Genomic DNA, 259,927 nt, shown 5'->3' with positions numbered 1-259,927 from the left:
TACTCCCAAACAATAGTGGCCCAGGCTACTATTTTTGGAAGAAATGTGTACGGTGAGCAAAGTTCCAGCCTTTCCTTCAGATGAGATTTTTAAATTCTGTTGCCCTCCTGCTGATGTGTCTTCTTGAAAAGGGAAAATAGAAGAATAGTCCGAGGGTAGCTGGAAGCAGGGAAGCAAAGTATTTTGCTGATGCCCTTGCTACTTTGCTTCTAAGTTTTCTTTTACTATATTGGCCAATTATTCATAATTGTCCAAACTTGGAAACAACCAAGGTATCCTTCAGGAGACAAAAGGATAAAGAAACTCCACTGGCTTGATAGTTAAAAATTAGATGCCTTTAAACTGTCTTCCAGTGCTTTCAAGAAGTCCCCAAACAGTTATCTCCAGATGCCCAGAAACCAGTCCATGAGTTCAGCCTCTCTTCTCATTGCACCTTTGGAAATGCTGGTCAACACCTCCCTGCTGGCCTTGGCCTTCAGGGCACTGGTGCCCATCTCCTGGTGCTCTGATGCGTCTGATATTCAGGCTAAGAGAGGGTCTCAGGATTCCACCAAGAGGCACAGTCAACAGCTTCTCCCCATGCTGTTGCAAATGCCTGTGTCCAGCCTTACCCGAGCATCCCTGAATGGTCCAGCCGGCTTTCAGCTGTCATCTTTTGCCCATGACCTCGATGAATCTGCCATGACAGCTGTCAGTCAAAGTTGGTGCAAGGAATCAGCCAGGGATCAGTCATCCTCCCCTTTGGATGTAGGGCCCAGGCCTAGAGCAGCCAGCAAAAGGCCTTTGAGAATATTTGCAATGACATCAACAGGAAAGAACTCCAGAAGCAGATTCCTGAGGTTTTACTGAGGTCCTATTAGATTATAAACAGGTTTCAAAATTGAAATGATAATGGAGTCCTAGAGTAGACTTGTGTAGGACAAGCTCCTGTCTTTCTAAAAGAGATGCAAAGCTGGGTCTTCAACCTCTTACCTGAGAAGAGACATTGGATGGATGTAGGATTTCCATAAGCCCATTTTAAAGCTTACTATAAGTGGCACTTGCTCTCTAGGTGGTGTAGTCCAGTGGCTCAGGAAGCAGATCCTGGCACCTAACTGCCTGGCTTTGAGGGCAGGTATAGAACCTCACTGTGTGTCACCTCCCTCAGTCATACATAAGGTAATAGAGGTGCTCTACCTTGTAGGGTTGTTGGGAGGATTAAGTTAGAATGTACTTGGAAGGCTCCTAACACAGTGCCTGGCACACAGTGAGTATTAATAAATACTGGATATCCTGTTGTTGGCAACTAGAGGCCTGGCCCTGCTGGGCATGAGTGAGGCGGTTAAAGTTTGCAAGGACCTGTGGGCAGCCCAGGTCTCCTGGGCTCATGACGAAGGCCTACATTCCTTTCCCATTGCTGCCCTCACACATTACCTCAAACTGTGTGGCTTAAAACAACACAAATTATTCAGCAACAATGGACTTTTGTATTTACCCAAATGAGTTGAAAACTTATATCCACACAAAAACCTGCACACAGATGTGGATAGCACTTTATTCATAATTGGCCAAACTTGGAAACAACCAAGATGTCCTTCAGTAGGTGAATGGATAAAGAAATCCAGACATTGGAATATTACTCAGCAATAAAAATACATGAGCTATCGAGCTGCGAAAAGACATGGAAAACCTTTAAATGCATATTGCTATGTTCAAGAAGGCAATATGAAAAGACTACGTACTGTATCATTCCAATTCTATGACATTCTGGAAAGGGCAAATCTATGGAGACGGTAAAAAGTTTAGTCGGGGATTAGGGAGAGGGAGGGATGAATAGGCAAGCACGGAGAATTTTAGGGCAGGGAAACTATTCTGTATGTCACTATGATGGTGGATACACGTCACTGCAGATTTGTCAAAACCCATAGAATAGACAACACCAGGTGTGAACCCTTATGCAAACTATGGATTTTAGTTAATAATAATGTATCAGTTTTAAAAACCCACTCATTTGTTCTGGGGGTCAGAAGTCTAAGGTTGGCCCACAGACCAGCATTCCTTCTTGAAGTCCAGGGAGGAATCCCCTTGATCTTCCCAGTTTCCAGAGCCTGCCAACACCCTGTGGCTCCCGGCCCCTGCTCTGTCCTCACAGCAGGCAGAGCAACATCTTCACATCTCTGTCTTTCTCCCTCTGCTTCTGCCCTCACATCTCTTACTACTGACCCTAATCCTCCTGCCTCCGCCTTGGAAAGACCTTGGTGATTATACTCAGGACCCACCCGGATCCAGAATGTCCTCCTACCTCAAGACGTCTAATCACTTCTGCAAAGCCCATTTTAACAAAAGTAACGGTCCCAGGTTCCTGGATTTAGGCCCTAGATATTTTTGGGGGTCATTATCCAGCCTGCCAGAAGGATCGAGAGAGTTGGAGGAGTCGGGTTAAGGGTTGGGGGCGGGGGAAGATGCTAGGAGAAGAGAGAGGGAGCAGAGAGGGAGCAGAATGGTCCCTGTCTGCTGTCCACACCATAAAGCACAGACAGCAGACTGACGGGTAGCTCAAAATCCAAAGAAAATGAAAAACTATTGCTCCATGCGCTTGTGTGAATAAAACATTTCAGAAAGTAACACCTCATTACTCTGCCTCCTCCTCTCAAAAAAAATCCCAACTAAATTTATTAAAATATATATTAACAAAAAGTTTACAGCAGCTTTCTCTGTAAGAGTACATGACATATTACACTTTAATTTTACTTGTAGGCTCCAAATTTTCTGCAATAAGTATTATTAGTTTATAGTCAGAAAAAAGATATTTCTTAAAAAAAAAAACACCAGAATATATGTAGAAATGAAGTAATGTTAGTGTTGACAACGGAGCTCTCTTTTCGCACACAGAACCGCAGACTAAATATTATCTTTGTGTAGTATGTCCCTCCCGTCTTTCTTTCTTTCTTTGATATTTCCATGAACTACCTTTGCCCTCTGTTAAAATGGAAGTTTAGAGTGAATTTTAAAAGGGGAAGGAGGGATGTGTTGTGATTTTTCATAGTCTCCTCCCTCTCCTTAAATAGCAACATGGTATTATTTTAATGGAGAACTAATTATTAAAATGTGCTTTTGAGCCAGCGTTTATCACATGGCATGTACAAGAAAGTTTGTCATGGTTTTAGTCACAATAGCCAAAACCAGAAAACAACCCAATGTGGATCGATAAGAAATAGATGGAAAAATGGCAGCATATTTGTTGTGGTCTGAATGTTTACCCCCAAAATTTCTATGTTGAAACTTAATCCCCAGTGTAGTAGCATTGAGAACCGGGGTTTGGGGAGGTGATTAGGTCTTGAGAGCTCTGCCCTCTTGAATAGGATGAGTGCCCGTAGGAGCTTGTTTGCTCCTTCTGCCAGTAAGGACACAGGAAGAAGGTGCCATCTGTAAGGAATGAGCCCTCACCAGACACTGAATCTGCTGGCACCATAATCTTGAACTTCCCAGTCTCCAGAACTGTGAGCAGTAAATTTCTTTGGCTTACAAATCACCCAGTCTGATGTATTTTGTTATAGCAGCCTGAACGAACTAACACAATAGTCCTACGATAGAATTCCATACAGCAATGAAAAAGATTAAACTACTGCTCCTTGCACCAAATGAATATGTCTCATTAACATAATGTTGAGTGAAAGAAGCCAGACATGAAAGTGTACATACTGTATGATTCCATTCATATAGAGTTCAAAAACAGACAAACCTAATCTGTTATATTAGAATTCAGAATAGTGGTTTCTTTTCAGAGGATAATTATTGGGAGTGGGCAAGAGGAAGGCTTTGGGGTACTGGTAATGTTCTATTTCTCAAGATGGATAGTGGGTACATAGATATATCTATCTGATATATCTTCATGGTACTGTATACTTGTGAAATATGCACTTGTCTATATGTAGGTTATACAGTTATAAAATTTACTGTCAGATGAAGAGATCAATAAAATCAAACTTTAATTTGGGATTATAGTGTATTCTTAGGTGTGTTATAGACCCTTGGCTGGACAGACTAAAGCATGGTCAATCTATGGTTCAGATTACTGCACCAATTAATCAGATCTATGGAAACTGGGTAATAATCATTAACATAAGCAAGAAAGAAGCTGACTGGTAAAATTTCAATACAGACACCATGTGCTGTGCAGTACTGGCTCAGTTTATGACTTGCTCCAGCCAGTAATCTGTGACAGTCTCATGATTTACAAATACAGTTACAAGAAGGGGCTAATAAATGTGCCCTCAGGGTTTAAGTTGGCAAAGATGCCATGTGTGATTAAGACAGGCACCGAGCCTTTCTCACATAAAACAGTCATCGTTACTATAGGTTGTGAAAATGCCAGATCATGCTTGAAGGTTTACAACTTCTTGCTGAAGTTATTTTAAAAAGTGACAAAAAAGGTAAGTGATGAAAAGGCAATAAATGTCACACTTCTGAGGGCATCTGCGGCAGTGTCCTGTCATGGGCGGTGAATACATCGAGAAGACAGCTTTGCAGACAGCTACTCTATGGCCCTCGTTACTGAGGCTGTGCAAAACGTCCCCATTGGCTCACCCAGTTCCAAGCTGTGGTGAATCCCGACCTCCAGACCTGGAGTTGGTGTGCCTGGTGTCCCAACTCACTGTTCCTCTCAGAAATGCCCATTTGGTGAAGTTCAGAGGGATGCCCATCACAAGACACCACATGAGATCCAGGCCTGGCCAACTGATCCACTCTTTCCCTTTAGCTGCCATTGTTGGTTGTGAGCAGGGGGCGCAGCCCAGGCTGGGGCAGAGTTCTCCATGGGAATTCCACTCACAAGTTAAGAATACAGTCTTAGAATGCAAGCCCAGGGCTGCCTGAGGCCACTTTCCATGACTGCCTGGAAGAAACTTGTCTGGGGTAGAGAAGTTTGAGGCACACAGACACAGAGAAGCAAAGACAAGCAGAAATAAATCAGGGCAGGGCTGACTGCCAGCCACCTGTTTCCTGTAGCTTCTCCTTCTTTTATGTGAACCACTCCAGATCTTTCCTAGTCATGCCAGACAACAAAACGCCTTTTTTTCTTAAACTAGTTTGAATTGGATTTCTGCTCCCTGGCAACAAAAGTCCTAACAAATAAACCAATGAACATAGAATCCGGAGTACAGGGAAGTTACAAGTAATCATTCCGGGGGGAGTGGGGACAGAACTGTGAACACAGTTGCTGTTACCAACAGGGGAGCTGAGTGTCCACATCAGTGTTAGCAGCTAACTCCTGGGCTCTCCCCAGTGACGGTATCCAAGCCCCAGGTGTAACTTGCCTCAGTTTCCTCCTTTGACTCCTCCCAGGTTTTACAAATTTTTTTTACAAAAATCTGTATACCTCTGCCATTCACCTCAATACTTTTTTCTCTCCTCCAACACTCAGCTCTTTTTTAAAAAAAATTCTCAAACACATTAACGACTGAATTAAAAAGTCCCACCCCTTTAAGCTCCGTGAAGTCAGGGCCATAAACCATGTCAGTGTTATTGGCTAGAATAGTGTCTGGCTAGCCCTATGCATTCGCTTTCCCTAAACTGCAATGCCAATGTGAGGTGCCCAAAATTTTGCCATGTAGGTTGAGCTATATTATGCCAAAACTACTACATGTTTGTTAAGTGACTGTTCATTTTTCATCGCTTCATTCTAAAATTCTTTGATGCATCATGTAGAATTGAGAAGAAGATTACATCCCTTCATGACAGCATTTGCTGCCTGGCATTATTGTTGATTTGTGTGTGTGTCACTACCAGACTGGAGACCGTGTCTTACTGAATTTCTATGCCCAGCCCTTAGCCCGGTTCTTGGGACACACACGAGTCTGATGCCTCCCCACCATGAACAAGCCACTCTGAAAACTCCATAGAACCTTGCTTCTCAAAGTGTGATCTGTCAACCAGCAGCAGCAGCAGCATCACTGGGGAAGAGGCTTGCAAATGCAGAAGGTAGGCCCACCCCAAGAACTACTGAGCAGAATCTGTCAAGGTAAAAAGTTCAGACTATTCTGGAGGTAGCAGGAGGTCTTGGACATCATGGAATAGATGTGCCAAATCGAGGAGGTTGGGAAAGGGAGAGGCAGGTGGGTACCAGAAATGCAGGTGAGAGGGGATGAGGGCCTCAACCAGGGAGCTGAGGATGATGAGAAGTGGCATGCAGGGAGAGCTGGAGTGACCTTGCAGAGCCAGAAACTGATTGATGGAAGAAGGGAAGGAGAAGCGGGAAGAAAGTCAAGGGTGATTGAGGCTCCGAATCTGTTGGGCTGGGGTAGAGAAGACGTGAGCACCAGGGGAAGGCAGGCTGGTCAGCTGATGATGCCCCTGTAGGGTCCCTTGCCTGCAGACCATCTCCATTCATACAAGAGCCCCTGGGCAAGTGGAAGAAAAGCAGTGGGAAAACCTTCACCTCTGACAGGGCAAGACAAGACTATCACACTTTTTCCTTATCCCATCTTTAAACTGGAGGATCATCTTGGAACTTAAGATCTATGAGGTGCTCTGGTTTTTATATCCAGAGGAGGCATGGGATCATAAAAGCAGACAGCTATCAGGTTCTTCATCTTAGAATCCATTGATGTGGCAAAATGAAAAAATAAATTAATAGTGCCACTTCAGTATCTAAATGAATTGGGGTTTGGCCAATGTCTGCAGGAAGCTTCTACAAGAACTCAGTAAATGATTTCCATTTGAAAACACAGCTCAAAGAGCGCTTAATAAGTGCAATTTGGTGATGATAATGATGATCCACAGAGCAGCAGCATCTATCCAGTCAAGCAAATGTTCCTGGGGAACAGTGATAATGAACCAGGTCCAGGACCATGGGCAATTCTAAAAGAGCGTGCGGGGCATTTTGTTGTTTTAAAGATCTGCTTCCCTAACCTGTCCACCCCGCATCCCTGCTGCTGATCGTGAATATCATCCTAAGCAATTCTTTTGGCCCTGAATGTAGTGGTTTAGGTAAAGGCGTGGAAAAGCCAGGACTGTAGAGACTTGGAGCTCCCCAGGGAAACCACAGGAACGAAATAGGTCACAGGGCTCCAGGCAGCGCTCCCCTGCCCCGCCCGGTGCAAGCCCGGGGCCGCCGGCTGGGGTGGGGCGCGCAGCGCGGCAGGCAGGCAGGGCTACCATGCAGTTCTCAGCCTCCTGGCTCCTTCGCCCCTCGCCCCGCGCCCCTGGGCCGCCCTCGCCTGCCCGCACCCTAGAGCAGCCCTGACCCGTGGGGGCGCGCGGCCTCGCGGGGATCCCGCGGGCGGGCGGGCGGCCGGGCGCGCGCGGGGCGGGGGCGGCGCGCGCGCGGGGAGCGTGTGGGCCGGGCGGGCGCGGCGGGGAAAGCTGGGCGCGCGAGCCGAGGCTGCTGCTCACCTGCAGCCGCGCCGCTCACCTGCCGCGGAGTGCGCGCCCCGCGCCCTCCCGGCCCGCTCCGGAGCCCGGCCGCCCCCCCCTTGCCACAGCGGGCAACTGCGCCGACATGCGACACGAGTAGCCCACGCGCTTCGGAAGCACCGGAGGAGCCCCCTCGGCCTGGGCGAGCCAAGGTGACCCCCTCGATGACCCCCCCGCCCCCGCGGGCCGCCTGTCCCCGCACCCTGTCTGTCCCCCTCGCGTCCGACTCCCGTCCCCGCCGCCAGGGAATCGGCAGCAGTGCATGGGCATCTGTCTGTCTGTCTGTCTCGGTACTTCCATTGCACACACCTCCCTCTCGTGGCCCTCCCGACTGCCCCGTGCGCACGGGGGGAGTCTGGAGCCCCTCTTTGTTCCGGTCGGGGGTGCGTTTGAGGATGTGCACGCGCGCGGGGGATGCGTTTGGAGGGTGGGAGTTCGATGGAAATAGGCGATTTAAATATTCCATCGAGGATGGCGGCCCCTGGCTCGAGACCTGCCGCTGCCGCGTGGTTTTCTCGGCAGCAGCCCAGATGTCAAACAGTTGTTCGTTTTCAGCATGCAAGATGTGATTTTCCAATGTGCATTCCCAGCGCTGTTGCAAACAGACCGCCGCGAGTCCGTGTGTGCCTGCCTCGCTCACGCTGGTGTTTTGAAGTCCTACCCTGTGTTTTCCCCAATGCCAAACGGCATTTTTGTTGTGGGGTTTAAACCACAGAGACTTTGGCTTTTGTTTCATTTCCCAACAGTTCCTCATTCCCGAAGCTTGTGGCATTTGGTACTGGTATCTGAGCAGGGGCTGGCTTTCTGTTTGTCTGTGTGTTTTTTGCATGATCTTGGATTGTCACCCTGCTGTATTTAAACATTAAAAAGCCTGTCTTTTCGTTGAAGAGGACAGGGGTTAAAATGAATGAAGACCTGAAGGTCAATTTAAGCGGGCTGCCTCGGGATTATTTAGATGCCGCTGCTGCGGAGAACATCTCGGCTGCTGTCTCCTCCCGGGTTCCTGCCGTAGAGCCAGAGCCTGAGCTCGTAGTCAACCCCTGGGACATTGTCTTGTGTACCTCGGGAACCCTCATCTCCTGTGAAAATGCCATTGTGGTCCTTATCATCTTCCACAACCCCAGCCTGCGAGCACCCATGTTCCTGCTAATAGGCAGCCTGGCTCTTGCAGACCTGCTGGCCGGCATTGGACTCATCACCAATTTTGTTTTTGCCTACCTGCTTCAGTCAGAAGCCACCAAGCTGGTCACGATCGGCCTCATTGTCGCCTCTTTCTCTGCCTCTGTCTGCAGCTTGCTGGCTATCACTGTTGACCGCTACCTCTCACTGTACTACGCTCTGACGTACCATTCGGAGAGGACGGTCACGTTTACCTATGTCATGCTCGTCATGCTCTGGGGGACCTCCATCTGCCTGGGGCTGCTGCCCGTCATGGGCTGGAACTGCCTCCGAGACGAGTCCACCTGCAGCGTGGTCAGACCGCTCACCAAGAACAACGCGGCCATCCTCTCGGTGTCCTTCCTCTTCATGTTTGCGCTCATGCTTCAGCTCTACATCCAGATCTGTAAGATTGTGATGAGGCACGCCCATCAGATAGCCCTGCAGCACCACTTCCTGGCCACGTCGCACTATGTGACCACCCGGAAAGGGGTCTCCACCCTGGCTATCATCCTGGGGACGTTTGCTGCTTGCTGGATGCCTTTCACCCTCTATTCCTTGATAGCGGATTACACCTACCCCTCCATCTATACCTACGCCACCCTCCTGCCCGCCACCTACAATTCCATCATCAACCCTGTCATATATGCTTTCAGAAACCAAGAGATCCAGAAAGCGCTCTGTCTCATTTGCTGCGGCTGCATCCCGTCCAGTCTCGCCCAGAGAGCGCGCTCGCCCAGTGATGTGTAGCACCCTTGCACCCAGGAGGACTCTGCATTTACCAAGCACTTCCACTGCCTGGCCAAGGTTTGAGATGCTTCCCTTGAATTCCTTGCATTGGATTCCCTCTCAAGCCACAGGAGCACTTAGCATTCGTGAAACAATGACATCGTTCAGATGAGTTAAGTGATTGAAGTGAAAATAATGTTACCAGTGTTTTCACCATTAAAAAAAATTGTTGAGCTCTCCACTCAACATTATTTTGTTTTGCTTGGGGGCAAGGGTTTCCTTTTATACTTTGTTTGGAGGGCTGACTGGGGGTAGGAAAGGAAGGGATATGATACGCCCATGATGTTATTAGAAGTAAATGAGTTTCAGAGTTTTTACCTGGACTTTAAAATAAATTTGAGTGATTGAGGAAAATTGAGAAAGACTTACTTTTTCCAGACTATTTTTTTTTTTTACATGATGGTAGATTTTTTAATGCTGCATGTATGTAACAGAATATGACCCCTTTCAATCCAATACAAATAGTTTACATAATTGTGTTTGGAAGGGACCTGATTTTGCTAACATGAACTCAGTAATGTCACCGACACTGAAACCGTGAACCCATTCTTATCCATTCTTTCTTTCCTTTCGGCAATTACTGTTCACGAGAATTCCTTCGGTATTTCTATAAATGTTGCAACTCCTTCTGCATGGTCGACTGTGTTAGCTAGACCACTTGTTTCAAATGTTGCCATGTCAATCTAGATTCCAACGGGTCATTTTTCAATATAGTTTTCCAATATGTACTTTCTAAAATGAATCCTGAAGTAGGTTTTGATCTTCATATGAAGTAGGATTGATTAGATCCACCATTGTAGTTTCTTAAGCTATTGTCTGATTGTTTTCAGAAAACAAAAGGAAAAAATATTAGCAATTGAGAGTAGATTAAATTTATTTTAATATATTCTGAAAAAAACTAATGTGACATTATCATGAAATGAAAAAAATCACCTTTCCTCTCTCTCTGAGAATATACTAATGGTTATTCTTGATTGAGATAATTAGAATAAATATTATAGGCCAAGTTTTTCTGGTTCATACTGTCTGTGGTGCATAATGCATTTGAAACAGGCAGTCCCCTATTTTAATGATTAGGTTTGTTTGTCAGTGCACAGCGTCCATCTATGACTGTGACATATACCAGCTATATCCTGTAAGGTCATAAACAGAATGACCATTGGCTGTTGATGAAAAGTTAAGTTTGAAATCTTTTAACTCCTTTTCACCAAAAACCAATTTATACACAATAAAAATCACATTGCCTGTTTTCAGAGAACAAGAATGTAGTCAGGAAATTGCAAAGAAGAATTCACTTTAAACACATTGTAAAATCGATGTGTCTCAGGTTTCTTTTCTGTTCATGCAGACAAATGTAGACGCAGGTACCTTCCCTCCATTTGCAATGGATTTATAGTTATGTCTATATAATCAGTGGAAAAAATTCTTGGCAGCACATTAATTGAGCCCATTCAGATGGCAGCAAAAGCAGTATTTCAGGGTCATTGGGGAATCATTTGTAATAAATTAACCTCATCGGTTTGTCCCAGATGTGATGCCCAGGGTGCTCTCAAGACCATTCTGGGAGCCTGCATGCTGATGCCTTCTCTCCAGAGCATCTTCTAATGTAGCACACGTGTGAAAAAATCCTCTACTTGAATCTGTGTCTCCTCCCTGAGGTTACTTATGGAAGCAGGAGAGGGACTGAAATACTTAAGAAGTGGGAAAGAATTTTCAATACATACCACTGTATGATCAATCTAATAAAACTGATGCCTTTAAAACATTTCTTTTGAACATTTGATGGAGTTAGTAGGTTGAACATGATGAGTCTGTTCGTTTTTAATTAATTAAAATTGAATAGCACCACCATAGGAGACTTGACAAAGGTAAGTTGGTTTTGAGAGGGGCTAGGAAATATCCGTAATGAGGTTTTAAAGGAATAAATGATGATTTTATAAAAATAGTGGCTCCATTTGCATATCTCCAATAGTCAGAATTATAAAGAGAATAATATGTACTTGTTGTGACCACATGTGTGCCAGGCCCCATGCTGCGTGTTTTACTATAATCACAAAACTACTACTTTTATAGGTGAGAAAACTAAGACTAAGAGAGGCGAGGATAAAAAATGTGCCCGAGGCCACAAAGCACAAGGATAGAGTCAGAATTTGAAGCCAGCTTTTCCAAAGTCTAAGTCTTGCTCCTTCCCTGTACCTTGCAAGCTTTCATCCCTCAGTGGATACCAGGGCTGAGGAAACTGATTTGTAACACGTTCCTGTCACAGAGTTTTGGCTCTACATTTAAGACATAAAACTTGGCCTGGCGCAGTGGCTCACGCCTGTAATCCCAGCACTTTGGGGGGCCAAGGCAGGTGGATCACCTGAGGTCAGGAGTTCGAAACCAGCCTGACCAATATGGCAAAACCCTGTCTCTACTAAAAATAAAATTTAGCCGGGCGTGGTGGCGGGTGCCTGTAATCCCAGCTACTCAGGAGGCTGAGGCAGGAGAACTGCTTGAAGACAGGAGGCAGAGGTAGCAGTGAACAAAGATCGCACCACTGCACTCCAGCCTGGGTGACAGAGCAAGACTCCATCTCAAAAAAAAAAGGACATAAAATTTCCTGTTTAAAGTTACACTAGTTACGTGGTTGCTTTTGGCCCATGTTTTTAAAACATATAGTTTCAGCTAAGAGATTTTTCAGTTCAACTAACAACATGCCTTTACCGTTTAAATTGTGAAAAATGTTGGATATTTATGTGGTTTTCTACAAGGTTTCTTTTTTCCTGTGGAGCTAATTATTTTTAAATGTGCACACATCTCAATGTACATATGTGTATGTATGTATTTATGCATACGTATACCCAATAATATTAACTTTGCAACAGGACCAAAGACCTCATGGAAAACTGTCTTATTTCCAACAGTCCTGAGGTAGCAGATAATCTTTTACTCCACATAATTAAAATTTCTAGCTACCAAGGAATTGATATTTTTCCAGTAGAAACAGTTATCCTTGTAACTAGGACAGTTCCATTACTTTACCAGAATCCTGAATTAGTCAAAACTAGTCATCGAAGTTATGACTATCTAGGGTTTTGTTTCCTTTTATTCCTTTAACTCTGTATTTCTTTCTATCAGTGAAGTTTGTTTTTAAAGGTACCTGGGGCAGGGAAGCAGGGTGGAGATAGAGCCCCTCCTTGCCTGGAGCCTACAGTAAGGAGCCAGGTTCAGGAGGAGTGGATTCCTTGGTTGACTTGGCCATGCAGAAATAGTCTTAGACTCCCCCAGGATTTAAAATAGGATTGAAACAAGAAGTTTAAAAGAGCAGAGGAGGAATAGAGATACTTAGTGCCAATAAAAATATCATGGAGACTTCTTCGGCTTTTTAAAAAAAATGCTTAATCCATTATTAAAATAATGATTGACTTTATTTTATAGTAATATGTGATAATATGAAGTTAGGATGACTTGCCATTTCAGATTTAAAATACATATTAATTAAGTGACTACTATGTTGTGATTTTGAATAATGTTTAAGTTTCTATATTGATTGTATGCCTGGTATAATAAAGGAAAAGACTGCCTTATTGTCCCCTTTAAAATTTGTCATAATTATTGAATGTTTCGATATATGGTTAGGACTTCTGTTTAGAATTCTAAGAATCACAAACTAATAGGTTTATACATCACGGCTTGAATTCACAGACAAATCTGTCTTCTAAAAAAATTACAGGCCGGGCGCAGTGGCTCATGCCTGTAATCCCAGCATTTTGGGAGGCCGAGGTGGGCAGATCACGAGGTCAGGAGATCAAGACCATCCTGGCTAACATGGTGAAACCCCGTCTCTACTAAAAATACAAAAAATTAGCCGGGTGTGGTGGCGGGGGCCTGTAGTCCCAGCTACTCAGGAGGGTGAGGCAGGAGAATGGCGTGAACCTGGGAGGCGGAGCTTGCAGTGAGCCGAGATTGTGCCACTGCACTCCAGCCTGGGGGACAGAGCAAGACTCCATCTCAAAAAAAAAAAAAAAAAATTACAGAAAAAAATATTGGTAATTTTGGCTAGAGCTCCTCAAACTTTAACTATTTGAAGAGTATACAAATCACCTGAGAATCTTGTTAAAATGCAAATTCTGCTTCAGTCAGTCTGGGGCATGGCTGAATTTCCAACAAGCTCCCGTGATGCTGATGCTGATGGTCTACAGACAACACTGATTCACAATGATACGTGTCACACTTTTAATATAACGTATAAATACATATATATAACATATAAATATAACATATAAAAATATATATCTGAATATGTATAACATGTACCTATAATGCATAAATAATATATATTTGAAGTGTTTATTTTTGTCAGAGGTTAATAACTAGTCTGTATTCAATGGAGATGAACTTTGAACTTTTCCTACAGCTTCTCAGGGTCTAATAAAGACCCATAAATGTATTTTTTCCATGTTAATGAACTAACTTTTTAAAATCCTAATGTTCATTATCTTAATTTAGTTCTTTCAGAAGCTTTATGTAGATGCAATGTGTTTCTCTAGGTGTGTGTATGTATACCTGACAACAAAGGTTTTCACCTCCACCTCAAGGACAGTTTTCTTTAGGACATGAGTGGCTTATGTTTGGGGGCTGCATGTGTCTGCATGTATTTATCTTGAGATGATTGAGATGAAAACCTTTGTTCTCTGAGTTCTAAAATTCAACTGAACTTATTCCAAAGCAACCTTTTCTAGACAGGTACATCAGAGAAATTTAAAAATAGCTCACCTTCATTTGACACTTATCTGTAGCCTTTTATTTTTCAGCATCAAAAATACTATTAATGTTAATAGTTACCCTGGTCACAGGTACTCTGCTACCTTTCTGCCCAAGGAAGTGAGAACATTTTTTAATCCAATGGAAGCATATTAAAGTACATAGTTAAAGTAGATTTTAATATATAACTTATATATGTCCACTGTATAAGATACTTACAGAAGACATCTAGGAATTTTTTAATCATAAAAAATTCAAATACTAACATCAAGCATAAGTGAACAAATTTCAATTGAAAATAAGTTTAGGACATAAATAAAAACATTTACTAGGGCACAGATTCCCTTGGTAGTTGACTATTTGAACAGACAGTTATCAACAGAATATTTTAAAAGGCAAAAGAGCATCTTATGGAATTCTCTCTATGGCTTGGATTTGCATTTCTCACCAAACAACATATTTTGAATCTACGGGATTCTTATATGGGTTGACGAAAATACAAACCTTCCACATATGGAGAAATGAAGGCCTGTCTTTTACAGATATATGTGGTTACTGGGATAAAACCTAAGGGAAAATGTGTTCTGATCCAACTATATCCTTACTCCTTCCTAGATCCTTTTGAAGCATGAACAAATTTACTCTGGGATTCTATAGAGTCTAATAATTGGAAGAAAACATATGAAGTAGAATTTTCTATATCAAATCTAAATCACCTAAGTCAAGATCTCTTTGGAAACTGAAGTTGTACACTTTTTTCTCAGTGCCTTGCAGTGTTTTGATATTCCAAATCTTGATCTTTCTTATTATATTGTAATTCTATTTTTGTCTTGGCCAAGCCCCTGGAGGTACAGAGAACCCCTTAATCCCAGCTCAACATTGATATATTGAAAATATTCATTAAACAATATTGTTCTCTTCTTCTTCAAATAAAACTCTAAATTATTTATGTCATATGTTTCTGATTTTATTTTATATCCTTTTGATCATTTTCCTGATCCCTTTTTCCATATCATTTACCATTTCTCTGCATACCTTTTCATATCTAGTGATCAGAATGAGGATACAATAATCTACTAAATGGAGCAGAATGATGGACTATTCTCTGCTTCTGGTTACTGGATGGCAGTGGTTCTTTAAGTATGAGCCCTCACCAGCAGCACCAGCATCTCTTGGGAACATGTTAAAAATGCAGTCACCCAAGATTTACTGCTGAAAACTCAGGGTATGAGGCCCAGCAATATGAGTTTTAATAAGTCCTCCAAGTTGATTCTGATGCACGCTAGAGTTTGAGAACCATGCCATATAGCTTTGACTGAATCCTAAAGTCTTCCTGACATTACTAATAACGTTAATATCTCAGCAGTACTAGGACCTCTCAGCATTTTTTGCTATGTCTATGCAAGGCAGTCTTCACATTGTACTGTAGCAAATTATAGATGATTTTTGTTTGTAGATGTGCTGCCTTGCACTGATTTCACTGGAATTTGTTGCTCTTTTCAAGGTTATTTTCTAATTCATCAAGTTCAATTAAACTTCTGCCCCTTCCGTTAAAGCCATATCACTGTCATGTGCCTCAGACAGAAAGACAATTCAGTGAGAAGAAAAAAACCCAATCAGACCTCTTTTTTGGCATTATGGAGATAAGTCTTCCTGTTCGTATTTGTTACTATCTGTAAATTGCCCCGAATATTCCACAGTTGCAGCCTCAACCGTCCATCAGTGCATCAACTGTCCATCCATTCCCCCATCTGTGGTCTGTGGTTATGCATAGACACACACACACATATGCATGCGTACAATCACACCCTTTACCTTCCTCTCTCATACTTCCACACCCTTCCACTGTCCTTCTACAATCCCAGACCAGAAATCTTCAGTGAGGAAGTCCAGAGAACTAAGGCAGTTGATTGAGGGTCTCATTTTAGGCTAGTTTTGTGGTGTTGATAGGCATGGTTTTGGCAAGCATAGGTCAGGATAAAAACACTTCCGTGATTCCAGACCGAGGACAGTTTCTACGATACAGGTTGGTTTACATCTCACCCCACTTCACACTAACCTCAAGATGCTGTGATTCATAGTCCAGAAAGTTCAATAAATAAGAGCAATAAACACATTTTACATAAGAGTTTTCTTAATTCTAGGGATTGACTTGAGGCTAGAACTATGAAATAGTTGCATCTACTGACAGCACAGAGGGATGTCATTTTTTCTCTTTTTTCTTTTTATTTTTTTAGACAAAGTCTTGCTCTGTTGCCCAGGCTGGAGTGCAGTGGCACAATCTTGGCTCACTGCAACCTCCACCTACCAGGTTCAAATGATTCTCCTGTCTCAGCTTCCTGAGTAGCTGGGACTACAGGCGTGTGCCACCACATCCAGCTAATTTTTTTTTTTTCTGTATTTTTAGTAGAAACGAGGTTTCACCTTGTTGGCCAGGCTGGTCTCAAACTCCTGACCTCAAATGATCCATCCGCCTCGGCCTCCCAAAGTGCTGGGATTACAGGCATGAGCCACCACGCCCGGCCTAGGATGTCATTTTCATGAGTGCTCTTTAACCTTTCAAATTACTAAATCAATTCTGTCAGTTTTCTTTAGGAATATTTGAAGCTAAGAAAACATAGTTTAAGTGCCCAAAAATGTTTCTTACTAAACACACTCTCTTTTTTAAGTTCAAGATCCAGTTTAAGAAGCAGCAAATCCCACAATACAGGCTACAGAGAGGTTTTTCACCTATTAATGAAGACTATAAATCAGATATGGTGGCTCGTGCCTCTAATTCCAGCTTTTTGGGAGGCCAAGATGGGAGGATAGCCTGAGGTCAGGAGTTCAAGAACAGACTGGGCAATAAAGCAAGACCCCATCTCTACAAAAAATAAAAAAATTAGCCAGGCATGGTGGTGTGTGCCTGTAGTCTTAGCTACTTGGGACTTAGGTGAAAGCTCTGAATGGGCTTTGGGACAGAGGTGGCTACTCTCCCAGCCCAATTACCCAATATTTTTCAGATGTAGACGCATTTTCCCTTGAGACTTTCGAGATGTCTCAAGTGAGGATCTAGCTATTTCTGAAACACCTCAATCCAGAGGTGATGATAACTAAAGTAACTAAAAGGACTGAGGTTTTGCTCTCCTAAGCCCTAATCCAGGAGATAACAGCCATGAGACGTGCCCAATGGGCCTTGTGTCCCCTCCTGTTTGCATTCCTCTTGAAGTTTGTCACAGGGATGAAGGTTTCCTCCCCACCCTCGCACTCCAGAGAACGGAACACAAACAAACCGTGCCCAGATGGTGAAAAAGCAAAGCTGCCCAGGGCTGTGGGCAGCCTATTTCAAGCTGTTCTTATGAAAAAGTCTTCACTCTGCATAAGGTAATTGTTTCAGTCCATGAACACTTGACAAACCCTGACAGTACTTCCCAGATAATATGCTTTGAAGCTTATCCACTCTAACCAGCTTACTGTTCATATGAAGACAGTTTCTTCCACTTTTAGACATTTTCCCCCCTCTAGTTACTAGCTGGCTCTCAGGGACTCATTCCAGGATGTCTGGAGAGGTTGAAGAGGTTTGGAAAAGAAAACCTGATGGCTACAGGGTGCCTCCCTCGACCTGCAGACCTTGATGGAGTGACATGGCTTGAACAAGCAATGTTGATGACAGATGCCATTGTGATGTAAACTGACAGTTCCATAGTCTTTTAATTTATTTACTTATTTAATATTTTTAGAGATGGGGTCTTGCTCTGACACCCAGGCTGGAGCGGAGTAATGTGATCATAGCTTACTGCAGCCTCATGCTCCCAGGCTCAAGCAATTCTCCTCCCAAGTAGCTAAGACTACAGGCACACACCACCATGCCTGGCTAATTTTTTTATTTTTTGTAGAGATGGGGTCTTGCTATGTTGCCCAGTCTGTTCTTGAACTCCTGGCCTCAAGCTATCCTCCCATCTTGGCCTCCCAAAATGCTTGAATTAGAGGCATGAGCCACCATATCCGATTTATAGTCTTCATTAGTAAAAAGATTAAGAACTCTTGCTCTAGACTTAGGCTGCCTGGGTTCATTTCCCATCTCTGTCACTTTCTACTTGACTAGCCTTGGGCAAGTTACTTAACTTCTCTGAGGCTCCATGTGTTGGTTCGCCAAAATGAGCATGCTGCAAGAACCTTCCTCATGGTATTGGCTGAGATAAGACATACGGACAGTTTAATATAGTATTTGGCACATATCTACTTGGATGCTACTTTCCAGTAGTATTATTATCACTACTGTTGCTGCATTGGTATTATTATTACTGTTACTTACCCAAAACCTGTCAATTACTAATATTGCTTCCACTAGTTAGTGAAGTAGAAACCCAGATAAAAGCTTTACATACATAATCTCATGTAATCTTTTCAGCCGTGCTATGAGGTCTGCATTGATATTCTCCATTACAAATAAGGAAACTGATACACAGAGAGGTTGATTGGCTGCCTAAAACCACACAGCCTTTATGTAGCTCACCGTGAACTCTTAGAAACAAGCAATGCCTGCTAAGAAATCCCCAGTCAAACCAGCCTTTGCATAAAAAGGTAAGAGGAGTCTTCAAAGGCAGCCCAAGCTCAACTCGAGAGGCGTGGCCAGACACACCCAGGCACTCGGCGGGGGGGGGGAGGGGGGAGGGGCGGGGCCCGCCTTGTGGGCTCTGGAAGGCAGACTCCCTGGAGACAAATGGGATGCTGATGGATCTCAAAGGGCAGACTGGACCTAGGTAAGTGTAAAGAAGACCGAAGAGTTTTCTGGGAGAAGTAACTGTGATGGGATTCAAAGGAGTGAAGAGGAAGTGACTTTAGCTTATTTGAAATGGGGCAAAATTGACATTTTTTTAAATGACATTTTAATTTGAACCAAGTCTCAAAAAAAAATCCTGCAAACTATATTTATATGAATTTCAGTTTAATCACTAAAAGCTCACATTTAGGTGCTTTGTAAACTTTATAAATGTAAGATTTTAAAAAATGTATTCATGTTTATTGAAATCCATCAAAGCGTGTGTTCCAAAAAAGAACTTAGAGATCAAAAGTTTGCAGTTGTATAGACATGGATTTACATAAATAAAAAATATTTATTTTTAAAAGTCAGCTATTTTATGTGTACTTTTCAACATAAAACATAACATGCTCAGAATTTTTCATTTTAAATAAACCTGTTAGATGTACTGGTAGCGTCCAGATTCTTAAGCTGGAAAGGACTTTGCAAGCATTCACTTCACTGACCAGGAAGCCCAGGCCCCGGACAAGCTCTGACCGGGCAAAGTCATTAGCCAGGGAGCGGCAGACCCAGAACATGAACTTGGAGTCGTGATTCCTTGTCCAGAACTTTGTTCTTGGGCAGATTTTCACTGACAAGGAAAAGCTTGAAATGTGAAAGGCTTTGTCTAGTATTTGCTTTCTAGGTTCGAATAATTTTTTTCTTTTCTTTTTTTTTTCCTTCTTCAGATGGAGTCTCGCTGTCACCCAGAGTCGAGTGCAGTGGCACAATCTTGGCTTACTACAACCTCCGCCTCCCGGGTTCAAGCGATTTTCCTGCCTCAGCTTCCCGAGTAGCTGGGACTACAGGTGCGCACCACCACACCCAGCCTTAAGTTTGAATAATTTGTAATTACTACTGGCTATAAGAAATCCTTGTTATAGTTGAATAATAATTATCACTATAAGGGCTAACACTCTGCACTCAATTTGTTTCAGGGGCCATGCTAACGACTTTATGTGTATTGACTTATTTATTCTTCACATCCACAAAGATGATATTTGGTAGTATTAATTCTACTATTTAAAAGGAGAGTGTTCACACATGCAAATTGAGAGTGATTCTTATAACCCTTCTTTTGTGTCTCCTAATCCTGTGTTGTACACATCCCTGGAGCTTAACACACTTTCACTATGTCTGGGCCAAAACTCTTCAACAATTTATTGGCTTAATAATCAAGGTTGCATTTCAGAAGCCATTGCATTTAAATACAGATTGTATTATGTTTTTGTGCCTAACATATCAGTACAAAATTTGACAGACACAGTAGTCATTGTGATTCTTTGTCATATCTGGCAAGCTATGAAGAGGGGTAGGCAAAAGTCCAGAACCCGTCTCTATCCTGCCAAAGTGTGTGGCCCTTGCCAGACCTCACCAGTGTGTCTTTCTCGCATTTTTGAGAAGGGGCAGGGAAACTCCACACATGGCAGAGTGATGAGCTTGTGGAAATAATAATGACACAACTAGATTAATGTGTGCAAATATACAGTGAGATGGAAGAAATGAGACCTGGTGTTCAGATGAGTAGGATGCCACAGTTAACATTAACCAGTTGTACATTTCAAAATAACTAGAAGAGAATACTTGAAGTGTTCCTAGCATAAAGAAAAGATAAATGTTTAGGTGATGGATATGCCAGTTACCATGATTTGATTTTATGAATGTATGAAATTATCACATGCATCCCTAAAATATGTACATGTATTTTTATCAATAAAGAATTAAAAAATAAAATGAATGACAAAAAGTAATGACACTATATTTAAAAGTCACAGCAAACAGCACAATGTATTGAGTATTTGCTGTTCCAGGCACTGTCATAGGCGTTTTACATAAGTGAATTCTTTTCATCTTTACAATGACACAGTGACATTTAGGTACTTTTATTATCTCCCTCTCACAGATGAGGAAATTAGGGATTGAAAGATGAAGTAACATGCCACGATATCCCACCTGTTAAGTGGCTGGTCCATCCAAGCCTAGAACCTCCCTCTTTACTACTAGACACACTTGCTTCCTGTCTGTCCTTGAGGATTAACCTGGTGTTTGTCTCTGAGGCCCAACTACATGATATTCACACCAACTGCAATTCCTGGAAGACATAGATGCTCAGAATTTCTTTGTTGTATTGCCTCTAAATAGAAGGCTATTTTCCACCAATGTTGGAGCCAGATTCCTTGCTTCTGCTTAAACACCTGAACACAACTTAAGTCAACTGCATTAAAGGTGTGGACAGGCCGGGCACGGTGGCTCACGCCTATAATCCCAGCACGTTGGGAGGCTGAGGCGGGCGGATCACGACATCAGGAGATAGAGACCATCCTGGCTAACATGGTGAAACCCCGTCTCTACTAAAAATACAAAAAATTAGCCGGGTGTGGTGGCGGGCGCCTGTAGTCCCAGCTACTCGGGAGGCTGAGGCAGGAGAATGGCGTGAACCCAGGAGGCAGAGCTTGCAGTGAGCCGAGATCGCATCACTGCACTCCAGCCTGGGCGACAGACCCAGACTCCGTCTCAAAAAAAAAAAAAAGGTGTGGACAGAGGATGGCTCCACCTCCACTTCCATCTCACTCCCCCTCCACTGGGCCAGTGGGGCACTGGTCCTCTTGATACGAGATTATTTCATGAGTCTCAAACAATATTTTTTTCAAAGAAAGCATAGAAGACATCTGAAATTATACATAATCTGAAGAAATTCTTAAAGTGAGCTAATCAGTAAAAATAGGATTTTTTTTTTTTAATGGAAGGCAGTTGCTTTCTTAGTTTCACTGAGTGAGAAAAGACATAGACTGGCTATTTTCCAGTCTGCCAAGTTTGCAAGATTTTTAAAGAAGATGACCTACACTTTATATTTGATGACAGATATCACTGAAAGTGATGGATTTGGAAAGTCCATTTCAATAAAGCAATCAGCTGACTCATTGACCTTGAAGTCCAAGAATAATAATCCTTACAGCAAGTGACATCTAATACAAGTGTACTTCAGTAATGTGTGTGTGGTTGTGTGTGTGTGTACACACATTAGTGCAGACATCTAATCTATGCGTTCACATTTAGATTTTGGCAATGAGAAACTACTGAAGATATGGAAAATCAAGCTTGCTTTTTTCTGTAAGAGATATGAAACAAAATAATGAGAATCACGCCAAACAAACACCTACTGAATCATTCCAAACTTGTGTTTTTATATAGTTTTAAAAGTACACAATTCACTAAGTAGGGAGGTTTTAAAATTTCAATGTTACTGTACATATTTTGGAATATATAATGTTAGTTGGCAAATATTTAGTATAGAACTGCCCAATTTAGATGGTAACTTATTTAAAAAGCTCTACCAACTGTATTATTATTTATTATTATTTGATCACTGTGGCAATTGAGCATTTGAACTGTGACTAGTGCAACTGAGGGACTGAATTCTGAATATTATTTAGTTTTAAGTGACTTTAATTTAAGAAGGCACACATGGCTGGTAGACACTGCAGTAGGCAGTAAAGATCTAGATGTAAACTAATTTTCTTATGAAGACTACTATAACTACAGGTCCTATTTTCAGAGCTCAGGTCCCCGCCTCATGGTCCTCCTTGCTGGTCTACCAGCTTGAAATTATTCACCACAACACGATTTAAGAAAATCTAATGTTAGAGATTTCAAACCGATAAAACTAAAAAAATCAGGAGTGATTATCACTTTGGGCAAGAATTATTACTTCAGAAGATTCACCACTATCCTTTTAAAATAATATGCTTTTTTTCCTTCCGCCTTTAAAATAAAAATCATTTTCAGAAAGTGAGGCAAAATGTAACAACTCACAGAACCCCATGGAGCATTCCAGTGACAAAAACCAGGCTGTGTGGAGCTCCAGGCCGGCGTGTGCCTATTTTCGCCTGGGTCACGGGTCTAGGCTGGGATTCCGCGTCTGTGCACTGCTTGTCACGGTAGTGTGAGCCGAGGAGACGCTCATCAAGGTATGTAGGGTGGGGACCAGGACAGGGCACGCCCTGTCTCTCCAGACACACACTGAAGGGACTTCCTTCCCATATCAGTCTCTCTACAGAAGACAGTTTTAGTTTGAGCTTTTGATTTTCATTACTCCTTTTCGAAAATTTGAAAGGTCCTGTCAATGTTTGCCACAAAAAGACTTCATCATCGGCTTGTCCGCATTCTTGTGATTAAGCCTCTGTCACCTGGACCCAGTGTGCTAGGCAGACTTGCTTCTCATCCACCAAGCGAGTTCCTGGAGATAGCAGTGGTCTCAGGTTCAGATCAAGTGGTGGGTGACAGCTCGTGGGGCAGGGCAGTGGGGAGCTGAGGGAGGTTAGAATTAGAAACAGTGCCATCGGTCACAAAACATCAGTGTCCAGGACTGGTGGGTGAGCTGGCACCAGAGAAGGAGGAATGCAATAAAAGTGGGAATAGTCAGGTTTCTGCCTCCAGGAGCAGTGGACACGGAAGCAGATGAAAGGGTGACGGTCACCACAAACACAGCTGCCTTCAGGCTTACTTGCCAGATCATCTGCAATGAGGACATTTTCTTGATTCTAATAAAGCACTTTTATCTTTGAAATTGTGCATGTTCTACATTTCCCTCCCTCACCCCCATGGACTTAAAAAAAAAAACAGGTTGTTTTGTTTTGTTTTGTTTTGTTTTGTTTTTGAGACGGAATAGGGCTCTACTGCCCAGGCTGGAGTGCATTAGTGCAATCTCGGCTCACTGAAACCTCCATCTCCCAGGTTTAAGTAATTCTCCTGCCTCAGCTTCCCAAGTAGCTGGGATTATAGATGTGCACCACCACGGCTGGCTAATTTTTGCATTTTTAGTAGAGATGAGGTTTCACCATGTTGGCCGGGCTGGTCTCAAACTCCTGACCACCTCAGCCTCCCAAAGTGCTGGGATCGCAGGCATGAGCCACCTCACCCGGCCCCCCATGGACTTTTGAGTGAGAGAAGGAGGAAAATGTACACCAGTTTACAGTAGTCTTCCTTCTATATAATTTTTCAAAAATCGCTTTTCCCAGGGAATTTAATTTGCTTTAATCTCAGCAGGTGATCTCAGCACGAGATGCTCACAATGCGAGCCCCAGTGCCTCTAACAAAGGCAGACCGCATTAACTCCCCGGTGTGGCTGTGTGTGAGCCCTGAGATGCTGCTGCTCACAGTAATGTTAACAACTGAATGATTATGTGAAGATTCTGTAATTTTCATATGGCCTCTTAAAAAACTATTGTGACACTTAGAAATCTGATCTTTAAACAGTTGAAGACTGAAAATATATTAAATTCTGTCCTCAATGTCAAGATTTCAATTGTGGATTAAAATCAGATTCATGTGATTTGCGTGATAGGTAATGCACTTTAATATTTAAAACAGAGTGAGTAATTATTTGTCAGATATCACAATTGCACTGTGTTGTAACTCTTGCTGAATTGAAGATATATAGCTTTGTAGCTCACGCTGTAATAACAGCTTAGTTAAAAGCAAAACAGTTGTCTGAGTTTCGTGACATTTCATATGTGGTATATATGACAAATTTTGCTTTGTAAAAAGATTGTGCATTTCTTAATGTTGAATAGATGCATTGTCGTTATTTTCAATTTACCTAAATATGCCATTTAGAAACAGGGGATTCTGAGTCTCAAATGCAGAGTGTGACTCAGGAAGTTTAGATCTGAGAAAAACAAAACCTTGTAAACTTAACAAAATTTAATTACATTTCTACAGGATCCTGATTACACTGATTTTTGCATAAACTAAAAAATTTTAGAATGTATAAAAGTGCAAAGGTTGAACCACAGGTTAAGCAGCAAATACATATTTACATGTACCCAAAATAATGAATTCTGAATTTGCTTTGAGGACTTAACTTTAAGAATATTTCTACGGCAGATTTGCTTTGCACTCCTTTCTTCTGGGCTGGAGAGAGCCCGTGAAGTCTGACTCCGGCAGGTGAACCTGTGGCCTGCCCATGGGCTCTGGGAGGGAGGTCACCAGCCCCCTTCTCCATCTCTCTGCCGGGCCACCACAGCCTGTGCTTTTACATGTGGTTTTAACTGGAGCATGGCCCAGAAAGGGTGGGTGTGGAGAAGGACCAAACCCGGAGAGCGCACCTCTCCTGTAGGTGGGAATTTGCCGCCCCTCCCCTCCCCGAGTGTCTATGCTTTATAGAGCAGTCTGTACCAGGAGCTCCCTTGTGGCCCCGCCGGCTCTTCTGCGTGAGACAGGTGTCAAATGAAGAAGGCCAGCTCTGGGTTCTAAACAGGCCCGAGGCGAGGATGCCGCCGGCTGCCGGCAAATCGCCCCACCGCACATCACAGAGTTTTTCCTTGACCTGTGAGTTTTAGAGTCAGATGTAAAGCCGTCAGGCCACACCTCCTTACAGACAAGGAGAGACTGCGAAGGACTGGGGGAGGAGCAGGGCTAGGATTCCCTCTCCTGTGTCTGGGCTTAGTAATCGCTAAGCGACTGCGCGTCCTTTTCTTTCTGTGAATTTGGGGGAGACACACAGGCGTGGTCTGGGCAAAGGCTCTCTCTCCTGTTGGTCAGGGCCTACTCGCAAGTGGTGCCCCCTTCTGAGCAGGGCTCAGGGTGTCATCTCCCTAGCACGTCTAGGGTGGTCGCTGGAGCTGCTGAGGAGCAGGGAGGGCCCACTCAGCCCCACCTCAAAAAGACATCAACTGTCTCCCACCGAAGGGGTGCCGGAGGGGAAAAGAAACAGCGCAGAGACCTATTTCTCTCTGTTTTGAAAACTTTCGCACCAAGCATAGGGTGGAAGCATTGCGGTTGTCCTAAGCTTGTAATCCAAAGGAAGGCTGCCAGAACTGATAGCTAGATGGGGCTCCCGTGCTACTGTCCAGCTGGGACATAGGAGTGAGGCCTTTCCCCAAAACGGACCTTGTTCGTGAGCGCAAGCTCCCCGCAGCAGGGGCATCGGCTCACTTTTTGTATTATGGTCTAGAATTAAGCGAGGTGAGGTGATATCGGTTGGATTTAGAGAATCCTGACCCAGACAATTTTCTGGGACGAGGATTTCGGGGGCATGGTTCAGCTTTACCTAGAACACATCTGCATAAGCCTGTCCCCTGGGCTTGGCAGCAACTCACAGAGCCCATGGAAAGAGCCCAGGTGTACTCCACACCCTCCCCAGACACCGACTCAGTGCCCTCAGCTTCCCAGCCCTCAGGGTCAAGTGGCTTTCATGAGAATGCTTCCTCACCAAAGGCCAGCAATGAGGACCTCTCCCTCTGAGGCAGAAATCTCACCCAGGACCAGCCCTGGGCTGCTCCTCTATCCCACGTGTGGATGCTGAGGTCTGGGGTTGATTGGGGACACTAGATCCACTTGTGCCTCACTCTCTCAGGCTCCGGAAAGCCATAACCCCAAACTCCCACCCTACCCCATCGCACACTTTTCTTTTTAGCCCATCCTGGATAGAAGTCACATGCTTCAGCTGGATTACAAGAAAAATCCCCTGGGGCCAGTTTCCTCTGTTAAGGCAGTTGACTGGTCCTGGGGTTGGATAGACCTGTCCAAGTCCTGGGGTGGTCACTTTCTGTCTGTGTCACCTTGGGTAAGTCGTTTCATGTCTCCAAACCTAAGTCTCCTCACCCATCAGATACTGCTGAGGATATCATGGATATACGGCGGCATCTACTAGGGGCTCATGATGTGGAACTATCTTTATTATTATGAATGAAAATTCTCCCAAATGTCAGCATAAGCAAGTATCCCCTAACCTTAAAAAGTCAGCTATTATCCCCAAAAGGGTAAACAAAGCCTAGAGAGCTGAAGGGAAATACCTAAACTCATAGCTCAGAGGTACAGGGAAGGGTTGGTCCATCTCCTGCTTCCCAGCACAGGGCTTTGTCTAAGACCCTGATGGTGGTAGGACAAGTTAGCAGCTTTCAGTAAGATTCTTTTGTTACTCTAGAGTAAAAGTACTAGTTCATGACCGACAATTCACAAAATTCAAAATCACAAAGAAAGACACACAAATCCATGATCCTTCTACTCATTGATAACCACTTGAAATTGTAATATATTCTTTTCTTTCATTAATTATAACTGCTTCTCTCAAATCTGAGATTATGCTTTTAAAGATGATGATAGCTAACACTTCCAGAGCCAGGCAAAGTGCTAAGTGCTTTACTAGCATTCTGTTGTATAACATAATTTTTTAAACATGCTGTGTTTTCACTTAATGTACAGTGAACGCATTTCTATTAGCATGACACAGTTTTCTACCAAGTAATTTGAATGTTTCCATAGAATGATATAAAATGAAAATACCATTGCTTATTTAACCAATTCTCTTTTTGTCGACATTCCAGACCATTTCCAGTTTTACTCCTGGAAACATGCTTCGAGGGATAGCCCCATGTATGTTTGCCCATGCCTATGATTTTGCTCTAAAAAATCCCAGAAGACGAATAATTTAATCAGAATTTCAAATTGCCCTCCACTCACTCTTCACAACCACACCAGCCAAACATGTAAATGTCCTCAGTAGACTTGATTCCATTCTGGTGTCCATTGCACAGATAAGGGAAAAGGCAGAATGATGTTGATGACTGTGTTGGGTGAGAAGTTTTGCTTGCAGGTCATACTCCAGTGGTGGCTTTTTGGGGGCTCAGTCTGACCCTAGAGGGAGAAGAGAGACTGGTGAGGTAGAAAGGCTCCAAGCAGAATTGGAAGGAAGGCTGAGAACTACCTTCCCTCTCACTTCCATGCCCATGAGATTTCTCCTAGTCCATGTGGGAGCACTGTATTGGAAAATGGTTACAGACAAACTTGAATGACTTCAGCTTAAAAAGTGATTAAAGTTGGCTGGGTGCAGTGGCTCATGCCTGTAATCCCAGCACTTTGGGAGGCCAAGACAGGTGGATCACCTGAGGCTAGGAGTTCAAGACCAGTCTGGCCAAGATGGTGAAACCCTGTCTGCACTAAAAATAGAAAAAAAAAAATTAGCCAGATGTGGTGGTGGGTGCCTGTAATCTCAGCTACTTGGGAGGCTGAGGCAGGAGAATTGCTTGAATCCAGGAGATGGAGATTGCAGTGAGCCGAGAGCATGCCATTGCATTCCAGCCTGGGCAACAAGAGCAAAACTCCATCTCAAAAAAAAAAGTGATTAAAGTTATAGGAAATATAATCAATGAAGAAAGATGAAAAAATTGAGGATTATTTTTCCTGAAGAAATGGAAGCCAGTTACTGATCTAATAACTATCTTAAAGTTACAGAGAACTTTAAAGAGAGTATTTTTTCTCAATATTAATCAAGTAATTGAATAAGAAGGATAGGTCATATTAAAACAGGACTTTTCTAGCTGGATACAATGAAAATGCTTTAAATGTATTATCTCATTTAATACTGATGACAACATTTTGATGCAGGGATCATCTGCAATTTATAGGCAGGACACTTAAAGAGATTATTTAACTTGCTAAAGTGCCTATTCTAATCATCATTGTATACCTGAGTACCTATCACTATGCCTAACAAATAGTTTGTGTTAAGTAAATACTTATTTATTGAATGTGGACTGTATTAGTCTGTTTTCATGCTGCTGATAAAGACATATCTGAGACTGGGCAATTTTAAAAAGAAAGAGGCTTATTGGACTCACAGTTCCACATGGCCTGGAGGCCTCACAGTCATAGGGGAAGGTGAAAAGCACATCTCAGATGGAGGCAGACAAGAGAGGAGAGCTTGTGCAGGGAAACTCCCCTTTATAAAACCATCAGCTCTCATGAGACTTATTCACTATTATGAGAACAGCACAAGAAAGACCTGCCCCCATGATTCAATTACCTCCCACCGAGTCCCTCTCACAACATGGGGGAATTCACGATATCAGTGGGGACACAGAGCCAAACCATATCATTCTGCCCCTGGCCCCTCCCAACCTCATGTCCTCCCATTTCAAAACCAATAATGCCTTCCCAACAGTTGCCCAAAGTCTTAATTCATTTCAGCATTAACTCAAAAATTCACAGTCCAAGGTCTCATCCAAAACAAGGCAAGTCCCTTCCATCTATGAACTTGTAAAATCAAAAACAAGTTAGTTACTTCCTAGATACAATGGGGATACAGGCATTGGGTAAATACAGCCATTCCAAATGGGAGAAATTGGCCAAAACAAAGGGGCTACAGTCCCCATGCAAGTCCAAAATCCAGCAGGGTAGTCAAATCTTAAAGCTCTAAAATGATCTCCTTTGACTCCAGGTCTCACATCTAGGTCATGCTGATGCAAGAGGTGGGTCCCCATGGTATTGGGCAGCTCAGCCCCTGTGGCTTTGCAGGGTATATCCTCCCTCCCAGCTGCTTTCATGGGCTGGCATTGAGTGTCTATGGCTTTTCCAGGTGCACAATGTAAGCTTTCAATGGATCTACCACTCTGGGGTCTGGAGGACTCTGGCCCTCTTCTCATAGCTCCACTAGGCAGTGCCCCAGTAGGGACTCTGTGTGGGGGCTCTGATTCCACATTTTCCTTCTGCACTGCCCTAGCAGAGGTTCTCCATGAGGGCCCCATCCCTGCAGCAAACTTCTGCCTGGGCATCCAGACATTTCCATACATCTTCTGAAATATAGACGGAGGTTCCCAAATCCCAATTCTTGACTTCAGTGCACTCACAGGCTCAACACCATGTGGAAGCTGCCAAGGCTTGGGGCTTGCACCTTCTGAAGCCTGAGCTCTGCATTGGCCCCTTTAAGCCATACGTGGAGAGGCCGGGATGCAGGGCACCAAGCCCCTAGGCTGCACACAGCACAGGGACCCTGGGTCCAGCCCATGAAACCATTTTTTTCCTTCTAGGCCTCCAAGCCTGTGATGGGAGGGGCTGCCTCAAAGTTCTCTAACATGCCCTGGAAACATTTTCCCCATTGTCTTGGCAATTAACATTTGGCTCCTCGTTACTTATGCAAATTTATGCAGCTGGATTGAATTTCTCCTTAGAAAATAGGTTTTTCTTTTTCTATGGCATCCTCAGGCTGCATATTTTCTGAACTTTTATGTTCTGTTTCCTTTTAAAACTGAATGCCTTTAACAGCACCCAAGTCACCTCTTGAATGCTTTGCTGCTTAGCAATTTCTTCCCCCAGACACTTTAAATAATCTCCCTCAAATTCAAAGTTCCACAAATCTCCAGGGCAGGGTCAAAATGCCACCAGTCTCTTTGCTAAAACATAGCATGAATCACCTTTACTCCAGTTCCCAACAAGTTCCTCAACTCCATCTGTGTCCACCTCAGCCTAGATTTCATTGTCCATATCATTTTTAGCATTTTGGCCAAAGCCATTCAACAAGTCTCTAGGGAGATCCAAATTGTCCCACATTTTCCTGACTTCTTCTGAGCCCTTCAAACTCTTCCAGCCTCTACCTGTTACCCAGTCCGAAAGTCGCTTCCACATTTTCTGGTATCTTTTCAGCAGTGTCCCACCCTGTTGGTACCAATTTACTATATTAGTTCATTTTCACACTGCTGATAAAGACATACCCAAGACTGGGTAACTTATACAGGAAAAGGTTTAATGGACTCACAGTTCCACATGGCTAGGGGAGGCCTCACAATCATGGTGGAAGGCAAGAAGGAGCAAGTCACATCTTAAATGGATGGCAGCAGGCAAAGAGAGAGTTTGTGAAAGGAAACTCCCCCTTATAGAACCAAGAGATCTCATGAGACTTATTCACTATCATAAGCGCTGCACAGGAGAGACCTGCCCCCATGATTCAATTACCTCCCACCAGGCCCCTCCCACAACACATGGGAATTCGAGATGAGATTTGGGTGGGGACACAGCCATACCACATCATGGACTAAAGACAGTAGAACTAGAGCTTGAGCCCAGATATGCTAGCCTCCTAAGCTTATGTGGCAACCAGGGAGATACATAGTCCCCAAGGTACTCTAACCTTAACCTAAGGTACAATCTGTACTTGAAGCACTTTAAAGCATCAATGCAACCCAGATTATCAGCTGTTCTCTTGCAAGCCTGACAGAAATCTTAGTCCTGTTGTCAGCTGTCACTCCGATCATATTGTGGCACACTTTGGCTTACACAACATTTGTGAGGTCAAGGGAAGAGTTCAGGGTTCAATGAGTCACCTCACTCCCAAATCCTCCTTGGGCAGCTGCTCCTCTAAACCTCATCTCTGCCCACCCCTGTGCCCTTCTCTCCAGGTGATTCAATCAACTGTCACACCTCTTTCTGAAATAAACTCTTTTCTTTGCTCATCTCAGCACCACCAGCTTTCTCTGGCAGGCAGCAGCTGACCCAAAGCCCCTGGACTCAGCCTCTGTTCCTAATCTTAAGGAGTTTATGGAAACATTCACCTTCCAAAACATCTCATCAGGGAACAGTTTCATAGCAGCTGGTGAGAAAATGACTTTGAGTCCCAATCATCTGGTTTAATAAAATGTATCACCTGCTATGAAGACACAAAAGAATTTCCCTCAGCTTAAGCCCACACAAGCCCCCTGACTATACTTCTGTTACATCCCATGGCTGTCCTGGCCCCTGCACTTCCCACCCATGTCCCCTCTAACCACCAGCATGGCATGGACCAAGCAGGTCTGATGGCCACTGGGTGGGTTTCCTGGGTCTCCAGCCTCTGAGACATTAAAGGCCTGTGGGTTCTTTTAGGAAGAATAGGAAGCCGCTTGCCTGGAGCTTGGAGAGCCACCAAAGTCCAGCTCAGGAACCTCTCTCCTGGGTTGGAAATGGCCAGCGAGGAACAAACAGTGTCAGGAGGAAATAGAGTTGGTGGATGCAGGGAAGAGCATATTATTATAAAACTAGTCTCTTCATCAGAGAGGATAAGCAGTTTTATTTTCCAAAGCATCTTCTTTGGCTGAAATTCAGTTGTTAATGTGGATTTTGAATTTTTGTTGGCCAAAGTGTACATGTGTAATTTTGCACACAGTGTGGCCCTCATAAAATTTCAAAGCTGAACTTCACTGACAGTCTACTAATGACACTCGTTGAGGTTCCACTTGTGACAGCATGCCTGCGAGATAGCTTCTCTGCCACCACATCACATAGGACACGGAGTGTGCAGGGTCTTAGATTGGTCTAAGCCCATATTTGCCATTAAAAGTTTTTTTTTTCTGACAAAGCCAAGGTTTCATTGTGGTGGTCAGTTGAAAGGCAGTGTTTTCGATGTAGAGAGTACCACATGAGACCGTCTTGAGGTCAAAGAGAATTCGAACCCCAGCTCACACCCGCAGTGAGTGGTATTCCCAGGTGAAACACAGTCCTGAGCCATTACAGAAACGGAGGATGTAACTCCTCCCATTTCAATGTCACTCAAGAAAGCAAGTGAGAATGACAGTCACTCTGGAGATAACCTTGAATCTGTTTTACACGGGTTTAAATAATTCAAGCGTTAGCATGTATTGTCGGTAACAGCTTACTCAGGACACACGGTGGCAGGTTGCACGGAAACATGAGTTATTTCTGAAACTCCTGGAACAGAAGGAAGGATGGATTTGTGCATTAGTGAAAACAAGACTGTTTTCACAGGCAGAGCTTCCACAGGCAGAGCAATCGTGGGTACTCACAGGATCAGACCCCAGGAGGAGGTGGGAGAGGCTGCGCTGAATGTTGAGAAAGGCATGCTGCTGATCTTGGCGATGCGCTTTTCAGGCACTATCCCAAACTCCACACCTAAGGTGGGATCAGTGCTGTGATGTGTAGGACACAAGGTTTCTTCATGGCGTTTTTCTTCTCTCGTCCTGCCCTGGCCAAAAAGAATTTAATTCCGTTCACTCAAGTCCTCCTTCTCCCCTACCCCTAGCCCAGAAGAGTATCTTTTGTGACAGAATTGGAGAAGTGGGGAGGCTGGCAGGAGGGGGAAGAAAAAAATGGAGAAGCCCAGTGAGCTGGAGGCAGGGGCTTGGGGTTGGGAAGCGGGGTGGGGATGAAGGGGCCTCATGGCAGCTGAGGACATAAAGCGTGTCTTTTCCAGAGTCTTGCTGCAAATTTGTGGATTGAATATGCTTTCATGATCTTCTAAATATGCAAGCAGTTGTTGAAATGGCTCGAATTGGAGCAGGATGGGGGCTTCATGCACGATTTTGGTTTTCTAAGATGTAGTGGTTAGCAAATCCAGAGAAGCCGCCATGCTGCTCCCATAGCTCTTGCTGAGGTCCCTGACGGTTTTGCTGTTGCTAAATCCAATGGACATAATACATTAATAAATACATAAATCCAATGGATGTAATACATTACATCCACGTGTCGTCTAAATTCACTACTGCTTTTGGCACATTGACCATGGTCTGCATCCATCGAGCTGCTTAAAACGTGAGTCCTGAATCCAGGCTGTGGCTACAGCTAACACCTATGAGGTGATGTTGAACAGACCTTTCAGAATCTGACCCATGTATATCCCTCCAAAAACTTACTGCTGTAAAGTGGGGCTGATAAATGTACCTATCTCGTAGGAGTTATTCTTCAAGTACATTTTGAGCACCTAGTGCCTGACACTATTCTGGGTACAGGGGGACACAGTCACACAGCAACTTAGGGACAAACTGATCTCACGCCTTCCAGGGCAGAACTTAGTGTTGCTGTCAAAGTCCATCCATTCCTTTTCAAATGGTCACGGGAATAGACTGGTGGGACATAGACAGCCCGAGTTTTGCCCTCATATGAAGGAAGACATTTACCACACGTTATCCTAATATGTATTTGGAGTCTTGCCCCTTCTAGCCCCTGGCTTCCCCCCATCACAGCCCAGATGACACTCGGTTGTCCTTAATTGGTGACATGTCTGTCTCCCAGAAGACTGTAAGTTTTGCAAGGACAGGGAGCAGAATGTCCTGAGTGCCCAGCCTGATGCATGGCTGGTGTGCCCTGTACTGCTCAGACCCACCACTGAAGACTGAGGCTAGCATTCCCCAGCTACTGATGGCGGAGTCTCTCCCCGGGAACTGGCCTTGCTCCCTGGGTAGCCCCCATCTAATGACTGGTCAGTGAGAAAGGGTAGGGACCAGGGCCCAGTCCTTTGCCTCAATTCAGGATAATTTGGAGAGGATAACTCTCTGCTCTGTGCTGCTCTCTTCACAGGTACTGTGGCTCAGAGCGCTCTTCTGCAACATCCTACATGCAAACCTTCACCCCAAAGTCCATTTCCTGGAAGTCTGACCTGACCAGTAGGCATTCAGGGAACGTCTTTGAATAAATAAGGCCACTTCCACCACCCAGCAAGTCCCCCTCTCTACCCTGTGGACAGATTCATACATGTGTGAAGTTGTACAATGATACTTATTCCAGAATTGTTTGCAATTATTTAAAAAAGGTGAGGGGGAAATAAACTGCATGACCACTAGTAGAATTAGGGCTGAATAGATTACGTTCTTTCCATTCGATGGCCTGCAAGGCAGCCATCAGAGTTTAAAAAGGCAGCTTTTATGGAAAGATGTAGAACAATCACAAGCCTATAGTACTGAGAAATGTGGAAATCAATGAAGACCAACAAAGGAGAGCAGGCAAAGGCCATTTATGCAGAGTTTGCTCCAGCAAGGAGTCGGCCACCATCATTTGCGGTTGGCCAAGACTCAAAGGCAGGCAGAGGAGTGGGAGAGCTTCACAGTGGGAAAAAGGGAAGGCTTCGGGTGTGCCCTGATTGGAGGCTGTTGGCGTGAGGAAGCTGGAGGCAGCTAACTAGAAGGGGTATCCTATGAGATTAGTCAAAGGGGCCAGTATTTGGCTTTCTCTGGTTGGTCTTAAGTTGGAAGCAGGGACAAAAATTAGGGAAGCTACCAGTCATTAATCAAGTCCTGACCACTTGGGACCAATGGTTATAGGACTTATTGTTTGGCTTTCTGGGCTGTTTGCTAGGGACAGTGGTCTGACTTCCTACAAGTCTGACTTGTAGACAGTTGGCTTCCTGGTTTGGTTACTGTGGATCATGGGTTGGTTTCTCAGGCTGGTTTCTGCACATTGTGGATCAGAGTTCCATTTTTATACATGGTCTGTCCATTGTCTACTTGTATATTTAGTCTCTCAGTAAAAGAAAAGAAAATCAAGGTGTGTATAAAGATCCTCCACGGGCCACCCACACAGCCACACAAACATGCTAGATGTGATGAATCCTTTGGATGCAATTCTGCAAATGCTCTGTGAATCCCCTGGCTTTGCCCTTGAGGAGTTCATGTTTAGTACAGCATGACTGGGTAGTCATAACCGTGGTGTTCAATACAGCTAAGGGAGTAGCAAGGAACTCTTCATTCAATAGCAAGACAGAGCTGGGCCTGGTGGCTCAGGCCTGTAATCTCAGCACTTTAGGAGGCTAAGGCAGGTGGATCACTTGAAGTCAGGAGCTTGAGACCAGCCTGGTCAACATGGCGAAAATCTGTCCCTACTAAAAATACAAAAAATTAGCTGGGTGTGGTGGCACATGTCTGTAATCCCAGCTACTTGGGAGGCTGAGGCACAAGAATCACTTGAGCCCAGGAGGTGGAGGTTGCAGTGAACCGATATCGTGCCACTGCACTCTAGCCTGGGCAACAGGCTTTTTTTTTCTGTCTCAGAAAAGCAAGACAGAAAGTTGTAAGCTCGTGTAGCTGGAAAAGTTTCTGAGAAAAGGTAATAATAAATGTGTTTGCTCAAAATGAGGATTTTAATCCCCTTCCGCCAGGGACCTCTGACAAAGCTGGGGCACCTTTAATTTTTCTGGAGCCTTTCAGCTGGTCTTATACATACTCCCTAGGGGAACCGATGGGGCTTTCAAACAGTCATCACCTCTGGTTGGTTGGTACAGTGTCTGAGAGTCTCTATATTCTTCACACTTTTGGGTGGGTCCCCCTATAATGTCTCTAAAATGCAAAGAACTCTGGGAAGCTCTATGTCAGAGACTCAACTTGATGATGACTGCAAGAAGTCATAGGAGAAGGTAAAGTGATTTTTGTTTATTTTTAAATAAACAAAATGATGGGAGAAACCTGAACATTTAAAAATGGTGGGAGGCTGGGTGCAGTGACTCACTCCTGTAATCCAAACACTTTGTGAGGCCAAGGTGGGAGGATTGCTTAATCCCAGGAGTTCAAGACCACTGGACAACACAGTGAGATCTCCATCTCTACAAAAAAGAAAAAATTAGCCAGGCATGGTGGTGCACCTGTTGTCTCAGTTACTCGGGAGGCGAGGCAGGAGAACTGCTTGAGCCCAAGAGGTAGAGGCTGCAGTGAGCCATGATCACGTTAATTGCACTCTAGCCCAGGCAACAGATTGGGACCTCATCTCAGAAAATAAGTAATAATAATAATGATCGAAATGAGCCAGTGAGAGGAAGGGCTGAAGATACAGGGGAAGAAATAATTAAAGGAACAAGTTTCTGGAGAAATCAGAAGGTGAGTGAAAACAGAACTAAGACATGCAGTAAGAAGGAAGAGGCAAGAAATCTGTTTGTAAAATTGTATAGCAACAATAATCATCATAATTTTTCTAGGGCTGGGTTTTGACATGTTATAATCATCTGGAGGGAATCTTTTTCCCTGCAGAAAAGTCTTCTCTACCATGACAGCTGCTTCGGTTTTGTGAATGATTGCCTGTTCAGAAGCCTGTGAATGCCTAGATTTAAAAGGTAGACAGAGGCACTGGAGAAAGGACATCCTTTTCAATAAATGGTGCTGGGAAAATTGAATAGCCATATGCAGAAGAATAAAACTGGACCCCTATCCCTCACTGTATACACAAATCAACTCAAGATGGATTAAAGTCTTAAATGTAAGACCTGAAACTATAAAAATCCTAGAAGATAATCTAGGGAAAACTCTTCTGGACATTGGTCTAGGCAAAGAATTCATGACTAAGTCCTCAAAAGCACAAGGAAGAAAAGCAGACAAATTAGACTTAATGAAATTTAAAAGCTTCTGCACAGCAAAAGAAATAATCAACAGAATGAACAGACAAGTTGCAGAATGGGAGAAAATATTTGCACATATGCATTTGACAGGAAGTAATACCCAGAATTTACAAGGAACTCTAACAACTCAACAACAACAATAAAGAAAAATCCACAAATAATCCCATTTAAAAGGGGGACATAAATAGACATTTTTCAAAAGAGGACATACAAATGGTCAACAAACATGAGAAAATGGGCAATCATTAGAGAAGTGCAAATTACAACCACAATGAGATATCATCTTACAACAGTCAGAATGGCTATTATTAAATGTGGTTAGTACAACCTTTATGGAAAACAGTATGGAGATTTCTCAAAGAACTAAAAATGAAGCTACCATTTGATCTTACAATTCCAGTAGATACTGAGTATCTACTCAAAGGAAAAGAAATCATTCCATCAAAAAGACACCTGCACTTATATGTTTATTGCAGCATTATTCACAATAGCGAAGATATGGAATCAACCTAAATGTTCATCAATGGATGACTGGATAAAGAAAATGTGGTATATATACATATACACAATGGAGTACTATTTAGCCATAAAAAAAGAATGAAGTCATGCCTTTTGCAGCAACATAAATGGAGCTGAGGGCCATTATCTTAAGTGAAACAATTCAGAAACTAAAAGACAAATAATGCATGTTACTATTTATAAGTGGGAGCTAGAATATGTACATACAGGCATAGAGTATAAAATGGTAGACACTGGAGACTCTGAAGGGTGGGGTGCTGGAAGGAAGGTGAGGGGTGATAAATTACTTAATGAGTAGAATGTCTGTTATTCAGTTGATGAATACGCTGAAAGCCCTGACTTTACCACTGTGCGATATACTCATGCAACAAAACTGCACTTTTATGCCATAAATTTATACAAAATTTTAAAAAGCAAGCAGAGATGTGTTGCTATGCATAGGGCAGAGGGCTTAAAATTTGGGTGGAAGAAAGGGTAATGCAGAGAGAGTGAGACCCAAGAACTGGCCCTGAAGAGTAACTTTGAGCGAAAACCAAAACCCCTAATGGGAATTTAATTAAGCTGGCTGCCATGATGTATGCAAGGTTCTTCTCATCCATCTTCCTGGGAATTCTTAAGTAGAATCAAAGAGCTCAGTCATGCTTTATGATATGGGCTTGCTTTAGGGAAGGGTTTACAAACTTTCACTGAGTCTCAATCTTCAGGGATGGTATAGAAATAAACTTGAGGCCATCATGGGGAAATAGACATGTAAAGTGTGCCTACATATCATTTTTTCATAAAACGACCCATGCTTTTTTAGAATTTTATCTCTGCTACATTAATGTATTTTCCAAAGGGTACCTTTGTAGTTTGGTTTTCAGATAACCATTTTCATTTTGGTAAGACAGTGGCCATAGAAAAAAGCATTCTTTAGAGGTAATGTGGGATTAGAAAATAAAGGAATCAGCCTTAGGCTGTACCTTTTCTAAGCTATATTTCTTTTCTAGACATTCAATTCTTAGGCACCAGCCTTTGAAGATGATCAGTTGCACAAAGTGTCCAAAATGATGAATAATCCCCAAACCTCCTCATCCACCACTGTGACTTTACTTGGTCTCACTTATACTGTGGGTCAGCCTTGTGAACATAGATGAAATGGGCCTCCTGATGTCCTCCACACCTTTGTTTTAATAATAAAATTAAGGCCAGGCATGGTGGCTCACACCTGTAATCCCAGCACTTTGGGAGGCTGAGGTGGGTGGATCACCTGAGGTAGGGAGTTTGAGACCAGCCTGACCAACATGGAGAGACTCCATCTCTACTAAAAATACAAAATTATCCGGGCATGGTGGCGCATGCCTGCAATCCTAGCTACTCGGGAGGCTGAGGCAGGAGAATTGCTTGAACCCAGGAGGCAGAGGTTGCAGTGAGCCGAGATCCCACCATTGCACTCCAGCCTGGACAACAAGAGGGAAACTCCGTCTCCAAATAAATAAATAAATATAATAATAATAAAACTAAAATTGTTCCAGATCCTGTGACAAGCTTTTGTTCCCCTAATATGAGTTCTCCCCTTCCATTAGTATTAAACCTCACATTTTAGCTGAGTACATAACCACTCAAAATAAAAACAATGCTTCTCCATATCCCTTGCACTTAATGTGGCCAATGGAACATAAGCAGAGATGTTTTCTAGAGCTACTTAGAAATTTAGTGTACTTGGAAACACACCCCATTTCCTCTTCTTTATTCTACCTGGCTGGAATGTATATGTGATATGGAGCTACAGCGTCCATCTTAGCTGTCAAATCCCCATGCTGAGAACTGTCAGAAATCCCAGATCCTTCTCCCTTGAGTCAAGGATAAGTAAAACAAGCGTGCTTTACAGAGCAGATAACCATGTGAAGTGTTGCTGAGAATGGGCAGAATGAGGCAAGTGAAAAATCAGAGGCTAAACCCCTCGAGGGGAAGGCCTCACTGACCTCCTCCCCCAGGCTGAACAATCCTGAGAGGTGCGAAACACATCAGCCCTACTACATCAAGCCACACCCACCCCAATTTTGAAACGTGTGAATCACAGCTAAACTTGAACCTGGACTTGGCTCTGTACTCATCCACAACTGTTAAGTGTGGACCTACACTAAAGCACAGCCCCAAACAGGGAAGCTGGAATTCAGGGCCAAGATGTAGCCAGACTCCAAAACACCATGTGAGTGGGAGAAGGGGTGAAAGACACATGCAACAGACAATGTTGCCCCTTTTGACGACCAATTCCTGAATGTCTCTTCACTATTTAGATGAATTTCCACCTCTCAGTATAAAACCAAGGATGCTAGAATATCACTCCCCTGCTGTGGTGCTGAGAAGCAAGGATCCTGTTGAACCGGGTTTGGCAGAGTTGTGGGGGCCAGGACAGCTTCACTCAGTTTCCGGCGCAGCAGGTGGACCAGCAGGGCTCGTGACACCACGGGGCTCCTGCAGCGTCGTGTGCTCAAGCACAGAGTTCTGCAGAGCAATTATGGGCATTTTCCTGCTACACAAACCTTGAGCCTGCCTCTCCGGCTCTTTATCTGCCTGCTCCTATTTCTTGAAGTCCCAGAATTGGGCTTTGTGATGGTTTTTATGTGTCTGTGCCACAGAACATCCAGACATCTGGTCAAACATTATTCTAGGTGTTTCTGTGAGGGTATTTTTTGGTGAGGTTGACATTTAAACCAGTAGACAGAGTAGGGCAGATTTTTTCTCCCATTGTGGGTGGGTCCCTGGATGGGTGCCATCTAGTCAACTGAAGACCTGAAGAGAACAAAAAGGCCAACCCTCCCACCATCAGTAAGTAGGGAGTTCCTCCTGCCTGATGGCCTTGAAAAACACTTGTTTCTTTCCTGCCTTTGGACTTGAATTGAAACATCAGCTCTCATGGGTCTCAAACCTGTTGGCACTGAGACTAGAACTGTACCATTGGCTCTCTTGGGTCTCCAGCTTGCCAACTACACACCTTGAGACTTCTCATCCTCCATAATTTCATGAGTCAATGCCTTATAATAAATCTCCCCCTTCACCTTGAACTAACACAGGACCAACCAGACTGGTTTCTGTTGCTTGTGACTAACTACCCTGCTTAACAAAGACAGAGATTGGCTCTGGGAATGGTTGCTGGCATCAGGCTCTCAGGGAAACAAAAAAAAAGTCTGGAACTATAAGAAAAAGGCAAGTTATTAAAAAATGGGCAAAAGTCTTTGCATAAAGGATATCCAAATGGACAACAAGCATATTTTAACAGTGTTCAACCTAGAAAAATGGAAATTAAGGTGAAATGCAAATTAAAGCCATAATGAAAAAGCACTATACACCCAACAAAACTGGCCCACTGGAAAGGATGGAAAATCCTGGTGAGAGCGTGGAGCAACCAGAATGTTCATGTGCTGCTTACAAGAGTGTTACAATTTTGGAAAACTGCTTGGAATACCTTCTAAAGCTGGAATACGCACATTCTGTGACCCAGTAATCCCATCCCAAGTAATACAGCCAATACACACAAGACATGCAACAGAATGTTTATAGCAGCTCTACTCACAGTAGCCCCAAAGGGGACGCTACCCAAATTCACACCAAGAGTACAGTGGATAAATAAACCATATTTGCAGGATGGAATACTCTAGGGATTAGCAAGCTACAGCTCATTGCCTGTTTTTGTACAGCTTGAGAGTTAAGAATCATTTTTGTATTTTCAAAGTGTTGTAACTAATCTCTGAACCTCACAGAAGAGAACAAGAAGAGGAGGAGGAGGAGGAGGAAGAAAATGTGACAAAGATCACATGTGGCTTGCAAAACCTAAACTATTCATTATTTGGCCCTTTATAAAGTTTTCTGACTCCTACAATACTCTACAGCAAGCTTGTCCAGGCCGCATGAGGCCCAGGACGGCTTTGAATGCGGCCCAACACAAATTCGTCAACTTTCTTAAAATATTATGAGATTTTCTTTCCAATTTATTTTTAGCTCATCAGCTATTGTTAGCATCAGTGTATTCTACATGTGGCCCCAGACAATTCTTCTTCTTCGACTGTGGCCCGGGGAAGCCAAAAGATTGGACGCCCTGCTCTATAGCAATAAAAATAAGCAACAAACATAATGTTGAGAAAAGCTAGACACAAGAATACATATACCGTGTAATTATATTTATAAAAACAGCAAACCCAGGTAGAACTAGTCTGAGCTGTTGGAAATTAGGATCGTGGCTGCCCTGAGGGCAGGAGGCAGTGGCTGGAAAGGAGGCGAAGGGGTTTCTGGGGCCTTGGTACTGTGCCATTCCTCCATGTGAGTGTTAGTTACACAAATGTGTTGTTTGAGAAAAACATTTAATTTCAATTTCTGCAATTTTCTGTATGTTCACTGGGCTTCATTAAAAGGTTCAAAACAAAAAAGCACACCACCTTTTCCCACCACACTCAAAATCACTACACAGGTGTAGCCTCTATGGTGGGGGGAGAAGGGAGGGGCTTCAAAACCAATAAACAAACAAGAACGGGGTTAAATATCTACTGAAGTGAGACTGTTTAAGAGCAAAGTGGAATCTAAATTGTCATTTCCCTACATGTCAGGAAACGGGCGTTCAACATAGCCCAGAAATAGGTCCACACAAACAGAGTCAACTGACATTTGACAAAGGAGCAAAGGCAGTTCCATGGAGCAAAGACAGTCTTTTGAACAATTGGCTCTGGAGCAACTAGACACCCACAGGCAAAAGAATGAATCTAGACACAGAACCTCACAAAAATTAACTCAAAGGGAATCATAGACCTAAATGCAAAACACAAAACATCTGTGGGATACCAAAGGAGAAAATCTAGGTAATCTTAGACTTGGTGGTAAGCTTTTAGATACATCACCAAAAGCATAATCCATGAAAGAAAAAAATTGTTAAGTTGGACTTCATTAAAATTAAAAACTTCTGGCTGGGAGCAGTGGCTCACACCTGTAATCCCAGCAATTTGGGAGGCCGAGGAGGCCAGATCACTTGAGGTCAGGAGTTTGAGACCAGCCTGGTTAACATGGTGAGACCCCGTCCCTACTAAAAATACAAAAAGTAATCAGATGTTGTGGTGCATGCCTGTAGTCCCACCTACTTGGGAGGCTGAGGCAGGAGAATCACTTGAACCCAGGAGGCAGAGGCTGCAGTGAGCCAAGATCATGCCACTGCGCCTTAGCTTGGCTGACAGAGTGAGACTCCATCTCAACAACAACAACAACAACAAAAATTAAAAACTTCTGTTCTGCAAGAGACACTGTATGTGACTGAGAAGACAAGCACCTGTGTCCAAAATATGCAAGGAACCATCAAAACTTAACAATAGGAAACAACTCAGTTTAAAAATGGGCAAAGGACATGAGCAGACATCTCACCAAAGGAGATACACAGATGGCAAATAAGCATATGAAAAGATGTTCAACATCACACCATAAGAGAATTGCAAATTAAAATAAGATACCACTACACATCTATTAGAATGGCCTTAATCCAGAACACTGACATCACCAAATGCTAGTGAGGATATGGGGCAACAGGAATTAACATTCACAGCTGGTAAGGATGCAAAATGGGACAACCACTTTAGAAGACAGTTTGGAAGTTTCTCGCAATGTTAAACATAATCTTATATGATCCAGCAATTGTGCTCCTAGATATTAACCCAATTCAGTTGAAAACCTATGTCTTTACAGAAACCTGCACACAAATATTTATAGTAGCTTTATTAATAATTACACCAAACTGAAAGCAACCAAGATGTTTTTCAGTAGGTGAATGATAAGCAAATGGTGATACAACCAGACAATTAAATAGTATTCATCAATTTAAAAAAATGAGCAATCAAGCTACCAGAAGACATAGTGGCTTTCTCTTTTCAGGAAGAACCTGAAAAGCATATTGCTAAGGGAAAGAAGCCAACCTGAATGATTCCAACTATAACACATTCTGGAAAAGGCAAAACTATGGAGACAGTAAAAAAGTTCGATGGTTACCAGGGGTTGGTGGGAGGGAGGAATGCATAGGTGGAGAACAGGGGATTTTTTTTTTTTTAATTGATCATTCTTGGGTGTTTCTCACAGAGGGGGATTTGGCAGGGTCATAGGACAATAGTGGAGGGAAGGTCAGCAGATAAACAAGTGAACAAAGGTCTCTGGTTTTCCTAGGCAGAGGACCCTGAGGCCTTCCGCAGTGTTTGTGTCCCTGGGTACTTGAGATTAGGGAGTGGTGATGACTCTTAAGGAGCATGCTGCCTTCAAGCATCTGTTTAACAAAGCACATCTTGCACCGCCCTTAATCCATTTAACCCTGAGTGGACACAGCACATGTTTCAGAGAGCACAGGGTTGGGGGGTAAGGTCACAGATCAACAGGATCCCAAGGCAGAAGAATTTTTCTTAGTACAGAACAAAATGAAAAGTCTCCCATGTCTACTTCTTTCCACACAGACACGGCAACCATCCGATTTCTCAATCTTTTCCCCACCTTTCCCCGCTTTCTATTCCACAAAACCGCCATTGTCATCATGGCCCGTTCTCAATGAGCTGTTGGGCACACCTCCCAGACGGGGTGGTGGCCGGGCAGAGGGGCTCCTCACTTCCCAGAAGGGGTGGCCGGGCAGAGGCGCCCCTCACCTCCCGGACGGGGCGGCTGGCCGGGCGGGGGGCTGACCCCCCCCACCTCCCTCCCGGACGGGGCGGCTGGCCGGGCGGGGGGCTGACCCCCTACCTCCCTCCCGGACGGAGCGGCTGGCCGGGCAGAGGGGCTCCTCACTTCCCAGTAGGGATGGCTGGGCAGAGGCGCCCCTCACCTCCCTGACGGGGCGGCTGGCCGGGCGGGGGGCTGACCCCCCCACCTCCCTCCCGGACGGGGCGGCTGCCGGGCGGAGACGCTCCTCACTTCCCAGACGGGGTGGCTGCCGGGCGGAGGGGCTCCTCACTTCTCAGACGGGGCGGTTGCCAGGTGGAGGGTCTCCTCCCTTCTCAGATGGGGCGGCTGGGCAGAGACGCTCCTCACCTCCCAGACGGGGTCGCGGCCGGGCAGAGGCGCTCCCCACATACCAGACGGGGCGGCGGGGCAAAGGCGCTCCCCACATCTCAGACGATGGGCGGCCGGGCAGAGATGCTCCTCACTTCCTAGATGGGATGGCGGCCGGGAAGAGGCGCTCCTCACTTCCTAGATGGGATGGCGGCCGGGCAGAGACGCTCCTCACTTTCCAGACTGGGCAGCCAGGCAGAGGGGCTCCTCACATCCCAGACGATGGGCGGCCAGGCAGAGACGCTCCTCACTTCCTAGACGGGGTGGCGGCCGGGCAGAGGCTGCACTCTGGGCACTTTGGGAGGCCAAGGCAGGCGGCTGGGAGGTGGAGGTTGTAGCGAGCCGAGATCACGCCACTGCACTCCAGCCTGGGCACCATCGAGCACTGAGTGAACCAGATACCGTCTGCAATCCCGGCACCTCCGGAGGCCGAGGCTGGCGGATCACTCGCGGTTAGGAGCTGGAGACCAGCCCGGCCAACACAGCGAAACCCCGTCTCCACCAAAAAAATAGGAAAACCAGTCAGGCGTGGCGGATCGCAGGCACTCGGCAGGCTGAGACAGGAGAATCAGGCAGGGAGGTTGCAGTGAGCCGAGATGGCAGCAGTACAGTCCAGCTTTGGCTCGGCATCAGAGGGAGACCGTGGAAAGAGAGGGAGAGGGAGACCGTGGGGAGAGGCAGACCGTGGGGAGAGGGAGACCGAGAGGGAGAGGGAGAGGGAGAGGGAGAGGGAGAACAGGGGATTTTTAGGGCAGTGAGGCTGTTCTGTACACTATAATGGTGGATACTTGTCATTATGTGTTTGCCACGACCCATAAAATGTAAAACCCCAAGAGTGAAACCTATGAAAACTCTTAACTCTGGTTAATAATAATTCATCAATATTGGCTCCTCAATTGTAACAAATGTATCACACTTGCAAGATGTTAATCACAGGGAAACTGTGTGGGTGCAGAGAGTGTATATGGGAATTCTTTGTACTTTCTGTGCAATTTTTCTGAAAACCTAAAAATACTCTTTTCAAAATTCTATTAAGAATTTAAAAAAAGAAAGTTGGTGAAGTGATATGGAATCTGGCCAAGCTGTCATTTCTTGAAGCAGTAGAAAACGAAGGTTCACAAAGCACAGTTCGAGGGGCAAATAAGGAAAGCAAGACCCTCTTGTTTACAGCTCAACCAAGATTGTAACTCACTAAAGCAATTACATCCATCCATTGCAGATGAGCAAAGCGGATTTCAGAGCCTTTGGTGATGCATCCAAGGCCCCGCAATGGGGAGGTGGCAGAGGCTGGATTTCAGTGCAGCTCTTCTTACTGCAAAGATCTGTATCATGCACCACTCTGAACCCACCAGCCTCCACTGATGGAGGAGGCACCCCTGGATGAGGAGATATAAAAATCAGGTACTTTGATATGACTTGCACATAGCAGGTGTTCCTATATTACTGTTTTACATGAATTGGAAAAAAAAGAAAAGAAAAGGAAAAAAGAACGTTTCGTACTAGAGTGAGCATTTGGGAAAGAATCAATATCCCTCACTCACTATGGAGATGAAAATAAAAAGTAGAGGGCTGTAAAAGCAGACCAACTCTGACCACGGTGGTTTAAATACTGTATTTAGGGGAAAATGAAGCATAGTCTAAAAATAGTCCCCTTCTCGGGTGGGTGAGTGGCAGCGAGGACCACCCACCCGTCCTGACTGCCAGACCACAGTAGCCCCATGAGTGAGGGTCCCATTGTTCAGCACTAATTTTTACTGTTAAGAGCAGATGCAGTTACAAGGCTCATTAAGGCTGTTAGGGCATGGTCTGCTGTTTTTCTGAAAACATCCAGTACAAAGAGTGCGACTTGAGGCTGAATGTGGAGCTCGGGCCAGCAGCTCTGCAGAGTGCCTACTCCCACCGCCACCAATGCGCCCTGGTCCTCCTATGCGAGGAGGAGAGTCAGCCGGCACACAAACGTGCGCTCATGGTCGCCACGCTGAGCCCGCAGGGACTGCTTTGAATGTTTGCTTTTTGCTGAACAGCAAGAGGTCGCTGCCCGGGCCTGCACCGCTCTTTGGAGAAACACAATGTCCTGGTGGCTCCCAGTTCTGCACTCTGCAAGCTGGCATTGCGCGGGGGCCTACCCTCTGACAACTAATTCCGGAAATGTCTGAGGCCACCGCGAAGGAGGCTGTGCAGAGGCTCTGTGTTAACACAATCTGGAGGCAGGTGACATTAAACTGTGTGAGGGTGGGCGAAAGCCCTTGCCCCTAGGAATACAAGCCTCATTCTAGGCAGTTTCCCTTGTTCTGTAAACTCTGAGTTTAGATACTGATGTGAGAGGAGTATAAGGACGGATCATGCTCCCAGGTACCCCCGAGCCCCATCCAGGGAGCGGCGGATGCAGCCATGAGGCCACAGGGGGCAGGGCAGATGGCCCCTCCTGCCTCTAAGCCTCCTGAGGATCTTGTCAGATGGTGACCACATCCTTCCTGCCTGCTGAATTTTGCACTAAGCTTCTCTCTCTCATGCACATTAGTCTGGCATTTCCAAGACCGAGTTCCGGAGGATAGCATGGGATGAGCAATACAGGGTCTAAACTGTTAAGGTCTCAATCGTAATAAACATTGCAGAACCCCTGCTATGAGTCTAGGACTTTGTCCATTTCCGCTACATTTTCAAACCTATTGGCATAATTCACTTATCTTTTTAATGATGGTAAGATCATTAGCAAAAATTTGCTTCATAGTGCCTGACCACTGATTATTATTTTAGCTTTTTAGTTCCTTTTTTCCCCTAACAGGCTTGCCAGGGAGTTGAGCTTCATTCACCTCCTAAAAGAACCGCTCTTTGGCCCTCTTCAGCCTCCTTTGTGTGTTAATTTTTCTAAGTCATTATTTTTGGCTTGTATCCTTGTGTATCCTTACTTCTACTTTCTTTGATTTTCCTGTTCTTCTCCCCCCAGACTTTATGACAGATTCTTAGCACATTGATTTTTAGCCTTCATTCTTTTCTAATATAAACTTCAAGGTTATAATTTTTTGCCAAGCATGGCTTTAACTGCATTCCACAAGTTTTGATATACAATATTTCATAATAATGTATTTTAAAATATTTTCTAATTTCCATTATGATTTCTTCTTTGTCCCATAGGTTCTTTAGAAAAGTACTGCTTAATTTCCAAACACAAAATAATTTTCTGGTTATCTTTTTGTTATTGATTTTTAGCTTAATTGCATTGAAGTGAAAAAAACATCTAATTTTTATCCTTTGAAAATTTTCCAGACTTGTTTAACAGCTCAACATATGGTCAGCGTGTCACAGCATCCTTAAAAAGATGTGTGTTCTACAGCTCTTAAATGCAGTCTTCTACATATGTTCATTAGTTCAAGTTTGCTGATTACAGAATATTATTCATTCTGTATTCCTCTATATTCTTAATAAATATTTATCCATTTATTTTATCAATATCTGATAAAAAGATATTAAAATATCTCACAATGAGTATGAATTTGTCTTTTTATCCTTTTTATTCCACAACATTTTGCTTTATATATTTTGAAGCTATATTATTCTGTGTACATAAATCATGAGAATGATTGTATCTTTCTGGAAAATTAAACCTTTTATTATTATGAATTGTCTGTCTTTATCTAGGATAATACCGATCATGCATTTTATCCTAAAGGAAAAGATGTCTAATATTAATAGAGCAATATGAGCTTTCATTTGGTTAGGGTTTGGATGCTACATCTTTTTAAATTCCTTTCTTTCAGCCTTTCTGTATCTTCCTTATATTTTAGTTGCTCTCATAAAAAGTATATAGTCTGACCAACTTTGTATTAATGAAAACATTTCATTTACGGTTAATGAAATTGTACATTTTAGATTATTTTTATTATCTCATTTCCGTCTCTATTAGCTTAGAAATTGCACATTTTTCATATTCATCTAGTGGTTACCATAGTGATTATAATAACAGTCTAAAGGTGTGAAAGTCTGATATTAATTGGCTTATCTGCTGACTCCTGCTGTGGCCTGTTTCCTGTTCCTTTTCTGTCTAGAGCCCTGGACTGTTGAGTGTGTTTAACCAGATGTCCCGGCAGGGCCAGAGCTGAGGCTCCAATTATCCAGCAGGTGGAGTCTTTGCTTTCTTAAGGATCTATTTGTACCCACGATTTTCGGTTGGTGAGTGCACTCAATCTTTATCTACAACTTGCAACCAGATATCCACAGATCATCACCATGATCTGATACTCATGATGCAGATGGCAGAACAGTCAGATTTCAGGAGAGAGCTCAAGGCTCCTCAGAAAAAAATGCACCACCCAGGAGAAGGGGCTGGACTAGGGTTAGAGACCATCTCTAGGCCAAGGTTCTAGAGGGTGCTGGACTTGGACTTGTCCAAGTGTGGACCTGGGTGGGTATGTGACCTGGAAACATGTGGATCCACCTACTAGCGGGGACCTCCCAGGGTGGCTGGTTTCTCTTCCCCCTGAAGGGCATCGCTGACAAACCCTCTGTGGTCAGAGGAAGATCTGAGCCAGCAGGAGGGGCAATGGTAGTCCTCCTAGTCCTCCGCAAAGGGCAAGTGGTCACCTGGCACACCATGCAGAGATGCTCAGAAATATTCGGGATGGCGCCATGAGATCTGTCAGTGCTCCTGTGATTGCTTTTATCCCAGTGGATAATCCAGACACATGAGTGTCTGTGCAAGAAAAGGAGGCCATGATCTAAGTTGAAAAGATCCACGTGGGGATATTTTGTCTCACAGATTGTAAGAAAGGGGTATGGAAATCCCCAGGCAACAGTGTGCTCCTCAGCTTGCTGAAACAGACCAAAGACTATGTTCTAATCAAACCTTCCAGGAATCTCATGGAAATTTCATTTAATGCCTCTCCAGGCACTTTTCTGAAAGCCCCCACGTTAGGGATGTCTTGGCTAAGACATCTCTCATGGTATCCACAGCAACCCTGATGAAGCTCATTTCTGGAGAAGAAGAAAGTCTCTCAACACCTCTGCTAAGTCATCATTCTCCCATCCTCACTGCAGCAGTTCCTGGAATCTCATGAAGGGAAGCTGGGACCCACCGCACACCCTCTGCAATACCTCACAGTAACTTGGAAATGCCGACTCAATTCACAGGCAGCCACGGTGGGAAAGAAAAAACTCTAAGCTCAGGTGCTGGGAGGGCAAATCCCATCAGTCACAACCTTTTCCTGAGAAGATAGCAGTAGACAGGGCCCTGAACAAAGGGTCACACTCCAGTTGTTGAGAGTTGACTCTGAACAGCTTTTAAGCCTCACCCCTCTGCCCTATGGCTGGTCAGGAAGCCCAGAGCTCTCATCTTTGGTACCTGGGGGAGACTAAAAGCATGCGAGCACCTGCCTGCAGGACCCTCACTCACTCTGACCAGCTCCCTAAACACCACAAAAACCCCACGCCAGTCTCCTTTCTCTGCTCTCTCAAGGCATGTGGGGCCTGCTGGGTGCCTGCCCTGCTGTCTCCAGAAAGCCTCATTATGTGCGTCATAAACCTCCTCCTGGACCCTCTTGGGGTGTGTGTGTGTGTGTGTGTGCGTGTGCGTGCGTGTGTGTGTGGTGTGTGGTCTCCCTCGTCTCCATGTCTGGGCTCAGCTTTGAGTGGGGGTCCCTCCTGCTTCTCGAGTGCCCAAACAAGGTCACAGGGACTGGCCCACACTGGGTTCTGAGCCAACATGTCAGCGGGAATGTCTGTCACTGACCCCTAAGCCCAGGGGTGCTTGCTTGTTCATTTCGTGCTGTACTTTGGGGACCAAGGAGCAGTGGGGTCCAAGCAACTGGCAGCTTTCAGTGAGAGAGGGTTACTCAGAGCATGCAGGGTTATTGGAACCACCTGTGCTAAATGTCGTAAAGCTGAAAAAATGGGGCCAGTTGTGGTGGCTCATGCCTGTAATCCCAACACTTTGGGAGGCTGAGGCGGGTGGATCACCTGAGGTCAGGAGTTCGAGACCAGCCTGGCCAACATGGCGAAACCCCATCTCTACTAAAAGTACAAAAATCAGCCAGGTATGGTGGTGGGTGCCTGTAATCCCAGCTACTCTGGAGGCTGAAGCCTGAGAATTGCTTGAATCTAGGAGGCGGAGATTGCAGTAAGCCGTGATTGTGCCACTGCACTCCAGCCTGGGTGACAGAGTGAGACTCCATCTCAAAAAAAAAAAAAAGAAAAAGAAAAAAATGGCCCAGTGCAATGGCTCACGCCTGTAATCTCAGCACTTTGGGAAGCCAAGGCGTTTGAGCTCAGGAGTTTAAGACCAGCCTGGAAAACATAGGAAGACCCTGTCTCTAAAAAAAAATACAAAAATTAGCTGGGTGTGCTGGTGCTCGCCTGTGGTCCCAGCTACTTGGGAGGCTGATGTGGGAGGATCTCTTGAGCCTAGGAAGTCAAGGCTGCAGTAAGCCAAGATTATACCACTTACCCCCAGCCTGGGTGACAGAGTGACACTCTGTCAAAAAAAAAAAAAAAAGATGAAAAAATGAATATGTGACCACTCCCACTACCAACTAAAACATCCCCCAGAGCAGTTTCCTGGCCCATGGCTAAGATCTAGACTCTCACCACCAGGACCTCCCCATGTTCTCTACTCTGGCACACACAGCCCTGGAGCAGGGATGCCCCTACCCTGCCCGCTGCCCTCCTGAGGGATGAGGGAGCTTGGGCTCAGGTCCCCGGGATCCTCACCACTGGGAAGCCCTGGCATGGCTTTATACTGGGAAAAGCACAAGACAGGAGGTAGAAAAACAGGCAGCTGAACCCAGCCCTCGCATTTGCTGGATGAATGATTTGCCAACTCCTTCCCCTCTCCAAGTCTATTTCCTCCTCTCTAACAAAGACCCAAGGAGGCAACATGAAATTTAATTTTAAATTTCAAGAGACAACACCTGAAATTTAAATTTCAGGAGACAACACCTGAAATCTAGCACATCATACGTTCTCAGTTACTTCCTCCCTATCACTGTTTGGAAAGCTAGATCCAATGCTATAGGAGACTTTTCCCTAATAGTCCCCCACTTCCAGGCAGCCCCTTCCCTGGGGCCCCTTCCCTGCCAGGGCAGAATTACTCATTGCTTTCATCAGGAGGCAGTTTGGGATGGCACAAGTGGATTTTTTGCAACTGGAAAAAGAAACATATGGCTTTCAAAATACTGTGCAAACAATGTGAATGGCCTCTTTAAGATCTGGGTTCTTGCGAGCCATGAAAAAGAATTCTGAACAATATCACCCAGTCTCCTCACCCTGTTTTCTGGGAAGACGGGGAGGATGTATCTTTTGGCAGGAGGAGGTCCTTGAAAAAAGTTGTCTAGGTCAAGGGGCTGATGTAGAAAATGGAACACTGAATTCCAGTGCCAAGCTAGCCCTAGACTATGAAGTTGACTTGAAAGTAAAGTACGTCGATACTGCAGGTTTTCCCCTAACTCTCAAATGAACTCAGATCTACAAAACTCTGCACTTATATACAGCATTTACTCAACTGGCGAGACCAAATGAGCCCTCCAGGAAGGGATCCCTGGGGCATCTTGGCCTGTGGCTGTATTAATAGCCACCGTGACCCTTCTCACCCTGCTCCCCTCACACAGCTAGGACTGCAAGGAAGCAGACCAAGGACTCCTCAGATGGGATTTGCACAATGCCCTTTAATTAAATCTGCTGGCTAATAAGTTTATTCAACTCAGGCAAGGAATACTGCTGTCAGGCCTTTAGGGAAATCAACTCCAGCCCTCAAAACATTTTTCCTGAATTGGTCATTGTGCAAAAAATTTTAAATAAATAAATAAATAAATACAACAACTATCAACCATTCTAGACCCACTGGCCTAGACCCAAGGAAAATGTATTGTTTTCAACTGACGATTTGTATGGAACATTTAGTGCACAACCTGAGATCAACAATTCCACTTCCAAGAATTTATCCTAAGACAGTAATCAGACAAGTGTAAAATGATACAAATCCAAAGATATATGTTATAAGCATTGTTTAATAAAATGAAACGGGGGAGTCTTCAATGTCTGTCAAAGGGAGGTTGACGAAATATTATGCAACTCTTTAAAATATCTACATTTATTTACGTGAAAAAGATTCCCATGGCATATTATTGTGTGATAAAGCAGACTGTCATTGTAAATTGAAGTATTTAATGAATATAAAATTGTTTGTGTATTGAAATGTGCATGGACATTTTTTAAAAATCTATATGACTATCAAAATATTAACAGAAAAATATTATATGATCACATTTATATGAGATATCTAGAATAGGTAAATTCATAGAGACAGAAAGTAGAATTGAAGTTACCCGGGGTTGAGGAGATGGGGAAAGGTAGTTATTTCTTTTTTTATTTTTTTTGAGAGAGAGTTTCACTGTTGTCACCCAGGCTGGAGTGCAGTGGTGCAATCTCGGTTCATTGCAACCTCCACCTCCCGGGTTCAAGCGATTCTCCCTCCTCAGTCTCCAGAGTAGCTGGAGCTACAGGCACCTGCCACCACGCCCAGCTAATTTTTGTATTTTTAGTAGAGACAGGGTTTCACCATGTTGGCCAAGATGTTCTTGATCTCCTTGGTGGCCAGTCAAGGTAGTTATTTCTTACTGGGTAAAGAGTTTCTGCTTGGGATGATGAAAAAAGTCTGGAGATGGGTGGTGTTGATGGTTGCAAGACATTGTGAATGTACTTAATGCCACTAAATTGTATACATAAAAACGGTTAAAGGCCAGGCGTGGTGGCTCACACCTGTAATCCCAGCACTTTGGGAAGCTGAGGTGGGCAGATCACGAGGTCAGGAGTTCAAGACCAGCCTGACCAATATGGTGAAACCCCATCTCTACTAAAAATACAAAAAAATTAGCCAGACGTGGTAGCCCGTGCCTGTAATCCCAGCTACTCAGGAGGCTGAGGCAGGAGAATTGCTTGAACCCGGAGGCAGAGGTTGCAGTGAGCTGAGATTGTGCCATTGCACTCCAGCCTGAGCGACAGAGCAAGACTCCACCTCAAAAAAAATAAAAGTTAAAATGGAAAATTTATATTATATATTTTACAACTATAAAAAGAAATTGATAAATTTAATTGAACCCCCTTATCGTTCCCGATTGTAATTGATTTTTCCTTTTTGCTACTGAAAAACTCTTGAAATAAACATTGTAGAACATTTTTTAAAAAGTTAACCATGGCTACCTCGGGGTGGTGGATATGGGGTGAGGCTGAGTAATATATAAGGAAAAGAGGTTTATTTGGCTCACAGTTCTGCAGACTGGACAAGAAGCATGGCGCCAGCATCTGCCTATGGTGAGGCCTCAGGTTGTTTCCACTCATGGGGCAAGTGGAAGGGAAGCTGGTGTGTGCAGATCACATGGTGAGAGGGGAGTAAGAGACAGGGGCGGGGAGGTGCCAGGCTCTCCAACAACCAGCTCTTTCAGGAACTAATAAAGGGAGAACTCCCTCACTCCCCAACCTTAGGGAGGGCATTCATCTGTTCATGAGGGAACCACCCCCATGACCTCCCATCAGGCCCCACCTCCAACACTGGGGATCAAATTACAACCTGAGGTTTGGCAGGGACAAACATCCAAATCATATCAGAGGTATTTTTATTTTTATTTTTATTTGATACGCTCTTTGGTATTGTTGGTAGCATCTTTATAGTCAGAAAGAGAAAACCAGTTTCCTTTGAGGGAAACAAAACAGCTTACCTGCTGTGTGTCCTACATGTTCAGTGCTGTGTCTATATCACAGGCACTCAATGAAGGGGAGTGGCCTTGAGGAATGAATGATTGCTTGCAGAGAGAGCCTGTCTGCAGACAAAAGCCACACAGACATGAACAGAAAAGAGACAGATTGAGAGAGGAAGGACAGGCTCTGAGGTACTGACTCCCCAGTTCCAGTCCCTGAGGCCTGGCTTCTGTAGTACTTCCTGCAGTTCTGTGGCCCACTGGTAGCCTTCCCAACTAAACATTTCTTTTTGCTTGAATTAGTTTGAGTTGGATTTGACTCTTGCAACCACAGAGATATTGACTAATAATCCACCTAAGAAACAGGAAGCCATCATCTACTAGTTTCTTTATTATAAAGGAGGCCTCTAGGATGGCCCAGGGGTTCTGATGCCTGGTCAGTGATCAAGGCTCCTGGCTATATTCTCTCCAGAGCTCAGTAATTCAGGGGAAACTCCAGCCCCTAACTTTGAGGACTCCAGAAATGTCTGGGCACAGGGCAGAGCAGAGCAGTGTGAGCGGAGAGCTGGAGACAGCTCCCAACCAAGGATGTGACCATCCTACAAGGTGGCTGCTTTTGTATGTGCCTCCATTAGCTCTTGTGTAACAGCTCATCCTCTTCAGGACTGCTAGAGCATTTGTTTCAACCTGATTTCAACTGGACAGAAGTGTGGTTTGGACACTACAGCTGAGATTTGACCTGGACTTCAGAATTGCTGCCCAACAACCCCTCCACCACAATAGAATTTGCCTTTCTTAGAGGGTCAAGACAAAGGAGATTCTTTAAAAATGGGCACTGTCACATGTGCCTTCCTCCCCATGCCAGCCAAGCGTAGGCAGGACAGGCTAGGACACTGGCACAGAGCTAAAGGCCAGATCTACCCTTGGTGTTTCCTGGGAAGCTCCAGTGCATTCTTCTAGGTTGTCTTCCTCCCAAAGAAGCCCTGGCCCCTCTCTCTGAGTCTCCTTTCTTTTCCCTAATTCCTAGCTCCCACTGCTGCCCAACTCTACATTCTGCCCAAGGACCACTCTCCATTTCTTAAAATCTAAGACTCCAAACCAACTCTCTACTATCATCCAACTTTTTATTACTATTCTTATGGAGAGATTCTAGGTTGGGGGAAGCAGGTATCTCGAAAGAATCACTAAGTCACATACACACAAACTGATGGGTGATGGCTTTGGTGCAGTGTATGGGAGACACTTCGCAAGAGGCTTCAAAAGGACATCAAGTCTCAGCAAGCTAGAAACAGAGGGGAACTTCCTCAACTGGATAAAGAACATCTACAAAATAACTGAAAACTAACAACACACTTAATGGTGAGACACTGAATGCTTTCCTGCTAGGATCAGGAAAAAGGCAATGGCGTCCCCTCTCACCACTGCTTTTTAATATCATGCTGGAAGTCCTATCTTATGCAATAAGACAAGAAAATGAAATAGAAGGTATACTGACTAGGAAGGAAGAAATAAAACTATCTTTGTTCACAGATGACACAATTGTCTATGTGGAAAATCTGAAAAAAATCAACAACAATAAAACCTTCCTGGAACCAAAAGCAATGAGAGCAAGGTTGCAGGATACAAGATTAATATACAAAAGCCAGTCACTTTTCTGTATACCCACAATGAACACACAGAATTCGAAATTAAAAACACAATGCCATTGACACCAGCACTCTCCCCAAAATAAAACACTTAGGTATGATTCTAGCAAAATATGAACAAGATCTAGATGAGGAAAACTACAGAAGGACATGGGGAGGCAGGGCAGTTGGGTTAACACTGGGACTTGAGCAGGGTTCTCAACGTTGCTCCACACTGGAGTCACTTGGGGCTTTAAAACATACTGACGCTGGTGTTCAACTCCTTCCCCTTGAATGCTGATGTAATTGGTCTGGTACACAAACTGAGCATTAGGAATTTTAAAATCTCCCCAGGTGATTTTTACATGCACCAAGGGTAGGGACCACCAGCCCAGGACACCTGGCCTGTTCTTTTGTGATTCGCTTCAACAAGGCCTATTACCTGATGACAGGGAAATAACCACAGCCAGCTTTAAATGATAATTTCTTTCTTTAATTTTTTTTTTTTTTTTAGATGGAGTCTTACTCTGTCACCCAGGCTGCAGTGCAGTGGCGCAATCCCAGCTCACTGCAACCTTCTCCTTCTGGGTTCAAGTGATAAACCTGCCTCAGCCTCCCAAGTAGCTGGGATTACAGGCACTCACCATCATGCCCAGCTAATTTTTGTATTTTAGTAGAGATGGGGCTTCAAAATGTTGGCCAGGCTGGTCTCGAACTCCTGACCTTAAGCGATCCACCCGCCTCAGCCTCCCAAAGTGCTGGGATTACAGGCGAGAGCTACTGTGCCCGGCCTAAATGATAATTTCAAGTTTGCATTATGCTGTGAAATTCAGCTATCTTGCTATTTTTCCTATCCTAATCATTAGAAAATTGTACTGCGTGGCATAATTTGGAATCTTAATGAGAACTGCTTTCTTAGCCTTAATTGGATTCCAAGTTACATTAATCCTTTATAAAAATCTCTCAATATATTATGCTTACTATGCCAGAAATATTTTGTTAGCACTGCATTTTAAACAAGAGAAGAGAAAAAAGAACAGAGCAGATAGCTCATTTTAAAAACACTCTCAAAAGGCAAAAAAACAGTCCTTCACACATACCACACTGCAGACGTGGATGTAGTCCAAGCTCACTTTGTAAAAACAAGACTTCTGCTTGTAGGAAACAGAAAACGCCCATCCAGGAAGCGGCAAGACCCTGCTTAGGTTACCTAACCTTGGTTTCTCAGTTTCCCGGGTAGGGAAAGAATAGAAACCTAACTAGCTTTTCACTACCTTAAATGGGTCAAGGGCTTTATGTCTGCTGTCCCACTTAATCCTCCCAGCAACTTTATGAGACAAATAGTATAAGACTTGCCTTAGTTCTGGGGAAACTGAGGTCCAAGAGACAGTAAGTAAATTGTCCAAAGTCATACAACCAGAAAAGGTGGAGACAGGATTCAGATGCATGAGTCCAAAGCCCAAGCTCTGTCTACACCAATCTGGTATCAGAATTCTGACTGAGATCAAAAACTGGTTCAGCTTTGAAGACACCAGGCTAAGTGAAAGCTGCCAGACAAAAAAAAAAAAAAAGACTAACAGTGCATGATTCCACCGAGACAAGGTACCTACAGTAGTCAAACTCACAGAGACAGAAATGGTGGAATGGTGGCCAGGGGCTGAGGGGAGGGGAGGAGAAGAGTTATCCTTCAATGGGGATAGAGTCTCCACTTGGGAAGGTGCAAGGTGTTCTGGGGGTGGGTGGTGGTCACGGTGGCACAACGAGGTACTTGATGCCCCTGAACTGTGCACTTAAAAATAGTTAAGATGGTAAATTTTACAAGTATTTTACCAGCATAAACAAATAAAAAATTATATTTTAAACATTTAAGAAGTTTAGAGAAATAGGCAAATAAAGGGGTTGTGACCCACTTTACAGCATGGAAACTGGTAGAATTTCGAAGCCTGAGACTGCCAGCCGCTCAGCTGGCTCCTCCCACCCGAGGGCAATAGAGAGAGAGAGACGGTGAGAGCGAGCGCCAGTCCAGAGCAGCTGCTGTCCCGTATCAGGTGACCTGCGACGACTGCTCAGTACCAGATCCCACCGGGAAGCCCATCGCATTAACTGCCATGAGACCAGGAAGACGGGCCTCTGTGTTGGGCTTGCCCCCCCTCACCTCTGAAAGGGACTCCTCTCATGCTTGGATGGGAAGAAATACAGTCCCTGAGGGCAGAAACACTCCCCGCACACGCAGTGGGGCTTCCAGCTAGAGCCCCAACCAGTGGCCCCAGCTTCCCCTGGGGACTTGTCAGGAATGCACATTCTTGGCCCCACCCCGACCTTCAGAAACAAAAACTCTGAGTGCAGGGACCCAGCAATCCGCATTTTAACAAACGCTTCAGGTGGCTCTGATGCCCGCTGAAGTTTGAGGCCCACCTGCATATATCACTCCCCATAAGGAAAACACAATCACCTCTGCGCTCACGGGACCTTTTGTTCAAAGCAGTAGAGGTGAAGTCCCAACCCCCGCTGCATATGGGAACCGCTTTCAGAGCTCTAGAAAACATGGGTGCCCAAGCCCTACCCCCAGAATCCTGACGTAATGGATGTGAAGTGGGAGTTCCAGTGGCGACAAGGGGTGTCCAGACCACTTTCTAACTTGCCCACGCCCTTTAATCCTGGCCTGGTCTCCTCACCAGCCACAGTGCTTCCTGGCCCTTCTTAGAGCAAAGGCAGCCTGAGGTCCCGGGGAGGGGCGAGAGAGGTCCAAGAGACAGTAAGTAAATTGTCATCTTGGTGGTTTCCCTCACTGCTATCACACAATTCTGGACACACCGTGGGACACTTGGCTGAAGAAAAGCAGACCCCTGAGAGGCAGGGCTCAGAAGCGAATAATGTATTTATGCAGCCTCAAGGGAATGGTGAACAAGCTTGTAGCATGTGGTTGCGAAGACCGCTGTGAGCTCTACAGAGACAGGGAAGTTTTGAAGCAAAATTAGATCGTTGGTTTCCAGGTGGAATGGTCTTCCAAAGAGTTGCCTTAGCCTTCAGTTTATTCTACAAAGACACAGACATTCCCAGGTGTAAATAAACAGACCCTTCACCACTTTCCATGTGGAATTAGAGGAAGAGCATGAGAGGTCTCATGGCGAATGTAGACTGAATGCAGATGGTCTTGGCGGCACAGGCCACATTGTCAGAGTCGCCAGGGCAGCCTCGGGTAGAATCACCCTCAGTGGGCTGACAGCGGTGTGCTGTGAATTGTCCTGCTGTAGTCTTACTCTGGATCCTGTCAGCGAAGGCAGAGCCTTTCCTCTGTCTTCATATAGAATTTAAAACTTGAAGGACAGGACTTCTGCTGGTGAGAATTAGGTATTTTTAGGAGTTGTTGGGCCTCATTCTCTTGTGAAGCTTCTAGGCCTGCTCTTCTGTGCACACCTTTTCAGGAGAGGGTCACAGGAGGGCTATGACTCTGAGCCACCGCAGGAGTTCCAGAAGCTGGGCAGAGGGGCACGTGAGGTCAAGGCAAATAGGTCATCTCTTATATTCCGGAAAATCTAATCTCATGTTGCACTCTGTTTGCGTCTTTTTTTTTAATCTTCCTTGGGCTTAGGTAGAGTCTTCTTTGAAGTTCAGCCTAGTCTTTATTTTTAAATTTATTTTTTATTTCAATAGGTTTTGGGGGAACAGTGGTGTTTGGTTACATGAGTAAGTTCTTTAGTTGTGATTTCTGAGGTTTTGGTGCACCCATCACCCAAGCAGTGTACACTGTACCCAGTGTGTAGTCTTTCATCCCTCACCCACCTCCCACCCTCTCCCCCAGGTTCCCAGAGTCCACTGTATCATTCTTATGCATCCTCACAGCGTAGTCTTTCCACACCCTGGGGATAGGAAGGTAATAGTTGTAAGTCCTGCTTTGCTGAAGGAGGAGTAGAAATTCCCAGAAGCCAGTGGAAGCCAGTTTTTTTTTTTTTTAATTAGGACCCCAAGAAGGAGACGACTAACCAACAGGACAAGAGGAGGCGATGAGAAGCTCCAGGGATGAGAAGCAGCCGCGAAATCCTCTCAGCACTCACAGAAGCACTGCAAGTGAACTTTATTATGTCTCTGGGGTTAGGTATATATGTTTCTTCCTGGCTAATTCCGCTTATAAAAGTCCCCACCAGGATTCTTCAGAGAAAATATAGAAGAACCTATAGGGAGTTGGGAGTTAAACAGAGATTCTGGAAGTCAGACAGTGCTTCCACAAAAAACCTTCCACCTGCCCGCCGCCCCTACAATCTCCCTCTCCCAAGCTCCATGGAGGAGACATTCCTTCGGGTAGGAAGCGTGTACTTTCAAACAGGGTCAGTCTTGGGGAGCCGTAGTTTCAGAATGAGTCGCTCTAATTATATGCCCTTCATGAGAAGGCCCAGTGGTGGTGCCCACCTGGGGACTGGGCAGCCAGGTCACCTGAGGGCATGGGGGAGGCAGTGGCAGGGGCAGGGGAATGAGGTGGGTGGGAAGGCTCCAGGCACCACTCCTGGACCTGCAGGGGAGCTGAGAGGCCCTGGTGACACCTGGCACCGAACATCTTATCCTAGTCCTTTCAAACACGCTCAGACACGGGGATGCCTCCAAGGGTATGCTGAGCACCACTGACACCCAGTGGAAAGCCTTTGAACTTCTCTGTAAGTTGGTTTCCTAGAAGGCCTGGCAGGATGATCTAAACTCACGACAACATGCATCACAATGGTCATAAAGCAATACCTGGCATTTGCTCCCCAGCCCCCAGCAAGCTAAGGAAGAGTCCTCATTGTCACCGAATTTAGATTCATTGATGCTTACAACACACTCTAAGGGTAGGTGCCATTCTTAACAGGGACCAAGGCTCCCAGAGGTGAGCGACCTACCCAGGGCCATGAAGTAAGTGAGGGGCAGGTGAATGACTTGTGTGACTCCAAGGTCAGTGCCCTTCACTTTCTAACACACTCCTCCACCGCCCCCACCCCAGCAGGCAGGCTGCACACAACACTGCCTGGACCCTTCCCATCAGGCCTCTGTGCTGAGTAATGGGGCAGGTGGGATGCACGCATGCATACACACACACACACACGAAAGCACACAGAAACACACACATGCATGCACAAATGCACACACACACGTGCACACACATGCATGCATGTGCACACCCAGGCACACTCAGGGCTTGCCCGTTTGCTGGACTCGGGCCTTACTTTGAACTCTGTTCTGAGTGGCCCTAGGCCAGCCTACTTTCTTTTCTCTAGCAAATCTGTGGGCTGGAGCAACAGAGCCACAATGCTGCACCTTTGTGAGCAGCTGTCCAGATGGAAATGGCTGATGACACTGTTAGTATTCCAGTTCAGGGTCATGGATGGCCTGAACATATCCCAGCAGCTCAGGGTGCAGGACGGGAAGCAGCCCTGCTCAGGATGCCATCCCATTGCAGGATGCATCCACACACCCACACTCACTCAGACCGGGGCAATGTAGACACACCAGCAAACCTAACATGCACAGCTCTGGGGTGTGGGAGGAAACTGGAGTACCCAGAGAAAACCCACAAGACGTGGGGGCAACTGCACACTCCACACAGACAGTGCCCCAGCTGGGAAGCAAATTTTTTTCTCATCAAACATAATGAATGACGTTGATCAAAATGACATTATTCAAGGACTTGCTGTACTTCATTCCTTCATTGTCCTCCTCGCGCTAGAGGCAGTAGCTGTTCTTTTGCATCTACTAATTCTGGGCTCCTGTGGGTCTCCTTTTACCTCTTTTAATAATGAACCACCTTATCCTGTTCTACCTAATAATTCTTTATATTAAAATATTCCTATTTAAATAACCGGTCCAGCTTGTCTCCTGCTTGGAAGCTGACTGGCCGAGCCCCCTACTGGCAGGGTCACACAGGGGCTGCTGGTGAAGGCGGGAAGGCAGGGGACAGGGTCCCAGCCTGGTGTCAAGGCAGGGCGTGGAGGAGGATGTTGGTGCTAAGAGACTCCGTAACTGGAACAGAGGTCACATAAAGATCTTTTCAGGCCGGGCATGGTAGCTCACGCCTGTAATCCCAGTACTTTGGGAGGCTGAGATGGGTAAATCACCTGAGGTCAGGAGTTCAAGACCAGCCTGGCCAATATGGTGAACCCCTGTCTCTACTAAAAATGCAAAAATTAGCCGAGCATCGTGGTGGGCACCTGTAATTCCAGCTACTTCGGAGGCTGAGGCAGAAGAATCGCTTGAACCTGGGAGGCGGAGGTTACAGTGAGCCGAGATCACACCATTGCACACCAGCCTGGGCGACAGAGCAATTCCGTCTCAAAATAAATAAATAAATGAATATCTTTTCAGATGAGCATAATAAGAGCTTGCCACCAGCACATCCTCACTAAAGAAAGTTCTAAAATAACGTACTTCAGGAGCTCAAATGGAAGGTCTGAAATATACAAAGAAATGATGAGCAATAATAAAGATAAACATTGTGATAAATCTAAAAGAACACTAACTGCATGAAACAATTCTATCTTATGAGGTTAGGATAATGAGAAAAAAACATGTAAGTCAGACAAAAAAAGATTGCTATGGGCTGAACTCCCTCCCAACCCCCATAAATTCATATGTTGAAGTATTTGGTATTTGGAGACAGAGCTTTTGGGAGGTGAGTAGTTTACATCAGGTCAGGAGGGTGGATCAGGTCAGGAGGATGGGATTAGTGCCTTAGAAGAAGGGCCTCCAGGGAGCTCTCTCTCTCTCTCTGTCTCTCCCTCTCTCGCCCTCCATGTGAAGTCACAGTGAGAAGGCTGCCATCTGCAAGCCAGGAAGAGAGCCCTCACCAGACGCAGAATCATCTGGCACCTCGATCTCAAACTTCTAGCCTCCAGAACTGTGAGAAGATTAATCTGGGTTGTTTAAGTTGCCCAGTCTGTGGTATTTTGTGATGGCAGCCTGAGCTGACTAACACAGAGGCAAATGGGGTATAGCCCATGTGCCGTCCCAGAGGCATGTGAGCACGGGGCTGTGTCCTGGTGGTGAGCATCCCTGCATCCCCCTGCATGACCTGGCCGGTGTGCTTCTGATTGATCTATGTGTGTGCCACACTGGCTGTTAAAAATCTTTTTTTTTTTTTTTGAGACAGAGTCTCATTCTGTCACCCAGGCTGGAGTACAGTGGTACAAATTCAGCTCATTGCAACCTCTGCCTCTCAGGTTCAACTGATTATCCTGCCTCTGCCTCCAGAGTAGCTGAGATTATAAGCACTTGCCACCATACTTGGCTAATTTTTGTATTTTTTTAGAGACAGGGTTTCACCACATTGGCCAGGCTGGTCTCGAACTCCTGATCTCAAGTGATCCACCCGCCTTGGCCTCCTAAAGTGCTGGGATTACAGGTGTGAACCACTGCGCCCAGCCTAAAAATCATTTTTTATTACCTCTGGGAAAAATTATTGGTTAACTTTAGACTTTGATACATTGTTTCCGTATTACAATTCTTAGAGTAGTGATTTTTAAAAATATAAAAAATAACTTAAAGGAAAAATTAGAATGATTAAAAAAATCAATCCAAATGAAGGCAAGAAGGGAAAAGAATGAAAGAACAGACAAAGAAAAAGTACAACTTAACCTGCTAGCTCTAAACAACAGATATAAGAAGTCATATTAAACTTAAGTTTTTCCAACTAAAATACAAAAGCTGTCAGAATGGAAAGAACAAAAGTATTTGTTGTTAACAAGAGACATATCTAAAACATAAGGATGCGGAATGTTGAAAGTGAAAGGAGAGGAAAAGATAAACCAAGAAAATGTGAATTTTTAAAAGTCGGTGGAGCATTATTAATAGCAGACAAAATAGATTTAAGACAAAGAAAATTACTAGAATGTAGTTCATGTCATAAAGTCAGGAGTTCACTCCAGAAAGATACACACATTTGGTTAAAAGAACAGAGTCCAGAGTCAGCCTGCCTATCTCAGCCCGGCTCTGCTCCTTTCTGTGTGTGTGATCTTCAGCACATTACTTAATCTCTGCTATTTTCACTGTCCTCCCATGAAAATGGGGATAATACTCATACCTCCCTTTTTTTGTTTTTTTTTTTGTTTGTTTGTTTGTTTGTTTGTTTTGAGACGGAGTCTCGCTCTGTCACCCAGGCTGGAGTGCAGTGGCCCAATCTCGGCTCACTGCAAGCTCCACCTCCCAGGTTCACGCCATTCTCCTGCCTCAGCCTCCAGAGTAGCTGGGACTACAGGCGCCCGCCACCACGCCAGGCTAATTTTTTGTATTTTTAGTAGAGACGGGGTTTCACCGTGTTAGCCAGGATGGTCTCATTCTCCTGACCTCGTGATCCGCCCACCTCGGCCTCCCAAAGTGCTGGGATTACAGGCGTGAGCCACCGCGCCGGGCCAATACTCATACCTCCCTCTAAGGGTAGTTGTGAGGATATAACGGAGCTAGTATGTAACGAAGGCAGTTAGAACAATGCCTGGCGTGCGTGTTCATAGCAGGCACTACATAAATAGGACACGAAATTACAAACCCTAATGACAGGTATAAAAGTATGTGAAGGAAAGGCTGATAGAACTTCAAAAATAAAGAGATACTAGTCTGAATTCTTTTTCAGACAGAGTCTCGGTCTGTCACCCAGGCTGGAGTAAAGTGGCATGATCTTGGCTCACTGCAACCTCCACCTCCTGGGTTCAAGTGATTCTTCTGCCTCAGCCTCCCAAGTAGCTGGGATTACAGGCATGTACCATCACGCCCAGCTAATGTTTGTATTTTTAGTAGAGACGGGGTTTTGCCATCATGGCCAGGCTGGTCTCCAACTCCTGACCTCAAGTGATCCACCCGCCTCTGTCTCCCAAAGTGCTGGGATTATCGGCGTGAGCCACACACCTGGCCTGGACTTTTTTTTTTTTTTAACAGACATCCTCTCAGTGATTTAAAAAAATTCAGTAAGAATATAGAAGACTTGACAATACAAAAAAACTTAAATCAATGGACAGATATAAAACACTGCATCCAATAACCTCAAATACACTATTTTCTAAAACTGGCTATGTCCTGGATCATAAAGTAAATCTCATCAAATTTCATAGACAGCATGTATGCTATCATGCAAAGTGTCTTCTAAAACTACAGTGCAATAAAGTGAGAACTAAAATCCAAAAACCTAAGCAGAAAATCCTCATCTGTTTGCAAATTAAGAAACCTGCTTCTGAATCACTCACACATGCAAATTAGAAAATATCTTGAACTGAATGTTAATTAAAAGACTCCATATCCCAACTTACGGAATTTAATTAAGCAGAATGTAGTAAAACTATAGCCATAAAATGTGTATGATGGAAAAGAAGATTGAAAAATAATGAACTAAGAGTCCATCTCATGAAGTTAGAATAAGAATAGTAAAATAAACCTGAAGAAGTGAGAAAGAAAGAAATCACAAAATTCTGAGCACAAACAAATAAAATTGAAAACAAACATAATAAAGAGGACCAACACTAAAGGTTACTTTCTTTAAAAACAAAAACAAACAAACAACGAACTAATAAATTTGGCATAGCACCAGTGAGCTGGACTCAGAGGCAAAAGACAGCACAAACTGCTTTCAACAGAGCATCACGATAGTGGTTGCTGGCATTAAAAAGATAACAAGAGAATATAACAGATAACTTTTTCCTGAAATTTAGAAGAAATAGTCTAATTTTTAGGTAAAGGTAACTCATCAGAAATGACTCAAGAAGAAATAAAAAGCGACAATTGCCCTAAAATACAAAATACTAAAATACAACAAAAAAAACTGAATCAGCATCAAAAACCAAAAGAAAAGCCCAGCTTCAGATGGCCTCACTCTTGAGTTCAGCCAAACCTTAAATTAAAGACCAAAAGTGCCAATCTTATAAAAGCTTTTCTACAGAATAGAAAACAGCAAAAATGCTTGTTTGCTTATTCTATAAAGCTGACAAAGCTTTGTTCCCGAAATAAAAATAGTTTTAAAAAGGAAAATTGTAGACTAATCTCACTCATGAAAATAAATATAAAACTTCTAAACAAAATAGTAACAAAATAATGTAATCTGTAGTTAACGGGTTAAGGGAGAAAAGTCACATGAACATCTGAATAAATATAGAAAGTCATTTGTAAAATTCAACAACTACTTGTGATTTTTTAAACAAAATTTTAAACTAGAAATGGAAAGAAACTATTAATCTGATGAAGCTATTTTAAATAAAGATTAGAAAAGAAAGCTATTCATTACATAGATGTATGTATATATGTACGAACATGTGTATGTATGTGAAACCTATTTAAAATGAAAGGATACGGAAAGTTTCTTTTAAGTTATTAAACATATCCCAGGCAAATATAAATGAAAAGAAAGCTGTATATCAATTTTGGTATCAAAACTGTTTTAAGGCCAAAATTTTAAAAATCAGAAAGAAAAGGAAAGAGTATTAAAAATAAAAATATAAATTAGATATTTTAAAATATTCCTTTGAAGCTAACAGATCAAGCAGGCAAGTAATAACCAAAGGCATAGAAGCTTCGATTAATATTTTGAATAATCTTGGTTAATTAGAGATTAAAGAAAATGAGCATTGCCTCTAAGTGCACACAGAACAGTCATGAACACGAGCGATACATAAGCCCATGAAGGAGGGCCCAATGCATACCAAAGAATCAGCAACATTCAGCCCATCTTCTCTAGCCTTATATAAAATTTAAAAAATCGGTATCAAAAGTGGGAGGCTTAGGCAGGAGAATTGCTTGAACCTGGAAGGCAGAGGTTGTTGTGAGCCAAGATCGCGCCACTGCACCCCAGCCTGGTCAACAGAACGAGACTGTCTCAAAAGAAAAGAAAAAAAATCAATATCAAAAGGATCAATGTATATAATCCCATATAGATGAAAATCAAAAACAACACATACATCATCTTTGTAATAAAGAAGAAAAATAAGGAAAATTATTAAATATTTCACATTGAATGACAAGAAAATGACCACATGTCAACATTTGTAGGACTAAGAAAGTTATATTTAGAGGTAAAACTATAATTTTAAATGCATTCATTCAAAAACAACAAATGAGGTAAGCTCTGAGTCAACAGGCTTCACAAAGAAGAAGAGTAACCCCAAGCAAGCAAACACCCGAGATAAGGGCTGACACGAATGAAAGAAAGAATAATACAAAAAGAGAGAAGATGAATCAAACCAAATATTCATTTCTTTGAAAAAAGTTGGAATATAGAAAAGCCAGTAGTAAAACTAATCAAGAAAAAGAGAGAAGCAATTCAAATTTAAAAATATATATAAAAATAAAAATAAAATAAAAAGAGAAGGGGAAATGGACACATTCTCTTAAAAACTTGAAACGCTGGCCGGGCGCAGTGGCTCACGCCTGTAATCCCAGCACTTTGGGAGGCCCAGGCAGGTGGATCACCTGAGGTCAGGAGTTCGAGACCTTGCTGACATGGTGAAAACCCCGTCTCTACTAAAAACACAAAAAATTAGCTGGGCATGGTGGCAGGCACCTGTAATTCCAGCTACTCAGGAGGCTGAGGCAGGAGAATCGCTTGAACCCGGGAGGCGGCGGTTGCAGTCAGCTGAGATCACACCACCGCACTTCAGCCTGGGCAACAGGAGTGAAACTCTGTCTCAAAAAAAAACTTGAAATGATTAATTGACATAAGAATTAGAAAATCTGAATAGCTCAACAGCCAATTACCAAAATCTGAATAACCCTTTGAGGTAAGCACTATTACTCCCCCACTGCAGAGATGAGAAAACTAGAGAATTGGTCATTTGAGTACCTTGGCCAAGGTCACAGAACAGAGCCAGGATTTGAACCCAAGCAGTCTGATTCTGTGACTTCTCTCTACCCCATGGTGGTGGATTCTATGTGTCAACTTGACTGGGCCACTGGGTGCCCAGATTAAACAGTGTTTCTGGGTGTTTGCAGATGAGACAAGCATTTGAATCTGTGGGCTCAGTAGAGCAGACTTCTCTTCCTAATGTACGGGGGCCTCAGCCAATCCCTTGAGGGCCTGAGTAGAACAAAAGGAGAAAGAATCCGCCCCTTTTGCTTCCTGCCTGCCTGCGTGGGCAGATCTCATCTCATCTTCTCCTGCCCTTCAACTGGGATTTACACCTCGAGGCCCCTTGGTTCCCAGGCCTTTGGACACAGACTGGAATTGCACTACCCACTCTCCTGAGTCTCCAGCTTGCAGATGGCAGGTCATGGAACTTCTCAGCCTCCATAATAGTGTAAGTCAATTCCTCATAATAAGTCTCTTCATGTATATGTTAACTTGACTAAGCCACTGGCTGTTCAGATTAAACACTACACATTTTTTTAAATAAATACATATATACACATCTCCTACTGATTCTGTTTCTCTGTCAAACCCTGAATAATACAACCCCCCATTGCTTTACTGTTTTGCCTTGATAGTAGAGCAATAAGGCAAATTGTATGACAGTGAGCAGCAGCTGTGTCTTTCATCTCAACATCACTCTGCCTAGCATATCAAAGAGGATTTTTACATTTAAAAATAATTAGGACTTTTTTTAGATAGGTAAACGCTCACATGATGAAAAGTACTAAAAAGGTCTGCAGTAGAGATCTCCCTACCACTTTGCCCCAAGATACTCAGGGGCTCTGCCCCGAGGTAATGCTATCACTGTCCTGTGGATCATTTTAGAAATATTGTATGCACGTGTAAATGAAGATATATATTGTTTTTTCCTTTTTTAATCTAATAGATAGCGTATTATATACACATTTTCCTGCTCCTTGCTTTTTTTTTACTTTAACAATCTATCTTGAAGATCATTTTAACTCAATGAAAATGGCCTCATTCTTTTTACAGCTGCAGTGTATTCCAATGTGCATAGACTATAATTTAATCAATATTCTGCTGCAAGAACAGTAAGATGTTTTCTAATCTGTTGTTATTTCAAACAGTGCTGAATTGAATATATCTTTTTGTTCATGTGCAAATAAATCTGAAATGTATATCTGTTACAGTTATGAAAGCTGTATAATGAATTACCCTAAGTCTAAGTAATCTAAAATGGAGACCATATTTATTTTTGCTCAGAAATCTGTAATTTTGGCAAGCTGAGCTCAGTAAGGTTGGGCCCTGTCTGTCTCCCTGCAGTGGCTAAGACCCCAGCTGGGAGCAGACCCTCACCTGTGGCCTCTCTATGTGGCCTGGGCTTCCTCACAACATGGCGGCTGAGTTCCAGAGGTAGCATTCTGAGCAAGAGAGCCAAGCAGAAGCCTCGTTACCTTTTAGGGTGTAGCCTTGGAAATCAGGCACTTCCAAAATCCCACCAGGTTCAAGGAGAAGGAAACAGGGCACACCTCTTGATAGGGAGTGGCAAGATTCTGGAAGAGAATATAGGTCTAGAAATACTGTCATCAGCATTTTTGGAAAATCCAGCCTGCCTCAGATATGTTTCTAGAAACGAAATTGGTCGGTCAAGGGTATGTACAGTTTTAATTTTGATACAGGGTTGCTAAATTGCCCTCCAAAGAACTCGTACCAGTTCACTCTCAACAGCAGTGCATGAAAAACACATATTTGTTTAATGAAAGAATGAAGGATTGAGCAAGTGAATAGGGAGCCGAACTTGTGAGCCTGGTCTTCAGAGAACGCACTTCATCATCTGGCCACCAGAGGGCGGTGTTTCCCCACAGACCCGCAGAAGGGCGCCCTCGGAAAGGAAGAGCTACTGGCTCTGCAGCGATATTAACTAGCTTCCAGGAGGCGGAGGCCAGCGCCTCCCTGCATCCCCGTCTCGGCATTAAACCAAACGTGGACGCCCTTGATAGACTTTTAAAGGGAAAGCAGGAATCGTCCTTTACACTTCACCTGCTTTTTACAGCGCAGGGGCCTCTGACATTTGTGTAAAATCCACCCGCCAGGAACCGCAGGCTCAGAGCTCAGAAGCGCCCTGTCCTCTTCAGGAGCCCGGGGGCTGACGCCACTCCTTCGAGGGGGCCAAGGCTGAAAAATCAGCTGGCAAAAGGCAGATTAATTGGAGAAAAGGCATACACGTTTATGTAACGTATGTACACAGGAGCCTTCAGCATAAAGAACGAACGTACAGGGGAACTTGTCCACTTTTATGCTTCTGTCCAACAAAGTATGGACGGCCGGGTAGAATATGATCAGACAAGAAGGGTGTGATCTAACGCTGAGACCGAGTGAGGACACCCAGCAAGGCCTGTCCGGCTAGATTCTGCCTGGCCTCTCTGAGCACACATTCCTTCCTTCTGGAATGAGGGGGTCTTATGACCAGCAGTCAAACAAGGTAGGTCAGATCATTTCTTTATGACCAGTTTTTACACAGAGAGTCTGAGAAAGAAAAAGAGTAACAGGTTTTATGGCTGGCTTTGGAGAGAAGAGGGTGTGGTTTCTATGACCCATCTTGGGGAAGAGGGATTCTGGTTTCTATGGGTAGCCTTGGGGGAAAATGGGACTAAGAGACAGGAGGGCGGGAGGAGGTCAGGGAAAACCTTTTGCTTCTGAGGCTGCTTCCAAGACTTTCATTTTGGGGTACAATTTTCTGAGCCCCAACACTTTCAAAGACAGATTTCCAAATGGTTTTAGTTTTAAATGTTCAAATACCTAGGCCTGCACTCCAGCCCTGGGAGAAGCAGGAACACAGGTAGAGGCCAGGGACACGGTGACGCTGCGTCCCCCGCATCTCCTCCAGAGTGGTCACAGAGGACACCGCCACCCCACTCCACCTTCATGCAGCTCACTCCTGAGGAGGGCTCTGAGCCACAACCCTGAGCCTCGCCTGCCTCCTTCCTGCTCAGGGAGCCCTTGGGGCTGGGGTGTGGCATCCCAGGGTTTGGGGGGTGTCAAGCAAGATTTCCCAGCCCACACCCACATTGGCAACCCCACTCCGCTCTCTGTACACATGGTGTGCAGGCTGACCTCCATATCCTCAGCTCCCAGGCCACTCCGAAGCTAGCCTGGTCACACAGCTGCCTGTTCCCCGACACTCCCCAGCTCCCTTCCAGCAGCCGCTCTCCAAAACAGCCACTCCTCTGTCCCTACTCCTCTGCCCGGTGTAGAACCAGTGCCCCGTGCACGCTCCTGGTGTAGAGCCAGTACCCCGTGCATGCTCCTGGTGTAGAGCCAGTGCCCCGTGCATGCTCCTGGAGGAGGCCTGTGCAGCGCAGGGCTGCTCTTGAGGAACCCCGAACCCTCACGCCTCACCCCTCACCCATGGGGCCAGCCCTGCTTCCTGCCTCCCTAAACACCCTCCTTCAACATTTGCAGGGAAAAAGGCAGGACAGTTCAACAGCGCAGCTCTGATGTCAGGATGATTCCATCACGGGTAAACTTAAAAATGAAGTGAGCCAGGCAGACGTCCCCTACTCCATCCCAGACATTTACTTCAACCTAGACCCAGGGTGGAGCTGGGGAGGGTGGGAGTCAGGACTGGGAGCAACCTACAGCTCTGGGAGTTTAACCATTGGCTTCTAGGCCAAATCTGGGGGCAGGCCACACTCTGAGGCTAGCCCTGCAGCCTCACATTGAAAGAGGCCACATTGTTCCTTGTTCCTCCTATCAAGCTCATCTGCTTTTGGGTGTCCTTTTGGGCCTCCAGCCATCACCCTCCAAGTGGCAATCAGGGCCATGGCTTCCAGGCAGAGCAGCTGAATGGCTGCGAGCTGACCAGCTTCCTCCTGCAAAGGGCCCTTGGGGAGGAGCTCAGAGCCAGGGATTCAGGTCTGGCATCAGAAGGGCTGGGCATGGAATACAACATAGCAAGACCCCATCTCTACAAAAAATAGCCAGGTGTGGTGGTGTGCACCTGTAGTCCCAGCTACTCCGGAGATTTGAGGCAGGAGGATCGCTGGAGCTCGAGACTGCAGTGAGCTATGATCGTACCACTGCACTCCAGCCTGAGCAACAAATGAGACCCTGTCTCAAAAAAAAAAAAAAAGATTGCTCAGCCCAAAGCTTCTGCTTCTTCATCTAAGCGGGAAATGCGATGGAGGATGTCACCACGCTCCAGCAGAGATGCACCAGTCTGAGGCTCAGACCTGCTTACCCTGTAGGGCCCACAGCTTCCCTCCGGCAGCTACAGCTGTTCCTTCGGTGGACGTGTGGCGGTCCTGGGGATGCAGTGGTTGATTTTCGTGTCATCTGCCCCTCTAGGCGGGGTCAGGCACAGAGGGGTCCCCAGTGAGAAGTTCACACACTGAGTCACGCTAAGCTGGAGGACTGGGGACTCCAGGCTCCACTCATCTGCTCCCCACCGCCCGACCCCGCTGTCAGTGGCCCAGGCCCCAGAGGGCGGGACTGTCCTCCTTTCCTGCCCTGGCTGCACCTCGCACTGCTTCCTAGTTAACACCCGCTGAGCTGCTGAACTCAGGCGGCCCCACCTCCTCCCTCACCAGGCCTGAATCAGGGAGACCTCTTCCTAATCGCCTTCCACAATGTCTTCCTTCCAAGGGCCTTAGCACAGACAGTGCTGCTCCCTTTCCGTGCTCGGCTGGGAACAAGTCCAGCTGGGCGACAGGGAGGGGCAGGCACCGACTGACTCCAGTCTCCTGGGCCACCAGGTTCAACACAGACGTGGCCTTTGTCAGAACGAGGTCGGGGGCCCACCAGGTGTAAATCAGTCTCTGGCCCAGGTCTTAGCAGAAGGCAGATAACCAGGATTCCTAGGTATGGTGGCCACCCAAGAATGTTTACTCTGTTTCCCATTTAAAGTCAAGTAATATGTGGGAAAGTGGATCTGGGACAGGCCCCACGGGTGGCCCCTGCGCACCCCCAAGGGAAGCCGGTCAGGAAGAGAAGGGGAAGAAAGCTTCCTTCTCCACCTAAGTGTGAAAGCCACAGACAGCCCCCAGCAAAACATCTTTGTAAAAGGTGTGACCCAAAGAAAATCAGTGCAGGCCTTTGCTGTCCTAAATGCATCCTCTGATGCTGCCTGTCCCAGCTGGGGCCACGGGGTGGGGTCCTGCTGCTGTGGCGCAACGCCTCTTAGGTCTCCACTGCCTGCTGGAGGAGGAGGGAGGGCTGGCCCGACAGCGCAGGAGATGCATCACGCAAACAGCCTAGGGCAGAAGTCAGGGGGCAGGACACGGGCCATGCAAGGACACGTAAGAGTGCCAGGCTGATGTCAGACACCTAAGAGTGCCAGGCTGATGTCACGGCAGCCAGTGGGGGGAAGCTAGAAGAGGCCATGCTGACTTTCTCCGCCTGCATGCAGTGTGCCAGCCCCTGTGTCTGCCACAAGGACCCAAGCAGAGACTATGACCCTCTCCCTACTCCAGCCCGGGAAGGCCATCCAGTGAGTAACATCAGTGGGGACAGCCCACAGGCAAAGCTCAGGCCCCCACCTCTCCTCCCTAGGCCCTGAATAGGAAGGAGCTCCTGAATGACCTGTGCCAGGACCGTGGGCTCCCACGTGCTTTGTGCGGCCAGCACCGTTGATCTGACCAAGCGGGAAGCTCAGGGGCGTGCAGACAGCAGGGGCTGTGGAACAGGGAGAGCTGCTCCGAGAGGAACATGGGAGTTAAGGATGGCAGCTCTGCATCTTTCCATCTGGGGTCCAAAGATGAAAACGACTGGGTCATAACCCAGCTCACCTTTGTGGGCAGGGTTTCAGCTGCTGCCAACCAGACACCGGAGGAAGGGACAGCCCCTGATGGAGAGGGCGCTGGGTCCCCCTGGAGTCCATGAGGCACCATTAGTCGTCCAATAGCCCAGAACATCGCAGGTGGCATCTTCGGGCTCCTGTCAATCATTCCAGGTCAGCACGAAGGGCAGGGCCTAACTCTGGCGTGCCTAGTAAGAACCACTCCAGAAGGCTACCGGGTAAACTGTGGATTCTGGGTCCTGTGCTCAAGGTTTTGATGCAGTAGGTTTGGGATGGGGCCTGGAAATCTGCATTTGAACACGCATACCAGGGGAGCGGGTGAGTGGAGCCCAGAGTCCCCCGTCCTCCAGCTTAGCATGACTCAGTGTGTGAACCCCTCACTGGGGACCCCTCTGTGCCTGACCTCGCCTACAGGGGCAGATGACACGAAAATCAAGCCCTTCTGATGCCAGATCTGAATCCCTGGCTCTGAGCTCATCCCACAAGGTTCCTTGTGGGAATGAGCCTGGGAGGAACCCAGGCTCAGCTGAGAAGGCACTGAAGGGGACTCCTTCCTGGTGCCCAGGGGCATCTCGGCTCAGACACAACTTCTAATCTCTGCTGAGAGAGGGCCAGCTCCTTTATTAACTTATGTGGGCTTCTGCACCCCCAAAACCCAGTGTGGCAGGATCTGACCGGGTTGGCATTGGAAGCATCAGGGGAAGACAGGAGAGGACAGGTCACCTGTCGGGGGAAGAGGGAAGGACAGCAGAAACCAAGGCGATGTGGGGGCCACAGGGACCCACGGCCTCTGTGAGGAAGGAGCCTGGCAAGGAAAGTCGTGCTGGTGGAGGGAGGAGGGAGGCTTACAGTGACAAGGCGAGCCAGAGACCAGGGACAGGAGGGACACAGGGCTGCTGGAGCCACAGCAACACTGCGACCTGTGCAAATGGAAATGTGGCCAGGTGCCCTGGGAGGAGGCAACCTGGGGCCCTTCATGGTGAGTCATCCAGTGCTGATCACCATGCTGCTTCCTGCCCCGACCTCAAGGCATGTCGCTGAAATTCCCCAATTGGAAAACCAAATGAAGGCCCAGGTCTTTGATTTTTGGTGTGTGTGTGTGTGTGTGTGTGTGTGTGTGATTTTTGTTGTTTTTTTGTGAGACACAGTCTCACTCTGTCACCCAGGCTGGAGTGCAGTGGTGCGATCATAGTTCACTGCAGCCTTGACTCCCTGGGCTCAAGCAATCCTCCCATCTCAGCCTCCTGAGTAGCCGGAACAACAGGAGTGAGCTGCCATGCCCAGCTGATTTCTTTTTCTTTTTGGAGCAATGGGGTCTTGCTATGTTGCCTAGGCTGGTCTCAAACTCCTGAGCTCAAGTGATCCTCCCATCTTGGCCTCCCAAATTGCTGGAGTTACAGGCATGAGCCACCACCATGCCTGGCTAGGTCTCTGAAATATTAAAAGACATGTCAAGGAGCTGAAAGCTGCTCCCCTAACTTAATTATCAAGATCTTCAAGTGTGGCTCTCAGAAGATACACTTCAAACCACCGTCACCTACACACATGCAAAGAAACATCTTCTGAATGCGGATGCTAAGTCATGTTCACAGGTTCAGGACGTGCCAGCTGCAGAGTCAAACTGCTGTTTCAACTGGTTTTAGGCCACAGCAGCTGACGCACATCCTCGAATATGAAATGCTTTTAAATGTCACTTCACGTTAAGTACCACTTGGTAGGTTTTTAAATTACTCTTAAATGGCATATTTTCTTAATTTTTCTTCATGGTAAATCATCGGCCAATTCACCACCTCTAACTAATCATGGTGCTGTATTTAAAGCTAATTACTCACATCACAAGTACACAGGGCAAATGCAGTGGGGCAATTAAAAGATCGCACGTACAGATATCCACAGGACAGTGCTCACGTGTTTTGGCAAATCAATGTCCAGGTGCCAGGCCCGGGAAGAAAGTATACTCGGGAAGCAAATCTCCTTCTCATCTAGTTCCCTGTTGGGACACCTCTACAAGTTACCCACACCTCCAAATTAAATATCCATGTCCTCAAAAGCTTGTGACACAGCTCTGTATTGGGACTGTCTTCACAGAACACAAAATCTGAGTACAGTACACAGTCCCATAACAACGTGAACCCTTACATACTGGTGATGCTAGGCAGTGGTTACAAAGTTTTAGGTAGTGGAACCCTTGATTCAAATGAACCCCAATAATTAAAAGTAAATATTTTATGTGTATAGATTTATTCCTGAATCTAAATTTATAAAACTCAGTGAAAATATTAAAGTTATTTGATGAACATAAAAATGGAGACTGGGGGTAAGGCTGACGATTTGTTAAAGTAGTCTTAATGCCCATGTGACTCACATACTGTTCTGCTTGCACGGTTTAAAGAACATTCTGGGTTTGGGTTTTTTTTGTTTTTTGTTTTTTTTTTTTTGAGACATAGTCTCTCTCTGTCGCCCAGGCTGGAGCGCAATGGTGCAATCCGTGCTCACTGCAACCTCCGCCTTCCAGGTTCAAGCAATTCTCCTGCCTCAGCCTCCTGAGTAGCTGGGATTACAGGCGCACACCACCATGCATGGCTAATTTTTGTATTTTTAGTAGAGACGGGGTTTCACCATGTTGGCCAGGCTGGTTTCGAACTCCTGACCTCAAGTGATCCACCCACCTCAGCCTCCCAACGTGCTGGGATTACAGGCATGCCACAGCATCCGGCCTTAAAGAACATTCTGATTCACAGATAAGACGTAGACACATGTTTCCTATCACATCATGCAATACTTGGATACCACTTTGTTAAAGAACTATGTCACCAGTTTTATTGTGGGGTCCTTGCAAACACAAGTTTGCTTGGCAGAAAAATGGAGACACTGATCATTTGTTGTAATTGGGTATTAAACATCAGTTTGCATTTTTAAATTTACATTAACATTTTTAAAAATAAATGTTGCATCAAGTATTTATAGAATGAGGCTTCTGGGACTGGAGAACTAGCTCATTTCAGACCAAATCACTACAGATAACAATTATGAACTGGACAAAATACACCTCACAGCCATCGAAGGCATTGCACAGAAATCAAAACCAGAAACACATGAGAGGGGAGCTGACGCTTGGCAGAAGAAAAAGGCTTTGCATTTCTGATTATTAAAGGCATTTTGGTGAGGGCAGGCCCTGTTCTGCCAAGCAGGCAGCTAAGCCTGAACAGAAAATCTGCAGTCTTGGCTGGCTGACTTAACCCACCATCTTATTGGCTTAAAAAAATGAGAGGGCTGAGTTCAGAGCGATCAAAGAAGATTGAAAGTGAAGTGTTCCTACAAACAAGAGCCAGAGGGGGATCCAAAAATTCTGTGTAAAACTGCCTGAGTCTCTGTTTGATTCTGTAACCAAGCGTGAGCCAAATAAACTCCAAACAGCCTGGCTAAGGTTAAAAGAACTTAAGAAATTTCTGCTATTGTCTATTGTGTGTGTGCTGGGTGATGGGGGCAGGGAGGAATTGAGAGTTTAATTCTAGCCATGTTAACTGTCTTCTTTAAAAAAAAAAAAAATCAGTACTTTTTGGAGGAACATAACAGAATCGAGAGTCTCTAAAATGTATCATTCACCGAGTTTACAATACAATCCAAAACTATTAGGCATGCACTCAAGAGTGAAAACACTCAATAGCGACTGATCCTGAAAAAAAAAAAATCCAGATGTTGGAATTAGCAAAGATTTTTAAAGAGCCAGTATAACTATGCTCAAAGATGTAAAGGAAAATAAGCTTATAATAAATGAACAACAAAAAAGAACCATTAGGACATTCTAGAGTGAAAAAATCCAATGTCTGAAATAAAAAATTTACTAGATGGGCTTAAGAGCAAATTATATAACAGATGACAGAATAGAGTCAGTGAACCTACTCTAAGTGTATTTTACATTATAAATATTAAACTCTAATGATATGTATGCTGAAGAATTCGGGGTGAAGAATACACATTACTTTGAAATGCATAAAAGATAAGAATTGATGAACAGATGGAGAGGGGTATATGAGTGTTTACTGAACAACTTTATTGTAGATTTTAATTTTTTTCATAATGAAACAGAGGGTGAGGGATATTTACCTAACTCTGAAAGGTGGAACAGGAGGACCTTGAACTCTTGAAAATTCAAGAGTCAAGAGACCAAGCTTTGAGCCCCCATCAATGGAAGCAATGGCCTTTTCCCCATCTTTAAAGGTAGGAGCTAGACTAGCAGAGCACTAAGATGCCTTCTAAATACATATAAATAAAACGGACCTAAGATCCTTTCTAAGATTAGTGCCATCTAAGGCATGAGGCTATCAAGATCAATTAAAAAACCAATAGGCTGTAAATATGAATATTTTGATAGGTGTGCAGCTATGGCAGACATGTCATCATGGTGGGGTTTGTTGGTTCAGAAAGCTCCCTAAATCCCGAATGCTGGGCATGGGAGGTTTCCAGCATCTTTGTATCCCATCTCATGACACTTCTTCCTCTCAGTGCTTCCATTCCACAATACTTTAGTTCCATTCTCACCCCATATTGTCTTTCCCATCTTAGGGAATGCACAGGCTGTTCTCTCTACTGAAAAACTCCTTTCCCTTCCCTGAGCTAACTTCTGTTCATTCTCAAATCTCAGCTTCTCTTGGCCCACTGAGATTGGGCACTTCTCATTCTGCCCCAAACTTCAGCACATGTCAAATGATCTAAATTACTTATTCGACAATATTTAATGTCCTTTTTTCTCATTAGATGAGCAGCCCCATGAGGGCAGGGCCCAGCCTGCCACTCTTTTTCAGCCAGTGGCTTGTAGACGAAAGAGGTGGGTCACAACCACTGGGTGTCTGCTTAGCACCAGGCACTCTTCCAAGTGTTTTACACATATCCATGTATTTAAAAATCTTATTAGGCTCACAAACAGTTGTTGAAGAAGCCTCCCCTTTTTCCCTATGAACAACAATCCCTAAATAACTATTTGAAACCTAGAAAGTGCCAGGCACTGTGCTCAACACACAGGATACAGCAGAACAGGCCCCTTCCTGCCTCCCAGAGCTCAGTCTGGTGGGGAATACACACCATAAAGAGGGAGCCACACATCAGATGACAAGTACTAAGGAGGAAATGCAAGGTCAAGGTATTTGGTAGAATTTGCCATGTTTAAAAAAGTTGCTCACACTTTACTTTTTGCTAAAGAAAACCACTCAGGAATCCATCCACTCATCTAATCATGCAAAAAGCAGCTGCTCATTGTCTAGGAGACTGGGTGCTGTGCCAAGGCTCTCAGGATGCAAAGATGACTTACATCTACAAGGAGCACACAGTCCAGTGAAAGGCTACACACAGAACCAGCCATCATACCACATGATGCGTGCCATGGTAGAGGTACACACCGTGTGCATCAGGAACTTGAAAGCAGCTTCTACAGGAAGCCTGACCTCCAGTCTGGCTGTCTCTGAAGTATGTGGCCACACTTACCCACCCAATCTCGACTCTCATTACCCCAACATGTGATTCTGCCCCAGAACTGAGTTTTCTATCGACCAAGGTCCCTGAGAGAGTAACTTAGCTTCACTCTAGTTTTCCCACATATGAAACAGAATGTTAAGGATTATTGTAAGGATTAAATGAAAACATCTCATAAGCAATACATACATACTACAGCGTGTTATTCACTTTTACCGTTGAGAGTAAATGTGGTTAAGACCCTCTTGCCCCAGGCTCTATCCTCTCAACAGGTGGCTGCCCTACTCCCAGCATGGCCTTTTCTTTCTAACCAGACTAGTGCTGCCCCGAGTCATTCAGGAATTCAATCTGAACTCTTGGTGACACAAAAATTATGTAGAAATTTAAATGGAAACCAAAGTAGTGTCTTCTGTTGTCTAATAAGGAAAATGCTAAACAAAAGCAAAAACAAAAAACCACTTAACACCAAGTTCTCTTCCAAAAAAGCCAAACATACAACACTGTTATTAATAAGCAAAACCTCTTAGGGTTAAAAGTGTAATTTTATTTAGATGTTACTTGTACATAATCTATAGTAAGATATACAAACAGATAAAAATTGTTTAACAGTTTTTTTTAATACCACTTTAAATTCAATTTACAACAGCATTGGTAATACTGCAAGATGACAGATACTATGATTTATAAAACAAAAATTACTTGCTACTCTGGCTGATACATTCCCACTAGTCTTTAATGGATTAATATGTATCATGTATTTTAATTGCAAATTATTATAAAACTTTTACAACCTAGCCACTTGGAGCTCAGAAAACATTTTGATGTTCTAAAAACTTACTGAGATGAAAATGTTAATTTTTGAATAGTATCCTTAGTAAAGAAAAACATCAGTGTAGCCAAGCTTACGGTCTGGGGCTGACAGTGCAAACTCACTTGCCTTGTGCTCCGCCGCCTCCTGTGTGCGCAGCCATCGGGGACTGGGCAATCTTCCCATCCCTTCCCTAGGTCTACGCTATGAGAGAAAAGCTTAGGAGACATTAAACTAAAACAGACGTGGAGAAATAATACGAGGGACAATTTAAAATTACCTTACAATTTATAACTATAATTTAAAACACAAAGTTTGGAGAAATGAAATGTGCTTTTGGATGTTTCTTCTCCATTTGTTTTGGTAAATAGTTTTTGAAAATGAAACTGAAAATTCAAATCTTCTCTTTATTCTTTTCATTGTAATACCATATTAGAAAAGATCTGGATTTAAATTTCAGAATAAATTGAATTTGCTGGAAAAATACTCTAAAAATAATCTAAATTGGATTTCAGTCATTTTCCATTCTTTTAAATGTTATGGTACACAACAGGGCAAAAGCTTTTTCGCAAGTCATAAAATTGAGTTGAAAATAACTTGTTGATTCAGCTACAGGAAGACAACTAACAATTAACAGGCTCATGAATATTTATGAATAAAGTGCCACTAATTTTATTGTAATAAGATATAAATAGAATAAATCCTGACATGGATAGTAGCTTCTGTGTTCTCTCCATCCTGAGAACAGAAGGGCCATAAAAAAACAAAGAAGCATTACCAAAGGGGAGTTCTAGACCCACACGGGGAACTCCTAATACAAAAGCAACAAGAAAGACAAGTAAGACTTTAAAAGTTGCAGAAGTCCTAAGAATAGCGCCAATGTAGTAGGCCCTTTTTAACAACAACAAAAAAAAAAAAAAGAGAGAGAGAGAGAAATTAGAAATTTAGAAGTTCATTAATAACTGTTACTTATATTCAAGGAATTTATAGTGACAGCCTAGTGGTGACCAGCTCTAGGAAAAGACGCTGAAGAGGACGCTCCCAGCACCTGGGACAGAGGAGAGAACAGACACACCAGGGAAGCAGCCTTGGAAAGGGGATGCAGACATGAGGCTTTTCAGGGCTTCAGATCTACATGACTGCACCCAATGGACAGGCTCTGTACAATCACTGCCCACAAGCCCAACAGGTAGCCACTCGAGACACACACACTGAGGGGACTTCGGGGCTGGCTGACTTGCTCAGATGCATTTTAACAAAAACCCCCATCACCATCCTGCTCACATTCCTACCGTCACCTCAAACATCTCTGCTTTTAGCTCCAGATTCTTCTCAACATAACTGAGTAACTAACCACAATGGATATGAAATACTGTTGAGTAGGTTAAAGTCCTTAATAAGTCAAGCGTCTTAGCATATTTTTGAAGTCGTATCTATAATCAAAGCCTGGAGCACCTGTTTGTTCAACACAGTTATCTTTCATCCAGAATTACAAAATATAGAAGCTGTCATTCTTGAGTTTCCCCATGGGTCCCTGGTATTGCCCACGTGGGAACAACAGGAAGGGTGGAGGTGAGGGCACAGCACTGTACTACAGCTGCAGGGCTGATCAAGGGAATCTCATGAGGTGCTTTTTATCATTTAATGTGCCAACAACAGGAGGACAACCATGTGCTTCTAGAACAGGGTGAAGGCCCTCCTCACGGGAGTGATCCCTAATCTGGCCCCAGCACCGTGAAAGGTGAATAGCTGTCAATATCTACTTTCACCTAAACCTAAGCTTTTAAAATTCTGACCAAGTGGTGAAAGGTGCCATCTAAAGTGCTCTCTGTTGCTCGCTGAGGAGCTAAGAACTCCTGCGGCTCACTCAGGACACAGGTGTCAGGAAACTAAAGGAGCAGGGCTCCTTTGCAGCCCAGGCCCTGTGCCGCAGCTCTGCCCAGCTCAGCGGTGTAGCTCCCAGAGTCATGGACTGCTCGCATCTGTTCTGGCCGGCTGGTGCCCACACTGGAGAGACTGGCAAGTATCTTGAGTGTCATCCCCAATGGCCCCAGGAAGGAAAATGGACTCTGTTCTTCACTTTCATTACTGTTGAGCTGCTGAATTCTCTTGCAAAAACCATCAACAGGCATTTACTAAGCAAATGCCCACAGGGAACCCAGCCTGAAAAGGGCCCTTCCAATTTCATATTTGACAGGCATGTGCAGAGGTAATGAAATTATTCAGCAGAGCATCAGATTCACTCAGAGGCTACCAAGCCAAGAAACTGAAAGCAGAAACACTGGATTCTCCCTGTTTGTTGAACCTTTCCCTCTAAAACCAACTTATTCAGAAACACATCCTTTAAAAAAACAAAAGGAAAAACCAAAGCGGTGAAACAATATCACTTACTGGTTGGAAGACATCACTCTGACATAGTCATTAGTCTTGCAGAGACCTAACACCAGGCAGCTTCACAAACACACAGCAAGTCTGCAGAGTTATATTGATCAGTAAGAGTAAACCCAAACTGCACTAAATACTCTCATGGCCAAGAGGAAAGCAGATGCTGTTTTCAGGACAATGTGATAGTGACAGCCTATTTCCTCATGTGCAGCACAATTTGCTATGTTTAGTGGCACTTAAGTATTACACAGTAAATACTGAAAAGACCCAGAATTTTTGGATGTGCAGAAGCAATATCACATTGTTTATACAAAAGGTGCTATGCTACGGGATTAGAATACCACTATTTGGGTGTAGAGACCACTTAAAATCTTCAACACGCTCCCACACGCGGCCTCTCCGCCGGCCTTTGCTCAGTCGGACCAGTCGTTCTCGTCGAACTCTGAGTCGTCGTCAGAGTCGCTGTACTCCACGGCAATGCGCCGGGACAGGATCGTGGCCACGTCATTCCCCACTGGCTCCCGCTTGGCCTCCTGCTCCCGCTGCTCCTGCACCTTTTTCAGTTGAATTCCTGCAGACACAACACGTGGTTCAGAATCACATCCTTTTGCTGGCTCCAAATTAAAGATAAACGAACAAATATGTCTATTGGACTTTTTTTTCTACTGACACTAAGGACAGAAAGTTTTAGAAATTTGAGGGGAGAAAAGCTCAGGGAATATTAAAAGTTTCATGAGAAAAAACATGCATTCAAAGTGAGAAGTTTTTTTGTAACAAAGTAATGTGTTAAAATATTAAAAATTCCTAATTTCAGTGTACCTGAACACCATTAGAGAAAACTGTGGAGCTGCACCATCCCAGACAGCAGCCACTAGGCACATATAGCCTTAAAAGCATGAACTGACATGTGGCTAGTGGCTACTCTCTGGGACGCTGCAGGCTGGAGCATTTCTATCACCACAGGACATCTACTAGGCAGCAACAGCATCCAGAGCCTTGGAAACAGTGTTCTATGCTACTCACTCTCAGCTAACCCAAGAAGTAACTGAGAAACCTTTATTTCAACAATTACTGTGGAAACAAACATAAAATACAATCATCTACTTTCTAGCTTAGTAACAAAGTAAGATATTTGATGATTTAATGTTTATCCATTTTTTTTTTTTTTTTTGAGATTGGGTCTCACTCTGTGACCCAGGCTGGAGTGCAGTGTTACGATCATGGCTCACTGCAGCCTCGACCTCCTGGGCTCAAGCAATCCTCCCACCTCAGCCTCCTGAGTAGCTGGAACCACCGGCGCACGCCACCATGCACGGTTAAATTTTGTATTTTCTTTTTTGTAGAGATAGAGTCTTGCAATGTTGCCCAAGATGGTATCCATTCATTTTTTAACTGTTTTGAAATAATTTCAGATTTACAGAACAGCTATGAGACCAGCAGAAAAACATTCCCATATACTTGGATTCCCCAACTGCTAACATCTGACCACATTTATTTCCCAATCTTCCCCTATCATCTTTACACAGACAGACACAGACACTTTTCTCTGGACCATTTGAGAGTGAATGGCATATAATGTCCCTTTACCCCTAAAATAGTTCATGTGTTACCGCCCCCGCCTCGCCCACCCAAAATATCAAAATCACAAAATTAGTTTGGATACACTACTACTATCTATCCTACAAATATTATTCAAATTTTGCAAAAAGACCCAATCTAATTGCAAATGGAAAAGATTATCCCCTGGTTCAGAATCCAGTGGAAATTATCCGTGACATTGGTTGTCAATTTTGTTAATGTCCTTTAATCTGGATAGTTCTTCACAGTCTTTGTGTTTTACAACCTTCTCGTTTTTGAAGAATATAGGAAGCTATTTTGCAGAATGTCTGTCGATTTGGGTGTATCAGATGTTTCCTCGAGATTAGATACAGATTATGTATCTACTCTTGGTAGACAGGGCTTATAAGGTGTTAAAAAAAAAAAAGGCAAATCCAACACCGTCCTACAATGACCCCGAACTTGATATTCATGAGCTAATATACCTCTAGGACTTTTTTATCTTGACAAAATAAAAGTGTGTCAATGATGTCCAGGTACACAGAGGACCCTGGGGTCTTTAGAAGGGTGCGTGGGCCACACTGTGGGCCTGGTTCATGGGCACACAAGAAAAACGCAGAGGCAGCAGCATCACAGCTCCTCTGAAGGACATCCCTGATGCTGAGCTGGCGGGCTGCAGCCAGGCTCCTTGCTTGGTCACTTCCAGATGAGATGACTAAACTGTGACCAAGTCTGTGCAGCTCCCCACAGGCGAGAAGCTCTTGGATATTCCCATAACATGTCAGGGACCCTCGACCAACCTGGGTTGGGACCTGGTTAAGAATCCATGGTGTGGGCTGGAGGTTCCCAGGGGCTCTCTGGGCAGCCCAAGACAGGCGAGGGCAGACTCCCCACCCAATTCCACCTGAGATGCTCTGTTTCCATGTGTTTTGTGGTCAGGGGGTCAACGCGGGACTTTCATCTGACAAAAGGGTTATGCTGTTGAATATTATAGATTCTGAAAAACCACTGGCTTAGGACATCAAGCAAATATGACAAGTCCAGCACAAACTCTTTTTTTTTTTTAAAGAAATCATTAATATGAGCTCACTTTCTTTCATTTATACTTTTCCCCTTAGAGCAGAATGCAGAGAAGAGATCCAATTAATTAATCGATCACTTCAGTTATTGGGTTTCTGGTTTCAAGGTAAGTAAAAACTTCCTAATTTCAATTCTTTTTTTTTTTTTGAGACGGGTCTCGCTCTGTCGCCTAGGCTGGAGTGCAGGGGCGTGACCACGGCTCACTGCAGCCTTGACCTCCCACACTCAAGCAATCCTCCCACCTCAGCCTCCTGAGTAGCTGGGACTACAGGCTCAGGCCAACATGCTCAGCTAATTTTTTTTTGCATTTTTTGTAGGGATAGAGTTTTGCCATGTTGCCCAGGCTGCTCTCAAACTCCTGGGCTCAAGCAATCCAACTGCCTTGGCCTCCCAAAGTGCTGGGATTACAGGCATGAGCCCACCGCGCCCGGCTGTTTCCCAATCTTTATCACAATTTGATTACCTTACACTGGACAAAAACACAACTACTATTCAAAACAAAACAAAAAAATCAAGTAAGACCCCTTTAACTCTATTTTAAAAAACGTAGTGAGTAGTCATTTGAAGACAAGGAGGCTGTAGCTGGCTGGAGACATGAAGAAACCTCTTGCTGAAAGGCAGGCTGTGTGTCTGGGGGCTCCACTTACCCATTCGAATAGCAGCGAGGAGGTCGCTTCGAGCATCACTGATTGGTGGCTGTGCAGGCTCTTGCCGCTTCGCCTCAGCTACTGGGGGGCCATGCATTGGGGAGGACGAAAGAGAAGACCCGGGACCAGGAGGGCCTGGCGGGGGAGGTGGTGGGCCCGGGGGTGGCGGGGCTGTGACCAGGAGCCCGGTGGAGGGTGGGTGAGGAGGAGCTGCGTGCGTGGAGCTGGCTGATGCAGGGAACGGGGGCTGCATGGGCATCTGGAGAGGGCTGACGAAGGCAGTTTGTGCTGAGGGAATCACAGGAGGAGGTGGCGGAGGAGGTGGTCCGGATGGGTTGTAATACTCAATTATCTGCGCTGGGAGCATCCTGAGAGAGATATGAGGCACATAGTCACCAAGGGAACAAGAGAGGGTCACGTCCTGGGAGCTCTTAGACACCTAACGGAGCCATCCCCAGACACAACACGTATTGTCACCTGAACTTCAATCATGGCAGGATGCAAACATGCACACCTTGGGTCAGTTATTTTCACAGTTTGACATTATTCATTATGACAGAAGTCAAGATCTGCTACTGAAATGTGCCAAAAGGAGGACCACTCAAAAAGTGCAGCACTTCCTGAAGAAAGGCAGAATAAAGCAGCTGACTGCAGAGGCCAGGACGGCAGCGCCAGTGAAGGCTTCACACTGGGATCTCAAGGCGGTAGCTCACAAACTTGTCTTTTAAGGGTCCTAAGGTCAACCAGATTGGGAGCTTTCTACATTCTCTAACCCACCTCCGTGGAAATGCCCCATGCCTGCAGTGCCCAGGTGTGTATCAAAAGCTTCGAAAAGTCACACAGCCAAGAAATCTGCTGAATTCTATTCAGCCGAGGGTCTTCCAAACTAACTGGACCATGGGCCCTCTCTTGGCCTGACACAGCCTCAAGCCACTCTGGGGATCCTGACTTGGCATGCATGGCCAGGGAGAGCACTTCTGAGAGCAGGATTGTCATTCAGACAGGGGTGTGCAGACACGTGTTAGCAGTGGACACCAACACACGGTAATTTTCCTGGGCACCAACTCTGAGGAATGAAGTCTTTAAAGACTAGAGTAAAGCCAAAAAAAAGAGAGGTGGGTGCCTAAATTGATAAACGCCTGAACATGAAGTCTCTGAATTCTACTTCTCAGGGAACAGGAGGGCCTGGGGCAGAATGATGTCTGGGTGGTCAGAGGTCACGAAAGCAGATTTTGGTCAAGTCTGAGAAATGAGGCACAGGAGCTGCATGGTGTGGTCTTCTCGTCTGTGATAACAATTTTCTGTGGTCCACTCAGGATGTGTCCAGAAACTTGAGGGTTTGGGACAGGTTCACAAAATCAGCACTTAATACCCTTTATCAATGCCTTGGCTTAAAGAGCCATTCAAACACCCAGAGTGTGTGTGAGGGAACACACATGCATGCACAGTGTGGCCTGAGACTCAACTGTAAGTCTGAGCTTATGCTGCACCTGCTTTATTTCACACAGAATGTTAGAGTTGCTAGTATCTACATCCAGTCATCCTTGACTCTATCTTGGCCTCTAAAATACCGGAGTTAAAATTCTCCTACCACATAGAGCAAGATTCAAATGCAAGGCCAGGAGGGATTAGGGTACAAGGCATGCTGAGTTACCCGTAGTCTGCTGGAGCCATCGGTGCAGAGGCCTGGGACCCCTCTGGGGCCTGAGGGGGAGGCGGGGGGGGCGGCTGCTGAGGTCTGTTGAGGGCCATGTGCCTCGCCGAGGCAGATGGGGGCCGGTACTCATGCTCCGCAGCCTGGCTTGCAGGCCCGTGTGGTGGCACGTCACCAGCTGCATAGGAAGGGGTCACAGGCTGGGGGTGCAGAGAATGGTTGGGAGTAGCCGGGTAAGAGTAATCCGTAACGTCCGATGCATGTGACCTGGCATTTGAAAACAAGAGGTGGGAGAAATTTAAATTAATTTAAAAATTGTCGGCTAACAGGCACATGGATGTATTTGAATAATAACATTGCTAATACACAAAAATCAGACATTAATTTGCTTTACTATCAACTAGGTATAGCCCCGTGAGAGATTCCAAGCAACAACATAATTATTATAAGTCGGCAGCAAGCCCCAGTGTTACATGGATTCAGATTCACAGCTTTGAAGTGAATAAGTCAGACAGACCGGCAAGCAGGAAACAGCAGAGCCTCCTTTTCACAGTATTTCAGCATACGTTTTCTCTAAGAAGGCTATGAAAGAAACCATTCCATTTAGAAACAGGATATAAGACAGAAGATTTCAGTGGCAATGAAACTGACAGCATATAATTAGAAAATATAAAATGGCAGGTTAACTGGATAAATATTAACAGTAAGAACAGGAAAAGAAATCGAGAATGCAGTAGAGTGAATCATATTTTTCTTAAACAGAAGAAATGTACTTAACAAAAAGGGCAGAAAGCAATGCGGTGCACTATGGAAAGGCCTTCTTTCCATAGTTTTCTTTGCACACAAACTGGGTGTGAAACTCCGAAAGGAAAGGGATCTTGGATTAGTGGAGCAGAGCTGAGACATGGGGTGCAGGGACGGGATTCCTGCTAAGCCCTCAGGAGGAGAGGAAGGACCCAAGTGTGGCAGCCCGGCAGTGCCGTGGGCGTTAGTAAGACAGTCACACGCTCCTGGCTCAGGTTACAGGACATGTGGCCAGGAGGGGCTGTACATCCTCTCATGGCGGCAGAAGCAGGGGCAGTCTGAGTCTGGGAACCCAAAGAAAGCAAAACAACAAACCCGCTGGGCACTCTGTCCTCTTTGGCGCTCCCTGCCTGCTCCAGTTTCTTTGCGTCACTCATAAACTCAATGCCCATTTTCCTTCTCTCCCACTCTTCTTTTCTTGTTCTGACTTTTCTCACATTTACTTGCTGGTTTCTGTTAGGGTTCAGCTTGTGTTTCTCTCTCTGAAGGAAATACCAAACACACATTGGGGGTGCTGAGGGAGCAGGGAAGATGCACGCTGCATTTCCATCTTTGGGATTCCAGTTGGTAGCTTTTCTTAACTGGGGCACCATGTGGCACAGAAAAGCCTTCCAAATGAGAAGAGACAGCTTCTTTTCCTTTTTCCTTCCTTAATTGAAGTGTAACAACTAATAACTACTCATTATTTTCTTCCCTAATTGCAGTATGAATTCTGGATTATGGTGCACTTCTGATTATGTCTTTTGAACTAGGTGAGCTGCTAGCAAATGACTTAAAAATATATTTAATGGGGGAAGGACCTGACCTGTATTTAGATTTAGAGTATTTTAAAAATGTAAATTCCTATAACCCTTGGAGACACTGATGATGTGTGCTTGACTCTGCGCATGACTACGAGTCACTGGCTTACAGTGCAACCTTTTAAAGGAAACAGAGTTCTCCAGCCAAACATGGACAGCTTTCTGATGAGATGAGGGTAGGAAACTATAAATACTGTGGCATAACTAGGAGGGCGATCCCTATCAAGGAGCCTTGCAACACAGGGTAGAAAGGAAGCAAGGAAAAGGGGCTAACCAGATGGAGGCAGAAGTGAAGGAAGACTCGATAAATATCTGAAGTAGAAACCAGAGATTTCTACAGGGCAGAACCCTGATGAAGGGTGCCCATCAGGAGGACGGGGGCTGGGGGAAGAGGGGACTGGTCAGTTGAAGAGGGAAGGACCACAGAAAAGGGATGTGCCAGCAGGCAGGAGGAGGAGGAGGGAGGAGCAGGCAGCTGTTGGAGATGAGCCCCACTCCCAGTGGGGAGGCAGAAACCAGCTGCAGACGCACGGCCAAGGTGGAGGTGAGTGGAGATCCCGAGGCCTCATGATGGTCAGTGATCACCTATTACAGAAGAGAGGACTGGGAGGGCCAGAGGCGACACTGACACGGGAGGAAGAGGACTGGGAGGGCCGGGGACGATGGGAGGAGGAGGGCCGGGAGGGCCGGAGATGACACCGACACGGGAGGAGGAGGAAGAGGGCTGGGAGGGCTGGAGACAACGCTGACATGGGAGGAGGAGGGCCGGGAGGGCCAGAGGCGACACCACACGGGAGGAAGTAGGCACAGCAGCAGAGACTCAGTGTGAGAGGTCGATATATCCCCCAGGGTTTTTTGGGTAGACAGGCGGGCAGCCAGAGATCTGCACCAGGGCCCAGAACTGGATGAGAAAAAACAAGGACAATTGGGCATGGAGGTGTGCGACTCCCTGAGTGGCAGTGACAGAGAGCTGGTCATACAGCAGGCAAGCACTTCCCAGCGCTCATCTTAAATTTATTCTCAGGAACAAGCCATTCCTAACAATCTAGAGAGAGAGCAAAAATGTAAGATGGGTTACGGTATATTACTTATATAATAGCATATACACACACCATGAAACCTGGTATTTAAATTTCCCTCAGTATCTTGGATGCACTCAGATGAGCGGATACAATCATTAAAAATCATGTTGCGAAATAATACCTAAAACATGGGATATAATTTCTAAAAGTCAAAAGAAAGAAAACATGGCATGACTCCAATTTTGTAAAAGAAAAAAGAAACACATGTATAGAAAAAGACTAAAGAGAAATACACTAAAATGCATACAACGGTTTCTCTGCATGGTGAAACTATAGATCATATTTCATTTTAATTTTTTCCTGTAACTTCCAGATATAATAAGCATGTCTTATTTTATAATAAAAAAGTGACACACTGTAGTAAAAAAAAATAAAAATTTCTAAATTAAGGGTTATAATCCAATACAATGATGAGTTATAATCTATTTATCTGATAGTAAATAATGTATGCAAATAGTAAGAAGCCATGGGAAATAGTAGGAGACAACAAAAGGAATTCTGAAGAAATAAAACAATCAGACTTATTTTTTGAAAATTAAGAGAAACGCAGATGTATGTAAGCAACATAAATACAAAGGCAGACTATATCTGAATAACCATCCATTTTATATCCAACATGGAATAATCTCAGATGCTAGAAGGAGTATCATTCAACTGAGAGATTTTTAAAAATCCATCATTTTCCCATCTGCATCTATTTTTGAAAAGTCTATATAGGATAAAAACAAAGTATACGTTTTGCACGAGTAAACAATCATAGCTAAATTATTTAGAAAAAAAACAAAAAAGCAGATTGACATCATGGGAGCTATTAAGTTCATACATTCCTCCCCACCCAAAGAACTATGAGCAGAACTGTGTTATAATTCCTACTTTCTATAGAAATAAACTCACACTAAAATTCAAATGAGGCTAAAACTCAGTTAAAGCTCCAATAATTCTCTAATATTTAACAAATAGAAGTTTGTACAGAAAAATTACCAGAACTTGCCTCACATCCTCCCAATGACTTATAGACCTTCTGGGGTGGGAACATTGAAGGCACGTAATACGTTAAGAGTTTGTGCTAAACACTGAGTTTTACAAAGGTAGAAAAAAAGGGCACAGATACAACCCAAAGTCCAGGTTGCTGTTGTTTTGAAACATTCTTGATCACATATTGTAAGAATTCTCTATTCAAATTTTTAAATGCCGATGAGAGTTTATGCAAATGGAAGACTACAACTTTACAAAAGCAGAAATAGAAAACTGAATCAAACGTTAAAATTGACTAGTCATTTCCTGTTGTTCAATGAATGCCTTTGGTGACAAGTGTGACTTAATGACCACATCATTCACGCCTGCAAGAAATATTTTTACTTAACTGCTAATAAATTTTTAAGTAAACGCCAATAGAATTCTTCTCCTGAAATCAGAATATATAAGTTATCTGAAATAAGAAGTAAATCTCTCTTTTGTTCATCATTTTTTCAAAGGGTTACTAAAGGAACAATGAAGGTACTCCTTAGTTACTTTACCACCTGCCAATCATTTTTAGATACCAAGTGGCAAAGGAAATTCAACATTCCATGCTAAGAGAAAGAATTAAATGATTATTAAAGTAAAAACTTAAGTCATAAGCAGTTACCCCAAATTCAGAATCAGTGTTAAAACACTACATCTAGATGAACTCAACAATACATTTTAAGTCAGAGAGATTTTCTAAAATCAAAGGAACCCAATGTAAAATAACACTGTCTTCAAGTATTATTTCAAAATCAAAATACAGATAAACAATTTTTAAGGAAAATCTTAAGACATCAAGGGCCATATAAACCCCGAAGCTATTGATGCATTTCAAATGATAATAAAACCAGGTAGTACCCAGTTGCCCAAGCATCAGGGCTGAGGGAGCAGTGACACACACACACCTAGTATCTGGGGACAGGGATCCCTCGGAAGACGCTCCATGGTACACACTCTGAGACAACCTGTTGTCGGGTCTAAGCTCTTTGTCATATGCCATCATATTCCACTCCTGGCGCCTGTTTCTGGCTTTTCTAACCTTTTTCACCTCACGGGTGGTGCCATCTATACGCTTTTGCTCCTGATGTCCAGGAAAGGAAAGAGAGCATGCCAAGACAGAAGGGAAAGGAAAACAGCTGGTTAAATGCAGTTATAATGCACAAGGCCCATGCCTGATGAACAGACAAGACACATTCGCATTTCGATTACCCTAATGTTACAGAAACTCTAAAGCAGTGCACTCCTCTTACCCAACAGAACCAACAAAACAGAATCAACAAAAAGTTACCCTGCTACAACTGTTAAGAGTTGCTTACCATCGTTTTCATTAAAGTAAAAAAACTTTCACTTGAATATGCTTGTAACTTGTTTTAAACCTAAACAAGGTCTTTCAGATCTATATTACATGGGTGAACAACCTGGAAACACCATAAAGAGAAATTATTTCCCGCCACCACACAATTTTGACTGACTTCTTAACGTACAATTATCTTTCAAAGAAAATAATTCAAAACATTCTGTTCCCAATTTCTAAAAGATTACGGAATAAGTGAATCCTGTAAATAGTTTAACACAAAATTAAGCAAGATAAAAACTTACCTGCTCATAAAAAGCACCATTCTTCCTCTAGCCCTACTTGGCCAGAAAATGTTTCATTCAACAAATACTTAGTTCTTAAACAGGTGCTTCTTGAAACGTGAGAAGTTATTTCTATGTGTGCCTCTAAGTTTTTCCTGCCTCCTATACAAAATTTTATGATCTTTAAGGATGAGAATCATGTGTCTTTATTTCCTACGTTTCCCTCTTGTCTTATGGTATCTCAACATACTGTTTTTACACAGAATACACACTCAATACATGCTGGCTAAATGATCAAATCCACAGCCAGGCAGCAAGCATGAACTTCTAGTGCTATGCCCGAGGTACTGCGCCAGGCACTGACAACACAAATGGCAAACACACACACACACACACACACAGACATGGCATCTGTGCTCATGGAGCCTGCAGTCCACAAGAGGACACAAATAAAGGTACTATTATAAATGTACCATAAAAATAAATGTATTTATTTTCACAAATATATTTTTATGTTTAAATATATACGTGTGTGTGTGTGTGTGTGTGTGTGTGTGTGTGTGTGTGTGTATGTGTGTCTAGTCTGGAAGTCAGGGAGGCATCCTGGAATGACTGAGAGTATTGAAAGTGTATTGACAGTGGCATCAATTCTGCAGAGGAGTATGGGTCAGGTGCCTGCCAAGAGGAGAGGACAGACTGTGTGAGAGCTCTGGGGAGGAGGATAGCACTGCACTCAAAGAAATAAAAGAATGTAAATGGTACATTGGGGTGAATGGCCCAAGATCTGAAAGGCAGGAAGACCTTAGAGGCCTTTATCCCAACAGCAATGCGAACCCATTAAAGAACAAGAAGGGAAGGCTGACATGCTGAGAAGGCATTGGAGAAGATCTCTCTGTGTTACAGAAAACAAATTAAAAGAGGGAAGATAGGGACACAAGTGAGAAAGCTACTAAGTGGGTATAGGGTGAAAGAACAGCAGGTGGCCCAAGGGTGTGGTGAAGACAGAAAACTGGACCGTTTTCAGAGGCATCCCGGAGGCTTTAGGCATGGATCCACAGAGGATGTGAACATGAAATTCACAGAAGATAAAGAAATGGTTAATAAGCATATGAGACGATGTAACACATTCAATCTTTCATCAAAAGAAAGTAATATCCAGGACTGGAGAAGGCCTGGTAAGAACATAAACTAGTTCTTCAGTCTTTTAAAGATTACGGGCAATATAATTCTATCTTTCAAAATTTAAAATTCACATTCTCTTCAATAAGAGCAATTCAACTTCTAGAAATTTATCCTGAAGAATTATCTGCACCTAAGTAGAGGGATAACCACTGCAGTATTGTAAGAGCAACAGTAATGGGTAATTTATGAAGCATTTATATTTCAGAATACTACACAACTATTAAAAAGAATGAAGTACATTTTTAATAATGTCAGTGTGTGTATGTAAGTCATATGTAGTACAACTATGTATACACAAATACTTCGTAAAATGTTTATGCAAATATTTATGAATGCTAAAAGGTCTTAAAAGATGCACACCAAGCTGTTAACCGTGGCTAGGTACTCCCAGGGAAGGGAGTGCTATTTGAGTATTTTACAACCAGCATGTATTGGGTGTGTACTTTGAAAAACCAAAGGAAAAAAGTGGGGGAGGAAGATTTCAATGTGATTCCAATATGCATCCTGATTAAGAACCATCGTATTAAAAATAATGAATAATCGCTTCTCGGCCTTTTGGCTAAGATCAAGTGTAAAAATAATGAATAACTATTCCCCTTACTTTTTAAAAGATGCATGCTGACAAATTCAGGGATGAAGTGTTATGATATTTGCAACTTTCTTCACCATGGTTCAGCCTCCAAATCTACCTATCAACATGCACACAGGACACACAAGCGCATGCGAACCAAACATGAAAGAATATGAACAGTGATGAATCCAGGCTCCAGCTACACTGGCCTACATTAAAATCCTTAGAAGCTGCCAAACTGGTTCCTCCCCCAGGATGATCTTAGACACTGCTACCTAGAAGCCTCCTCAATTCGGAAGCACGCCACCTCATCTGCCCCCCACACCTCTCCAGCCTCCCCGTAGCACCTTCCCACTGTTGAGCTAACTTCTGCTACCCTCCCTTGGAACCCAGCCTGCATGACACCTCCTTAGAGAGGTCTTCCTTGACCCCTCACTGTGTGTACACTGTCACACACCAGGTCATCTCACTCAGAGTGCTCTGTACTTGTCCTTCACTAAACTTACCAACAGTGTAACTACATATTTAAAACTTCATATTTATTTGTGTAATTAAGTTTTTAAGGCTTTTAAAGCATTAAACTAAAGGAGACAAAAGTTCAAAAACATGGGTTTTTTAATCCCCAAATTTTCTAAACTAATTTTTCCTTCAGATTTGTCAACTGCAAATTGAGCATGATTTGGGTTTCTGAAATCCTGGGAAATAAAGAATATCTTGCCTCATTTTCTATTTCCATATGAAGCGGACCTATATGAACATTTTGAAACTTCTCTCCCTCTTTCTGCATTTCCGAGGGCTGCATGATTATTTAAGGCCTGTGTCCCTCACTATATTGTCCTCTCCATGAGGGTGGTAATCCTGTTTTTTTCTGCCACTGTTTATCCAGCATTTAGAAGGCATTCAACATCAAGTCATTATATAAGTGAATGAAAGAAATTCTTATCAGAATTTTATGTGTTTGAGGAAGGTAGAATGAGACAAAACAGCACAGGAAATAACAAATGATTTTAAAGACATAATATTCATACATAAAAATTGTTTCCCCTTCAAGAAGAGTGGCAAAAAATTAAACAGTTTTGCCAAAAGCATCATTGAGAAAGGAAACCTAGAAGGCCTTTTAAAAAAACAGGCACATTTTAAAGGCAGGTAAGCCCCAGCATTTTCCCCTGTAACTATAAAAAAGCATGAGGATTAAGGTAAATATGCTTTTTAAATATTTGTTCCTTTTCCACTCAAAAGATTGGTATCTTTCTTTTTTCTTCACTTGAATATTCTGCAAAACCTAGCAACTTTTCCAAGATATATCCCAATTAAATCTCCCAAAGCCATGAGCACAAGAAGACTGTGTGTGACCAAGTCCTTTGCATCCTCTTTCCCGGAACCAGCCATGGTGTCTTACAACAGCACAGTCTGCAAACTGTTCTCATGTTCTCTTCCCTTTAATGCTGTTTTCGATTTTCAAATTCTCCTCCAGACCAAACTGTCACTCCTACTGGGCCAACACACCTCAATGCCTCAAAACCCTAAGGCTATCAACTCACAAAATGCTAAGCATTTCTCCTAAATAAAGCGCTCTAATCTGTAAAGCAAACTGGATGGTCATTTTTAAATACAGCTGACATATAAAAATATTAATAAATACTTGCCCTTAGAGAATTATTCCTCTCAGTGGCCTAAGTCTAATTTCTGGGCCCAAAACGAACAATTTTCAAAACACAAATCCCTTAACCTGAGTAGAGTGGGCTTCTCCTTTGAAGACTGCTTGTAATGCATGCAGATATTTCTCAACCTTCAAACTTGCAATTCTCTTCCTACCCCTACCCCTTAAAGGGAGGCTCATTTTCAGTAAATCCTATCCGCTGAACGTGCAAATCACATATGCTTCTCAATCCCATGTGAACATCTTCCCAAGATTTTAATTACAGCTAGAAGGCAACCAAACAATTAAAAATGTTAAGAAGACAAAAGCACATCATTGTGCTGCATGATCATTGTATCTGATATGGAATACTGACTGCTTTACAAAAATTTGAGAACGCAGGAGAGGAGTTACTAAAACATGGTAACAAAACAAAGTTTAGGAACTACTTTTGTTAAAGCAAAGCAAGTGCTGGAGAACATATCAGTATTTATTGAAGATAGTATTACTGTGTTTGACTGAATTGTCAGGATCTTTTGTGAGAAATGCAACCTCTAAAAAAACTTCAGCACTATATCCAATATCTCAACCATTTAAATAATTTACTATTTCTAAACAAGAATCTCCTTTGAACACTGATATGCACATTTCCCATACTGAAATTATTTACCTTTTGACGCCTTTTCTCTTTCCTTTTGTCTTCTGTGTCCTGTAGCATTTTTTCTTTCCAGAGGTCAAAGAAATAGGAAGGATCAGTATAGAACTTCAGCCCATCCTTCTTGTCATCTCTACAAATCAATGTATTGTAAGTCAGGGAAGAAAAGATTGTTAGAGACTTTTATATGTAGGTTAATGTTAACTTGATTTGAACTCATGAAATTATAACATCTACATGGGGCACTTAAACTCTCCTACACATATTAAGTCTTTAAGTTTCCTTATTTGAAAAAATGTGAAAACATAAAATAGCAACCTGTTGTAGAATAACCTGTTGTAGGTTAAAAGTACTCTTGCAAATTTAGAATTGAGTATAGAAAATTGCTCAGAAAAAAAAAATCACAACATGACTCATATTCAGCAATTTATAATATCTCAATCACTTCAGGAAATTTTTTGCTTATTCCAACATGGGGCCATACACAGAGATGGATGGATTCTTACTAAGAACACATTCACTTCTACACTGGAGCTTCAATATCATTAGGATAAAAATTAGTAAGTACTCTTATCTCTTTTTCTCAATAAGGTTTGCCCAACATCTATAAGTTCAATTAGGAAAGAAGCAAAATGTTTATGGGGCATCAATGTAAGGAAAAATAGTGATGAACTATGTATTTTCAAACTGGAAGTAACCTACACAGAAACTTTATTCACCTGTGGCCATTTCATTTTAAAGCACTGTCACAGGCAATTACTGTGGTCTAAAGAATATTTTAAGTCTTCATATAAGTAGCTCATTTATCATAAAACCAATGATGGAGCTAGCAGAGGTCCAAAACTGTCATATAAATCAAGTCATGATCAAAACCATCATGATACAAAGTAAACACTGTTTTCTATTAATGCTTTTGAAGACTACCTTCAAAAGGAGGCAGAACATTTTATATTACTTCATATCAGCATTTCAATGAGTCATTAAGGAACACAGGGGAAGCAAAATCAGTTAAATGAGTATAGGAGAGTTTATGCCCAAACAGTCAATGGCTAATTTAATTGTTCAGAAGAAAACAAAGGTCTGTCATTAAAGCCCCTGCTATGCCATCTCCTGTTAAGTGTCTTACCATCAAATACAAAGGCCTGGGTGCCTATGGGGCTATTCTAGTCGCTATGTCTGAAAATCACTGAAGAGCCAGTGCAACTCACACTATACCTTAACCTTTGACTATTAATGTCCTTCCTTTCTTTTCCTAGTTTCCTAATTGATAGGCAACCTGCATGATAGAGATTTTATTAATAACATTATTGTGAAAAAGATAATTTGTTTCCCTAAGATACCAAGGCCTTGAATAGGTAGAGGTCTAGAAAAAGCTGCAAAATTTAAGACATATAAGAGGTACATTTGTTTTTTAAAAAATGGAGCCAGTACCTTCATGAAGGCGGGAACTCACTTAAGTAAGCAAATGTTAACCTTGACAAGAATATAAACAGATACGTTCTTTTTTATTATTATACTTTAAGTTCTGGGATACATGTTTAGAACATGTAGGTTTGTTACACAGGTATATGTGCCATGGTGGTTTGCCGCACCCATCAACCTGTCATCTACATTACATAGTTCTCCTAATGCTATCCCTCCCCCTTGTCCCTCACCCCCCAACAGGCCCGGTATGTGATGTTCCCCTCCCTGTGCCCATATGTTGTTCAACTCCCACTTATGAGTGGAGAACATGCAGTGTTTTTCTGTTCCTGTGTTAGTTTGCTGAGAATGATGGTTTCCAGCTTCATCCATGTCCCTACAAAGGACATGACCTCATTCTTTTTTATGGCTGCATAGTATTCCATGGGGTATATGTGCCACATTTTCTTTATCCAGTCTAACATTGATGGGCATTTGGGTTGGTTCCAAGTATTTGCTATTGCGAATAGTGCTGCAATAAACATACGTGTGCATGTGTCTTTATAGTAGGATGATTTATAATCCTTTGGGTATATACCCAGTAATGGGATTGCTGGGTCAAATGGTATTTCTAGTTCTAGATCCTTGAGGAATCACCACACAGTCTTCCAAAATGGTTGAACTTATTTACACTCCCACCAACAGTATAAAAGCGTTCCTATTTCTCCACATCCTCTCCAGCATCTGTTGTTTCCTATAGCTTCTAAACACTTAATTTTTCCGTCACTTAGGCTGGGCATGGTGGCTGATGCCTGTGATCCCAGCACTTTGGGAGGCCGAGGCAGGTGGATCACCTGAGGTCAGGAGTTTGAGACCAGCCTGACCAACATGGTAAAACCCCATCTCTACTAAAAATACAAAAATTAGCCAGGCTTGGTGGCACATGCCTGTAATCCCAACTACTTGGGAGGCTGAGGCAGGAGAATCGCTTGAACCCGGGAGGCAGAGGCTGCAATGAGCTGAGACTGCGCCATTGCACTCCTGCCTGGACAACAAGAGTGAAGCAAAACTTCGTCTCAAAAAAAAAAATTTTTTTTTCAGTCACTTTGTACTTCTTATATTAAGACAATATTGTTACAGTGCCATATTTAAGTTCAAATGTGAAAATTTATATGTTATATACCCCAAATATTGCTATATTAATGAAAAAGCAAATTTGGGCTGGCACTGCTATCCTTAAACACACTATTAAAAAGTCAAAGATATCAGGAGGCTGAGGCAGGAGAATCGCTTGAACCCAGGAGGCAAAGGCTGCAGTGAGCCAAGATCACCCCACTGCACTCCAACCTGGGCGACAGAGCGAGACTCCATCTCAAAAAAAAAAAAAAAAAAAAAAAGTCAAAGATATGCTTTATTTTCCATAAGACTGAATACACACACACACACATATATATGTGAAAGTCAAATCAGTTTTCATACTATAAATCACTACAACTATAAATCACTACAAATATTTTATCATGATCTAATCAATGTAGTGGTTCATTGGGTTATCTGATTTTTTTTCCTTAGAACAGAATTTCCAGTGAGGTTTCTTAGCAACGGCAGGTAGAAAGTTTTCATGAGCAAGCCTACATGTTACATTGTGTTTGAGGCTTCACTGCTAAGTAAAAATGAAACTGCCCCAGGAAAATGCCTATTGAACAAATGCAAAGCCATAAATTAAAATATTTGGCTCATAATGCTATATTCATACATATTCTTAATTTTTTTAAATAAGTGTGCTAAAACCTCCAGAAAAGTCTACTTTTTCCATAAAAAGGCGTGGCATCTTGCTCCTCTGCCATCAGTTTGGCCTGTTTTTCTGAGAGCCTCTCCCTGTCTGTGCGGAAAGAAAGTGGTGTAGTTTGAACTGCACTTTCCTAGCACAGCTGCAACAAAGGGTGGCTCCAAACATCTCCCTGTGGACCCTGAGAAAGGACAGGAATTAGGACCAAGAAAAATTCTATGCACTCCCTGAGATGGGCCAAAGGGCCCCTGAGGGTAGGACTGCTGAGAGGGTAGTAATGGAAGTGGAGAACTCGCAGGCTCCTGGAAGGTTCTCACAGGAGAATCACCAGAGAGCTGGCCCGGGGCTGTGAGGACCACTGGTCACCACAGCCTGTGCTTGTCAGAGGCCAAAGGATGAGCTCCACAAGAGGGTACAGAGGTGGGGAGAGGACAGGACATACCACAAGGGATGGAGAGACAGTGTGTGAAAGAGGGATATGGGACAAGAGGTGACAGCAGGTATGGGAAGAAAGTGCTGAGCTGGGAGAAGGCAGGAGGGGTGTTTAGAAAGAGCATTTTTAGTTAGTCTCTTCATATTATTTTTTTGCACTATTTATTTTCCATTGTTTTTCTTGGAAGTCTCGTCCTGATAACGTGTCCTACCATTTTCCAGTAACAGAAGGTTAATTTGCTGACTATATTTTCACTCTTCAAAACCCCTAACACTACAGAATACATTTTTTTCTGAATTAAATATCAAATGTCTCTGCAGTGCTGAAACAGGTATTTTGCTGCATTATAAATGAATTATGCAGTTCCTAATTGACTTCGAATCTAAAAACAACAACATAACCACACACAATACTGTTATGCAACTTACTCACTTCTACTTAAGGTAGCTACATCTAAAAGTTAAAATCAGAACTCACATTTCTACTGTTAAACGTATCAATATGCTGAAATACTGTAACTTTAATAATTATGTACCAATGAGTAGTTTCATTGTATATAATTCAATCATTATTTTCAAAGTTTGAAGCAATTCTGATTTTAACCCAGATGAACCATCAAGGACATTCCCACACAATGCATCAGCTTGCTCCCAGCTCTGCCCAGCTCTCCCCTCATCTCAAGGAGAGGCTCTGGGACTCATGAAGCTATACCTGTATGGTGTCAGGATGTTCAGAGGCGGTGGCTTATCACTCTGGTTGTAAATATCAGCAACAGGATTAGGAATGCTGTTCTTTGAAACCACTTGCTGGTCTTGGACTGTGGAACTTTTGAAAGCTTTTTTCATGTTGATATCCTGTAGTGAGACTATTTAGAGAAAATCCCCCAAGTTGAGTTATATAGAAATATTTTTAACTGTTTAGAAGTAAATACCATTTGACTCACAATTAAAAACACCTCCTAGAACAACCAAATAATATTTTTTATTGTCCATTTAAAAACCATGTTTAAGAGCATGTGCATTCCTTTCCTTTCACAGATAATAGCTATCACTATGAAATGAGGTCAAATCATGGCTTTTTTTTTGTAGTAATCTAATTATTTCACTGAACCTAATACTAGAGTAACATTATTTAAATAGCATTTCTCAGAAATCACATAGGAATATAGTTATGAATGTAACAGGCATGTAAATGCACAGATTTGAATATCCTAAGGAAAACACCGTTCAAACAACATTAGTTTAAATATAATGCATGTGGGAAATACTTCTGCAAAAATTACACAAATGGAAATAACACATTAAGTTTTTCTGAAACAAACATTAAGGAAAGATGGCAAATGGCAAAGCTTTTCAACATGTATCTAGTCCCAAAAATTAAGTAGCTTGATCGATGATACAAAATTACACTAAGGATTCAGAAAATTGGGGCTGGGTAAAGTTCTTTCTTGTGCTTGTACAGCACTTTACATTTCATTTATTAACTCACCTCTTTTTTTTTTTTTTTTTTTTTTTTGAGACAGTCTTGCTCTGTAACCCAGGCTGGAGTGCAGCCTCCCGGGTTCGTGCCATTCTCCTGCCTCAGCCTCCCGAGTAGCTGGGACTACAGGCACCCGCCACCACGACCGGCTAATTTTTTGTATTTTTAGTAGAGACCGGGTTTCACCATGTTAGCCAGGATGGTCTTGATCTCCTGACCTCATGATCCGCCTGCCTCGGCCTCCCGAAGTGCTGGGATTACAGGCGTGAGCCACCGCGCCCAGCCAACTCATCTGACTTTCATCAAACTTTTTGAGGTGGACAGACTAGGCTATTAACCTACCTATTCAACCACTGAAGCTGAGCTTCAGAAATGTTAAGATTCCAAAAACTCCAGCAAAAAAGTGGCAAGACCAAAACAGAATACAGACTTCCTGTCAGTCAAGTATTTTTTCTACTGTAACATCCATGGCAAGGAAAGTAATAAGGTAAAATCTTGTTTGGAAAAGGATTTTAAAGATATGACATGTACTATAAAATCTCATAAAATTTAATTTACCAATTAATCTTTTCTAGGGTAAGGTTTATCATAAGCATTCTAACGGCAACAGCCAACAAAAAGTTGAAGAAAGATGAATAGCTAATTTAAAACGTGAATGATTGGTTTAAAATGTTAAGAATTCCTTACCTGAACAGACCAACTAATACTTATTGTTGGAAAAGTAAGAATGCTTCTATAATGAATATTAAAATCAATGTTTTACATTTTTGTTATATTTGTAATTCACTAATCAAATTTTGACCTTTGAAAAAGACTGAACATGAGATAACATATATTTTTTAAATGATGAGAGATGAATTCCACAACTACTTTTTTTAAAAAATAAAAGCATTATTTTTACCAATACTACTCTATAGATATAGCACAAAAATCAGACACTAGGATCTTTTCAAAGCAACAAGAGCAATTGTTAACTGCCATTATTTAAAGGTAAAACTAAATTTTAACCTAAATATTTTTCTCAAAATAAATATGAAGTGGTATATTTTGTACTTTTTAAGCATATTTTCTCCAGCTCAATCTGAGTCTTTCATTCAAGATACTGAAAGTAAAATTTTAAAAAAGGGATCGTTGATAGTTTCAATTTTGTTGAAACTGACAATTTCAGGGTGTATCATCAAATGACTATCAGTTAACTATACAATGCTTGTCGACATTAACATTATTTTAAAGCCTGCAGCCTAAAGGCTTTCGGTAAATGCTATTTCTGAGAAGGTTAACAAAATTTTTAAATCAGCAGAATCACCAGGATTTTACAGGCATCAATCCTAAGAACACCAGGTGCTTGTGTCACACAAGGTATGTGTAACACTGTCTCAGTTGGACCATATCTCTAGAGTGGCTCTGTAAGTTTTAGGTAAGAAACTATTTTTAAAATAACTGTCAGTAACCTAAATTGGGGCTTCTAATACTGACTGTATTCAAAGAAGCCTTTAAAACAAATACTATATTTGTAATTTTTTAAAAAAGAGTATAGAGTTATGAGGTAGACCACATATGAATCTTTTCATCGTGAATTAACACAAAGTTGTAGGTTTTTCCCCCTCGCTATTCTTCTAGGAAAGACAAGATGAAATATCAGCATGCCATCCCAAGGAAAAAGCAGTAATTACACTGCAATTAATTACTACCATCTTGTCAACATCACTTCTAGCTCACTGCTTTCAGGCAATTACCTACCCTCTTCCACTGTTGAATCCAGCTGGGTGACTTTGACAGCAAGGCGATCAATTCTGTCTTGAAGAGAATTTGCTCTGATGTAGAAGTTGTTAGCCTCATTAAACAACTCACCAAATATGTCTTCAGCATGTTTGCCTGTAGAATAAAATGAATGGAGAAGGCCATCTGTTAGGGAGCTGATGAAGCGGCCCTCACACATCCTCACCAGTGCTTATTCCTGTCAACATGTGGGATTTTGTGCAAACGAGTATGAAAATAAAGTGTCACAGTCCAAGGCCTTTAGAACTTTTGAAGTTTATTAGAGATACTCATATAAATCTGAAACTGACTCAATGTTGTAGAATTTTAAAATATCCCAGACAGTATAGAATCTTTATTGCTACATGAGCTATCGCTCAAGTTGCTTCCCACTAACTGCAACTTAAGTTCTCATTTTTCACGCTTTAAGTGTAAATACAATCTCAGGAACCAAACTTTCACTTATTCCTCAAGATAATTCAATTATCATGTTGGCCTTTAAATCTGGGATTTTATCTCATTCACAATCAGAAACATTAGATATTTTATTTGTGCCTAACACTTTCCAATGGCATTAAATTCTTCTAATTAATATTGTGAAATCTAGGTATATAGCGCTGACTCAGGCACTCTCTATAAACCAAGATTTTGAATTCTGAGTTAAATTTTTCTGCGTGGCTCATTTCCACATTCCTCTGAGTGCCAGATATAACTCCCACTTTTCTTAAAATGTAACATTTCTGAAAATTCAGCAAGCAAGATAAGAATCATTATCTGCTTACACTGAATTTCCAAATCCTAACACCATTACTTTATCCATGCAACAAATATTAAATAGCTGCCTACTCTGAGTGTGCAAGGCACATCTCACCTTAACTTTTCTGACAGACATACCTACCACTTCTTTTTATTTTCATTTTCTATCAGTTTATCACTCAAATGAGAGAGAGAACCTGAACCTCCCAGGAAGAAAACTTCATTAGAGTTAAGAATAACCCTAAAGTTCCCATGGTGCTTTATAGTTTATACGCTGCTTTCACAGCCACTTTCTGTACTCTTTGCTATAATCCATGAGACTGTGAACTCCGTGTGTTCCATGTTTTAGCCTTAGCCCTGTGTGATGCCTCCTGCACACACCTGTTCAATGAATAAGTGAGCCCGGGAGGTAAACAGGAAGTTAATGTTTTCATTCTCTGGCTGACTAAACAGAGGATCAGAAAGGTGATCCGTCCAAATCCCATGGCTAGTACATGGCAGAAATAGATGAAACAAAAATATGGTCTTCTAACTTTTAGTTCTCTGCTTTTATCACATAGCTCCCTGGACTCCCTTGGCTGCAATCTTCATGAATTATTTCATGCCATGAAACACTCGATAATTTCTTATCTACTTAATGAAATGGACTAAAATATTTTACTGCTTAAATGGTTACACCTAGACACTGGGAATGAATTCTTATGAATTTAAAATTAGTATAATTTCATAGATTCTGTGTAACTGTTTTAACAAGAAGAATTCCTCTTAGAAAATAAGAATAAATCAATAAACATGTACCCCATCCCCCACCAAAAAAGGAGAGAAAAACCCAGATTTCAGCTTTCAGCTAAGCATTAAATTGCTTCTCTTAAAGCTCAATATCCACAGCATGGTCTTCTGGGTTCACTTAAAATTCTGTCAACAGTTCCCATTCCCATAATATGCAAAATGGTTCCACAAAGGCAAAAAAATAAAGCCTTCACACAAACTATATACATTTTAAAATACTATAACTAGCTGCAGCATCCAGAATTAATGCTCGTTTATTGCTTTATGAACACCTTCCTGAGCTCCAGACTTGTTATCTAACTAGCTACTGAACATCTCCATGTTGACGTCTGTTAAGATTCTCAAATCCTGTACAAGCTGAAATATAACTCCTTTTCACCTTACCTCAAACCTGCATCCCCATGTTAAAAAGAACCCACCATCCAAAATGAAGCCCAAGCCAGAAATGGTGTCATTGTGACAGCTCCCTCTCTCTACGGCTAACTCAACACCAAGTCTTGTCCCTTCTACACCCACCGCCATCTTGCCCCAGACCCTCGTTTCTCTCCTGAATTACATCAATAGCTTTTAGATTCACCTCCCACCCCCGAACCCATGCATCACACTGCTGCCAAATGATCTAACAGAAAGAACTGACTACGTCATTTCTATTTAAATTCTTTACTGCTCCTCGTCATTTCAAGATAAAATCTAATAAGTATGTGTATGTGTATGTGTATGTGTATGTGTATGACACAGAGGGCCCTGTGCACTGCACTTCATTTCTTTTTTCCCCGGTTTTTTAAAAAATAATTTCAACTTTTATCTTAGATTCAGAGGGTACATGTGCAGGTTCGTTACATGGGTATATTGAGTGACTGCAGTTTGGGGAATGAATGATCCCATACCCAGGTAGTGAACACAGTATCCAAGAGACACTTTGTTGGCCTTTGCCCCTCTTCCTCTCTCCCCATCCAGTAGTCCCCAGTGTCTACTGTTCCCATTTTTATGTCTATGCGTACCCAGTGCTTAGCTCCCACTTAAAAGTGAGAACAGGCAGTATTTGGTTTTCTGTTCCTGTGTTAATTCTCTTACAATAATGGCCTCCAGCTGCATCCATGTTGCTGCAAAAGACATGACTTCATTCTTCATTATGGCTGCGTAGTATCCCATGATGTACCACATTTTCTTTATCCAATCCACCACTGATAGGTACTCAGGTGGATTCCATGTCTTTCTTACTGCAAACAGCACTGTGATGAACATACAAGTGCATGTGTCTTTTTGGTAAAATGATCCATTTTCCTTTGGGTCTATGCCCAGTAATGGAATTGCTGGACGGAATGGTAGTTCTGTTTTAAGTTCTTTGAGAAATCTCCAAACTCCTTTCCACAGTGGCTGAACTAATTTACATTCCCACCATGTTTACAGTAAGTAAGCATTCCCTTTTCTCTGCAGCATTGCCAACATCTGTTATTTTTTGACTTTTTAATAGTAGCCTTTCTAACTGGCCGCACCTCATTTCTGCCCTTGCCTGGTGCTCCAGCCAGAATGCACTACTTGCAGCCCCACACTCTCCCACTTCCTCACACTCTGTGCTTCTGCACAGCTGCTCTGCTCCCTCTGCCTCAGGCATGGGCACCCCCTTCCTCACAGTAGTAGCTGACTGACACTCCTGAGCACTCACAGGGGCAGACCAAAGCCCAAGTGCTTTACCTACCATTTCTCCTCTTACAAATCTGCCATGATTTCAATCATTTTAACAGTTTTAAGAATGACTGAAATCCCTCTCACCACCACCTCTCATACCCATTAGGATGCTACTATTTAAAAAACAAAAACAAAAACGCAGAAAAGTGTTGGTAAGAATGTGGAGAAATTGGAACCCTGTGCGCTGTTGGTGAGAATGTACAATGGTACAACTGCTGTGGAAAACTGTGTGGTGGTTCCCCCCAAAATTAAACATATGACCCAGCAACTCTACTTGAGTATATACCCGTAAAGAAGTGCAAGCAAGGATGTGAAGAGACATTTGCATACCTATGTTCACAGAAGCACTATTCACAGTAGCAGAGGTGGAAGAACCTGAGTGTCCAGCAATACATGAACGGATAAACAAAATGTGGTACACACATACAATGGAGTATTATTCAGCCTTTAAAGGAAGGAAATTCTGACACATGCTACAACATGGATGAACCTTGAGGATGACATTAGGCTAAGCAAAATTAATCAGTCACAAAAGACAAATACTGTACGATTCCACTTATATGAGGCATGTAAAGTAGTCCATTTCATAGAGACAGGAGAATGGTGGTTGCCAGGGGTCAGAGGAAGAGGGAAATGGGGAGTTCTGTAACGAGCGCAGAGTTTTGCTTCTGCAGGATGACAACATTCTGGAGATCTGCTGCACAGCCATGTGTACACAGTGGTTAACATTACTTGCTACAGCGTGGATGCTGGTTGCCTCCAAATCTCATGTTGAAATGTGATCCCCAATGTTGGAGGTGGGACATGATAGAATTTGTTTGGATCACAAGGGTGGATCCCTCGTGAATAGACTAATGCCCTCCCTGGGTGAGCGAGTTTTTGCTCTAGTAGTTCCTGTGAGAGCTGGCTGTTAAAAAGAGCCTGGCGGCACCTCCCACTCCTTGTTTCCTCTCTCTCTCCATGTGACCTCTGCACACACAGCTCCCCTTCACCTTCCTTCATGAGCGGAAACTTTCTGAGGCCTCACCAGAAGCAGATGCTCGTGCTATGCTTCTTGTACAGCCTGCACAATCATCAGCTAAATAAACTTCTTTTCTTTCTAAGTTACCCAGCCTTTACAGCAACACACAAAGACGCTACTGGACTGTCCACTTAAAAACTGTTAAGGTAAATTTAATGTTATGTAAATTTTATCACAGTTTTTTTTAAAAACCTGGAGAAGAAAATCATAAAAATCTAGAATTCTGCACTGAAAAACCCTCCCTCTTCCCCTGCTCCTCACCCTACACTCTTACTCTCCTCCCTTCGCAGCAAAGCTTCCCCAGAGTACCCCATGCTGCTCTGTCCTCGCCCCTTTCCCCATTCTGCCCAACCCCACGCCAGTCCTGTTTTTGCCCTATCACTCTATGAAAGGGCTGACCCAACTCAGCAGACCATTTCTCCCTGCTAAGTCAAGGGCCAGTTCTCAGGCCTCATCCATCCGGCCTCTCTCTGGCATGGCCCAGTGCTGACCATGATGCCCAGGCCAAGCCTGCCTGCCAAGAGCCTGCAGGTGCCCTCCTGCCTCGTGGGCCCTCTGCTCCCTCTGCTGCTTCCTCCCTCCCCAGACTCAAAATTCCACAGGAGTCCAGGGCTCGAGGTCTTGGCTTTTTCTTTTTATTTAACAAAAGTTCTTTTTGCTAAAAAAAAAAAAAAAAAAAAAAAAAAAAAAAAAAACCAAACAAAAAACAAAAGCTAATTACTTCTGCTTCTAAACCTAGTGTTTTAATATTTCCAAAAACTCCACTTTTAAAAGCTACTGACACAGAAAAAAAGATCTGTGTTAAATATTCCAACCTCTTCTCTTTTCCATCAACATTCATTTAGGCATCTCATCCGGTCTAATGGCTGTAAACACTTCCTCTATGCTGATGATTCCTAAATTTCTACCTCCAGATGGGCCTCTTCCTGAGATCCTGATGCATGTATCAAACTCCTTACTGACAGCATCACTGGGTGTCTAATAACTGAAACATAACTTGCCCTGAATGGAGTCCTAATACCCCCTCATAAGCCTGCTTCTCTCCCATCTTCCCCTCTTGGAAGAGCCAGCTCCATTCTTCCCGTTGCTCCAGTCACAGACTTTAGGGTCATCCTTGCCATCTCTCAATCACTCACACTCCACACTGGCTCTCCAGCAAACTGTCATACACATCCATTTTCAGAATATATCCAGGGTCTGACTGCTCTGCACGCACCACCTGCCCTGATCCTACCCTGTCCCAAGGCATAATCACCACTCACCTCGACCTCCCTAACCGCCAAGGGATTGGTCTTCCAGCAACCTTGCCTCCATCCACGCCCCTGCTCAGTTCACTCTCAACCGAGCAGCCCCAGTCATCTTGTCCAAACCAGTCTCAGATCCTGTTACTCCTCTGAGTGTTCAAATCCATTCCATGCCTTGCCAATTCACTCAGAATAAAAGCTAAAGGCCAGATGACCACTTATAAGCTCCTACACGACCTAGCTCCGTTCACCTTTGGGCCTCATCTCCTATTAACCTCTCGCTTGTATGTCCCACTCCAACTACCCTGGCTTCCTCACTGTTTCTCAGACATACCCAAGCATCCCCCTTCTCCCCAGGCCTTTGCATTTCCAGTTCCTTCTGCGTAGACCACTTCTGCTCCAGAAACTCACATGGTTTGCTCCCTCACTTCCTCTAGCTCTACACCCAAATGTCACCTTCTAAGTGAGGCTTTCCTAGCAGCCCTGGCTAAATGCCATCACCTCATCACACATGTGATCACACACCCCTCTTATCCCTGCTCTGCTGTATTTTCCTGACTAGCACTAATCACCAAGTAATAAATTATGCACTTGTATGTATTCATCTTGTTTCTCATCTGTCTCCCACCACTAGAACATATGATCCACAAAGACAAGGATTCCCCTTAGCTCTGTGTACTGCTATATCAGTCTCCAATGTCTAGAGCATGCCTGGCTTATAGTAGGTACTCAGAAAAGATTTCGGAATAAGTGAACAAAAACATAAGAACTGAGTCCTGGCTAACTCAGGATGTAGACTGGGCTCTGTAAGAGCATTTGACCCCCTCTGTGCTCCACAATGCCCTAAGCTGACCTGGATCACAGGACTCGTCAGGGAACTCTAATCTTGCCTTCATTCATCTAAGCTCTAGGAGAGTTGGAGTTCTGCCTTTCACCTCTGCACTGCTTGTGCTCAGCCAGTGCTCAACAACTATCAGCTGAATGAAAAACACATGATCTATGCCAGTGTTTCTTGTTAACAAGCACAAAGCCAACAAATGCTTCCTGCTCAAGGCAGGCTGGGCAATGAGGAGCTAGAAGGATTAAACATGTTTCTATGCCTTGGGGTGTCTTAAAGTCATTAATAAGCTAATGTGCACTGGCAATCTGCAAGAGAAGCATCTAACATATCATGTTCTCATAGTGACTGGGCCTGGAAACGCCTAATAACATCTTTCAGAACTACTGTTTTATAGAATCCATTTGGTGAAATGCTGGGTGTTTTGTAGATGAGCACCACGTTCCAAATGCTTCATATTCAAGTCTATCAGTTCTTTATTTCTGAATGTCTGACATAGTCACAAAATGAAACCAATTATTGTGTTTCTGCTTGACCATTCATAGTTTAAAATAAATTTATATATACACACATACTCCAGTCCAACTTTAAAAGCTCCCATCCCATCCCCTTCGGCTGTACAGAAAACTAATTAATAGGGACAGCATATACACCAAGACTATGGGAGTGTATACACAATAGCCTCTTGCAAAAGTGACAGCAATACTCTCAAAGCACACCAACTATTGTTGAGAACAACATCATGTACTCTCAGCTCGATGCTGCATAAGCAGAAAAGGACAAGCAACATTTGCTTCTAGGTCCGATGCCTAACCCTATTTGAAAAACATGCAACTGATACTACATTTCCACTCAGAAGTTCTCAATTTATAAAGGGACATAAAATTTAGAGACTTGCATAATTAATATTTTGCCAGCTGCTGAAAGCTGACAAGTGTCTGAAGAGAAAAAAATGGAAAGAGCTATATTTTCTGATGAATAAGAATAGTGTTATAATTACAATCTTCAGTTTTGCAAACAGCAAATGATTTGAAAAGCTGAATTCTACTCACTCTTTCAATAGCAAGTCCATTAATAGCTAAACTAATTCTGAATTATGGAGCACATTGAGGTAAATGCAATTTATTCATTCTTTGTTGACAAAGGTTCCACTTCTGGACTTATTAGTACCACATGAACTCATGTCCAAATACATCAGGTTGAGATAAATGCCTCTGTTAACTAAAGAAAAATCAGGCTTTTGAAGAATTAAAGTTAGCTTTATTTGTAAGTCTTACTGAGGAATGTAACCCGGGAGAGGCTTCTCAAGAGTTGTTATACTATTTTAAAGTAGTATTTTGGCCCACAGTTTATATATAAGTGATGGCGGCCCTGCCTGTGTCTAGCAGGTACATCAAATGTGTTTAGAAGTAACATTAGATACTTTTGCACCAACCTAATACAAGTTACAATAGAGTAAAATGTGAGGATACATCTGGTTACAGATGATAAAAGCAAAATCCTTAGACATTATCTTCTGTATTTGGAAAATGCAGTGATTTAGAACCTGCGCTCTACCCCGTGTATCATCTTTAGGGCATTCTTCCAGAGGGCTGCTCTCAGTCCTTGAGTCAGGCACTTTGTGAAGTTTTGTTGACAAGGGATTTTGTTGAAATTCTGCTGGCAAGCCAAGCGAACAAGCAAAGGGCTTCTTACTTTTGTTACTTTGTCTCACAAGTTCCCCCTTCTGGTCGTAATTCAACCCTCTGTTGTATATACAAGACCAGCAGTGATTGTATTATGTAGTTGGGAAGGCTCTTCTCTAGGAAAGTCCATAGTCTTTAGTCACAGTTGTCATAGTCATAAGGAATGAGTATCAGGTTTGGGGTGTATACTTGTCTATTTATTAGAAAACATGTTTTGGACTGTATTTATTTCTTTAATTAGTATGATCTCGTTTTTTTCTTGATGTAGTCTTTTTCTGTACCTAATCTATTTTAATGGGACTATTACAAGGAACTATAGATTATATATGGTAGTATTTATTTAAAATAAATAATTTTAAATACCATGAAAGTGAGTTACAGATCGGAGAAAACATAACTAACAAAATTGGGATATATTTGTATATTAACTGTACTTTTAAATTAAAAACTTTAATGGAAGTATTGACGATGAATTTTTGTTTGGGTTAGAATGATAAGACTTTTTTTTATTTCTTAGTATTGGGAAGGTTTATTACCAGGAAGTCATGTTTCTTGGTGGGGGAAAAACAATTTTGTTATTTATTGTAGGCTGGCCAGATTGTTAGTAATATGGGGTCAGTCACGACATGAAATTATATGTTATTTTTTGAATAATGAATTATTTTTAGTAACTGAGTGACAATTATTTTGGCCTTAGCCACTGATAAATAGTTTCTAAATTCTGGAGAGTTTCAGGTAAAGAGAATTTAGGTAAAGAGAGTTTTAAGTAAAGAGAGTTTAGGTAAAGAGAAAGGTAAATGTTTTCATTTGTTTATGAAACTACACTTTACTCAGTTGTTTTAAGACACGAATAGCTTAAAAGAAACTTTTTTTTACTTTGGAAAACAAAGTATAAAGAAAATCACTAATGTTTTGACTTTGTCTCACACCTCTAAATTGCCAAAGCATAAAAACTGTACGTGGATTTTCAGCTGTATTTAAAAGTAAAGATTTACTGGAAACAATCAAGGTATCTTGTATGAGTCCTTTCTGGGGAACAAAAGAGCAGTCATAACTAGGGCTTTCATAAATTTTAGCACACACACTGGAACCTAGATCTTGGTTTGACAAGATTTTGGCTTTTTGTACTCCACTAAAAGGAATCAAGCTTCTTGGAAAAATGACTCCAGGGCTGAGGGCAGAAAACCACATGAACCTAGAATGTATTGCTGTGCTAGAAAGAGTAAGGTACTCAAAGGACTTTACTTCCGAGATTGGTGGGGAGATGTCAAAAGGACACAGAAGCCTGTCTGAAAGGGCTCCCACCAGCCAAATGTGGAAAAACGTAAGGATCAAAATAAGTCAATGGATTATAAACCACAGAATAAAATAATCCATCAGTCCATACTGATATAAATGAGCAAGTAAATAAATAGGGAAATAAATGAAAGCATTTGCAGCAGAATGCTTACTAACTAATGTTGAAGAAATTATGGCATGACAAAAAAATCACCATTCTGCAACCACCACAGCAACTGTTTCTGTCAAGGATCATCAATGGATGCTGAGACTAGTGGGTTCATAGAAGGATGGGAAACAGAACATTTATATAGTCTCAAAGTGTCTCCCCATATGACACTTTTTAATCACATAGGGAAAAAAATCTTTGCATTACAGAAACTTGGGGTAATCAATCCACTGATGAAAGTCAATACCACCAGTTATGACACAAGCAGACACATGAGCTTCCTAATGAAACGCACAGGGGAGAACACATCATCACCGTGTGATATTTCTTTCAATATCTTAAATCCAGTCACGAGGAAACATTAGAAAATCCAGACCAACGGACATTCCATAACATAAATGCTGTTTCCCTTCTAAAGTGTCAAGGTCATAAAAGTGTCAAGGTCATAAAAGTGTCAAGGTCATAAAAGTCACAGAAAGACTGAGGAACTATTTCAGATTAAAGGAGACAAAAAAGAGATCATTTTTAATATATATGCATACATGCATTTGTATGGTGGGAAAGTGGAAGAGAAGTCTGAGAAAAAGAAGAAATGTAAAACAAAATCTGGGAAATCTGGGTGAAAGTTTATGGAAATTCTTTGTACTGTTTTTGGTCTTTTTAAAGTCTAAAATCATTTCAAAATGAAAAGTTAAAAAAGAAACTTTATTATAGTATCTGTAATGTCAGTTCCTATTGAATTCCATAAAATAACAAGTCATAATATTGGGCTTAAAGTTTTTTCCTCTTTTTTAAACCTATTTTTTCTCCTATAAAAGCAACACATGCTTATTGTAAGAAATACAGAAAATACAGGAAAGTAAACGGTAGGAAAAATGGCCCAAAGTCCAATTAAAGACTCTACTGCTACCGTCCTGATTATAAAACTAACACATGCTCATGATAGAAAATTTGAAAAATTAAGAAAAACAGAAAGAAAAGTCAACCATAATTAACTATAATGAACTTTTAAAATACTTCTTTACAATATTCTAAGCATTTTAAGAACTTAGATAACAGACATTGATTATTAAGCATATTCATTTTTTCAGCAAATATTCAAGCATCGACTGTGTATCAGGCCTTGTCCTTGTTGCTTGAAGAAATATACTTGTGGACACAGCCCCTGTTCTCATGAAGGGTGTATTATGGTTGAGGAAAACAGACAATAAACAAGCAATATGTCTGGTGAAAATAAGTGCTATGGGGAAAATAAAGCAATATTTTTTATAGAGAACAGAGTGGAAGGAAGTGGGTGGTGGTATTTCAGTGGTCACAAAAGCCCTCTCTGATAGGATGGTATCAAGTGACTGAAGAGGGGGAAGATGAATATCTAGGGAAAGAACCTTCCAGGCTGAAGACAAATATGTGCTTGGTGTATGTCAGCAACATCAAGGAAGCCAGTGTGGCTAAAGGCTAGTGAGTGATGGGGAAAAGGGTAGAAGAAGAGGACAGAGAAATAGATGCCCTTCCCTTTGTGTTGGGGCGGGGGTCGGTGGGGAGTGACTGGAAATCCAACAGAAGGCAAGAGGCATAGTGACTTGGATCGGAATAGTGACATCAGGGCAGCTAACAGGCATACAGACTTGCTACACATTTTGAAGATGACTGACGTCATTTCACTATTGGACTGGATGTCTCTGATAGGAGAGAAAGAAGACAATCAAAAGCACTGTAAGAGGAGAGCTTCCACTTGCTAAGACAGATAGGGGATGGCTGGCAAAGAGAGAAAGAAATCATAAGTGAAATTTTAGACATGTGGGATTAGAGATACCTATTAGAAATCCAAGTGAAGACACCGAGTGGACAGTTGTACAGTTGTATATAAGTTTGAAACTAGGAGATAGGTCAGAACTGAAGACACACATTTGAACATCATCAGCATAAAGATGTTACTTTGAGCCATGGAACCTGATGAGGTCACTTAGTAAATGAGAACAGGCAGAGAAGAGCCAAGTGGGGAAGATCACTGAGGAGACAAAGCACAGCTTGGGAGGTAGGAAAAACACCAGAGTGAGGTGGCGGACCACTGTGCAGGTGAAGAGAGTTTCTCCAGAGGAGACAGTTATCTGTGAGTCGCATGCCAGTAACAGATGAAGTAAGAAGGCTGATCCTGGCCACTGGATTTTAGCAGCATGCGAGTCACTGGTCATGCCAATAAGCACAGTTTCAAAAGCGTTGAGTGTGATGAAATCTCAATGGGGACAACAAACAATGTGGGAAATAGAGGCCATGGAGATATGAATACATCCTTCAAGGAATCTTGCTGTGGGAGCAAGAAATGGGATGACAGGGAGAGGATGATCTGAAATTTACTCAAATTGGGAGACTTCTTTGCATATTTATACTTGATGAGAATGACACAGAAAGAGGGGGAAAAATAATACAGAGAAGAAAGAAGGTACATGTATCCTGGAAGCACCCTGAGGATATGGGATCCAGTGCTCCGTTGGAGGAGACAGCATGGATAGGAGCATGAACAGCCCATCCATTTAAGGGAGGGTGAACAGGACACGTGGATGCAGAGCCTATCAGCGTGCAATGTGTCAGAGGGAGACCTTTACTTCTGCTCTGATTGCTTTTCTTTTACCAGTGAAATAAGAAGCACAGTCATCAGCAGAGTGGGGAGGTGCGAGGTGGAAAGATATGAAATAGGCAACTAAGAGCACAAAAATTAATTAACACAGAGATTACAACGGGAATGCTGAGCAACACCAAGGGCCCTACCTAAGGCATGGGCTCATGATTTTAAACCTTTCTTCTTTTCTAACATAACATTTAAAGCTACAAATTTTTCTCTATACACTTCTTTAACAAAATCCCACAAATACAATGGCATTTTGTGTTCACTACCACATGGTTAGCAATAGTTTCTAACTTCCCTTTTGAGTTTTTCTTTGACCCAAGGATTATTTTTTAAATACTGTTTGATTTTCCAATATTTGAGCATTATCTAAAAAGATTATAATTATCTCATTATCATCACTCTCTGTATATTAATCTTTTAAAACTTACTATTTTATGGCCTACCAGATGTCCCGTTTTGGTGTATGTTTCACGGGAAATTAAAAGAATGTGTATTCTACAACTTGGGAGTTTGGTATACAAAGATGAATTAAGTCAGACTGGCTGGTATATTGTTCAAACCCCCTATATCCTTACACATTTTCTGTCCACTTGTTCTTTCAATTACTGAGCGGTACTTGTTAAAATCTCCAACTATGATTTTGAGTTTGCCTACTTCTCCCCTCAGTTCTATTTTTATTCCATGTAGTTTGCAGTCCTCTTGTTAGGTACATATACATTTAAAGCTCTGTGTTCTTGACTCTTTTATCACCATTAAAGGTCCTGGCTTATCTGTTTTATATTCTATTTTATCTGACATTCACAAAACCACACCAGCTTTCTTATAACTTGTGTTTGCAGGGCATATTTTTTCATTAACTTTCCTTAAATCAGTGTCTTCATCCTCAAAATGCATGTATTTTAGTCTCACTTTTTAATTTAACCTGATAATCTCTGCCTTTTAAGAGGAAGTTTAAAATGTTTCTATTTAAAGAAATTATTGATGTGGTTAGGATTCAATCTATCATCTGACTGTTTTCCATTTGGCCCTTCTGTTCCTTCTTCCTTTGTTCTTCCTTTCTTGCCTTCTGGGATAATCAAATCATTATTTTAGGATTTCATTTGATATCTATGTTATTCTTGATGGTTACTAGAAATTATACTATGTACCCTTAACTCATCTCTACTTTCAAATAACATAGTACTTCATAAACAATGTAAAACACAACAGTGTAAGTCTATTTATCACTTTCACACTCAGCATTTACTGTCACATATTTTACTGTCACATACATTATAAATGCCATAAATTTTAAACAGTTACTAGTCTTTTAAGCAGATACAGACCTAATTATTGATGACCTTTTCTATTTAATCCCATATTTACTTTGTCTGGACTCCTTGCAGATCCAGGTTTCCAAATGGTATCATTTCCCTGAAGCGTTAAGAATTTTTTGTAGTACAGGTTGCTGGAGGACTAATTCTCTGAGACTTTTGTCTGAACAAAATGTCTTTCATTTTTAAAAGATATTTTCACTGACTATAGAATTATAGAATGACAAGTTTCTTCCTTTTAGCACTTACCCACTGTTTTCTGGTCCAATGTTTCTGATGACAAGTCAGCTGTCATCCTTAACATTGTTCCCTTCTTTTACATGATGTATATTTTTCCTCTTTCTTCTTTTAAGATTTTCTCTTCATCTCTGTTCCTTTAGCAAAATTTTTGGTTTTTGGTTTTTGTTTTTTGTGTTTTTTTAGAGTCTTGCTCTGTTGCCTATGATGGAGTGCAGTGGTGCAATTTCAGCTCACTATAACTTCTGCCACCAGGATCAAGCCATTCTCATGCCTCAGCCTCCCAAGTAGCTGAGACTACAGGCATGCACCACTGTACCAGCCTAATTTTTGTATTTTTAGTAGAGTTGGGGTTTCATCATGTTGGCGAGGCTGCTCTCGAACTCCTGGCCTCAAGTAATCCACCTGCCTTGGCCTCCTTAGCAATTTTATTATGACGTGGTTTTCTTTATACTTTCAGGAATTTGCTGAGTTTCTTGTGTCTGTTAGTTGATATCTATCATCAATATTCAAAACTTATCTTCCATTACTACTTCTGCTCTATTCCTTCTCTTTTTCTCCTTTTGTTCTGAGATTCCAATTACGTATGTGTCAGACGATTTGATATGGTCCCATATTTTGAATGCTCTAAAATTTTGTTGTTGCTTTCTAAATTCATTTTCTCTTGTGAATCACTTTAAATAATTTCTATTAACTTATTTCCAAGTTCACCAATCACTTCTGCTGGGTCCTGTCTGCTATTAGGTCCATCAGATGAATTCTTTCTTTCTGATACTGTATTTTTCAGTTCTGGCATTTAAAAAAATGATTTCCATTTCTCTGCTGAAACTGCTATTTCCTCACACGTTGTTCATCTTTTGCAGTACATTCAATATATTTTTCTTGATTCTTAGAATTTCCATCTTTCTGACATTACCTATCAGTCCCTGCATGTTATCTACTTTTCCATTAGATCCCTCAGCATATTAATCATAGTTCTTTTAAATTCCTGGTCTGACAATTCCAACACTCCTCCCATATCTGAATCTTGTTCTGATGCTAGCTCTGTACCTTCAAACTGTGTTTTTTGCCTTTTAGTATGCTTTGTAATTTTCTGATGAAAACCAGACATGACAAACAAGGTGAAAGGAATCCCACTACACAGGCCTTTAATGCTGTGCTGGTAGGGTGTCGGGTGAGGGGCAGTGAAAAGGGAGTGTTATACAGTCCTATGACTGGGGTCTCAGTCTTCTAGTGAGCCTGGGGCCCTGGGTCTCACTCCCGCTTCCCCTCAGGTTAGGCAGGACGACCAGAAGGGACTGGAGTTGGGTATTTCCCTCCAACCAGGTCTGTTAAGCTCTGGTAAAATCTCAGTCTGTTAGGCTCTGTTGAAATAATTTCTTTTGAGGGCAGGCATGTTAAAAAGAGTCAAATGTTTTGGGCGCTTTTTTTCTGAGACAGTTTTACTCTGTTGCCCAGGCTGGAATGCAGTGGTGTGATCTCTGCTCACTGCAACCTCCGCCTGCTGGGTTCAAGCAATTCTCTGCCTCTCCCCCCGAGTAGCTGGGATTATAGGTGCCCACCACCACGCCTGGCTAATTTTTGTATTTTTTTAGAGAGACGGGGTTTCACCACCTTGGCCAGGCTGGTCTTGAACTCCTGACCTCATGATTCAGCCTCCCAAAGTGCCGGGATTACAGGTGTGAGCCACCGTGCCCAGATGTTTTGGGCTTGTTTTAAAGTCCATTCCCCTCTCCTGAATGGACGAACAAAGAGATTTTTCTCCAATCTTCAATGTAAGAACCTGGTAAGGTTGCTGGCAGAAAAACACACAAGTGTGGAAGCCCCTCTGACTGGGCCCTTCTGGAGCTTTTAACTCTCAAACTTGTCCTCAATGAGCCTCCAGCAACTCACCAAGTTTCTGCAACCCTGAAACGGTTCCCACAAGGCTTTCTGTTCCAAATTTGGGGGCATCAGTTTGTCCTGTAACTTCAGTTCTTTGATGGATCTTTCAAAAGGCTGGTTTTCAGATTATTGAGCTTCCTCTTATTGTGTAGACAGGAGTGACTTCCAAGCTCTTTAAAAGCCAGATCAGAAACTGGATGCCCCTTCAATAAATTTTTCATAACTACTCGAAAGTACTTATCAGCCATTTCCAAAATTGGGGTCATCTGTGGGTCTTGCTTCTACTGACTGTCTTCTGTTTCTCTTGATCACAGGTCACATATTTTTCCTTTTCCACCTATCTCATATTTATATTTTTATTTTGCCAGACAACGTACGTAAAAGAATAGTAGATTAAAACAGAGAATGTTTACTCCCATAAAACGGCATCTTTTAAGGAAGACTACTACTTTAGGCTGCTGATAATCACAATCATGTACCTGATATGAGATAAAATTATATGAAATACAAAGAAGAGAGATGATAAAACCAGATAAATTTAGTGATAGCCAGAACTGAAAATTCAGATTTGGCTGACTCTCTAACTTGTGCTCCTAAGAATTATGATGCATTAAATCTTGCTATATTAAAATCCATATGGAGGAAGGAGAAATAAAAAACCTAACTAATAATTACTTCTACAATACCCTTAAGAAAGTATTTCTGACATTCCGGGTCAATGGGTAATGAGAGTGTGAATCCCCTATAATCCTGCCTTTTGTCGGGGTGGTGGGGCTCTTATACTTGCCATCAATTCTCCTGCTGACAGAACTTCTATCTTCTAGTTTCCTAAGTATACATTACTTTTTACCTACCTGCACTGGCTTTCTTTGTTCATGAGAGATGCAAAAATAAGTTTGCAGCATTAAAAATTCTTAAATTCTTGCTGTGTTCCTCCCAGTCAACTTCGGTCGGACACCTCAATATATTTTATCTTAACTTACCCACAACCCTAGCCTCAAACTGTACAGAAATTTACTTATAATCTAGTTCCTTCATAAACTGTGTTCTATCTTCCTCACCTCCCCAAAAAATCTTGTTTGGCTAAAAACATCCAAGAAAGTTATTCAGCGCATGCCTTTAAAATTCTTAAATCTTTATCCTGAGTAGAACTGCACTTATGTCAATTAACACACCTCCAAATTTCAGATCCAATTATATAAAGCAACTGAATTAGAGTGCATTTGGTTGACTGGGAAACACAATGTGTGTCTTAAGGAGTATTAATAAAAACAATCACTTAAAAACCTTTGAAAAGAAAACAGACTTCCTTTCTCATTTGTACAATTACTCCACACATGAAAATTAAATAGATTTTATAATGATTTGCAAAGAGAGAAGCATATTTAAAATTAATGGAGTCACAGGATTTTGGGCCATTTATGACGACTATCCCTGCTCATTATGAAGAAGCCTGATGACTCCTAAGACATAAGAAATCTTTTTTAAAAAAATCAAAAACAACCAGAGATGTATGTAATTATTTTGAGTAAGAATTTATAATAGCGTTCCCCCACAAATAACTATATGTCCAACATTAGTAAAATGGTTAAATAATTATGGTGTATCAATATAATAATCTCCAGCTATTCAAAAATGTGTCTTATAAGAATACAGATGTTTACTGTACAGTGAGTATGGGCTATAAAACCATATGTACAATGAAATACCATCTGTATAAAAATATGTTCAAAGTATTACAATTTTTTCTGATTAACGGAATTTTGTAAAGTTGACTCTTTTGTGTGTTTCTATGCTAAATTTTCTATATTATCTTAATAGTACCATTAATGTCGCCAAATTTTTTTTTTTCGGCAGGGCTCACTAAATTTCTAACTCCTTTCTTTGTGACATCCTGAGAAGAATTTTATGGGGGAGGAGCGAAAAACAGCTATTATCACAAGAACAAAGAAAAAAAAAGTAGCAAAACCATACATATGAGGTATTAAAAAGAAGTTTTGTCATCCTTGGCACAAATGTCATCTCCTTTTTAAGCAAATTATATTGAAACTACATCATAATACCAGTAGGAATCTGATTACAAGATACTGTGATTTTAATTGATCAACTAGCTGACAGGAACAAGAGCATTCAGATTATTAATCAAGGAAAATGATGAAAAAGCACTCCCGGTTTAATGTTAATTAACACTAAACTGTCATTATTTGAAGAAAAAAAAATCAAAATTCCCTAGCTGGAAAACCAAGTAACACACCTAAAACTGTTTGCCAAGCGGCTATCCTCCCCCAGCCACTCTGATTGCTCACACTGTACTGTATCAGAAGTAACACTCAAAGAAAAAAATCTGAAAATTAAAACAGACTTAAAAAAAATTATTGGACAAACCTTTGAATGTGGTGATCTTTTTAAACTATATCGTCATTCATGTTACAAATTTCCTCTCTTTCATTTCTATGACTGTTACCAAATTCAATATAGTCTCACTGGAAAGATTTCAATTCCCTAAAAAGCCTGTTAAAAATTTAACGGTGACAAAATTTCTGGCCCTTGAAGTGAAGTGTCTGATTTGGATGTAGTAAGAGCATATCCAGAGCTAAAAACCTACAGATTTCCTAAAAGTTATGTAAAGTTGTAGGGCCTTCAGAATTCCATTTGCTATCTAAGACCAGATTCTTTTCTTGCTTTATGCAAAGTCATTTAAATCCTCATGACCCTGAACTGTCTCCATAAGTGTGACAAGAATCAGAATGATCAGGTAACTCTCTTCCTATTTAGAAAAGACCAAAGAAACTCCCTGTGGAGTCCTGGTCTGTTTTTCCTTCCCTAGAACAATTAGTTGCCCTGGGTTTTCACAGTAGGTCTCCCAGGGCAAGTTCCTGCTGCTCAAGCAGGGATGACCAGGGCAGGCTCAAGGCAAATCCCTAAGTTGCACTGGTGTTTCCCCTAAGATACATATGTAGAGAAAGTCTAGTCCCCCTCTGTATCACTTACAGGAAGCAGATAATTAAACATCATCTATCCCAATCTGTACCTGAAAATGATTTTCTGCTGTGGGGAGTGGAGGTAAGGGTGGGAGGGGAGTGACACAGGTGTGGGGGGTGAGCAGTGAAGTGGGGAGGATTAAGATGATCCATTCTCATTTGGACCCACTGAATAATGGCCGGGTAAGTACCCAAAGGAATTTAAAAACAGATTATGTTTTGACTTTGTCACAGGAATGAACACTCTGTAAAAGAAGACTTTTAATACTATAGGCTCATACATTCCTAAAATTTTTAAATACCTGATGAATGATTACAAAATTTAAAAATAACATAAAAACATTCCTTTACATTCTCTTATTCTTCCTAACAACTTTAGCTCATATATATTTGCATATAACTTTCCTCATCCCCTGTAATATATTAATATCCAGTGGCAAACCACGAACAACTGAAGATTCATGCAAAACATTGACATCATTTACTATGTGCTAGTGTTGTCTTGTAGCAGGTTGTAATAACTGCATATCTGTTTCCTACTTTATAATCATGTTGATGTGACTTATCAATTATTTTTAAAATTATAAATGTGGTTAACTTCTAAGCAGAACCCAATTCAAAGTTATTTGCTGTCCCCTGTACTTACTTTCCAAATTTGGGGGCATCAGTTTGTCCTGTAACTTCAGTTCTTACATGGATCTTTCAAAAGGCTGGTTTTCAGATTATTGAACTTCCTCTTATTGTGTAGACAGGAGTGACTTCCAAACTCTTTAAAAGCCAGACCAGAAACTGGATGACCCCTCAATAAATTTTTCATAACTATTCTAAAGTACTCATCAGTTATTTCCAAAATTGGGGTCATCTGTGGGTCTTGCTTCTACTGACTGACTTCTGTTTCTCTTGATTACAGGTCACATATTTTTCCTTTTCCACCTGTCTCACATTTATATTTATATTTTTATTTATTTTGCCAGACAACGTGTGTAAAAGAATAGTAGATTAAAACAGAGAATGTCTACTCCCATAAAACGGCATCTTTTAAGGAAGACTACTACTTTAGGCTGCTGATAATCACAATCATGTACCTGATACGAGATATAATTCTATGAAATACAAAGAAGAATGAATGAATAAACACTAATAAACTACAGATAATCTACTTTGATATTCTATCACCAATCAGTAATTCAGTGTCACAGGCAATTTGAGCTACTATGACAGAAGACCACAGAGTAGGTGGCTTATAAACAATAGAAATTTATTTCTCACAGTTCTGGAGGCTGGGAATTCCAAAGTCAAGGTGCCAGCAGATTTGGTGTCTAGTGAGGGTTGCTCTCTCTTCTTCAAGACAGTGCCTCATTGCTTTGGCATCACTAGGCAGAAGGGGCAAGGTGTCTCTCTCAGGCCTTTTTAATAAGGGCACTAATCTTATTGATGAGGACTCCACCTCATGACCTCTTACTTCCCCAAAATCCTAGCTCTAAAGACCATTACAATGAGGATTAGGATTTCAACGCGGAATTGTTGGGAGACACAAACATTCAGTTCATTGCACTCAGTTATCTTCGTTTTCCAAAATTATATCCTTGGCAGTATATATCACTGTGCTTCTCTTTCTGTAATGCTCTTTGGGTTGTAAGCCCCAGATGCACTCAACGAACCTGAAGTGAGGAAGGGTCACTGTGAGGACACCCAAGCCCTGCACCACAAATGGGAGGGGAAAGCCATCCTGGGCAGGTCAAGAAGCAGCTGCTGCCTCCACCTTGTGGGCCTTGCGGTCTCGCTCATGTTCTTGCTTCTCTTTGTACATCCTTCTTTTGCCTTTCCTCATCAACTGGCTTCCTTCTGCTTCCTCCCGGGTTCAGCCCCCTCCACAACTCTGCCTAACCGGTGGTCATTACGGCTTTTTCACCCCCAGATGACATTTTAGCAGTAGGTCTCATAAGAGACTAGCAAATTCACTGCATTTCTTAGTTCGAACTTCCTGAAAGGATCTGACTCACCCAGCTCATCTTTTCCATCCAGACACATGGGTGTCTAATTTTGTGGGTCATCTCTGGTGCTTACCGGAAGCACAATCTCTCGGGTGATTCCTAGCATCCTGTTTTAAAGCTCACCAAGTGACTCTGATAGAGAAGCCAGGTTGAGATGCACTGCAGTAGCGTAACTCAGAACTGACTATCCACTAGGCAGGTTCCCAGCCCCGGCCCAATCATGAGGCTACAGTGGATTGGGTGGTACAAAACACAACCAAAGCTAGAGTGGTTTCCTATTGCTGTTGTATCAAATTACCACAAACATAACAGCTTAAAATAACACCAATTACTATCCTACAGTTCTGGATGTCAGAAGTCAGAAACGAATTTCACTGGGCTAAAACTAATGTACGGGCAGATCTGTGTTCTTTCTGGGGACTTCAGGAGAGAACCAATTTCCTTGCCTTCTCCAGCTTCTCCAGTCTGCCTGCATTCCTTGGCTCATGGCCCCTCTTCTTCCATCTTCAAAGCCAGCAATGGCAGTTGGGTCCTTCCCACATCACGTCACCCTGGCACTGATTCTTCTACCTCCCTCCTTTCCCATTTAAAGAACCCTTGTGGATTACACTGAACCAAACCAGATAAACCAGGGTAATCTCCTTCTCTTAAAGTAAGCTGACTAGCAATCCTAATTCCCTCTTACACGTAACATAACACATCCACAGGTTCCAAGGATAAGGACATGGACATATCCGGAGGGGCTATTACTATTCTATTTACCACAAGGGCCATGTAGAACAAGGCATACTGTGTGGGCAGATTCACTTACAGGAGACTGTGGCCAAGCAAACACCATAAACACAACTAACACAACACTCCGCCGATTATTACAGCATGAGATACAGATTGATTATTAAAACTCTGACAGTTTATGTCGGCTTTCATCACTTACACTTTGTGCCAACAGGCATTTCAGCCATAAAAACAAGAGACTAAAAGCATTCCTACAAAAATAAATACACGCAAAAACAATTTTACCCTTCAATAATTTACAAGCAGTCTTCATGTAATTATGTGAATTTGTATATTTTTATCAATTACCACTACCAAAAGTCAATCATAAGAGCTTAGATTCCAGGAAAATTTTATTTTAAAAAACATTTTATGTAATTTCTTTACATACTTTTGCCTTAGCTAATGATTATAGATATTATTAAAAATATATCCGTAACAATACAGTACAACTCTATTAAAGAAACCAATACTTACCTGCAGCGTTTCTTCAAGATAAATAAAAGTAGTTGAGTTAAAAAAAAATTTGCCCTTCGCTTGAGGCTACCAATATGGGACATTTCATGGAAGATTTTCTAGTTATTAACAGAGTTTCTGAAAAATTTAACTGTGAAAACCTGTCACCAAAAATGCCACATAAACCACCTAAACTGAAAAGGAGCAGGATGAAGTGAGAAAACAAGATCAGAAAATAAATGTAAAAGTTTGGGGGAAAATAGTGCAACTTCAAAAAGCTTTGAAGGAAAAAGCATTTTCATGCATATTTGAGTCTTATAAAATATTCTTCAGATATTTAATATTAATATTCAAAATGAGAATAAGAAGCAGCCTTTTCTTCCTAGCTTGCATTTGCCATACATCTATGCATGCCAATATATACGTGGTACCATATACATAAAATAACCAGCTGATCTGTTCACCTCAATGCAGAAATCAGTATCTGCATTTTAACTTTTAGTAGGTTAAAATCAGCAAATCTATTGTTTGGCTTTATACTATGGTTCATTTGGGATGTTATTCAATCAACAGATATTTATTAAGTAGGTACTATGTGCCAGGCATATTACAGGTGTTAACTAGTTTTCAATCTATTACACTTAAAAAACAAAACAATTGGTCCTATTCAAGTTTAACAAAATAATTCATAATAATTGATAGTTTAAAAAATTACCAATTATCTTCATTTTCAAAAGCTTTTAAAAATTAACACTATTTTAAATCTGTACATTTGATCTCATCTAATAATTTGTGAGTTGGTAAGAGCATCACATCTTCATTGCCTAAAGTTAAGCATCACAAGCCCAGTACAGGTGCAGTGGTCAATTTCATACTGGGAAATACAGAAGGAGAAAGGATCTTTTCCTTAAAGCTGCAATCTCTTCTTTGGACAATCATTTAACTATTAAAATCAATTTGCTAACAAAAAGTTAATGTCATTGGTAATCAGAAAAAAGATGGCTTACTCAGACTGCTCAGCTGGCGTATGATAGCGGCAAGAGTACTATTGGTTACACATTCAAGTTCGCTGGTAATCCCTTCAGGCAGAGCTCCCCGGCACAAGTGCCGGGGCTCAATGTTCCTCTTCACTAAAGGCATGGTTCACAATCTGAAAATTGAAAACACATTCTTTATAAGCTCATATTCACATTTTAACAAATCTGGAATTTTAATTCCCTTGAAAATTGACTATTTTCCAGGAATTTTCATTATCCTAAAATTTCTATGTGACAGAATCAGCTAAAATGCAACAAACAGTGAATTACTTTAGTGAGTTTTATAGAGCCTGAAGGTACATGTATAGTATAATCTCACTTCATAGAAAAATAATATATTCCATATTTCTGACTTCTCTCTTCACTGAAATGAGGAGAGAGAGGAAAGGCAAAAAGTCCACATGTATCAAGAGCAAGAGAGGAGACACAAGCCACAAACCTGAAGACCACTTAACCAGATTAAGAGACAGGAAAGGCCACCATTATGACATCACCCCAGTTGTCCCACAGAACTGGTGTTTATGGTTTCTTTGAATAAACGTAGAAATTGACCCTCCGAGTCTTGAAGCCTGAGCAAGTTACATTTGTCTTATCTGAATTGCTTTCTCAGGCAACCATCCATCCGGCCTTCCAGGTAGTATTAAAAAACTAAAACTTACTAGATCATCTCATCTGGACCATGAGAAGTCAGACTCCTCACCCATCATGACTGCTTAAGACCACCTGTTCCCTGTTGACCAACTCCTCTTCCTTATCTCTCCCTAATTCCTGTTTTCTCACATATAGTTACCTTTCTTCCTGCTACATAAACCCCTAATTTTAGTAGGTCAGGAGGATGGATTTGAGGCTTATCTCCATCTCCTGAGCTATAGCACCCAATCAAAGCTTTCTTCCCTAGCAACACTCATTGTCTCAGTGATTGGCTTTCTGTGTGGCACGCAACTGGACCTAGACAAACCTCTGGCATTTTGGTACACCTAGGCTGCTAACTGGGGGCAGCAGGTCAATGTCCCCATTTACCAACCCAAGCAAGTAAGCCCACCTGAGCCACAGAACCTTCTCCCTCCCTACAAAAGGCTCAGGAGTAGGAGGCACCAGGTAAGTGCGAAACGGGAATTGAGGGGAGATAAAACAGGTGGGGTGGCTTTTAAAACTCCTTTTAAGAATGCCTTCTCCCTTCCTGGGCTGTCTTCCTCCACCCAACCCAGGATGTTTTACTCTCTGGAAAAGAAAGGTAAATTAAAGAATTTGAACTTGGGACTCTAGGCATAGCTAAAGGTAGGGGAGGAAATGTACTGGAAACAGGAATACTAAATCAAAGTCTACAATGACTGGTGAGACAGCTCCCCAACCTCTTGTTCCACTTGGCTCCTAGAACACAGGCAGCCTGGCTTTTACTCCCATCCAAAAACACTGGAGCATTCCTTCCTGGGGAATGTTTGAAGAGAAAAGATCTACAAATATGAACACTGGGGAGGGAGGCTTTCCCCTGCTGAAACTGCCACCCAGGCAGTAACACCTGTCAAAATCTCCCCAAGCACCCAGAGTGCACCAGCTTTTAGTGCCTCAGACTTAAATAAGAGTCAAGGATCACCAAACACTTCAGAAAAGCCTTCTCCAACATCCTAGGCATCCCTTTCACCCCTCTCCTCAAAAAGGAGATGATATGCTGGGCTCAGTGGCTCAAGCCTATAATCCCAGCACTTTGGAAGGCCAAGGTGGGTGGATCACTTGAGGTCAGGAGTTCGAAACCAGCCTGACTAACATGGTGAAACCCCATCTCGACAAAAAATACAAAAAAAAATTTAGCCAGGCGTGGTGGCACATGCCTGTAATCCCAGCTACTCAGGAGGAGGAGGCAGGAGAATCCCTTGAACCCAGGAGGCAGAGATTGCAGTGAGCCAAAATCGTGGCACTGCACTCCAGCCTGGGTGACAGAGTGAGACTGTCTTAAAAAAAAAAAAAGAAAAAAAAAGAGATGATAAATAAAATCTTAACTTCCTACTTAAGGAGTTTATAGAGTTTCAAACCTCCTAATCATACAACCAGCCTCATCTTCATACAATACTAGAAAATCCAATGACTGGAATATATTTTCATTTTGACAAGATTAGGGATATAGTTTGGATGTTTGTTCTCTCCAAATCTCATGTTGAAATGTGATCTCAGGTATTGAAAGTGGGGCCCAGTGGGAAACTTTTGGATCATGGGGGTGGACAGCTTGGTGCCATCCTCCCAAGGTTACTAATTCCAATAGATGGAAAACAGCTCACCCAAGAGGGCCCTCTTCAAAATGCAAACCAACCAATCCAGAGCCCACACACCTATCACACCTATCACCTCCTCGATGTGGCTCTCACACTCCTAGCCACTACCCACCTGCACATCACCCCATGGCCAAACTACTAGACAAGTAGAAACAGCCCCCAAGCTGAGAGCCCACTGAAATTATTCAAACCCGCCAATCCTGACTCTGCTTCCCCTTTGTCCACTCCTTCCCACAGAAACCACAAAAAAGACTCCGGCCCACAGCTCCCCGTCCCGCTCTGCCTCCTCAAGGACCCTGTGCTTCCTATGTGGCCCTGCGTGGTGTGCTGTGACCCCCTCCTCTTGGGAACTGTAACAAGCTATCTTTTCTATGGCAATTGTCTCCTAATCTGTTGACCTCACTATACCTCACATTTTCTATAAATACACTCTATTTTAGAGCAACAGGGAGCTCTGAGAGGGATTTGGAAGGGACAACATGTCGGCACTTCATTCATTTCCCCATTAACCATCCCAAGCAAACTGTAGGGGTCTCTGTGCCTGGCAGAGGCAGGACTCACAGTTGTCTTCTTCCCAGATGAACTATGAGCTGCCTGAATTTGGGACTGAGTCCATGAATTCTGTGTTCCCCACAATGCCCTGAACAGCCCTCGACACAACCTGATTATTCAAAAAATGTTTGCTGATTGTACAGCCATAGACATTTACATATATATTTCTCTTTGGCCTTCCCTTGGGGTACTTCATATATTGTTGTTGCAGTATTTCAGCTTTGACTAATTAATCCCCAGCCTTCATTTCTCATGTTCATTAAACCTCTATTTGGAACTCCTATGCCTGTATAAATACAAAAGACAAGAGAGAGAGGCCATGCTACCTGTCTACAACTTCAGAAAAGACGGCTTTGCAGCTCTTCTTTAAAGTTCTAATAATGTAGTAATGATTTTTATGGTTTTCAAATTCAGTGTCAATTACTTGTCTTAGTTTAGTGGTGCTATACAGAGTACCTGAGACTGGGTAGTTTATAAAGAGAAGAGGTTTATTTGGCTTATGATTCTGGGCACCTGCACCTGGTAAGGGCCTCAGGCTGCTTCCACTCATGGTGGAAAATAGGAGGACAGTGGGTGTATGCAAAGAGATCACATGGTGAGAGAAGAAACAACAGAAACCAAGGAAGCCAGACTCTTTTTAACCACCCACCCTCACAGGAAGTAATCCATTCCCACAAGAGTGAGAACTTACCACATAGGGAAAGCACTAATCTATTCATAAGAGATCCCACTAGGCCATACCTCCCAACATCTGGGGGATCAAATTTCAGTATCAGTTTTGATGGAGACAAACTGCATCCAAACCATAGCGTACTCTAACAAATGTATTCTTCTCCCAGACAGCTTTTATCGTCTCTAACACTAACTCAGTTTTGAATAAATTGAAGAGCGAGGAAGAGTCAAAGGAAAAAATGCTGGGTCAGTGATTACCCTTGAAAATACTTTGCAATTACAAAAACAAACATTTAATGAACTGATCCAGTTAGTCACCAACAGAATACTTAAGTACGCCTCTTGATTCCTTTATTGGAAGAACTATGACCCATCCAAATCATTCTTCAAAGTCAGTCTGTCTGTGAAGAATAAAACAATGATTGCTAATAAAATGTTTAGGACTATTAGAGGTTATATAAAGTATTAGTGTTAGGTCTGTAGTTTGTCCAGCTTTTCTGGGAAATGTCTCAGTTTAGAGAGATAAAACCTGGTTCACCTAACTGTGAACTAGATCCCAGACATGGCTGAAACTGGGCCAGGGTCCTTCCCTAAGAATTTGGAGGTGGGACTATGCTATCCAGCTTGGTCTGGCTGCTGTCTTCAACTATGGAAATGGATAACTCCCACCACATGAAATGGAGAATGACAAAACTAGTCTGCAGCAAGAAATCAGGATGAAATAACCGAGAAAAGCTGACAAAGGTGAATTAAAGACAAGAACCCCTCATCGGCTCTGCTGAATCTCCCTTAGACCTCATGGCAGACTAGGAAAGCTCGCTAACACCCAACCCCCTCTCCTCCCCACTGCAAGGGTCAGGTTTGCACTGTGGTTTGATGGCTCTCTCAGCCTCCCCAGTTTCTACCCCCTTTTCTTTCACATAGGTGATATCCTTAATCAAATCCTATAGCTGTGATCCCACCTTGGTGTCTGTTGCTCAGACCCAGACAAACCCAAGTGCCCTGAGAATGATCTGAGAAAGCAGGTGGTGAGATGGGGGATCTGGGACATGCTCACAGACCACTCTGCAGTTGAGGATGCCATCCTGATAGGAGGGTAGTCCCTGGCACAGGTCATGGCTCGATTGCTAAAGATTACAGTGACGGTGACCTGGAAAATGTCCAAATGAAGGGATACCTTTCATGTCCAAGGCAATAATGCAGATTCAGTGGAAAAATTCCAGAAAAGCAGCGGAGTTGGCTAGTCAGTGCTAAAATTGTACTAATGCCCTGCATAAGGATAACGGGATACTGAACTGCAGTTAACAAGCAGTTAACAGCTAAATGTGAGGGCAACAGGGCCTTCCTAGTGGGTACAAAGCAGTCTTCGCCACCATCTGAATTGGATGGGCAGACAGAATGAAAAGCTGTGGGTTTCCCATTTCCAAGGTCCAGTTGTGAGAGTAAGAGCTGGAAATGTTTAAATCTCAGCCAAGGCAAGTGAAGTATGCAGGTCTGGGCCCTAAGAGAGAAAACCCAGCATTCTGAAAACTGGGATGGGGAATTCTAGATGAATGCCTATGATATTGTTGAGTCTAAACAACCTACCTGCAAGTCCCTCAATTGGGACTCTCTGGGCTTGCACTTGGCTGAGCTGGAATATGCTGCAGAGGCCTCTCCCCTACAGGGCAGCAGGTACCCTCCCCCTGCAGGCATTACATGCAACTCTTCTTTCTGGATGCTAAGTTGATAACAAAATACGAATTCCAGCAACAACCTAGCTGTGAAAGTGCTGGGCCTAAGAGAGGAAAGAGAGCAACACCGTCATGCTGACTGGACAGACTAAGCACAGGGTGGCCAGCACACAGGAGCCCTTGGTAAGACACACATGCTCCAGAGGGTGGCAGATAAGCCCTGTGAAGATTCAGGGTCTGGCAACTGCGGTGAAGTTCTGAGGGACCCAGTGCTCAGAGGCATGCTGGGTATCTCCTCCTAAGGAAAAGACAATTTGTTATATCTTGCATCCCCCAATGCTGAGGAAGCCCAGTGCTGATTAGGTTGGGTTCTGGGGGCAACACACCTGTGATATGGCTCTGGTCTACAGACTGCATGACACGGCAGCTGCCAGTTTTGAGTGGGGCTCAAGGCAAGAAAGGACCCTTCAGCAGGTCTAGGCTGTGGTGCAAACAGCCTGGCTGCTAAGGCTGTATGACCCAGCAGAGATATTGGTGGTAAAAAATAAAAATAAGTTCTGTTCCAAGATGGCCGAATAGGAACAGCTCTGGTCTGCAGTGCAGCTCCCAGCATGATCGACGCAGAAGATGGGTGATTTCTGCATTTCCAACTGAGGTACCTGGTTCCTCTCATTGGGACTGGTTGGACAGTGGGTGCAGCCCATGGAGGGCGAGCCAAAGCAGGGCGGGGCATTGCCTCACCCAGGAAACACAAGGGGTCAGGGGATTTCCCTTTCCTCGTCAAGGGAAGCCATGACAGACTACCTGGAAAAACAGGGCACTTCCGCCCAAATACTGTGCTTTTCCCACAGTCTTAGCAACCAGCAGACCAGGAGATTCTCTCCCGTGCCTGGCTCGGTGGGTACCACACCTGCGGAGCCTTGCTCACTACTAGTGCAGCAGTCTGAGATCAACCTGTGAGGAAGCAGCCTGACAGGGGGAGGGGCATCCGCCATTGCTGAGGCTTGAGTAGGTAAACAAAGCAGCCGGGAAGCTTGAACTGGGCGGAGCCCACCACAGCTCAGCAAGGCCTACTGCCTCTATAGACTCCACCTCTGTGGGCAGGGCATAGCTGAACAAAAGGCAGCAGAAACTTCTGCAGACTTAAAAGTCCCTGTCTAACAGCTCTGAAGAGAGCAGTGGTTCTCCCAGCATGGCGTTTGAGCTCTGAGAACGGACAGACTGCCTCCTCAAGTGGGTCCCTGACCCCCATGTAGCCTAACTGGGAGACACCTCCCAGAAGGGGCTGATAGACACCTCATACAGGCGGATGCCCCTCTGGGATAAAGCTTTCAGAGGACGCATCAGGCAGCAATACTTGCTGTTCTGCAATGTTTGCTATTCTGCAGCTTCCGCTGGTGATACCTAGGCAAACACGGTCTGGAGTGGAGTGCCAGCAAACTCCAACAGACCTGCAGCTGAGGGACCTGACTGTTAAAAGGAAAACTAACAAACAGAAAGGAATAGCATCAACATCAACAAAAAAGACATCCACATGAAAACCCCATCTGTAGGTCACCAACATCAAAGACCAAAGGTAGATAAAACCACAAAGATGGGGAGAAAGCAGAGCAGAAAAGCTGAAAATTCTAAAAACCAGAGCACGTTTTCTCCTCCAAAGGATCACAGCTCCTTGCCAGCAATGGAACAAAGCTGGACGGAGAATGACTTTGACGAGTTGACAGAAGCAGGCTTCAGAAGGTCAGTAATAACAAACTTCTCCGAGCTAAAGGAGCATGTTCTAACCCATTGCAAGGAAGCTAAAAACCTTGAAAAAAGGTTAGACGAATGGCTAACTAGAATAAACAATGTATAGAAGAACTTAAATGACCTGATGGAGCTGAAAACCATGGCACAAGAACTTCATGACGCATGCACAAGCTTCAATAGCTGATTCAATCAAGTGAAAGAAAAGATATCAGTGATTGAAGATCAAAATAATGAAATAAAGTGAGAAGACAAGTTTAGAGAAAAAAAGTAAAAAGAAACAAACAAAGCCTCCAAGAAATACGGGACTATGTGAAAAGACCAAATCTACGTTTGACTGGTGTACCTGAAAGTAACAGGGAGAATGGAATCAAGTTGGAAAACACTTTTCAGGATATTATCCAGGAGAACTTCCCCAACCTAGCAAGGCAGACCAACATTCAAATTCAGGAAATACAGAGAACACCACAAAGATACTCCTCGAGAAAAGCAACCCCAAGACACATAATTGTCAGATTCACCAAGGCTGAAATGAAGGAAAAAATGTTAAAGGCAGCCAGAGAGAAAGGTCGGGTTACCCACAAAGGGAACCCCATCAGACTAACAGTGGATCTCTGGACAGAAACCTTACAAGCCAGAAGAGAATGGGGGCCAATATTCAACCTTCTTAAAGAAAAGAATTTTCAACCCAGAATTTCATATCCAGCCAAACTAAGCTTCATAAGTGAAGGAGAAATAAAATCCTTCACAGACAAGCAAATGCTGAGAGATTTTGTCACCACCAGGCCTGCCTTACAAGAGCTCCTGAAAGAAGCGCTAAACATGGAAAGGAACAACCGGTACCAGCCACTGCAAAAACATGCCAAATTGTAAAGACCATCGATGCTATGAATAAACTGGATCAATTAACAGTCAAAATAACCAGCTAACATCATAATGACAGGATCAAATTGTCACATAACAACATTAGCCTTAAATGTAAATGGGCTAAATGCCCCAATTAAAAGACACAGACTGGCAAACTGGATAAAAAGTCAAGACCCATCAGTGTGCTGTATTCAGGAGACCCATCTCACGTGCAGAGACACACACAGGCTCAAAATAAAGGGATGGAGGAAGATCTACCAAGCAAATGGAAAGCAAAGAAAACAGGGGTTGCAATCCTAGTCTCTGATAAAACAGACTTTAAACCAACAAAGATCAAAAGAGACAAAGAAGGCCATTACATAATGGTAAAGGGATCACTTCAACAAGAAGAGCTAACTATTCTAAATATATATGCACCCAATACAGATGCACCCAGATTCATAAAGCAAGTCTTTAGAGACCTACAAGGAGACTTAGACTCCCACACAATAATAATGGGAGACTTTAACACCCCACTGTCAATATTAGACAGATCGAGACAGAAGGTTAACAAGGATATCCAGGACTTCAACTCAGCTCTGCACCAAGTGGACCTAATAGACATCTACAGAACTCTCCACCCCAAATCAACAGAATATACATTCTTCTCAGCACCACATCACACTTATTCTAAAAGTGACCACATAATTGGAAGTAAAGCACTCCTCAGCAAATGTAAAAGAACAGAAATCACAAGAAACTGTCTCTCAGAACACAGTGCAATCAAATTAGAACTCAGGATTAAGAAACTCATTCAAAACCGCACAACTGTGTGGAAACTGAACAACCTGCTCCTGAATGACTACTGGGTACATAACGAAATGAAGGCAGAAATAAAGATGTTCTTTGAAACCAATGAGAACAAAGACACAAATACCAGAATCTCTGGGACACACTTAAAGCAGTGTGTAGAGGGAAATTTATAGCACTAAATGCCCACAAGAGAAAGCAGGAAAGATCTAAAATCGACACCCTAACATCACAATTAAAAGAACTAGAGAAGCAAGAAGCAACAAATTCAAATGCTAGCAGAAGGCAAGAAATAACTAAGATCGGCCGGCTGTGGTGGCTCAAGCCTTTAATCCCAGCACTTTGGGAGGCCGAGGTGGGCAGATCACCTGAGGTCAGGAGTTTGAGAACAGCCTGACCAACATGGAGAAACCCCACCTCTACTAAAAATACAAAAAATTAGCCGGACGTGGTGGCACATGCCTGTAATCCCAGCTACTCGGGAGGCTGAGGCAGGAGAATTGCTTGAACCCGGGAGGCAGAGGTTGTGATGAGCTGAGATGACGCCATTGCACTCCAGCCTGGGCAACAAGAGCAAAACTCTGCCTCAAGAAAAAAAAAAAAAAAAGAAATAACTAAGATCAAAACAGAACTGAAGGAGATAAAGACACAAGAAATCCTTCAAAAAATCAATGAATCCAGGAGCTGGTTTTCTGAAAAGATCAACAAAATTGATAGACCACTAGCAAGACTAATAAAGAAGAAAAGAGAAAAGAATCAAATAGACACAATAAAAAATGATAAAGGGGGTATCACCACCAATCCCACAGGAATACAAACTACCATCGGAGAATACTATAAACACCTCTATGGAAATAAACTAGAAAATCTAGAAGAAATGGATAAATTCCTGGACACATACACCCTCCCAAGACTAAACCAGGAAGAAGTTGAATCTCTGACTAGACCAATAACAGGCTCTGAAATTCAGGCAATAATTAATAGCCTACCCACCAAAAAAAGTCCAGGACCAGACAGATTCACAGCCTAATTCTACCAGAGGTACAAAGAGGAGCTGGTACCATTCCTTCTGAAACGATTCCAATCGACAGAAAAAGAGGGAATCTTCCCTAACTCATTTTATGGGGCCAGCATCATCGTGATACCAAAGCCTGGCAGAGACACAATAAACAAAGAGAATTTTAGATCAATATCCCTGATGAACTTCAATGTGAAAATCCTTAATAAAATACTGGCAAACCAAATCCAGCAGCACATCAAAAAGCTTATCCACCATGATCAAGTCAGCTTCATGCCTGGGATGCAAGGCTGGTTCAACATATGCAAATCAATAAACGTAATCCATCACATACACAGAACCAACGACAAAAACCACATGATTACCTCAATAGATGCAGGAAAGGCCTTTGACAAAATTCAACAGTCCTTTGTGCTAAAAACTCTCAATAAACTAGGTATTGATGAAACGTACCTCAAAATAATAAGAGCTATTTATGACAAACCCACAGCCAATATCATACTGAATGGGCAAAAACTGGAAGCATTCCCTCTGAAAACCGGCACAAGACAAGGATGCCCTCTCTCACCATGCTTATTCAACATAGTATTCGAAGTTCTGGCCAGGGCAATCAGGCAAGAGAAACAAATAAAGGTATTTAATTAGGAAAAGAGGAAGTCAAATTGTCCCTGTTTGCAGATGACATGATTGTATATTTAGAAAACCCCATCGTCTCAGCCCAAAATCTCCTTAAGCTGATAAGCTACTTCAGCAAAGTCTCAGGATACAAAATCAACGTGCAAAAATTACAAGCATTCCTATACACCAATAACAGACAAACAAAGAGCCAAATCATGAGTGAACTCCCATTCACAATTGCTACAAAGAGAATAAAATACCTAGGAATCCAACTTACAAGGGACGTGAAGGACGTCTTCAAGGAGAACTACAAACCACTGCTCAACAAAATGAAAGAGGACACAAACAAATGGAAAAACATTCCATGCTCATGGATAGGAAGAATCAATATTGTGAAAATGGCCATACTGCCCAAGGTAATTTATAGATTCAATGCCATCCCCATCAAGCTACCAATGACTTTCTTCACAGAATTGGAAAAAACTACTTTAAAGTTCATATGGAACGAAAAAAGAGCCCACATTGCCAAGACAATCCTAAGCAAAAAGAACAAAGCTGGAGGCATCACGCTACCTGACTTCAAACTATACTACAAGCCTACAGTAACCAAAACAGCATGGTACTGGTACCAAAACAGAGATATAGACCAATGGAACCGAACAGAGGCCTCAGAAATAACACCACACATCTACAACCATCTGATCTTTGACAAACCTGACAAAAACAAGAAATGGAGAAAGGATTCCCTATTTAATAAATGGTGCTGGGAAAACTGGCTAGCCATATGTAGAAAGCTAAAACTGGATCCCTTCCTTATACCTTATACAAAAATTAACTCAAGACAGATTAAAGATTTAAATGTTAGACCTAAAACCATAAAAACTCTAGAAGAAAACCTAGGCAATACCATTCAGGACATAGGCATGGGCAAGGACTTCAGGACTCCATGAGTCCCTGTGCAGTAATATCAAAAGCAATGGAAACAAAAGCCAGAATAAACAAATGGGATCTAATTAAACTAAAGAGCTTCTGCATGGCAAAAGAAACTACCATCAGAGTGAAGAGGCAACCTACAGAATGGGAGAAAATTTTTGCAATCTACTCATCTGACAAAGGGCTAATATCCAGAATCTACAATGAACCAAACAAATTTACAAGAAAAAAACAACCCATCAAAAAGTAGGCAAAGGATATGAACAGACACTTCTCAAAAGAAGACATTTATGCAGCCAACAGACACATGAAAAAATGCTCATCATCACTGGCCATCAGAGAAATGCAAATCAAAACCACAATGAGATACCATCTCACACCAGTTAGAATGGCAATCATTAAAAAGTCAGGAAACAACATATGCTGGAGAGGATGTGGAGAAATAGCAATGCTTTTACACTGTTGGTGGGAGTGTAAATTAGTTCAACCATTATGGAAGACAGTGTGGTGATTCCTCAAGGATCTAGAACTAGAAATAGCATTTGACCCAGCGATCCCATTACTGGGTATATACCCAAAGGATTGTAAATCATGCTACTATAAAGACACATGTACACGTATGTTTACTGCGGCACTATTCACAATAGCAAAGACTTGGAACCAACCCAAATGTCCATCAATGATAGACTGGATTAAGAAAATGTGACATATATAAACCATGGAATACTGTGCAGCCACAAAAAAGGATGAGTTCATGTCCTTTGCAGGAATATGGATGAAGCCAGAAACCATCCTTCTCAGCAAACTATCACAAGGACAGAAAACCAAACACTGCATGTTCTCACTCATAGGTGGGAATTGAACAATGAGAACACTTGGACACAGGGCAGGGAACATCACACACCAGGGCCTGTTGGGGGTTGGGGGGCTGGGGGAAGGACAGCATTAGGAGAAATACCTAATGTAAATGACGAGTTAGTGAGTGCAGCAAACCAACATGGCACATGTATACCTATGTAACAAACCTGCATGTTGTGCACATGTACCCTAGAACTTTAAGTATAAAAACAAAACAAAACTTAACAACAGTAAAACTCATCATGCCTGAGAGCCATGATTACTAGCTATGTAAACATTATTGCTGAGGTAAAAACATTTACAGGATAATTAAAATGCCCCTTTTCAAACATGTTCCTTACAAAATAAATGCCCTGAGACTCAAAAAATAAATAAATAAAAATAAAAGAAAAATTTAAAAAATAAGGAAAACAGGACAATATGGAGTTTGTGGCAAGCTCCAGCAGGAGAATCAAAGGCAAGGCCCTAGGACCTGCCATCACATCAGAGTATTAAATGTACTATATTACCAAGACCTGGTAGAGATCACAGAGAACCAGGGGTCCAGGCATGCAAAGCTCCCCAGAATGAGCTAAGTTCTGTCAGTCAAGTTATTAATTCAAACTAGCAGCAGTTGACCATAAAATAGAAATGGGACATTCAAGATTGAACCACAGTAGAACCACAGGATACAAGTGAGTCCCATGAGCAGGAAGCCCAGACCTCCAAGTCACCCCCAAGAGCTGTAGTGCCCCTCCCCTGTGTGCCTAGGTTACACAGGCAGCAGACTCATACATCCAGGGGAAGGAGGAAGGAAAGCCTGAGCTTGGTTTTTCAGACGGATCAGCTCAGCACATGGTGTTAGTCAAAAATGGACTGTGTGTGCTGCAGCAGTACTCAGGATGGCCCTCAGAGACAGTGGAAAGGAAAATCTTCCCAGCAGGTGGAGCTGTGGGCAGGACACCAGTTCATGACACCGCGTAGCTTGATCTGAAATGCGTGCAGATGTGTGGGCAGTGGCCAACAGCCTGGTTGTATGGTCAAGGTACTGAAATAAAAAGAACTGGAAGATGAGGAACAAGGAGATCTGGATAAAGGCCATGTGGGTAGAAATTCGGGAGTGGGCACAGGGTGAAGATTTCTGTATCACTTGTTAACCTCCACTGGAAAGTTTCCCACCAAAGAGACACTGAACACAAAGCAGGCAAAATCCGCCAGCCTGCATCATCGATAAGTCCACCCAGAATTATCAGCCTGATGGACCCCACACATCATCGCATCTGACGAGGGGACCCACTTTACAGTGAAGGACGTCGAGCGTGGGCCCATCGACAGGATCCAATGGTCACATCACATATCAAACCACCCAACGCGGGTCCATCCCAATGAACGCTGGGCCAGCCTTTTCAAGGCACACTGAAGCACAAGCTTGCCAGACACTCTGAAAGGATGGTCATACTCCACAACACAGTACACTTATACATCAGAGGCCTCTAGATGGCAGTGGGATCCCAAGGAGGAGGACATGTGGGCTTAGGCGCCTAGGGCTGGAGGCAAGAAAAGCCCTACTTAATGATCACCACCAACAGCCCAGGGGAACTTTGTGCTTCCCATTCTGCACCAGTGGACACTGCAGGGCTGGGGGTCTGAAATGGGGCACACACTTAGCAGGAACAAGGCAAAGATCCCACTGAACTGCAAGTTCTGGATGCCACCACGGTACTTTGGACTCATGTTACCATGGAATAGAAAATGAAAAGAGGAATCTCCGTACTGGCAGAGGAAACTGACTCCAGCCAGCAGGAAGAGGTAAGACTGTGTTCATGCAAAGGAGGCAGGAAGGAACCCAGGTGATCCATTCAGGATCCTTGAACTTGTAATCCTACCTTGGCATCTCCTCCTGGGAGGAGCCAGGTAGCTTAATTACCTACCTTAATTCATACTTGCTGTGCTAATTCTCTGTGTGCATGTGCCCTCACACATGTGCAGCACCTGCTGACACTTGCTAGTGTGTCTAACCTCTTACTGCAAACTCTTTCTCATGGTGGGGGTAGGGGGTTGTTCTCTGCACCTTGTTTTAGAAAAGTTTCCTTGTAGAACAATTTTATGTTTTCTTTTGCTGTGCCCCTGGCCAAGACTGTGGTTCTAATTTCTCCCTAACACATTTGTTTGTTTTGTTTTCTTACTATTTGGAGCCCCAGGCAGATGGCAAGCTATTTCTCAGGATTGGCGAGCGCAGGTTTTCTACCCAACTTTTACGGGATTTGACAGCCCTTTGAACATCCCAGCATTTATTCTGAGGTCTCAGTTCTAGCTCATTCCATCAGGTTGGCCTGAAACACATTTCCATGTACGGGCAGCATTAAACCCTGGCCTCTAGCTCTAAGCATCTTCCCTCCAACTCTCTCAGCTCCTAACACCTAGGGAAGATTGCTGATTCGTTCAAGCATGGCAATGTTTTAAAATACATATATATTTTATTTTATTTTATTTTTAGGGTTTTTTTTTCTTTATTATTATACTTTAAGTTTTAGGGTACATGTGCACATTGTGCAGGTTAGTTACATATGTATACATGTTCCATGCTGGTGTGCTGCACCCACTAACTCGTCATCTAGCATTAGGTATATCTATTTTAAATATAAATATATACATATATAAGTGCATACACACATACTTGGTTATACTCTATCCAACATTTGTATGTGTTTATAGCAACTTGGGTAGCTAATTTTACTTCCTACTGCCATTTGCGAGGATTCTCTTAAGAATTCTTAGCCTTCGTTTTAATTGTCCCTTCATTACTACAACACCTACCACATTTCACGTCCCCCCAGCCCACCCCAATGTATCCTCAAATGTATTCTGAATGAATAAACAGTGACACATATAAACTTTGACTAGGTATAGGTGAAAAACCAAAACAAAGAACCAGATAGATATTGAGGATATTAGTTACAGGAAATGGGGTAGACAATGTTGCATGCACAGCAATAAATGTACACCCCACCTCTGATTTTATATATTACCCTATCAAAATAACTCCATGAGTCCCTGTGCAGTAATACTAGTTACACCTTCCCTGCCTGCCTTACAGGTTGTTGAGAGGCTCACATGAAAATAAAAAAAAAAGTATAGTATAAGATGTTGATAGTAATATAATTTTAATTAATTTTATATTACCAAAATAAGATACTAACATTTGTCCTCTAATTTTATTTCTCATGCAATTAATCTAAACCTAAATTTCTCCTCTAATTTTACATGTTGTACAATTAAATGCCTGAATACTGGCACTGAACTTCTCCAATTGGTACTCTTCCAATTAAAGCCAAATGATTAAAGAATTTCAAAATCATATCAATGTGCTTTCTACTTTCTACTTTCTTGGTTATACTCTATTCAGCATTTATATGTGTTTACAGCAAACTGGGTAGCGAATTTTACTTCCTACTGTCCTCAGAGAGGAGTTGTTGAAGACGTCAACAATAATTGTGTATTTGTCAACTTCTCCCCTGAGTTCTATCAGTTTTTGTTTCTGTATTTTAAAGATCTGTTGTTGAATGTAGCCACATATTTAAGATTATTAAGTCTTCTTGGGGAAATGATCCCATTATCATTATGTAATGTCCCATTTACCCCTAATAATAATCTTTGTTCCAAAGTCTACTTTGATATAACGGTCATTCCTTATTTTGATTAGTGTTTACAAGTTTTTCCTTCTAATTTTAACCTTTCTGTTTCTATGTATTTAAAGAGAATTTATTTTGGAGAGCATACGGTTGTGTTGCTTTTTTATCCAATTTTACAATCTCTGACTTTTAACTAGGGTGTTTAGATCATTTACATTCAATGTAATTGTTGATGTGGCTGAATTTAAACCTTCCATCTGACAAAGATTCTTTGCTTGGCCAAACTTCAGTCAGGCTTCTGAACCTTCTGCTAGGCCCATCTGTGCACCTTCTTTGTAAAATTCAGTTTCTAGCAAAGACCCCTGCTAAATGTGTTTAGCAAGAACATTCCTTGCCATCCTCAAAATTTGTTTATCCTCAATATCTCATCAGGTTCCTAACTGTCCACCATCCCCCAGATGACATCGCATCACCCTGGCTATCTTCAGCAAGAATCCTCTTAGGCGTCAGCCAGAATTCTCCTAACCCCTGACGTCCTCCTCTTAGTACTTTTCCATCCACTGACCCTCTCACTGATCCTTGGCTATAAGTCCCCACTTGCCCATGCTGTATTCAGAGTTGAACCCAATCTCTCTCCCCTACTGCAAGATGCTGTTGCAGTGGCTCCTCTACCTTCTGCAATGGTCCTGAATAAAAGTCTTTACCATGCTTTAACAAGTCTTATTAAATAATTTTTTCTTTAACACATCCTGCTAGTGGTTTTCTATTTGTCCCACCTGTTCTTTGGTCCAAAAGCTCTTTTTCTGCTTTCTTTCAGTTATTTGTTATGATGTCATTTCATCTCCACAACTGGTTTTTATTCTTTTTACGTTTTTCATAGTAGTTGCTCTAGAGCTTACTATAGATATATACATTTTTAGCTTATCACACCTACCTTCGAATAATACTGAACAACTTCATGCATAGTGTGAGAACACTGTAACTTTAGAATAATGTAATGGTTCATTTTATGTGTCAAGCTGACTGGGCTAGGAGATACCCAGAGCTGCTGAAACATTATCTCTGGGTGAGTCTGTGAGAGGGTGCTTCTGAAAGACATCAGCACTAGAATCAGTGGACTGAGTAAAAAAAGATCCACCCTCACCAAGGTGGGTGGGCATCATCCAATCCACTGAGAACCTGAACAGAACAAAAGAGTGGAGGAAGGATGAATTTTCTCTCTCTCTCTCTCTTCTTAAGTTGGGACATCCATCTTCTCCTGCCCTCAGACATTGGAGCTCCTGGTTCTCAGGCTTTCAGACTCCAAAGCTTACACCTGCACCACCTTCCCAATCCCAGGTCCTCGAGTCTTTGGCAATGGACTGGGAGTTATACCATCAGCTAGGCACAATGAATTACACCACTGGCTTTCCTGGGTCCCCAGTTTGTAGACAGCAGATTGTGGGACTTCTCAGCCTCCATAATTGTGTGAGCCAAATTCCATAATAAATCTCCTCATAAATCTATATATCCTATATGTTCTATTTCTCTGGAGACCCCCTAATATAAACAGTATATTTCCATTTTCTTCTTCCATGCTTTGTCCAATGTTGTCATATATTTTACCTCTTATAAACCCCACATTACTATTGTTTTTGCTCTGGACAATTATCAATTAATGTAATTAAAAATAAGAAAAAATATAACATATTTATTCTCTTTTACCATTTCAGGGTCTCTTCATTTCTTTGTTTAGATCCCAACCGCCATCTGATGCCCCTTCTGCCCAAGAACTTCCTTTCATTTCTTACAGTGCAGATCTGTGGCAATAAATTCCCTCAGCTTTTGTTTGTCTGAAACATTCTTTATTTGGCCTTTAATTTAAAAATATATTTTTGCTGGGTATAGAATTATGCATCGACAGGATTTGAGCTTTTTCTCTTGATACTTTAAAAATGTTATTTCACTGTCTTAATGACTTTCATAGTCTCTGACAAGAAGTCTGCTGTTATTCTTACCCTTGTTCCTCTGTTTGTAATGTTTCATTTTCTTTAAACTATGGCTGCCTGCAAGACTTTCCCCTTTACCTTGGGTATTTCAGCAACTTGATTCCAGTGTTTCTAGAACTTGGAGGGTTCTTAAAAAAAAAAATCCTGCTTGGGGTTCTCTGAGATTCTTGGATCTGTTTGTCTTATTAGTTGTTTCCTGTCTTTCATTAATTTGGGATAATTCTCAGCAACTGTGCCTTCTAGTATTTTTTTCTGGACAGTATCTTCTCTTTTCCTTCTGGGTTTCCAATTACATGTGTGTTAGACTACTGATACTGTTCCATAGTTCTTAGATGCTCGGTTTTGTCATCCCTCCCCTTCCCCACTCCACTTTCCTCTTTCCTTGTTTCTTCTTTTGTTTCACTGTTCCTTTTTATATTCTGCTGATTTAGCTTTCATTATTTTCTCAGCTACATCCAGTTTGCTAATAAACCCAATTTGTTTTTACATTTCCAACAGTTTCCATTTAACTCTTAAAAACTTGTTTCCTTATTTCTGTTGATATAGACTTTTCTCAATACATTTTTCAATACATTAATCACAGTTATTTTTAAGTTCCCATATCTAAGTTATCTCTGAGTCTGTTTCCATTGATTGCTGATTGCTTTATCTCTTGATTTACAACACGTCATTCTTTCTTGCCTTTTTTGTCTCATAATTTTGTGCTGAATGCTGGATATCATTTGCAAAGCAGTAGAGACTAAGTAAACAGTATTTCTTGTCCAGCAATGAATTCACATGTTCTTCTAGCAAGCCATTACTAAGGTTGATTGAGTCAACCTAGTCAGGGTTTGAGGGAGATGGCTGCTATTGTTATCTGATACACCAAGCATCAAAATCCCCTAGCCATGGGCTGCTGTCTTGTGCCTAGTGTGCTAGACTTTTTTCAGTGTTCCTGATCATCCTGTAGTTCCTTGACATTTATGTCACAAAGGTGACACAAATTCCTCTTTACATTCTTGCTCTCCAGAGATGACTGTTATTGCTACGTTACCAGGTGCTAGGCTCCTTGCTCTCCCTGGCCCAGCCTAAATTTTAGGAATGATCCATATACCTGGACCTCAGAGTGGGGCCTTCTCAGGATCTGTGCATCTCTTCTCCAACACAACTAAACTCTGCCTGATATTTGTCCCTGTCTTGGGCATGAAAGAGTTCCTGTCCCTCATGCAGCAGAAAGAGAACTTTGCTTTGCATCAGTGAAAGATTATGAGCCTAAGAGTCTGTCCTGCTTTTGCTATTAATTACCCTTCGTCCCAGAAGCAGAGGATCTTGCTGGTCACAGGGCAGGAAAGAGGGTTTCCTAAACCTCTGCCAGAAATAGATCTTTGCTGAGTCCTATGGGCTAGAGGTTTCATTGCCCTCCTGGGAACTCTGTCATAGGAGAGAAGGCTGTGGGGAAGCAGGTGTTACATCATGCCTGTCTCCCAGTGGCAGCTGAGATTACCTCCCGCAGAGCAGCACGATCAAAAGAGGTTCTGTCTAGTCTCCAGGCTTGCTCATAAGCTTTCTTAAGAGTACCCAGTGGAGGGCTGTAGAAAACAGCTTATGAGTAAGTGTAACCTTCCCCTTGTATCTGGGGTACCTGGTTATCCTAAACTGATGCATTAGCCCATACTCAACCTTAAGAATGCATTACAATTTTTGCTGAATTCTTCTTATGCACTTCTATGATGGTTACCTGTTCCCCCTGTGCTCTGCTAAATGTGAAACAGTTCAAGTGTCCTGTCTACTCTCAGATGGGTTTGTCACCCTTTGGGATTTAAGAAAAGTTATTGCTTTCTAGATAATCTGGCCTTTTTTGTTTCTTAAAATAGAAGCAATGTTCTCTTATATCCTAATTGGAAGAGAAACTCCACCTTCACAGTAAGAACAAGGGTAACATATCAGCTTCTTCTTTTGTTAAGACATTGAGCTGATAACTATTTTCACAAAAAAAGAAAGAAACAGTAAACAGATTTTTTTTTTTTTGAGACGGAGTCTCGCTTTGTCTCCCAAGCTGCAGTGCACTGGTGCGATCTTGGCTCACTGCAACCTCCATCTCCCGGGTTCAAGTGATTCTTCTTCCTCAGTTTCCCGAGTAGCTGGGATTACAAGCACCCACCACCACGTCCAGCTAAGTAAACTGATATTCTCAATGAGTGAACATATGAGTACACTCTTAAGAATTTATGTGTGCAGACCCCAAAGAGAGCAGACTATTCTGGAAAGAAAAGAACACCACCACTACTCTATTAACATGGATAACAGCTTTCATGCATAGAATACACTGTAATGGGGCAAATAAACTGAAGCCCACAACTGTGGTCATTCTCCACCGCAGTAAGGGTTCATGGGATGTAGAGTAACATGTTAACTGCATTAAGTCTTTATTACATATTTTAAAACGATATTACTGGTAGGTAGAGGTAGTTGACTATACAAAATTAACTGAATAGATTTTGTAGTGGATTTCTTTCTCCACTATGCAGCCATTAAAGACTGACCTTTGAGCTTTCAGAACAACCAGTTTGCAGAACCTGACAGTGTTAATGATTCTCTCTTCTATGTGCTGGTAACCTTTGCTCTGATTGCTGCATGCCAGGTAATTAGAGCACAGTGCATGATAGCACTAAAACATGTGGCACAGACTATATTATACACACAAAACTAAATGTGTGTATACTGCAGATGTTGGGCTTTTTAACCATGTTTTACTTGTATGTATGAGTTTTGCCCTCGGAATGAAAGTGACCCAAGCAAAAGTAGCCAGGGCCCATAGAGTAGAGTGACACAATGCTGGCCCAAGCCCTTCCTCTGACCTTTCCCCTCAGTGTGGCCTTCTCATTTTGAAGGACAAGGGCTATGTCTGCCTGCCTCCACTTTACAGCACTCTGCTTGGAGTTAAGTGCCTACTGACAACTCCCAAAAGATACTCACTAACATAACATTCCCACCGCCAAAGGAAGGGCCTCAGCTTCCTAAACTCCTCACTTCGCACACTGCCTTCTAGAGCCACACTGCTTCTTTTTAAAGCTTTATTAAAAGTTGTGATTTAGGGGGAGGGAAGGAAGAAAGACCACATAAAATTCAATCAACCTCATTTCACTGGGACAAATGTTCACACTTTGCTCTTTGAAATGTGGTCTGTATGTTTCCACAGGATGGGAGACAGAGAGGTACAGTGAAGCAGCAAAGGACTAGGAATTGGGGAACTGGGGTTCTAGTCCAAGTTCTGCCACTAACACTACACGACTCTGTGCAAGTTTCTTCATCAGGGTGGGCCTCAGTTTCTTCATCAGGGTGGGCCTCAGTTTCTTCTCCTGCAGAACAGATTTGCTCTCTTGGGTTCCCTCCAGCTCTGGCATACTTTCCTTTTCAGTTAGACATTCAGCTGGCTTTCAGAAACTACCATATCAGATTCACCTACTCTCCAAACATTCAGTGTGTTTTCATGATGCTTTAGCTAGTGGAAATGCAAAAACTGAACAAACGAAAATAAAACAAACCCCATTCCTCAAGATGCTAATGGTTTAGTGGCAGAGACAGGCATATAAATAAAGTTACAACACAGTGTGATAAGCACTACATTAAAGGTATGTCTCATTCCTGGAAATTAAAACGCAACTAGAAATACTCCATTCTCAGTGGGGAATGGGAGATGACACGGCATCACAGACCCCCCAGCATCCTGCTCAGCATCGGGAAGCTATTCAACAGACGTTTGAGGATGGAAGAGTGAAGCTCTCACTCAAGGCTTAGAAGCAGCATTCCACCATTTTAAAACGTCACTTAGCTTTTGCTATACAGCCTCAACAACTAAATAATAAGTCTCCCAGAAAAAGGCAACTTTGTGTCTATGGAATAATGTAATGAAAAACCTTGTCAAGTACCTATTTTTAGAGGACATTCTGGGACACAGTTTGTCTTTCAAGGGCCACAAAATGGCATATAAAGATCCTCCAGGTAGAAGCTAATATGGTTCTAACTGAAAAGGTAGGGATTTGAAGTCTAGGTCAAGATTTCTCTCCACCAGGGTTTTCACCATTAGCTCCTGTCTTGCAGTTTCTCTGTTGTGGGAAGAAATCTCGGAGTAAAAGTGAAGAACAACGTATCATGGGTGGGGATACAGAAGTGGTGTGGGAGCCTGTGAAGATCAAGCCTTTGGTCTCCCTGCCTTTCTCTTCTAGCCATGGACAGGGTAAAGGGAGCTCTGAAAAAAGCTGCTGTTCTACAACTTGCCACGCTCTACATATCTATGCTTCAATTAATCTTTATGCTCTGTGTTATGTTCATTTAATTCAGACTTTTTAAAGTTAAATAAATCACTAAATTCCTATTAGATAAAAAATATTTTTAAAATATACCCATATTTTATTTCTAAGTCCTTTTAGACCATGGTGTTCATTTAACTAGATACTCAGAACATGTGGGATTCAAGAATACATTTAATATTTGAACCTACATCTGTTTTATAGTCCTTTATTGTGCATAAAAATTTATTCTGATGCACATTATTAACCCAGGAACCTCCGAGATGCTTTGACCAGGAACTATTTTTCTTCCCTGTTTTGATCAGCCAGACAAAATCAGCTACTTAATAAAAAAAATTTTAAGATAAATGGAACCTTGGAGATCTAGCATAACTTTATTTTACAATCAAAGATTAAGACAAAGAGACCCAAAATCTCCTACATCCTGGAGTAGACACTAGAATCTCGGTCTCTCACTTCCACTGGTGCTCTGCCCACCACATCCCCATTGTAAACGCTTCCTACAGGTCCCAATTATAAATATGCCAGTAAGCCAAGGCTACTTCATTTCTGTGTCTTACCAGGATAAAAAGGCAGCCAAGGAGGGGAAAGTTGTCTGCTTTGGTATTCAAGTAATCCTTGACTTCTAATATGATGCTTCTATTCATTCTCTTTCCCTCTATCCCAGCAGGTCCCTCCCCATTCTTAACCCTCTAAGCACCTGATCATTTGTCATTAAGAGTCAGCTCTGACCAAAAAGGAAGGAGGTGGTTTACATTTCCAAGGTTCCTTTTATATCAGATTTTATTATCTTATTAAACAGATGGTTTTGTCTGGTCCTTCAACTCCTGACACTGCCTTGTTGCTGATTGCATGCATAAGCTTCAGACCCCCTATCTTACTCTGTTTTGTATTTTTGATATACATGACTTTTTATAACATGACTAACCTTTGGTTAACCACTGAGTTGACCCAGATATTTGTATCCACCCCACTTCCCCAGCCAAGGATGTGATCCATCCGCATCTCTGCAGACCATGATTCAGTACGACATCTGGTAAGTCAAATTCCATTTGATGTCTGCCAGGAAGCTGTGTGCATAAGACTAGAATATATACCCAGCCTCCAAGGAGACTTACAGAAATGCTGCTGTGGGTAAACTAAGGAAAACAGCAGTTTAAGGTGACATTTCAGACAAGGAAGAACAACAATCTCCATTTCCTTGATTTGGGATTAAATGTAATCTACTTTCCATTTAAGGCTGCAGCATATGCTAAGCATATTTCTCCATTAAAATGAGACACTTATAAGCAGGTTGTGTATGGCATGTATGTGCATAACCTTAGCTCATTCATAGGAAATCCTTTCAAAAATTATATAATTTGAAATGGAAGATTATAGAAATAGAATATAATAAACAGAGCACCTAGACTAGGCTTCTCCTTTGTTTCAAACCCACAGAAATGATGAAAAAGATGTACATTTAAAATATGTGCAACAATACTACAGGACTACAAATGATAGATAACCTCCAAAGTTGAAAGGCAACGGGATGAGATTAAAGGAAGAAACCACAAGCCAAAAATATGACAGGAAGGACTGTGGCCACGAGATGTGTGGTTGGAGAACCACAATGAAAAGATCTTGGCAATTTACACCAGAGAAATACAAATGGCAGCCAACCATCAAATTGTCCTTTGAAAGAATTATATCTAATAAAACTAGGAATATGCATACTATGGACCCTAGCATTTCCATCTCTTATTCTGAGAAACATTCTCACTTGTGCACAGAATTCATGTACAAGAATGTTCACAGCAGCACTGTTTGACATAGAGATAAACTGGAAATGACTACCAATAGGGGAAAGGCAGCTGTTAAAAGAAACAAGATAAATATATATATGGAGTGTCCTCCAAAACATAGCAGTGAATGAAAAATACAAAGTTCATAATTACAGTATGCCATTTAGTAAAAAGTACTATGTAGTCCTACATGTATGAAAGAGACGGGGGGGCGGAGGTGGGGGAGACGGTGGGGAGAGAGAGAGAGCGAGAGAGTGTGTGTCAGAGAAGGAAATGTCTCAAATTCATAATAATGAATTTATTATTCTAAGGGAGGAGGAACAGAGCTGAGACTCAAAAGGTACTTTAATTGCAAATGTGTTGCAAGTTTTTAAAAGACGTATATATTCAGGTGTTATCTGCATGATCAATATTTTGATTTCGTACAAACAACTAGAAGATACTGGATATATAAATAACAAACCATTACAGGAAAAAATTGTAATAAAGTCAGCAATGGACAAGAAAGTATTAATTTTTTTAACAAAAAGGAGGCACTAATAGTGACTATGGCCTTCCAAATAATCACAGTAAGTGTTAATGGGTGAACTCACTATTAATGGCTAAGACTTCATATTCGTCTGTTTTCACACTGCTAAAAAGATACTCCCAAGACTGGGTAATTTAGAAGGGAAAGAGGTTTAATTGAATCACAGTTTCACGTGGCTGGGGAGGCCTCAGGAAACTTACCAACATGGCGGAGGGCAAAGGGGAAGCAAGGCACCTTCTTCACAAGGCAGCCGGAGGGAGAATGAATGCAGGAGGAACTACCAAACACTTAAAAAATCATCAGATCTCATGAGAATTCACTATCACAAGAACATCATGGGGGAGACTGCCCCCATGATTCAATTACCTCCACCTGGTCTCTCCCTTGACACGTAGGGATTATGGGGACTACAACTCAACATGAGATTTTGGGTGGGAACACAGCCAAACCACTTATAGAATGTGCCATGCACTGTCAAGAATTTTACATATATTAGCTCATTTAATTCTTATAAAATGAGATAGAAACTATTAATATTTCCATTGTATAGGGAAGAAACAGGCACTAATATTTAAGTAAACTTGACAGACACCACACAGCCAGTTTATGCAGTGCCTGAATTCAACCCCAGGCAGCCTGGACTCAGTCCATGTCCTTACCACTCACCAAACAGCCTCCACTGAACAAAGCAGCAACACACTGAGTTGTTTGGGTTTTGTAAGATAAATATTCAAGAATACATCTAAAATGAAATAACTAGGAGTGATAAAAATAAAGAGATTAAAAATATACACCAGGCAAATGCTAACAACAAAAGGGAGTCAGGCTCTAAGACACAAGAGAAACTCAAGGTGAACGCAACAAAAACAGATGGAGGGGAAGACACTTATCATATTCAATTGGTAAAAAAAAAACACTAAAAATGACAATTATGAACTTTTATTATCCTTTTGTAGAAGACCCAACATACTTTTCTCAGAAACCAACAAAGACCAAGATTTGAATAATACAATTAACAAGTGTTAATTGATAGTTTTTAAAAATGTTATACATAGATGTGAGAATGCATATTTAAAAAAGAAAACACGGAAAAGTTGTAAGAAAAAAAGCTATGAATTAGGTCACACAAAAAAGTTAACTGCAATCACACAGAAAATTACAATCACACAGTAAGCACAATACAATTCAATCAGAAATGAACATGTAAAAATCAAGGGATGTTGGTGAATTGTCGCCAGCATTTTCATCATTGAATCTGAATCTGGCCCTGTTCTGGCTTCTGACCTTGTAGTACTTCAGGTGAGGCCTTTGACTACACCCCAGGGACAACGAGTCAATACTGATGACAATTGGAATGGCAGATCTCCAACCTCCAGAAATAAAGAGCTGACCATCCCAGCCATGCAAACATATTCACTAATTAGGGGTCTTCTGTCCTGCACAGCTATTGACTCATGTACAGCCCCCCAAAAAGAGAATACAAACTAAGTGCCCTGCCAGAAAATGGAAGAAAAGGAAGATGACAAAGAGTAACTACTTTTATGGGAGTTGGGGAAAGTGCAAAAAATAAAACCAAAAAATAATCCCATATTGGCTCCCAAAAATTTCATTCTGGGGTAAAAAGGAAAAAAAATGCTATTAAAATGAATAAAACTACAAATCATATATCTGATAAAGATCTGATACAGAATATATAAAGAATTCTTGAAAATCTATAATAAAGTACCCAATTTCTTAAAATGGGCACAAGATTTGAACAGACACTTCACTAAAGAAGTTATGCAGATGGCAAGCAAGCACATGAAAAATGCTCAACAGCATTAGTCATTAAGGAGAGGCAAATTAAAACCGCAGGAGATATGACTGCACACTGATGAGAATGGCTAAACTTAAAAAGACTGTTCATACAGAGTGCTTATGAGAACATGGATGAACTGGAACTATCATCCACTGCTCAAGAGAAACAAAATAATCTTTGGAAAATGGTTTGCAAGTTTCTTAAAAAGTTAAACATACACTTATCACACGATCCAGCCATTCTACTCCTAGATATTTACCCAAAATAAATAAAAGCATGTGCCCACATAAAGACTTGTATATGAATGTTCATGCAGCTTTATTTGTAACAGCCAAAAACTAGAAACAATCCAAGTGTCCATTAGCAGGTGAATGGACAAACAAACTGCATTACATCCATACAGTGAGGTACTATTCAATGATAACATGGAATGAACTACTGATACATGCAACAACAAGAGATGAATCTCTATGCTGAATGAAAGCCAGACGAAAATACTACATACTGTATTATTCCATTTACATAACATTCTAGGAAATATAAACTTATCTATAGGGACAGAAAGCAGAGCAGCCGTTATGTGAGGGTAGGAGGGAAACAAAAGGGAAAAATGACCAAGGGCCATGAGGAAACAACGGTCACCAGTTCAACTACATTGATGGTATCATGGGTGTATACATATTTCAAATAACTTATCAAATTATACATTTTAAATAAGCATAGTTTACTGTATGTCAATTATTCCACAATAAAGCAGTTTAAAAATGAATCTGTGGGCTGGGCACAGTGGCTCACACTTGTAATCCCAGCACTTCGGGAGGCAGAGGCAGGGGGATCACAAGGTCAGGAGATCGAGACCATCCTGGCCAACATGGTGAAACCCTGTCTCTATTAAAAATACAAAAATTAGCTGGACATGGTGGCACATGCCTGTAACCCCAGCTACTCGGGAGGCTGAGGCAGGAGAATCGCTTGAACCAGGGAGTCAGAGGTTGCAGTGAGCCGAGATTATACCACTGCCTGCCAGCCTGGTGACAGAGCGAGACTCCGTCTCAAAAAAAAATCAAAACAAAAACAAAAACCAAAAAAAACAAATCTGTGGCAACAGATAATCTGAGTATGACAAAGTAGGAGATCACTGAACATTTATTTAATATGTACATTCTAACATGAAGGTCAAGTAAAAATAAGTCGACTGTTAGCCACACACAGGACTAAATATCATGATAAAAGAAATGAGACAGGAAAGACACATTTAGCAACCAGATAGACATAGCTCCAAAACGGTACTTAAAAAAAGGCCACCTCTGATGGGCATAATACAAACACCAACGGAAATGCCTAAGAAAAAGCACTCCTCCTAGAGAATTCCCTCATCCAACAGAATCTGCCTCACCAAGCTAATCAGAGTGTGCCACCTACAACAACAGTCTGAACACAGACAGCGCTTCTACAAAAAGCCTGGAAATGCAGCACAGCAGCAAAACAAGCAGATGGCGTGGCAAGCAGAAGCCCCGAGTTCTTCAAGAGCTGAGACCTCCATAAGCCTCAAGTCCTTATTCTAAATATGAAAGCAGTAATATCTGCCTGGTTATCTCAAAAGGCTGTGGTGAGATGACACACCTGAAAGCCCCCCAAAAACTATAAAGTGGAACACAAATACTAGACAGTATCCGTGTTAAAAAATAAATGCTTGCCTGACAAAAAAATTTAACTATCTCCCCTTTTCATATAAATTGGATAGGAAGTGAAAGAAACCATTTATCAGAACTACAATCAGCCTGTAACCCATCATGACATACAGGAAAAGCCCAAAAGCTATTTAACTTTTATTTTCTAATATAAGCATTTAACACTATAAATTTCCCCTTAAAGTAGTGCTTTAGGTGCATCGCATATATTTTGATACGTTACGCTTTCCTTTTCATTCAATTCAAAGTATTTTGCCTTGTAAGCTCCTCTTTAACCATGGATTTTCAGGCTGTGATCATTAATTTCAAAATATTTTGGAATTTCTTGGGTATGTGATACTGATTTCTAGCTTAATTAAACTTGGTCAGAGAACACAGATACATTCCTGAAAAATTACCTGTAAAGTGAAAGTATGGAAATCAAGTTCAATTTTCCTATGGTAAATTAATATGTAATGATATGCCCAAGGTCAAGGCAAGCTAGGATTAGAGATCAATCTTCCAGCTTCTAATTCTGGTATAATAGCCTTTCTTCTACCTTATGTTCTCTTTCAATATCATCTTAAAACCAAAAGACGTGTTATTCTCTCCCTATCCTTCCAAAAGAAAAAAGAAAGAAAGAAAAGGAAAATTCCATATACATCCTCTCATTTGATTTTTACAGTTTCATAAATCAGGCAAGACAGATGATAGTATTCTGCATATGAGGAAAGTGAAGCTCAAAGAAATAACTTGCCCTACTAGTCTGCTATGTCTCATTGCTCCTCAATTACCCCTTAAAATTAGAGTAAGACAGGTCACTGAAATCCATAAATAATTCAAAAACCTCATTTTAGCCACTATCACGATCACCACCACCTCAGTTCAGAGTAAATTATTGTAAAACTGACTAGGTTTGCTTTTGGTTTTTTGAGGTTTTCTTGAGATGGAGTCTCACTCTGTCGCCAGGCTGGAGTGCAGTGGCACGATCTCGGCTCACTGCAAGCTCCGCCTTCTGGGTTCACACCATTCTCGGGCCTCAGCCTCCCAAGCAGCTGGAATTACAGGCACATGCCACCACACCCGACTAATTGTTGTGTGTTTTTAGTAGAGATGGGCTTTCACTGTGTTAGCCAGGATGGTCGCGATCTCCTGACCTCATGATCCACCCACCTCGGCCTCCCAAAATGCTGGGATTACAGGCATGAGCCACCGTGTCCGGCCAACTGATTAGGTTTAAGTTTTTAAATCTTGACTTCTCATACCCATTCATTACTAGAAAGATTCAGATAACAAAGAATTGGTTAAATTCCAGGAAATAAAAAGTAAATGGGCAAAAACAGAGGTAAGAAGACTGAGATCTCAGCTTAATAAGTCATAAACTACATAATCATGTTTTTCACACAAAAAAATTAACATGGAAGTGAATATATCAAGTTTTTTTTTCTCTTTCAATGTCCCAAACTATTAATTAGGATCTAAAGCTCTAAAATATTACCTGCTGTTAATATTTATATATTAAAGTATATTAATATTAAATATTTAATATTCAAAAATATTAGAATATTTTATGCTATTTCTATTTCTAATTAAATTTCTAAACTATGTTACAGAAATTAAATGGCTTTAAGGGTAAAAGGCACACACTCTTACCATGTAATCGTTGACTATGGGTTGCAGAAATTCCCCTCAAGTAGCATCACCACTTTGGCTCAGTTATCAGTAGTAGTTAACAGCAATCAAAACTAAAACTACAAAGAAAAGAAAAAAAATTAATTACCAGTAGGCAAAATGCATTCAAGTCTTCAAGAAAGTCTTAAATTCAAATTTCACATTTCAACAATTTCAAGGGAGCTCTAATCCCTGAACTAGTTCTTTTTTAATTATTTTAAGTAAGGAGCTAATAAGGTGTGTGAAATCCTGTATAATTCCAACCCCCTATCCTGAAAAACCTCTGAAATTAACTTCAAGGACTCACAGTAAATAATAGCTGAAGGGCAGAAAAAGAAAAAGTCAAGTCTAAGTGTATTCAACTGAACTGCTCAATTCATTTACTCAACAACACATATATTTTAGGTTTTGTTACTGCCTACAGACTGAATCAAATAATAGTAATCATTCACATAAGAACTGTAGCTAATAAGAGCATTTGTATCGATTTTTCCCATAACAATATTCAAATTCAATAAAAGTCTTGGAGATCATTTTATAAATATTCTAATAGTAGCTACAGGGATAAAATAGTAACAGATTTAATAACTGCCAAATACGCCCTAGAAGGTGTTTCCAGGACACTGGACATTAACAGCAATGCTACAGAGCAAACTGATCAATGTTGTATACCAATGTGCTAGAGCTATGAGGTAACAAGAAGCATGACATGGTTTCCTACTCAGAATTATGGTCTACTTGGGAAGAATACATACAAGAAAATTTTAGTGAACATGCATCCATTCACTCAGCAAGACTGTACCAAGCATCTTGTAGAAGTCAGCCCCTCTTTAAACACTGAACACATAAAAATGAATAAGAAAATGCCTGTTTGTGAAGGTACTCAGTCTTGTGAGGGTAACAAATAAATGCAGATAATTTTAATACAAGGTAGACGCAAGAAAGCGAGAGAACAGCGGCCCAGAAGTGGGGCGGGGTGCAGCTTCAGGAAGGTCAAACAAGGGTGGGAGGCATCAAGCTTGGGAAAGGAGGTCCAGGCATGAGAAAACAGATAACTGTGCCATTTCATTATGGAAGAAAAGCAACTTTGAGTCTACTAAAAAGAATTATCTGGACCCCCATGAATTCTATGTAGGCCAGTAGATTCTAAGAACTCACATAGTTAAGACCGCAACCATCCTTTTAACAGTACAAAAAAAAAAAATAGAATGATCATTCAGCGATACTCCATTTTATACATCCTATTTTACTTATTTAAAACTAAAGCAGCACACAATTTTCTTCTCTTCCTTCAGAGCAGCTGTACTGCATGCTCTTGATGCTGAGTAAAAGAGAAAAGTGAGCTTTTTCCTAAGTAATCTGCATAAGTGATCACCTTATTTCCAAATACAGAAAATTATCCCTGGGTTTAGATTACCCAGGCCTAATTTTACCTCTACTAGATCAGCTGATTCGACTTGATGATTTTGAGGGTAACCAGCCCTATACATTTCACTTAAGAGATGGTTATATCCAGCTAACTATGCCTAAGGACAAGGAAAATGTCCAACATCCTATGTATTTTCTGGATGACCATTTATGTTTAAGAATCACGTGTTAACTCTTCCTTTGTGAAACACAATTATGAATTTTCCCATTTGTGTGAAAGGCTATGGACTTATTATTTTTGTTATTAGCTATTACTGGTAAATGTTTTACTCAGGTCTAAGCATAGAGCTAACATGTCATATACATTTAACTTAGTCCTCACAGGCAGGTAATATCTCCATTTAAAAATGAAGAAATTAGGATCAAAAAGTGAGTTTTTTAGGATCACACAGCTAGGAAAAAGAAGAGTCAGGATGAGTCTGACTAGAAAGCAACTGTTCTTGCCAGGCACGGTGTGGCTCACACCTGTAATCTCAGCACTCTGGGAGGCTAAAGCAGGCAGATCACGAGCCCAGGAGTTTGAGACCAGCTTGGGCAACACGGCAAAACCCCACCTCTACCAAAAAAAAAAAAAAAAAAAAGGAGTAAGTAAGTAATATCTACATTGGATTGTCTCCTTTTGGGCACGGACACATGCCTTTTTCTTTGCTGCTGAGCTGCTAACATTTCTAACATAAGTCAAGAACCATAAAAGTCTTGAAGAATTAACTAGACTTTGTGAATACGTAGCCTCATTTGACAATGGAGAGCATATCAGTAACTCCTTTGAAGTCACAGGTTAAGGCTGCTAAGTGGAAACACAGCACCTCTACTACGAGCTGCAATACTGGCCAGAACAGGGAAGCATGCTTCTATGCAACACCATCACTCCAATTCTATTTCCATACATGGCTACACTCTGAATGGTGCTGACAGTGCTCTCCTGTGGCTACTGTCCAGAAGCAGAATTGCCCTGTAACTTCCTACCTCTGGCCTTGCATCTGTTACACTCCCTGTGTCACAAATGCCCTCCTGTCGTCTAGTTTCCAGGTATCCAAAGGTCTCTTGCCTTCAAACTGCAACCTGCTATGGCCTCCATCCATCCATGCCTCTACCTGCTCAATAAACACATATATATGTAGTTATGTGTCAGTCACTGTGCCTGCCCCTCCCCCTGGTAAAACCAAAGCCCAACCCTGGACTCCCAAGAACCTCTCAGTCCACAAGAAGAAAAGTCTGTAAACAACCATGTAGCATTCCGTGGGGCCAGTGCTCTGACAGGTGTATATGGCGGATGCACAGAGCACAAGGGAGAAGGTGGCTACAGCTGGAGGGGCAACGGCAGGGACAGCTTCACAAGGCTGGTCACTGAATTTAAGCCATAATTCAGAAGACAGGTGATGAAGACCTAAACTAAGACAAGGGAGGATTCTTTAAAGGGAACAAATCTGACAGACGTAGGTCTCGGAAGATTAAGTGGATGGGGATGGGGATGCTGACTCCCCTGGAGTCAAGGAGTGCTCTGAGGTAGTGCTGTCCAAATGAATGTCCCGCAGTGATGGAAATGTTCTACACAGTGACAGTGTCCCAGAGGGCAGCCTCCAGCCACATGGATCCAGCTTGAAATGTGCTAATGTGAGTGAGGAACTCCATATTTTACTTCATTTTAACTAATGTTCATTTAAATAGTAACATGTGGCTAGTGGCTACTAGGTTGGACAGTACTCTTCTAAGATTTTTGGCTTGAGATAGTTGTACTGAAGGTGTTATTACCAACATCTGGGAAAAGAAATACTGCAAAGAAAAGCATATAGACACTCAAATATTTGAATAAATGAACAAATCACTGACTAGAGGAACAGACTGGGTAATCTTTAAGGACCTCTCCCCGCTAAAATCCCATCACAGATGTACTTATCCTTGTTCACTCAGGTTCCAAATAATGACCTCAATATGGTAGCAACAAAATATAATCCTGCTGTCTCTAAGCCTAAGTATTAAACTACTACTACTAAATAAAAATTATTTATACCATTCAGGGAAAAAAGAAAAGAAAAATGACATCATGAAACCACTGGAAGTCACAATTTAGAGAATAATCACAGACCACAAGTCAAGCCAGGAAAAATAACTGCCTAGTTAAAAAAAAAAAAAAAAAGTCTTTTTCTAAAAAGAAGAGGGGAAGAGGAGGAGGGGACCATGCAGCGTTATGACAGCCAATATGAGTGCAGGTAATTTCAAATACTTTCAGACCATTCACCTTGTCAGCAGCTCACTTCACATTCAGGTTACATTTCTCTGTAGTCTGATGAGAGAAATGACAGAGTTTATCTCATGATACCTCATTCTGTACTATAGGGCATTTTACAAGGTCAATGATAATAAAATTTTCCCTAGTAATACGCCCTTTAATCTTACTTATCCACGACATCCAAAATCAATATGAAATAAAGAATTCTGCTACATGAAAACACTTAACCTGAGAACAGGTTGTATCTAAATGACTCATTGTTAATCTATCAATATTATCCTAATCTGATTGTATTTGGATTTACTATTTTGGTCCCTGACATCTCTTGTAAGCCTCCAAATTCTAGTTTTCCAGAAATGAGAAGCTAGCTCGAGATATAGCTCTATTTCCCCACTTATTTTTCCAGCCTTACCTCCTAAACCAGGCTGAAATTCTATGTTCTTCTTTTCACTTCTATCGATGAGATCACATCATCAATGTTTTTAACTATTCACGTATAATGTTCTATTTATGAGATTGCAAGACACTATAGAAATGTAACCACTCCTAGATTCAGAGAAATATATCTCGTAAGAATGTCGAATATGAATTTTTTAGCAAAAAGCATATGTCTAGCATAACAAGACAGCAATCTTTGTGTTTCTCCTCTTTCTTGGTCTCTCAGGTTGACTACCTGAGCTTCGATACCCCATTGCTACAACGGTTCCGCACCTTTTAAAGTCAGAGCCAGTATGAACACATTTTAGCTGGCCCCACCATACAATTCAACACATAATTGACCTCTTATAGAAAGTGAGGCAAAAACAATGTCAAATAGTAAGGTCTTTGCCCCCCAGAAAGTTTATCTGGTGGGGAAGAGTAAACAAACATAAATAAATACAAAACAAGTAGCAGAAGAGATACTGCTGTAAGCTAAAACAAAAATAACGTTAGCTGACATTCACTGAACACCTATGTGTATCACATTCTCAGCTAGGTGCATTTTAATTTCAATAAAACTGTATTAATTATACTAAGAGAGAGCAAATAAAGAGAAATTCTCTGAGTTTTGAGTACTTTATTCACTCAAAAATTACTTACCACAGATCTAAATACAAGAATCGTAAGATAATATTTTCTTTCTCTTCCATTTAATGAATAACTGCCTAGTAAAATACAAAGAAAAAGGAACCCATGCCTGATATGGCATTGTAAAGATCCATGAGTGGCCCATACCTCTGGGCTAACAGTCCCTCGCCAGAGAATCTGATAACCCAGGCAACGATCTGGACCACATCAACCACTCTTCAATTCATTCAAGCATTTACTACTGTTCAACACAGTTTAAGGGGGACGGGGGGGTGGGGAGGGGTACATTATTTCGGACTGAGCTCCTGTACTAGGCCCCAGTAGACCACACCAAACCAGAATGGAATCACTTGTGGTAACTACCACTTAAACTGAACTCAGCTGGGTACGGTGGCTCATGCCTGTAATCCCAGCATTTTGAGAGGCCTAGGTAGGATTATCTCTTAAGCCTAGGAGTTTGAGACCAGCCTGGGCAACACATGGAGACCTCATCTCTACAAATAATTTAAAAATTAGCTAGGCATGGGGGCCCACTCCTGTGGTTCCACCTACTCAGAAGGCTGAAGCAGGAGGATCACCTGAGCCCGGGAGGCTGACACTGCAGTGAGTGAGCTGAGATCACTCCACAGCACTCCAGTCTGGGCGACAGAGCAAGACCCTGTTTCAAAAAAAAAACAAAACAAAAAACTGCTCTGAAACAAGCCAGTTTTCTATTAAAAACAAAAAACAAAAATAAGAGATTCATGGCCACCAATCAGAAGAGGCCCAGTTTACCTGAGCTGGGATAATAAGAAAAGTTTCCTCTGTTTTAACCCTGTAAGGAAAGTAATTCTGAAATGACCAATCTGCTGTTCATTCTTTATTTCTGCTTTCTTCAGCCTTTTTTTTGCCTATAAAGCCAAGCTCCTCTCCTCAGTTCACTGGAACACCCATCCTGTTTTACAGAATGAGGTACGATTCAATGCTAGAATCACAAATAAAAGCCAATTAGATCTTTATTTTTAATTAGATTTTTAATTTGCCTTTTGACACTAGCCCACTATTAGGCATTAGAAATATAACTATGAATCACACAAACGTAAAGCATTATATCAAAAAATACCACACCACAAGCTAGAAAGTGTTAAGTGGAGAGACACAGGAACCCTCCCTACCATCTGAGAGGTATACAGTCCAAGACACTCAGCAGATGCCTAAAACTGCGGATAGTACTAAACCCTATATACTAAATTTTCTCCTATACAGACATACCTATGATAACTTATTTTATAAATTAGGCACATTTAACTTATAAATTAGGCACAGTAAGACTAACAATAACTCATAATAAAATAGAACAATTACACCAACATACTGTAATAAAAGTCACATGAATGTGGTCTCTCTCTCATGTGCATGCACAAAATTATCTTAATATTTTCAGACCACAGGTGACTGCCAGTAACTGAAACTGCGGTAAGTGAAACCTCGGATATGGGGGGACTACTGAGCATGGAAAGTGCTACGACAGAAGACTGGTTCCAGCTGCAGTAAACAAGAGAGGAACAGTGACACCAAGAGACTGATTTCTGTCCTTTGAGATGCAAAGAGTATACAAAGTCAACATGAAGATAAACTCTTATCACCAACTAAATATTGTGCTACGAGAGGTAGTCAAAGGGCCAGGGCAGTGGCTCACACCTGTAATCCCAGCCTTTTGGGAGGCTGAGGCAAGAGGATTGCTTGAGCCCAGGAGTTTGAGACCAGCCCGGGCAACAGGGCAAAATCCGTATCTTAAAAAAAAAAAAAAAAATTAGCTGGGCATGGTGACGCACACCTGTAGTTCCAGCTACTCAGGAGGCTGAGGTGGGAGGATCGCTTCAGCTTGGGAGGTCAAGCCTGCAGTGAGCTACAATCACACCATTGCATTCCAGCCTAGGTAACAGAGTGAGATCCTGTCCCCGCCACAGACACACACACACACACACACACACACACACACACACACACACACGAAAAAAAAGAGAAAAGAAAAAAGAGAAAGTCAAACAGCTCCAGATGGAGAACTTGCTCCTGAAATAAAGTGTGTGTGTATCCACCTGTCTGTCTCCTGTGAGGCTACAGAAAACTCTGAGCAGTTTATTTAAACCTAAGTTTCCCTAACTACAAAAATTAGACTGTGAGAATTAAATGAGCTAACCCATGGGAAGAGCCGTCTACCTCATTTAGCAAGCAATAAAGAGCACCAAGTACTGTTACTGCACCACCAGGTGCCGCCCCACCAGCCTGAACAACCCACCAGAGCTGGGGCATGTTCACTGCATCTCAGTACCAATCCCAGGGTTTCACACAGAAAGGAATTCATGGCACCCTCTCAATCAATGTGGATTCAGAACAAAACAAATAGTAAACAAATGAGCAAACAAAAACCTAAAACCAAGATGATTTAAGTTCAAATTGAGTTCTACTCTTGCATTTGCCTAGTTATTCATTACCACAACAAAAAGTGAACTACTAGAAATAAAAAAATTTAGAGGTTGAAAATGGTTAGAAATCCGTAGTAAATATAATTGGTTTCCAAAGGAAAACTCGATTATCTAATCGATGTTTCTGCCTTCGGGTAACAGTTAAGCTTCGTTTTTTAATGTTCACAGTAGACAGGTCTGGCCCCGGGCAGCCACCTGTGGATCCTAATACTTTGATCCCTAATTCCATTCTTCACTGTGACAAATCTTTTTCTTTTTAATTCCAGCACTTGGCACAATACTTGGCACATAGACAACACTCAAAAACATTTGTGAAAGTTATTTTTTTTCCCCAAATGCAGAGGTTTAAAAAAAAATGCATCTTCCTAATCTACTTCAACTAGAAAAGCTGAACTTGCCCCGTATTTAGTGACCCTGAGTTGCCTCTGTGATCACCACTTTTAAGTGCCACACAAGCATGAGCATGAGAATTTGAATCAACAGTTGTTTCAACTCCACCAAACAGTTAATGAGCTTCTTTGTAACGGGCATAAAAAGATAAAATAATAATAACTTTCTCATGATAAAACAAGGCTTCCAGCTTGAGCAAAGACTGCTGACTAGAACCAAGTAAAGAAGCTATTCAGCAACATTCTGAATAATCTACCATCATTAAATACAAATGTGGACTGGTACCAAGGGCATCATTAAGCAGTTTTCTTTAGCAATACTCAAAGGCAGACTGAGAACTGGAGGAAAACCAGGGGCCAGCAGGGCAGCTGGACAGAGGGGCAGAGGTCCTGAGGGTGGAAGCACTGACCAGAAGGAAGGGCCTGAGGACAGGAAAGACAGGGAGAGACCAAAGGACCCTGGCGCCTCTGTCCAGGATTGTGCAGAGAACACAGATACAAGATCACCAGTTATGAAATACCAGGATTCCAGAAGTTTTAAAACTCCCCTGTTCTAAAAAAGTGGGACACTGTGTCCTTGGCTGATCTTTTGGCACTTTCTGTTGCTCTTGACCCCACAAAGATTACAAAAACAGTGGCTTCCAGGGAGGCCCTTGAGATGACAGTTTAAACCTTGAAACAAATCCAACCCAAGTAAAAAGATTTTCTTGCCCAAACTACTTTGTATTTTTCTCTGCTTTAATTACTGAACCCTATAACTAGAATTCATCCCTGATTCAAAGAGATGCTAAAAATAGCCTATTTCAGAATGTAGAATGAGAAGCATCGTGTAATTTTGCTACTAAATGGACTCCTTCTTTTTTTTATAGTTCAGTAACTTACTCTTCAAATACATTTATTTTTATCAACCAAAAAAATGCAAAGCACTTCGGATGCACATTAAACAGTAATTTTCAATACTAATTATGTATTTATAAGTTTATAAGTGAAATCTCAGGCATACACCAACCTTACTTAAAAACAGCCGCCTGACTCTTTCCCCCTAATCATGACCTTCATTAAACAGCTTTGATTGCAAAGAGTACCACCTCATTTACATATGATGAATGAATTAAAGCTCTTATCCAACAGGCTCCCCATTGCAACTGGCAATTTATTAATAACAACTTACATCTGAATCCACAGTGCCATTTACAAAGGGCTTTCACATAAATCATCTCATTTAATCCCCTACAACCTTGACACCTGCAAGGTAGGAATTAGTTTAACTATCTTGCAAATTAGGAAACAGTCTAATGGAAGACTCATCCAAAAAAAATCACACAGTAAATACAGGTGGAAGACACACTCACCTACATCTATCTCACCTAAGTCCCAAGGTTTATTCCAAACTCCACTCCTTCTATGACTGACTCTATCTTCTTCACTATGGCTGCAGGACCACACCAACCTAGCTAGATCACCCCACCCTCCTAACTCCAACAGAACTCACTAGGAGTATCACCAGTGTGAAACCCAACACATGCTACTTTCCACTGGGATTTACCTTCAGAGGCCTGTGTTTTGTCTTCTCAACTCTATACATTAAACTACTGTTTATCATGCCACCTATGAATCACCTGGTAGACAAATGTCTTTCTTTCCTTAATTTCAGCAACCAAACCAGGGCATTACCCTTAGCTTTGGCCCCACCATCCTGTCTCCAACCAGAAAATCCTTGAAGTTGTTCACAGGCCATCATAAATAAGTATAAAAGAGGTTTCCCTTTTTTAAAGTTTTTTACAAATATTTTTAGTAGAGAGACACAGAGTCTCACTGTGCTGCCCAGGCTGGTCTCAAACTCTGGCCTCAAGTGATCCTCCTGCCTCAGCCTCCCAAATGCCAAGATTATAGGTGTGAACCACCACACACAGCCCAAAAGAGGTTTTCTTAACTGTGCTTAAAGTTGCTTTATATCCTTTACTGGTTTGAGTCTCTGCCTTTCTCCCATGCCTATATCCCATCCCTGGTCTCTGACTTCCTATTGCCTCCTGAGCACCTGCTCAACCAAACAACTAGTTATTTGTGTTTTTATTTCCTTGATTTGACCTACCTTGATTCCTGAATATTCACCTGGTTCCTGTTCAGGTGCTGGAACACCTTTAACTTCCAGCCTCACCTTGCTCTCTGAAACCAGATTTTCTAATCTGTCCTCACATTAACTACAGTCCAACCCCTACAAAAGGTACCACCCAGGCCCCGACACAAGAAGCTGCTGAGCTTTCTACAACTGGCCAGAAGAAGAATAGTGCTGTCTTTTTTACCTTCAGCTTATACCTGCAGCTCCACACTTCCACAGCTATTTCAGGAGAAAGACAAATTTAACAGAGGTACCAACAGCAGTTACTCTTACCTCCCCATGGGCCCTTATCGCCTTCCTCTTCAAGCTCAGACTTAAAAATCAGGTGACAAATATCCTGGGCTAAAATACTACACAGTCAGCAATCTGTTGGATACCAACGGGTTAGATCATAACCAGATCAGGATTTCCACTTAGTTTCATTAAATGTGTTGAGTCTTACATTTGGACAAAGAAAATAATGAAAATCATGACATAAGTGCACGAAATATACAGAAAATCTGTACATTATCAAATAGAAATAGCAAGATGTAAATACTGCATTGCAGAGGTATTTTTTTCATTATTACCATGACAATTTTTAAATACTCCAAAATCAAACTATATTTCAAAATTACCTCTATAATACTAAACCTGACATAAAGATTTCATGTGCAATTCAACAAATAACTTCAGTTTTTCTTTTTCTCTCTCTGAGGATAAAGTATAATAGTGGCCACTATAACAAAGAGATTCATAAACCTGTACCCACAGGGGATCCTATGTGTTCAAACAAAACTGACAAACACAGCAGTACCATTTTTACAACATGTCTACATTCAAAGCTCCTGAGCCTCTAGTCAAAACCTAACTCACTATATCTAAAGTAATCAGGGAACTAAATGGCCCACCATCATGCCACAAGAATACTACAATTTATGAGAGAAGATACAAACGAACAAAAACAAGGAAAAAATGACCTCCTAGAAATAAATGTAAAAGTTCAGTCACCTAAGTAACTCATTATTGCCAAAAACATTTCTAGCATCAAATTCTATCTCCAATTAATTAAGTAGCAGTAATCATTTAATCAGTGGCATCCAATATAATCCTGTAGGAAACATTTTCTGAAGCCCAGAGGCTGCATGGTAAAGGGGAAAGATCAGAGGTATGGGGGTCAGAGATCTGAGTTCCACCCCGGAACTACCATCGAAAAGCTCTGGACCTTGGAAGAGTTAGTACTGTTTGAGTCTCAAGCTCCCCTTTTATAAAAATAAAGCTAACCATACCTCCCCTTAAAATGTGAAGGGGAGGATGAAGTCTTATGGACAAAGAACACAGCAAGGTAGCAGAGGCATTTAATAACCGGCAGTTATTATCCCTGGACAACTAAAAGCAAAACATGCTCCCTGTCGGCAGACAAGCACAATCACCACAATCTGGCAAATTTACTCAGCCCACTCTTGGCAAAAAGGAAGTGATGATATCTTTGCATTTGTGTATGCAGATGACAGGCCACATCCTCATTCTTTGAGGTTAGGTGGCAGCACTGATCTGTCTCCAAATGACAAAACTCATGCTTGAGGCCAGTGGCCAATATATCACATATCCCTGAACCAGCACCTCTTTGTTTTCTACAAATAAAGATAATTATGGCCAATTTACTCACTGAAAGGGTACAGGAATGTAGATATTCCAAACAGTTGATATTCTGATATTTGAAATCCTCATGTTTATTTAACTAAAGCTTCATTTGCTCTTGTAGAGTTTTCTGTTAATAACTTGAATTCTGCATAAAATGCCAGCTGAATCTGTCAACCCTGAAGGCAGGAGGGTACCAAGATCCAGATTCTGCCCCTATCCTCTCCATCATCCCCCATCATCCATACTCCAGTGACAAGATGCTTCTTTCAAAGTCTAGAAGAGCCCAAAGGCAGGCCTCATCTCTGTAGAACCTTGAGCACAGGAATAATGATTAAATGACTATAGAACTCCACATACAAAGTAAACTGAAGAAATTAAAGTGGTAATAAACCTATACACAGAGACAGTCAACAGAATTAAAATTAAAGCACTCCAGTAAGTTACATCTACAGTATTATCTTCTCCCCTCAAAACTGCTGAGATAAATGGAATTCCATGGAAATTTCCTAAAATAAATGCTACGTAATTCACATACCAAATACACAGAGATTAAGTACCATTTTTATCAATCTGCTTAAAATTAATGACCTCAAATCTTAATACAAAAGTAATCAGCAATTTTTAAAATACATCTGAAAGCAAGTGAATGTTATTGCACCTAAAAGTGCTGAAAATACACTATATAAACCCACAAAACCATGAGATTTCAACACAGCATGGCTCTATCTACTATATAACCTATAAATGTAAGCATTTTCAACCTAAGAGAACCAAATTGCTAATCATCTCTACCCTGCCACAAAGAAATCACCCTGACTATATACCACATTCCCACAACTAAGGAAAGGAGGAAAGACAGAAGTGGAGAGGTGGAGAGAGGGTGTGTAGGGAAGAGACATTAACATTCTACAGTGCTGCGACAGTGTTTCTTCTTGGAGGTAATAAGTAATGCAGAGCGGATGCTCCTGTTCGTCTTTTGGTGATGAATCCAACACAAGATTAAAGTCATGAAAGAGGAGCTAAAACATCTGGCCTCCAGTACTAACCAACCAACAGCAGAACGGAGACACCCCAGCTCCCATGAGCATTGTGAAACATCTTACTAAATACACCTTCTTAATCAGGATTTGTATCTGAATTCTCTGCTGGGATGAAAAGCTAACCAGGATTGTCTCTGCCCTGCCCTGACATGAGAGCAACCAGAAAGGAAAAAATGAGAAGCAATGTACTTCACTGCTACTGAGCCTGCCATGCTGAGCCAGAACTCTGCTTTACATTCTTAGCCTCTCACTTGGTCCTCATAGCAATCCTATGAAGTAGGAACTATTAATATCCCCATTTTACAAACAAAGGAACTAAGAAACAGAGAAGTGAAGTGGCTTGCCCCAGGTCACACAGTACATAATAGAGTTGAGAGTCAAACCTAGAAAACCTTTTTTCAGAGACCATGCTTTTAACCACTAGCCTTCTCTTCTTTTATTTGAAATGAAATATAATCTTGCTGTAAAGACAGCTCAGGAAATGTAAAGCCATCCTGTATCCATCCCACTCACCTTACTGCCCACTCTACCATTAAAGGTAAATCTCAAAATCTTTCCTACAGTAATCCTAGTCAAACCACTCAAGCCCTGGGAAGTTTACTTTGTACTTCTGCATCATTTAATCTTCGGAGCCCAAAGAGGATGACAGATGTGGGTGTTTTAACCTCCAATTAACAAAGCAGTACTTTCAGAGAGTAACTGAATACTACTACAAAGCTCTAAGTGGCAAAGCCAAGGTGTGAACTCCCCAGTCCACTTAGAAATGATGCCTTTTGGAAATATTTTATCCACTTTGCCTCAATGAATCAAATCCCATGGGATGACTGTAACCTCCATTCTATAACATTACACAGAGACAATTTGCCCCAGGATTTAGAAAATGTGGATAGAACACAAAGAAACCTACAGGAAGTAAGTATCAGATATCAAGAAGGCCTTCATAGGCAAAGTAGTAATCCACAGCTGTTTTCATCTGTGGCAAAGTGGTGGAAAGACAAAGAATCTGCCAATAGATAAGGGTAAGAAGATACCAGCTGAACTGTTAACAAACTTTTAATGTCTCCATGTGAGCTGAAATGATAGATTAGAATCTCCAGGAGCCCCAAAACACAGCAAATCTGCATCCACTTGCCAACTCTTTCCTGTGGGCCTTAATCAAATACACATGGGTAGTGCACAAGGTGCTAGGGCAGGAGAGCTGAGAGAGCCCCTATGTCACGTCAGGCACCTGTGAAGTCCCTAGATGCAGAGCAGCAGCCTGACACCAGGAGGAAGGCAAGTAAGTGGACAGAAATCAGCTTTTACCATCTCTACAAAAAATACAGAAAATTAGCCGGGCTTGGTGGCAGGCACCTGTAATCCCAGCTTCACCAGAGGCTGAGGCAGGAGAACTGCTTGAACTCAGGAGGCAGAGGTTGCTGTGAGTCGAGATCAGCCACTGCACTCCAGCCTGGGTGACAGAGCAAGACTCCGTCTCAAAAAAAAAAAAAAAAAGAAATGAAAAGAAGAGCAGGGCAGGCCAGGCGCAGCGGCTGACGCCTGTAATCCCAGCACTTTGGGAGACCAAGACGGGTGAATCACCCGAGGTCAGGAGTTCGAGACCAACATGGCGAAGCCCTGTCTCTACTAAAAATACAAAAATTAGCCAGGCGCGGTGGCATGCATGTGTAATCCCAGCTACTCATGAGGCTAAGGCAGGAGAATCGTTTGAACCCTGGAGACAGAGGATGCAGCGAGCCAAGATCGTGCCAGTGCACTCCAGTCTGGGCAACAGAGCGAGACTCCGTCTCAAAAAATAAATAATAATAAATAAAATTAAAAAGAGCAGGGCAAAGAGATACCTTCTGAGGAGCTGAAAGCCATCGAAAGAGTATAAATAACTCACCACTGTCCAGAAAGGCTAGCAGCCAAGCTATAAAACAAAGAGAAATCTCCCACCACTCAGGAAGCTGGCAGCTTGGCTCTGAAGCATAAAGAGATCTCCAAGATCTTACTGGGGTTCGGAGTGAAAACTGCCGAAAACAAACTCGTGATCCCACTCTCAAACTATGTGAATCCAATGGTAAACTGACTCTAATTAATGCTACTTCAAAGCCCAGATCCAGCTCAGTCCCCCTCATTAACAGTGTGACAAAAGGAAGAGCAAGCCTTTTGCCGGGATAGATATTCCTCAGTCTTTCTTGTTCTTAATGTCCAGCAAACAATAAAAAATCATCGGGCCGAAGAGCTTCTGCACAGCAAAAGGAACTACCATCAGAGTGAAGAGGCACTACAGAATGGGAGAAAATTTTTGCAATCTACTCATCTGACAAAGGGCTAATATCCAGAATCTACAATGAACTCAAACAAATTTACAAGAAAAAAACAACCCCATCAAAAAGTGGGCAAAGGATATGAACAGACACTTCTCAAAAGAAGACATTTATGCAGCCAAAAGACACATGAAAAAACGCTCATCATCACTGGCCATCAGAGAAATGCAAATCAAAACCACAATGAGATACCATCTCATACCGGTTAGAATGGCGATCATTAGAAAGACAGGAAACAACAGGTGCTGGAGAGGATGTGGAGAAACAGAAACACTTTTACACTGTTGGTGGGACTGTAAACTAGTTCAACTATTGTGGAAGTCAGTGTGGCGATTCCTCAGGGATCTTGAACTAGAAATACCATTTGACCCAGCAATCCCATTACTGGGTATATACCCAAAGGATTATAAATCATGCTGCTATAAAGACACATGCACACGTATGTTTATTGCGGCACTATTCACAATAGCAAAGACTTGGAACCAGGCCAAATGTCCAACAATGATAGACTGGATTAAGAAAATGTGGCACATATACACCATGGAATACTATGCAGCCATAAAAAATGACGAGTTCATGTCCTTTGTAGGGACATGGATGAAGCTGGAAACTATCATTCTCAGCAAACTATCGCAAGGACAAAAAACCAAACACCGCACGTTCTCACTCATAGGTGGGAATTGAACAATGAGAACACATGGACACAGGAAGGGGAACATCACACACCGGGGCCTGTTCTGGGGGAAGGCAGAGGGATAGCATTAACATGTTAAATGACAAGTTAATGGGTGCAGCACACCAACATGGCACATATATACATATGTAACAAACCTGCACGTTGTGCACATGTACCCTAAAACTTAAAGTATAATAAAAAAAAAAGACTAAAACGTAAAAACAACAACAACAACAACAACAACAAAAAATCAAGGGGCCAGGCGTGGTGGCTCACGCCTGTAATCCCAGCACTTTCGGAGGCCCAGGCGGGCAGATCACTTGAAGCCAGGAGTTCGAGATCAGCCTGGCCAACATGGCGAAGCCCCATCTCTACTAAAAATACAAAACATTAGCCGGGTGTGGTGGCACACACCTGTTAATTCCAACTACTCAGGAGGCTGAGGCATAAGAATGGCTTAAAGCCAGGAGGCAGAGGTTGCAGTGGGATGAGATTGCACCACTGCACTCCAGCCTGGGTGACAGAGTGAGATGTCTCAAAAAAATAATAATAATAAATAGAAATAATGGGACACAAGGAGGAGACAAACATGGTCCATTTTTAAAAAGTCAACAGAGGGTACATCCATATATGATCCTGATGTTGCAACCAGTAGACATAACTATGATAAATGTACTAAAAGACTTAGTGAGAAAGATGAGCAGGTGAACATGAGCAGTTGGAAGATTTCATCAGAGTAAAATAACAAAATAGGTAAATAGAAAAGCCAGAAATGGAAATTACAATTTCAGAAAGAAAGAACTCATTCGATGAGCTTAACAGAAAACTGGACATAGCAGAAGGTGGTTCTATGAGCTGCAGAGAGAGAAAAATGGAAAACAAACAAGGAAACTGCCCAAGAGCTGAGAAATAATAAATGGCTTGAATATACTGGAGTCCCAGAAGACAAGGAGAGAACCGGATAAAAGATATCTTAAGAAATAATAATCTGATAATTTTCCAAATGTAATGAAGGACATCAACCCACAGATCGAAGAAGCTCATTAAACCCAAAGATAGTAAACACAAAGAAAAATCACACCTAGGCACATCATAGCCAAATTGCTAAAAACCAAAGACAAAGAGAAAATACTCAAAGCAACCAGAGGAAAATGAGACATATGACTTGCAGAAAACTGCAATAAGGGCAACATTTAAGAAGGCTAAATTTTATCAAAAATAATTAAAGTCAGAATATGATGAACTGACATGTTTAGAATGCTGAGGTGTGGGGAAAATGACTGTCATACAAGATTCTTTGTCTAATGAAAAAAACTAGAGAGAGAACTCTCAAAACTAGCTTTTTTTAAAAAAAAAAGTAAACAATCCAATTATGAAAAGAGCAAAAAAAAAATAAACATTTCACCAAAGAGGATATACAGACGGCAAATAAGCAGAAGAAAAGATGGTCAACATTATTAGGCATTAGAAGAATGCAAATTAAAACCACAATGAGATATCATTATTCAGGTTAGAACAGTTAAAATAAACAGTGATAATACCAAAGTCTGGTGAGGATGCAAAAAAAAAAAAAAAAAAGGATCACTTACACACTGCTGGTGAAAATGTAAAATAGTACAGCTACTCTGGAAAATAGTTTGGCACATTCTTACAAAACTAAAGATTCACTTTCCAATAATCACATTCATGGGTATTTATCCCAGAGAAAATATATTCATAGAAAAACCTGTACACAAATGTCCATAGCAGCTTTACTCATAATAGCAAAATAGCAGAAACAATGCAAATGTTGTTTGCGTGGATTGTTGAACCAACTCTGGTATATCCATACAATTGTAAACTGCTCAGCAATACAAAGGAATGAACAATTGATACATAAAACAACCCGGACAGACCTCAAAGACATTTTGCTTAGTGAAAAAAGTAATCACAAAGGTTAAATATGGTATGATTTCATGTATGTAACATTCTGAAAATGATACAACTAATAGAGATGAAGAACAGGGGCCAGGGACAAGGAATAGGATGGCTGAGGGTACAAAGAAATTGCACAAGGGAGATTTTGTGGTGATGGGACAGTACTGTATCTTGAAGGTGGCAGCGGTTATACGAATCTACACATGTGCTAAAACTGCAGAGAACTTTACACACTCACACACACACACCTGCAGTTTAAAATACAGTGAACAGTGAATAAGGTCGTTAGTACGTACCAGTATCAATTTATTGGTTTTGGTATTGTACTACAAGCTATAAAAGATGTCACCTTTGGGGAAGCTGGGCAAGGGTACATGGAACTGTGAACTTCTTTTTTGCCATGTTCTGTGAGATTATTACTATATAAAAATAAAAGGTTTAATATTTAAAAAGGAAGGCAAAATAGACATTTTCTGATAAGCCAAAGCTGAGCAGATCCATATTTAAAAAGATGCTGAAGTTCTTCAGACTGAATGGAAACAATATCAGACAGAAACAGGAAGAAAGAACACCAAAAAGACATCAAGTCAAAGTACGTTCCTCCTGAGATATTCCTTTGTTCAACTAACATTTGTTAAATATCTTTTCTGCAAGTCTTTATGGTAAGTGCCATGGGATCAAAGATAAATAACACTCATACTGTCTATGATACAAACATACACATAAATATTAGCAACAAATGACATTGAAGACTACGTTATCAAGGTACTTATACACTGCTGGTGGTTATACAGAAAAGGAAGTTGTTGTTGGGAAATGGTAGGTAAAGAAAGACTTCCCAGAGCTGAATCTGAAGATGAATGTTAAACGAACAACTGAGGGACAGTATTCTAGACAAAGAAGTCTGCCAGAGAGCAGCCACAGAGGAGTGAATGAGGAAGACAGACAATGTGGAGCTCCAAAAGGTCAAGATACCCAAGAAGGAGAAGGAAGAAAAATCCCCAGGAAATGACAGAAGGCAGACTAGGGAAGGACTAGGCAGAGCACACAGAGCCCCTGTTAAATAAGGAGGATCTACAAGTAACCGGGAGAGTTGGAAGGAACTTAATTTACTTAGGAAAGGAATAGAAAACAGGCGTTCCAGGGAGGTAACTTTGGCAGTATGAATGATGTACACGGGGAAAGTGATACAGGAGCTACAACAGGGCAGTAATACAATCGTCCAGAAAGGAGACGGTAGTAAGCTTAGGCCACTGCTGCAGCCAGGAGCGCAAGAGTCAAAGGGCATATACAAGTTAGCTGAGGATCAAGAGGAAACGGAGGAACTGACGATCACTCCCACAATTCCAGCTTGAGTGCTGAAAAGATTTTACCTTCATTTATCTCAAAAGGGAACAGAACAGCAAAGAGCAGGTTTTGATGGAAAAATAATTACACTTTTGGAGATGGTGATCTTGAGGTACCGGGGGAACCACCAGATATCTAACAAATGCAGAGTTAGACCTTGGAGCAGAGGCCATAAATTAGCCCTCGCTGGAACTGAAGGACTAGAATAGAAGAGCATTTGATGGTATGGCCAAGGGGAGTAAATACAAAATGAGAAGAAAATAGTATTAAGAATGAAATTCCAGGAGAAAAAGGCCCTTTGAAAATTTATATTTTAAAAAGTATAAATTGGAATACTTTTGTTGTCATTATATGTTAAGAGCCTTAAATTACCTAAATCAATGTAACTAATTCTTCTTCTAGTAATACAGTAATATATGAATAAAGGAATGAACACAAATGTGGACAAAGATTTATACACGAAGATGTTCCCTTCAGTGTTATGTATGTAATAAAACACAGAAGCAACTAAATCAGCCAAAGGAAGGAACTGATTTAAAGCAAACTATGTTAGAGCTATAAATTATTATGCAATGACCTATGCAGTATTTTAGAAGACTTGTTAATTATGTGATAACATTTTTCTGACATGACACTAAATGGAAAAGCATGCAAAGTAGTGTCTATAGGATTTATTTATGCAAGAATATTTATTGGATACCTACTATATGCTAGTACCTAAGTGCTGAATATAAAATGCAGTAAAAGGCAGACAATTCCTTGTTTTTATGGACCTTGGATTCCACTGGAATGTGACTCAAAAAGAGCAAATAAATAAATCTGCAAGAAAATATGACATGAAATAAATGCTAAGGCACACAAAACAGTGACAAAAGAATATTATCAATTACATAAAAATACCTGAAGTTAAATTTAAAGACATAAAGCACAAGACTAACAGTAAATAATAATAACAATAATTTAAAACAAAGCAAATTTCAGGTGGCTTGGTAAATGGCCTAGAAAAATAAAGGTGAAATTATAAACAGAGTGGACACTTTATGATTTGATCTTCAGCATATTCACAAGACAGAACTTTCATAACCTTTCATCTTTCTCACCCTCAAACCAAAAAACTCAGGAGGCACCGGCAAGCAGTACGCTGAGGGAAGCCCATGCTTCGGCCAAGTCGGTTTGGACCAAAATGAATTCCTCAGTAATGCTAAAGGTAGAAAATTTTGCAAGATAAATGACCCTTCCATAAACAAGCTAAGATGATATTTTTTACATTTCCACTTTCATTACAGTACAACGCCCCCACTCCCCACCCACATACATTCACCTAAGTTTATTCATCCATTCACTGAACCAATATTGCACGGCAGGGACTCCCTAAAAACCGTTAACATCCCCTAGAAACAGTACTCAAATGCTACAGAAACCCAAAAACCAATTCCTGAAATAAAAATATTAGACTGCTTAAACATTTGTGCAAAAACATTTGTGAAGAAAATCACTGTAAATATTGCCACAAGTTGTGTATCATTACAGAAATGACCTTAGAAAATAATCCATGTATGCTTAACCCACAGAGACAGGCACACGCATACACAGCTCAATGACATTTATCCTGAAAAAATTACCCTGGAACAGACAACTGACAAGACACTGATAAGAATGTCTTCATATTAGAGGGAGAGAAATTGAGAAGACATTGTATTATACACTGAATTGTATATAATCCACCAAAATCATGTGGAAGCTCCCAACCCTAATGTGATGCATTTGGAGGTAGGGCCTTTATAGTGGTAATTAAGGTTAAATGAGGTCATAGGGTGGGAGCTGGATCCTATGGGACCTATGGCCTTAGAAGAAGAGACACCAAACTCACACTCTCTGCACCCACTCAGAAGAAAGGCCATCTGAGGACAAAGAACTCGCAGGTAAACCAGAAAGATGGCCCTCACCAGGAACTGAACCCTGCTGGAACTGTGTTCGTGGACTTCATAGCCTCCAGAACTATGAGAAAATAAATCTCTGTTGTTTAAGCTATACAGTCTGTGGTATTTTGTTACGCAGCCTGAGCTAAGACACACTGTAAGGTAAAATTACCATAAAATTCATAAATAAAACAGATTCACTCCCGCAAAAAAACAAAAATATTTCCAATATTCTGGAATCTTTCCTGAAAATTAATTATCACTCAAACTACTATTAATCACATGCTTCTTAAAAAGTCAGCTGTCAGGTTGAAATATTTTATTATTAGAGATTAGTTAAATAAATCACTTTGTAGAGATTGGTGATATCATGAACTTCATTAAAACTGCAGTTCAGCAAAGCTTATTGGTCCAGAAATCAAGCAAAGCCCAAAATAATCTAGAATCACTGCGGTAGAAAGCAAAAAAAAAAAAAAAAAAACTCGCCTGCTCCTTTGAGGTCCTTTTGAATGACTACCTAGTATCTTTCCAGTTAGACATCCATTCTGAAATAACAGCTGAGTGCACTGGGATTAACACCCCACAGTGAGCCCGGCAGGGATGCAAGTACCTTAAGGGGTGACCAAGTAATAGTCACCAGTGCCCAGCCGTTCCTAAAGCATCCCCGACCTCAAGAACCTACAACTCAGTCCTCGGACCTTTTCTCTTCTCTATCCCGACTCCCTCCTTTCCTGATCTCATGGTTTTAAATGCCACATATATCCTGACAACTCCCAAATTCCCATCTCCAGCCCAGACCACTTCCATGAACTTTGAAACTGTATACTCAACAGCTAACTCAGTGTCTTCACGTGGATGTCTAATACACAACCCTAATATGAAATATAACATGCCCAAAATTGAACTCCTGACGTTCCCCAGCAATCTAGAGCTCGTAGTCTCCCCCTCTCAGTTCATGGCAACCCCATATCTCAGCTGCTCAAGTCAAAAACCCTGGGCATCCTTAATTTCCCTCCCTCACTGTCAGATCCACCAGTAAATCCTACTAGTGTTTCCACCTTCTAAATACATCAAAATCCTACTGCTTCCCCCACCTCAACTGCTTGCATCCTCACCCAAGCCTCCCGGCTGGTCTCCACTTTATTCTCTGTTCCCCAACAGACTGTTTTCCTGAGAAGCTAGAGCATTTCTGTCAAAGAAGTTGGATCACATCTCTCTTCCATTTCAAACCCTCTGGTGGCCGTTCAGCACACACAGTGTGATGAAAATCTAAAACCTTTACGATGACCTAAGAGAGCCACATGACCTGCTTCCTTCCCTCCCCTAACCACTCTGTCCTCATCTCTTACTCTCTCCCTCTCCCCTCCTCATTCTACTGCAGGTCTCCTCCCTGAACACACACACTAGAGAGCAGCCCACCAAGACCTTTGCACTTGCTACCATCTCTCCTGGAATGTTCCGCCCCACCCACCTACACCTGCGTGGCTCAGTCCCTCACACCTCCTTCAAATCTCTGCCCAAATATTACTTCTGCCTCACCCCAATTAAAACTGCAAGTCCTGAACCTCCTTACCCTTTTTAAATGATTTAGTTCTCTCCATTACCATCTATTATCTTCTAATATGCTACATGTGAATAATTTATTAATTTGTCTCCTTTACTGCCCAATTCTCCCATTAAAATGTCAGCTTTGTGAGGGCAGGGATTTTTTTGAGGTTTTGTTCACTGATGTGTCCCAGTGCCCAGATCAGTGCATGGAACACAGTAGGTGTGCAATAACTCACTGCTGAAAGGATAAAAAGTGTATGTGGCATTTTATTCCCACATTTTACATAGAAGAACGCAGAGAAATATTAGCTTAGCAGACTTTTGACATATTGATTTGGACCCTTTCTCTGTGTGCCCTCCCTTGGTGATCTCACCTAACAATCTCATTGAGATCTGCCTGGGCTTAAATCCCATCCAGATTACTTTTGTGAGTAGATTTATAGGGCATATTTCTGGTTTAAGACTCACATTTAAAGGTGACATCTGTAGGAGTAAAGACATTTAAAGAGAAAAAGAAATTTTAACCAAATAATCTATTTTCCACCTTCTTTCGGGTTTCTTTTTTCTCAAATAAAAAAAGGTCAAAATTCAAAACTATTACTGGAGTTAAAGTAAATACCATGTTACATTTTTACAAAGAGTTAAGAGGTGGCAATCTTATTAGTACAGAAATAACTAAAAATACCACAAATTTTACTTTTTTCTCTGTGATTTAACAGGTGTTGGGGGGGCCTCTCAGCAGAGGGTCACGAATAAAAAATTAACAGGATGGAAATTAGCGCGATGGGAAATGAAAGCATCCAGGCTTCAAACCAAGAACATTCTGACAATGTCTTACAAACTGAGGACTGACAAAGCATATTAATGAGAAATACTGTTAGAATGCTATTCAGATATGGGTCTTCAGTTGCAGCTTTCCAAAAGAATTGGTTTCAAAGGGGAAGGGGAAGTTACACATAGAAAAGCAAAAGCATGTTCATGTTTTCCATTCCTTCCTGTACACTGAGCTCATGAGGTGAACCTTCTTCTGCCCTGGCGTAAGTCCAGCAATGGGGGGTGGCCATTCAAGAAACTAACACAAGAAGCAGGACAGCACTGCTCACTAACATTAAAATCTACAGATACATCTAGTCAAATTGAGTATGTTTACCTCTGTTCAAAACAATCCAAAGCATGAGGTCTAACATTCCCTCAGAGGCAGAAGGTATCCTACACCCCAAACTACACTAACAGCATTATCTTTTATTTTATTTTAAGTTCACACATAAATCTGCCAAACTCTGTTGTGCTTTGGAGAAATAACTAAAGAAAAGCTTTAAATACTAGATATAGTCAAAAATCATTCTAAAAGTATTAACATGGTACCAATTTTATTCTTAACATTCAACTAAAGCCAAAACAGCAAGACTCCTCAAACAAATGCATCTATTGACGATGCCACATCAGGCTTGCATCACTAAACCTCAGTAAGACTTTACCACTTGCCTACATAAGTCACTTTCTAAGCCATATGGTTGCCCATCCCTGCTGGGCTCAATTTGCAGTAAAGTTCTGATATCTTGCAATCACAGCAATTCCCAACATGACACCCTGTTCAGTGGCCACTTCTTCCTTCAATGCTCTCCAGGCACTGCCCCCTCCACTCCACATTACCCAGTTCTGAGAGGAACCATTTTTAGTGCTAAACTTCATGTCTGATAGAACAAGTTGAAACTTCTTCCAAACTAATACTCTCACAAAATGCCCCACAGTCTACCTATTTGGTTGAACAAAAACAGAAAGGAACGAAGTAACTATCCATCTACTGAGTATTTGAAAAGCAGACATGGAAGAATGCTCAACCTCAAGCAATATAAAGAAATACAGGGCCAGGCACAGTAGCTCGTGCCTATAATCCCAGCACTTTGAGAGACTGAGGCAAGAGGGTCATTTGAGCCCAAGAGTTTGAGACTAGCCTCGGCAACATGGTGAAACGCCATCTCTACCAAAAAAAAAATAGCTGGGTGTGGTGGTGTGTGCCTGTGGCCCCAGCCACTTGGGAGGCTGAGGTGGGAGAATCACTTGAGCCCAGGAGGTCAAGGCTGCAGTGAGCCATAATCATGCCACTGCGCTCCAGCCTGGGTGACAGAGTGAGACTGTCTTAAAAAAATAAATAAATTATAGAAGAAATACAAATTAGAGCTGCAATGCCATACCATTTTAACTTGTTAGATGAGCAAAGATTAAACATATGAAAAATCCCGGTGTTGGCCAGGATGGGGAGGGACACAGGTACTCTCTGACACTTTACTGGAGGAAGTAAACTGTTACGCATTTTAAAACTACAAAACGTTCGACAAGATCAAATTAGAATCCAGAAGAAAAATATATACACATTTCCTAAAATGTAATCTGTGATGATAACTGAAACAGAAGCCGATTTGGGGATACTATTTGACTTTGGTAAAAACACAAGTAAGGTTTAATCTCTTACCCCAACCTCCTGGCCACAGCTGACTGAATGGGGACAGACACTACCTAAAATGGGCCAGGTTTCCCTCCCAGAAATCTGGAATTGGGACTCTGTGGTTCTGATTTGGTCTGGTCATGTTGTGTTTTTAAACAGTGAAAACATAAACCTCACATCACATTAAGTTATGCTGCCTCTATTTCCATTTAGCATACAAACAAACAGCATTTGAGGATTCAATAAACCAACTCCCACTCTGAATTTTTCAGACTTACACTCTAGGGTTATTTTTTGCTTATATTCTTGTTTTTCCTAACCTTCCTTCTCATCTTTCTGATTTGAAGAATAGTAATTTCTATCAGCTTATCTGATTTATCACATTTACTTCTGCTTAAGAACATTATTTACAGTTATTTAATAGACTGAGTCTTGTGTAACTAGAGTCAACCAATTCCAAACCTTGCCCTCTACTTCAGAATATTATTCTTGATGGGATTATGGAGTTGCTGGTAAACTTTTCTTTAGGATTTGGTTTTGGATTTTTTAGTCTTTTTTCTTTTTAAGTCCTATAGCAATCATAAATCAATGAATTCTCAATGTAACTTTCCAAAAGAGACAAAAAAAACTTTTGGTCTCTTCATTTTAAAAACTCATTTTAATTTAATAGTGACTGACATTCACCAACAGATGAAGACCAATTTTTCCTCTTCATTTGTTCCATTATTTTCCAATTTGTTACAGAATTATACAAGCTACAGACTGATGTGCCCTTCAAAATGTCAAGTTTGACTTTAGAGAATTACCACCCCCTTGATTGTCTTCTCCCATGAACCCATCATTCTGTCCAGCAGCTCTCAATCTAGCAACACTCAAAAAGCAAAGAAGATATACATCCTTATTTCAATCATAATAGTCAATTATGACAGCACAAATAATTTAAGCTTTCAAAGCACTTAATTGTGCTGAAGATACAATCATGCTACATACTTCAAAAATAATACTCCTCCATCCTGTTTTTAGAGAACTCTGAAAATCTAGACAATATGCTTCCTTTCAAAACACCAACTGGTTATAGAGGAAAAGAAACAGACAAATGATCTTGCCAAGAGCCATTTCTGTAGTTTCCCTCCACTGTGTAGCCCTTTCAGAGGCCACAAAGATTTAAATTCAATCCTTGATTGGATTGATGATACACCACCTTTTATTTATTTAGAATTGAATTTTCAAAAAAAAAAAACAGAGTTTAGGGAACTCTAATTCAGTTGTTTCCAATTTTTCCAAGTATGAGGACCCCTCTGCAATACTAAAAAACAAACAAACCACCAAAAAAAAAAAGCAAAAAAAATGAGGATTCTTTTTAAAAAGAAAACTGAGGATTCTTCTTCCTTTTTTTTTTTTTTTTTTTTTTGAGGCAGGGTCTTAATCTGTCGCCCAGGCTACAGTGTAGTGGCACAATCCTGGCTCACTGCAACCTCCACCTCCCAGGCTCAAGTGATCCGCCCACCTCAACCTCCCAAGTAGCCAGGACTACAGGTGTGTGCCACCACACCTGGCTAATTTTTTGTATTTTTGGTAAAGACAGGGTTTCGCCATGTTGACCAGACTGAAATTGAGGATTTTTAAAATAGCTCTATTTAGTGATGAGAATATAGAAACCAAAAAAATTGTCAGTACAAAATAACTCTCTTAAAAGCACCTGCAAACATCTATAAAATAGTAAAACATGAATTTAATCTTTTTATTACAGAGCCAGTTAATGTCAGAATAAGGTCTAAAACCCAGTCTCCAGATTTATAATACAGATGGGGCTCTTAGAATTGATCACAAAGGGCAGGTGTTTCTTGAGTATCCCTGACAATTCTCTTAGGAACTAGACAAGCTTACTTGAAAGTTCTTATAGAAAAGCAAACAAAGACAGACAAGACAATTCTGAAAAAGAAGAATAAGGGTAGAGAACATCCCCTATCAGATATTAAAACATTATATAGCTTCAATAATTAAAATAGTGTGAATAAATAAACCTATAATGGAATAGACTAGAAAATGCAGAAACTGGCAGTATATATAGGAACTCAGTATAAGATGGATGTGACATTTTAAATCCCTAGGGTAAGAGTTATTGGTTAAATGCTATTATAACAACTGGATACTCATTAGGAGAAAAAAATCAAATTGAGTCCTCACTTTACCCCTTATACCAAAAGAAGTTTCAGATGTATTAACAGCAAAAATGTGCAAAATAAAACCAATAAAGAGCGAAAAGAAACACAAAAAATATTTTTAACAATCTTGAAGAAGAAAACGTCTTTCAAAATATTATTGAAAAACAATAAAGGGCAAATATTAAACTACTTGAAAAAAATCAAATATTACTTCATTACAGAAAATTCTATAAACAAAATCAAGATTATATATCAAATGAGGTATTTTTGGGGCATCATAATTCTATCCACAAACCCAGGGTTCTGTGACACCCAAGTACAGCACTCTATTCCATGCAATCCCAAATCACTGGAAAGGAAGCTTTTAATACAGTAAAAATCAAGTCATCTAACAGAATCCATGATGATAGCCTTAAACCTTTCTTTCCTAGGCCTATGAGGTAAGTTTTCTACAGCACCATCCTCAGCTATTACCTCCACTCACATTAGAAACTGTCAGCCACACAGCAAGGCAAGGGCTTTTATTATGCATTTGGGGGGTTTATAGTTTAATTTCAGCAGAAGATAGAGCAAAGCAATACAAGTCAAAAGGTTTTTCTAGGTAAGACCATTATATGGTTTTTCTAGGTAAGACCATTATATGGTCTTACCATCAACATGCAGGTTCAGCAGTGAACACTTATCAAATTTATAACATCAACAGAGATTCCTGAGCCCCTACTATATGAAAGGCATTATGCCAAACCTGAGATGAAGAACAGTCTTCTGCCTTCCAGAGGCTTACAATCTAACTTAGTCAAAGAGACCATGAGGTAGGGACATCTGCTTACCAACTAGCAGTAACACAGAATTATACTTCAGTCTTCAAATCTCTCCATATGACTGAGTATAGTAAAATTATAGTTATTTAACTTATCATTATTAAGGAAAGCACAGCTAACCATATGATTTTTCTCAAAGCAAGTGTGTAGGCATACCTAAGTGATTCAACCCAAAACCTGAAAGCACTAACGTAACAGCATATCAGCTCAGTGAGGGACTCCATCCACAAGATAATTAATGTAAACAGCTGCTGTTTACATTTGGATCTTTAGTTCTATACCATCTGGATTTCCATCATTTTTATTTCCCTTTATCCATAGCTGGTATTTCTCCAAGTTCTTGTCAATTTGTTCTTCCTTTTTGACACAAAATATTATTTATTACAACTATAAATTGGCTTTCTTCATCTCAGTCCACTTTTTTTTTTTTTACATTTTTCTTTCTTTTTGCATTCCACAGTATTGCTTGGGAAAATGATATTATTTATGGCATGGTGAAAGCTGAGTCAGGCAGGGATCTGCCACCTCACTATTTTCCTTCCAGATGATGGAATGCTGGCTGTATTCTTCCACTCCCTTAACTATTTAGTTAGCATGAGTTATCAGAACTATCAGCAGAGTAACAACAGCTTTCATATTTTAATTTACAAAGAAGACTTTGAAACACACAATAAGGACTTTCTGTAAGGTCAATCTATAGGGCAATACTGACTTTGCAAGAAATTCCAAAACTGCTTGTCACGTATATGCCTTCAACACACAACCACGAGCAACTAAAATTTCTGAATAATTATCTCACATCCTTTCTTTGCTGCATGTTTCCTAGATAACTGAACATAAAACTGAGGAATGCTTTACAAATTCCTTATTTTAACTTACAGAAATAATTAAACTCAAGACAAATCATCTTTTACCTCGTAATTACAAAGAAATGACTGAAATTACAAGTCAACTCCAATAAGCCATCCTTAATAAATTTCTATAATACTAGTAATTCCGCTGGTTAACGACCAGAACTCTCAATAAAGTGCAGTGCGTTTACCAATACAGATTAACAGAGACCATATAGTCTTCATTTCAAATCCTAGAACTAGTTTCCACAAAAATTGTGTTCACTGCATAGCACTGGAAATTAAGGTCACCTTTTTACTTTACAAATAAGCACCTTAGAGAAGAAGTCTTAGTATTTCCCAGGAATTAAAAAGACACTCTTTCACATTTGCCACAGTCAGGAATTTTCATAACCTTGAGATGGTTCATCTCTGTTCCAGCAGAAACCACTAGTCATCCAGCAAAAGCACCAAGAAAAGGAAAATGTTCACCATTCTGTTAATTTACTGGTCCCTTGCAACTAAGTGATTAATCTATGATGAGAGGGAAGAGAGAAAGAGGTACCTGGAAGGAAGAGTCTTTGTTAGATGCTTGTTTGATCTCCATAATCCTGCAAAACCAATTGCGTATCTTTTTCCCCTCCAGGGAGGTGGGGGAGGTACCACTTAGAAGTTAGGGGGTTAAGTAAACATTACAGGAAGTCACAGGTCCAATGCACTGAGCCCAAACACACTTCACTGAATTGAGTTTTCAGAACCTTTTTAAGTGGATCACATCTGTGGTAAGCCATTTCAGCTTCTGCACTGCAAACCTTTTTGGGCTACTTGAGTGGCAACCACACTTCTGACTCCTGTTACTATCTGCCGCTGCTGTAGCTATTTGAAGAGACTGAAACAGGCTTTAGGTAGCCTCCTGATCACAAAGCAAACTCCAACAAAGCTAGAGTGGCTTCAAAAGATGGTCGAAGCTAAAAGAAGTGGGAAAAGGATGTTCTAGAAATGAAATACAGAGGGTAAAGTACAAACACCATAGCAGAGTGTGCTCAGGGTCATTCTTCTGAAAAATGGTTCAAAGAAATAACAAGTAATATAATCAAATTCATAATTTAAAAAAATTTTCAATGAAATAAGGAATTTTCAATGAAAGACACTACCTAGCAGAAAATAACTCCTACTTGGGCTTAAGGAGCCTTCGACTCTTAGCTTCACCCCCACTTCTGCCTACTCTAATTATGAACTACTCTGCATCTTTAAGTATTTCCATTTTGAGTAAAAACAAAATAATAAACACTATAGGAGAAGGAGCCCTAGACTAGAATCAGGATTTCTTGAACCAGCTTTACTGTTCACTTGCCATTTGTGACTATAAGAACCTTTCCGTTTCTTAACCATTACGGAAAATAATTGTTTTTTCTGTCCTTGCTTGCTCCCTTTGGAACTTGTCCCCATGTGACCAGTGTCATCTGAATAATAAGCCACCTTATGGTGTTGTATACATCAAATGAGATCACATAACTAAAGACACTTAACCCATAAATCATTATGCAAACATGTACTCTTATCAAAAGTGATAGATGCTATCCACAGTAACTGTCCAAACTGCTTTACCATGGCTATTGCTATCTTTCCACTAAGACCCTAGGCTTCAAATTACCACTTTAGCATTAATTTCTTTCTGCCCCCATTTTAAGCATCCATAGAGGTGCCTGTCATTATCTTTCTTATTGACTAATTATTCTCTCAAGGTATCTATCCTATTAGAATATATGTTAATAGCTGGAAAAAGAGACCTACATTGTTTTTGCCCTCTCTTCCAAGGTATGGTCTCAGAACACACATACAGATCTGAAGGTTTCTTAGGGATTTTCTCTCTATTGCTGCTTTCTTTACTCTGCCAGTTACTGGGAAATTTTCTATTCTCGGTACAGTACTAAGCACTTTATTATTTACATTCTCTTACTTAAGTATACTCTTTAAGTACAACACTGTGAGGTAGGCTTTTTTTTTTTTTTTTTTTTTTTGAGACGGAGTCTCACTCGGTCACCCAGGCTAGAGTGTAGTGGTATGATCTCGGCTCACTGCAACCTCCACCTCCCGGGTTCAAGCAATTCTCCTGCCTCAGCCTCCCGAGTAACTGGGACTACAGGTGCACACCACCACACCTAGCTAATTTTTTGTATTTTAGTAGAGACAGGGTTTTCACTGTGTTGCCCAGGCTGTTCTCGAACTCCTGAGCTCAGGCAATCCGCCCACCTCGGCCTCCCAAAGTGCTAGGATTACAGGTGTGAGCCACCGTGCCCGGCCCGGCTTTCTTTTTTAGATTAGGAAATCAAGGATCACAGAAGTTAAGAAATGTCCCCGAATCACACAGCTAATAAACAACAGAGTCAAGATTTGAACACAAATCAGTCTGGCCCCAAAGCCCCTGCTCCTGACCTGTCCCATCAGGTCTTAGAGGCAACAGAGCATCCAGTCCAGAGCCTGAAACCTACACAAGGGTGTAGGTATAGTCAGGAACCATCCGTATGTAATTGCATTTATGTATAACCTACTTTGTTCAGAAAGCAAGATAACATTTATTGGAAGTGAAAAAGAAGTATCAAATGAGTTAGAAATCAGACTCATGCAAAGACTCATCCTTTTAAATCCTATACACTGGCTTACAGTGAACCATAAATTTGGTTCAAGAACTTCTAAAGAGGAAGCTCATCGATTATAGAATTTACTGTCTATAAACCACAAATCTATCAAATACTCAAGGAATGTTCCTTCATTCCTGACTCTAAAACCTGAAAATAATTTCAGCAAACATAGTTAAGTCCATACCTGGTAACATTCTATGCCAAAGCAAAGGCTGAAGAATCACTTTATTTTCCTCTGTATTTGATACTCCAAATGATGCCTTCTATTCTGATCATATCAAAGCCTAGTTTATAGCAAATAACTGTCAAGGAAAGACTCTCTAGTAGGCGCTAATTTTTTAAAAAAGCCAAGAGACTCTGATAGCTTTCCACTCATACTTATTTGGGATCCCTTCCCCTTAAAAGCAGTGGTTTTGTAACTTTTTTTTTTAAAGCAGAACCTTTCTTAAAATAAAACTTTAATCAAAACACTAAACAACTAAAAGGGAGTTGCTCTGATTGGAACAAAAGTGAAAGTTTTCCCACTGATTTCTGTGGGGAAATAGATCAAAATGCCTTGCTCAACTCAAACTTTTCTGGATTTCTATTCATTCAACTGTTAAAAAAAAAAAAAATTGGCTGGCCTAGGTTAACTCCTCAGATTACTACTTCAGAAATTCTGTTAACTTAAATTTAAATGAAATTTGCAAAATCTTCTGAGGATAGTCAGATTAATCAAATTCTATTCAACTTAGGAAAAGACACCACATTCCATCCATTCACATATGGTTTCCTCATTTTATCACAACCGATACTTTCAAAATAATCTTAAAAAAAAGAAATTTGACCAGGTATAGTGGCTCACACCTATAATCCCAGCATTTTGGGAGGCCAAGACAGGCAGATCACTTGAGCTCAAGAGTTCAAGACCAGCCTGGGCAACATGGCAAAACCCCATCTCTTCTAAAAATACAAAAAATTAGCCAGGCATGGTGGTACATGCCTGTAATCCCAGCTACTCAGGAGGCTGAGGTGGGGGGATCAACTGATCCCAGAAGTCAAGCTTGCAGTGAGCCAAGATTGTACCACTGCACCCCAGCTTGGGTGACAGGAGTGTGACCTTGCCTTAAAAAAAAAAAAAAAAGAAATTTATGCTGGGTGCAGTGGCTCACGCCTGTAATCCCAACACTTTGGGAGGCCGAGCTGGGCAGATCACCTGAGGTCGGGAGCTCGAGACCAACCTGACCAACATGGAGAAACTCCATCTCTACTAAAAATATAAAATTAGCCGGGTGTGGTGGCACACGCCTGTAATCCCAGCTACTCGGGAGGCTGAGGCAGAAGAATCGCTTGAACCCGGGAGGCGGAGGTTGAGGTGAGCCGAGATCGTGCCATCGCACTCCAGTCTGAGCAACAAGAGCAAAAACTCTGTCTCAAAAAAAAAAAAAAAGAAAGAAAAAAGAAATTTCAAAACTACCAGAAATAATTTGACCTGAGAATTAGGCAGCCCCCAAAATAAAACCAAAATATCAACAAGCAACAAAAAATAACATATGAAATCCAATACTTCAGGAATAATATTTGAATGCTAATTGGACCTACAAAAGAAATATTAATCTAATGCTTGTCGAGTTTTAGACAAAGCCCATGGAAAGTTTAGCACCATTCATTCAGGTGTTTCTGAAAAACAACTGAACATCTTGAGAGAAGCAGAAAACTGTATGTGTTTTAAGTTATATTATCCTACAGCACTTCTGACAAAAGAAAACCACAAAAGCCAACTTTTGGACGTATTCATATTAATAAGATTCTATCCTAATATTCTAAAAGGTAAAAGTTGGAGATTTTTTTAATGAAAGATAATGGAAAGCAAAAAAATGCACAGTAAGAATTGTCTTAATTACTGGAAATGCAGGCACCTCTAATTTTCAATATCTAAGGCAGGGGTGTCCAATCTTTTGGCTTCCCTGGGCCACACTGGAAGAAGAATTGTCTTGGGCCACACATAAAATACACTAACACTAACACTAAAGACAGCTAATGAGCTAAAAATAAGTAAATAATAAATAAATCACAAAAAAATCTTGTAATGTTCTAAGAAAATTTACAAATTTGTGTTGGGCTGCATTCAAAGCCATTCTGGGCCACATGCAGCCCATGGGCCATAGGTTGGACAAGCTTGATTTAAGGTTTCAGAAATACAATCATCCTAGAAAGCATCTTCAGCATGATTCAGTTTTGCTTTCTCTGAGCTCATTTATTCATTTCCCTTGCCAGTTCATTCATTTCTGATGACCAAGCATAATCAGTGCTCACACCAAACACCAGGAGCGCCATTTCCTGGTTTTAAAAAAAGGGTAAACACAAGGGTCTATATCATGCTGAACACTGGGTGAGGGGGTCCAGGGGGCTGTTACAGAGAGAATCATGTTGTTTATTTTTTCTCTTTCAGGAATTCACTGAAACAAACAAAAAACAAAATAGTAAACTAGGCAAAGTGACAATGTAGATGAGATACCATTATACCTGCAAAACAACCCAAAAAGTAAATGTCTTTTCAGTAAAAGAATGCCACTACTTTCAACCTTACTTCCTATCCTTGGCACTTCAGCTTAACATGTGTCTAGAACCAGACTACCCACCTATATATTTCATGGACTATTAAAATATTTGAATGTATGTGTCTGCTATCCAAAATTAACTAATGGTAAGCAAAAAATAATAATTACTATAATTAATTTGTTAATAATAGTCATCACTATCTTTCCCCTTCTCTAGGCTTGGGTATTTACTTTTGTATTTTAATCTAGTTTCTCTCTCCTTAAGGCAAGAGGACCACTTGAAGCCAGGGGTTCAAGACCAGCCTCAGCAGCATAGTGAGACCCCATCTTTAAAAAAAAACTTAAAAAATTCGCTGGTCCTAGTGGCACACACCAGTAGTCCAAGCTACTCAGGAGGCTGAGGTGGGAGGCTCACCTGAGCCCGGAGTTTGGGGTTACAGTGAGCTATGATTGCACCACTGCTCTCCAGCCTGTGCAACAGAGCAAGACCCTGACCCACAAAAAAAAAAAAAAAAAAAAAAAGGAAATGTATCCCAAGAATATAAGGTTAGCTTAATCTCCAAAAATCAATATAATAACTACTATCATAAAGGACAAAATCACATGATCATCTCAATAGAAAAAGCATTTCCCAAAATCCAATATCCATTCATGACTGTTGATTTGTTAAAGAAAAGATGTTAAATGATATCAAGAACAATACAGTATGTGTGTCTCAATGGAGACACAATGAGGAAGCTAAGGCAAAATACATGAAACGAAAGAAGTTTATTACTCATAGGTCCCAGAGAGGTTAGAGTGCCAAACAGAGACAGACAGGAGGTCCTGAGACAGGAGAGGGAAGGAGCAGGAGGGAGAGGGAGAAAGAAGAACTGTGGAACTACACCTTTAAGGGACATTATTCCTTATGCTTTCCTTCTTGTGAATTGGTTAAAGAAAACAAATGTGAATGGGAACTTATTCACATGACTTCTGAGGCTGACCATTAGGTTTTACTGTGATCGGCAGCTCATGGTGTGTTGCATTTTGGGTCAGTGAGATGAGGCACAAGTAGGCCATATTGCAAACAACTGCAGGGAGGGGAAGTTCTAACTAGGCCAAAGGTGACAGGGCATGACTGAATTACGAACAATTTATGTTAGGCCTAAAATGAATGCTAAGGTAGCAACTTTATTAAACTTATCACAGTGATTAAAAACTCCTAGACTTAGAAGAAAAATTTTTCAACCTGGTAAGTCGTCTACAAGAAAACAACTAAAATCACACTTAATGTTGAAGGACTGAATGCTTTCCCCCTGAAATCAGGAACAAGGGAGGAATATCTAATCTTATAATTTCTACGCAATATTCTAAAGGAAGTTCTATCCAGTGCAATAAGGCAGGAGGAAAGAAAAGAAGGGGGGAAAGGAGGAGAAAGTATCTAGATTGGAAAAGAGGTAAAATTGTCTTGCTAGTCAATTTCATGATTACCACATTTTATGATCCTATACATAAAAAAAAGTCTAAGGAATCCACAATAAAACTACTAGAATTAAAAGACAAATTCAACAAAGTCACATGATACAAATTAATATAAAGAAATCAACTGTAGTGACTACAAAGAGGAAACCTAAGGGAGTTCCTCTGTGCTGATGGAACAGTTCTGTAACTTGATGTGGTAGTGATTACATGAACCTATACACATGATTAAATTGCACAGAACACACAACTGAGTGCATGTATAAACTAGTGAAATCTGAATAAGGTCTGCAGATTGTACCAATGTCAATTTCCTGGTTTTGATTTTTTTTTTTCCACAAATAGGACTTTTTACTTGCCATTATTATAAGTCTGAACTTTAAACAGATTCTTGGACTGGTGGTTCATATCCATCAGCTCATTCAACTTTAGCACCTGTCTTGCTCCCAGTGGCTTTTCCAGAACTACTGCCTTCACCATGAAGCTCCATGAGTTTTCCCAATTCAAACTTGGGCTTCTTCAGCATTTTTACTTTTCTAACGAAGACATCATGGAGAGGATAAATGGATTGGCAAGTCTTTTCTATGTCTTTTCCAATGCTGTCTGGAATCAATTTATTGACCACTTCTTTCAAGTCATTTTTCTGCACCTCCCGGGTCTTGATTTCCATCATATTCTTCCGGATTTGGCGGACCTGTTGGTGCTGAGCATAAAAGGTTTTCCATATCGGATTGTTACATTGTTTTTAGGAAAACCAACACAGAACAGACAAAGCAAGTAACCATCGGTAGTCCTGACATCAACATGAGCTTTAATCACTGTCTGCCATTTTTTGACCATGGAACACATTTTGTCACAGGTAAGATCCATGCCAAGGAAGTTAGGAAGTTTTTGCCCTGAACATCTTCAGTAATCAGCTTGAATTTTCTAAATGCAATCTCATCTTTCTGCAAATCAGCAAGACTCACTTCAAACACATGACCCTTGAGGCCATCAGATGCAATTTTGTTTCCTTGGGTCCTGGTGACTAGCATCTTTCCAATATTCCTTATATTGAACACAGAAGGTGCTTTCACATCATACCACTCTTTCTTAGAAAATGGATCAACCACTTTCTTCTTGGCTCCCTTTTTGCCTCCTTTCGTAAGGCGTTTGTTCTTGCCAACAGCCATGGTGCTGCTCAGAGAGCCAAAAGGGCGGTTTTGATATTATACTATAGTTACGTAGGATGTTACCACTGGAGGAAGCTGGGTAAAGAATACATAGAACCTCTGTGAACTATTTTTGCATTTCCAATGAGTCTATTATTGTTCCACAATAAAGTTATTTTTAAAGTTAACTGTAATTCTACATACTAACAACAAACTATGAAAAATGAATATGATCTTCAGATGACTCTTCTCTGAAAACTTGGGAACCACTGACTTAGACCTTTTTTGAGATAGTAAGTACATAAGTTACATAAGCACATGATGTACCACACTCCAAACTATATCTCAGTGAAGTTCCTAAACATTACAATCTCCTGGCTATCATTTAAAATATTCAAAGCCCACGTACCACTTCAGACCACTGCAATTTCTGAGGCTAGGTCAAAGGCCTCAGTACTTCTGAAATTCCCCACGTAAACCACTACTGTATGATGCAACAATTCTCAAATTTATGTTCCAGGACCTCTTACAGTTCAAGACCCCAAAGAAGAGTAAAAATAGAAAAGGAAAAAAAAAGAAAGTAATGAAACAGGAGTGGCTTGAACCCAGGAAAGAAACAAAAGAAAGAAAAAGTCATAGTAGAGAAGGAATTAAGATGTCCAAGGGAGAATAATAGATTCAAATGAAAATTTTACAAAGGGCATTGAGGAAAAGTAGAAAAACAACCATAAGAAAGTGAAATTTAAAAAGAAGTATAAAGGGTCAAAGTTGAAGTGAATAAAACAAATTAGGCAAAGAGGGTCAAATATTTATATAATTAGAAATACATATACCTCCAAGATACATATACATCAAACTCTGGAAGAAGATATTCAAAACACTAAAACAGAATATTTAAAATAATACTCTAAAAAAACTTCCTGAAAATAAAAGACCTGAATCTACACATTTTAAGAGCCAACTGGGGAAAACTGACCAAGAACAAACTACCCCAAAAATGTAACCTAGTAAACTATTAGACTTTACGCATATGAAAGATATCTTCGAGGCCTCCATGCTAAAAGATATCACAGAATGATATCAGAGAATGAATCAGCCTGGCATCAGACTTAGCAAAGCAACATAAAAAGCAAGACTAGTAGAAAATCATTCTAGAACCTGTCTCAAATAAATAAATACTAAAAATAAGAAAAGAAGCTCAGTAAAAAGGATTGTATATCAAGCCTACCTGTCCTTCAACTAACGAGGCTAATAAAAAAACTTTGAACAAGCAAGAACTCATAAAATACTTACACATGTATCTTTCCTGAGGGTTCTAATCCCTTTCTCAACCCAGGTTCATCATCTGGACCACAGGCTAACTATGTTCTCAGTTCTGCCAAGAACATTATACAACTAATAGAATCCTAGATGCACAGGAGAGACACTGACACATTACATTCAATGGAACATCCGGGCTTGAGCTCCATCTAAACAAGGGATGACTAAAGAAACGTAAGCAAAAGGACTGGTCACAAAGTAAGCATTTTATGTATTTAACTGTAGAACTAAGAATAAAAACAAGACAGAAAAATGATACATAAACTGTATATGTCCTGAAAAGATTTGAAAATGCAACTGAAATAATGGGAGGAAAGGGAAGAGAAAAAGGAAAGAAAAAAAAGCCATACAATCATAGGTGATTGTATCGTGAACAGATGAGAAGGAAAAGATGCCTTATAAAAGTAGCATACAAGACAGTAAAAAGATAGGTTAAAAATAAGAAGGGGTTGGCCAAGCACGGTGGCTCACGCCTGTAATCCCAGCGCTGTGGGAGGCCAAGGTGGGCGGATCACAAGGTCAGGAGATCGAGACCATCCTGGCTAACACAGTGTAACCCCGTCTCTAGTAAAAATACAAAAAATTAGCCGGGCGTGGTGGCAGGTGCCTGTAGTCCCAGCTACTCCAGAGGCTGAGGCAGGACAATGGTGTGAACCCAGGAGGTGCAGCTTGCAGTGAGCCGAGATCGCACCACTGCACTCCAGCCTGGGTGACACAGCGAGACTCCATCTCAAAAAAAAAAAAAAGAAGGGGTTAAGGTACTACAAAAGTACGAATTCAATGGTACTATTAGAAGAAAAACTTAGTCCCACCTTCCTGATATCAAAAGAATTTTTTAAATTAAGAAAAACACATCAAACAATAAATGAACAGAGTAAATATACCAAAATACAGACAGTAATTTAACACAATGACAGAACTGAGAACAAACCTATCAGTTATAACAATTAATATGAATCAGCTTAACTTGCTTATTAAAAGAAAGATATTTTCAAATTTGCTTAGAAAGCAAAGACTATGCTGTATATAAAAGACATACTTAAAATGCAGTGATTCAAAAAGGCTAAAAATAAAGGAACAAAAATTTACCAGGTGAATAAAAATAATCAGACAAAAAAAAAATCAAGACAAAAGTTATCTGAATAGTCCTAACTACTTTTAAATACTAAAAGTTAATTTCACAATGCAGAATACATTATTAATCTCTATGAACTAAATAACAAATTATGCCTGATCCAAGAGTAAATAAATAGAAACACACCATAAATAAAACACACTACTTGATACAAAGCAGAGCATAGGAAAAAAAAGATATAAATGATTTCAACAATATAACCAACAAAGTAGTTGTTCTGTATATATAGAGAGAGAGACAGCACTCCACTCTGGTAACAGAGAATATAGCTTCTTGAACACTCACAGAAAATTATATGTTAAGGCACAAAGAAATCATTACTATGTTCATAAAATGGAAATATCACAAAAAATATCCTCTGATCACAGTGCAAAAACAAAACTAGAAATACAAAACACTGAAAATGATACAAATACTGTAAGGAGAGGTGGACAAATGAACAGTGGTACAGTTATACAATGGAAAATTATACAGCAAAAATAACAGATGAATTTAACAAAACTTGTTGAATGAAAGATTTAAAAACAAAACTACATAATAATGATTTATTTCTGTAAAGTTCAAAAGCAGACAAAACTCAATATTAGAAGTCAACTTAGTGGTTACCTTTGGAGAGGGGTGGGCATGAGATGAAGGGAATGTGAGGGCCTTCTGAAGTTCTGGGAATGGTCTGAGTACTGGTTTCATGGATGAATTCATTTTGTGAAAATTCAACTATACTTCTGATGTAGACTTTTCTGTATTCATATCAGTAAAATATACAAAAATAATAATACTAGTAATTAAATCAAGGAAAATAAAACTAGAAATTAAGAACAAAAAAGCCTTTCCACCTAAAAATTTATACAACTCTTGGGTGAAAAGGGATATACAAACAAATGACTGAATTTCTGAGAGATAATGAGAACCTATACATCAGAGTCCATAGAACACATTTAAAGTAGTAATCAAGGAAACAAAAGCAAAAATAAACAAATGGGATTGCATCAAATTAAAAAGCTTCTGCACAGCAAAGGATAAAATGAACTGTGCACTTAAAAATGGTTAAAACCATAAACTTAATGTTATGTATATTTTACCTCAAAAAAAACTGAAATAAAGCACAATCTAAGTTTATCAAGGAAAAATGAGCAAATGCACAAATACAAAAAAGATAAAATATATTAATCACAGGAAAGTACTCTGTACACCTCTATGGAAATGAATTTAAAAGCCTAGATGAAATGGATAATTTCATAGGAAAACAGAGTTTACCCAAATGGACACCCATAGAGATAGAAAGCTTAGGCCAACTAAATTCCATAGAAGAACTGAAAAAAGTTATCAAACTACCCTCCCCCAAAAAACCCAGATGATATCAAGAGGCAAGTCTATCAAACCTATACAAACCAGATAATCCCAATATTACATCAATTTTTTTAAACATGAAAAAATATTGCCAAATCCTTTTTTATAAATCAAGTGTAATATTAATAACTGAACCTGACTGTGATCACACAAAATAGGAACATTACAAACCAATATCACATATGAATATTAATGCCAAATTCTGAAATAAAATATTAACAGACTCCAACACCACATTAAGAGTTTATACCAGGCCAGGCGCGGTGGCTCCCGCCTGTAATCCCAGCACTTTGGGAGGCTGAGGCAGGCGGATCACTTGAAGTCAGGAGTTCATGATCAGCCTGGCCAACATGGTGAAACCCCATCTCTACTAAAAATACAAAAATTAGCCCAGCATGGTGGTACGTGCCTATAGTCTCAGCTACTCGGCAGAATCGCTTGAATCTGGGAGGCCGAGGTTGCAGTGAGCCGAGATCGTGCCACTGTACTCCAGCCTGGGCGACAGAGCAAAACTCCACCTCAAAAAAGGAGTTTATACCAGGAATGCAATAATGATTCCGATTAGGAAATCTAGTAATATAATTCACCATATTCATAAGTCTAACAAGAAAGTCATATAATTGCCTCCACAGGAGGCCAAAAAAGCCCTCAACAAAATTCAGTATTCATTCCTAATATATATATAGAATAAATAGGAGTAGACGCATACTTTCTTAACATAACTTAAGACAGAACAAGAATGAATTAGTGTAAGAGCATGTGCATGCACGCACATACACACGGTGAGTGCAAGTGCCAACATCCTAAAGGGCAAATTCTACACACATTCTCATTAAGGTCAGGAACCAGATACGAATGCCCACTACCTTTTCCACTATTTAACATTTTTCTGAAGGTATTCACCAAGGCAATTAGACAACAGAAAACAATTAAAGGCACAAACAATGGAAAAAAAGAACAACAACTCTCTAGTGGTTGATGACATGTTAGTAAACCTGAAAAACTCCAGGAATCAATGACAAAATTAACTCAAACAATTAAAGAATTAAGCAAGGTAGCAAGATATAAAGTAAACAAACTAGTCTTCACATACACAAAGAATAACCAGTTAGAATGTAAAATGGAACAGAAAGTCCCATTTATAACAGCAACAAAATACTCAGGAATAAACAATAAGAAATGTTCAAAACCTATACAAAGAAATCTATAAATTTATACACATCTGAAAGGCACATGAAAGCAGACGAACATTCGACTGTTCTTGGCTAAGACATCACAACTTCATCAGGTTGTCAGAGTTGATTTGTAAATATAAAGCAATTCCAATAAAAATTACACAGCTTTTTAATGGAGCTCAACAAATTGATGCTGAAGTTCATGTGGAAAAGCAAACACAAAAGACCAGCTCAGTAAATGTGCAAGGGAGGAGCTAAGAGGGAGAAATGCCCTTTCCAAATATTAAAACAAAGCCTCATGATTAAAATTGTGTGAATAGCATATGAACAGACAGAACAACAGAATGGAATGGAACGCCCAAAAATAGACCCAGCTACATACAGAAATCTAATATACAGCAATGGTGGCATCACTAATAACTGGGTAAAGATGAACTTTATAAATGGTGTTGGTACAACTCAATCACTATTCAGAAGAAGACAAAATCAGATCTATTCCTCACACCATATATATCAGAATAAATTTGTAGCGTATCATAAATCTAAATGTAAAAAATGAAAACTACTCAAGTACTAGAATAAAATATTGGTGAATCCCTCTATAAATAATCTGACCTTGACTCAAAACCCATGCCCAATTCAATTAAAGAAAAGCTTGATAAATCTGACTACATGAAGATATTTTCATGGGGAAAAAAATCAGAAAAGTCAAAACTAGGAGAAATATTGTAACATATATCAAAGGAATATTATTCCTAAGGCAAAGAAAAACTTTTAAAAAATGAACAGAAAAGGTGCAAAAATTCTATAGAAAAAAGGGCAATAGACAATTCTCAAAATAATATAAAAATTTCCCTTGAACATAAAAGATCCTCAACTTTAGTCATAATAAAGAAAATAAATATAATTAAACTACACAAAGATTTTTCACCTATTAGATTGGCAAAAATTTGAAAGCTTCACAATATCCTCTAACTAGCAGGCTATAAAGAAACGGGCACTCACACACTGCTCAGAGTAATGCAAAATGGTACAATCTCTATGAAGGGGAATTCAGCAGCGTCTAACAAGATTACATATACATTTATCCTTCAACCCAGAAATCCAAATTTGAGGACTTTATTCCCAAATTAAACCTCCTGCAATATAAAAATACATACACAAGGTTATTCATAGCCACATTATTTGTACTGTAATTGCAAAATATTGGAAGCTACCTAAATGTCCAAACACAGAAGACTGGTAACGAAACTGCATCATATTCACACTATGTGAACAGCACTATACAGCTATAACATTATGAGGAAGAGCTCTGGAATCTGATAAAGAGTAATTAATTTCTAGAGTATATTTTAAGTGAAAAAAAGCAAAGTGCAACAGAATTTAAACAGTATGCCACCTTCTGTTTTTGAAAAAAAGGTAAATAAGAAAACATACATGTATACTGTCTTAAAAGAAACTAGAAAAGTGAGGCTGGTTATTTACAAGAGGGAGAAAGGACACAGTCAAAGGGATATGAGAGGGAGTGACACTTCTCTGAAACTACGGTTTTTGTAGTTTTGTATTAGATTATGTTAAAAAGAAAATCAAATCAACAAGGACCCTAAAACAAATGATCAAGGTGTAATTTTTTGTTTTTTTGAGACGCAGTTTTGCTCTTGTCCCCCAGGCTGCAGTGCAGTGGCAGGATCTCAGCTCACTGCAACCTCCACCTCCCAGGTTCAAGCGATTCTCCTGCCTCAGCCTCCCACGTAGCTGGAATTACAGGCGCCTGCCACGACACCCGGCTAATTTTTTTGTAATTTTAGTAGAGATGGGGTTTCACCACATTGGCCAGGCTGGTCTCAAACTCCTGACCTCAAGTGATCCGCCCACCTTGGCCTCCCAAAGTGCTGGGATTAAAGGCATGAGCCACCGCGCCCGGCTGATCAAGGTATAATTTAAATGAATAACAAAACCACATTTAAGGAAAAACTTGTCCATTTAATCTAAAGTTAAAAATGTATTAGCATAAATGAATATCTTGTTAAAAATCTTTACCGCCTGTAGGATATTTTAGGATGTTCTCTTTTTCATGGCTGACATTGTTATCTGTGCCTTCCGTCTTTTATTTTAATTTATTAATCTCACCAAATTGATTGATATCATCAATCTTTTCAATAAAACTAGTACTGCAGATGTTCTCTACTGTATATTTATTTTCTATTCTATCAATTTCTCCTCGTTTAATGTCTATCTACTTCCTCTGGGTTTAGTATGCTGTTCCTTTCTAACTTCTTAAAATTGATGTTCACATCATTGAGTATTTTTCAGGCTTTCTTCTTTCCTAACACATGCATGTAAGGCTATAATCTTTCCTCTGAGTATGACTTTAGCTGCACCTCACAAATTTTTATATACAGTATTTTCATATTGATTCTAATCAACATATTTTGTAAAATTTTCTAATTCTCACCGTAATATCTTCTTTGATCATGGGATACTTAGAAAAGGTTTTCTAGCTACCTTTTGCTATTGATTTTAGTTTAATTTATAGAACACTCTGTTCGAATTCAATCTTCTAAAATATACTCAAACTTGCTTTTCCCAACAAGCTGATAGATACTGTCCAGTCTACTTACAAAGAATGTGCATTCTGCCATTAGGTACAACAGCTAGACACACTGAGGCAATTTTATTAATTGTTTTGTTCAAATCATCTATATCCTTTGTTCTATCAGTTGCAGAGAAAGTACAAAAAAAAACTTTCCTCTATGATTGTGATTTTATTTTCTCTCCCTACTTCTTTTTAAACCAATATTATGATAATTAAAATTCTCTCTAGATGATCTAGACACCCCATTATAGAAAACAGAAAGGTGAATGTCCTCTTCTACACTAATTTAAAACGGCAGCAATTTTTTCAACTAATTATCCAAAATACTTTACTATCACCTGTCCCAAAAATAAAATCATTTTTACAGACATCCTCCAAAGTTTAATTGGGTCATATCCAATAACTCCAGACAGCAGACCGGTTTGCTTAATTACTGAGACGTACATTGTGCAACTAATTCATACTGCCAGGCATACGGGGAAAGTAGCAATACTCTACAATACATTCCACAGACAATTTACTGAGACTTTTCTACAGTCCTATGGTACTAACTTTCCCAAACCAAAATTACTTTGGTTCTGCTCTCTGGCAAAGATGGCAAATATTTCACCCTTCAGTTCCTGTGGTGTATCCTGCTGAGCTGAGATACCACCTTAACATCACTCTAACACAATGCTCCAGACTGCAATTGTTGGCACTGGCATGTGACCTAAAAGCCACCAAACCACTCATCTCTGGATGAGCACTTGCTCACGTGGTTAACAGGTGGGGAAAATTCCTGCATGCAAGTAGTCCTTCCAAGAATCTCAGAGCTCTGATATACAATCAGAGTCTTCATCAGCCCCCTCTAAATTCTCAGGTCAAGGTGTCACCTTTGGTTTGGATCAGGTACCCCTCCTACCCCATCCCAGGGCACCTTTGCTTCTCTGTCAGCAGCAGTGCATTACAGTGATCTCTTTCTTCTGCTATTCTACTAAGACCTCCTCAAGGCAGGAACCACTGATTCATCCAACAGCCACAGCACTTCGCAATGCCTACCTAGCACACAGAGCACACAGACACCCACCTTCTACCTTTGTCCCCTGTCTATCCTCTACACAGCAGTCCTAGTGATCCTCTTACAATCTAACTTAAATGGTATCATGTCCCTGCTCAAAACTTTGCAATGGTTTTTCATCTCACTCAGAATAAAATCCAAAGTGCACCACAGTCTATACGGCCCTACACAATCTGGCCCTTTAATACCTCTGTCACTACGCATCCCCCTACCCAACCCCCTATTCACACTGCCCTCCCTGCTGCTACTCGGTATCTCAAGGGGGCACTTGCTGTTTCTCCCCAAATAAGGTTCATTCCCAAAATATTTGCCTAGCTGGTTCACTCCTTCACTTTCGTTTGTATCTCTGCTCAAATGTCATCTCACATAGGCTTCCCTGACCACCTTATCAAAAATGGCAGTCTCTGATATTCTCTCTCTTCACGTGCTTCGCTTTCTTTATATATATATACACACACACGTATATATACACGTATAAATACACGCACACACATACACATAGGCTGTATACTAAAGAAAGCATAGTAAAGAAAGCAAAGCAAGTGAAGGGAGATTATATATATATATATTTTTTTTTTAATGTCGTTTATTAGCTTTCTCACCTACTACAATGTGAGCCCCATCAGAAAAGGCAGAAAATATGTTCTCCAAAACAAGGGTCAGGAATTTTTACTGTAAAGAGCCAGATAGCAAATATGTCGTACTGTGTAAGTTAGCCTCTGTTGCCACCACTTACCCCTATATCAGCTCTGCCTTGCAGCACTAAAGCAACCCCAGACAAATAAAAGAACAAACACGTCTGTATTCCAATACAATTTTCCTTGCAAAATCAGGCAAAGAGCCAGATGTGGCCCACAGGCTGTAGTTTACCAACCCCTGATCTAGAACAAGCTTGCCATGCAGGATACTGATTTTGAACTAACCAACCATCTCTCTCGGTCTCTAAAGCCACCTTTAATTGACAAAATACTGGCACTCCAAGCGCATCTGTAACAGTAACTTCAAACTATCTTCTATACATCTTTCACCAAAAAATCCACCTGAGATCACTTATATTCCTGAATGACTGTTTGAGGGATATGAAGTGTGCTTATTCTCACAACTAGAAAATATATAATAAACCATGTCAGTTTGATCCTCCACAGAATTGTTTTTGATTGTTGTACTTTCACTTTATTTAAGGACATGATAAACAGCCAAACAAGAACCACTGTTCAATGTACCACATGAATGCCACTGAGCACATCACCTACTACACCTTTCAATGTAACCAATTCAAAGCCCCAAGTGTGAAATGGGGGACATATTAAGGAAAAGAAACTGGTATCTTCTTTATGCATGGTGAAAATGACAGCATAGAGCTGAGGATGATTTCCTTTCACTGTGGCCACCAGGATGCTCACACAAGTTCCAGTCAGACTGGGGTAGAGACTAGTTATGCTACCAGTCCCCATGACCTCTCTTCTCCTGCGGCGTATAGCTCTGCTATGTGTCCAGCCTAAAGTAAGCTAAGAGAGGCCATGTCTGAGTACGGCTAGTAGGATGAGAAGCAATGTGTGCTGGTCTATAAAAACCTCCCACAGGACTGTCCTCATTCTCCACCCACTGCCTGAACCAAGCAGGTTCCCAGTTCCTATAGGAGGCTAAGTCACAAGGTGGAAAAAGGCTGACCACCTGAACAGCCATGTGGACACCTAACCCATGACGACCCCAACATAAGCTTCCACATAGGTGAGAAACAGATGCTTCTTGCTCTGAGTCACTGAAATCTTGCAGTTATTAAAGCAGTCCTCATGTCTAAGACACTGACCACGGAGACTAGAACTTTATTGATAGTACAGGTTTTGATGTATTCATTTCTGGTCTTTATATATTCTTGATTCTCATTCTTTATATTTAGCTTTATTACTGTGAGCACTTCCTATAAGCTAATCCAGACATTCATTTAATGACAGATGAGAGAAAAGTCTCCATTGCTTATGTTCAATAAATCATCATCTCAAATAATAAAAATCTGAATAAAGTACATATTCCACTTAAAACTCTATCTGTAACTTTCATTTACACACAGTTTATCTAAGTTATGTAACTGTTCAAAAAGAGAAAAAATGCTAAGTAAATATTAAAATGCAGGGCAATATTGTCTCAAATGAAATTTGACAATCATCAGAAACAAAATAGCCTAAGAAATAAAACCACAAATTTCTAAACTCCTGTGTGGCAAGAAAAAGTAACCATAATTATAGCTTAATGTAACGCAGCTGTTCTAAACTCTTCGGTGCCTAATCCCTACACAATTATTTCAAATGATGTTCTGAAGTTTTGTAGTTTTCATAATTTTTTTTTGAGGGGTGGGAACTGGACATGTCAGAAATGGAAGAAGTTTTCAATGAATGCTCTGTAACACAATGGACAAACAGCAGAGACGCTATAAAGATTTCAATTATAGCTCAGGCATCAAGTTCATTTTCATTGATAAACTTTGTAACCATTCTAAATTGCAATGCCAACTTTTGAAAAGGAGTAACCTTTTAATAATCTTCCTCCCTGGGATATCTCAAAGAACAATTCACATTCTAGAGAAGCCTTGGGAAACAAATGCTGTTTGCAGCAAGAATTAAAATCTCAAGACAGGTGTTTGGGGAATTAGGGGGTTACTGTGTATTTCTGGGTTTCTGATCAAAAGCCAGGATGATTAACTCTAAACAATATATGACAAATACTACAGAAAACCAAGAATGGAGATACGTTTTAAATCCTACAGGGCTGGTTTTTTTTAAATGTGTTTTTACATTTATATTGAAAACAGACGTGTTCTATATTGGAAAATTATAGTATTTCTGCCAAAGTTAAGATCTTACTTTTGAAGGCATGTAAAGTCAGTCTCTTCCTTCCCATTCTAAGCTGTGCAACAGCCACAACCTCTCTCAGAACAATATAAACATACTTGTAAGTTGCCCCCTCTCTCTTTACCATCTTTCTGGTTAATGGCACCCCTCAACTTGTACTAGAGTTTCTCCCGTGTACCACAGGAAGCAAGTTTTGAAATTCATGAGCCCTTCTATAAACATTAATTCTTTTTTTTTTTTTTCTTTCTGAGACCGAGTCTCACTCTTTTGCCCAGGCTGGAGTACAGTGGTGTGATCTCACCTCACTGCAGCCACCACCTCCCGGTTTCAAGCCGAGATAGCACCACGGCCTACAGTCTGGGCAACAGAGTGAGACCCTGTGTCTACCAAACATTAATTCTAACATTAGGATAGACTATGCCCCAGCAAAGAGCTGCAAAGCCAACTCAGAGCTGAAACCTGCCTAGGTAATATCCTAACACAGGACTATGTAACAAAACAGGCAAAAAAAAAAAAAAAAAAAAAAACCACAACCTTGTCATGTACATATTTTGAGAAGTTGGAAAATAAGTGATGGTAGTAGAGCAACATGGCTCAGACCATACTGTGTAAACTACCCAGTAGTGATCAAGTCCTGCTTATTATATAACCATGAATCAAAACACATAACATTTTCAGTCAATGTAAAAATACTTGTTGAGTATCTACTACGTGCCAAGAATGAACCACTTCATCCATTTAGCTGATAAAATAATGGCCACACTGATTCCAGTTCACAGTTAATCACACCTATACTTTGGTACTGCAATATAATTTCACGGAGCTTCTCAAGAGCACAAAATGGATAACAGCTCTCAATGAGAGGATGCTATGAGAGGAACTAAAATGGAACTGCCGCAGCAAGCTAATAAAATCTTCAGCATGCACTAGAGGAACTTTTAAAAATTCAATTCAGCTTTCAACTGCTAGAAAACAAGCATTCCAAGATCAAAGATCACAAAGGCTGTGAGAGGACAGCCAGTGGGAGAAGGCACCAAGTGTTACCACAGTGAAATAAGTGCAAAACCTAAATGAAGGTCTCTATATGACGACGACGTTCAAGAGGTTATCTGACAAGCTGGAACACACATATGCTATGCACAGATTATATACAAGGCACCACCCTATGTGGTTCCTGCCAACAAGGAGTTTGTGAACTAGTTAGCAAGATAATCTATCCTGTTTTACCTCACTTGAATATAAGCTTTCTGAGGGCAGCAGCTTGGTCATGTTAAACATTCTTATCACTGCTAACTAGAACAGTGCCTCAGACATAGTTGGCATACAAACATGTGTGGGCTGACTTAAGTATTTAAGGAAAAACTAAAAGGAAGAAAAGATTAAAATACCAAAAAGGTTCAAGAACATATAACACAACAGAAGATATCTTTAGATCAATTTCAAGACCACTGCTCCAAGGTCAGAGGGCACCCTGAGAAAAGATCCCAGGGAAATTTCAGAAAGTACAAAGTTGAGAAATCATCCCAGATGCTGAGCTCAGAGCCAAGGCCTAGAAGCTCCAGGAGACCTAAAAGATGAGAAATACCCTAGAATGTCTGTGATGTTTAAAATGTTTTAAAATTTAAAAAAAAAAAAAGTCAGAAGAGCTAATCTCCCAGAGAAGAGGCACATGTGCAGGCACAGAGAAGAAACAGAAGCATCTTTGGCTCCAAAGATTAAGGCTGAAATCTAAGTATGGAAAAACTATTCTTTTTTTTTTTTTTTTTTTTTTTTGAGATGGAGTCTCACTCTGTTGCCCAGGCTGGAGTACAGTGGCACGATCTCAGCTCACTGCAACCTCTGCCTCCCGGGTTCAAGCAATTCTCCTGCCTCACCCTCCCTAGAAGCTGGGAGTACAGGTGTGTGCCACTACAACTGGCTAATTTTTGTATTTTTAGTAGAGACAGGGTTTTGCCATGTTGGCCATGCTGTTCTCGAACTCCTGACCTGAGGTGATCAGCCTCCCAAAGTGCTGGGATTACAGGTGTTAGCCACCACACCAGGCATTAGTGCGGAAAAATTATTATAATCTATAAACATCTATGACATCGGGGGCGGTGCAACACTTTGGGAGGCCAAGGTGGGAGGACTGCTTGAGCCCAGGAGTTCAAGACCAGCTTGGGCAACATAGCAAAACACCATCTCTACAAAAAATAAAAATAAAAACATCTATGAAGATAGGCGGATAGGATCTGACACAAAACTGGTGCTGAGGTAAGTAGCAGAAAAAACACTGACAGGAGAGAGTATTCTGTCAGAACAGGACAGCAAAGGAGGACAGTCAGCCACAAAGACATCACGACCTGGAGACACAATGGCACCTAGGAAAAGTCCAGGGTGGGAAGCAACCGCCCTGCAAAGGAACAACCAGTCCTCAGAAGAGCATGTCTTGAGAAAGGAAGACAAAAGGTGTTCTTAAGACAACAGCAAAAAAAAGAGAAAATAAAGTCACTGCTAGAAAGAAAAGAAAAGAAAAGAGAAAAGAAAAGAAAAGGGAGGGAGGCGAAGGGGAAGGGAGGGAGGAGGGGAGGAGAGGGGAGGGGAGGGGAGGAAATCAGCCTACACCAGATGCCCCTCTCCAGTTAATGTCATTCTCTCCTCTTCATAATCAAGTTTGGGAAAGAACCAGCTTCCCTCCCTCAACACCCTTCACTCTGCAATCCACAGCAATGAGGTTCCACAGACTCCTCACCAAGATCATTCATCATGTCCTCAGGCTAACTCCAATGGAAACTCTGAAACCGCTATCTAGTGGGCTAACTCCAATGGAAACTCTGAAATTACCCTCTCCTGGTTCTTTACCAGCATTTAAACATGCTCAAATCCCCCCATTTAAAAAACAAAAACCAAAGGGTTCCCCCTTTATCTGCCCTCCCTATAACCACCCCTAACCACCAGCATCAAATTTCTTGAGCATTGCTGTCTACACATGCTGGGCTCCACTCCCTCACTCTCACTCACTATTAAATCCTGATACAAACTGGCCTCCCCCTCCCATCCCTGTCATGTCACTGTTGCCTCTAGTGTCCCCTGTATTACTAACAGCTCGCAGCAGCTGAGCACGCCCTGCCTGCTGAGGTTTCCTCGGACACCATGACCCCCATCCTTCTTAGTCCCAGTGTGGGAGCCTATTATCTGCTTCCCTTTCAAACACAAGAGTGCCTCAGATCTCACTCCACACCACTCCTTTTCTTACTCTATACACACTCCTCAAATGACCTCATCTACTCCAACAGCTTCCATTAACAAATACTGCACAGGCAAAGGCAGGAGTTCCAAAACTTTCTCTGTTCACCGCACCCTTGGAGTCTCAGGCCAAAACAAATGCTTATTGAGCAAAGAAAATGTTAAAAACGTAAGTACTTAATGTCCTAACAACTTGGTACCAACTTGAAAAAAGTACACTTTAATAGAGAGAAAAAATGGCATTTTTATTTCATTCTTAGATAACCACAAGTATTTACTAATACAGTATGTGTACACTTGTTGAGCACTGCACAATTTCTCTCAAACCTTGGAGTCAGACTGGACAATGGCCTCCCTCATTTCCTTTTCTACACTGATTTTCACGTGCTACAGCAACCACCAAAAATCCTTCTTTACAAACATGAGGTCATCGAATGGAATGGAGTGCAATCTAATCTAGACATTTTTAACTATCTTGAGCTAGTAGTTTCCACAGGCTTGAAGAGACGGAACTATGTGTTTTCCTCAACAATGTGAAACATCCCCCAGTCTCCCTGTTTGCTGTAGCACCTTAGCTGATAGTTTGGGAAACTCTCAAACTGTTTGAGACAGTCTGGGACAGCTAATAACTCTCACATGCGTCTCTCTAATCCAGACAACTCCTGATTATCTGGATCCCTAGTGCAGCCAACTGAACACACTGTCCCCTCAGCACCTGAAACTTAACCCAGCCAAGTGTGACCCATAATCTTTTCCCCAAAATGGATGCTGCTCTGTCCCCACCTAAGGACAGTGCCATCACCCAACCACCCAGCCAGAGCTGGACACTGCCCTGAACTCCTCCCTGCCCCAACTCCCCCCACCACATACACACACACGGCCAATGACCAAATCCCAGCAATTCTACCTCCTCAAATTTCCCTGCTTCAAGCCTTCCCTCTTCTAATCCATTCTCCAAAGGGCAAATTTGACCGTGTCCCTCTTTTGCTTACAATTCTTCAACCATTTCCTGTTGCCCACAGAGGTCTCCGAACTCCACACAACAGTAATCACAAGACCCCACAAGGCACAGTCCCTCCTTACTTCTCCTCCCTCACTTCTTGCCACTTCCCTGCCCTTGCCCACAACCACCCCCACTGGACTGAACTCCTGGTGTTTGTGGTTGCTCCAGTGCATCACCTCCCTGACCATCTCTCTGTACACCCTCTCCTCAACCCAGACTTCGACCAATTCCTTCTCATGGTGCTTCCTCTGGGAGGCTTTCCTGTCTCTCTGAACGTCCCTAAGCTTGGGTTTATGGTCCTCCTCTGAGCTCTTGTTGCTGGCCCCTTTCAGATCCCATATCAAACAATACATTGTAACCAACGGTTAAAACTCTTTGAGACTGAACTGCACAGCAAGCTCATCGGGGGCTGACAGAGGTATCTGTCTTGTTTATCTCTGTATCCCCGGCACATATTAAAACTCTGAAGTGTACTGAATGAATAAAGCAAATGAATGAATGGATTAGGTCATGCATGAGGCTCCTACATCCCTCACTGATTACTGACTCTATCATGGTACTTATCACACTGCACTGTAATTGCTTGTCCTGGTAGACTATGAACATCTTGAAAGCGTCTGTCTCTTATTTTTGCAACCCTAGTGATTAAAATAGTACCTGGTACCTAGTAGGCATTCATGAAATGGTTTTTTTAACATACAGGGTTATATATTTCATCTACAGTATTAAATGGAAAAAATCCAGAAGGATACACCCTATATTATGGTTACCTCTGAAGAAAGAAATAGGAATAGGACAACAATAAGACGGGAAAAAGAAAACTTAAGACTTTTTACCTCTATAAATCTCTGTGTTGATATTGTTTATTTTATAATGTACATCATTTATGTATTACTGGCATAAAATATTTCTGTATTACCAGCATAAAGTCAAGCCACAGGTAAAGAACCAGCCCTGAAGAAGAATGTGTGGGGCTGTCAGAAGCATTTAGTTCCACATGCCCAAGAGCAAAGCCAAAAAAAGCCTGACTTGAAAGAAACAGGGCCCTTAAAACGGACTGAGAAGAGAAGTTGAGAGATTCGGCCGGGAGCGGTGGCTCACGCCTGTAATCCCAGCATTTTGGGAGGCCGAGGTGGGCGGATCAACCTGAGGTCAGGAGTTCGAGACCAATCTGTCCAACATGGTGAAACTGCATCTCTACTAAAAGTACAAAAATTAGCCGGGCATGGTGGCGGGCGCCTGTACTCCCAGCTACTCGGGAGTCTGAGGCAGGAGAATCGCTTGAACCCAGGAGGCGGAGGTTGCAGTGAGCCGAGATCACACCACTGCACTCCAGTCTGGGAGACAAGAGCAAGACTCCGTCTCAAAAAAAAAAAAAAAAAAAAAAAAAAGAAAGAAAGAAAGAAAGAAAAGAAAAGAAAAAGAGATTCAAGGTCTACAGCAATGGAGAGCCACCCAAAGTGAAAAACAATCTGGGAGTACTCTTCAAAGAAAGTCCTTGGAATTCCAAAGACGATCACTAGTACTAGCCCGTGAGTAGGGACAATTCATTTAATACTTGCATTATAACGCAATTGTTTTAATCAAAACATCCCAATAACCAAAAGGTTACCTGCCATACATAGGTTTCTATGGGAACCGTAACGTGTGACTACAAAGACACACTGACAAGAGATAGGAGGTTACAATGTTGGCATGACCACTTAGCAAAGTGTGTTCCACCTTTGTTTTCGTAATTGTTGAAGATAGTGAAGCACATCATTGACTATTAGGTTGTAAATTTTAAAGCAAACAGATTTTTTAAAAACAAATGCTATTAAGCAACTTCATGTCAGCCAACTGGAAATGCAAGAACAATTTCTATATGTACATAGTTCTAGAATAAGCACAGGTTGGAAGGTAAATATAATAGTTGACCAAACTTTCCAATATTTAAACATGTGAAAAGACACAGCTTTTGTGAATACCAACTAAGAAAATCTTTCAAGATGAAGAAAAATGAGTACTACACTGAAGTCATTAGAACCCTGGGAGAAGGGAGCTGGAGAGGACACAATGAGAATGCCTTTGGGAAAGGTCAAACCCAGCTTTCGTTTGTTTAACCTCTCAAGCAGATAAAAGAACTAGCTTTAAAGAACCACTGCATTGTTTAACTGCTAGAAAAGGAGAGTTGGGTAAAGCACATATAAAAAGAAGCAATAGAATTTGCCCTAGAGACAATAGAAAGATTAGTCAATTACAATACTTTGAACTTAGTTTTGATAGAGTCGCATTTTAAGCTTTAGATAAACCTAATTTTTAAGATGCAAAATATTTCAAATAGCTATCCTCTCCCCCTTATAAAAAGTAGACTCTGAATCTTAAAATACCATGTTCTGCTATGCATTTAATTTGAAGAACTGCGAAAAGTAGTCTTTTTAATTTTCAGTTTTTGAAAACTCGAGACTGTTGCTGGAAGTAAACCGCTAATTTAAAAATTAACCTTAAAATGAGAAAGAATTCCTATGATGCTCCCATTGATCCCTAAGCCCATCACATAGTTTCTGAATAATTAAGAACTCTCGTCTCCACCAGGGAACTCTCCCTTGCAGAGGGGCCAAATCAAGAAGCAATCGCCATTGCACGTCAGCACCACAAACTGAGAGGAAGCTTCTGCCCTCGCTAAAGCCCAGGCGCGCGGGTAAAGACCCCCGGGGATGATACCCCGCGCGCCGCGGCTCCGTGCGCGCGGTCCCCCGCACTCGCGGGCCGCCCCACCTCCTCCCCTGCACTCCAAGAGTCCGGCCTGGTCTCCGAGGCCGGGAGCCACGCGGCACCGCAGCCTCGAGGGAGAGGACGCCCGCAACCAACACGCACGCGGGCACCAAGAGGGCACAGGCCAGGGCGGCGAGGGCCGAATGGGGCCGGGGGGCACGCGGAGCTGGACCAGAACCAGCGAGGGCGCGCAGACACTGAACGGATGCGAAGGTCCCGGACGCGGAGCGGCCCGGGGCGTCGTGCGTGGGGCGCGAGCGGAGGCCCGGGCGCCACTTACGGCGGGGAGGGCGGGTGGCTGTCCCGAGTCCAGGGAGCGCGCACCGGACGGCAAAGGGCCGGAGGCCCGGAGGCGCGGGAGAGAAGGGCCGCCTGGCCGCGCCGTGACGGCGAGAAGCCCCTGCCAGCGCGGGAGCCGGCCGGGAGAATGCGGCCGGGCTGCAGGGATAGGCGCGAGGCGGCGCCGCAGCCCGCAGTGGGCCCCGCCGCCCGGCCGGAGCGCGCGGCGATGCAGCAACTTCAGTTCGCCGTGGGGCCGCCCCTCCCCCGACAGCCGCCCGGCCCGGAGCCGAGAGGGCCACAGCAGCCTACAGCGGAGAGCCGGGGCGACCGCAGCCCTCACTCACCGGTCCGCGGTCCCGCCGCCGGCGCCGGGGCTGCGCTCTGAGCTCCATGGTCCCGCCGCGCCGCGGCCGCCCGGCGCACCCGCCTCGCACCACACCGCACGCAGCGGCGCGAGCGACGCCGCCTCCGGCCCGTCCACGGCCGCGGCCACGCCCCCTCCCGGCGGGGGGGCTCGGCCGGAGCAGGAGGGGGGCTCAGTGCCGGCTCCACCAACCAGGGCCAACTCACGGGGCCGCTTCACCAGGATTGGCGAGTGCCTCGGCCAATAGGGAGCCGGCGAGCGCGCTGAGCGACGGTGCCGAGGGGCGGGGGATTGCGGAGGCGGTGGCTCTCACCCTTGGTCCTCCGCCCCCAGCTCGGGATGAGGCTTAGGCAGCGTCCTTTCCAGCGAGGAGAGGTGGGGATACTTCGGGCCAAGAGACCCTTGTATCACCTCTGATTGCTAGGTGCCCATTACAGTACCTTTGAGTTTGCGCTTATATCCTAATCCTCCCTGGGTGTTGAGGGCTCCTGCACAGAGGTCCTCTACCTGTAAGGTGTCAGACGTCCTCCAGGGCTGAGGCTTCAGGCAACCCTGAGAGGACTGTAGCCCTGTTCATGGGTTGGTTTTATGCCCTGCTCAAATTCGTTAGCATTCTTAAAATCTTCCCATCTCCTTCAACACAGATTCTTCTGTTTTTATCACCCTATAACCAATCTCTCTCCACCCTAGATGTGAGGAAATCCACAATACTTATTAAAACTAAGATATCCCTGAAACTGCCAGCTAAGCCCTGCCACAGTGGAACATAGCCACGTGCGACCAGATGACTGAGGCATAAACAAACTTAAGAAAAAGAAAGGAGGAAAGGAAAGGAAGAGAAGAAAAGATAGAAAAGCCAAGATAGAAAAGCTAGGTCACAAAGGAAAGGGGTTTAAAAACATCTAATAGAAATGTTACCTTTATTTTAATTTGCATGCCTTTATTCTTTTTATTTACCAATAGGATCACTAAATTGAAAAACTTTTAGGAAAAAATTTTAAATTCTAATGAATAGTTCAAGAAACACTAATTCAAGTTGGTTTGCTCTTTTCTTTACAGATGTGTAATAATGATCAACATCTAGCTAGAGACAACTAAAAGTTGGAAAAAATGAATAGCAGTTAATAATTTCACCAAAGTTTGCAACACCAGAAATGCAGTAGAAAAATCATGCAGCCCTCTTCATAAAATGTCTAATCTATTAACCTGCATTACTTCCAAAGGAGGGATTTTAAAAGCTCTTTTTAAAGATGACGTATATTCAGTTTCCATAAAGTGCCATCATTTTAAAAAATTGCTGGTAATTAACAAGGTAAACAGGATTTTGGTGAATAATTACAGTGACCCAGTATTTTAAATATTGATACTAGAGTGACAAATGTCTGCTGAATTGAAAGCTAAATTGGCATTCAAATTAAAATGACTTTCCTTCATTTCATCTTCACTTACCCAGGGGAATGGCTTCCATGTCTATGTTTAGGTCATTAATTTAGAACTCAAAAATATGAAAGTATAGATACCCAGAGTGTTTTCAAGGTTGCTAATCATATTTCCCTGGCTGCTTCCCTCTTCGGTGACCCCAGCCTTATAAACCGCTGCTACACTTAGTTTGCACTCACTGTTAGCCCTTAAACACATCATCCCAAAGTGTTCAGGTTTGTTTCATATAGGTCAGTCTTACCTCTCTAATTAGATCATCAGTTCCATGAGGATAAGGCCCTTATTTTACAGTCCTCTTTCCTCCTTTTATAATGCCTAGTACAGTGCTGAGCATGTGGTAAATATGATTCTATTCCTAGTGTTGTGGTTCATGGTACAAATAAATTATTTCAAATATGGTCTTGTGTGAACCAGTCCTTTAAATAAAAACTGCTTAGAGCAGTCTTGTTAGAGGATTAGAGCCCACCGCTAATAAGTGCCTCATCCTTAATAAAATGTTGCTGCATCAGGGAGTGAATTGGTGACCTGTAACAGAATCTTGACTAAAAGTGCCTACTAAATAGGAGTGCTTCTTATCACAAAACCAGAAACCTGGAGACAGCCACAGGGCTTCTGTAATATCTCTTCTATGGTGTCGTTGTGTCTCAGGCTCTTTCTAGCCATTGTCTCTGCTATCCTTGTCATGTGATCTCTGTCTTCATCCTCACAGGATGCCTGCTTCCCTTGTAAGCATTGCATCACATTGAGGAAAATGGTAGGGGGATGGGTAAAGGGCAAAAGATCAAAGAGGTGCATGCCCAGTTGGGTCTGCATCTTCCTGGGAAGCTTTACCCAGCACCTTCTGCTTGCATTTTATTGGCCAGCCACATGTCACATGACCACCTTTAGCTGCAAAGGAGTCTGAAATGCTAAGTATTTAAAGTTGGGGCATTGGCTGGAGGAATATTAGAGTTTTGTTAGTAATGGAAAAGAGGAATGCAGACCTTGGGTATGAGAGTGGCAGTACCTGATGTAGTTGCTGAATAAATGAATTCATGATTGAGCCCTCACTCTATTTATTCATAAGACCCACTTTTTTAAAAAGGCCACTCAGGTGTCAATTAAAAAACAATCCAATTTTCAAGTGAGCAAAAGATCTAAACAGACACCTCCCTAAAGTGGAGTTGACAATACACAGATGGCAAATAAACATGCTCAATATCATGTGTCATTAAGGAATTGCAAATTAAAACAAAAATGAAATACTATGACATACCTACTAGGATGGCTAAAATAAAAAAGCTAACGGCAACAACAACAAAAAACCTAAGGATACCAAATACTGGCAAGGATACAAAACAACAGGAATGCCCATCCATTGCCGATGGGAATGCAAAATGGTACGACCACTTTGGAAGACAGTCTGGCAGTTTCTCACAAAGCTAAGCATAGTCTCACAATTCAGTCCAGCCATCACACTCCTAGGTATTTACCCAATTGTGCTGAAAACATGCCCACACAAAAACTTGTACCCGAATGTTTATTCATAATCACGAGACCCTGGAAGAATCAAAGATGTCCCTCACAAGGTGAATGAATAAACAAATTGCAGTACATCCATACAATTGAATGTTATTTCATGATAAAAAGAAATGAGCTATCAAGCCATACAAAGACATGGAGGAAACTTAAATGCATATAGCTAAATGAGAAAAGTCAGTCTGAGAAGGCTACAGACTGTATGATTCTAAGTATATTCATTCTGGAAAAGGCAGTAGGAACCATAGTTAACAGAATAAAAAGAAAGTTTCGTTTCTTAAAATTTTTTAAGCAAGGTCACCTTTGCTGTATTTATGGACCTTTATTGCAGTCACAAATTCTATTGTCCTTCAACTATTGGTAAATCTTTTTTAAAAGTTCTTTATCATTGTACCTTTTAAGAAGTTTTTGGGCTATGTGCAGTGGCTCACACCTGTAATCCCAGCACTTTCGGAGGCCAAGGCAGGAGACTTGCTTGAGGTCAGGAATTTGAGACCAGCCTGGGCAATATAGTGAGATTCCCATCTTTGCAAAAACTAAAAGAATTAGCCAAGAGTGGTGGCATATGCCTGTAGTCCCAGCCACTCAGAAGGAGGCTAAGGCAGGAGTGTCGCTTCAGCCTAGGAGTTGGAGGCTGCAGTGAGCTGTGCTCACACCATTGCAATCCAGCCTGTGTGACAGAGTAAGACTCTGTCAAAGAAAGAAAGAAAGAAAGAAAGAAAGAAAGAAAGAAAGAAAGAAAGAAGGAAGGAAGGAAGGAAGGAAGGAAGGAAGGAAGGAAGGAAGGAAGGAAGGAAGGAAAGAAAGAGAAAGAAGGAAGGAAGGGAAGGAAAGGAAAGGAAAAGAAAAGAAAAGAAAAAGTTTTGGGGAGGTTTTCCTGACTTTTTATATTAAAATTTTTCCAATGTAAAGAAAAATTGAAAGAATGGTAGAAGGAACACCCATATACCTTTATCCAATTACACAAGGCCACATTTGCTCCATCAGTCTCTCTCTCTGTCTCTCCATAATTTTTTTTTTTTTTTGAGATGGAGTCTCGCTCTGTCGCCCAGGCTGGAGTGCAGTGGCGTGATCTCGGCTCACTGCAAGCTCCGCCTCCTGGGTTCACACCATTCTCCTGCCTCAGCCTCCCAAGTAGCTGGGACTACAGGCGCCCGCCACCACAACTGGCTAATTTTTTGTATTTTTATTAGAGACGGCGTTTCACTGTGTTAGCCAGGATGGTCTCGATCTCCTGACCTCATGATCCGCCCGCCTCGGCCTCCCAAAGTGCTAGGATTACAGGCGTGAGCCACCGTGCCCGGCCTCTCCATTATTTTTTAGCTGAACCACTTGTAGACAAATTGCAAACACCAAGATACTCTACCTTAAATACTTCAGCATATATCTCCAAAATAAAAATGTCTGGATCATTCTAGTGTACAAGCAGAGCCGTGCATAGCCTATAAAATGGAACCGTGGAGACTCGATACCTGTAACTCCTCCAGACTCCGTTACTACCCCCTCCCAACTTTTTCTCTGTAAATATTTGACCAACCTGGTATACGATGCTGGTATTATACTGAAGTACAGTAAAATAAAATCTAGCAGCAGGGAAACTGGTGACAAGGTATTGTGGTCAAGAGAATACTGGTGATGCAAGTGACTGTCAGTGTTCTGTGAAATCCCGTGCATGCAGCGTGTAGTGAAGCCAGTCCGGGGCCCACAGGGCAGTGAGATGCAGCTGTCTAGCATTACGATAACTGAACAGCTCTCAAGCATATTCCTAATAAGAATATGCTTCACAACTATTTTTAAAACCTCTTGAATTGTGCCATCTTTGTTCTTTGCCTGGTCAAAATCTTGGATATATTTCTAAAGTCAAAATGTAGGCAGCTTAGGCATCCTCTTAATTTGAATCTGATAGTGATGACACAGTGACTTTCTCAAGACACTTAATAAATTAGGTATTCCCTCAGTGATTTGCTTAATTCTCTTTTGTCATCACTAAGTCTTTAGTGGAAAAACAATTGTCATTCTTTTTACTTAATAACATGTCATCTTACATAAAAATTACAAACTGCTTTGCATTAGGAACTGAGTTCAATCTCACTTTGCGGAAGAGAAAGAACAAAGAGTGGTTACTAATTAAAAGAATATAATTAGAATATGTAAGAAATCAAATTTTAAAAGCATAATAACTGTCATTTTTGACATGCTCATTTGTACTTGTTCTCAGAATGAAGTAAAATAATGACTACAAATACCTCAGTTCTCAAGAATTAATTTAGCTCCATATATAAATCTTTATAAACATACTTCACTTACCCGAGCTTTCTTCTGAAGGATAGTATTTATTTTCATCTTGACATAGAGTGAAATAAATACATACATATCCATATCTACGTCTCAAAGAATAAAATATTTGCTGGAAACATGGCTATATCTTAAATTTTAATATTAACCCAATTATCTCATCAGAGCAAGGCAGTATATTGATATTAACTTTATTTTGAGGTGAGGAAAATTATGAGAAGGTAAAAATAACAAACATTTGTTGAGAATGCTCTATGTGCAGTATGCTGTATTTGTTGTATTTAACCTTCATAACATCTATTGGATATGTGGTCTGTTGCCCATTTTATAGATAAGGCCCAGAGAAATTGTCTTTTTCCCCCAAGGTAACCCAGCCAAGACTCACTGATATTTTCACAGACAAGCTGTTTTTCCAATGAACATGGAGAGCCCTAGAAGTTGCTATTCTTGCTAAGTGAAACAGCAGAGTAATGTGTGCACAATATTCTGAGAAGCACATGGCCAATACTTCCCTCAAATCTATCCCTGCCTCTCCTTTCCCATTCCCACAACCCAAGCTGAGTTCACCACCATCCCTTTTTGTGCTGTGACAATATTTCTAACACATTTCCCTTGGTTTTTCCTTCACTGTGTCTTCACGCTATTTTATGAGCAATTTTTAAAATGTAGATCTGATAGCATCTCTATGCTGCTCAAAAACCGTCAGAGTCTCCCACTGTCTACAGGATAAGTCAAATAAAGCCCTTAAAAATAATCCAGCTACCAGATTTCCTGAAGCATCCTGCACCACTAGCATTCGCCCTACATGCCCTGGGCTTTCTGTCTGAATACCCCTCCTGCCCTTCCTCACCTGGGAAGCTCAACTTTCACAACGCAGCTCAAATTCACCTCTCTGGAGCCTTCCTGGGCACAGTTACCTACACCAGCCTCTGTACTCTCCTTGCACTCCTTCACATGGCTTTATTGCCACGGTTAATTCATTGTCCCCCACCAGACAGGGAATTATTTGAGGCCAGAGACTAGTTCTTATTCATTTTGAATCCCTAGTGCCTAACACTTACTAGGCATAGAGCTAATATTTGTTGAATGAGTTTTCATGATGTCATTGGAACTACTAATATCCAAGCAATCTAAATAGCACTTAAAGACAGAGGGCTCCAAGGCATCAGACTTAGATATTCCCATGGTGAGCATGCGGAGAACAGGCTTCCATCCCCCATGAAGCCACTGTATTAGTTCGTTCTCATGCTGCTATAAAGAACTACCTGAGACTCAGTAATTCATGAAGAAGAGAGGTTTAATTGACTCAGTTCTGCACGCTTAACAGGAAGCATGGCTGAGAGGCCTCAGGAAACTTAGAATCATGGCAGAAGGCAAAGGGGAAGCAAGCATGTCTTACCATGGCAGAGCAGTAGAGAGAGAAAGAAGGGAAAAGTGCCACACACTTTTAAACCATCAGATCTCATGAGAACACACTCACTATCATGAGAACAGCAAGGGAGAAATCTGCCCCCACGATCCAATCACCTGCCACCAGGTCCCTCCTCTGATATGTGGGGATTACAATTCAACATCAGATTTGGGTGGGGACATAGAGCCAAACCACATCAGACATGAAGCTGATGGGGACAGCGTTAGGAAGATTGAAGGTGTCCCCAGTGACAATTGTGTCACTCCAGGCACATTGGCCCATGCAGGCTGCCTACTCCCACATTGCCCCCACTTCCCCACCAGACACTGATCAGTTTCTCCTGGCTCTCATCCAATAGACACACAATCCTGGCCTTGCTGGGGTGGGGAAGGGGAGGGTGCCTGGATCTGAAGTTACCTGGCTGCTGAATGTGTTACAGCAAGATATGCACAGGCCTTAATTAGACACCACTTATTGTCCACTTACCTTGGACCCCAGAACCTTGGGAGGAAGGGGGATGGCATATAAAGACCATGAGCTCTTGAATTAAACTAATCAGGATTAAATTCCCAGTCAATGGCTTACTTAGGAAAGTAACTAAATATCTCTGAGCCCCCATTTCCCTTATATAAAATGAGAGTAAAATAGTTGAATAATTGCCAATGTTCAGTGAGTTTTAATTATTCCTCTTCTTCATCCCTCCCTCTTTGAACTGCACTTGTTGGTGTATAAGATCTGTTCCCTTCAGCACCTGAAGGAAATTTATTTTAAGCCAGACTTTACAAACAACGAAGGGAGTTATCTGGAAATGACTGAACCAAAGCTTATGAGGGGAACTAAAATGCACTGCACTTATTTGAACAAACAGTAAATAAGGTATAGGATAAGTCTATGTTTTCCAATAAGGAATTTTAAAAAAATCAAACCCTGCAGTCTGATGTAGCATATAGACCCTCCCCCAGTTTGTTCATCCTTGTCTGGGACCTATCATGCTTTCAGATCCATGTGTACCTTGTTTTCATATTATTACAAAAATTGAATAGCTATTGCTCCAAATTCAGTTATTGTCTTCATTTATTGCTTGGGTATTACTGTTCCTAATTTGCTCCTAAAAGAAATGTACAACACTCTCTTGCAAAGCATACTCTGCAAAATTACCTGCTGCAGTTGCCTAAGATTGGCTTTTATCTCTGTGCTGTGGTGAGGTGGAGTTATATAAGCCACCCGGGCTTTTGGCAGGAAGAAAATAACTCCCAGAGTGATGCTACCTGAAAGACTTGCCTTCATTATCAAACATTCTCCTCAACCATCAGGCACTGGGGTTTTTGCTGGTTCAAACATTCTAAGCCCAAATCCATGTGGGTTATTTATGCAATGGCTTTTCCTATAAAATTTAAAGATCTTAACAGATTTAGGTGTTTTTAAAATTTTATTTTTTCTTAGGAAAGCCCTTGAAGAAAGGATATTTGACAGATGAGTCATCTAAGGCACCAGAAGTTAAATGACTTGCCTGGAGTCGCAGAGGGTTTTTATTTTTACAAATCCAAGAACACTTCCTAAGGTTGCCTTAGTTCCCAGTCTGGGTCATTCTTTGTAGAAAGGACTGTTGTGTTTTACTCAACGTTGTGATCCCCATGTTAGGTCCACTAACGCTCAATACCCATAATCTTTATTAATAAAGATAATGAAGCTTTATTAATAAAAAGAGAGACAAGTCGTAAGATGCCCTGGTTGAAGCCAAGCTAAGTACAATGTTTCTTGCTGCCATTAAGGAGAACCCCACAGCATGGAAAGGCAAACCCAGGCAGGTAGTCAAAAGCAATACTCATGAGTCAAGAAAAAAATGTAGTGGGATTGGCTAGGCGCAGTGGCTCACGCCTGTAATCCACACACTTTGGGAGGCTGAGGCGGGTGGATCATGAGGTCAGGAGATCGAGACCATCCTGGCCAACATGGTGAAACTCTGTCTCTACTATAAGTACAAAAATTAGCTGGGCGTGGTGGTGCGTCTCTGTAATCCCAGCTACCTGGGAGGCTGAGGCAGGAGAATTACTTGAACCAGGGAGTCGGAGGTTGCAGTGAGCCGAGATCACGCCACAGCACTCCAGCCTGGCAACAAAGCAAGACTCCATCTAAAAAAAAAAAACAAAGAAAGAAAGAAAGAAAAATAAAATGTAGTGAGATCTAGGGGAGAAGTAGATGGTAAATTAAATTCCACCAGCGTATCAGAGAGAGGGAAGATACATCTAATCAAGTAGAAGCATAGAAGAGGTGACATTTAAGTAGAACCTCAAAGGGTAGTTGTCATTTTGACAAGTAGAGACAGCTGGAGAAGGGCACTGCAGGGCTGGAAATGGTACAGTTGGGGAGAAGCTGGTGAGTTGGGGGAATGCTGGAGAAAGTTGCAGAGAAGCTGGAAGAAGAGGCTAGGACTTCACTCTGTAGGGTCATGAATATCTTGCTAGGAAATTCTGGCGTGATTGCATAGACCACAAGGAGCCACTGAAGGCAGTTTAATCAGTTCACCAAAGTGTGTTACGGCCTTGGGTTGGGCTCAGCTCTCTGGGGAAAAGAAGCAAATGCAGAGCTTCTGTGTACTTTGTGAAGATTTCTGTCATGCATGAATAGTGCGTTGGAGAGGAGAAAGGAGGCAAGGAGATGAGTTATAAAGTTCTCAAATAAGTGGCAGATATAATTAAGGCTTCAACTGAGAAAGCGGCAAAGAGAAGGGAAAGAAAAGAGCAGTGTGGGACATGTCTCAGGGATAGGACCCAGGGGAGTTGATCATTGACCTTCGGAAAGTAAGAAGAGAAGGAGATTAAAATGTCAGAGATTATTTCAAGGTTTCAAGCTTCTGGGAAGGAAAAGGAGGATGTTATTACAGACAGGGTAGTCTGGAGAAAAAGTAAATTTGAAGGAAAACATCTGGAGTTTTATGCTGAATGCTAAGGAAATTTATCAGGTGCTGTATAAATGAAAACATAGAAATGCCATGGTCAAAGATATATCTGTGCAGAGGTTTGCCTATGAGAATCCGAAAACCAGAACTCTGTCTCTCTACAAAACTTAAAATAAGGTCAATCTGTACTAACCCAAATGATTGACCCTGGCAGATATTAATAGAGCAAAACCTTGCTCTGCAAGGGAAACCAAGTCATTTTAGGCAATGTCATTCATTGACATTAATGCATGATTAGATGACTCAGTCAAAATCTACCTAGGATGTATTAACTCACCCAACAGGCCCATGCCCCTAAAATGTTCTCACTGGTTTCTGTTTGATATTTTCTTACTCATTTCAATGTGGACAAGTGTCCAGGGAGCATTTTATTTGCACTTAATGGAGATGTTCAAAAAATAAAGAGTCTCAGCCACCAAGGAACTTGCGATTCAGTGGAGAAGATCAAGAGAAGCAAACAGACTATTACAGTTCAAATATACACTATTCTAGAAGGTTCTACAAGAGCCGGGAGAAGTATCTTCAGCAGAAAGTCAGAAGAGAGGAAAACTGATTGAAGAAGTCTTCTCAAGGAGAACATTTGCAGTTCACACCTCAAATATGAGAAGGAATCAGTAAGGCCAAGCAAAGAGCCAACTCTAGACAGAGTTGATACCAAATGCAAAGGTATTAAGGACAATGTGTGAACTCAGGTATGGCTCACTACTAATTCTGGATAGATAGCCCCAGGAAAAGGATGTATATGATGGGTGTGTGTGTGTGTGTGTGTGTGTGTGTGTGTGTTGATGGGGTAGGAGAAAAGTGTGGAGTTATACAGAAATTAGACTGAAGGGGTAAACTGAGGCAGACCATATTAATTTTGTCAGTCAATTTATTTATACCCTATATTATTGCACAGATTTAAGGTATCTCATCAAATATATTCAATAAAACAGGGTTACAAATTAGGAATTCAAACAAAGAACAAATGTGGGTTGGATATTTGTGAAATAAGGTTGAAATTATGAATAATAGTTAAAGACAGATCACCTGTTTTGTTTTGAGCTTCCTAGCTGCCAACTCAGGGGAAAAAAAAAAACCAACCACCATGATATCTATTAAATAAAACGAATCTAGGTGCTTAGAAGAAGTAATGGCCCCTGGAATGCAGTAAGTGCTCCTTCAGTTTCACTGGTAAGTCACTTTGCAGATAGGAGGCTTCAGACATGGTAAGTAGAGATCTGGGGAGATCTGTCCTTGAAAAGCATGAGCTTGATGAAGAGGGTAAGGGTGGCTGAAGGTGAAGTATAGGGAGCATGGCCTCAGCTTCACCTCTTTGCAATGTGGGCTTCTCTCCTGCCCTTGTGAAAATGAGTTAAGGTCACACGCTGGAGCCAGCGGGCCAAATCAGTCACAGATGTGGTTTATTTTTGGCAAGCACAATTTTTGTTGTTGTTTGTTTTTACTTTTTATTTTATTTTATTTTGAGATGGAGTCTTGCTCTGTTGCCCAGGCTGGAGTGCAGTGCCGCGATCTCGGCTCACCACAACCTCCGCCTCCCGGGTTCAAGCCATTTTCCTGCCTCAGCTTCCCAAGTAGCTGGGATTATAGGCACCCGCCACCCCACCCAGCCTAATTTTTGTATTTTTAGTAGAGACGGGGTTTCACCATGGTGGCCAGGCTGGTCTTGACCTGACCTGACCAGGTCCTCAGGTGATCCACCCACCTCGGCCTCCCAAAGAACTGGGATTTGCAGGCGTGAGCCACCGCACCCAGTCTGTTTTTACTTTTATTTTTGTTTTTACGTTTTTTCTCATTATTGCAAAAGCAATATAATTGTAAAAGACTTTGAAAAGACAGAAGAGCAGAAACAAACAAACAAAAATGATAATCCAACTCAGAAACAATCACTATTAACACCTGCTTTTATCTGAGATATTTGCTTCAAGCGTTTTTGCTTCATTTGAATCTTCCAGGCACAACAGGCTGCTGTGGGTGCCGGTACCCTATGGCCCTATATCTGACCCAAATCGCATATTTGTGTTTTCCTGCCTTGTCTTTGTGATCCCAAAACTAAAATCCTAAATTATGTATGACCCCTAAGATTATGTCACAAAGTGAATAAATTTTAAAGAAAAGAAGCAAAAGAGTGAAAGGAAGGGTAGTCATTCAAGAGGAAAATAAATCTAATACAATTAATAGTGTTTTTAAAACATCAATAAACATTTTAAGTAAGATAATTTATTAAACCACATTAAGACTGAAAGCCAAAACATGTTTAAAAATAAAATAGAGGCTGGGTGCAGTGGCTTATGTCCGTAATCTCAGCACTTTGGGAGGCCAAGGCAGGAGGATATCTTGGGGTCAGGAATTTGAGACGAACTTGGGCAACAGAGTGAGACCCTGTTTCTACAAAAAATTTTAAAAAGTAACTGCATGTGGTGATGCACCTGTAGTCCCAGTTACTCAGGAGGCTGAGGCAAGGGGATACTTGAGCCCAGGAATTCAAGGTTGCAGTAAGCTATGATAACACCACTGCCCTCTAGCCTTTGAAACAGTGTGAAGCCATGTCTCTAAAAAAATTAAATACATAAATACATAAATAAACAGAGATAGGATAAATACAATTTAGACTAAAATAGATTTTTTTTAAATCTAGAAAAGTAAAAAATTAAACCATAAAAGTAGAAAGGATAAAATACAGAGAACGAGGAATTAAAAGGTAAAGTTACTGCAATCAAAATTAAAAATATAAAGCCAGAAGGCATTATGGAGACTAACAAGTCAAAAGTTAAAATGAAATTGAAAAGAAATAACATTACAAGGGAAAACAATTTTAAAGAAAATAAATCTAAGCATTCTGAAAATCCATGAAAGAATATTAAAATGATAAAAAGAGACAATGAAAATTACATACTGTATCCCAAAATAATCTTGAAGCACAAAGCCAGAGCTCTGAGGAAAACTCCAATTTTGCTACTACAGTGGAAGGGAGTGAAAGAAAATCAGCAGAAAGCAAACAGCAGCAGAGCTCCTAACAAAGTCCTGGGTTGCCTCTGGTTTCCCATGTCGATCCCATTTATCCCAGGGGTGGAGAGTGGAGGGGCAAAGAACAACACGATGCTCTGAGCAAGCCATGCCCAGTGCCTTCAGCATGGTTTCTCCTGTTCCTGACAATCACGACTCTTTTTAGCTGGCTGATCGTGCCTCAAAAAATGTCCTTCTGTTATTGACATTTGTCAGTAGAAGATATGCTGCTTAGCATACACTGGGTGGACTCTGTGCCTGTCCAGAGTGCCCTTGAGAAAGGGAACAGTCAGAAAAACAGGCAGAGCACGTGTAGCTTTCTGGAATGTCCACAGTATGGTGGGAACCGCCAGGCCACAGTGTGGTCTTCACCTTGACAGCTTTAAGAGACCTTGTCAGATCACTTGACGTGGAGTCCTGCAGTCCTCATGGTAGCCGACTTCACCAAACAGACTCGGGATGCTTGTTTACTCTGACCAATACAGCACCAGGGAAACAATGCCAGATTCTTACTGTGATTCTTCTATAGATGGTGAAAAAACTACCTGTATCGTGACATCACATTAGACATGGTACAACTAATGAGATCTTAACTTCGTTTCTATTCTTAGTAGTCACTCTTGGGTTTTGATGAGATTTGCGATTCACTTAACTCTTTTGATAATACTAGCGGGCATCCTGGCGGCTCCCATTCCCTCTGAGCAGCAGCACTGACCCCATGTTTGTGCAGGATAGCTGGAGGAGATGCTGTGCTGAAAAGAAGCACATTTGCTGGCCCATCAACATTCCATACTCTTGGTATAAAACCGATTTGGGCCTTCCATCTTACTATGCATCTTATGTACTTAGATAAGGGTTCCTTTTGAGAAGCCAAGAAGGATGAAGAGTGAGTAAAAAACAATGATGATTCACTCCCAGTTTGTAAAGAAAATCAAGAGCTTAAATTCACCTTGTATGGTTGTATCCACTCTTAATATCACTGACTCCTTTCTCTCACCCTCTTGAAAACTAAATTGTCTGGAAAAACCATTCCTAGATGCTCCTGTAAGGATTTCATTCCCAAATCTTGTTAGAATTTTTGTGAATTCTTCCTGTGCCTCTCAAATTATAATGTTAGTGGAACAGGGCAGTTACATACAAGCATGCATGGCCACAAAGCCTCCATCCATCCATCCACCCCCAGATCTAGAGTCATTATTTTTTAAGGATTTTTTTAAGGAACGAGCCTATATGTCAATAGCAATTGCTTGGATCTTAGAAATCGGTTCTTGTAGGTTTAAATATGGCTACAGCTAATGACATATTGATTATTGCAGTGAAGCCTTGCTAAAAGCAGTTTTCCACTCGATTGCCAATGGAAACCAGAAGAGGTCAAGCTTAGTGAGGCTGGGGAAACTATCGGTGCCCCACAATCTTTCTGAAATTCCGGGATTTTGAAAGAGAACCTTGAGGCAGGTTCCATAGAACTTATGGCTACAGACACGTGGCCATGAGAATGGATCTGTTCTCTACACCCTGTGAAGGCAATAAGGGCACCAGGCACCAGAAAGCTATGCTGTTTATCATTGTCCCCTCTTCCCACCATCTGTTCGCCCTTTCTCCTCTCTTCCTTTCCCTAGAATCAAGTCTTTAAGATCTGAAATTTAGAAGAACATTGATCTATTACTCTCTCCACCTCATCCCCAGTACAATACTAGTAATAATAATATTTCTCTTCAAATGGTTCAAAATGAAGTCTATTGTATTCTAGAAATTATATTGAAAGCTAAAAGCTTTCTGAATGAATAAATAATAGATTTTCATTCCCAAGGACTTTGCACATGCTGACCCACATGGCATCCCAGTTTCAAGGGTTTGTTTTCAAACTCAGCAGACATCTACCCATCCATCTATGCTTAACTCTCTCCTGCATGTGCAGAGGAAGTCCTGAGAGCCAAAAAGAAAAGCAGGAATGCTTCCAGATAAACAAAGACTCCAGGATCAGAGTCCAGGCAGACACATTCCCACCACCTCCACGTCCCCACCACCTCCACATCACCCCAACATCCTCCTGCTCAGAAATGCCTTAAAGAAGCAGGGCTTGACCCTTCCACACAGGACACTGAAAGGACATGATGTCCCAAAGCCCTGCACTACCCTCCATCATGTTTTACTGTTCATTACCTACTTAACATACTCCCTCTTCTTTAGCCTGTGTTCAGAAATTCTTTGTCCCATTAAAACTGCAGGCTCCTTATGTGCAGATACTATTTCTGCACAGTCCATTCATTGCCTTTCGAAAAGTGACATTTAAAAAAATGTCCCAAGGCAATCAATCAATAAGCATTTATTGAGCACCTATTCTAGGCCCAGGGCAACAATAGCTTCTGCTAATAAACTAACAATGTGTTTCAGACAGGAGGTGACGCAGAGTGCTGTTTAACCCAGATAAAATGTGTTAGGGGCATGACATTGAACTCTCGTTTTCAGATATGTCACTTCAATGTATGTGGCTAACATATAGCTTTGTGTGAATAGGTGCTCAATACTTTAACCACTTCTCACTGACAGATTTTGATGCAGTACTACAATTAAGATTCTGTGGCTCTCTGGCAAATGTAATACAAAAACATTTGAAAGGGAAGTATGATCTAGATGGAGAATAACAAACGATTTATAGTTTATTTGCCAAGACATGTAGGAGGTAAATATAAAACAAAACTCTAGCAAATTTAGCATTTTCCTTCTCCAAATATAATGCTGCTGACTACAGGCCAACAGCACAGCTTTGCACAGCTCCTTGCATTAAAATTGGCCAAGAATGAGATGCCATCACTGTTCCACATTTAGATGCTGTAACAGACATTTGCTAGTTTGTGGCCAGATATTGGTTTATTCAAACAACCTACAATCTTATTTATAACCCACAAGGCAAATAACAAAGGTGTGAAGGGTGGAATTCTTTGCCATGCTGAGCCTTTACTTGTGCCAAAGATCATAATTCTAAGTGTGCAATTCATCTTTCATCTGTGAAGTAATAAAGTAAATATAATTCCTTTGAAGCAGTAAATCTCAGCAATCTGCAGGTGCCTGGGTGGAGATTTCGGTAGGATTTTTGTAAGGCAAATGGGTCATGTTCAAACTATGCAATTCAGCTCAAGTGCTTAATGTGTACCACAGCATGTCAGGCATGATACAGTCCCCCATGTACAGCTCCAAAGGGGGAATAAAACAGGTACACCAACACCTGGCAGAGAAGGCCGGGTACATTCAGGGCTGGGGAAGTGGTGCAGAGTGACAGATGGATTAGGAGGAAAGTGAGACCTCTCCTGGTTGGAGGCTTAACGAAGAGAGGTTTGAGGGAAGGATGTAGCATTTGAGGTGGAATTGAAAGAATGGGTGGGCTCTGGGCCAGGCACAGTGGCTCATGCCTGTAATCCCAGGGCTTTGGGAGGCCAACGCGGGAGGATCACTTGAGCCCAGGAGTTTGATACCAGCCTGGTCAACATAGTGAGATCTCATTTCTTCTAAAAAAGAAAAAAAAAAGTGGGCTTCCGGGATATAGAAAGGAGAAACCCAAAGGAGCTGGGGCTAAGGGTGTTACAGGGCCAGGTGTGTTCTCTACTAGGGCCTGCCTGCCTTCTTCCCTATAATAACTAACACTGCTTGAGCACTTACTGTGTACCAGGCACCACTTAAGTGCTTGTTACATGATATGATCCATTTAGTCCTCAGAATATTCCTATGAGATTATCCATAAAATAGTCTTATCTCATTTTCAGTTCAGAAAAACAAGACATAGAGAGGCTAAGCAACTTACCCAAGGTTGCACAGCTATTAAGTGGCAGGCTGGAATGCAAACCCAGGCAAGCTGTTTTCAGTGCAGTCTTAAGTTCCGCCTTTCCCTGCCCTCGAGATTTGGCGCCCAACACGTTGGGACTCAGCTGCAGCCTCTAGCTGCTAAATCTGACTCCTCTCTCGGGCCAGTGCCCTCAGTTGGATCTCTGCCTTGTTTCTGAGAACCAGGATCCCAAGAGCTATGTTACATTGTGTGTTTGTAAAAACAACTTTTAAAAGTTGTTTTCCTTATTTAAAAAAGCAATACTTATTTACTGTGGAATAATTAGATAATATAAATAAGCAAAATGAAGAAAAGCAAAATACTTCCATAATTCCAGACCCCAGAGACAAGCACTCTTAACGTATCACTGAGTATCTTTCCAGACCGTTTTTGCGCGCGTATATACTTGGAATGAACACATACAAATACAAACTATCTTGCAATCTGCTTTTTCCACTTAGCACCAACACAAACATCTTACTATGTCAACCAACCTTTATCTATAGTCTGATTTTAAGTGGTTCTTCTCAGTGTTATCTCCTAATAGGGAGTTAGATGAGGCCAGATGCAAAGCGTGTAAGGTCGGGGAGGGAGTTGTTTGGGGTCTGAACCAAGGAAGAAAACCCTGGAATTGGCCAAACACAGATGAAGCAGGAGCAGAGACATGGTCTTGGCAAGGGGCCCCCAAGTGTAAATCTAGTCCAGATGGGGCGGGAGGGGCATAGCTAATCCTACTCAATTCCAAGCTGGTGGCAGGAGCCAAGAGGCAATCTGTCAGTGACCAATCCTGGGATAAGACTTCAGACGAGCAGAGCATGGTATATGGGAGGGGTGGACACAGAGGCAGGCCACCCTAGGGAGTCCAGAGAATGAGGTTGTGAGCTGCAGGAAATTAGGAGCCAGGCCAATGCTCGAGGTTGCCAGGACAGTGGAAGAAGAGCATGCTGGGCAGGTGGCTTGGCCTTCCTGCCAGGGTCTCCAGGACTCTGACCTTCAAGGGTCCAGAAACCAAGGACTGTTCCAGCTCCACTTATGAGCCCTGGGCTGCTGCTATACTTCCTGGGCAGATCCTGTTGCCTTGGGAGAGGGGGATGAATGGCAGATTTCTGGTGGTAATTATAATATTAAAACCAGAGATGGAGTAGGAGGAGCAGGAACTGGCATTCTATCTTGTTTTTGTTGCCCAACCAGGTTTGATGGTCAGTCCTTCTAGGGCTCTGCTCCCTGGACCACAAGCCATGGGTGGGACCTGTCTGGCTTAGGATCTTCCTGTCTGCTTGAGTCTTAGGACATTCCTGCCTCTGCTCTGCAGGACATCTTCAATGCCTGCACTGGACTTCATTTGTGCCTGCTCTCACACCCCCCAGACACTCTGTTCCGCCTGCTGGTTGGGATTTCCTTCTGGCACCTACCCATAGACCTGCCCCTTGAAGGGACTTTGACCTGTAGAAGGTAACCAGTCTATACCCAACTGTGTCAAAAGATATCCCAGGAAAACCAGCAAGTGAACCAGTAAGAGAAATGCAAGCAAACTACAGAAGCCAAGACCAGGAATGGGGGCTGGGCCCACGATGTGAAGCATCTCCAACAACAGACCAAGACCAAGGAACCTGGTCAGATTCAGAAAGAAATGGAGAGACATTGAAGAATCAGACTTAGATTTATCTAGAAGCAGCGTAAAGGACAGATGTGTGATGGGGTAGAGGTAAGGGGCTACAGCAGTGGTTAGTTCTAGCAACTATAAATCACCTGGGACAATTTTTTTTTTAATTTAATGCCTAGATCCCACTTTCAGAGATGACTTTCACAGATCTGAGGGACATATTTTTTTATTTACCACAAGAGTCTTAACTGGAACGGAAAATCTTCAGGAAAAATATGCCCCTAAAACCCAGCTAAGGAGTAGCATACTAATTCTTTTCAAAGCAGTCAACTAAAAAGCTATTTGCAGGGTTAAATTGCCTTCCCTGTTTTCTCCCTGGGTCCCTGGTTCCTTCTCTCTCATTTTTCCACCGGATCCTGCATGAGGGTCCATCATTCTTGTATCTTCTACTCACCAGCCCCCCAGACTCAGCTACCACTTGGTCAACCACCCTCATGCTCAGTAACTAACCTTGGCTCTGGTTCCAAATTCTGCATTTGTCCTCCAGGCTCAATTTGATATTTACTCACTGTTTTCCTGGTACCAGCCCCAGCAAGCCACTATCCCCAGACTGCGAACAGAGGAACAGGGAGGGATCCGAGAGGCATTACAAAAAGGAAACATTTGTTTTGGCAACTGATGGGATGTGACAGGATATGATTGCAACATTACAATTAGGAGAAAGAAGAGTAAGATTTCATTGAACAACCAAGAATTCTTGCAGCTTATTGAAAACCTCTGAGAACATGGTGTATACAGTCTGTAAGAAGAAAAATACTTGCTAGGCTGCATGTCTTTAGCTGTAGGAGGATTTATGTTTCAGGTAATGATGTGATCGTGATGGTTAACTATGAGAGGAGAATGAATTGGCAGGCGTGGCAGGCAGAGCAGCCACCTGTCAAAAGGAAAAGATAATAGAAAGAGATTAGTAAACCCAGAGTGGGGAGGATTAGAACCGTGCAGGAAAAGGCTCAGTGTGAAGGAGTATACTGGGGTTTGACTTGAACCATAATTTGAGCTGAGTGAGCCTTCTCTAGTATATTATAAAGCTTTTCCCTTCCAGTGGGAAATGAAATTATAGTAGTGTGAGATGCACATGTGCTAATGTTTTATATTTCCTGTGTAAGTTTAATGATTAACACGGGCTCAGTTTGGAACTGGCACATAAAACAAAAGAGTTCTGGTCTATTGGGGATAGAGCCATGCTTTCATTGGCAAAGGACTCCAAGTCGGCTCTGAAGTGGTCTAGGAGGCCCACAGGCTCACAGAGCACCCCTTCAGGGACCTCGGCCTGAAACTGGACTCGTATTTGTTTCATTTTGCGTTCCCTTCTCTTTGGTCTTCTTTTAAAAATCCAGATACTCTTATTTAGGGATAACACATCAAGCACACATGTACCAAGGTGTTAATGATTCTCAGAGCTCCTTTCCTGATGAAAGATGCTGAGTTAGAGTGAAAGCATCAGAACCTTGGATTATAAAAGAGAGACAGAAAGAGAGAGAGAAGGTTAAGGGTAGTTATTTGTACACCCAAGTTCACAGCAGCGTTACTCAGTAGCCAAAAGGCAAAAGCAACCCAAGTGTCCATCAATGGATGAATGGACAAACAAAATATGGAATTCAATGGAACTTTTGAATAAATAAGTTTACTTGTAAATTTAGTCAACATTCATAATTGACCTAAAAACTTCAATAGGAGGATAAATTTTAAAACCTCTTGGAATGCCATCTCTATAAAAGTAACTTTCCCAGAAAAGTATCTCAGAAATAAGCTAATTTGACACCATCTTAATTAGCAGTGGTTCAGTAAGCTGGAGTACAATGGAATATTATTCAGCCTTAAAAAGGAAGGAAACCCTGTCACATGATTCAACGTGGATGAAACTTGAGAACAGTATGCTAAGTGAAATGAGCCAGTCATAAAAGAACAAGTACTGGATGATTACACTTACATGGGGTATCTAGAGTAGTCAATTTATAGAGACAGAGAGTAGAATAGTGGTTGCCAGAATTTAGGGGATGAGAGAATGCAGAGTTAGTGTTTAATGGTAGAGAGTTTCAGTTTTGCAAGATGAAAAAGTTTTGGAGAGCATAATGTGAATGTATTTAACACCACTGAACTGTACACTTAAAAATGGTTAAAATGGGGTCAGGCACGGTGGTTCACACCTGTAATCCCAGCACTTTGGGAGGCCAAGGCAGGTGGATCACTAGGTCAGGAGATCGAGACCATCCTGGCTAACACGGTGAAACCCCGTCTCTACTAAAAATACAAAAAATTAGCTGGGCGTGGTGGTGGGTGCCTGTAGTCCCAGCTACTCGGGAGGCTGAGGCAGGAGAATGGCGTGAACCCGGGAGGCGGAGCTTGCAGTGAGCCGAGATCACACCACTGCACTCCATCCCGGGCGACAGAGAGAGACTCCGTCTAAAAAAAACAAAACAAAACAAAACAAAAGGTCAAAATGGTAAATTGTATGCTCTGTGTAGTTTTCCACAATTTTTTTTAAAAGTTAAGGGTCATGAAAGCAAAAAATAAATTTTGATGATTTTGAAATTTTGCATAGCGCAGGCCCTGAGGGAAGTTGGTTTGGTTTTGTTATGAGACGGGGGTGGGAAGGGATGTGTTGTAGTTATTGTTTTTAATTGTGGGGTTCCTATGTCTGGATCCTCCTTGGTATAGGCAGTAGGGGCTCTTTCACCATCACCGTCTAGTGCAGCAGCAGTAGCAGTGGCAGCCTGTTCACTCACTGACTCCTATACTGCCAGGCAACCCAGGCAGATTCTGTCATGACTTACAGCAGCCTAATGAGATAGGCACCATCAGGCTCATTTCACAGATGGAGAAACTGAGGGGCGGTAACTCCTCTAGGATCAAAGAGCTGGTAAGTGGCAAACTCCTGTTTTGGCAAGTTCTTTTTTCCCCCTAAAATCAGTATTTGTATTCTTTATTCACCTCAGAAGGTTACAGAAAACTTGGAAAAAGAAAATAAGTGTCTTCGTATATCTTCTTGATAGCAAGTGGAAGGATCAAAGTGAGTAGAAGAGTCCAGTTAAATGACAGCCCACTGTGTGTGCGACTCCAGGCCAGCTTCCTGTGTGCTTAATCTTTACTCTTTCCAGTAATCTAAACTTAGCTCAAGAAAGTGCTTCTTGTTGTTAAGACATATATAAATACAAAGTTGGTAAAAAGTATGCAAGATCCTGTGACCAACAGGCTGGAAAGTGAGGATTTCTGAGCTGATGGTCTTCCCTCCTTCAATTATGCAAGGAGTCTAAAGCAAGTAACTACGTTGACATTGTGCTTACACTTCAGCATGTACAGGTAGAGGTGAGCTCCTGCCCTTCTTCCCTTCTCCATTCAACTATCCACCCCTCACTCCTATCCCACTTAAATCTTTCACTGGCTGTCTCTGGACTTAGGTCAGAGCCCAAACTCTAATTCACAAGGCTCTTAAGAGATGATCCTGCCTTTTCCCATCTCTTCTCTCTTGACTGACACATATGTGGCCCAGTTCCACCCTTAAGTTACCTGTAGTTCCCTGAACACACCTCTTTTCCATACCTTTCACATAACAACTTTGACCTTTATTTACTAAGCGTACCATTGAGCATCTTGCAAGGTAGGTATTATTGGTCCCGTTATACAGATGAGAAAACTGAGGCTAAGAAACATTTTGGAATGTGCACACAGTCCCATAGCTAATGAGCGGCAGTCAGAATTTTAAACAGGGCTGCCTGATTCTAAAGCCAGTGTTCTCAAACACATCTGTCCACATGGCCAGATTGTGCCTCTCAAAATGCTACTCAGATTTTATCTCTACAAATCCTTTCTTAAACCATCCTTACCCACCACCACTTCCCCACCACCCCATACACAGTCACACACAGACACACACACACACATCCCTGCAGGCATAATCTGCAACTTTATCTGACCTGTCACCATAGCATTTTGTCCATCATTGCTACTTACATTAATTTTTTTTTTTTTTTTTGAGACAGGGTCTGGCTCTGCCCAGGCTGGAATGCAGTGGCGTGATCTCGGCTCACTGCAACCTCCACCTCCCAGGTTCAAAGCATTCCTCCCACCTCAGCTTCCTGAGTAGCTGGGACTACAGGCGTGCACCACCATGTCTGGCTAATTTTTTTTTAATGGAGTTTCACTCTTGTCGTCCAGGCTGGAGTGCAATGGCACGATCTCGGCTCACTGCAACTTCCGCCTCCCAGGTTCAAGCAATTCTCATGCCTCAGCTTCCCAAATAGCTGGGATTACATGCACCTACCACTACGCCCGACTAATTTTTTGTATTTTTAGTAGAGACAGGGTTTCACCATGTTGGCCAGGCTGGTCTCAAACTCCTGACCTCAGATGATCTCCCCACCTCAGTCTCCCAAAGTGCTGGGATCACAGGCGTGAGCCACCGTGCTAGGCCTTTTTTGTATTTTTTGTAGAGATGGGGTTTCACCATGTTGCCCAGGCTGGTCTCAAACTCCTAGGCTCAAGCAATCCACCTGCCTCCACCTCCCAAAGTGCTTGGATGACAGGTGTGAGCCACTGCATCTGGCTTCTGCTGCTACTTATATTAAGTCATCTGGGTTGAGCACCTACTATGCACCAGGCCTGGTGTGGGACACATATGACAGAGAGATGAACAAATCATCCTAGTCTATTTTTGTACATGACATCATCCCTTCAAGGGCAGGGACTGGGTTGTATTTTTGGTGATATCTCTCATGCCACACAGCTCCTCAGTTGTTGAACAGATAGACGTGATTCACAGCCATTGGACACCAATGGTTGGGAGACAGTTCACTCGTGGAGGGACCATTTCCCCAGCTTTGTAAATTTATCCAAAGGAGAGATTCTTCTCCCCAAATACCTTTTGATGCCCATACATAGCAGGGCAATCCAGAATTGAGGCTCAGGCCACAGGACCATTTTCCTCCTTGAGATGTGTGATCATCATATTTCCCAAATCATTTCTTTAACAAATCCTTGGGAAACTGCATGAGTCCAAAAATAAACTGGCTTCCAAGTAACTTTGTTTTTTTACAGATGAGGTCTCATTCTGTTTCCCAGGCTGGAGTGCAGTGGCGTTATCATAGTTCACTGAAGCCTCCAACTCCTGGGCTTAAGCAATCCTCCCACCTCAGCCTCTAGAGTGGCTGGGACTACAGGTGCATGCTACCATGCCGAGCGGGCCGAGCTCCAATTAACTTCTAAGAAATGATCTGCTCAAACTTGTCATAAGCCAAGTTTGCCTGAGCATGGGCGACTGAGAGAAAGCAAAGATGGTCCCTTCTCTAGAGCCCACAGGGTCTTCTCTTGCAGGAGATTATGCAAGTGTGACCTCGAGTTGCTCTTCAGGTGCTGGTTGTGAAAGCAGGGGAGTCCTCTCCCATATATGTGAAGACATTTCTGTCTACTCTGCTGGACACTTCAGAGAACTGCCAAGTCATCCATCCTGCCATATGCCTTATCAACCTGGTTACAAGAACAAAAGGCCCTGGTGCCAAGGAACCTGCCCTGGAGAGTAGACCAGCGAGTCTACACCTAGCTCTTTCGGAAGCTCCATTTGCTGTTTTATGCCATGAAAATGCCCCTTACCAAATTGCTGTTTCAGAACAATCAAAGCACCTGACTCATTAAATTAAGTAGTGATAATCACACGGCTACACTAGAGCATACGAGAAGGAATTAACTAGCACACGGAGGCCTTGAGTATTTATTCTGTCTCCTAGGAATCACTCTCGCTTTGGGAAACTTTTCAAACAAGGAATTTTTATAATATTTTATAAGATTTTCCAAATATCCGTCTCTTGGCAAACTGTTAATAGGCGACCTGTGATAGGCTGCCCATCTTTTTAGTGCTTAAATACCTTACATCATCAATATGGAAGGCTAAAACTGTTCCCTTCCAGCCTCTCAGCTTTCTAGGCTGTCTTTTTGCACATGATTTGGGGAAAATGTCCCTCTCTCCCTAAAGTTTACCTTAGTCTTTGGAGCTGGGATGAGCACCAGATCAAGCTCTTTTCCTTGCTTTGACTTATAAATTCACCTCTTTCATTGTTTGTTACAATGTTTGTTTGTTACAATTGTTTGTTACAATTTTCCCAAAAAGTGATTAGTCATCATCAGCAGGGGCTTGTCTCACGTGGATATAACCTTAGGGATGTGACCTCCCTCTCTCCCTCCCTCTTGCTCTTTCTTTCTTTTGGGAGACACTTTAGAATAGTGCATCAGGTAGTCATTTAGACCCACACCTTTCATTCCATTTTCCTTCTATTAAGAAATACTGTATTTATTAATCTGGGCTTACGGAGGTAAATATTTCAACATTTCATCTGAAGTTCTTTTCTATTTTTTTACCCTCTTTTGTATCACAAAATTCTTGATCTTTCAGGTTGTTCTTTTTTTTTTTTTTTTTTTTTTTAAGGCAACTTTGAAACCTGCGTTCTCACAGACTTACAGTCAATATTTTTTTTCTGGAAAAGCGTTTCTTAATGTGGCAGGAATAAATTTTGGTTATTGCTGGAGAAAGGGAAAGAACCAGGTTTGAGGGTGATGGCAAGTGGGATTTTAGTCTTTCTCTATTTGTTGGATCCTTTTAAGCAAGCATATATTCATGTATTAGTAATGTAATTAAAAATTAAATTTTAAATAAGTATAGAGAATAATGTGATAAAATATATTGTAACTGATTTGGAGGTTGTATTTGTCAAGGTTCTTCAGAGAAACAGAATCAGCAGGATATATATATATATATATATATATATATATATATATACATATATACACTCATGCATTAGTTAACAATGGGGATATGTTCTGAGAAATACATGGTTAGGCAGTTTTGTCACTGTGTGAACATCATAGAGTGTACTTATGCAAACCTACATGGGATAGCCTACTACAAACCTATTTCTCCTAGGCTACAAACCTGTACAGCGTGTTACTGTACTGAATAGTGTAGACAACTGTAACACAATAGTGTTTGTGTATCTAAATACATTTACACATAAAAAAGGTACAGTAAAAACATGGTATTATGATTTTATGGCACCACCATGTTATATGTGGTCTGTCATTGATCAAAACATCGTCAGGCAGCACATGACTGTATATATGGAGAGAGAGAGAGTCGGGGTGGAGGAGAGAGATTTACTGTAAGGAATTGATTCATGTGATAAGGGAGGCTGGGGAAATCGTAAGATCTGCAGTTGGCAAGCTAGAAGTCCAAAAAGCTGGTGGTATAAGTTCCAGTCTAAGTCCAGTTCCGAAGATAATAGAAAACTGATGTCCCCACTCAAAGACAGCAGCAGAAAAAGAGCCAGTTCTCCCTTACTCAGACTTTTTAATGTATTCATGCCTTCAGCATATTGGAAGATGCCCACCCACATTGGGAAGGCAACTTGCTTTACTCTGTCTACCAAGTCAAAATGCTGATCTTATTAAGAAACACCATTACAGACATCCCCAGAATAACATGGAACCAAATACCTGGTCACCCTGTGGCCCAGTCAAGTTGACACATAAAATTAACCATCAAGAGATTGATATTGCTTCCCCCAAACACTGCTGAATTTGTGTATCTCCAGGTCCTCATTGCCTTCTGTGGAATATATACTGTCTTCACAAGCTGGTTGCTGCTGCTGCTTGGCCAGGCCTACAGACATGTACCCTAAGTGCTGGGCACCGTCCATTGCCTGCTCATTCTTTCTGCCACAGCCTCCTGAGGTGATGCTGAGTACCCCTGGACTGCATCCAACATTCCCAAAGCTGCAAACTCATTAGAAGCCCAATGGCCCTCTGTTCCCTTCGAGACTCACAGCTTTCTAGGCTGTCTTTTTCACATGATTTGGGGAAAATGTCCCTCTCTCCCTGAAGTTTATCTTAGTCTTTGGAGCTGGGATGAGCGCCAGATCAAGCTTCTTTTCCTTGCTTTGACATATAAATTCACCTCTTTTATTGTTTGTTACAAAGACCCTTCAAAATATCCTCCTTCAAGACTCCCTTCCCCTTGCAAATCACTCAGGCATATAATTTGAAGGGAGGAAAACAGTATCATCTCTGTTCTCATATGCAAATAGTTTAGATTCAGCCATTTACATATTTACTTATACATGCATATACAGAGTCACATACGTGTGTATTTGAAACTGTAAAATCAGCCGGGCGCGGTAGCTCACGCCTGTAATCCCAGCATTTTGGGAGGCCGAGGCGGGTGGATCACGAGGTCAGGAGATCGAGACCATCCTGGCTAACACGGTGAAACCCCGTCTCTATTAAAAATACAAAAAAATTATCTGGGCGTAGTGGTGGGCGCCTGTAGTCCTAGCTACTCGGGAGGCTGAGGCAGGAGAATGGCTTGAACCTGGGAGGCGGAGTTTGCAGTGAGCCAAGATCACGCCACTGCACTCCAGCCTGGGTGACAGAGCGAGACTCCGTCAAAAAAAAAAAAAAAAGAAAGTGTAAAATCATATTTATATCACTGGGGCTCAGAAATTGATACCCTAAAATATGGTGCTTTGACATGAAGAAAAAGCCTCAAGGTCTCTCTGACCTTCTTACCCTCACACCCCATATCTTGATCCTCTGTGTCTCCCAAAGCACAGCAGGATGAAGTTATTCTCTGAAGTTCCTGTATCTGCCTAAGGTCTGTACCTACCAAAGAAGAAAACAACGACCTCTGGTCTCTTTCTTCAGTTTTCGTGAGCTGAATTCATATTGCAGTAATAAATAATGGAGTCTGTCAACATACCCAGGTGGACTTTTGTCACAAACCATTGTCTGCTCTGTGGTTCCAAAAGACTTTGTTTCAGGCCATTGTATATTCTTCAAATGCGTTGAATTCTCCTAAAAATCATCTAATGTCTTCCTAAAGGCATCCACACTTTCCTATCTCCCTTTCCCTAAGAAGTAGGATATGTAAGCATCTGTACCCCATTGGGATATTAGGCAATTATTCTGTGATTCTCCTCCATGCACACTAAGAAATGTGTATGCCATTTCGCCTATTATTCTGCCTTTTGTGAGTTGATTTTTTCAGTCAATCTTCAGAGGGCAAAGGGGAAGTTTTCCCTTAGCCCCTACAATATGTGGGCATATGCATATGTACCTGTCAAATGAGCACACTTAAAGAGGGACTCAAACAATCACTAAGAGCAGTGCCAATTTCATAAATCTACCACTTGCTACTTTTATCATTTTTATTTTACTGTGGTCCAATACATCCTTACTAACATAAGTTCTAGCTTATAATTAATTCTCAGTGGGCACACTATTTCACTGTTTTTAAAAATCTCCTTATACCTTTAAACATTGCTATTTTAAAAACTTGCCAAGGTCATCACAGAGTAACAAAGATTTCAAAATACCACAGATTTATTATTAAAGTTATTTTACAAGCTAAATTATACATTAGGAGTTGGAAATAAAAAAGGATGTACAAGTTTCAATAAGTAGCCATGACTGACAGAAAAAAGTATGAAAGAATGCTTATCTTGTATGTTTTCACATGCCCTGTGTCCACCACATGTTTTCTGGAAAGGAAACTTCTCCTTATATGGCTACTTATACAGTAATTTTTTGTCCTTTGACACAAGCATATGTGAGATAACAGATCCCTATGAATAAATGGAAGAGGCAATGGAAATATGCTAAAACAAAGAAACATTTTTTAAGAGAACTCATTAAATTAATCTTACTTGGTTATTGGAGTGGCTAAGCTTAGAAAATCAGGCTCAGAACATCTGTTGCATGGAAGAATCTGTAATTCAAGGCAAAAGAATAAAAAATGGAGACTAAATATTACTACAGTTCATTTAGCTGGAACACGTGGGCTCTTTCAGGTGTGAGGGGGAAAGGAGAGGGTTATGCAAGTCTACCTACATCTTTAATTTGCAGTGGCTTGGTTCATGGCATAACGCATATACTCGGCAGTAAGAGATAGCGTGCTTAATTACTTAAGAGAGCAGAGACTAGCAGCTAGATCTCTATTAATGGAGGCGTTTCTGGCCTCTTGTGCTTCTTCCTTTGATAAGCTGATTATTGCTTTATTGGGGCCAGGCTTTTCAGGACCGTGGACAGCTCTACCACAGCAGGGAGCATCTCCTGCCTGTTCTTCCACTTGTAGAATTGTAGAAAAAAATAGACCTGAAGTATTAACTATTTCATGCCTCCACTTTACAGATGAGAAAACTGATGCCCATAAAAGTTATATACATACAAAAGTCACACGCTTAAATCCTAAAAATAGTCTCTCCTGTGACATAGCACAATGTACGGAAATGATCACTTACAGCAAGTGGGTTTAAATTCATTCTACTGCTTAACAGCTGCGTGAAACTTGAGTTTTAGTTTTCCTCATTCTGTAAAATGGTGTAAGGATGTCTTCTATACATAGTTGTGAGGATCAGAGATAAAGCAGGTAAAATGCCTAGCACAACTTGACAAAGGGTAAGGGCTCTAGAAATGACAGCCAATGAGATCAACTCTCAACCCACACAAGTATACTGAGAAATAACTAAGTGGAAATGTTATCCAATGTGCTCTTGGCACCCCCAAATTAATGAGATTGTGAATTCCAACATGCTCAGAGTGCTACCTGACTGATTACAAGCCATATACTTCCGTTTAGGGCAAGGAGTTTCAAAGCTAACCATGCTATCCTCTTTTATTCTCAGATCATATGGTTTAAGTATTGGAAAACCATATTTACATAATTGGGTTTTTTGAACTAGGATTTAGCAACCCTGGCAAACTTGACCCTTCTGCAGAATCTCAGAACCTTGCTCTATTGCCTTCTAGACTATGAGCTCTCAGTCTGTCCTCTATATTTCTCTCTCTCTCTCTCACAGATAGTATTAGTATCATTAATATCCATTTTCCCCTTTTTCCCACCTATCCCTTCCTCTTTGTGTGGGATGTTTACTGAGCACCTGCTGTGTGCCAAATACCATGTGAGAAGGCAAACATCATTTCTGGCTTCTTGAAGCTTTCATCTGAAAAATAAGGCAGGCATTAAATAAGCAATTACCATAAAGTAGGGGTGTATCACCTATAAAGACGTTCCTGCTTCACAGAAGTGAAAAGTACCACTTTCTTATAAAGAGCTTAAGGGCTCTTATCCAAATTGAAGAAAAGTGACATAGGAAATCATTATCATGATAATAGCCTGGTTGTTACCTCTACAATGGATGCATAATGGCAAAACCCAGCATTTCAAACCTCATAAAATGCAATATAGGAATTTTCTTAGGGCTGTCTACTTTTTCCTTCACTGGGGAAAAAAAACCATCAGAATGGGGTCTTTTTAAAACATATCTAACACAAAAAAGAAAAATCTTCTAGAGGTGCATTAAAATATATGTTACAAAGCTCTACACCATGCCAGTAATCACATTACAATGCACACAAAGGAGTTTTAAAATTTAGGTTGATAGTTCAATCTGGAATGAGTGTTTGGGAGTCTTGATAATATGATTAATGCAGATGCTGAACATGTACATTATATGTGCTGTTCTGCTTTGGAGCTATGCTACTCAATTTATTGCATAAATGCTGCATCTAAGGCTTATTATGCACAGCACATCCAGCACTAATAAGGATTTGTGTGCAAATCTTCGTCCTCGAACTTTAAGAGCATTAATTAATACATTCAGCCCCCTGTTGAAAGAGGTGAGTTCTGTCTCCCTATTTTCGGAGACTCAGGATTATGTGCACTTCACCTCAGGGTGCTAAGTGAAGCAGTGATGAAACTCGGGTATTAAATGTGTAAAATTATTATCTTCAATTTTTGTAAGAGCCTTTAAGTATGTCCTCCTCCATTCTCTTCAACTTTCACCCTCTTCACTTTCTCCTACTTTTTCTCACCAGTCTTAGAGATCAGCAGTTTGAAAACAAAGTATGTTAAGAAATTAACAGAAGAGAAAGAAGTAAAACTGAAACGAAAAAATATTTTTTTTGTAAATAATTCACAGTAACTTATAAGACACCTACTTTTTCTCCCCATGATTTATTACTATTTTACTAAAGTGATTAATAATAGCTACCATATGCTCAGTGTCTTATTACTAGGCATTTTGCCATATACCAGGAATGAAGATTTTTTAATGGAAGAGACAAGGTCTTTGCCTTCAAGGAATTTATGGTATATTGGGAATGCAACCTTGGAAACAGGTAATTTTGATGTAATGTGGCAAATATGATGGTTGTACTCACAGCGTGTAAAGTCAGCACAGTGAAAAAGCATTTGACCTCATCTAAATCAGACATAGAAGAGTTCCTAGAGGAGATGACATCCGGGCAGTCTTATGAGATGAATGGGCTTGCCCAGATGAAGTGGGGAGAGGGATTCCAGGCCAAGAGACAGCGTGGGCACCAGCAAGGAGGTCTGGACCAGCATGGTGTGCAGGGGGTCGGGGATGGCTGGGGATAGAGGCAGGTTGAGGAAGCAGCAAATTGTTGATCTTTGTTACAGCATAAAGATAAAGGTGAAGAGTGATAGCAGTTAAATTTAGAGCATGGATAGAAGCCAACCCCATAGCAAAGGGGAAGCCATAATTTCCCCCCAGGGGCACTGTATTATCTATATTGTACGCATTTTATGGAACAAAACTGCATTCCTAAATATATTTTTCATAAAATTTATTTCTCTCATCTGAGCCTGTAATGGCACCAGCAGCTACAGTTTTTCTGGATTCTAAATGAGATAAGGATTTTTCTGCCTATTCACTCATTCTATGAATATTGATGTCAAGCACTGCACTGGGTGATAGGAAGTTAAAGCTGATGAAATCACACTACCCAGTGATCCAGTGGGAGGAGAAATATGAACACCAGTGATTCTCAAACTCTGGGCTACACACTGCTAGACATATGCTCAAGGTGCTACCAGAGCGCAGAAGAGAAGTGTGTTAATTGGTTCAGGCTGCCATAACAAAGTCCCACAGCCTGGGTGGCTTAAATGACAAACATTGATTTTTTTTTTACACAGTTCTGGAGGCTAAGATGAAGGTGTCTGCAGGGTTGGTTTCTCCTGAGGCCTCTCCTCGGCTTGTAGATGGCCTTTCCTCGGTGAGCGCACACCCCTCTGTGAGTGTCCCTTTGTGGGACAGGTGTCCCTTTGTGTGACCAAATTTCTTCTTATGAGGACACCATTCAATCTGGATTAGGGCCCACCCTAACAGCCTCATTTTAATGTAGTCATCTCTTCAAAATCTCTATCTCCAAATACAGTCACATTCTGAGGTACTGGGGTTTGGGGCTTCAGCATATGAGTGTTGGAGGGAACATAATTCAGCAACCCCCACAAGGGGTATTTAACAACTTGGGGCTGAGTGGGGTCAGGAAAGACCTCCAATGAGAGACGTTTGAACTTGCTCCTGGAAGCAAGTGGGGGAAACCGCTGAAGGGCTTTTTGTTAGTGAGAAACGTGATGGGATCTGTGTTTCAGGGAAATCCCCTCCTCACAGGGACAGCAGTGGGGAAGCTACTACTGTGCAGAAAAGAAAGGATGGGGGTCTGAATTAAGACAGTGACAGGAAAGCTTTCAAAGATGTTTAGGAAGAGAATAGGCCAGACTCTATCTCCTAGGGGGTGTGTGTGTGTGTGTGTGGTGTGTGTGTGTGTGTGTGTAAGAGGGGGTGAGAAAGGGGAGGAGTAAGACAAAATAATGCTTTTCTCAACCTTCTTGTCAGTAGGTTCTGAATAACTAGAACAAGAAGATGCCCTGATAGCTCTGCTAATTGTCTGAGTCAGAATTAGCTGCATTGATGCAAAACATAGCACAATCAAAAGAGTAAGCACTGTTAGTGTAATGGGCTGAATTTTGTTTCCCCAAAATGTATCTGCTGAAGTCCTAAACCCCTACCTTAAAATATGACTGTCTTTGGAGATAGGGCCTTTAAAGAGGTGATTAAAGTGAGTTTGTCAGGGTGGGCCCTACTCCAATATGACAGGTGTCCCTATCAGAAAAGGAAATTTGGACACATAAAGAGACACCAGGGATGTGGCTTACAGAGGAGAGGCCATATGAGGACATGGAGAGAATGCAGCCATCTACAAGCCAAAGACAGAGGCCTCAGGAGAAACCAACCCTGCAGACACCATCTTAGACTTTCAGCCTCCAAAACCAGAAAAAATCAGTGTCTGTCATTTGAGCCACCCAGGCTGTAGTACTTTGTCATGGCAGTCCAAACAGACTAATACAATCAATAAACAGATTTTCCAGATAACTGAAATCTATTCATTTGAGTGTAACAACTTTGAAAATGTTTACTTATTTTGTAAAGGCGCATTTCTAAGCTGTATCTATAAATGGCAACACAGTCTCCCCCTCAGCATCCGCAGGGGATTGGTTCCAGGACCCTTGGGGACACTGAAATCTGTGGATGCTTAAATTCCTTACAGGAAATGACATAGTTTCTATTCTTCTTTAGACTTTAAATCATCTCTAGGCCAGGCGGTGGCTCGCACCTGTAATTCCAGCACTTTGGGAAGACAAGGCGGATGGATTACGTGAAGTCAGGAGTTCACAATCAGCCTGCCCAACATGGTGAAACCCCGTCTCTACTAAAAATACAAAATAATAATAATAATAATTAGCCGGGCGTGGTGGCTCACACCTATAGTCTCAGCTACTTGGGAGGCTGAGGCATGAGAATTGCTTGAACCTGGGAGGTGGAGGTTGCAGTGAGCCGAGATTGTGCTACTGCACTCCAGCCTGGGTGACAGTGCGAGACTCCGACTTAAAAAACAAATAAATAAATCATCTCTAGATTACTTATAATCCCTGATACAATGTAAATGATATGCTAATAGTTGTTATACTATATTATTTATAGAATAATGACAAAAAGTCTACATGTTCAGTACAGACACAATGTTTTTTTTTCTGAAGATTTTCGATCTGTAGTTGGTTTAATTCTGAAATAGGGAACCAGTGGATACCAAGGGCCGACTGTTTAATGAGCATGCTTGAACTCCTTGTTGATAGTGTCAGCTCTGTCTTGGCCTGTATGTGTTTGTTTATTTATTAGAGAAAGGCTCTTGCTCTGTCGCCCAGGCTGGAGTGCAGTGGTGCCATCACCCCTCACTGTAGCCTCCAGCTCTTGGGCCCAAGTGATCCCCACATTTCAGCTGCCCAATTAGCTGGGACCACAGTCACACACCATGACGCCTGGCTAAGTTTTAACATTTTTTGTAGAGATGGGGTCTCACTGTGTTGTCCAGGCTGGTGTCACACTCCTGGGCTCAAGTGATCCTCCTGCCTTTCCCTCCAAAGGTGCTGGGGTTACAGGCATGAGCCATCGCACCTGTAATCCCTTGGGCATTTTTTTTTTTTTTGAGATGGAGTCTGGCTCTGTCGCCCAGGCTGGAGTGCAGTGGCGCGATCTCGGCTCACTGCAAGCTCCGCCTCCCAGGTTCACGCCATTCTCCTGCCTCAGCCTCCCGAGTAGCTGGGACTACAGGCGCCCACCACCACGCCTGGCTAATTTTTTGTATATTTAGTAGAGACGGGGTTTCACCGTGTTAACCAGGATGGTCTCGATCTCCTGACCTCGTGATCCACCCACCTCCGCCTCCCAAAGTGCTGGGATTACAGGCGTGAGCCACTGCGCCCGGCCCACTTGGGTATTTTATATCAGGCTGCCTGCCATGCCGTCAGCGGACTCAGAACATTTTCCTGCCTCTCCCTGAGCAGTCCCTGGATGCTGTGCTTGTTGAGGACTTTTGTTGGTCTTCAGGGTTTATTTTGGTTTTGTCTTGGGCTCTTCCCACTCTGTCAGGCTGCCATTTCCTTCTGCTTTTTATGTGCCTGCCTCTAGAAGCCTCCTGCCTTCTTCCTAATGTGGCTTTTAACTCCCTGTGAGTTGGATACCAGATAACCAATTTTTTTTTTTTTTTTTTGAGATGGAGTCTTGCTCTGTCGCCCAGGCTGGAGTGCAGTGGTGCAATCTCCACTCACTACAACCTCTGCCTCCCGAGTTCAAGTTCAATTTTTTCTACTTCCTCAGACTCCTGAGTAGCTGGGATTACAGGTGCCTGCCACCACACCTGGCTAATTTTTGTGTTTTTAGTAGAGATGGGGTTTCGCCACGTTCACTAGGCTTGTCTCAAACCCCTGATCTCATGTGATCCTCCTGCCTCGGCCTCCCAAAGTGCTGGGATTGCAGGCGGGAGCCACCACTCACAGCCTGGGTAACCAAATTTAATGGAATTCTGTGTAAAGGTAGAGTAAATAGGCCCTGAAGAGCAATGTACATGGATTTCTGTGCACAGATTTGGTGACATTTTTTTAACTCCTCAGAGAACATTTTAACTGCCTTTCTAGATTTTGAGATTGCCATCTAAATGATTTTCAGATAAGCGAGATTTTTTTTTGGCCCAAATGATGGAGTCCTCCATAGGTGTGAAACAGTTTCCCAGGAGTCCAGATTGTGGATTCATTTATATTTCTCACCTGTGCTCCATCTGCCTCCGCAGAGAGGCTGTGGTTCAGCATGTGCCGGCTATTCCGTGGAGCCACTGTCAGGAACGCTCGCTTTCTGCCTCCCAGCCTGATATTCTGCTGCATTTGTAACTCTCTTGGAAGACAGATGCAATTCATCTTCCTACATCTCTATAAAGATCCAGAAAGATATGCTAATTTGTTAGAATTCATTCAGAACCATCACACAAATCAGAACCCATAGAATGGTGAGGCAATTTTTTCAATGTCAAAACGAAATCTCAAGGACCAAAATTGAAGTTGAGCAAATTGGTCCAGGAGACAGTCGCCTCTGGCACTGGTTCTGATTGGGCTCTGGCTGCCAGGGGTGGGGGGCATGCCGGCACCTAAGGGGAAGATGCTTAATCCCCCATGCTTTAATTTAAATCAAGTGATTAACCTCCTGCTCAACCCTGAGCAGAGCTGCATTCAGGCCCTGTGTACTCGTTACCTCAGGCCTGCGCACTGATCAAGCTCGTTTTATGGACTCCTAAGCAGCAGTCTCTGTGGACCAAGGAAGGATAAAGTAGACAGGCCACACTTTCAGCAGTCCCCACTGCTACTTCCAGAACCACAAACCCTTCTATCCTCCATGGCTTTCTTGTGGTACTTTGATTCTGACATGTACCTTACTCTGTCAGCAGACACGAAGAAAAGATACGTTTAGAGAAAAGATATTTTATGGACACATTATGGCCTAGATAAGCCAATTAACCATTTGAGGGAGTTTTTTTACTCAAAGACCCAGAAACCAACAACAAAATGTTAACAAATCCACCGAAAAGGAATTTTTTAAAAAAGAAAGAACGAGACGATTCCAGTGAGCAGTTTGCAAACCAGGGGTAGGGAGCCTTCAGTACAGAACAAAGGTGCTATCCATGAGAACAAAGAGAAGGATTAGCCTTTATAGAGAAACCTCCCACCCATGTTCTCTCTCAGGCCCACTCCACAAATGAGGGATGCAAGCTTGTTTAGTTCTGATTGGTCATGCTGGTCACGGTCTATTGGTTAGCTCCATGTGACAAAATGGGGCCTTCCAGCAACCATCGATTCAGGTGGCATAAACAGGAACAAACAACTATGAAACTCCTAAAGTTACTTGATGGTGTGTTTTTTTCCAGGAATGCAGTTTCCAGGAACCTGTGTAACCTCTAGTCAGCAAATGGGCTCTTGGGTCCATTTTGAATACAGGCCCAGTTACTCACTCAGGATCCACCTGAAGGATTGGCTTCCAGTGTTCACAAGAGAAGGTCAATAACCCCTCTCATCCCTCTTTGTCACAGACCCTGGCAGCTCTACTGAGACACCAGCCTCCCCTCCCCTGATGAAACACTGACCCATAGGACTATCACTGGGATTAATGGCAGGAGACTTGGCCATCTTAAGACAATCTCTAAGCTTTTATAAGCTTCTGGTTTTCATCCATATTTTCTTTTTCTTTTCTTTTTTTTTTTTTTTTTTTGAGACAGAGTCTAGCTTTGTCACTCAGGCTGGAGTGCAGTGGCATGATCTTGGCTCACTGCAAACTCCGCCTCCTGGGTTCAAGTGATGCTCCTGCCTCAGCCTCCCGAGTAGCTGGGATTACAGGCACCGACCACCATGCCTGGCTAATTGTATTTTTAGTGGAGACGGGGTTTCACCATGTTCATCGGGCTGGTCTCGACCTCCTGACCTCAAGTGATCCACCTGCCTCGGCCTCCCAAAGTGCTGGGATTACAGGCATGAGCCACTGCACCCAGCCCATATTTATTTCATAGAAGTTAAACACCTACTATATATCATGCACTGAGCTAAGTACTATGAGTGGGGTTTCTAAGATGAGTCAGACTGTGACCTTGCCTCCAAAGAGCTTGCTGTTTAGAATTTAGTGGGGGACATGAGAATTGTACATACATACCTGCACCACCAGATTGAAAATGGTGAGTGTTGTGGTGGATTCACAATGGCCAACAATTCTTTGCTTGGGGAGGTAGAGTGGAGTTCTCCTGTCCTTGAATCTGACTGGGTCTTGTGACTTGTCTGGACCAACAGAGTGAGTGGCAGTGAAGCTGTGTGACAGCTGAGGCAGCCCTCAAGAGATTTACACCTTCTGCTTTTGCAACTTGGCATGCACCCTCTTAAAGTCTTGAAAGCAGTTTAACTTCTGTGAGACTGCCATGCTATGAGGAAGCCCAAGTTAGCCACATGGAGAAAGAGGCTGCATGGAGGATCGCTGAGTTGCCAGAGCTGTGGGAAGCCCTTGTGGCCTTCCAACTCTGCCCAGCCCCCAGCAGGCCTTGTCCACATGGCTGTGCCCATGATGCAGTTGACCCACCACTACATGAGCCCACAGAATCACGAGCAAACAGAAGCATTCCTAGTAAGCTGCTGTGGCTTGGGGTGGGTTGTTATGCAACTCTGGATAGCCACCATAGGTGTCTTTGGGGAGACATAGAGCTCAGAGGTGAGTGCCCAAAGCAGTGTTCTTGGAAACATTTTATTCACTGAAGAGAAACAAAAACCCTCAGTCTGCCCACTTTGAAGGTGCCAGAACCTAAGCAGAACTGAATGAAATAAGGCCCATGCCTCAAGCTGGCAATACTCTATAGTGTTTATTGTCACTCGGGCACCTGAAGCAACTTTTCTACTTAAAAATAAATCCTGAGAAAACCAACAAAAAAAAAGAATCCTTGTCACATTCATAGGAAGTACACAGTGAAGTATTTATAGTTTAAGGGGCAAAATATATGCAACTGGCTCTGACTCTCAAATACTTAAAAGATAGTCTCTCTCTAATGTAATGTGTAATCATATGTGATATATAATATAATCATTCATAGTGAGTGCACAAATAAAGCAAATGGTGCAAAATATTAACAATAGGTGAAACTGGGAGATGTGGGGGTTTGATGTACTATACGTATCCTTACAATGTTCTGTAGGTTTGAAATTACATATTTCCAAATTAAAAGTTATTAAAAGTTAAATCCTAATATATACAAATTTATCCTTGTAACTAAATAGTTATCTTCACCTAGTGTTTACCTATGGATGATAGTGGCCCAGAAAAGCCATTCAATCTTTCTGAGCTACTGGGTTTCTGCTGATAGAAAGGAAGCCACCATGTTTCCCGGCACCCTCTCGAGCACCCAGTGGACAAGCTGACACCAACCGTTATGAACTCAGGTTAGGAAACAGTGCTCAGGTGAGCTCTGGGTGTCATGCATGTTTATCTTGGCTTCTCAGTTAGATGTGAAGCCCCAACTCGGCAGGAACCAGACCACTGGTAAAGTGGCAGTCATTCATTTAAGTATTCATTCATTCCTGTACTCATTTAATTTCACCCAACATTGATTGGATTACTTCTCTAATCATCTGTCTGGCTTGTCTCTCTCATACTAACTAGAATAATGTCAGACATTAAATGCATATTCAGGTTGCTAAGTTTCATGGCCAAAGCCTGAACCCCAGGTTTGGCCTGCAGAGCAGCCACTGGGAGGAAGGAAGAAGAGTATTCCAGATGGACGTCAGACTCTGCCTGTCCCCACAAATGGAAAAGCAAACGCCATCTCTCGCTCTTCAGACGGAAGAACACTGGCTTCATTTTGTCTGGTAGAGCCACTGAACACTACTAGGGTTTTGTTTTTTTGAGACAGAGTCTCACTCTTTCACCCAGGCTGGAATGCCGTGGTGCAATCTCGGCTCACTGCAACCTCTGCCTTCTGGGTTCAAGTGATTCTCCTGCCTCAGCCTGCCAAGTAGCTAGGATTACAGGCATGCACCACTATGCCCGGCTTATTTTTGAATTTTTAGTAGAGATAGGGTTTTGCCATATTGGCAAGGCTGGTCTCGAACTCCTGACCTCTAGTGATCCACCTGCTTCCACCTCCGAAAGTGTTGGGATTACAGGTGTGAGCCACCTAGTAAGCGTGCCTGGCCAAACACTGCTGGTTTAAGGGAATATTCTACGTACCCTTAACCCCCACCCTCATCCTCATGGCCCGTGATGGTTCTACATCTTTTTAACCAGGCATAGCTGTAAAGTTTGGGAACCACCATTTGACCTGTGCTACATCTTAATTTGTGATTTAGCCAGCAGTGTTCCTGTTGAATATTTTTATTTTTAATGGCTCCCATTTCATATAATTTTCATGGTAAGTGGGCTTTTGTGAGCTCCTTGGTTCTGATCCATGCTATCCTCTACAACCTTAATCTGGGATTTTTCAGCCTTGTTTTCTAAGTAGCAGAGACTTGTCTAGTGCAATCAGAGGCAGCCTTAATTGGAATCTCAATCTCCTAACATCTCCCTGCTGGTTAGTGCTACCTTAAGAAAAAGGCTGCTCAAAGCAAGGCTGCAGGCTACCGTGTGTGTGTGTTTGAAGGAAAGTAAAAAAAATGACATTCACGTGATGCAAAGAGGCTTAGAGTTGGGATTTCTTTTACTTTCAAGTGTTCCAAGTATTTAAGCACCTTTGGTCCAGGCAGGAGAGATTTCGACAGCTCTGTAACCTCAACTCCTGCTGCTCTCATGCCCAGACGCTTCCTCCTCCCTTCTTCTCTCCTCCAGTAGCTTTGGGCTGCTGCTCCTGGGGAGAAAGGAGAGGCCAAGAAGTGAAGAAGAAAAGGCAGATTGAGGATAGGGTGAATGTAAAGAAGAAAAAGCTAATTGGTGCTCCCCTCCCCCATTCTGCCTTGTAGTGGGAAAAATAGCTACTGTTCCTTTAATTTAACTCTAACCTCCCCGGCAAAGGTGGGAAAACATTTTACACAGCAAAGCTGCTCTTGGTATTTGCCATTCAAAGCAGAGATGGGGGGCATTATGTGGGGAAAGCATTCTTTTTGCTTTTTCCCTTCCAATCCTGGAGAAGAGAATTCATGTGAGTTAAGAAGGAAATAAAAAACAAAATCAAGGAAAAAACCCTTCAATACACTGTGTTACTAGAGGCATGCCCTAAGAAATTCTCTAAAACAAAGCTGATTGGAAGGGGTGATACAATGAATCAGAAATACTGCCCAAAAGAAAAATGGACAAAAGAGAATATTGCAAAGATTACCTGCCTGAAAATTCTCTGCTCCTGGAACATGAATCACCCAGGGCACACCATCTGGTGAGCTGCGAAGGCAGCTTTAAGCAAGCGCACCTGCTGTCATGTACATCTTAATTATTATATTTTATGGGACTCTAAATTTTATTGAAATACAAATTTGTTTACCCAAATTTCTCTTTGCCATATGGCTCAATAATTGGGCCTGTCTCATAAACTTCATGGGGTCAGGATGAAGCATAATGATGTCCCATAATAACATGTTATTCCAGAATAACAAGGTCCCGGTCATTGAGAAGGTCCAGTTCTGTCTTGGGAACCGGCCTCGAGGACTTAAAACACAATTTGAAAATCTCTCCCAAAAGAATTGCCCTCCACGACTGCTCTCAAATCACTTGAGTAATTTGCATTGATCTTAAAATGGACAGAAATTGTAGCAAAATCGCTCCTCATGGCTGGGCAGGGAGGGGCTCTCTTTTCTGAGGCTTGCTCATTCTTGACAAAGGAACATTTCATTTTGTCACCATAGAAAAAACAATTTAGGTTTCTTATGAAATGGCATATTTTCTGGTGAGATAGAAGGATCCTTCTACTCTGCAAGAAGGAGGAGGCTTTTTAATAAGCCCAGTGTTCCCTTTCTTCATTTAGAAATTGTCTCCTGGTGATCTTCAGAATTAGTCTGAAGACCCGAGGGGTTTGTGAAAGCGAACAGCCCGGGCTGTTCTCCCTCACGTTCTTATTTCATTCGTCCCAACTTGGTGCTGCCTGCAAACAGAGAAGGGAAGACAGTCCCAACAATTTTCACCAGGAAGATAATTGTTCCTCCACTGTGTTAACAGGGAGAGGGGAGCTATCACATGCAGCTCTTGGGAGCTGAAAACCAAGCTCAGAACAAACAGCAAAGGCTTCCTTGATTTACCCCAGCCTGGAGCTGGAACTGCCATTCCCATTGCTGTAAGGGTTACCCCAAACTGGTCCCAGCAGCTGGAAAAGACTGGGCCCTTCAGGAAGCTTGGGGCCCAGAGCCAAAGCAGGTGATGGGTTGAAGTGAGCCATCCTGGGCCAAGGATTAAGGAGCTGGAAGGCAAGAAAGTACAGGCAAATTGATTCTGGCTGCGTAGAGGTGCCTCTGGGATGCAGACCTTTGCATGGGGTGGCTGTGCCTCAGGAACTGGCCATGGCTGCTCGTGTGCTGACCCTGGCAGGAGCTGGGGGCTTGCTCCTACATTCCCAGCCAGGCATGAAGTCCAGGGATCTGCCTCTCCTTCTCTGCCTTTTTTATATTAATTCTAGAGATGATATGGATGATGGTGATGATGGACAAAGACGATGACAAAGGTCATCTTTGTTCTTCAGTCACCTCACTGTAAGGTAGGCAGGTTGGGGGATGATGCCTATTTCAGAATTTAAGAAACCAAAGGTCAGAAAGTTTAAATGATTTATTCCAATCTCACAACGATAAAGTCAGGATTCAAATTATTTGGAGTATATAACTCCACATCCTATGTTTTCATCCTAAAATCCCCCAAGAAAAACCTAGGGGCTGGCCTTTAAGAAATGTCTAGTCATAATGCTGAGAGTGTGTTTAGCCTGCCGAGGGCAGGATTTTCAAAGTAAGGTCATAAAACTCATAGTCTTCTGTTTATACTTTTTTATTTGACAAGTTCAAGGTTGCCTGGAAACAACTAGCAGAAGAAATGAAAAACCAATATCACATTTTTTTTTTAAATCCAAAAATCTAATTGAATTTATTACTCAGATGGGAATGCTGGTTTTAAAATTCTATTTTTAGATAGCCTTCAGAAAGTTAGCTTGCCTTTACTTTAACTAACAAAACTTATTGAAAATGACTTTGTCAATCCACAAGTCCCCCAGAGGTCTCCTTAATGTTTCTGTTCATCAGATAGCGCCAGGAAGGGAACACAGGACATCATCCTTCCCCCGAGGTGCTTGTTATCTGGTTGGGATTGCTGGTACAATCACCAAACAAGAATTAGTACATGAAAAGAGCCCAGAAAGAAGTGAGATGGGGGTATGGACAGGGATGTGCAGGGATATGAGCACATACTGACCAGCACTTGATGGCTGGTAGGAAGCTCATGATGGGTGAGCGGCTGGATAGATGGATGGATGAGCCAAGGTCATTGCGGACAAAGGAAATGCATGAGCTCATATGCACCAGTGAGTGGGGTGGGGATGACAGTGGAGGCTGAGGGCAAAAAGTTTGGGCTGCCCCGGAAGGTTCCTGGAGGAAAGTAGAAAGCATGCTTGGAATGTCATACCAGGACAAATGGTGGCATGTCAAACAAAGCAACTGGGGTTTTAACTGAGGCACAGTGCAGAGGCCTGGAAAGTATTTTGGAAAGCCTGTGGAATGCTAAATGATCAAATGGCTTATGCTGGAGTGGACCATGAGGAGGCCATTGGGCCAGAATGTCAGAGTAGTCAGAGAGCTGGACTACGGAAAGAGCAATGAGAACAAAAAGAGACAGGGAGATTGAGTAAGACACAATGACAACTGCTACCGTGCGTTACTGTCAAAGGCTGCAAGGTCCTACTCAGGAAATCTCTGGGGTTTGCTCGGGTTTGGGAATGCCTGAGACAGTCCTCAGACAGGAAAGGAGGTGAGGAACCAAAAAATAACCAGGGCAGAAGAAAACAGAGCTTTTTCAGACATGGATTCTGCCATTTTTCACACTCCTTTGTCCCTCGTGCCTCTTTAACTTCAGGCACAACATCTATCCATCCATTGAGCCCGTCAATGAATAAATATGTATTAAGAGTCCAATACAAGCCAGGAGCCATCCTGGCCTGTCTGAGGCCACTTCATTGATTTATGTTTCCTCTGCAGCTCTTCCTCGGACCCTGCCCTGTCTCTTTCCAAGACTGACACCTGAGGCTCCATTCCTAGGACTTTTCTACTTTGTGTTGACCTTGGCTTTCTTGGTATAGTTATTTGTGTGATTCTCATCACCACTGACTTGAAGGGAATTTCCAGGACTAATTCTCAGGGCCACATGGTTTAAGGATAGACCACTGCAGGCTGAGTGTCCCCAGCTTGGTGACCTGTCCCACTACTGTTCCACCTGGTAGAAGGAATCGTCCTTCTAAAGCAACCACCTAGGCTGTTTCTCTTTGTAGCTGCCTCGATAGTTCACAGTGGCCTCTCACAGTAGCCTAAAGGTTTTAGGCTATTTCAGCAGTTCTGCCTCTCGGGTGTTCTTCTGTACATGCACTCATCCTGCTTCAATGGGTGGCCAAATTTCAACATCATCCATAGCTTCTATGTGGGGTTTACCTCCAAGGTACCTGATCTGATGCTAGGTGTTTTACTTTATTTGTATGTATCAGCACAAAGAAGGAAATGGCAGAGCAGAATTTTAATCCACCCTCCCCCACTTTTTTTTTTGAGACAAAGTCTTGCTCTGTTGCCCAGGCTGGAGTGCAGTGGCACAATCTCAGCTCACTGCACCCTTGCCTCCCGGGTTCAAGCGATTCTCCTCCCTCAGCCTCCTGAGTAGCTGGGAATACAGGCATGTGCCACCATGCCTTGCTAATTTTTTAAAATTTTTAGTAGAGGCTGGGTTTCAACATGTTGGCCAGGCCGGTCTTGAACTCCTGACCTCATGTGATCTGTCCGCCTCAGCCTCGCAAAGTGCTGGGATTACAGGCGTGAGCCACCACCCCTGGCCTAATCCATCCTTTTAACGGTGCTTTCTTCTCACTTATCTGTAAGTCATCAGTTACACCAGTTTTCAGCCAAGAATATCCCAGAAACTCTCGAACCAAATGTTCATGCCACTGCTCACATTTCATTTCTTCCTTGATGGCTTCCTATAAGGAACCAATGTCAGCGAATCAGAAAATGACCTGGAATCAGAACTTTTTTGAACTGGAAGGAACCTTAAAGATCATCTCTTTTCACCCATTCTTTTTACAGATGAGGGAACTGAAGCCTCCAAAATTAATTTGCTTTTTTCTAAGGCCACCGGCTATTGGGTGATGAAAGCAGCAGTACAGCTCCATACTCCTGCCTCTGCCCCCGGAGCAGAACAGATGTCCACCTCTCGTCAGAGGCAGTCAGGGGCTGGGGCAGGCACTGAGATCCACCCGTCCTTCCTACCTCCCTGATTGCTTGGCATTATTTACGTCTGATTTCCAAATAGGGCTTTTTGGTTGTGATAATACAGTTTAAATGAGATTTTCTGCCCAACTGCAATCTGGCTGACCTTTCTGCAGTTTGCCTTCTCCAGATCCCGGGAAATGTTTGAAGTGAAATTTACAATTAAGTTGATTTCTTTTAAAGGTTAAACCCTTGATTTTAGTTCCAAATCCTTGCCGTTTTATTTCAGCTTTGAAAAATTTCCAGATTTTCCATTTTATGAATATACCACTGTCAAAACTACACAAAGAACCTAGAAGTCAGTGTTAGAATTAGTCTATATAACAATTAATGGGAATATTACGCTATGTTCACACCAAGATATCTACAAAGATGAGTGGAGACAACGCCCTGAACAGAGATTTTTTTCCCCCATCTTCTCTGTAATTTAAGGTTGCATGGTTAAATACTAAACAACTCACAGCTGCAAAAAGGAAGTTGAAGACAGTCTATAATTTTGCATCAAATGCAATTCCAAAAAGGTTTGTGATTTTCGATAACAGCATTGTTACTCTGATTCTTTCCTCCTATAGTGCTCTCCCTTTAATACAAATCATAAAGGAGTCTATGTTTTGAAGTATCAGAACCTCCAATGCAAGAACCAAAGAAGAATTGTTAATTTGTCCACAGGCCTGCAATTTTGCCATTTTAGATGCCTAAGACATTATCATCAAATGCTTCAGTGACAGTCTTAAATTAAGCCAAGGTGAAAAGGAGATATTTTTGGTGGTCGTTTTTTATCAGTAAATGCGGTCATATAATCATAAAATTATGTGGGCAGAGAGGTGGCCTGAAATGTGTCAGGGCACAAAATAACTTGGCATTTAAAAAATACCCAAACAGGCTGGGCGCTGTGGCTCATGCCTGTAATCCCAGCACTTTGGGAGGCCAAGGGGGCAGGATCGCTGTCACGCGCGTCTGTGAGCAACAAGGCTGTTTATTTCACCTGGGTGCAGGCGGGCTGAGACCGAAAAGTGAGTCAGCCAGGGGAGACAGGGGTGGGGCCGTTTTATAGGATTTGGGTAGGTAGTGGAAAATTACAGTCAAAGGGGGTTGTTCTCTGGCGGGCAGGGGCGGGGGTCACAAGGTGCTCAATGGGGGAGCTTCTGAGCCAGGAAAAGAAATTTCACAAGGTAATGTCATCAGTTAAGGCAGGAACCGGCCATTTTCACTTCTTTTGTGATTCTTCACTTGCTTCAGGCTGTCTGGATGTATACGTGCAGGCCTGGGCTCAGAGGCCTGACAATCACTTCAGGTCAGGAGTTCGAGACCAGCCTGGCCAAAATAGTGAAACCCCCATCTCTACTAAAAATACAAAGATTAGCCGGGTGTAGTGGTGCACGCCTGGAATCCTAGCTACTCAGAAGGCTGAGGCAGGAGAATCACTTGAACCCAGGAGGCAGAGGTTGCAGTGAGCAGAGATCACACCAATGCACTCCAGCCTGGGTGACAGGCTGAGAATCTGTTTCAAAAAAATAAAAATAAAAATAACCCCAAATGAAGCAAATTTTATGGCCTAGAGTTTCTAATGGAAAAGACACCAACAGTTAAAGAGTCAAAATGTTTCCATCTCTTTCAAATTCCAGGGTTAGGCACTGCTACAACTGCCATAGATGACTTGGCATAGATGACTGAATTGAGGAGCCAGGCCATCAAGAGCTAATGACACTTCACACATGATTCCGCGTGAAGGCTGAGGCTAGAGAGAGGTCACACAGCCTGCCTGAGTCAAGGATGGACAGAGACTAACCCCCTCGAGGGTTAGAGATGCTGTGGCAAGCACAAAGGAATGCACATTTTTCTTCCAAACTTCCTTGAGATTCTGATATCTCTTGAAAGGTGAAAATCCTAAAAAGGTGGAGGAGATGGAACTGCAGAAAGTGAGCTCAGGGAAGCAAGAGAGAGCTGTCCTCCTTGAGTCCCTGCTCTCGGCTAAAGAAGATCACATGAGTCCTGCCAGCTGGCCACAGAAGGCAGATGAGAAAGCCTTGTGGAGCTCTCAGGAAGCATGAGAGATACCTGGGAAGGCTCCTTTAAAACTAGAGACCCAGGGAGTTGCATTTCAAGATGAGAAAAATTTCCTTGTTTCATCCATCTTTTTAAAAAGAACATCAGATCACCCACCCACCACCCCCAGACGGTCCAGAGCCAATTAAGCTGCTTTTCTTCCTCTTCAAAGCCCAGGAGGAAAGAGACCTTGATATTTAAATACCTGTCATTTCTTCCCCTTTTATCCAAAAGTGTGAAAAAAAAAGAACAAAAAAAAACCCTTGCTTTAGTCAAAATGATAGGGAATTCTCCAGACAGGAGGGTCTAGTTCATGTTTATCTTTTAAAAGCCAATGCTATTAAAACAAAACAAAACTCTTCAATCTGGTCTTCAAACTGGGAACCAACAAGCCTTATTTTAGGAAATTCATCATGTAAAATTTCCAGCAGTGGAGGTTTCTATTAGTCTAGGGGCTGCAATAGCAAAGTACTGCAGCTGGGTGACTTAGGTCAATTTATTATCTAGTCTGGAGGCTAGAAGTCCAAAATTAAGGTGTCTGCAGGGCCTTGCTTCCTCTAAAACCCCCAGGGGAGGATCCCTTCATGTCTCTCTGCTAGTTTCTGGGAGCCTCAGGTGTCTTCTGGCATTCTCCGTGTGTGTATGTGTGTGTCCATGCGTGTGTGTGTTTGAGACAAGGTCTCACTCTGTCACCCAGGATGGAGTGCATTGGCACGAACACGACTCACTGCAGCCTCGATCCCCCAGGTTCAAGTGATCCCCCTGCCTCAGCCTCCCAAGTAGTTGGAACTAAAGGCATGCACCACCATGCCTGGCTAATTTTTAAATTTGTTATAGAGTCAAGGTCTCCCTGTGTAGCCCAGGCTGGTCTCAAACTCCTGGCTTCAAGAGATCCTCCTGCCTTGGCCTCCCAAAGTGCTGGGATTACTGGAGTGAGCCACCACACCCAGCCTCTCCCTGTGTTTTCACTCTGTCTTCCCTCTGTGCTTGTGTCCACATATTCCCCTTTCATAAGGATGCGTGTCGTGTAGGATTAGGGTCTACCCTAATGACCTCATTGCAACTTGATTACCTCTGTAAAGACCGTATCTCCAAACAAGACCACACTCTGAGAAACGGGTTAGGACTTTGGGAACACAGTCCAGCCCATCACAGGATTTTTGTGAGCCTGTAGGTGGGGAGCATGACACTGCAAGCTGGCACCCTGGGAAGTCGTGGCTGCCCCAAAGGTGGACCCTGAGCATTTCTTTTTTTTTTTTTTTTTTTTTTTTTTTGAGACAGAGTCTCCCTCTGTTACCCAGGCTGGAGTGCAGTGGCACAATCTCAGCTCACTGCAACCTTGACCTCTGGGGTTCAAGTGATTCTCTTGCCTCAGCTTCCCAAGTGGCTGGGATTACAAGTGTGCACCACCATGCCCAGCTAATTTTTGTATTTTTTTTTTTTTAGGAGAGACAGGGTTTCACCATGTTGGCCAGGCTGGTCTTGAGCTCCTGACCTCAGGTGATCCACCCGCCTCAGCCTCCCAAAGTGCTGGGATTACAGGAGTGAGCCACCATGCCCGGCCTGGACCCTAAGCATTTCTGGAAGCACTGCTAAAGCACCCCAGACCGAAAGCTCCAGGAGGCCCTGGGTCCGTCCACATCTAACACTTGCTCACAGGGTTTGAACTCAACCTACAGAGGGTTGCTTTCTCTTCCTAGAGAATCCATATTCAATGTTAAGAGAAAAATTTTAGTAAAAAAAAAAACAATAGGATTCATTTACCTTCTACTTGAATGTGGCACATTAAGCACCATCTAGTTTTAATCCCTTCTTCTTCCCCAACCCCACGCAGATGACAGTAAGGTAATTAAAAATATGTAAAAATCATTCATTATGCATCCAACTGTCTGACATTCAGGATATATTACCTCCTGTAATTGATTGTAGTCAACATTTTGTGTTGACCAAGCCATTACAGACTCTGCTACATATTTACAATGTGAACTTTCTGTTCCTTTCCCAGATTCTGTCCCTGCCTTTTCTTCACAATCTATTACACAGTTATAAGGGGCATCAGAAACTGAAACGCTATCTTCTGCTGTTTGAAATAGCGTAATTAGATTTTCTGTAGAGGCTCCAACTCCCTCTCTTCTTAAAATAATTTTAATTAAGCTGAGATAAGAGGCCTATTTACTTTCATTTTCTCCCATTGTTACCCAGGGTTCCTCCCTGCACACAAGCTTACCGCAAGGCTGACCATGGACGTACTTGGGACTCTTTCGTTGACTTGTCTTTCATGCTCACCTTCTTAGCGTAACTTCACCTTAGAGAAAGGCACCCACGTTGGGCGGCAGATGAAGGGGTGGCCTGTCCCTCCACACCTGTGGGTATTTTCGTCAGGTGGGACAAGAGACTGAGAAAAGAAATAAGACACAGAGACAAAGTATAGAGAAAGAACAGTGGGCCCAGGAGACCGGCGTTTAGTATACAGAGGACCTGCATGGGCACCGGTCTCTGAGTTTCTTTTTTTTACAATTTACTACACAGTTTTTAGGGGCATTAGAAACTGAAACGTTATTTTTGACTTTGATTTTTTTTAGTTTTAATTGAGGTTGCAGTGAGTGGAGATCATGCCATTGCACTCCAGCCTGGGCAACAGAGCAAGATTCCATCTAAAACAAAGACAAAAACAAAACAAACAAACAAAAAAATCCCGTGGTGATCATATTTTCCAAAGAAGAAGCACAAAGGACACACTTGCCTTTCCAAATGACTCTTCTGGCTTGTGAATTTATGGGAGCCTCCTTTATCCTCAGTTTCACTTTCCATGGTTTCAGTTACTTGTGGTCCACTTCAGTCTGAAAATATTAAATGGAAAATCCCAGAAATAAACAAGTTTTCAATTGCACACCATTCTGAATAGCATGATGAAATCTCACTCCATCCCTCACAGGACCTGGCTCCCTTTGTCCGGCAGATCCACGCTGGCTACGCGCCCTGTCTGTGAGTCATTTAGGATCAACTGTTGCAATATCATGTTGCTCATGTCAAGGAACCCTTATTTTACTTAATAATGGCCCCAAAGCACAAGAGTAATGATGTGCTGGCAAATTGGACATGCCAAAGAGAAGCCATAAGGTACTCCCTTTAAGTGAAAAGGTAAACATTCTCAACCTAATAAGGAAAGAAAAAAATCCTATGCTGAGGTTGCTAAGATCTATGATAAGAACAGATCTATCTGTGAAATTGTGAAGAAGGAAAAAGAAATTCATGCAGAGGACACATAGGGTTCAGTACCATACATGGTTTCAGGCATCCAATGGGAGCCTTGAAGTGTCCCCCAAAACCCAGGAAAAGAGGGACTGCTGTGTGTTAACTCTCAAAAAGCGTATAAAAATCAAATCACATTTTGATGCACATGTCACATATTACATACATATATTTTAAACTTTTTATTTGGAAATAATTATAAACATACATGAAATTATAAGAGTAGCTCAGAGTTGGCCGGGTGCGGTGGCTCACGCCTGTAATCCCAGCACTTTGAGAGGCCGAGGCAGGAGGATCACTTGAGGTCAGGAGTTCGAGACTAGCCTGGTGAACATGGTGAAATTATGTCTCTACTAAAAACACGAAAATGAGCCAGGTGTGGTGGCGCATGCCTGTAATCCCAGCTATTAGGGAAGCTGAGGCAGGAGGATTGCTTGAACCCAGGAGGCGGAGGTTGCAGTGAGCCAAGATCGCGCAACTGCACTCCAGCCCAGGCAACATAGCAAGACTCCGTCTCAAAAAAAAAAAAAAAAAGAAAAGACAAAAAAAAAAGAGTAGCTCAGAGTCCTATGTGCC

At 41.9% G+C, this 259,927-nt stretch overlaps 2 protein-coding genes, 1 long non-coding RNA gene and 1 pseudogene across 14 annotated transcripts, besides 6 other annotated features; 2 read left to right on the top strand and 2 right to left on the bottom strand.

Moving 5' to 3' along the window:
- Positions 1-7,336: 7,336 nt before the first annotated feature.
- Positions 7,337-12,923, top strand: GPR12 (G protein-coupled receptor 12). Of its 2 annotated transcripts, none has more exons than XM_005266360.3 (2): positions 7,337-7,544; positions 8,685-12,923. In XM_005266360.3, exon 2 carries the CDS (start codon positions 8,773-8,775, stop codon positions 9,298-9,300), a length of 528 nt encoding a protein of 175 aa, XP_005266417.1. In that variant the 5' UTR covers positions 7,337-7,544; positions 8,685-8,772; the 3' UTR covers positions 9,301-12,923. The 2 variants fall into 2 exon arrangements, with proteins under 2 accessions (XP_005266417.1, NP_005279.1); NM_005288.4 differs by having other exon boundaries at positions 8,281-12,923.
- Positions 24,785-25,451: an enhancer, noted in NCBI's record as "H3K4me1 hESC enhancer chr13:27316809-27317475 (GRCh37/hg19 assembly coordinates)". NCBI's record gives its function as "activates a minimal SCP1, AML or CMV promoter by ChIP-STARR-seq in naive H9 embryonic stem cells {active_cell/tissue: H9 hESC(naive)}" and the evidence as "EXISTENCE:reporter gene assay evidence [ECO:0000049][PMID:30033119]".
- Positions 46,616-46,705: an enhancer, noted in NCBI's record as "active region_7493". NCBI's record gives its function as "activates an Ori minimal core promoter by ATAC-STARR-seq in GM12878 lymphoblastoid cells {active_cell/tissue: GM12878}" and the evidence as "EXISTENCE:reporter gene assay evidence [ECO:0000049][PMID:35858748]".
- Positions 69,305-89,639, top strand: LOC107984597 (uncharacterized). Of its 2 annotated transcripts, none has more exons than XR_001749798.2 (3): positions 69,305-69,887; positions 84,540-84,607; positions 85,708-89,639. It is a non-coding gene; the product is annotated as an uncharacterized LOC107984597 (long non-coding RNA). The 2 variants fall into 2 exon arrangements; XR_007063731.1 differs by having other exon boundaries at positions 69,326-69,887; positions 84,545-84,607; positions 85,708-86,886.
- Positions 71,932-72,453: an enhancer, noted in NCBI's record as "H3K4me1 hESC enhancer chr13:27269807-27270328 (GRCh37/hg19 assembly coordinates)". NCBI's record gives its function as "activates a minimal SCP1, AML or CMV promoter by ChIP-STARR-seq in primed H9 embryonic stem cells {active_cell/tissue: H9 hESC(primed)}" and the evidence as "EXISTENCE:reporter gene assay evidence [ECO:0000049][PMID:30033119]".
- Positions 79,175-228,984, bottom strand: WASF3 (WASP family member 3). Of its 10 annotated transcripts, none has more exons than XM_024449315.2 (10): positions 228,886-228,984; positions 155,065-155,162; positions 125,720-125,862; positions 102,961-103,095; positions 100,453-100,606; positions 96,134-96,251; positions 91,399-91,574; positions 86,803-87,069; positions 85,149-85,516; positions 79,175-82,435 (listed from the first exon to the last, which is right to left on the bottom strand). In XM_024449315.2, exons 3-10 carry the CDS (start codon positions 125,850-125,852, stop codon positions 82,278-82,280), a joined length of 1,509 nt encoding a protein of 502 aa, XP_024305083.1. In that variant the 5' UTR covers positions 125,853-125,862; positions 155,065-155,162; positions 228,886-228,984; the 3' UTR covers positions 79,175-82,277. The 10 variants fall into 10 exon arrangements, with proteins under 10 accessions (XP_024305083.1, XP_047286016.1, XP_047286020.1 ...); XM_047430060.1 differs by lacking the exon at positions 228,886-228,984 and adding an exon at positions 209,958-210,440; XM_047430064.1 differs by lacking the exons at positions 91,399-91,574; positions 228,886-228,984 and adding exons at positions 87,922-88,088; positions 209,958-210,440.
- Positions 109,072-109,666: an enhancer, noted in NCBI's record as "NANOG hESC enhancer chr13:27232594-27233188 (GRCh37/hg19 assembly coordinates)". NCBI's record gives its function as "activates a minimal SCP1, AML or CMV promoter by ChIP-STARR-seq in primed H9 embryonic stem cells {active_cell/tissue: H9 hESC(primed)}" and the evidence as "EXISTENCE:reporter gene assay evidence [ECO:0000049][PMID:30033119]".
- On the bottom strand, positions 190,402-191,262 carry RPS3AP44 (RPS3A pseudogene 44; annotated as a pseudogene).
- Positions 210,337-210,546: a silencer, noted in NCBI's record as "silent region_5189". NCBI's record gives its function as "represses an Ori minimal core promoter by ATAC-STARR-seq in GM12878 lymphoblastoid cells {active_cell/tissue: GM12878}" and the evidence as "EXISTENCE:reporter gene assay evidence [ECO:0000049][PMID:35858748]".
- Positions 210,807-210,866: a silencer, noted in NCBI's record as "silent region_5188". NCBI's record gives its function as "represses an Ori minimal core promoter by ATAC-STARR-seq in GM12878 lymphoblastoid cells {active_cell/tissue: GM12878}" and the evidence as "EXISTENCE:reporter gene assay evidence [ECO:0000049][PMID:35858748]".
- Positions 228,985-259,927: the final 30,943 nt, after the last annotated feature.

Source organism: Homo sapiens, chromosome 13 (genome assembly GCF_000001405.40).
Source record: "Homo sapiens chromosome 13, GRCh38.p14 Primary Assembly".
NCBI lineage: Eukaryota > Metazoa > Chordata > Mammalia > Primates > Hominidae > Homo > Homo sapiens.
The sequence above is the reverse complement of the archived record's forward strand: the minus strand, read 5'-3'. Positions and strand labels throughout refer to the sequence as shown.

Bases quoted from the DNA above. Each gene is read 5' to 3' on its own strand.
- GPR12 (NM_005288.4), top strand. From the start codon at position 8,296: ATGAATGAAGACCTGAAGGTCAATTTAAGCGGGCTGCCTCGGGATTAT.
- WASF3 (XM_024449315.2), bottom strand. From the start codon at position 125,852: ATGCCTTTAGTGAAGAGGAACATTGAGCCCCGGCACTTGTGCCGGGGA. The intron at 96,252-100,452 runs GTATAGCTTCAT...ATTGATTTGTAG, and splicing joins AACATCCTGACACCATACAG to AGATGACAAGAAGGATGGGC. The intron at 87,070-91,398 runs GTGTGTGTGTGT...TTCAAATGCCAG, and splicing joins TCCCTGTCCCCAGATACTAG to GTCACATGCATCGGACGTTA.